The sequence below is a fragment of the Globicephala melas genome, chromosome 4, assembly GCF_963455315.2.
Source record: "Globicephala melas chromosome 4, mGloMel1.2, whole genome shotgun sequence".
Taxonomy (NCBI): Eukaryota; Metazoa; Chordata; class Mammalia; order Artiodactyla; family Delphinidae; genus Globicephala; species Globicephala melas.
The window spans coordinates 47,712,843-47,935,124 of record NC_083317.1 but is presented as its reverse complement, the minus strand read 5'-3'; the positions used below and the strand labels follow the sequence as shown (position 1 = coordinate 47,935,124).

The following is a 222,282-nucleotide window of genomic DNA, read 5'->3' as shown; positions in this document are numbered from 1 at the left end:
TGAGAGGCCCGCGTACTGCAAAAAAAAAAAAAAGTATGATACATACAAGCTACTCCCTTCAGTGTTCACCAAGAGTCATTTTGTTCTGGAGGGTAAATTTTTCTCCTCATGTCCTTTTTAGTAAACAGTAAAAGAATTTTTTAGGTTCTATATTTTTATCAAACTTCGTCACATAGACTTTATGACGTATGGAGCAATGATTATCTTGAAAGCTGAGTGGCATTCTTCACTTCATTGGAGTAAGAATCTATTGAATAACAGAAAAACTACCAAATTCACTATCCCTGATGATAATAAACAACAGGTTTTACCTGATTCTTAACCTTAAGCAAAATATACTGAGAGAGACTTTGAGAAGACTGGGTAATAAAGGAAGGAAATAGAAAAAGTGAAACACATGAGTTGAATAAAAAGAGGACCACAAAAGGTAACAGTTTTCCTGTCTAGATGCTTGGGTTTTCTTGGTCACTTTCAGACGATGCCATTTCCTTGGTAAGTATAGATGGCTCCAGCAGCCAAAAGTGTTCATTTAGGGCTAGTAATGACCTGAGCATGTTATACATCCTTACATACAGCCTCAGTGGGGTCATTGATGGCAGCACTTTCACCCTCCCAGCAGTTAACGACAATGACTTCAACACTTCGGAAGATTTACTCTGGAAGATTTTTGTTCTAACAGTGTGGAGGATAAAAATTTGCAATCCCTGGCAGACGGAATAAAAGTTTAATATTAGATAAGTCTTGAGATACAGAATAAGGGAAGAAATTGTATTTCACCCTGCCACCCACCCTTCTTCATGTACAGGAACCTGAGTTTACCAGTCAGCAGCTGCTGTGTACTTTTTTGTCTAAGAGGGTTAGGGCAATATTCTTCTCATATCTGAAGTGCTATACGTAAGTAGTAGAGTTAAGAGACCTGAATTCAGGTCCCCATTTGCCACATGTTGGCTGGGAGGCCAACTGGGAGGCTTTTTTTCCTCCTGACACCAACCAATTCTGACACCAACTGGGTGTCCTACAATTTAATTCAATTCTGACACTAACTACTCAGAGTTCGTGTCAGACCCTACAGGTGAAGGGCTCAGTCCCACAAGACTGCCCTCACTAATGGTGCCAGTAACAAGTATTAGGAGTATTAGGTCCCCGGGCTATCCACACTTCTGTCCAACGTGCCTATTGCCTCCCCACTTCAGGTTTGATAATTTGCTGAAAAGACTCACAGAACTCACTCAGGAAAGAGTTTTACTTACTATTACTTGTTTATTATAAAGGGTACAACTCAGGAACAGCCAAACAGAAGAGATTACAGTGCAAGAGCATGGAGCTTCCATGCCCTCTCTGAGTGTGTTACCCTCCCAGCACTTTAATCTGTTCACCAACATGCAAGCTCTCCAAACCCCTTCTTTTAGGGGTTTTTATAAAGGTTTCATTACATAGTTGTGATTGATTAAATCATTAGCTGTTGGTAAATGACTCAATATCCAACCCCTCTCCCATTCCTGGAGATTGTGGAGCGGGCTAGAAGTTCCAAGCTTCTAACCAAGCCTTGGTCTTTCTGGTGACCGACCAGCCTCCATACTGAAGCAATCTGGGGGCCTCAGCGACTGGTCATCTTATTAGCATGCAAAAAACACTCATCACTCCGGGGAGTTCAAGGATTAAAGGAACTGTGTGCCAGGAACTGAGGACAAAGACCAAATATTAATTTTTTCGTATACCACAGTAACTTTGCTCTTTTTCTGATGTCTATGATCTTCGATTTCCTAATGGGGCAGATTGACTATGGGTTACCTAATTCTTCTTACAGTTCCAACATTCTATGATTCTACATTTTTGGAGTTTTGGTAAAATAACTAGAAGTTTGGTATATTTAAGGACAAAAAAAATTTTTAAGCACTTCTACTCATTGCTTTTCTGTACGTTACATATGAAGACCAGATGTGCACAAGTAATTAACCCACAAAAGACTGAACACTATTTTCTATACATTTTTTAAATGTATAGAACCACTTATTGTGGTCCTATTAATGCCAGACACTTGCTTTTCCTTCAATATTCATCATTTAATCTTTCTCATTTAGTCCTAACTTCAACCCTATAAAATAAGCTTCATTACCCCATGTTACAGATAAGGAAACTATAGCTCAGACAAATTAAGTAAGTTGCCTAAAATTATCCAACCAGTAATCAGAGTCTGGAATTAAAATGTATGTTTGGCTCCAAAACTCCTCTATCCAATACACTACTCTGTCTCTTGCTTGTAACTGTAATAGAAAGATCATGTAAAGTGTATTACAGCATCTAAAAAACCCTGATAATTCCTCATTAATATCCTTTGTGGAAAAACAGATTAAATAATATCTGCTGTTGAGTTGAGAATATTGTGCCAATCTTCATTTCTTGATTTTGACACTGTTATACAAATCTTATTGGGAAAAGCTGGTCAAAGAGTACATGGGAACTCTGAACTATCTTTGCAACTTCTTGTGTAAGACTATTTCAAAATGAAAAAGTTAGTTAAAAAAAAATCCATGGATGTCTCCCAGATTGGTATCTATTAGGCTCCAAGCTTTAAAAGGATTATTTCTAGAATCATATCCTATGAATACTGTTACAGACTTCTGGTTCTATGGTTCGATAACTCTGCGAGTTTGACTAATAAAATCAATACATATTGGCAAGGGATAGACTAGTTCTTTGGCCAAAAGCAGGAAGATTAAATTGATTGGGGTATCTACTCCCCTGAAGAAGGCCTTGACGACATAAGGAAGTTTTCAATGGGACATGGGTTTCAGGAGGACAAAAGTGGCTACTGGCCATCCTGATTGTTCAAGGGAGAGAAATTTGTTTTGGAGACATGAAAAATCTGGTCCCTAGAGAAGCATTCTCTTTGTGGAGTACACTACTTCACCTGGATTTTCCAAACTTTAAACTCTAAGGTAAAGATAAGACTGGATAGAATTTCTGGTTGTACAATAATTAGGTAAAAACCTAGACCATGGAGGATCCATAAAGCTACCATCCTGAGGGACTCTGTCTGAATGGACTCCCAATATTTCCATGCTCCCTAAAATCCCAAAGATGTTATCTGAAAAGACAAAACCTATGGGTCAAACTAATTCTCACTAGCACAAAGATCAAACTATACCTTTTAAGTAGTATCTGTAGCACTTAGTAAATGTTTATTAGAATTATAGATTATTCTAAATCTCGAAGGAGCCTTCCAGGTGAACTAAGCTAGTTGTTGCTATTCTTCAGTATACATAACAATCACCTGAAGATTCCTAGCTCTTAGCCCACAGGTTCTGACTGAGTTGGTAAGGGGTGAGGCCCAGGAATCAGCATTTTAACACATTATGTAAATTCTGATGTAGGCAATATTCAAGCTCACTTTGTAAAGCACTGTGTTAATGTTAACAGCCCCCCTTCATTTTATATTTTACATGCCTCACTCAGAAAGGATGTGTGACTTTCCTAAAATCATATGAATAATTAATTGTAGAGCTGGAAGACAGCTTAAATCTCCTGCCTTTTAGTCCAGCACTCCTGCCACATGGCCACCTTCAATCTTGCCACAAAGTATTAACATTTTGTAACAAGCCTCTATTTTGTAATATGCCTCTCCTGTGCATGCAGGAGAGAATATCCTTGCCTAGACCTTCTTTTAGATACTTTTCTAAATTACTGGTCATTCTAGGTGCCAAATCCATGACTCAGCTGGCAATCCCAGACTAAGCTTACACTACTTATTGCCCTTCTGGGGAGTTTCCATTGGGTGTTGCAAACAGTAAAGGTCTGCCTTATATCCATTCAAATTTGGTGGCAGGCACACATCTATTGTTTAATGGAGTTATTCTCAAAAAGCACTGGAGAGGGCTGCCTGAGATAGAGGGTGAGATCCTACACACATTAAACCTGTTGGTAGCAATTCAGATAGTCAAGCAGCTCCCCACACTGCACTCTGCAGGCTCTCCATCATTGTGGTCAAGCCAAAATGACTTAATGCCCTCCCCAATGATTTCCGTTTTGTAACAGACTTCCCTCCTCAATGATACTTGACCAGAGCCAGAAACAACCAACACTGAGACAATCATCAAATGCTATAGTTTTTTCACAAAATATTAGAGAAGTATAGCCCACCCCAGTATCAAACTAGATGTTATCTACTGTGAAAGATACACACAAGTATGTTTCTTACACTAGAGAACTGATAATCTAGTTGAGGAGATGAGACTTGCACCCATAAAAAGTTAATTTTTGAGTACAAGGAAAAAAGGGACAAATGAACTTACAAAACTACAATAATGCTATTGTATTTGATAACAAATTTATTTATTTAATTCATAGTTGAATTAATAAATCTAGAATTAAAATCCATCATTTTAGGGACTTCCCTGGCAGTCCAGTGGTTAAGACTGTGGTTCCAGTGCAGGGGGTGAGGGTTCGATCCCTGGTCTGGGAACAAGATCTCACATTCCACATATTAAGCCCAATAAGTAAATAAATAAATACCTCATTTTAAGGGATTAAAGCCTATAAGTGAATAATCTATGTGGATTGTACCAATGTCACTTTCCTGGGTTTTATTTATTTATTTTTGTAGGAAAATGTCTTTCTTTTATTTTTATTTATTTACTTTTTTTTGCTGTTATAATTTTTTAATAGATCTATTATAGTTATATAAGGTGTTATCACTGGAAGAGCTGGGTGAAGTCTACATAGGAACTCTCTGTACTTTTTTTTTTTCTTTTTTGCGGTACGCGGGCACTCTCACTGTTGTGGCCTCTCCCGTTGCGGAGCAACAGGCTCCGGACGCGCAGGCTCAGCGGCCATGGCTCACGGGCCCAGCCGCTCCGCGGCATGTGGGATCTTCCCGGACCGGGGCACGAACCCGTGTCCCCTGCATCGGCAGGCGGACTCTCAACCAGTGCGCCACCAGGGAAGCCCTCTGTACTATTTTTATAACTTCTTATGAGTTCAAAATTATTTCAAAAAATATTCTTATGGGTGATATAAGAGTGGGAAGAACCAAAAAAAAAAAATTCTGACCTTTCTCAGCCTTTTATCCACAACATAAAATCTCATTAAGTTTATAGAATTTCAATGAAAAAAAGATTATTGCCAAGAATTAAATGCCAAGCTAATCTGAGGTTCATGTGCCATGTTACCTAAAGAAAAATTATCAGCTAGGAAAGTCCTCATTAATATTTACTATCTTTTAAACAATTACTCCAAAATATGCTATTATTAATGAGAAATTCATTAAAATGAAGAAGTCAAAATAACATAACAATCTAATAAAGAAGACTGGCAAAAGGCATTGAAACTATTTAAGTATAAGAAAATGCAGTTAGTACAATTATCAAACAAAATCCAACTATTATAAATATTTCTTGAAAGAAAATGTAGACAGTATAATTTAACAACAATAATTGTATGATAAATTTTACCAATAAAACCAGGAGACAAGAAGCAGCTAAACTGTGTTCATTTTACTATCTCTAAAAGGGAGGAATCCTATATATAAAATAGATAACTAATAAGGACCTACTGTATAGCACAGGGAACTCTACTCAATATTCTGTAATAACCTATATGTAAAGAATCTAAAAAAGAATGAATATATGTATATGTATAACTGATTCACTTTGCTGTACACCTGAAACGAACACAATGTTGTAAATCAACTATACTCCAATTTTAAAAAAAAGGGGAGGAATCAATACATATTGTTTTACTTTGGAAGTTGAAAATTGTATCTTATAAATTATATTAATGTTTAATAAACAAAAATAATAATGGGATGAAAATGTTCTAATTGGAGAAGGTTAAATAAAAGAAAATATAATTTATATGGCATAACATATAAAAAAAAGGAAGAAATGGATACATGTAAAAAAAGAAAATAAGATAACAGAATAAGATCAAACATACCAGTTTTGATAACCAATATTTAGCTATATAGATAAAAGTTTAACTTTTTAAATAAAATAGAAAAACAATGAGAAAATGATTTTAAAAACGCAATCTGGGGACTCCCCTGGTTGCTAAGTGGTTAAGAATCCACCTGCCAATGCAGGGGACACAGGTTTGAGCCCTGGTCCAGGAAGATCCCATGTGCCATGAAGCAACTAAACCCATGCACCACAACTACTGAGCCGGAGCTCTAGAGCCCAGGAGCCACAACTACTGAGCCCATGTGCCACAGCTACTGAAGCTTGTGCACCTAGAGCCCGTGCTCTGCAACAAGAGAAGCCACCACAATGAGAAGCCCACACACCACATGAAGAGTAGCCCCAACTCACCACAACTAGAGGAAGCCCGTGCACAGCAACAAAGGCCCAATGCAGAGATAAATAAATAAATAAATTCTATTAAAAAAAATATAATGTAAATATATGGGATCTAAAAAATGGTAAGTCAAAAACAAAGTGACATAGAAAGGTTAATGACAAAAGAACTAACATAGATTAGATAACATCGCATAAAAACAAATTAGAAGTTGCTACATTAATATATGGAAAATTAGATTTCAAGATAAAATAGGACTGAGAGTGACCTGTTATATTGATGAAAGTTATCAAGCACCAGAAATATACAACATCCATGAATTTTTAGAAACATGATAATACAGCATTAATTTGTATAAAGACAAACAGTTAAACAGAAGAAAAACTGGTAGAAAAGTGTAAAAGGGAATTTTACATGCCTTTCTCTGGCTTTGATAAACAAGTTAAAGGTAAATAAGATTTTACAAAAGATAACTTGAAAACTATATCCCCTTGAAAAAGTACATATGTGACATATAAAAATATTGTCAGAAGATAATCTCAGTAAATATTAAATTGGAAATTTTTTTATACTAATAACAATCTATGTAGGATTTTAGGAATTATCCCTTTGCTTTCAGGGTTAGAGGTCTGGAGCTTAAGAAGCAAGCTCTCACTAAGGAGTGTCTTTTCTTGCCTCATGTAGGTGGTCCAGTGATCACATTTGTTCACACAAATGATCCTGGTGCAGGGTGCGTAGTTTAGAAGAAGGGTACTTTCCACTGTCGTTAGGAATGTAAATTGGTGCAGACACTGCGGAACACGGTATGGAGCTTCCTCAAAAAAATTAAATATACAACTACCATATGATCTAGCAATTCCACTTGTGGGCACACAACCAAAGAAAAGAAAAACATTAATTCAAAAAGATACGTGCACCCCAATGTTCATAACAATATTATTTACAATAGCCAAGATATGGAAGCAACCTAAGTGTCCATCAACAGATGAATGGATTAAAAATCAAAGTATATCTCCCATAACTTTAAAAGAAAAAAATGAAGATGTGGTATGTATGTACAATGGAATACTACTCAGCCATGAGAAGAATGAAATTTTGCCATTTTCAACAACATGGATAGACTTGGAGGGTATTATGCTTAGTGAAATAAGTCAGACTGAGAAAGACAAACACTGTATGATATCACTTATGTGTGGAATCTAAAAAATAAAACAAACTAGTGAATGTAACAGAAAAGAAACAGACTCACAGATACAGAGAACAAACTAGTGGTTACCAGTGAGGAGAGGGAAGAAGTGAGGGGCAAAATAAAGGTAGGGGATTAAGAGGTACAAGCTACTATGTATAAAATAAATAAGCTACAAGAATATATTTTACAACACAGGGAATATTTTATAAGAACTATAATCTTTAAAAATTGTGAATCACTATATCATATACCTGAAACTTACACAATACCGTAAATCAACTATACCTGAATTTAAAAAAAAATAAATTAAAAAAGAAGGGTACTTTCATTATATTGAAGTATAATTCACTCTGCCAACTCAGAAAAAATGGAACTCTATATACAGAGGGAAAAGTCCTTGCAATATTTTTCATCAGAGTAAAAGGCAATGTTCACTATGGGAAGAGGGATAGAATAAGAAGCACAGAGAGAAATTCCTGATTTCAAGGTTAAGTCTTTCAATAATGCCTCCTTGTTTTATCTTAAAATTTTGACATCCCCCATGTATAATACACAAATACAAAATAATAAAAAAAAATCTTGTGAGGTCAAACAGAATTTTTATTTTCATCTACCATTTTGGTTCATCTATATGATTATTTTTGCCATGATGAAAATCAGAAGGTGACCATAATCCTTAGCCTAAATATTGAGCTTCTCTCACAGTAGATACTCCCAAGATGTTAACAGAATGGTTTCCAAAGAAAAAAAAGAATATAAATCTTCAATTCAGATTTTTTTAAACAAAGTATTAATGGAATTTTTTAAAAGATTTATTATTAAATATATTCTTGAGATAAGTCTCAAGGAATAAAAGTATCTTCAGTCCTATGTATGACTTATGTCACAAAAACAACTTTATATGGTTCTGCTCCTATCAAATCAACCCTCTTGCATATTAAAACTATAAACTCTGGACAAAATATTTTTTAAAACCTATATGAAGACATTGGAGGGCAAGCAAAAGCAGTCAGAAACTGGAAGAGGAATCTACACTTAGGAAAAAGGGAGTTCCACTGGGTAGGTTTCCATATTTTGTTTTGTGCTTAATATCTTTTAGCCTGAAGTCACACCATAATCAGCCCATGCAGGATGAGTAAACCTGGAGTTGAAACAGGCAGTTTTATTAGGTTGAAAAAACAGAAGACAGGGTTTAGGGCAACCACAGCAGATGGAAAGTAAGTAACAGTATGGATATGAATATCCAGGAGAAGACAGAGAGGAGGAGCTCCAGAGTCTGTTTATAAACTCTGCCCAAATGGCTGAGTAACCTCTGAATTACAAATGGTTGGGATGGACTCCGAGAAGCACAGGTAAGGCTAAAAACACTAAACAGAGATTTCAGCTGCCCACCCTAGGGAGAGATAGTTTTCAATTTTAGTCCAGCTAAGTTAATCGTATGGTAACTCCACTCTTGGTAGGAATATAGCAGAATGCAGAGTTGCGACGGTGTAGGATCTATAATGCTCTGGAAATAATTGAAATTACCAAACATATGAAAAAACAGAAAAACATGGCCCATACTATAGAAAAAAAGCAATGAATGGGGAATGTCCAAAATGACCCAGATGTTAAATTTAGCAAACAAGAAATTTAAAGTACTATTACAACATGCTTACAGATGTATTCATAGAGTACAAAAGAAAATGTACTCATAATGAGCCAAAAATAAGGAAATGTAAGCAAAATGTACTACAATAAAATATAACAAAACAAAAATTTGTAAACTATAAAGGTACAATATCTGAAATAAAAATCACTGGATAGGCTCAATAGCAAACTGAAGATGCCTAAAGAAAAAAATCAGTGTCCTTGGAGACAGATCACCAGGATGATCCAGTCTGATGAATAGCAAGGAGAAAGAATGAGAAAGAATGAACAGAGCTCAGGAACCTGAAGAACAATATTAAATTAACTAACATGTACTTACAGTCCCAGAAAGAGAGAAGAGAGAGAATGGGACACAAAAACTATTTGAAAAATAATGGCTGCAAATTTCTCAAATTTGATGAAAGACATAAATTAATAGATTCAAGAAACTCAGCAATCCCAAGCAGAATAAATACAAAAAATAAAATAAAATAATATCTGGGCACATTATAGTCAAAATGATAAAAGTCAAAAATAAAGGGAAAACCCTGAAAATAACCAGAGGAAAGTAACACATTATATAACAGGAGGAAAAATAATGCAAAACATTGAAGCTGTCTCATTAGAAACTGGAGCCAGTTTGTGAAATTACTTCTTCATAATGCTAAAAGGAAAAAAAAAACTCTGTCAAGTCATAATTCTATATCCAGTGAAAATGTCTCTCAACAATGAAAGCTAAATAAAGACATTTTTAGGTAAAAGAAAACTGAAAGAATTTTTCACCAGAAGATATATACTAAGAAATTCTAAAGGAAAGTTTTCAGCCTGAAGGGAAACAAAATCACATGGAAATTCAGATCTTCAAGAAGGGATTAAGAACAAGCAAAACCAATAACACTCCATTGTGGGGTTTATAATGTATGCACATGTAGTACATCAGACAACTATAACATAAAGGAAGGAAGAATAACACATAAGCTTATACTGTTACAAGAGTCTTAAATTTTAGTGTAAGTGGTAAAATATTAACTCCGTTGAGTATGGAAAGTTAAGGATGTATAATGTATCCCTAAATCAACAAAATATATGCTGGGATATTGCTTAATAACCAACATATAAATGAAAATGGAATCCTAGTACTACTAAATTTACCCAAAAGTAGGCAGGAAAAGAGGAACAAAGGAATAAAAAATAGAGTGGCAACAGAAAGCAAATAGTAAAATGTTAGACATAAATTCATGCACATTAATAATTACATTAGCTCAAACAGTCTAAACACTCAAAAGACAGAGATTGCCAGAATTGATAAAAGACCCATCTACTTGCTGTCTGTAAGATACATACTTTAAATATAAAGGCACAGATAGGTTGAAAGTGAATGGATGAAAAAATATGTATCATGTAATCAATATGCATAAGAAGGCCATATATCAGATAAAGTAGACTTCATGACAAAGAGCATTATCAGAGTTAAGGAGGGACATTTCCAAATGATAAAGGGTCAGTTCATTCAAAGTCATAATAATCATAGGGCTTACCTGGTGGCGCAGTGGTTGAGAATCTGCCTGCTAATGCAGGGGACACGGGTTCGAGCCCTAGTCTGGGAGGATCCCACATGCCGCGGAGCAACTAGGCCCATGAGCCACAACTACTGAGTCTGCACGTCTGGAGCCTGTGCTCCACAAAAAAAGAGGCCACGATAGTGAGAGGCCCGCGCACTGCGATGAAGAGTGGCCCCCACTTGCCACAACTAGAGAAAGCCCTTGCACAGAAACGAAGACCCAACACAGCCAAAAATAAATTAATTAATTAATATAAACTCCTACCCCCAACATCTTAAAAAAAAACATAATAATCATAAATGTCTATGCATCTGATAGCAGAACCTCAACATATCTGATGCAAAAATTGGCAGAATTAAGGAGAGAATAAACAAATTCACAATCACAGTTGGAGATTTTAGCATTCCTTTTTCAGCAGTTGAGAGAACCAAAAATGTTGGTAAGAAAATCTGTACAGTACTAACAATCATCTATTGACATTTTTAGTACACTATACCCGACAACTACAGAATACCATTCTTTTCCAAGTTAAATGTTTTGTTCACCAAGATAGACCAAATGCTTATTAGTCCATAAAATCAGTCTCATTAAATTTAAAAGAATTAAAAGAAAAAAATTCAGACACAACTTACCAAGACTGAATCAAGATGTAATAGAAAATCTAAATGGAGCAATAATGAACAAGGAGATTGAATCAGTAATTTAATCTTTTAAAAGATTAAAAGCCCAGGACATAAAAGCCCAGGACAAGATGGCTTCACAGGTGAGCTATACCAAACATTTAAAGAATGAATACCAAACCTTCTCAAACTTTCCCAAAAAAAGTGAAGATGAAGGAACACTTGCAAACTCTTTACAGGGCCAGCATCACCCTAATACTGAAGCCAGATAAGGACACTACAAGAAAAGAAAATTACAAGCCATATTCCTGATGACCATAGATGCAAAATCCTCAACAAAATATTAGCAAACTGAATTCAAAAATACATTAAAAGGATCATACACCATGATCAAATGGGACTCAACCCTGGAAGCAAGAATGGTTCAACATATGCAAATCAATAAATGTGATATACCACATGAACAGAATGAAGGACAAAAATCGGGATCATTTCAATAGATGCAGAAAAAGTATTTAACAAAATTCAACATGCTTTCATGAGAAAAACTCTCAACAAATAAGGTATGGAAGGATTGTTCATCAACATAATAAAGGCCACATCTGACAAGCCCACAGCTAACATCACACTCAATGGTGAAAATTAAAAGCCTTTCCTCTAAGACAGGAATAAGACAAGGATGCCCACTCTTGCCACATCCATTCAACATACTACTGGAAGTCCTAGTCGGAACAATAGCCAGGAAAAAGAAATAACAGGCATTCAAGTTGGAAAGGAAAAAATAATACTGTCTCTGCTGGCAGACGAAATTATCTTAAATATAGAAAACCCAAAAGACTCCACCAGAAAACCAGAACTAATAAATAAATTTAGTAAAGTTGCAGGATAAAAAAGTAACTTACAGAAATCAGTTGCAGGAGACCTTCAAGATGGCGGAGGAGTAAGACATGGAGATCACCTTCCATCCCACAAATACATCTACACGTGGAACAACTCCTACAGAACACCTACTGAATGCTGGCAGAAGACCTCAGACTTCCCCCAAAAGCAAGAAACTCTCCACATACCTGGGTAGGGCAAAAGAAAAAAGCAAAAAACAAGACAAAAGAATAGGGATGGGACCTGCACCTCTGGGAGAGAGCTGTGAAGGAGGAAAAGTTTCCACACACTAGGAAGCCCCTTCGCGGGCAGAGACAGTGGGTGGGAGTGGGGGAAGCTTCAGAGCCACGGAGGAGAGCACAGCAACAGGGGTGCAGAGGGCAAAGTGGACGGATTCCCGCACAGAAGATTGATGCTGACCAGCACTCACCAGCCTGAGAGGCTTGTCTGATCACACGCTGGGGCAGGTGGGGGCTGGGAGCTGAGGCTCGGGCTTCAGAGGTCAGATCCCAGGGAGAGGACTGGGATTGGCTGCATGAACACAGCCTGAAGGGGGCTAGTGAGCCACAGCTAGCCGGGAGGAAGTCCGGGAAAAAGTCTGAAACTCCCTAAGAGGAGAGAGACCATTGTTTTAGGGGGTGCAAGGACAGGGGATTCAGAGCACCAATTAAATGAGCTCCAGAGACGGGCGCGAGCCCCAGCTAACAGCACGGACCCCAGAGATGGGCATGAAACCCTAAGGCTCCTGCTGCAGCCACCAAGAAGCCTGTGTGTAAGCACAGGTCACTATCCACACCTGCCCTCCCAGGAGCCTGTGCAGCCCACAATTGCCAGGGTCCCGTGATCCAGGGACAACTTCCTGGGGAGAACACATGGTGCGCCTCAGGCTGTTGCAATGTCATGCCGGCCTCTGCCGCCACAAGCTTGCCCCACATTCCACACCCCTCCCTACCCCCAGCCTGAATGAGCCAGAGCCACCTAATCAGCTGCTACTTTAACCCCATCCTGTCTCAGCAAAGAACAGACACCCTCAGGTGAACTACACGCACAGGCAAGGCCAAATACAAAGCTGAACCCCAGGAGCTGTGCGAACAAAGAAGAGAAAGGGAAATCTCTCCATGCAGTCTCGGGAGCTGCGGATTAAATCTCCACAATCAACCTGATGTACCCTGCATCTCTGGAATACCTGAATAGACTTTGAATCACCCCAAAATTGAAGCAGTGGACCTTGCGGGCAACTGTAGACTTGGGATTTGCTGTCTGCATCTAATTTGTTTCTGGTTTTAAGTTTATGTTAGTTAAGTATTTAGAGTTTATTATCATTGGTAGATTTGTTTATTGATTTCGTTGCTCTCTTCCTTTTTTTCCTTTTATATATAGATTTTTTTCCTTTTTCTCTTTTTGTGAATGTGTATGCTTCTTTGTGTGAGTTTGTCTGTATAGTTTTACTTTTACCATTTGTCCTAGCATTCTATCTGTCCAGGTTTTTTGTTTGTTTCTTTGTTTTTAGTATAGTTTTTAGTGCTTGTTATCATTGGTGGATTTGTTTTATGGTTTGGTTGCTCTCTTCTTTCTTTCTTTTTTTATTACTTTTTGATTTATTTTTAATAATTTTTTATTTTAAAAACTTTTATTATATTTATTTTTCATTTCTTTCCTTCTTCTCTCCCTTTTCTTCTGAGCCATGTGACTGGTAGAGTCTGGGTGCTCTAGCCAGGTGTCAGGCCTGTACCTCTGAGGTGGGAAAGCCAACTTCAGAACATTGGTCTATAAGAGACCTCCCGGCTCCAGGTAATATCAAATGGTGAAAGCTCTCCCAGACATCTCCATCTCAACGTTAAGACTCAGCTCCACTCAATGACCAGCAAGATACAGTGCTGGAAACCCTATGACAAACAATTGGCAGGACACAAACACAACCCAACCCCACCCATTAACAGAGAAGCTGCCCATAATCATAATAAGGTCACAGACACCCCAAAACACAACACTGGACATGGTCCTGCCCACCAGAAAGACAAGATCCAGCCTCATACACCAGAACACAGGCACCAGTCCCCTCGACCAGGAAGCCTACACAACCGACTGAACCAAACTTCGCCACTGGGGGCAGACACCAAAAACAACGGGAACTATGAACGTGCAGCCTGCAAAAAGGAGACCCCATAGTAAGTTAAGCAAAATGAGAAGACAGAGAAACACCCAGCAAATAAAGGAGCAAGGTAAAAATCCACCAGACCAAACAAATGAAGAGGAAATAGGCAGTCTACCTGAAAAAGTATCAGAGTAATGACAGTAAAGATGATCCAAAATCTTGGAAATAGAATGGAGAAAAATACAAGAAACGTTTAACAAGGACCTAGAAGAACTAAAGAGCAAACAAACAATGCTGAACAACACAATAAATGAAATTAAAAATTCTCTAGAAGGAATCAATAGCAGAATAACTGAGGCAGAAGAACGGATAAGTGACCTGGAAGATAAAACAGTGGAAATAACTACTGCACAGCAGAATAAAGACAAAAGAATGAAAAGAATAGAGGACAGTCTCAGAGACCTCTGGGACAATATTAAATGCACCAACATTCGAATTACAGGGGTCCTAGAAGAAGAAGAGAAAAACAGAGGGACTGATAAAATATTTGAAGAGATTATAGTTGAAAAATTCCCTAATATGGGAAAGGAAATAGTCAATCAAGTCCAGGAAGCACAGAGGGTCCCATACAGGATAAATCCAAGGAGAAACACGTCAAGACACATATTAATCAAACTATCAAAAATTAAAGACAAAGTAAAATGTTAAAGGCAGCAAGGGGAAAACAACAAATAACATATAAGGGAATCCCCATAAGGTTAACAGCTTATCTTTCAGCAGAAATTCTGCAAGCTAGAAGGGAGTGTCAGGACATATTTAAAGTGATGAAAGGGAAAAACCTACAATCAAGATTACTCTACCCAGCAAGGATCTCATTCAGATAAGATGGAGAAATTAAAACCTTTACAGATGAGCAAAAGCTAAGAGAATTCAGCATCATCAAGCCAGCTTTACAACGAATGCTAAAAGGAACTTCTCTAGGTAGGAAACACAAGAGAAGGAAAAGCCCTACAATAAAAAGCCCAAAACAATTAAGAAAATGGTAAGAGGAACATACATATCGATAACTACCTTAAATGTAAATGGATTAAGTGCTCCAACCAAAGAAAAGGACTGGCTAAATGGAAACAAACAGAAGACCGATATATATGCTGTCTACAAGAGACACACTTCAGACCAAGGGACACATACAAACTGGAAGAAAGTATTCCATGCAAATGGAAATCAAAAGAAAGCTGGAGTAGCAATTCTCATATCAGAAAAAATAGACTTTAAAATAAAGACTATTACAAGAAACAAAGAATGACACTACATAAGGATCAAGGTATGAATCCAAGAAGAAAATATAACACTTGTAAATATTTATGTACCCAACATAGGAGCACCTCAATACATAAGGCAAATGCTAACAGCCATAAAAGGGGAAATCGACAGTAACACAATCATAGTAGGGGAATTTAACATAGTAGGGGACTCTAATCTGTCCACTTTCACCAATGGACAGATCATCCAAAATGAAAATAAATAAGGAAACACAAGCTTTAAATGATACATTAAACAATATAGACTGAATTGATAATTATAGGACATTCCATCCAAAAACAACAGAATACACTTCCTTCTCAAGTGCTCATGGAACATTCTCCAGGAGAAATCACATCTTGGGTCATAAATCAAGCCTAGGTAAATTAAAGAAAACTGAAATTGTATCGTTTCCAACCATAACGCTATGAAACTAGATATCAATTACAGTAAAAAATCTGTAAAAACTACAAACACATGGAGGCTAAACAATACACTACTAAATAACCAAAAGATCACTGAAGAAAACAAAGAGGAAATCAAAAAATACCTAGAAAAAAATGACAACGAAAACACGATGACCCAAAGCCTATGGGATGCAGCAAAAGCAGTTCTCAGAGGCAAGTTTATAGCACTACCATGCTACCTCAAGAGACAAGAAACATCTCAAATAAAAAACCTAACCTTACACCAAAAGCAATTAGAGAAAGAAGAACAAAAAAACCCTTAGTTAGCAGAAGGAAAGAAATCATAAAGATCAGATCAGAAATAAATGAAAAAGAAATGAAGGAAATGATAGCAAAGATCAATAAAACTAAAAGCTGGTTCTTTGAGAAGATAAACAAAATTGATAAACCATTAGCCAGACTCATCAAGAAAAAAAGGGAGAAGACTCAAATCAACAGAATTAGAAATGAAAAAGGAGAAGTACAAACTGACATTGCAGAAATACAAAATATCATGAGAGATTACTACAAGCAACTCTATGCCAATAAAATGGACAACCTGGAAAAAATAGACAAATTCTTAGAAAAGCACAACCTTCTGAGACTGAACCAGGAAGAAATAGAAAATATAAACAGACCAATCACATGCACTAAAATTGAGACAGTGATTAAAAATCTTCCAACAAACAAAAGTCCAGGACCGGATGGCTTCACAGGCGAATTCTATAAACATTTAGAGAAGAGCTAACACCTATACTTCTCAAACTCTTCCAAAATATAGCAGAGAGAGGAACACTCCCAAACTCTTTCCATGAGGCCTCCATCACCCTGATACCAAAACTAGACAGAGATACCACAAAAGTAGAAAACTACCGGCCATTATCACTGATGAACATGGGTGCAAAAATCCACAACAAAATACTAGCAAACAGAATCCAACAGCACACTAAAAGGATCATACACCATGATCAAGTGGGGTTTATCCCAGGAATGCAAGGATTCTTCAATATATGCAAATCAATCAATGTGATACACCATAACAACAAATTGAAGGAGAAAAACCATATGATCATCTCAATACATGCAGAAATATCTTTCAGCAAAATTCAACACCCATTTATGATAAAAACCCTACAGACAGTAGGCGTAGAGGGAACTTACCTCCACATAATAAAGGCCATATATGACAAACCCACAGTCAACACTGTTCTCAATGGTGAAAAACTGAAACCATTTCATCTAAGATCAGGAACAAGACAAGGTTGCCCACTCTCACCACTCTTATTCAACATAGTTTTGGAAGTTTTAGCCACAGCAATCAGAGAAGAAAAGGAAATAAAAGGAATCCAAATTGGAAAAGAAGAAGTAAAGCTGTCGCTGTTTGCAGATGACATGATACTATACATAGAGAATCCTAAGGATGCTACCAGAAAACTACTAGAGCTGATCAATGAATTTGGTAAAGTAGCAGGATACAAAATTAATGCACAGAAATCTCTTGCATCCCTATACACTAATGATGAAAAACCTGAAAGAGAAATTAAGGAACCGCTCTCATTTACCATTGCAAAAAAAGAATAGAATACATAGGAATAAACCTACCTAAAGAGACAAAAGACTCGAATGCAGAAAACTGTAAGACACTGATGAAAGAAATTAAAGATGCTATGAACGGATGGAGAGATATACCAGATCCTTGCATTGGAAGAATCAACACTGTGAAAATGACTATACTACTCAAAGCAATCTACAGATTCAATGCAATCCCTATCAAATGACCAATGGCATTTTTCACAGAATTAGAACAAAAAATTTCACAATTTGTATGGAAACAAAAGAGACCCCGAATAGCCAAAGCAATCGTGAGAAAGAAAAATGGAGCTGGAGGAATCCGGCTCCCAGACTTCAGACTAAGCTACAGTAATGAAGACAGTATGGTAGTGGCACAAAAACAGAAATATAGATCAATGGAACAGGATAGAAAGCCCAGAGATAAACCCATGCACATATGGTCACCTTATTTTAGAATAAGGAAGCAAGAATATACAGTGGAGAAAAGACAGACTCTTCAATAAATTGTGCAGGGAAAACTGGACAGCTACATGTAAAAGAATGAAATTAGAACACTCCCTAACACCATACAGAAAAATAAATTCAAAATGGATTAAAGGGACTTCCCTGGTGGCGCAGTGGATAAGACTCTGCACTCCCAATGCAGGGGGCCTGGGTTTAATCCCTGTTCAGGGAACTAGATCCCACATGCTTGCTGCAACTAAGGAGCTGGTGAGCTGCATCTACAGAGCCCGCCTGCTGCAACTAAGACCTGGCACAACCAAATAAATAGTAAAAAAAAAAAAAAAATGGATTAAAGACCCAAATGTAAGGCCAGACACTATCAAACTCTTAGAGGAAAACATAGGCAGAACACTCTATGACATAAATCACAGCAAGATTCTTTTTGACCCACCTCCTAGAGAGTTGGAAATAAAAACAAAAATAAACAAATGGGACCTAATGAAACTTAAAAGCTTCTGCACAGCAAAGGAAACCATAAACAAGACCAAAAGACAACCCTCAGATTTTAAAAAAAAGAAAAAGAAATCATTTGCATTTCTATACACTAACAACAAACTACCTGAAAAAGAAATTAATAAATCAATCCCACTTACAATAGTATAAAAAACAATGTAATACTTAGAAATAAGTTTAACCAAGGAAAAATCTATACACTGTAAGCTATGACACTGATGAAAAAGCCTGAAGAAGACATAAATCAATGGAAAGGTATCTGTGTTCTTGGACTGGAAAAATTAATACTGTGAAAATTTCCATACTACCCAAAGTAATCTGAAGAGTCAATGCAATCCTACCAAAATTCCAATGGTATTTTTCACAGAAACATCTATACTAAAATTTGAAAAAACTATCCTAAATATTGAAATCATTATCTTGAAGGGAAAACTGCACACCCATGTTCACTGCAGCATTATTCACAATAGCTAAGATATGGAAATAACCTAAATGTCCTTTGATGAATGAATGTGTAAAGAAAATTCATGGTAGATACATGCAATGGAATATTATTCAGCCATAAAAAAGAAGGAAATCCTGCCATTTGTGACAACATACATGAGCCTGGAGGGCATTACGCTAATTGCTATAAGCCAGACAAGAATGACAGACACATGTGGTATCAGTTACATGTGGAATTTTTTTAAAGCCAATTTCATAGAAACAGAAAATAGAATGGTGGTTGTCAGAGGCTGGGGGGAGAGGTAAATGGGGTAGTATAGGTCAAAGAGTACAAAGTTTTAAACTATAAGAAGAATAAGAACCCAATGTACAACATGGTGACTATAGTTGATAATATGGTATCATGTACTTAAAAGTTGCTGAGTAGTTAAGCATTTTCACCACACACACAGAAAATATTTAACAATGTCTTTAAAAATAATACAAATGAACTTATTTACAACACATAAATAGACCCACAGACATAGAAAACAAACCTATAGTTACCAAAGGGTATAACAGGATGGGGGGAGATAAATTAATTGTTTGGGATTAACATGTACACACTACCATATAAAAAATAGGTAACCAGGGACTTCCCTGGTGGTGCAGTGGTTAAGAATCCTCCTGCCAATGCAGGGGACACGGGTTCAATCCCTGGTCCAGGAAGACCACACATGCCATGAAGCAACTAAGCCCAGGAGCCACAACTACTGAAGCCCGTGTGCCTAGAGCCCATGCTCTGCAACAAGAGAAGCCACCACAATGAGAAGCCCATGTACCGCAACGAAGAATAGCCCCTGCTCTCCACAACTAGAGGAAGCCCACATGCAGCAACAAAGACGCAATGCAGCCAAAAAAAAAAGGTAACCAGCAAGGACCTACTGTATAGCACAGGGAACTATGCTCAATATCTTGTAATAACCTGTAATCGAAAAGCATGTGAAAAAGTATATATATATATATATATATATATATATATATATATATTTATATATATATATGTATACATTTATTTATTTATTTATATAAAAAAAGGAATCACTTTGCTGTATACCAGAAACTAACACAGCATTGTAAATCAACTATACTTCCACTATACTTTAATTAAAAAAAAAGAAAAAAAATTAACTATGTAAAGTGATGGATGTGTTATTTTGATCATTCTATATGTATATGTGTATCAAATCATCAAGTTGTACATTTTAAAATATACAGTAATAGTTGGTAATTATTCCCAATTATTCCTCAATAAAGTTTTTAAAAAAATAAGATAATCATAAAATTTCAAAAAAGAGAGAAAGAAGAAATTAAGCCAATCCCACAGGGTCCAAGCTCCAGGGATCACTGTAACATTGACCATATAACCACGGTGAGGTGCTGTGAACCTGCTGCATGGCAGAAAGGCAAAGGAGGTGCCTCCCAAGCTAGCTGCTCAACAAAATCTCTTCTGCTCAGAGAAGAGGGACTAACATTGGCCAACCCCATTCCAATTATGTTCCATGAACTCCAGTACAGGAAAGGATATAGTAGGTAAGTCATAAAAAAGTTTTTCTTCCCCTTTCCTCAAAGTGTATTAAAAATAGAATCACCCAAAATTAACTAAGCAATGACCTTCAGGGAGTTTTAAGATAAGAAAACTTTGGTCCAGGTGATATCACCTCCGCCACTCCATAGTCTACTACTTTCAGACTAATCCACACCATACCTGAGTAGTGTTGAAAAGGCAGAATAAGTAGCTGAAGGTGACCCTGATGCCATCATCATCCATTAGCATTAAGTATGCCAGAATCCAGGTAACTCCAAAAACGACTGCAACACATAACATGCTAAGAAACTTCTTTAGGATTGAAAACTTCTTTGTGCTAAGTAAGAGAAAACAAGAAAGGAAATATGGTTCATTCAGGTTTTTACTTATTAATATCATTGTTACCCTCCTATTGAAAATATGTATTCAGCTCCACATATACACTGTTCATTAAACAATATTATGCCACAGGTGGAAAAACCTATGTCACTCTGAATAAAAGAGAGAAAGAGAGGAAGAGAGGAAGGAAGGAAGGGAGGAAGACAGTGATATCTGCTTGAAAGCTCAGGCATAAACAGTTCCTGAAATACTACTGCAGGCAAATTTCACATAGAATTAACTTTTTCTTTGGAACTGAATTTGATGTTAGCGATTATAACTACTGGATCAGTAATTCCTTTTTTGGGCATCTGGGACCGTGCCATGTCATAAGTTGATATCAGAATGAAAATTTATTAAAGCACAAAGTGACCTTCTTCCCTGTCATGCTAAGTCTATATCCCTGGAACCTGAGCTTGGCCATATGACTCACTTTGACCAGAGGGACATTAGCATTTGTTCCACAAACAAAGGCTTGAAAGCATTCCACTCATCAGGGCGTGTTTTTTCTTACTGCTCTTTGGAACCCTGAGAGTACTATGTTAAGAGAGAGACCACATGCAGCAGAGGGGAGCTTTCCCAAATGAGCAGTTCCCACTCAATACCAACCAACCAACAACCATCAGACATGAAAGTGATTCATCCTAAGTTATCTACCAACATTCAAGCCAGCCAAAACCAAAACAACTACATGATCAACACTCAAACTTATGACAAGTAATAAATATTTATCATTCTAAGCCATTGAATTTGGGGGTAATTTGTTATACAGCAAAAGCTAACTGACACATAGAAGATAATTTGTTAAACAATTAAATTGTAACCTGCTCTTCACTGTAACTAAGCTAATTTAAGAACCATGAGTTGCCAGTCAAAATTTTGAAACATTACAAATTTGTTTGATGTCTGTGGCCAAAATGATATTGCTTTGTATAAAAGAAATATAACTTAACTTACAATTAGGTTAACAAGACTTCACCAAGGTTTTTCTGCATTGTTAAGAAAACATAGGTTTGAATGATTATCAGTGATAGTCTTTTCTCCACATTTCCCCTCAATATGGGTTATCATCCATATAGGAAAGATGATACTCTTGAATGGTAAAGTACATGTTTAAGATTACATTCCCACTAATGATGGCTGTTTTCACCCATCTGTTCATTCAAAATGGATCTATATGGTGACCAACAAAGTTCACAGATGTACTTATAGTAAGTCTACTTGGGTTAAGAAGAGTCTTGTAGAATTAAGCCTGAATTCACAGCCTCATTAGCACTGTGTTCTAACCAATTCATGCTGTGGGATGTGGAGGTGAGGGGAGTGTATGTGTTTAATAGCTTCTGTTATTTGTCTCTCCAACTGAAAGCTCTTTCTGTATATTAACGATGACAATGAAAATGCTTATTGGGGTCAGAAAAGTTACAGAGAGGAAAGAAGCAGTCCACATGGGAACTGATAGACCAGAGAGCACATGCCCCATCTGCAGGGAATGTGGGCCCAATGTTGCACAATGTTCCAATTTTTATATGTTTGCAACAAATTTTTAAAAATTTAAAGCTGTTATGTGATTCAGGCAACACATGTAAAATATAACCTACAGTTACTGGTTTCTAAAATGAAAATACAGTGACCAGCATCTCCTCACAACCCTCTCATATTTTTAATTATTCAAATCTGATTTCATGAATATTGGGGATTGGGGGATACATTTTTTTCTTGATGTCTTTGGGTTGGGTTTTTAGTTGGGCTCATACAGCGCAAAAGTATCTTAGATAATGCAATAGACTCACATTGTAGTCTTGATGTTGGAAGATGAGAAGATCCACCTTCTGAGACAAATTTTAAGAGAAAATCTGTCCTGCAAACCACATATCCTTGCCATTTCCCCCAAATCTGAAAACTCTTCTAGGAGCTGTGGATGTATTCCTGTGCTATATTAGTACTATATTAGTACTACATGAGCCATGCCTTCCAGCTTCTGATTCATTGGGAATCTTACCTCTTCAGATTCTGATTATTCTTCCACAGCACTTTGACTACAATGACAATAAATATAACAACATTGCTAATGAGGATAATGGTCACAGGTATGATGAATGACCACAACAATGGACTTGTTATCAAACCACTGCTTTCTTGAGTTGCCAGCCAGCAGCTGTGGAGAGAAAAGAAATGATTTCAGCAGACTAAGAAAGCAGAGAAAAGAAATGATTTCAGCAGAAAGAAAGGTATACAAACTCTTCTCTATGCTGTTCACACCATTGACATTCACTCGACTGAAAGACCTGCTAAAAGTCAATATCTCTTTGCCTTCTACATATTAGAGATGATTTTCAAGAATTCAACCAAGTAGAAAAATTAAATGTATTGATTCTGCCAAATTTCTCTGTGAGACAATATGGGCTAGTGGAAAGAAAGTGGGCTTTTGAGTTAGGCAGTCCTGAATATAAATGTCACTGTCTGTCACTTACTAGGTTTCTGACTTTAGTTAAGTTACTGTTTAATTTTCTTTTTGACTATGTAGCACACTCAGATGGCTCAAAATTTTAAAGGTACAAATCATCATAGAGAGACAAGACCCCTCCTACAACTATCCCTAGTCACCAAGCTTTTATCTCCGGCGGTATTCAATGTTTCTTGTGTATACTTCCAGATTTAGACTATGCATACACCAGCAAATGTATATTTTTTCCTGATTTTGAAGCAAAGGATAACATGATACTTCTATATCTTACTTAAAAACACATCTTGGAGATCATTCCATATCAGAATATAAAGATTATCCTCATGATTTTTTATGGCTGCATATTATTCCATTATTTAATTATACCGTAAATTATTTAAACTGTCTTATTAATAAGCATTTTTTAAAGTTTAATGTTTAAAAAATATTTGAATAGTTCTTTAACCTCATTGCATCTGTTTTTGTTTTTGTCTTTTTGTTATTGTTGGTGATAGTTTTGGTGGTATTCTTTTTCTCATCTGTGAAGGGTAGTAATCATCTGGCATTGTTGTAAGAATAAATTCATTCATTTAATAAGTATTTACAGAGTACATGCTATGTGCCAGACATTGTTCTAGATAACAAGATATTAGCAGTGAATGAAAAAACAAACTGCCTTTCTTTAGTGAATTTATTCTAATGCAGAAAATAAATAAAACTAATGAATTAATAAGATATATACTATAACAGAAGTTAGCAAGTGCTGTGAAGAAAAATAAAGTGGGTAATGAGGGTAGGTATTACTATGTATATGTATATGTGTGTCTGTGTGTCTGTGTGTGTGCCTGGCGGACCAGGGGAGGAAATGTTTCATTTTAAATAGAGTGGTCAGGAAAACACTTATGGAAAAAAATATTTGAGTAAAGATCTGAAGTAGGTGAGGGGGAAGGGTGTTCTAGGCAGAGGGAACAGCAAGTGCAAAGGCTCTGAGTTGAGAGCGTAAGCAAAGAGGCCAGTGTGGCTAGAACAGAGTACGAAGTAGATGGGATTAGTAAAAAGATGCAAATTATGTCAGGGCTTTATAGGTGACTGCATGTACTCTTGGCAAGAAGGAGAAACTTGACATGCTTGGTCTTTAGTTTTAAAAGTATTACTTTAGCTAGATGCAGGGATAAAAGAAGAGCACATGCCAAAGGAGAAAAACAGCTAGGAGTCTACTGCAACAATCAGGTGGCTTGGAACCAGGAAGAGGAGATGTTAAGAAATAGTCTGATTCCAGATATGTTTAAAAGTAAAACAAAAGGGGACTTCCCTGGTGGTCCAGTGGTTAAGACTCCATGCTCCCAATGTAGGGGGCCTGGGTTCGATCCCTCATCAGGAAACTAGATCCCACATGCCATGACTAAAAGCCTGCATGTGGCAACCAAAGATTCAACTAAGATCACGCATGCCACAATGAAGATCCTGCGTGCTGCAACTAAGACCCAGCGCAGCCAAATAAATAAATAAATATATATATTTTTAAAAAGTAAAGCAAAAGGATTTATTGATAGGTTAGATGGGAGATATAGGAGAGTTAAGAGTGACTACAAAATCTTTGGCTTGAGTACCTGGAAGGATGGAATTACTGTTACCTGAGTTGGCGAGGATGATGAGAAGAGCAGGTTTGGGAGGGAAGACCAGGAGATGTCTCATCACTTGTCCAGCCAACTGAAGGTGTCAGGTAGGCAGTAGGGTATTAACAAAATAATGTGAGAAGCGCTGGTATTATTTGGCAATCAATTAATGTCTGTTTTCTTTCCCTTGTAGGTAAACACCATTATTATACATGCCAAAGGATTTCTAAGCTGTTTTACATTGGAATGTTGTTACAATTTAAATTATTAGAAATCATATTTCTAATCTGAATGATCTAGAAGGAAATTGGAATGATTACAGATCTCTGTAATGAATTTTAAAAATGAAAAGGAGGAGATTGGTTCAAGATGGTGGAGTAGAAGGAGGTGCAATCACTCCTTCTTGAGAGAGCACCAGAATCACAACTAACTGCTGAACAATCAACTACAGGAAAACACTGGAACTCACCAAAAAAGATACCCCACAACCAAAGACAAAGGAGAAGTCACAATAAGATGATTCGAGGGGCACAAGCACAATAAAATCAAATCCCATAACCATTGCGTGGGTGACTCACAAACTGGAGAACAATTATAACACAGAAGTCCACCCACTGGAGTGAAGGTTCTGAGCCCCACATCAGGCTTCCCAACCTGGGGGTCCAGCAATGGGAGGAGGAATCCCCAGAGAATTGGACTTTGAAGTCAGGCAGGATTTGACTGCAGGACTTCAACAGGACTGGGGGAAACAGAGACTTCACTCTTGGAGGGCACACACAAAACCTTGTACATACCAGGACCCAGAGGGAAGGAGCAGTGACTCCATAGGAGACTGAACCAACCTACTTGCTAGTGTTGGAGGGTCTCCTGCAAAGGCAGGGAGGGGGTGGCTGTGGTTCCCCATGGGGACAAGGACACCGGCAGTAGAAGTTCTGGGAAGTACTCCTTGGTGTGAGTCCTCCCAAAGTCCACCATTAGCCCCACCAAAGAGCCTGTAGGCTCCAGTGCTGGGTTGCCTCATGCCAAATGACCAACAGGGAGAGAACACAGCCCCCCCCCCTTCAGCAGACAAACAGATTAAAGTTTTACTGAGCTCTGCCCACCAGAACAACACCCAGCTCTACCTACCACCAGTCCCTCCCATCACGAAGCTTGCAAAAGCCTCTTAGATAGCCTCATCCACTAGAGGACAGACAGCAGAAGCAAGAAGAACTACAATCCTGCAGCCTGCAAAACAAAAACCACAATCACAGAAAGACAGACAAAATGAAAAGGCAGAGGATTATGTCCTAGATGAAGGAACAAGATAAAACCCCAGAAGAGCAACTAAATGAAGTGGAGATAGGCAACTTTCCAGAAAAAGAATTCAGAATAATGATAGTGAAGATGATCCAGGACCTCGGAAAAAGGATGGAGGAAAGAATCGAGGATCTCCTCAATTAAACATCAAGAAACATCAAGAAATGTTTCTTAAACATTTGTTTTTTAACAAATGTTTTAACAAATGTTTGTTAACTATCAAGAAATGTTTAACAAAGACCTAGAAGAACTGAAGAACAAACAAATAGAGATGAACAATACAATAACTGAATTGAAAAATACACTAGAAGGAATCAATAGCAGAATAGCTGAGACAGAAGAACGGATTAGTGACCTGGAAGACAGAATGGTGGAAATCACTCCCAAAGAACAGAATAAAGAAAAAAGAATGAAAAGAAATGAAGATAGCCTAAGAGACCTCTGGGACAACAAATGCACCAACATTCAAGTTATAGGGGACCCAGATGGAGAAGAGAGAGAGAAAGAACCTGAGAAAATATTTGAAGAGATTACAGTAAAAAATTCCCTAAAATGGGAAAGGAAATAGTCACCCAAGTCCAGGAAGCACAGAGACTCCCAGGCAGGATAAACCCAAGGAGAAACACACCAAGACACATAGTAATCAAACTGACAAAAATTAAAGACAAAGAAAAATTATTAAAAGCAACAAGGAAAAAATGACAAATAACATACAAGGGAACTCCCATAAGGTTAACGGCTGATTTCTTAGCAGAAACTCTGCAGGCCAGAAGGGAGTGGCACAATATATTTAAAGTGATGAAAGGGAAGAAACTACAACCAAGAATACTCGACCCAGCAAGGCTCTCATTCAGATTTGATGGAGAAATCAAAAGCTTTACAGACAAGCAAAAGCTAAGTGATTTCAGCACCACCAGACCAGCTTTGCAACAAATGCTAAAGGAACTCCTCTCGGCGGGAAAGAGACTAGCAACTTAAAACAACCTTGTACATACATAGACTGCTATATCAGAACCTCATGTGAACAGCAAACCCCAAAACTACAATAGATAACCATACAGAAAAGAAAAAGCAACCCAAACACAACACTAAAGATAGTCATCAAACCACAAGAGAACAAAAGAGGAAGGAAAGAAAAAAGACATAAAACAACAAACCCAAAACAATTAAGAAAATGGCAATAGGAGCACACATATCGATAATTACCTTAACTGTAAATGGATTAAATGCACCAACCAAAAGATGTAGACTGACGGGATATGAAAACAAGACCCGTACATATGCTGTCTACAAGAGACCCACCTCAGAGCTAGGGACACATACAGACTGAAAGTCAGGGGATGGAAGAAGGTATTCCATGCAAATGGAAATCAAAATAAAGCTGGAGTAGCAATACTCATATCAGACAAAATAGACTTAAAAATAAAGACTGTTATAAGAGACAAAGAAGGACACTATGTAATGATCAAGGGATCAATCCAAGAAGAAGATATAACAATTATAAATATATATGCACCCAACATAAGAGCACCTCAATACATAAGGCAAATGTTAACAGCCATAAAGGAAGAAATCGACAGTAACACAATAATAGTGGGGGACTTTTAACACTCCACTTTTGTCAATGGACAGATCATCCAGACAGAAAATCAACAAGGAAACAAAGGCCTTAAATGACACATTAGATCAGATGGACTTAATTGATATTTATAGAGCACTCCATCCAAAAGCAGAAGAATACACATTTTTCTCAAGTGCACACGGAACATGCTCCAGGATTGACCACATACTGGGCCACAAGGGAGCCTCGGTAAATTTAAGAAAATTGAAATCATATCAAGTATCTTCTACGACCACACTATGAAATTAGAAACAAACTACAAGAAAAAAACTATAAAAACCACAAACGCTTGCAGGCTAAGCAATATGTTACTCAACAACAAATGGATCACTGAAGAAAGCAAAGAGGAAATCAAAAAATACCTAGAGACAAATGAAAATGAAAGCACAATGATCCAAAACCTATGTGATACAGCAAAAGCAGTTCTAAGAGAAAAGTTTATAGCAATACAATATTACCTCAGGAAACAAGAAAAATCTCAAATAAACAACCTAACCATATACCTAAAGCAACTAGACGAAGAAAAAAACCAAAAGTTAGTAGAAGGAAAGAAATCATAAAGATCAGAGCAGAAATAAATGAAATAGAAACGAAAAAAACAATAGCAAAGATCAATGAAACTAAAAGCTGGTTCCTTGAAAAGATAAACAAAATTGATAAACCTTTAGCCAGACTCATCAAGGAAAATAGGGAGAGGACTCAAATCAATAAAATTAGAAATGAAAAAGGAGAAGTTACAACTGACACCAGAGAAATACAAAGGATCATAAGAGACTACTATATGCAACAGTATGCCAATGAAATGGACAAACTGGAAGAAATGGACAAATTCTTAGAAAGGTACAATCTCCCAAGACTGAATCAGGAAGAATTACAAAATATGAGCAGACCAATCGCAAGCACTGAAATTGAAACTGTAATTTAAAAACTCCCAACAAACAAAAGTCCAGGACCTGATGGCTTCACAGGAGAATTCTATCAAACATTTAGAGAAGAGCTAACACCTATCTTTCTGAAACTGTTCCAAAGAACTGCAGAGGAAGGAGACTTCCCAAACTCATTCTATGTGGCTACCATTACCCTGATAACAAAACCAGACAAAGATACCACTCAAAAAGAAAATTACAGGCCAATATCACTGATGAACATAGACACAAAAATCCTCAGTTGCTAGTATTTTACTAGAAATTCGAATCCAATAATACATTAAAAGAATCATACACCATGATCAAGTGGGATTTATCCCAGGGATGCAAGGATTTTTCAATATCCACAAATCAATCAGTGTGATACACCACATCAACAAATTGAAGAATAAAAACCAAATGATGAGCTCAATAGATGCACAAAAATCTTTTGACAAAATTCAACACCCATTTATGATAAAAACTCTCCAGAAAGTGGGCATACAGGGAACCTACTTCAACATAATAAAGGCCATATACGACAAACCTACAGCTATCATCATATCAATGGTGAAAAGCTGAAAGCATTTCCTCTAAGATCAGGAACAGGACAAGGATGCCCACTCTCACCACTTTTATTCAGCATAGTTTTGCAAGTCCTAGCTATGGCAACCAGGAAAGAAATAGAAATAAAAGAATCCAAATTGGAAAAGAAGAAGTTAAAATGTCACTGTTTATAGATGACATGATACTATACATAGAAAATCCTAAAGATACTATCAGGAAACTGCTAGAGCTCATCAGTGAATCTGGTAAAGTTGCAGGCTACAAAATTAATACACAGAAATCTGTTGCATTTATATACACTAACAATGAAAGATCAGAAAGAGAAATTCAAGAAACAACCCCATTTACCATTGCATCAAAAAGAATAAAATATCTGGGAATAAACATACCTAAGGAGACAAAAGACCTGTACTCTAAAAATTATAAGACACTGATGAAAGAAATTGAAGACACAAACAGATGGAAAGATAAACCATGTTCTTGGATTGGAAGAATAAATATTGTCAAAATCACTATACTACCCAATGCAAACTACAGATTCAATGCAATCCTATCAAATTACTAATGGCATTTATCACAGAAATAGAACAAAAAATCTTAAAATTTTTATGGAGACACAAAAGACCCTGAATAGCCAAAGCAATCATGAGAATGAAAAATGGAGCTGGAGGAATCAGGCTCCCTGACTTCAGACTATACTACAAAGCTATAGTCATCAAAACAGTATGATACTGGCACAAAAATAGAACTATAGCTCAATGGAACAGGATAGAAAGCCCAGAAATAAACCCATGCACCTATGGTCAATTAATATACGACAAAGGAGGCAAGACTTTACAATGGTGGAAAGACAGTCTCTTCAACAAATGGTGCTGGGAAAACTGGACAGCTACATGTAAAAAAATGAAATTAGATCATTCTTTAACACCATACACAAAAATAAGCTCAAAATGGATTAACGACCTAAATGTGAGACCAGACACTATTAAACTCCTAAAGGAAAACGTAGGCAGAACACTCCCTAACATAAATTGCAGCAATATTTTTTCTGACCCATCTCCCAGAGTAATGGAAATAAAAACAAAAATAAACAAATGGGACCTAATTAAACTCAAAAGCTTTTGCATAGCAAAGGAAACCATAAACAAAACAAAAAGACAGCCCACAAATTGGGAGAAAATATTTGTAAATCATGTGACTGACAAGGGATTAGTCTCCAAAATTTACAAAAAGCTCATGTGGCTTAATATCATGAAAACAAACAACCCAATCAAAAAATGGGCAGAAGACCTAAATAGACATTTTTCCAAGGAAGACATATGGATGGCCAAGAGGCGCATGAAAAGATGTTCAACATTGCTAATGATTAGAGAAATGCAAGTAAAAACTACAATGAGATATCACCTCACACCAGTCAAAATGGCTATCATTTAAAAATTCACAAACAGTAAATCCTGGAGAGGGTGTGGAGAGAAAGGAACCCTCCTAACTGTTAGTGGGATCATAAATTGGTATGGCCACTATGGAGAGCAGTATGCAGGGGCCTTAAAAAACTAAAAATAGAGTTATCATATGACCCTGCTATCCTACTCCTGGGCATATATCCAGAGAAAAACATGGTCTGAAAGGATACATGCACCCCAATGTTCATTGTAGCACTGTTTATAATAGCCAAGACAGAGAAGCAACCTAAGTGTCCATGGACAGAGGAATGGATAAAGAAGATTTGGTACATATATACAATGGAATATTACTCAGCCGTAAAAAAGAATGAAATAATGCCATTTGCAGCAACATGGATGGACCTAGAGATTGTCATACTGACTGAAGTAAGTCAGACAGAGAAAGAGAAATATCGTATGATATCGCTTACATGCAGAATCTAAAAAAGAAATAATACAAATGAATGTATTTACAAAACAGAAATGGACTCACAGACTTAGAGAAGGAACTTATGGTTACCAGGGCGGGAAGAGTGGAGGGAAGGGTAGTAGGGAGTTTGGGATTGACATGTACAGACTACTATATTTAAAAAGGATAAACAACAAGGACCTACTGTATAGCGCAGGGAACTCTGCTCAATGTTATGTGGCAGCCTGGATGGGAGGGGAGTCTGGGCGAGAATGGATACATGTATATGTATGGCTGAGTTGCTTTGTTGTGCACCTGAAACTATCACAACATTGTTAATCGGCTATATTCCAATATAAAATAAAATGTTAAAAAAAATGAAAAGGAGTGCTTCCAATCCATTAATTATAGATTAGGTCCAGCCTTAAGTAAAATGGTGAGAAAGAATAAAATTTATCTTCAGGATTTTGGGCCTCCATGTCCTTTCATCTGTAACCAAAGGACAACCTTCCTGCCATCTTCAATCTCACAACTCCCGACACAGAAGAAATAGGAGGGCACTTGGCTAAGAATTTAATAAAATCCTGCTGAGAAGTACTTTCACATCTCTAGACACTTCTTTGGTGACTAAGCAAGTGGCCATCAAAGTTTTAAATTAAAAAGATGGACATATTTCTGACCCAGGCAGCCTAGAGAAACACAGTTTAAAAGGGGAGGACAGGATAGAGAAAGAAAATGAATATCCAACTCTATCGGATAAAGACAGACTTGCAAATTATGAAACAATTTAGACAAATATTTATCTTTATCTGTATGAGTCATGAGTTATTTAAACTTTAGACAACACAATTTCTAAGTATTACTATTTGTACTGTAGATCTGTGTGTGTGTGCATACAAATGTCTGTAAGTTTCCTCAGTTACCTCACACAGATGGGGAGACCTGGATGGGAAACAGGCTTGGATGCCTGTGGCCATGAGGAGGTGTGCACTAGGAAGGGACACCTCCTCACCTCCTCCATCCTTTGTACTACTTGGAGAGACAGTCAGACTGGATTTGTTCTCATGAGCCTCTCCCTTAGCTATTCTGAATCTAATCACCCAGATTTTGAAAAGCAGACTGCTGAGGAGACAGATGGATCCTCCAGGCAGAGTAACCCTTGTAGGAGTGGGATTTCTAGAATTGAGATTGGAGAGTCACAAGGTCAAGGTTGCATCTGACAAACATCTATGAACCTGAGGTCTGGAGAGCATCATAGGTGAACCTCAGATGAAGCGTTTAACTCCTTGGTGATTTTGTCATGAAACATGGGAAAAGACAGCTGTAGAAGATATAGCATATGCTTCCAGAAAATTCTTCCTCATGCATTATAATTTCCCAAGGGTTACCTCAACCCTTCAGGGAAGTCTGAAACAGCCTATATGGTGGGACAGAGATTTGAGGAATAGAGCATTAAATAGGAATGTGGCCTGCCCTGCAGTCGCCCCTTAATTGGGTCCTGGCAGAGATAGCAGTACATCAAGGGAACTGGGTTAGGGGTTTCGGGTATGACTGGCAGAACTGGGAGCCATGGTGGGGGGACAGGGAGTATGATATATTGAGGAGCAACTTCTGGGAAGATAACTCAAGAAAACCCAAAAAAGTCCCTCCTCTTTCTAAATATATCCTGAAGAAATGGGAGCCTTGATGTGTGTATAGGGTGGAAAGTGGGAGATAAGGGTCCAAGATGAAGCTGATATTCATGTTACACATCCTTTCCCCTCTTCCCAACTCTTATTATCAGTTGCCTAGTGTCTTCCCTAACATCTAATACTGTACTCAGGAAAGAATCTGCTCTCAATTATTTACATCTTGGTGTGAATAAATTTAAGACAGCAGGCTTCTTTCTACTGAAGACTTCTGTAGGAGTAGGTCTAGCCTTGTGGCTGGGTTAGGATAGGAAATTAATAATAATGCAATTTGAGGTGAATTACCTCTCCCATGAGATATTTGCATTTTACTCCTGATATCTAATTGTGGAATTAAAATTTTAAAACTCATTAAAAGATATTTAATCCCAATTAAACAGAGAAAATAGTGCCTAGAGTGTATGGCTCCTAAAATCAAGCCAGGCAGTTAGCTCCCTATTCTACACTTGGTCATGGTCAGCCCTGGAAATAGGTAAGCACTCTGACACCACAGCCTTCCCTTGGGTATACTTGCACATTTCCAAGAGTTTTGTTTTGATTAGAGTTGGTTTGGGACTTAAGGCAGAATCCAGGGATCCGAATGGTTGAATTTATAAAATAAGAAGGGAAGATAAATTAAAGAGCAGTTGCCATTTGGTAGCAGAAATACACATAGAGTTCAGCCCCACTTTCTTACTCTCCCCACATGGAAGGCAAATACCATGCATTCAGGTACTTCCATTATTGACAGTTAAATATTCATGCTGGAGTCACAGGGAGAATTTATGTGTGATAAATCATCATGAAATACTCATTATAATCATATCAACATAGAATTGGTTCATAAGCATGGATATTTCATGGATACTGCTCTTCAAACATTTTCAAGTGTGAAAATGCTTGCTTAACCCTTGCTTAACCCTTCATAGTAACCCCAGAGCAGGTATTACTATTATTGTTATTCCCATTTTCTAGATGAGAAAACTAAGATAAGGGGTCACTAATGATCACACTTCTTGTGTCCTGTGATTTTCAAACTTAATCAAAGAAGACAAATTTAATATTAAAAAGTTCACATTTATAAATTTAGAAGACAATTACTTGCTTTATGAAAGGATTTATCATAGGAAATTTTCATGCCACCATATTTAAAATATAATGTATTCTTTGAGAATTTGAAATACACAGTTATGACAATTATAAAGTGATATGCATATTACAGTGACACTTGGACTCAATGTCATTGAATAGTTACACTCATATCAAAGAAATGGACATTTGAAAAAATATAAACTTACATTTCCTCTCGCCGGTAGTCTAACTCCCACTGTGAATTATTCCCATTCTGAGAATAAATAATTCCCACTGTCACAGCTACCACTATAGCTGAGACTCCTATGTGATAAAGAGTCATAGAATTAATAATTTACCCAAGACTGGGATTAATTATAAAAGAACATGAATGAATTATACACCTGACCTTTTTCAGGATGTATTGTTCTTTCCACTATAGACAGTGTACTAAATGATCCTACAGATGTAGGTCAACAGTAGACATAGTTTTTCTGTGTTTTCCTTTCCCTATCAGTGTTGGCTATACATATCAATCCTATACTATTTCTGATTTCTTTGTAACTCTTACCACAATTTCCACTCTTAAATGGTCTAATTCCTCTTTCACTTGAATAAATTTAAATTTAGATAACACGAAAACAACTCTCCTTTGCTGGAACTCATTAAATTTGTCAAATTATTTTCCTTAAAAGAGTCACTCTGATTGCCTTGAAACATTTCTTTTAAAGTAGCTAGGAAAAGTAGGGTCAGGGTGGTGGTGGGATGAATTGGGAAATTGGGATTGACCTATATACACTAATATGTATAAAATAGATAACTAATAAGAAGCTGCTGTATTTTAAAAAATAAAATAAAATTCAAAAAAAAGAAATAAAGTTAATTTACAAAAAAAATAAAGTAGCTAGGAAGTTTATATGTGGTCTAAATCTCAAGTCAAATAAATAGAGATGTTAAAGGAAATGAACATCTTGAAGTTAGCTCATGATGTATCTAGTATAGCTGCCTTGATCACATCTGCCTTCTTCACAGGAGAAGACACTCCTTCACTAGACAGAAGGCACTCTTAGTGATTGCTGGATTTTCCATCTCCCCTACCACAGGGCCTTGTACTATTAGGTCTTCAATAGGTGTTTGTTTAAATTAAGTGATTTCAACAAAATTAAATTCCTGAGTAAGTGAAGAAGCAAACACTTACCTCATCCAATTAAAGAGATGAAAAGAATGAAATGCTGAGGAAAAGGCTTCATGGTCCTAATAAGAAGGAAATAGAGCTGGGCAGCACTGAGTCCCATCCAGGTAAATGTCACTAACACAAAATAGTGCAGCAAGATAGCAATCGCAGTGCATGTGGGATTTGAGATGACAACGGTGTCTTGTCTGGACATTTCATTATTGCTCAAGTCAGTATTATCAGTGTCACTATAGTGTCTTTAAGTTCTTATTGGAGTTTTTGATTCCAAACACAAACAGGAGGTTGAAAATCAACATGGATGTGCACAGATTGACCAATACCCAGGTTACTGAGGTTTTTCTGACTTTCCTGAAAATAAATAAATAAATAAAATTAATAAACAAAACAACTACAAAAAATACTCCAGTGAAATCATGAGGCAACAAAAGAATATTATTACCCACTGTAAATCTAGCTCATAGCTCAGTGGGCCAGCTGGTAAACGGACCTTCCCAACTACACCAGAGAAACATTCTCTTCTTATCTGATTCTCACAAAGTGAGTTTGAGAAAACAGGTTGATTCCTCCTTTCTTGAACCTGTCTTTTAATCCAAGGTGATAGCTGTTTTTCAGAGATGCCCTCCTGTGAACTCTACTTCCTGGAGTTTATGCCCAGTGTAGCCCCCTCCCAGGGCTGTCCAGTGACTTGATATAACTAACAGAATGCAGCAGAAGGCCTGGCAGCCAGGGCCAACTTATCCATCAGACAGTGGTGCTTAGCGTCCACAATATGTTTATACTTCTGTGGTCCACAACAAGGTCTTCTAATGTAAAACATGCCCAAGGACTGTTCCTTCATCTGAAGATATAATTTGTGGGTGTAGAACCAAGTTCTCTTTGAAACTCATGACATATCACAGGTCTCTCCGGTATTAAAGAAAGTTATAAAATTTCATTCACTACCATCTAGATCCTTATGAATTTTTCAGATTATAAGCCCTCTTGAAATAAATATTTCACTATTAATGTGCTTAAAGTTCTAACACCTTCAAGAACTTCTCTATTTCTAAGGTCTCAGAATTTGATGAACAAATCTGTTTGCTAATTATATATCCTTTACGGTCCTACCACAACATTCCACCATGGTCCTACTTAGTCTTTGGATTCCCACACTGAATAAAAAGCTTGTATTAAAACAGAACTCTGTCCATCCTCATGATATTTTAGTTGAGATTTTCTGGATAATTCAAAATTTTATTAAGCCTTCTGAAAATTTTAATGGGCAGAAATGCAAAAAGCTTTCAGAAGAATCCATTTATATAAAAGTAAAGTTAGTTTTTAATTTTTCTCCAATTTCAAACATAAATTATCTACAGCGAGAACAGGCTATTTTCAAACGGGTCTTCTGTATATTATTATATTCTGTGCATTTTTATTATATGTACAGAAATATATAATATATATACTATCTATGACAGCAAAACTGCTAAAAACAAGTTGATAGAGGACACACACACACACACACACACAAATATGATGACAATTGGAGAGTGAGATTTTAGGCAAAGAAACTATCTGGTTGGTCAAAAAGTTCATTCTGGTTTTTCCATGCCATCTTACAGAAAAACCCAGATGAACTTTTTGGCCAAACCAATAGTTATGCAGCTACCACAACTTACTCACATGGAACCAAATAACTGTCTGTTCAAGTGTCTTTACAAATGAAAAGACAGATACAAGAGCCATTTTACTTTACATGACAGACATAATTATATGGCATGTAATTTTCCTTCAAGGCACTTACCACAATTTTTAATTATATATTTATTTCTGTATATACTTGTACAATGTCTGTCTTCCCCCCGAGAATGTAAATTCCAAGGGAGAGGGGAGTTTATATGTCTTGTTCATAGTTTTGTATTTACCTCCTCACATGTTGCTTGGCACATAGTAAGCACTCAATGTAAAAATCTTAAACGAAGGGCAAGAGACTCATTAAGTGTGAAAGGTAAAGAAAAGAATCAAAAATAATTCTGGGTCTCTGGACAAACAGCTGATTCTAGGTATGGGGGAGAAAAAGTGAAAGATGTACCTGGTCCATCTTGCTGTGCCTTAAATAAGGAAACGCTTATAGACTGATAGGGACATGAAAAAACAACATGAAAGGACTCCCTCCAGCTACACTGGAGAGTACACTTCTTTCCAAAGTAATATAGTGACTAAATATAGAAAGAATGATAGATTAGAGATCATCATTCACCCACCAATGTAATCATATATACCAGTTAGGATCATCAGTGAATACCAAAACCACTGAGTAAAAGTTGGGGAACAGAATATTCACACAGTCCCAAAGTTTCACTGCATGGATTGCCTATTATTTACAAAGGGAAAAATTGAGACTTTACAGTATAGAAATCTACAAGACACTACTTAAACAAGGAAGCAAATGACACAGCAATAACGGGACAAACTGACATCATGCACTTCTTGCTGTGCCACAATGAAAAAGACTTAATGATTAGAATTCTCATCAAAAATATGTAACCTGTACCTAATCATTGGAAAATTTCCGAGAAATTTTATATTGTAGAATATTCTACCTTCTATAAAATAACTAACCTGAACACTTCAAATATTTTATTTTAATGTCATGAAAGACCAAAACAAACAAATTTAAAAAGCAGAGGAATTATTCTAGGCTAAAGACAACTAAAGAGACACAACTACTAAATAAATTGGGGAGGGAACAGCTAAAATGGACATTATTGGAACAGCTGGAGAAATTTGAATATGGACATTAACATGATAACATTATATTAATGTTAAATTCTTGAGTAAAATATTCTGAGTGAGGATAATAATATTATACTATCTAGGAGTGCCCTTGTTTTTGGGAGATGCATACATGCTTGAAGAATTTAGAGATGACAGTCATGATGTTTACAACTTACTTTCAAAATTTCAGGAAAAAAAAGAAAAAGAAAGAAGGCAAAATATTAACAACTGGTGAATCAAGGTGAAGGGTATTTGGGTGTTCACTTAGTCTCTTTCAACACTTCTACAGACTTTTAATTTTTTTAAATAAACTTCAGGAAAAAATGTTTAAATGGCAATATCTTTAGAACAAAAAATTCCAGAATCTACACATCTGAGAAAACAGTTGTGAAGGAATTTATTAGAGAGAAATAATTCTGAAGGAAAGAAGCATTGTGATACATCTTGAGTTTGGGAGGAAAAACCAGATGAGAAAACATTTTCTTTTAGATTCCATATACATGTGTTAGCATACGATATTTGTTTTTCTCTTTCTGACTTACTTCACTCTGTATGACAGACCCTAGGTCCATCCACCTCACCATAAATAAATCAATTTCATTTCTTTTTATGGCTGAGTAGTAGTCCATTGTATATATGTGCCACATCTTCTTTATCCATTCATTTGTCAATGGACACTTAGGTTGCTTCCATGTCCTGGCTATTGTAAATAGAGCTGCAATGAACATTGTGGTACATGACCTTTTTATTTATTTATTTTTTTTTTGCGGTACGCGGGCCTTTCACTGTTGTGGCCTCTCCCGTTGTGGAGCACAGGCTCCGGACACACAGGCTCAGAGGCCATGGCTCACGGGCCTAGCTGCTCCGCGGCATGTGGGATCTTCCCAGACCGGGGCACGAACCCGTGTCCCCTGCATCGGCAGGCGGATTCTCAACAACTGCACCACCAGGGAAGCCCCATGACTCTTTTGGAAGTATGGTTTTCTCAGGGTATATGCCCAGTAGTGGGATTGCTGGGTCATATGGTAGTTCAATTTTTAGTTTTTTTTTTTTTTTTTTTTTGCGGTACGCGGGCCTCTCACTGCTGTGGCCTCTCCCGTTGCGGAGCACAGGCTCCAGACGCGCAGGCTCAGCGGCCATGGCTCACGGGCCCAGCCGCTCCGCGGCATGTGGGATCCTCCCAGACCGGGGCACGAACCCGCGTCCCCTGCATCGGCAGGCGGACTCTCAACCACTGCGCCACCAGGGAAGCCCCAATTTTTAGTTTTTTAAGGAACCTCCATACGGTTCTCCATAGTGGCTATATCAATTTACATTCCCACCAACAGTGTGAGAGGGTTATCTTATCTCCACATCCTCTCCAGCATTAATTGTTTGTAGATTTTCTGATGATGCCCATTCTAACCGGTGTGAGGTGATACCTCATTGTAGTGTTGATTTGCATTTCTCTAATGATTAGTGTGTTCAGCATCCTTTCATGTGTTTATTGGCAAACTATATATCTTCTTTGGAGAAATGTCTATTTAGGTCTTCTGCCCATTTCTGGATTGGGTTGTTTGTCTTTTTGATATTGAGCTGCTTGTATAATTTGGAGATTAATCCTTTGTCAGTTGTTTCATTTGCAAATATTTTCTCCCATTCTGAGGGTTGTCTTTTGGTCTTGTTTATGGTTTACTTTGCTGTGCAAAAGCTTTGAAGTTTCACTAGGTCCCATTTGTTTATTTTTGTTTCTATTTCCATTTCTCTAAGAGGTGGGTCAAAAAGGATCTTGCTGTGATTTATGTCATAGAATGTTCTGCCTAAGTTTTCATCTAAGAGTTTCATAGTGTCTGGCCTTACATCTAGGTCTTTAATCCACTTTGAGTTTATTTTTGTGTGTGGTGTTAGGGAGTGATCTAATCTCATACTTTTACATGTAGCTGTCCAGTTTTCCCAGCACCACTTATTGAAGAGGCTGTCCTTTCTCCATTGTATATTCTTGCCTCCTTTTTCAAAAATAAGGTGACCATATGTGCGTTCGTTTATCTCTGGGCTTTCTACCCTGTTCCATTGATCTATATTTCTGTTTTTCTGCCAGTACCATACTGTCTTGACTACTGTAGCTTTGTAGTATAGTCTGAAGTCTGTGAGACTGATTCCTCCAGCTCCGCTTTTCTTTCTCACGATTGCTTTGGCTATTTGGCATCTTTTGTGTTTCCATACAAATTGTGAATTTTTTTGCTCTAATTCTGTGAAAAATGCCATTGGTAGTTTGATAGGGATTGCGTTGAATCTGTAGATTGCTTTGGGTAGTATAGTCATTTTCACAGTGTTGATTCTTCCAATCCAAGAACATGGTATATCTCTCCATCTGTTTGTATCATCTTTAATTTCTTTCATCAGTGTCTTAAGTTTCCTGCATACAGGTCTTTTCTCTCCTTAGGTAGGTTTATTCCTATGTATTTTACTCTTTTTGTTGCAATGGTAAATGGGAGTGTCTCCTTAATTTCTCTTTCATATTTTTCATCATTAGTGTATGGGAATGCAAGAAATTTCTGTGCATTAATTTTGTATCCTGCTACTTTACCAAATTCATTGATTAGCTTTAGTAGTTTTCTGGTAGCATCTTTAGGATTCTCTATGTTTAGTATCATGTCATCTGCAAACAGTGACAGTTTTACTTCTTTTCCAATTTGTATTCCTTTTCTTTTTCTTCTCTGATTGCTGTGGCTAAAACTTCCAAAACGATGTTGAATAATAATGGTGAGTGGGCAATTTTGTCTTGTTCCTCATCTTAGAGGAAATAGTTTCAGTTTTTCACCATTGAGAACGATGTTGGCTGTGGGTTTGTCATATATGGCCTTTATTATGTTGAGGTAAGTTCCCTCTCTGTCTACTACCTGGAGGGTTTTTATCATAAATGGGTGTTGAATTTTGTTGAAAGCTTTTTCTGCATGTATTGAGACGATCAATTGGTTTTTCTCCTTCAATTTGTTGATATGGTGTATCACATTGATTGATTTGTGTATATTAAAGAATCCTTGCATTCCTGGGATAAACCCCACTAGATCATGGTGTATAATCTTTTTAATGTGCTGCTGGATTCTGTTTGCTAGTATTTTGTTGAGGATTTTTGCACCTATGTTCATCAGTGATATTGGCCAGTAGTTTTCTTCTTTTGTGACATCTTATGTCTGGTTTTGGTATCAGGGTGATGGTGGCCTCGTAGAATGAGTTTGGGAGTGTTCCTCTCTGCTATATTCTGGAAGAGTTTGAGAAGCATAGGTGTTAGCTCTTCTCTAAATGTTTGATAGAATTCACCTGTGAAGCCATCTGATCCTGGGCTTTTGTTTGTTGGAACATGTTTAATCACAGTTTCAATTTCAGGGCTTGTGATTGGTCTGTTTATATTTTCTGTTTCTTCCTGGTTCAGTCTCAGAAGGTTGTGCTTTTCTAAGAATTTGTCCATTTCTTCCAGGTTGTCCATTTTATTGGCATAGAGTTGCTTGTAGTAGTTTCTTAGGATGCTTTGTATTTCTGCAGTGTCTGTTGTAACTTCTCCTTTTTCATTTCTAATTTTATTGATTTGAGTGCTCTCCCTCTTTTTCTTGATGAGCCTGGCTAATGGTTTATCAATTTTGTTTATCTTCTCAAAGAACCAGCTTTTAGTTTTATTGATCTTTGCTATCATTTCCTTCATTTCTTTTTCATTTATTTCTGATCTGATCTTTATGATTTCTTTCCTTCTGCTAACTTTGGGGTTTTTTTGTTTTTATTTCTCTATTTGCTTTAGATGTAAGGTTAGATGTTTTTTGAGATGTTTCTTGTTTCTTTTTTTTTTGGCTATGTTGGGTCTTCATTGCTGCACACGGGCTATCTCTAGTTGCGGCAAGCAGGGGCTATTCTTTGTTGCGGTGCACAGGCTTCTCATTGCGGTGGATTCTCTTGTTGCAGAGAATCAGCTCTAGGCATTCAGGCTTTGGCACCTGTGGCACTCGGGCTCAGTAGTTGTGGCTCGTGGGCTCTAGAGCGCAGGCTCAGTAGTTGTGGCACACAGGCTTAGCTGCCCCCATGGTATGTGGGATCCTCCCAGACCAGGGCTCTAACCCACGGCCCCTGCACCAGCAGGCAGATTCTTAACCACTGCGCCAGTAGGGAAGTCCAAGATGTTTCTTGAGGTAGGATTGTATTGCTATAAACTTCCCTCTTAGAACTGCTTTTGCTGCATCCCATAGGTTTTTGGGAGTGGTGTTTCATTGTCATTTGTGTCTAGGTATTTTTTGATTTCCTCTTTGATTTCTTCAGTGATCTCTTGGTTATTTAGTAGTGTATTGTTTAGCTTCCACGTGTTTGTATTTTTTACAGATATTTTCCTGTAATTGATATCTAGTCTCATAGCATTGTGGTCAGAAAACATACTTCATACGATTTCAATTTTCTTAAATTTACCAAGGCTTGATTTGTGACCCAAGATATGATCTATCCTGGAGAATGTTCCATGAGCACTTGAGAAAAATGTGTATTCTGTTGTTTTTGGATAGAATGTCCTATAAATGTCAATTAAGTCCATCTTGTTTAATGTATTATTTAAAGCTTGTGTTTCCTTATATATTTTCATTTTGGATGATCTGTCCATTGGTGAAAGTGGGGTGTTAAAATCCCTGAATATAACTGTGTTATTTTCAATTTCCCCTTTTATGGCTGTTAGCATTTGCCTTATGTATTGAGGTGCTCCTAGGTTGGGTGCATATATACTTACAATTGTTACATCTTTTTCTTGGATTGATCCCTTGATCATTTTGTGGTGTCCTTCTTTCTCTCTTGTAATAGTCTTTACTTTAAAGTCTATTTTGCCTGATATGAGAACTGCTACTCCATCTTTCTTCTGATTTCCATTTGCATGAAATTTCTTTTTCCATCCCCTCACTTTCAGTGTGTATGTGTCCCTAGGTCTGAAGTGGGTCTCTTGTAGACAGCATATATACAGGTCTTGTTCTTGTATCCATTCAGCCAGTCTATGTCTTTTGGTGGGAGTATTTAATCCATTTACATTTAAGGTAATTATCGATATGTATTTTCCTATTCCCATTTTCTTGATTGTTTTAGGTTTGTTATTGTAGGTCTTTTCCTTCTCTTGTGTTTCCTGCTTAGAGAAGTTCCTTTAGCATTTGTTGTAAAGCTGGTTTTGTGGTGCTGAATTCTCTTAACTTTTGCTTGTCTCTGAAGGTTTTAATTTCTCCTTTGAATCTGAATGAGATCTTTGCTGGGTAGAGGAATCTTGGTTGTAGGTTTTTCCGTTTCATCACTTTAAATATGTCCTGCCACTCCCTTCTGGCTTGCAGAGTTTCTGCTGAGAAATCAGCTATTAACCTTATGGGGATTCCCTTGTATGTTATTTGGTGCTTTTCCCTTGCTGCTTTTAATATTTTTTCTTTGTATTTAATTTTTGATAGTTTGATTAATGTGTGTCTTGGCGTGTTTCTCATTGGATTTATACTGTATGGGACTCTCTGTGCTTCCTGGACTTGACTATTTCCTTTCCCATATTAGGGAAGTTTTCAACTATAATCTCTTCAAATGTTTTCTCAGTTCCTTTCTTTTTCTCTTCTTCTGGGACCCCTATAATTCAAATGATGGGACATTTAATGTTGTCCCAGAGGTCTCTGAGACTGTCCTCAAGTCTTTTCATTCTTTTTTCTTTATTCTGCTCTGCAGTAGTAATTTCCACTATTTTATCTTCCACGCCACTTATCCGTTCTTCTGTCCCAGTCATTCTGCTATTGATTCCTTCTAGAGAATTTTTAGTTTCATTTATTGTGCTGTTCATCATTGTTTGTTTGCTCCTTAGGTCTTCTAGGTCCTTGTTAAATGTTTCTTGTATTTCCTCCATTCTATTTCCAAGATTTTGGATCATCCTTACTATCATTACTCTGACTTCTTTTTCAGGTAGACTGCCTATTTCCTCTTCATTTGTTAGGGGTGATGGGTTTTTACCTTGCTCCTTCATCTGCTGTGTATTTCTCTGCCTTCTCATTTTGCTTAACTTACTGCATTTGGCGTCTCCTTTTCGCAGGCTGCATGTTCATAGTTCCCACTTTTTCCCCCGCAGTGGGTGAGGTTGGTTCAGTGGGTTTTGTAGGCTTCCTGGTGGAGGGGACCACTGCCTGTGTTCTGGTGGATGAGGCTAGATGTTGCCTTTCTGCTGGGCAGGACCACGTCCAGTGGTGCTGTGTGGGGTGTCTGTGACCTTATTATGATTTTAGGCAGCCTCTTTGCTGATGGATGGGGTTGTGTTCCTGTCTTTCTGTTTGGTATGGGGTGTCAAGAACTGTAGCTTGCTGGTCATTGAGTGCAGCTGGGTCTTAGCACTGAGATGGAGATCTCTGGAAGAGCTTTCGCCATTTGATATTAGGAGCAGCCTGGAGGTCTCTGGTGGTCCAATGTCCTGAACTCAGCTCTCCCACCTCAGATGCTCAGGCCTGACACCTGGCTGGAGCACCAAGACCCTGTCAGCCACACGGCTTAGAAGAAAAGGGAGAAATAAGGGGCTTCCCTGGTGGTGCACTGGTTAAGATCCACCTGCCAATGCAGGGGACACAGCTTCGAGTACTGGCCCTGGAAGATCCCACATGCCGCAGAGCAACTAAGCCCATGTGCCACAACTACTGAGCCTGTGCTCTAGAGCCCGCAAGCCACAACTACTGAGCCCATGAGCTACAACTACTGAGCTCATGAGCCACAACTACTGAGTCCATGAGCCACAACTACTGAGCCCGCGTGCCACAGCTACTGAGCCCATGTGCCTAGAGCCCGCGCTCCTCAACAATAGAAGCCACTGCAATGAGAAGCCCGCGCACCACACTGAAGAGTAGCCAAAGAAGTGCACAGCAATGAAGAACCAAAGCAGCCAAAAATAAATAAATAAAATAAATTTCTAAAAAAATAAATAAATAAAATGGTTAATTTTATATCCTAAATTTAAAAAAAAAAGAAAAGGGAGAAATAAACAGAAAAAATATAAATAAATAAAATAAAGTTATAAAATAAAAAATTTAAAAAAGAAAGAGAGGGCAATGAAACCAATAAACAAATCCACCAATAATAACAAGTGCTAAAAAGTATAATAATAATTTTTTAAAATGAAGGACAGAACCCTAGGACAAATGATAAAAGCAAAGCTATACAGACAAAATCACACAAAAAAGCATACACATACACACACACAAAAAGAGAAAAAGGAAAAAAAATATATATATATATATAAAGGAAGAGAGCAACCAAATCAATAAACAAATCTACCAAGATAATAAGCTCTAAATACTAAACTAAGATAAACATAAAACCAGAAACAAATTAGATGCAGAAAGCAAACCCCAAGTCTACAGCTACTTCCAAAGTCCACCGCCTCAATTTTGGGATGATTCGTTGTCTATTCATGTATTCCACAGATGCAGGGTACATCAAGTTGATTGTGGAGGTTTAATCCACTGTTCCTGAGGCTGCTGGGAGAGACTTCCCTTTCTCTTCTTTGTTTGCACAGCTCTTGGGGTTCAGCTTTGGATTTGGCCCTGCCTGTGCATGTAGGTCACCTGAGGGTGTCTGTTCTTTGCTGAGACAGGACCGAGTTAAAGTAGCAGCTGATTAGGGGGCTGTGGCTCACTTAGACCAGCAGGAGGGAGGGGTACAGAATGTGGGGCAAGCCTGCAGCGACAGAGGGCAGCATGATGTTGCAACAGCCTGAGGCACACTGTGTATTCTCCCGGGGAAGTTGTCCCTGGATCACGGGACCCTGGCAGTGGCGGGCTGCACAGGCTCCCGGGAGGGGAGGTGTGAATAGTGATCTGTGTTTGCACACAGGCTTCTTGGTGGCTGCAGCAGCAGCCTTGGTGCTTCATGCCCGTCGCTGGTGCCCGCGCTGATAGCTATGGCACACGCCTGTCTCTGGAGCTCATTTAGGTGGTGCTCTGAATCCCCTCTCCTCGTGCACCCGGAAACAATGGTCTCTTGCCTCTTAAGCAGTTCCAGACTTTTTCCTGGACTCCCTCCCGGCTAGCTGTGGAGCACTAGCCCCCTTCAGGCTGTGCACCAGCCAACCCCAGTCCTCTCCCTGGGATCTGACTTCCGAAGCTGGAGCCTCAGCTCTCAGCCCCCATCTTCCCCAGACAAGCCTCTCAGGCTGGTGAGTGCTGGTCGGCACCGATCCTCTGTGCGGGAATCTCTCTGCTTTGCCCTCTGCATCCCCGTTGCTGCGCTCTCCCCTGTGGCTCCAAAGCTTCCTCCCTACCCACCCCCTGTCTCTGCCAGTCAAGGGGCTTCCTAGTGTGTGGAAACCTTTCCTCCTTCACAGTTCCCTCCCAGAGGTGCAGGTCCCATCTCTATTCTTTTGTCTCTGTTTTTTCTTTTTTCCTTTGCCCTACCCAGATACATGGGGGAGTTTCTTGCCTTTGGGAAGTCTGAGGTCTTCTGCCAGCATTCAGTAGGTGTTCTGTAGGAGTTGTTCCACATGGAGATGTATTTTTGACGTATTTGGGGGGAGGAAGGTGATCTCCACCTCTTACTCCTCCACCATCTTGAAGGTCCTCTCTCAAAATTTTTTTTAAAAGTTTTACCATTTGAAACCTTAATACAGTTTAAAATTTACTTTTATCCTCAAAAACTTGCTGATTAGCAACATTTCTCTTTGCCAATGCAGATTGGCAGTTATGCTTCTATTCAACACTAAGGAACTGTGTGGCATTGATGAACTATGGGACCACATTAATTTTATGTGACAAACTTGTAATTACATGGTATGTAATTTTCCTTCAAGGCACTTACCACAGTTTGTAAGTATACATTTATTTGTGTGTATGTCTTAGTCTCTCCAGGACTGAGTATCTTGTAAAATGTGTATGTTGAACTAAATCTGATTTTCTTTCCAGTTCCAAGAGACTGTATTCTAATGGGAATATGCTGAAAGGAAATGATATCAGGATAGCAATTTCTCTCATGAGAAGAGCCTGCTTCCCTTCAGGTTACCTGGTGCTGACCAGTAATATAATTGTGAGAGCCAGAGCAGCAATGGACAGTGCACATCCAAATGTGGAAAATACATCTAGTGATTCAGGATATTTATATTCTTTTTTGAAACTCTGGAAAGTAAGTTGACTCATTATTTTTAAATAACCATTCTGAACTATCTATGAAAGTCAACATCATAAAGAGGTACACTGATTAAAGCAATCAGATATATTGATCAAAATAGCCAGATATGTCTTTTTTTATATAAAGCTGTGATTTTTTTTTTTTTTTTTTTTTTTTTGCTGTACGCGGGCCTCTCACTGTTGGGGCCTCTCCCGTTGCAGCGGAGTACAGGCTCCGGATGTGCAGGCTTAGCAGCCATGGCTCACGGGCCCAGCCGCTCCGCGGCATGTGGGATCTTCCCGGACCGGGGCACGAACCCATGTCCCCTGCATCGGCAGGCGGACTCTCAACCACTGCGCCACCAGGGAAGCCCCAAGCTGTGATATTTTTAAAGGAAATAAATCAACTCCTTATCTCTAAGCAGTTTACATGAAATAGAGGCTTAAGAACAGTTACCTAACTAATTCAGTTAGGGAAGACATATATACTATTCCTCAATGTCTAAAATCAAAGTTGTTTGTGTTAGATCTAAATTGGCTAGAGTTGCTTTATTTACCCATTAAATTATTTTTATGTGTAACTATAATCCAAGGGAAAATCTGCATATCTAAGCTAATGTACTAAAAATAAAGTTGCAGAAATATTTTTATGGACATGGAAAGATATTCAAACGATCCTGTTCATTTTTCTTTGGAAAATGGGGTATAATTTTTATGTAGTATATCTATATCTACCCCAGCTTTTTAGTATGTAGTCATAGAAAAATATATTCCACATAAGTACGTACTCTTAGAAATCTGGAGAGGTAATAATGGCGGTCACTGGGTGGATAGGATATATATACATAATTATTTTTGCTTGTCTGTACTTTCTAATTTTTCAAATTGTTAAAATTAGAAAAGCTGAAAATGCTTATTTATAAAACATGAAAATAGTATAGAAACATAATTTTAAAAAGCACACGTTCCTCTTTACTGCCTCTACCCCACATCATACTCTACCTCTTGAAATCCTATTCTTCTCCAGAGGTGACCTTTTTATAGGTGCTTACAAATATTATCTATGTCTCTTTGCACAAATAAACAGGGGTTTGTTAACATAATCAAATTATTTTCAAACTATTTTAAGATATCATACACATTTTTCCATGTCAGTATATTTCTGTTGAGTAAGCAGACTCACTCTGTATGCAATGAGTATGTATTGCTTTAGTAGGGAAAAAATAAAAATAAAATAAACTTTGTTTTAAAAAATAATAAAACAGGGCTTCCCTGGTGGCACAGTGGTTGAGAGTCCACCTGCCGATGCAGGGGACACAGGTTCGTGCCCCGGTCCGGGAAGATCCCACATGCCGCGGAGCAGCTGGGCCCGTAAGTCATGGCCGCTGAGCCTGCACGTCCAGAGCCTGTGCTCCACAATGGGAGAGGCCACAAGAGTGAGAGGCCCGCGTACCGCCAAAAAAAAATAATAATAACAAAACAAAAATTTCACATTACTTCCTATCTGCAGTATACTAAGTAGATGACAAAGAATCATAGAATACATATATCTTCAGATCTTAGAAATCATCTATACACTCAGAGCCTATCTGCTCTTAAACTTTACATACAATTCTAATCAGCTTTTTTTTTTAAATTTTGCAACCAAAACTAATTATAAACATGAGTAGGTGGGCATTGAGGCAGACTCAGATATTAGTAAGAATAGCTGAAAAGTCTGACTTCAAAAAAGGAGAAAAATAACTATGACAGTATAGTCTGTATCATTTAATATACAAAGCAATCTGAGCTTTACACAGCTATTCAATAATACTAATGATCTTAAGATATCAAAAAAGGTAAAATTTTATCTTTACATTTCTGATTGAGAAATCAGATCTCTCTGTACTGCAAGTTATAAAATAAATAGTCAAAATCAATTTTTAAATATTTGGTAATTAAAATAAGAAAATGATAGTTATCTCAAAAATATTTTAAAAGCAAGGCTCTATAATTTGATATTCTATGTTGTACCAGTATGTTCTGGATCTCCATTGGCTTCTCAAATACGGGTACTTCTTAGCTACTAGAAAATTAAAACATCTGCTTCTCTTTGGAAGAGTCATAGTGTTACTAGGCCCTTAGTAAGGGTAAGACACTCTACATCCCTCCCCATTCCACTGCATATAAAAACATTCCATCCAGTATATAAATAAACATTTTTGTTTTCACCAGAATAATAGGTTTCTGGAAATGAAACAAACAGAAGCCCGTCTTCCTAAAAAGGTCAGCCCAAGAAATCTCAGAGGTGTATAAACAGCTGCACACCAGAGCTGTTGCCAGTTACTTGTACGGGGTAGCACTGGAATGAAACAGCACACACGGAGGTATTATGGGACAAGTTGAATTAAAGAGCTTTTCCTCTTATATCTTCTGGCATAAACTTAGTAACTTAGATGATTACAATGGAAAAAGCTGTGGGTAACTGATGCAGACTGCCCACCCACAGCTATGTATGTACTGAACCTGTCTTCAGCACACAGCTATACAGCCTTATCTCTGGCTGTAGCAACTTCATGCTTCTGATATGTGAGTTAGTTGAGTGCAGTCCGTCAGCTCCTCTTTTGCACGTGGGCTCCCTTCTCATTATTAAATACACAGTACTGAACTCATCTATCCGGAGACTATATTGCAAAAAACTCTATTCTACTTGCCTTTACCAGCACTTCCCTTCTTAGTCCTCTAACTCCATTCCCTGTTTTTCTGTTTAATCTGAGTTGAGTGTCTATGTAAACTAACCCCCCAAATTATCTCCAGTTAGTACATACCAAAATCATATATAAGGAAATTCTTGTCAGGAAGGAGATTACCGTGCACACCCTTACCATCAATACCGCGAAGTTAGTAGTATGGTTGCAGCGGCAGCGCAAGAATCCATCAATGACTCCTTCTTTGTGACAGCCATGTGTGTCCCAATCCTTCAGGGAAAAATTCCAATAGTCACAGGCATAGGAATGAAGCTGGAATTCTTTTTCATTGTACTGTGAATTGATAAGACAATGGCAACTGATTTTTCAAAATGCTTAATTGGGTAGAAAAAAATCAAATAGGCCAAGATAAGCATATGAGAAACCAATTAGATATGTACAAAGCATAGCATCTTCATTACAGATTGAGGAGAGGAAAAGGGATACAAAATTCAAAGTAGTTAATTTTGGGTTTAGCTAGTCTACAAAAATATGGATGGGGGAAGTTGAAGTGAACACTGTCAAAGAATCTTTCAAAGAGTTGTTCTGTGAATTTCTTTTGCCCAAACCGTCCCTGGTTTTGCAATCAAGAGTGGGCTGAATTATTTCTGTTAATAGGAAAACTCACCCTTGGACTAAAAAACATTTCAACAGAAGTGCTCTGATCTTCCACATTTTCATCAGTTTTGCTTGAGATAATTTTTTGACTAAAATGTGATTTAGCTATAAAAGTTTTTGATTGGAAAAGCTTGCTGTTTTGATACACTACAAAGCCACATGCCTTGGCATTAGCTGTGAGGGGGAAAAAAGGACACTAAAATTAATAAATGAACCTTAGGGTAAGCAAGAAACAAAGTCCCATGCCATCACTGAACTGCATGACTGCTTAATACTTGGGTAAAGTACAGAAAACGTGGTTTGCTGGCTGCCTTTATTTAATTGCGGTATGTAATTAACATATGATCTGTGGTTGGCTATTCCACCCTCATTAAGTTTTTTTCCTGAGATAAGATTCCTTATGTTCTAAATGGAAACCATAATTCCTGTCTAATCCGCCTGGAAAAAAAATTGGAAGTATATCATGTATAAAGTAAACATTCTTACTTTCTATGCAGTGAGACGGAGTGAACACGATGTGAAGGTAGCTCAAGACCACGTTGCTTCCCCCACTGACAAGACATCAAACAAGAAACAGCAGAGGGTGAACATCAGGACAGCTGTACCTAGAGGATTGCTCTGTGAGGTCTGTCTCCCATTCAGAGGGACTGAGCAGGGACCACTGTATTAACAGACTGGAGCTCAAGTTGTGCATATCAGGGAAACAGCAGAGGGTGAACTCTGCTGTATTTCACAAGTGAAAAACGTGTGTGTGTATTTGCATGTGTGTGTATATATATACGTGTGTGTGTATATATATATATATACACACACACACACATATATGTATATTATATATACAAGGAAAACTAAAGCGGTGGTGGTGAGACCAGCCTAATCAGTCTTGTGCTTTGAGAGATAGGCAGGCAAGGACCTGACAGCCCCCCAGATGTCCTCCACAGCCAGCCACTTTGTTCTGTCCTCATCTGGGAAATAAAGACATTGGCTTCTGAGGTGTTTTCATGGCACATTAAGCCCACCAAATTGTTCCTCCTGGATACTAGGTGACAAAGTTAACCCTAAAAATGTAGTATGCCTTCTTTTTAATCTTATTTTTATAAAAGAGTGACATGCTTGATGTAAAATCCAAATCCATCCAAGTATATAGATGTAAAACATGAAATTCCCTACTCACCCATCTCCTCATTTCTACAGTATTCTGGTTATTTATTAGAAAATCATCTTTTCATCTAGATAATTAGATTCACTAGAATAAATTATATTTACCATTATCTTATAATTTTAAAAGAATCTCCATATCTCTAGACATAATCCTCCTTGATGTTTATTTATATTCTCTCTTTTCTTGATCAAACTTGTCAGAAGCTTGCATATTTTTCATTAGTCTTTCATGGAATCAAATTTTTATTTTGTTGATCAACTCTAGCATTTGTTAATTTCTATTTTTATTAATTTCTTCCTTCTAGATTTCTTTACATTTATTTTAATTTTTATGCCTCTTTAGCTGAATGATTATTTTTTAACAATTTCTTTTATTATCTAATGAATTTATTAAAGGATATACGTTTTCCTTTAAATACATAAATTCAAGGTGTACTGAATACCTAAATACAAACACAAACACTAAAAATATTCAGGAGAAAATATAGGAGACTAGCATGACTTTAGTAGAGCAATGAATTTTTTTTAAGTACCAATTACAGAAAAAAGATTGGTACATTGGACTGCATTATAAATTAAAATTTGAGTATGACAAAAGACATGAAAAACCAAGTAAAAGATAGCTATAGACTGGAGAGAAGATATTTGCAACTTCTACAACCAATAAAGAATTAGCCAATTAGAATTATATAACCAGTGAGAATTATGAACTTAGTCTTTCTAAAATATGTACTTTCTGGCACTGGATTTTTTTATTTGGGGAGAGAATAAAAGTAAATGTGTGTGTTTGGTTTGCTTATTGTAGTTGAATTAACCAATTTTTTTTTAGACTCTGAAAAGTACAATGTATGGATACCAAGGGGGAAAGAGTGGGGGTGGGAGGAATTGGGAGATTGGGATTGACACATATACGCTAGTGGTATTATGTATAAAATAGACAACTAATGAGAATGTACTGTATAGCACAGGGAACTCTACTTAATGCACTGTGGTGACCTAAATGGGAAAGAAATCTAAAAAAGAGGGCATATATGTATATGTATAGCTGATTCATTTTGCTGTACAGCAGAAACTAATGCAACATTGTAAAGCAACTATACTCCAACAAAAATTAATTAAGAAAAAAAAGAAAAGTACAAACATTTCAAGATAGACATAAGAATTTCTAAAGGGCCACATGCAAGATGATAAGGAGCTCATGGTGGGCACCATACTAGTAGAGATAACTGAAAATTGGTACTGCTAGATGATAACTGCATCAATTACATAAAATATCCCAAGGTCAGGTCTATAGGATGAATTTAAGCCTGTGAGTGTCATTCCACTAGTAAACACAGGCAAAGCTTACGACTGAGTATTTTTTAAATGTATTTTTAAATGTAAAACTGAACCACTTTAGCTAGATTTTTGTTGGAAAACAGATTTGCATCCATGGCCAGAGCATTTCAATTCTGCTACCCTCCAAAGGGTTTTTGCAAAGAAAGAGAGGAAAAAATAAAAAAAGAAATTATCTCTATGGCCTAGAATAGTAGACTTGACATTAACATAATTTGTCAGAACTCAAACATACTCAAACACAAATTATTCAGTGTGAAACAGTAAACATTATTTCTCGTTCAATGGATGTAAGTTATTAATTCCATGAATTGGAGTGCATTTTTTCATGTAACATAATTTAAGACCTGCTTTTCGTGGTGTTGAGCAAGATCTGAAGTTCAGCCTGTTCATTCAGATTCAGTTTGTCCACACTTGCATTTACAACTGTGGAACCAGAAACCAGAGAATCCCTAGTTCCTATGAGAAGGAAAAAAAGCAGAATTTCATAAAAGCCTACACTTTCACGAATAGAGCATTATCGGTAGCAGAATGCTCTCTGCTATTACAAGAACCTGAAACAAACAGCTCACCTTTCAGCACAGTGAAGAGAACACCTGTAGATCCCACAGTGGCCTTCTGAAGAGAAATTAACAGACTGTATTGCTATACTAGGTTCTACCACTGACGTGTTGGCCAAAGACAAGGAATAAGTTTCAATTTGCTCAATAAGCCTGCATAGAATAAAATGTAACAACATAATATTGTGGAGATTTGTCATAAAATCAGTTGTGTGTGTCCCACATTCCAGTAGAAAGGAATGAGCACAGAATTCATGTGATCACAATATTGGCACAATTCCCTAAAAATATCTGACTTTCTTTACGAGAGTCTTACTTTGTTACATATACCTTTTTTTAAAGTTCTGGTGGACTCCTCCCACTGACACGTACCTTGGACACAGATGCCAGAAAGCTGGAATTCAAGAATGACAGATTTCCCAGTAGAAACAGTCTTTGTTATTCTGCTCTTCTCATAAAAGGATGGCGCTACCACCCTACAATGACCAGGCATTTGATTTTTGTTTCTCCAGTGCTGAGACTCAATTTCCTCTTATTCAACTCTCTCCTCTCACACAAACCCCTCGGGTTCCAAAGCATCTCTTATAAGTGTCGACTCCTGAGGTGACAGTTCATATGGAATTATGGAAGAGCAGATCTCTGAGCTCATTGCCTCGGCTATTAACTAAACTTTGCAGGTTTTCACAATGTTCTTTTCTACTTTGGATAAGTTAAAAGATAGATTAGATGGAAGGTGGGAGGGAGTGGGGGGAATCTATTAATTTGGTGCTCTCCAAAGGTAAGTCATAAGACTGTTTCTTTTCCTGTTTCCTATAAAAAATATTTCCACTCTTTCTGTACTTGATAAAACAAAATGTCTCTATTTAAGATAACTGGTTCAATCTAGTTTTCCCAGAAATGAAAGAATTTCATTAATATGTAATTGTTCTTTATTCTAAATCTTTATTCCTGACACTAATACATCTTTTCTCTTCCTCAAGTGAGATTTTAAAAAGAAATAAATTTTTAAATAATTTAAAAAACTTCATAAAAAGAATGTGATAGTCATTCATATGGAAACATTCAAGTCAACTTCTCTATTTCAAAAGTTTTCCTTTCATAACACCATTTTCTGTAATTTTCAGCAATTCACACTATGCATTTCCCACTTGATGAATAGCAATCATACTCCAGAGCTGCTTTCGACAGGAGGAGTACCTAACAAAACTGCAATCTGCTAAGAACATAGTTCATACATTCATTCAACCAACAGTGTCTGTTGAGCACCCACTAAAAGGTCAGTACCTGTGAAACACTGGCGATACTAAGGGGAGCTCCTTCAGGCATTTGAAGGCTAAAGGGAAAAATGGGCCAGGTACATGGGGGTGTTTGCTGCTTTTAAAGGGCTGCTCTAGCCACAGCCACTTGTAAGGCCTTTATTCCTTCCATATTATTCTTTCCTCCTCTTGTCGTAACTGATTGGATGATAGGTGGGTGCATGTCTCAGAGATCCCAATCAGGAGGCTGGCCATCAACCTAGTACAAATGACTAGAAGCAATCTGATTCTTTTCCCTAGGAATCTTCCATTTAGTGCAGCAGTTATATCAGAAAAGCCTGGCTTTCAAGGGGACCAGAGAGGTCATTAGAGTCAGCCCTCCGTATCCACGGGTTTCGTTTCCGTGGTTGGTTGAATTTGCTAATGTGGAACCCCACGCAGATACGGATAGCCAACTACACCATTTTATATAAGGGACTTGAGCATCCGGGCATTTTGGTTTCCGTGGGGAGCCGGGGAGGTAAGAGAGGGGATGGTCCTGGAACCAATCCCCCACGGATACTAAGGGAGAATTGCATATCATTGTAAGGACAAATACAAATTAAAAATGAGAGGTTTAATTCTTCCTGTGGAAAATAAGGGAAGAAATTTCCCTCCCCTCCTTTTTCTTTGAGCATTTACTTTAGAAAACTTGCAGGCACTTTCTCTTCTCTTTGAAATGTAAATAAATCCTTTTGAAAACTAGATTGGCATTTTGTCAAAGACCTAGGAATGTCTTTCTCAGGGACCTGGGAACCATCTCTTTGAAATGGAAACATCGAGGGAGCTAGCTAGTGCCCCTATCTCCCAGTTTCTGTGGGAGAGTAGTAGCCTAACTTCGGTGGGTGGGCACCTTGCTCCAAGTTGCAAAACTACCTCCTTTCATAAAGATATGAAAGGTTTGTTCTTCCTCTGGATAAAGTCAATTAGCTAACACAAAAGGTCACCTCAATTACCCAGTTAACTTAGGATAAACTGTGTGTGGCAAATAGTGCTGTGGAGTTCTCTTAACTGAGGACTAGTTATTATTTATCTGAAAACATGTATGTAACAGGTTGTATCTGCTTGCCTACCTAAAGAGGTCAGATTCCCTTCTTCTTCCCAGTCTATTAAGGGTTTGTCTGTGATGTTCGTCACATTCTGGTTTAATGCCTGTGCAATAATTAAAGTGTTTTCTTTCTCTACTACCTTTGTGGAGAGGATTTCTGCGTTGGGAGAAGATTTTGTTTTTAATTTTACTTCCCCAACATCATGAAAGGGTTAAATTATGAGAGAGCAGAAACTATAAATAAAGATGAGACATACATGTTTACTGAGTCATGTTAATGATAAACACAGCTGCTAACCTATTTTTCCAAGATTTAATATGGATAAGTCCAGTATTATGCTAGCGATTTACATACATTATCTCATTTGAGCCTTACAAGAATCCTGCTGAAGCGAGTCCCAAAATCACTCCCATATTACACTGAAGAATCTGAGGCTCTTTGGAGAGATATGGAGTAATTTGGACTAAATCATGTAGCTACCAAAAAGCAATGCGAAGATTTGAATCCAGAACCGTCTGATTTCAACAGCCACTGCCGTTACATTCTCCCACAGGGAAGACCCAAAACTGCTCTACTAAGAGCTTCAAAGCTGCCTTGGAAGCCCTGCCATCCCCCTGGTCCAGCATCCACAGGGCCCAGCTGTATTATGATCCTGTTCCTAGGTTCCCAGGAGATTCCATATGCCTCTTTACAGTAGCTCTCTTTTGGTTAAGATAACTTGATCAGCTGTCTTGTAAGCAAAGAAAGCTGGCTAGAACAGAAATGCAAACAGAAATGTGCAATGGAAATGTACAAGGTAGTCAGTATTAGCAGTTTTATGTTCCCAAAGTTAGGTAAACAAGGACAACTAGGAGCTTGAACGTAACAGCAAAGTTTCAAGGTTATGGATCAGTCTTTACAGCAAGTGTTCAAAATGGAGAAATAAGGTCTTAGATTCACTGATTGAGTCAGATGCCTTTACCAGCAGAGACTCTGCCCTGGCTGGGCCCACTTCAACACCCTGCCTCCTCCCAGTTTAGAACAAGAGAATGCGTGAAAGGATGCTGGAGAACTCTGCCGTGACAACGTGCGATGAATGAAGCTGGAGTGAGTTCTTTCCTCCCTGTCACTCTCCTCTGTTTCACTCTCACCCTGTCCACTTCTCCCCATATGTGTAGAAGGGGAGTTCGGTAGCTTAGAGACACAGAAAGGAAACTGTAGATGAAAGAAGGGGAAAGTCAGAGTGAGATTTACCATTTAGGCTGGTGCCTATCAGGAGACCTCCACATTGGTCTCAGTTCAGCGGATGGAGTTTGGAAAGGAAGAGTTGCCCCAAGTAACAATTAATTTCCTTCCAGGGGAGAGAGGAGAGAGAGAGAGAGATTACCTCTGTTGGCAGCTCACCAAGAGTGTTCTCCTGAGGAGAGCTAAGAGCTTGCTGACACGATCTTAGGGCTCGAGATTGAGGCAAAAGCCTTATTTACATGAATAAAGACCTGAGTCCACAAGGGTTTACACAAAAGATCACCTGGGAGAGGGTAAACTGATAGCCCATCATTAGAAAAATAAGTAGACTAGAAATTCAGAGTGGGAGGAAGGAAGGATTGAGTGTGGTTATACCATTTCATATTTCAACGCATCCTATATTGAAATTTTTTATTTATCCTCTAAACACCTTCTTCTATGCCATTTGGACTTTACACATAAATCACACATAATTGTTTTCTTTTTTCTCCATGCCTTAAGCCAGTAAAATTCATAACTGTTTATTAATGGGACAGTGTTTTCATCTATCTCATGATCTGTGACTTTCTCAGCCAAATCCCACAATGGTTCTTTCCTCAGCCTTCTCACCAAAAACATCCACTCCTCTCCTTTGCCTCCAGCAAGACTGCAAACACAGAACCTCCAGCTCTGAAGGGAGTTCACTGAACATAGACTCTGGACCAACTTCAAGAAAAATGGGAGTGTTCACACTCCCAGTGAGAAGGACCCAGACTCCTAGAGAAATCTGAAGTCATAAAATACACCAGTTCAATTGTTTATAACACCTCTACCATCATCTCTCAGAATTATAATCTTGTCAATGTTCTGTTTCAGGCATTTGCACTTTTTCTACTTTGAGGACTCAACACTAACTAGGTACTGGTTATAATATTAGTGAACTGAGAACTACTAGGAATTTCTCCTAAGGAAATAATAGGTCATGCAAACAAAGATTATGTACAAGAATGAAATACCAAAAGACTTGAAGCTATCTAAATGTCCAGCAGCAGAGAACCGCTTAAATAATAGCTGACTCATATCATGCAGTTATCTAAAATTTATGATGTAGATGTATAAGTATTTATATTAAAAAGATGTTTACAAAGTATTAAAGTGACAAAAACAAGTTATAAATTAAAAGAGTATGTAGGGCTTCCCTGGTGGCACAGTGGTTGAAAGTCCGCCTGCCGATGCAGGGGACACGGGTTCGTGCCCCGGTCCGGGAAGATCTCACATGCCGCGGAGCGGCTAGGCCCGTGAGCCATGGCCGCTGAGCCTGCGCGTCCGGAGCCTGTGCTCCGCAGCGGGAGAGGCCACAGCAGTGAGAGGCCCGCGTACCGCAAAAAAAAAAAAAAAAACACAAACAAAAATAAACCCACAAAAAACCATAATAGTTACTCAGAAAAGAAAAATACATAACCAAATGAAAGATGGTGATTCTCTTGTCCCAAAAAAAGTAATATCTTTCAAGCAAGTGTGATGTCCCTTGATGGCTATATTACTGACATTTTTACGCTTCCTGATTCAACAGCACAGTTATTTTTTGTAGCCGTATCTGTTTTGTAAATTATAAAGAAATATTTAAGACACAAAAAATATATAAAAATTATGACGGTAGGACTCCCCTGGTGGTGCAGTGGTTAAGAATCCGCCTGGGCTTCCCTGGTGGCGTAGTGGTTGAGAATCTGCCTGCTAATGCAGGGGACACAGGTTCGAGCCCTGGTCTGGGAGGATCCCACATGCTGCGGAGCAACAAGGCCTGTGAGCCACAACTACTGAGCCTGCGCGTCTGGAGCCTGTGCTCCGCAACAAAAGAGGCCACGATAGTGAGAGGCCCGCGCACCATGATGAAGAGTGGCCCCCGCTTGCCACAACTAGAGAAAACCCTTGCACAGAAACGAAGACCCAACACAGCAAAAATAAATAAATTAATTAATAAATTCCTACCCCCAATATCTTCTTTAAAAAAAAAAAAAAGAATCCGCCTGCCAATGCAGGGGACACAGGTTCGAGCCCTGGTCCAGGAAGATCCCACGTGCCTCGGAGCAACTAAGTCCATGCGCCACAACTACTGAGCCTGCGCTCTAGAGCCTGCGAGCCACAACTACTGAGCCCGTGTGCCACAACTACTGAAGCCCATGCACCTAGAGCCTGTGCTCTGCAACAAGAGAAGCCACCGCAATGAGAAGCACGCGCAGTGCAACAAAGAGTAGCCCCCACTCACCGCAACTAAAGAAAGCCTGCACACAGCAAGGAAGACCCAAGGCAGCCAAAAATAAATAAATAAATAAATTTTAAAAAACAAATACTATAAAAAATAAATTATGATGGTAAGTATCTATGGACATACCACAGGAAGTAAGTACCAATACAGTTGAAGCTCTTCTTTTACCTCTGAGCTTTTAATCAAGAAGCTGGAAAGAACTATGTAAAGAGTAGAATCATGAATACTTGAGTAAGTATGATATATGTGGGCAGAGGCAATTTAGATTCGGCAAATGGAACGCTGGTCTAAATAATTTCTTAGAATAAATAAGGCAAAGAAGGACATAGGAAGGAGCAGTGCATACAATTTATTTAGTGTTTCAAAGAGCCCTTGACACACATAGAAATAAATATCTAAATAAAATGTGAAAAATTTTCCCAGGTTCATTATTCACTATCAAACACTTGCATAAACATCTAGAATTAGTTACTGAGATATCCGGTTCTGCAGGAAGTGGATGATAACCTGCAGAAAGGTGTGAGAGGCAGGAGGATTGGTCAGATGAAAATCAATGCAAACCAAGGACTGTTAAAACGTTTAGGGAAAATCATATGGGATAATGGGCTCTAAGCTGTCAGGAAAGGGGTCTATGAATTTAAAGGGCTACTCTTAGAAGATATTACCCAATCTGGCATTAAAATCGTGTATGTCATCAAAATCCTAGATAGCATCAGGGGGCATATTAGAAATAGAAAATATCATTTGCTCCTTTATTCTTGGAAAGCCTCTGTGCAAGCAAGGTTGTCACGCTTCAGGAAAGGTGTGATGAAGCTAGAAAATGTTCCAAGATGGAAAACTAAAATGATCAAAGAGGTGAAGGACTCCTAACTGTGAAGAGACTTAACTGCAATTCTACCTAGAAATATGAAGTCTCAAAATAGATACGGTGTAAACCTACAGTCTACCCAGTCTTTAAAATTGAGATAAATTATGTAACAGCAGATCTTAACCTGATCAAACTCCAGGAGATGGAGGAGGCTGCAAGAATAAATATATTGAAGAATTAAAAGGAATTTACTACCGATCTATATTTCAGTTTTTAGGAGAACTGGAATTATGTGATGTAACACCCAAAACTTTGAACATTGGCATCACGAAATGGAGCCAAACCCTTCCACAAAATCTTCCTTGATGCCTCTTCTAGGGACCTAACACTAGTTGGAGAGATGATAGGTATGACCCAGCATAGCAATTCATATGCCTAAACAGAGGAGATGCTTGGAAAAGCACAAACCATTCAGAGTGTTCTTGTCACATGTTTGCAAGGAAGAGCCATATCTTCCCACTGGAATTCTGTGAAAAGTAAAATTCTCATAGGTACTGTTTTCACAGAAATTAACTATAAGGGAAAGAAAAAATATTCATCATAAATTCATCATTAATCAAAAAAATTTCATTATAAATTTTCACTTTTCTTTCTCAAATTTCAAACCAGATAAAAGTCAAAGTTCAAAACCTCTCTGGTGTAATTCGAAGGGTAATAGAAGGCTTATAGGACTCATTGACCAGCCAGGAACTACACACTTTCTTATCTAGTTAAGTTACTACCATTACAATAACTAGTATGTTCGATTACAGGTTCCTTACTGATCGTACATCTCCGTCCTTTCCACTCTTCTGGACAAATGCATCTGCCATTTTCCCAGGTTCCACCATTCTTGCAGAACTCTATAGGGGTGCTAGATGTGGGGTAAATGTTCCTAAAGAAACAATAAATAACAGAATAGTATATGAACTGGCTGAGTAGTTTCTCTTTTGGGGTCTGTGGCCTTTAATTTCTATATGTAAAACCATTATTTTGAATATCACTGCTGAAAAATATTCTTTGTAAGATCATCAAAAAATATATACACTGAGAATCTACACAGGGTATACAATGCTTACTAGATGTTATGGATATGAAAAAACCATATTTGAAAGATACGACACCTTGACCAAGGAGATTAGAATCTACTGAAGGAAACAGATTATATAGATGATGTATATAGACTAGATAGATAGATATAGATGAACCATGTCAATATGCAGATCTATAAGTGCTATAAGAATATAGAAGAGAGATGTTGAGGACAGAGGTAACCCATCCAGAGAAGACTTTTCAGAAGAGGTGGTGTTAGCATCAGATTTTAAGACTAAATCTAAAGAAGTCAGATAATGAGGATGATTATAATTTTTGTGACTTTCTGTTTGAATAAAAAAAAAATCCCACAAGGACTCAGAGGCAAAAAATATACAAATCAATTTTCACTGCAAAGTAAAGAAGCTGTTACAGTGGAGGATTACTGGACTGAATGTCAATATTATGACACAGTATGAGTGTGTTTCATGTTTGGTAATTGCAATCATTGTTGCTTTTGTTGTGGTCATACATTTACAATGCTTGGTGTCAGTTTATTTATCTCTTGTAAAAATAAAATACTGTGTGTGTGTGAAAAAAATAAATAAAAATAAAATTAAAAAAAATAAAGAAGTCAGATAAAATGTAGGCAGGATACAAACAGCAAAAATTCAAAAACATGGAAAGTTCTGATGTGTCCAAGAACAGAGAAAAGCTTAACATATCAGGAGCGTTGGTTCTACGTGGATCAACAGCAGGACATAAGCTGCATTGTGAGCAGCTTTATAGAACAAGCTGAAAAGATTTAACCCTGCAGCAGCCTAGAGGGGTCTTAAAACAAGGAAGTAACATAGTAAGGAATATTTTTTAGGAAGATATCTCAAGCAATACGGGAAGTGACTGAGGCTGGGAGGCAAAGAAGACCTGCTAGCTAAATGAGAACCTGATCTAAAACAGTGGCTCTAAGGAAGTCAGGTGTCAATCAACACAGGAGCATACCTGAGACTCGATTGTTTGGATCTAGTGACTGGTTATTTTGAGTTGGGGACACTGGGGACACTGGGGACTCTAAATTGAAAGACAGGGTGGATGGTGAACAAATTAACTAACCTTATGAATACAGGAAGCAGAGTTCCAGTTCCAATAATGATGGAGTAGATTGTACCATATTAACCCTCCCCCAGATGACAATTTTAAACACTGGACAAAAATTTAAAACTAACTACTTGAGGACATTGGACAGCAATAAAAAGCAGAGAGAAACTGAAGGCTATTCCAAGTTTATACAGTCTCTCCACTAAGAGCACTACCCAGTCTGTATAGCAGGAGTGGCTGAAACACCAGCCTAAAGCCACAGTCTTAATGGGTCGAGGTATGAAAGGAGACAGTCTGGGGCTACCACACAACTGGAAATTGAAGGGAGATATCCCGGAAAGGAGGGAGCCATATAGAAGGGAGACTCAAAGTCTGGGTGTAAATTCCCCTAAAATCTGAAGGAAAAAGAAGACTTAAAAAAATAAACAGAGGTTCTGGGACATGTGGGACAATATCAAAGAGTCTAACCTATAAGCAAATGGAGTCCCAGAAAGGGAGAAGAGAAGGAATAGGGCAGATAAAATATCTGAAGGAATAATGGTCAAAAAATTCTCAAACTTGGTACAAGAAGCGCAGTAAAGCTCAAGCAAAATAAATGCAGGGAAAACCACACTTAGACACATCATGGTTGAACTGCTAAAACTCAAAAATAAGGAGAAAATACTGAAAGCAACAAACTACCAGCACAGACAGTTTTACTGATGAATTAGGGAATAAATAATACCAATCTTGTATAAACTCTTTTAGAAAATAGAGAAAGGGAGAAACTTCCCAAATGATTTTATAATGCCAGGATAGCCCTCATACCAAAATCTGACAAAAACATTATAAGAAAAGAAAATTACAGACCAATAAACCTCATTTACACAGATGCAAAAATCTTTTTGAAATAGTAGCAAATCAAATCCAGCAATATATAAAACTGACAATCCATCATGACAAAGTGAGATTTATACCAGGAGTGCAAAGTTGGTTTAACAATAGAAAATTAAGTATTTAATTCACCATATGCCAAATTAAAGGGGGAAGACCATATGATCATTTCAATAATCATAAATTCAAAAATCATTTCAATAAAGGGGAAAAAGCATCCAACATATTTTTTAAACTCTCAGCAAATAAGGAATAAAAGGGAACTTCTTCAAACTGATAAAAATCATCTATGAAGACCCTACCACTAACATCATACTTAATAGTGTAATATTGAATGCTTTCCCCCCTAAGATTGACAGAAAAGAGTTTAACATAACTGCTGTAACCCCTTTTACTCAAGACTGTGCTGAAAATGCTGACCAGTGCTATAGGTAAGAAAAAGAAACAAAAAGCATAAAGAAAGGGAGAAATAAAACTATCTTCTGTTGCAGATGACATCATCAAATACATAGAAAATCCTAAGGTGTCTCAAAAAAAGCTGCTAGAAGTAATAGTAAATTTAGCAAGGTTTCATGATACAAAATAAACAAAATTATATTTATTTCCATATGCTAGCATCAAATAATTGGGAAATAAAATTATTAAATAATTTCCATTTAAATTAGCTTAAAAATTATAAAATTTTGGGAAATAAATTTAACAAAATGTGTGTAAGATCTCATTAGTGAAAGAAATTTTAAAAGATCTAAACAAGTGGAAATATATACCATGTATGTATGAAAGACTCAAAGTTGTTAAGGTGTATATTTTCCCCAAATTGATAAGGCCAAAATCCAAAAACAAAAGAACTTTTTTGTAGAAATTGACAAACTGATCTTAAAGTGTTATTGAAATGTAAGAGACCTGGAAAAGCCAAAATAAACAGGGAACTCTACTCAATACTCTGTAATGGCCTATATGGGAAAAGAATCTTAAAAAGGAGTGGATATATGTATATGTATAACTGATTCACTTTGCTGTACACCTGAAACTAATACAACATTGTAAATCAACTATACTTCAATAAAAATTTTTTTAAAAGTAAAAGAAAAAGAGAGTTGGGTGACTGACATTACTAATTTTATGACTTACTATACAGCCATAGCAATCAAAACATTATGAGATCATCATAAAGACAGCCAGATATACCAATGAAATAAAGAGCTTAGAAATAGATAAAACATATATGTCAGTTGATTCTTTAAAAAGATTACAAGGCAATTCAGTTGGAAAAGGAAAAATGTTTCAACAAATGGACTCAAAACTCAATTTGAGATGGACCAGAGACCCAAAAGCAATAGTTAAAACTACAAAGCTTCTCTGAGAAAACAGGAGAATATCTTTGCAACTTTGGGAAAGACAAAATTTTCTTTAAAGAGGACACAAAAAGCACGAAACATAAAAGAAAAAAATTGATAAATTGTACTTAAAACTAAAAACTGCTCAGCAAAAGACACCGTTAAGAAAATAAAAATGGAAGCCACAGACCGGGAGAAAATATTTGCAGTACTTTTCTGACAAAGGAAGTGTTTCTATAACTTTAAATTAGGATTGTAATTTGTAAATTGTAAAGAGTGCACATTACTAATAAGATACAAACAACCCACTTTTTAAAACGGACAAAAGATGTGAATACACAGTCCATAAAAAAAGATATATGGAAGGGCACTAAGCACACGAAAATGATCAGCATATTAGTCATCAGAGAAACGCAAGTTAAAACCACAATGAAATATCATTTCACACCCAACTAGAACAGCTAAAATTAAAAAACAGACGATGCCAATTGTTGTTAAGGATGTGAAACAACTGGAACTCTAGCAAATTGCTGCTGAGAATTTCAAATGGTACAACCATTTTGGAAAGATGTTTGGTAGTATCATAAGGCTAAAGATACACCTACCTATGACAGAAATTCCACATCTAGAGAGATATGCAAAATAAGTGGAAATATATGTCCACAAAGATACTTGAATGTTTCTATTACCTGCAGTGGATGTTATCGTATGCCACCTGGATCCTCCTCTTTAGGACTGAAGCACTCATTCCTCCAGCCTTGGGGGATGTTGGCAACTGAGAAAACAGCTGAATCCTTTTCTAGAAATTGCCCTCAACTGAAGAGAGTCAGCTTACCCAAGAGCCTCATGACACACACTATGACTAGTCAATACCAGGGAATAAAGGCTCAACCCACAGCCTCAATACCTCAAAGAATATATTTTCCAAAGATAGCTGTACTATGTATTCCATCTCACTCACTCTTCCTATAATGATGATACTTCTCCACTGAGAGGTAGGTTTATGTTCTTTCCGTGAATCATGTGGATTTTTGTATCTATCTTGACTAATAGTGTGAAAGAAATGTGTTGTGTGACTTCCAGGCTGGATCATAAAAGGTGATTTGGCTTCCACCTAGCTCTCTCTCACTCAGGACAGATGCTTTAGAAGACTTGAGCCTACAGGAGACATTTAAGAAACCTGGCTACTCTGAAGCCTCCATGCTGGAGATACCAAGGGGAGAAACTACACAGAGATAGAGAAGGCTGAGGAGCTTCAGCTGTTTCAGCTTTTTGAGTCTTCCCAGCCCAGGCACCACATATGGGTGAAGAAGCATTTAAGATGACCCCAGCTCCAGCCACCATCTGCGGGCAACTTTATGAGAGATCCTAATCCAGAACTACCCAGGCATGCTGCTTCCAAATTCTGAACTCAGAAAGATAATAAATGATCATGGTTGTTTTAAGCCATTAAATTTTGGGGTGATTTCTTCTGCAGCAATAGATAACTAATACAGAGGGCAACTCTTGAGGGGCATCCCAGCTTCAGCTGTGTTGCAGTTCAATTTCTCCTTCCACCCAATCCTGCCTCTGTTACTCCCCTAGGAGAGCTGATCCCAAGAACACCTGTTGAAACTTTTATGCAGAAAAATCTTCAATTCAGAATCTGTTTTCCAGGGAACGCAATCTCGGAAGTTTTATTCATGGTAGCCAAAAGAAAAAAAAGAAAAAGAAGAAGAAACCACCCAAATAGTCAATCGACAAGAGACTGAATAAACAAATTATGTTATATTCATACAATAGAATATTGATCGTTTAGTAATAAAAAGCAATACGTACAACATAGATGAATCTCAAAAACATTATGTTAACAAAAGTATTCAGACATAAAAGAGTAAATCCTATATGGTTCTTTTCATGAAGTTCAAGGATAGCAAAACTAACCTATGATGATAAAATCAGAACAGTGTTTGCCCAAAGGGTGGGGAGTAGAGGTGGGGAGATTGACTGGCAAGGAACAGCTACAGCTACCATAAAAAATGAACATGGCCTAACTCCTAGCCAGACACAAATAAAACCTCACACTAAAGGCCTGCACCTCAATTCCTTTTTTTTTCTTTTTTTAAAATTTCTTTAATTTTATTTTCTTTTTTATACAGCAGGTTCTTATTAGTCATCAATTTTATACACATCAGTGTATACATGTCAATCCCAATCACCCAATGCATCCCACCCCCACCCCCACCACCCTGCTGCTTTCCCCGCTTGCTGTCCATACGTTTGTTCTCTACATCAGTGTCTCAATTTCTGATCTGCAAACCGGTTCATCTGTACCATTTTTCTAGGTTCCACATATATTTGTTAATATATGATATTTGTTTTTCTCTTTCTGACTTACTTCACTCTGTATGACAGTCTCTAGATCCATCCACGTCTCTACAAATGTCCCAATTTCATTCCTTTTTATGGCTGAGTAATGTTCCATTGTATATATGTACTACATCTTCTTTATCCATTCGTCTGTTGATGGGCATTTAGGGTGTTTCCATGACCTGGCTATTGTAAATAGGGCTGCAATGAACATTGGGGTACATGTGTCTTTTCGAATTACGGTTTTCTCTGAGTATATGCCCAGTAGTGGGATTGCTGGATCATATGGTAATTGTATTTTTCGTCGTTTAAGGAACCTCCATACTGTTCTCCATAGTGGCTGTATCAATTTACATTCCCACCAATGCAAGTGCAAGAGGGTACGCTTTTCTCCACACCCTCTCCAGCATTTGTTGTTTGTAGATTTTCTGATGATGCCCATTCTAACTGTTGTGAGTTGATACCTCATTGTAGTTTTGATTTGCATTTCTCTAATAATTAGTGATATGGAGCAGCTTTTCATGTGCTTCTTGGCCATCTGTATGTCTTCTTTGGAGAAACCTTTCTAAGAATTTGTCCATTTCTTCCAGGTTGTCCATTTTATTGGCGTAGAGTTGCTTGTAGTAGTCTCTTAGGATGCTTCGTATTTCTGTGGTGCCTGTTGTAATTTGTACTTTTTCATTTCTAATTTTATTGATTTGAGTCCTCTCCCTCTTTTTCTTGATGAGTCTGGCTAATGGTTTATCAGTTTTGTTTATCTTCTCCAAGAACCAGCTTTTAGGGTCATTGATCTTTGCTATTGTTTTCTTTGTTTCTATTTCATTTATTTCTGCTCTGATCTTTATGATTTCTTTCCTTCTGCTAACTTTGGGTTTTGTTTGTTCTTTCTCTAGTTCCTTCAGGTGTAAGCTTTGATTGTTTATTTGAGATTGTTCTTGTTTCTTGAGGTAGGCTTGTATAGCTATAAACTTCCCTCTTAGAACTGCTTTTGCTGCATACCATAGGTTTTGGATCGTCGTGTTTTCATTGTTATTTGTCTCTAGGTATTTTTGATTTCCTCTTTGATTTCTTCAGTGATCTCTTGATTATTTAGTAACGTATTCTTTAGCCTCCATGAGTTTGTGTTTTTTCCCTGTAATTGATTTCTAATCTCATAGCATTATCAGAAAAGGAGCTTGATATAACTTCAATTTTCGTAAATTTACTGAGGCTTGATTGGAGACCCTAGATGTGATCTATCCTGGAGAATGCTCTGTGCACACTTGAGAAGAAAGTGTAATCTGCTGTGTTTGGATGGAATGTTCTATAAATATCAATTAAATCTATCTGGTCGATTGTGTCATTTAAAGCTTCTGTTTCCTTATTTATACTCATTTTGGATGATCTGTCCATTGGTGTAAGTGAGGTGTTAAAGTCCCCCACGATTATTTTTTCTAACATCTTTATTGGGGTATAATTGCTTTACAATGGTGTGTTAGTTTCTGCTTTACAACAAAGTGAATCAGTTATACATATACATATATTCCCGTATGTCTTCCCTCTTCTGTCTCCCTCCCTCCCACCCTCCCTATCCCACCCCTCCAGGCTGTCACAAAGCACCGAGCCAATATCCCTGTGCCATGAGGCTGCTTCCACTAGCTATCTACCTTACGTTTGGTAGTGTGTATACGTCCATGACTCTCTCTCGCCCTGTCACAACTCACCCTTCCCCCTCCCCATATCCTCAAGTCCGTTCTCCAGTAGGTCTGCGTCTTTATTCCTATCTTACCCCTAGGTTCTTCATAACATTTTTTTTCTTAAATTCCATATATATGTGTTAGCATAGCATACGGCATTTGTCTTTTTCTTTCTGACTTACTTCACTCTGTATGACAGACTCTAGGTCTATCCACCTCATTACAAATAGCTCAATTTCGTTACTTTTTATGGCTGAGTAATATTCCATTGTATACACGTGCCACATCTTCTTTATCCATTCATCCGATGATGGGCACTTAGGTTGTTTCCATCTCCGTTCTATTGTAAATAGAGCTGCAATGAACATTTTGGTACATGACTCTTTTTGAATTTCGGTTTTCTCAGGGTATATGCCCAGTAGTGGGATTGCTGGGTCATATGGTAGTTCTATTTGTAGTTTTTTAGGGAACCTCCATACTGTTCTCCATAGTGGCTGAACCAATTCACATTGCCACCAGCAGTGCAAGAGTGTTCCCTTTTCTCCACACCCTCTCCAACATTTATTTTTTCTAGATTTTTTGATGATGGCCATTCTGACTGGTGTGAGATGATATCTCATTGTAGTTTTGATTTGCATTTCTCTAATGATTAATGCTGTTGAGCATTCTTTCATGTGTTTGTTGGCAGTCTGTATATCTTCTTTGGAGAAATGTCTATTTAGGTCTTCTGCCCATTTTTGGATTGGGTTGTTTGTTTTCTTGTTATTGAGCTGCATGAGCTGCTTGTAAATTTTGGAGATTAATCCTTTGTCAGTTGCTTCATTTGCAAATATTTTCTCCCATTCTGAGGGTTATCTTTTGGTCTTGTTTATGGTTTCCTTTGCTGTGCAAAAGCTTTGAAGTTTCATTAGGTCCCATTTGTTTATTTTTGTTTTTATTTCCATTACTCTAGGAGGTGGGTCAGAAAGGATCTTGCTGTGATTTATGTCATAGAGTGTTCTGCCTATGTTTTCCGCTAAGTGTTTGATAGTTTCTGGCCTTACGTTTAGGTATTTAATCCATTTTGAGCTAATTTTTGTGTATGGTGTTAGGGAGTGATCTAATCTCATACTTTTACATGTACCTGTCCAGTTTTCCCAGCACCACTTATTGAAGAGGCTGTCCTTTCTCCACTGTACATTCCTGCCATCTTTAACAAAGATAAGGTGTCCATATGTGCGTGGGTTTATCTCTGGGCTTTCTATCCTGTTCCATTGATCTATCTTTCTGTTTTTGTGCCAGTACCATACTGTCTTGATTACTGTAGCTTTGTAGTATAGTCTGAAGTCAGGGAGCCTGATTCCTCCAGCTCCTTTTTTCGTTCTCAAGATTGCTTTGGCTATTCGGGGTCTTTTGTGTTTCCATACAAATTGTGGATTTTTGCATCTATGTTCATCAGTGATATTGGCCTGTAGTTTTCTTTCCTTGTGACATCCTTGTCGGGTTTTGGTATCAAGGTGATGGTGGCCTCGTAGAAGGAATTTGGGAGTGTTCCTCCCTCTGCTATATTTTGGAAGAGTTTGAGAAGGATAGGTGTTAGCTCTTCTCTAAATGTTCGATAGAATTTGCCTGTGAAGCCATCTGGTCCTGGGCTTTTGTTTGTTGGAAGATTTTTAATCACAGTTTCAATTTCAGTGCTTGTGATTGGTCTGTTCATATTTTCTATTTCTTCCTGATTCAGTCTTGGCAGGTGGTGCATTTCTAAGAATGTGTCCATTTCTTCCAGATTGTCCATTTTATTGGCATAGAGTTGCTTGTAGTAGTCTCTCATGATCTTTTGTATTTCTGCAGTGTCAGTTGTTACTTCTCCTTTTTCATTTCTTATTCTATCGATTTGAGTCTTCTCCCTTTTTTTCTTGATGAGTCTGGCTAGTGGTTTATCTATTTTGTTTATCTTCTCAAAGAACCAGCTTTTAGTTTTATTGATCTTTGCTATTGTTTCCTTCATTTCTTTTTCATTTATTTCTGAACTGATTTTTATGATTTCTTTCCTTCTGCTAGCTTTGGGTTTTTTTGTTCTTCTTTCTCTAATTGCTTGAGGTGCAAGGTTAGGTTGTTTATTCGAGATGTTTCCTGCTTCTTAAGGTGGGCTTGTATTGCTATAAACTTCCCCCTTAAAACTGCTTTTGCTGCATCCCATAGGTTTTGGGTCGTTGTGTCTCCATTGTCATTTGTTTCTAGGTATTTTTTTATTTCCTCTTTGATTTCTTCAGTGATCACTTCATTATTAAGTAGTGTATTGTTTAGCCTCCATGTGTTTGTATTTTTTACAGATCTTTTCCTGTAATTGATATCTAGTCTCATGGCATTGTGGTCGGAAAGATACTTGATACAATTTCAATTTTCTTAAATTTACCAAGGCTTGATTTGTGACCCAAGATATGATTTATCCTGGAGAATGTTCCATGAGCACTTGAGAAAAATGTGTATTCTGTTGTTTTTTGATGGAGTGTCCTATAAATATCAATTAAGTCCATCTTGTGTAATGTATCATTTAAAGCTTGTGTTTCCTTATTTATTTTCATTTTGGATGATCTGTCCATGGGTGAAAGTGGGGTGTTAAAGTCCCCTACTATGAATGTGTTACTGTCGATTTCCCCTTTTATGGCTGTTAGTATTTGCCTAATGTATTGAGGTGCTCCTATGTTGGGTGCATAAATATTTACAATTGTTATATCTTCTTCTTGGATCGATCCCTTGATCATTATGTAGTGTCCTTCTTTGTCTCTTTTAATAGTCCTTATTTTAAAGTCTATTTTTTCTGATATGAGAATTGTTACTCCAGCTTTCTTTTGGTTTCCATTTGCATGGAATATCTTTTTCCATCCCCTTACTTTCAGTCTGTATGTGTCTCTAGGTCTGAAGTGGGTCTCTTGTAGATAGCATATATAAGGGTCTTGTTCTTGTATCCATTCAGCCAATCTGTGTCTTTTGGAGGGAGCATTTAGTCCATTTTCATTTAAGGTAATTATCGATATGTATGTTCCTATTCCCATTTTCTAAATTGTTTTGGGTTCGTTATTATAGGTCTTTTCCTTCTCTTGTGTTTCTTGTCTAGAGAAGTTCCTTTAGCATTTGTCATAAAGCTGGTTTGGTGGTGCTGAACTCTCTCAGCTTTTGCTTGTCTGTAAAGGTTTTAATTTCTCCATCAAATCTGAATGAGATCCTTGCTGGGTAGAGTAGTCTTGGCTGCAGGTTTTTCTCCTTCATCACTTTCAGTATGTCCTGCCACTCCCTTCTGGCTTGTAGGGTTTCTGCTGAGAGATCAGCTGTTAAACTTATGGGGATTCCCTTGTGTGTTATTTGTTGTTTTTCCCTTGCTGCTTTTAATATGCTTTCTTTGTATTTAATTTTTGACAGTTTGATTTATATGTGTCTTGGCGTATTTCTCCTTGGATTTATCCTGTATGGGACTCTCTGTGCTTCCTGGACTTCATTAACTATTTTTTTTCCCATATTAGGGAAGTTTTCAACTATAATCTCTTCAAATATTTTCTCAGTCCCTTTCTTTTTCTCTTCTTCTTCTGGAACCCCTATAATTCGAATGTTGGTGTGTTTAATGTTCTCTCAGAGGTCTCTGAGACTGTCCTCAGTTCTTTTCATTCTTTTTTCTTTATTCTGCTCTGCAGTAGTTATTTCCACTATTTTATCTTCCACGTCACTTATCCGTTCTTCTGCCTCAGTTATTCTGCTATTGATCCCATCTAGAGTACTTTTAATTTCATTTATTGTGTTGTTCATCGTTGCTTGTTTCATCTTTAGTTCTTCTAGGTCCTTGTTAACTGTTTCTTGCATTTTGTCCATTCTATTTCCAAGATTTCGGATCATCCTTACTATCATTATTCTGAATTCTTTTTCAGGTAGACTGCCTATTTCGTCTTCATTTGTTAGGTCTGGTGCATTTTTATTTTGCTCCTTTATCTGCTGTGTGTTTTTCTGTCTTCTCATTTTGCTTATCTTACTGTGTTTGGGGTCTCCTTTTTGCAGGCTGCAGTTCGTAGTTCCCGCTGTTTTTGATGTCTGTCTCCAGTGGCTAAGGTTGGTTCAGTGGGTTGTGTAGGCCTCCTGGTGGAGGGGACTAGTGCCTGTGTTGTGGTGGATAAGGCTGGATCTTGTCTCTCTAGTGGGCAGGTTCACGTCTGGTGGTGTGTTTTGGGGTGTCTGCGGCCTTATTATGATTTTAGGCAGCCTCTCTGCTAATAGGTGTGGTTGTGTTCCTGTTTTGCTAGTTGTTTGGCATATGTTGTCCAGCACTGTAGCTTGCTGGTTGTTGAGTGAAGCTGGGTGCTGGTGTTAAGATGGAGGTCTCTGGGAGATTTTCGCCATTTGATATTATGTGGAGCTGGGAGGTCTCTTGTTGACCAGTGTTCTGAAGTTGGCTCTCCTACCTCAGAGGCAGAGCCCTGACTCCTGGCTGGAGCACCAAGAGGGTTTCATCCACACGGCTCAGAATAAAAGGGAGAAAAAGTAGAGAGAATTAGTAGAAGTATGAGGAAAGAAAGAAGGAAAGGAGGGAAGGAAGGAAGGAAGGAAGGAAGAAAAAAGAAAGAAAGAAAGAAGCAAAGAAGGAAAGAAGGCGAGAAGGAACGAAAGGAGGGAGGGAGGGAGGAAGGAAGGAAGGAGGGAAAGAAGGAAAGAAGACAGAAAGAAAGAAGATACAGTAAAAATAAAATAAAGTATAATAAAGTTATTGAATTAAAAAATACTTATTTAGAAAAAAAAAGGGACGGATAGAACCTTAGGACAAATGTTGGAAGCAAAGCTATACAGACAAAAGCTTACACAGAAGCATACACATACACCCTCACAAAAAGAGGTAAAGGGGGAAAAATCATAAATCTTGCTCTCAGAGACCACCTCCTCAATTTGGGATGATTCGTTGTCTAAAGGAGGGATGGAAGGAAAGAAAGAAAGAAAGAAAGAAAGAAAGAAAGAAAGAAAGAAAGAAAGAAAGAAAGAAAGAAAGAAAGAAAGAAGGTAAAGTATAATAAAGTTATTAAAATTAATTATTAAGAAAAAAAAATTTTTTTAAAACCATGGACGGATAGAACCCTAGGACAAATGGTGGAAGCAAGACTATACAGACAAGATCTCACACAGAAGCATACACATACACAAAAAGAGGAAAAGGGAAAAATATCATAGATCTTGCTCCTAAAGTCCAGCTCCTCAATTTGGGATCATTCCTTGTCTATTCAGGTATTCCACAGATGCAGGGTACATCAAGTTGATTGTGGAGCTTTAATCCGCTGCTTCTGAGGCTGCTGGGAGAGATTTCCCTTTCTCTTCTTTGTTCTCACAGCTCACAGGGGCTCAGCTTTGGATTTGTCCCTGCCTCTGCGTGTAGGTCGCTGGAGGGCGTCTGTTTTTTGCTCAGACAGGGCGGGGTTAAAAGAGCCGCTGATTCGGGAGCTCTGGCGCACTCAGGCCGGGGCGGGGTGAGGGAGGGGCACTGCGTGCGGGGCGGGCCTGCGGCGGCAGAGGCCGGCGTGACGTTGCACCAGCCTGAGGCCCGCCGTGCGTTCTCCCGGGGAAGTTGTCCCTGGATCCCGAGAACCTGGCAGTGGCGAGCTGCACCAGCTCCGCGGAAGAAGGGTGTGGAGAGTGACCTGTGCTCGCACACAGGCCCCTTGGTGGCGGCAGCAGCAGCCTTAGCGTCTCCCGCCCGTCTCTGGGGTCCGCGCTTTTAGCCGCGTCTCGTGCCCGTCTCTGAGGTTCGCGCTTTTAGCCGCGGCTCACGCCCGTCTCTGGAGTTCCTTTAAGCAGCACTCTTAAACCCCTGTCCTCGCGCACCAGGAAACAAAGAGGGAAGAAAAAGTCTCTTGCCTCTTCGGCAGGTGCAGACTTTTCCCCGGACTCCCTCCCGGCTAGCCGTGGTGCACTAACCCCTTCAGGCTATGTTCAAGCCGCCAAGCCCAGTCCTCTCCCTGCGCTCCGTCCGAAACCGAAACCCGAGCCTCAGAGCCTCAGCTCGCAGCCCCGCCCGCCCCGGCGGGTGAGCAGACAAGCCTCTCGGGCTGGTGAGTGCCGGTCGGCACCGATCCTCTGTGCGGGAATCTCCCCGCTTTGCCCTCCGCACCCGTTGCTGTGCGCTCCTCCGCGGTGCCAGAGCTCCCCCCTCCGCCTCCCGCAGTCTCCGCCCGCGAAGGGGCTTCCTAGTGTGTGGAAACTTTTCCTCCTTCACAGCTCCCTCCCACTGGTGCAGTTGCCGTCCCTATTCTTTTGTCTGTTTTTTCTTTTTTTTCTTTTGCCCTACCCAGGTACGTGGGGAGTTTCTTGCCTTTTGGGAGGTCTGAGGTCTTCTGCCAGCCTTCAGTAGGTGTGCTGTAGGAGTTGTTCCACGTGTAGATGTATTTCTGGTGTATCTGTGGGGAGGAAGGTGATCTCCGCGTCTTACTCTTCCGCCATCTTCAAGGTCCCCCCCCCACTATTATTTTGTTACTGTCAATTTCCTCTTTTATAGCTGTTAGCAGTTGCCTTATGTATTGAGGTGCTCCTATGTTGGGTGCATATATATTTATAATTGTTATATCTTCTTCTTGGATTGATCCCCTGATCATTATGTAGTGTCCTTCCTTGTCTCTTGTAACATTCTTTATTTTAAAGTCTATTTTATCTGATATGAGTATTGCTACTCCAGCTTTCTTTTGATTTCCATTTGCATGAAATATATTTTTCCATCCCCTCACTTTCAGTCTGAATGTGTCCCTAGGTCTGAAGTGGGTCTTTTGTACACAGCATATATATGGGTCTTGTTTTTGTATCCATTCAGCAAGGCTGTGTCTTTTGGTTGGAGTAGTTAATCCATACATGCTTAAGGTAATTGTCAATATGTATGTTCCTATTGCCATTTTCTTAATTGTTGTGGGTTTGTTTTTGTAGGTCTTTTCTTCTCTTGTATTTCCCACTTAGAGAAGTTCCTTTAGCGTTTGTTGTAGAGCTGGTTTGGTGGTGCTGTATTCTCTTAGCTTTTGCTTGTCTGTAAAGCTTATGATTTCTCCGTCAAATCTGAATGAGATCCTTGTTGGGTAGAGTAATCTTGGTTGTAGGTTCTTCCCTTTCATCACTTTAAGTATATCATGCCACTCCCTTCTGGCTTGTAGAGTTTCTGCTGAGAAATCAGCTGTTAACCTTATGGGAGTTCCCTTGTATGTTATTTGTCATTTTTCCCTTGCTGCTTTCAATAATTTTTCTTTGTCTTTAATTTTTGCCAATTTGATTACTATGTGTCTCGGCGTGTTTCTCCTTGGGTTTATCCTGTATGGGACTCTCTGCACTTCCTGGACTTGGGTGGCTATTTCCTTTCCCACGTTAGGGAAGTTTTTGACTGTAATCTCTTCAAATATTTTCTCTGGTCCTTTCTCTCTCTCTTCTCCTTCTGGGACCCCTATAATGTGAATGTTGTTGTGTTTAATGTTGTCCCAGAGGTCTCTTGGGCTGTATTCATTTCTTTTCATTCTTTTTTCTTTATTCTGTCCTGCAGCAGTGAATTCCAGCATTCTGTCTTCCAGGTCACTTATCCGTTCTTCTGCCTCAGTTATTCTGCTATTGTTTCCTTCTAGTGTAGTTTTCCTTTCAGTTATTGTATTGTTCATCTGTTTGTTTGTTCTTTAATTCTTCTAGGTCTTTGTTAAACATTTCTTGCATCTTCTCAATCTTTGCCTCCATTCTTTTTCCGAGGTCCTGGATCATCTTCGCTATCATTATTCTGAATTCTTTTTCTGGAAGGTTGCCTATCTCCACTTCATTTAGTTGTTTTTCTGGGGTTTTATCTTGTTCCTTCATCTGGTACATAGCCCTCTGCCTTTTCATCTTGTCTATCTTTCTGTGAATGTGGTTTTTGTTCCACAGGCTGCAGGATTGTAGTTCTCCTCCTTCTTATTATTATTGGTAATCAGAGATGGTGCTACTTCCTGTAGCAGTGGATCATGCCTGACAGTTCTGGAGGCTGGGAAGTCCAAGATGAAGGCTCCAGCGGATTTGGTGTTGTGTGAGGGTCTGCTTCCTGCATCATAGACCACTGTCATCTCCTCAATTCCTTTTACCTAATACATCATATCTGATTTTCAATTAAAAATTACAGGGTATGCTGAAAGGCAAAAAACAGCCTGAAGAGATAAGCCAACCATCAGAACCAGATTTATAGATGGCAGAGATTTTAGAATTATCAGACCAGGAATTTAAGATAATTATGATTAATATGCTAAGAGCTTTAAAAAAGTAGACAGCCTTTAAGTACAAGGGGGTAATACAAGCAGAGAGATGGAAACTCTAAGCAAGAATCAAAAGAAATGCTAGATAGTGGGAAGCAGCCACATAGCACAGGGAGATCAGCTCCGTGCTTTGTGACCACCTAGAGGGGTGGGATAGGGAGGGTGGGAGGGAGATGCAAGAGGGAGGAGATATGGGGATATATGTATACGTATAGCTGATTCACTTTGTTATAAAGCAGAAACTAATACACCATTGTAAAGCAATTATACTCCAATAAAGATGTTTTAAAAAATGCTAGAATCTAAAAGCACTGTAACAGAAATGAAGAATGTCTTTGATGGGTCCATCAGTAGACTGGACAGGGCCAAGAAAAGAATCAGTGAACTTGAAGAAATGTCAGTAGAAACTTCCCAAACTAAAAAGTAAAGAGGAAAAAATAAAAATGTAACTGAATATGCAAGAACTGTGGGAACAAAAGGTATAACATATACTTTATGGCAGCAGTTCCCCCGACCTTTTTGGCACCAGGAACCAGTTTCGTGGAAGACAATTTTTCCATGAACAGGGGGTGGGGGGTGACGGTTCAGGCGGTAATGCGAGCGATGCAGAGCATGGGGGGACAGCAGATGAAGCTTCGCTCGCTCGCCCGCCACTCACCTCCTGCTGTGTGGCCCGGTTCCTAACAGACCACAAACTGGTACCGGTCTTTGGCCTGGGGGTTGGGGACCCCTGCATTATGAGAATACCGGAAGGAGAGGAAAAGGGAAAAGGAACAGAAAAAAACATTTGAAGTTTTCGTACCTGAGAATATTCCAGAATAAATGACAGACACCAAATCACAGATTCAGGAATCTCAGAGTCAGAGAACACTAACCAGGATAAATATTTAAAAACAAACAACAACAAAAAACCCTACACTTAGGCATATTCTATTCAAACTGCAGAAAATCAAAGACAAAAAGATCATTTCAAAAGAAGCCAAAAGGGGGAAAAAATACCTATGGAGAAACAAGTATAAGAATTATACTGGAATTCTCAGAAATCATGCAAGAAAAAGAGAATAGAGTGAAATATTTAGTGTTGAATGAAAAACAACAAAGAATTCTGTATCCAAGGAATTATCCTTTAAAAGTAAAGGAGAAATAAAGACATTCTCAGACAAAGAAAAATTGAGGGAGTTTGTCAGCAGTAGTTTGTCACCATTTCTGTCTTGCACGAAATGTTAAAGGAAGTTAATCAGAAAGAAGGGAATGATATAGGTCAGAAACTTAGATCTACATGAGAAGAGCATTAGAGAAGGAATAAATGAAGGTAAATTACAATCTTTTAGTTTTTATTCTTAATTGACCTAACAGATAAGTTTGTTCAAAGTAATAATAATAATGATATATGAGGTGATTATAGCTTATGGATAAATGAAATGAATGACCAAAAAAATGTTATAAGGAAAGAGAAGGAGGAATTGGGAATACTCTGCTATAAAGTACTGGCATCACACATGAGGCCATATATTGTTAATAGAAAGTAATCGTAAATGTATATTGCAAACTCTAGGATGCTCCTAGGCATTCACCCAAATAAGTAAAACCTTGTGCCCACACTAAAAGCTGCACCTGTACGTTTACAGCAGCTGCATATATAATCACCAAAAACTGGAAGCAAGATGACCTTTAATAGGTGAATGGATTAAAAAAAAACCCTGTATATTCAATATATCTATACAAGGGGATATTATTCATCCATAAAAAGAAATGAGCTATGAAGCCCCCAAAAGATATAGAGGAATCTTAAATATATTTAGCTAAGTGAAAGGAGCCAGTCTGAAAAGGCTACATACTGTATGATTCCAATATGTCAGTCTGGAAAAGCAAAACTATAGAGAGAGTAAAAAGATCAGGGGTTGGGGAAGGGAGGGATGAACAGGTGAAGTGTGGTGGATTTTTAGGGCAATTAACTATTCTGTATGGTCCTGTAACAGTGAATATACATCATTATGTATTTGTCAAAATCCATAGAACTGTACAACACAGTGAACCATAATATAAACTGTATTTTAATTAATAATAATGTATCAATATTGGCTTGTCCATTGTAACAAAAGCAACATACAAGTATAATATATTGATGACAAGGGAAACCATACAGGGGGAGGAGTGATGAGAGAGAGAGTAAATGGGAACTCTCCGTACTTTCTGCTTAATTTTTCTGTAAACCTAAAACTGGTCTAAAAATAATTAGTTTAAAAAAAAATAAGATATGGATCCTGATCTCAAAGTGCTTACATTCTAGCAAGAGAGATTTAATTGTAACTGTTGTGTGACAAACTTCTCTATGTGACCAATGAAATATGCAAATCTTCTTAAATTATAAAATACTTCAAATACACAAGGTATGGAAAATAATATAACATCCCCAACTACCCACACCAGTTTTAATAGATAGCAACTTTCTCTCAGATTTGCTTCAGATTTTTTTTCTTAATGAGCAATGAAACTAGAAAGAGCTGAAATCCTTTGAATTCCTTTCTATTAATATTCCTTTACCCGCCTACCTAGAAGTAACACTATTTTGAAATTATCTTTCCCATCACATTTTATACTACTGTATGTCTAATATAATCAGTATGTAGCATTTTTTAAAAAATACTGATGACTATTTTAATGGTTACTGTTCTATCTAGGTATTTTCCCCTCCTTTTGGAGTAAATTTTGGTCATTTACATTTTTTTAAGAAAATTGTCACTTGACCAAAGTTTTATACTAGCTAGGATAAGGTTTTCCATGGTATTTGCTTATGTTTTTCCTCATTAGTTACTGTTTTTTGAAATCACTGTCTTATTTTTTTAATATATTTTAATAGGTAATATATTCAAAGTTGAAAATAACATTTGTTCCCATCCCCAAATATACACAAATAATTTCTATTCATTTTTTCCAATCTTTCTTTTCACAAGAATAAGCAAATATGAATCTATAGTCTTATTTTCTCCCTCTCTTTTCTGTAGCTTGCTCTCGCACTTAATGGATGTCAAAAAATCTTTTCACAGCAGTTCACAAGAGAACTTCCACATCTTCTTTTACAGCTGCATTATATTCCATTGTGTGATTGTGCCCTAATTTAACTAACCACTTATTGATGACACTTGTATTGTTTTCAATTGTTGCTTCAAAATTGCATTCTACACATTTCATTTTGCCATTGTACAAATGCATCTGTAGAATTTATTTCCAGAAATGGAATTTCTGAGCCAAAGAATACATTCGTCTTCTTGACAGTTATTACCATCTTGCCCCACAGGGGTTGTACTAATTTGTATCGATATTTTCACCAGCAACGTAACCATATGCAGGGTCTGGGACAACGTGCAATGAAGACCAATCTACCATTTACGTAAAAGTAAACGCAAAACTCTAATGCTATGATAAACATACCTTCATAAGGACCTGAAAATCCAAGTCTTAATTTAGAAATCGTGGGTTCCTCGAAGCCCTATGTCAGAAGGTGAGAGGCCCGCAGCTGCCCCTTCTCTCTCCATCTCCGTCTTGTCCCACACGCAAGGGGCCCTGCGCTCACACACGCAGACACTCCAGCCCATACCTCAAGCTCTTTTCACAACACAATGTGAACAGCCACCCCTCGTGGTCAGGGAAGCACAGGCAGCGTGGCTGACCCTCCAGACGATGAGTGGGAAAGGCAGGCACAGTCCCGGGAGGCGGAGCAGGGCTTCTGAGGACCCATGCGTAGGAGGAGATGCTGGCTCTGGGTGGGCGTGTCCCCTTGGCCTCACAGAGAAGTAGTATTTTGCTTAAAGGGTCGCGACCCTTTTATTTTCGTATATGTTGCTTAATTATGCCTTTTTTGGTTTGTTTTAATGAATCTCGCTGGAAATGTATCTATTTAAATTCATCTTTTCAAAAAACTAGCTTTTGGTTTTGCTGATCTCCGCTCTTTTTTCTTTGATTTCCATTCCATTAATTTGTCCTTATTTTTATGACTGCCAGACATACTTCCTTAGAATTTAGTCTTTTTTTTTTAACTTCTAAAGTTAGAATCCTTAAATCACTAATTTTCACTCTGTCTGGTTTTTTAATATGTACATAAAGCTATAAATGTCATTTTAACTATATTTTTAGCTGTGCCACAAGTTGTGATATAGAGTTTTTCCCCTGAATTTTTAAATATTTTGTAATTTTCATTTGATGTCTTCTTTGAATTATTTAAAACAATTTTTTATACATTTATTAGAATTTTCTTGGTTATTTTATGCACTGCCTTCTAATTGTATTGCATTGTATTCACAGAACATAATCTATAGGATTCATTCTTTGGTACTCACTAAGACTTTCTTCTGAAAATAATATATACTCTCTATTTTCTGTGGCAATTTGAATTTATAAATCCACTAAGTCCAGTTTGTTAGTTATGTTTTTCAAATTTCTGAATCCTTACTGATTTTCGCTGCTTGACCTATCAGTTTCTTACAGGAAAGCATTAGACTCAACCACCCCGATTGTAAAGTTGTGTACTTATCTGTATAATTCTGCCCTATTTTGCTTTATATATTCTGAGTCTGTGTTATTTGATGCATACAGGCACAGGATTATTGATTCTTCCTTGTTGAATTACTTCTATCTTTGAGTAATAAAACTCTCATTCTCATAGTATTTTTTGCCTAAGTTCTGGTTTTCTGATACTAATGTTGCTAACTCAGATTTCTTTTGCTTTGGATAGCATTTGCCTGGAATTGGTTTTATCATCATTTGCTTTTCACCTTTTTTGTGTCATTCAATGTTCTGTGTTTCTTATAAACAGCAGGGGTTACATTTTGTTTTGTTTCAATGATATCCAATATGACAATACCTTTCCTTAAACAGATGAGTTTAAAGTACTTAAACTTGTTGTGTTTATTATTTCTACTATCTTATTTCATGTTTTACCCTCTACTTTGATGCCTTCAATGGTATTATTTTCTTTCTTTCTTTCATTGTTTTCTAGTACAGTTGCCCCTCAGCATCTGCAGGGAATTGGTTCCAGGACCTCCACAGACACCAAAATCCACGGACACTCAAAGTTCCTTTTATAAAATGATATAGTACATTCAGCCAGCCCTTCATATCTGCAGATGTGAACCCATGGATATAGAGGGCCAACTGTATTTTAGTGCCACCTTGTTTTTAAATCTCCTGTAACGTTAGCCTTTTAAGATGTAGAAAGCAATCTATAACTATTTAAATCTATCAAAAAGTTTGTCAGTTTGTTTGCCCTGATAGATTATATTTGTTCCTTCTAGGTTCAATTTATTGATTTCTGAAGTATATGATTTAATCTTTCTTTCAGTTAGGGTCTATGAGTGACAGATTCTCCAAGGTTGACCTGAAAAGGCTTTTATTTTGCCCTTGCCCTTGTCAGTTTGATAAGGTATGCAATTCTGGGTTGACAGCACTTTGAGGATATTACCCCACTGTTTTCTAGAATTTGTTGCTGTTAATGAGAAGTTTTTCTTGATCTGTTATTCCTTTTTAAGTTTTCTTTATCTGATGTTCTGCAATTTTACCATGATGTGGATTTATTTTTGTTTTCCCTGCTTGAGACTCAGTCATACTTCAATACAAGTAAATTCTTAGTCTTTATTTTTTCCAATGTTGCCTCTCCCGTATTCTCTCTATTCTTTTCTTCTGGAATTTCTGGTAGACCCTGTTGAAATTTAGCCTTATATATTTCAAGTTTCCTAATCATATTTCAAAGTTAACATCTCTTTATATTGTTACATTATATTATAGGTAATTTCTTCAAGTCTTCCATTTCCGTACTTCTCTAATGATTTCTAATCTCCTTTTAAGTGTACTCATTCATTTTTTTTAATTATTACTATATTTTTCATTCAAGAAATACTATTTGGTTCTTTTTCAAATTCTTTTATCCTTTTAAAAAAGTACAAACTTTTTCTTTTATTGTGATTTTTCCTCCTGTATTTCTAACTTTTAAATCATTTTTTAAATACTTTATATTCTCTTTCAGGTTGTTCTGTTAAATCCAGTTCAGGAAAAGTTAATCCTATTGGCTGCATTTAATGTCTCTCCAACATCGTGGTTCATTTGTAATTTTGGTCTGTAAACTCACCTTTATCTTACTTACTGCTCTTCCATGAGACTTTTATGGATCCTATTTGTGAAAATATTTCTACAGGGAAATTTTGCAGCACTTCTGTTATTATCTTGGGATACCATCAGTAGTAGTCTTAAACTAGTTTCGGGATAATGTCTCACTGGGGGTTTCGGCACTGAAGGTAGGACAAATTCAGATTCTGTAGCCTGGGGTTTCAATTACTTGTGGTGACTTTTCTTTTCCTACTCATGTCCCTGAACAGATGATAGAGTTATTTAATACTTCTCTGGGTTAGCGAGCAGAACTTTTCTAACCTTTTCATGGTTGAGGCAACTTTTAGAGGCTTTAGGGGTTATCCCCGTGGCTCAGGTCCAGCTTTCCCACTTCACACAGGAATGGAAGTTATGCTTCCTGTGTCCATGTGTGCATTGAAGCCACAACCCCCAGCCTCTATGGCTTATGCCACTGCCTCACCATTATGTTATTGACTTTTCTCTTTGCTTCTGCCACCTGGAATTTCCCTTCAAGAAAGAAAGCCTGCTATACATTTGAATTATTTTTATATTTTATTCATAATTTCTATGTGTTTGTAAGTAGGAAGGGCACCTATCCATGTCTATTCAGCCTGCCTTTTTGCCACTAGTCAAGAGTCATTCCTTATACTTAATGAGTATTTTGACTCCCTTTAGATAAGGGCTATGGTTTGTATCTCCAGGTCCTAGCACAATGCCAGATACATAGAAGGTACCCCCCAAATTTTGCTCATTGGCTTCTTTTCCATTTACGTTTTGGTTGAGCTCTCCACTCTTGAATCATAATCACATTTTCATACCTTGTGCTCTCCAGTTCAAGACGCTATCATCTGAAATAACTAAATTACCCACAAAATATAGCAAAAGTAGTATTAGTATTTTTAAGCCTCTCTGTTTTAGGTAAAGAAAGTCAGATCCAGAAAGATTATGTGCCTTGTTTATATCCTATAACTAGGTTTTTAGAGTTATGGTCTCATAAAAGTGACAGTAGCTCTTCATTAGCCCAACTTCCTCATTCTATGCAAAGAGTACATTCTCCATTAATAGTAACTCTTTCCAGAGCAATAGCTGGTTGGTAGCTGAGTGGGGACTAGAATTCTGATCTCTCGGTTAGTAATCAACTGCTCCTGGTCCCTCCTCACAGTGCCTGCCTTTACCACAGGGATAACAGGAAGAGTGAGCATCAGCTTCATTATATTTGAGAGTCCATACACTGGAACATACTTAATAGTAGTATTTTTCTTTTATAACACCAGTGTGATAATAATAATAATAATTCCTTATATTCTTTTAAATTGTAATAAATAATACTTCGAGGAATACCAGCTCTTTTTTAACACCTTTACTACACATCATGGAAAATTAAGTGCAGAACATATGTGACACTCACATTTCATGCTGCTTGAAAAAGTAGCAGAAAATATTTGAAATTCCAAATAGAAAACATGAATTAAATTTCTTCTCCTAAACTAGATAAAATTAGAATCTGTTTTGAAAAGTCTAGTTTAAGTGGGGGAATAAAAAATATCTTTCCTTAGTCAAAGAAATTCCATCAGGAAACTCTAGTGTCTAGCTCGGAGTCCTTAGGGGTTTACAAATCCAGGGATCTGTCATTTTTCCCAGACCAGGAATTTGAAATATCTGGGTGAGGATAAAGTTTATTCTTAAATGAGAGGACAATGTTTATGAAAGTTTATTCCATGATGGGAAAAAAACTTAAAAACTTAAATAAAATACATAAAGTATAGACTTTACTTAAGGTAAAGGTTGTTCAATGTTAACAACCTGGTTACATATTCCAATAAACTGCTTAAATGTTTTAATAAAAATTTCCCCAATTGTCTATTAATTATAAATATTGAAAAACAAATGCAGGGCGATATGGCAGTTCTTAGAACTGTTCCTGTTTCTCTTTTGAGCTAATCAGTTGAAATTTATGATTAAACCTACTGTAGACTTTCAGTTTGATAGGCTGAGTTTCAATCCAAAGGTCCAAACTAGATCAACGGCATCTTTTCAAGGTATATTTCAGGGAGTGGAGAAAACTATGCACTAAATTATCAAAAAATACATAAATGAAAAATAGTAGCTAACATTTATTGAGTGCTTACAGTGTACTAGGTATCATCTTAAACCTGTAAACATATTAACTAATTCTCACAACAGCCCTATAAGATAGGATTTATTATTAATAATAGGAAAACCACAATACAGAAATGTTGAGTAACTTGCTCCAGTTTACACAGTAAGAACCAGGCAATCTGGCTGCACGGCTTTTTTTCCCCTACTCATGTATTTTTCCCCAACTCTCATGTACACACTCTACACCAGATGTTCTTCAGTAACATGTGTTATCAAAACCCTGTGGGTGGGCTTCCCTGGTGGCGCAGTGGTTGAAAGTCCGCCTGCTGATGCAGGGGACACAGGTTCGTGCCCCGGTCCAGGAGGATCCCACATGCCACGGAGCGGCTGGGCCTGTGAGCCATGGCCACTGAACCTGCGCGTCCGGAGCCTGTGCTCCGCAACGGGAGAGGCCACAACAGTGAGAGACCCGCGTACTGAAAAAATAAAAATAAAAAATAAACCTGTGGGTGGGGTTGAATTCAGAATGTCAAGTAAAAATATCTAGTACCTGAAAATCAAGGAAAAATTCACTAAACCAAGGTCCTAGTCTCTTAATTTAAGAAAGTGACTTGTAGGACTTCCCTGGTGGCGCAGTGGTTAAGAATCCGCCTGCCAACGCAGACGCCACGGGTTCGATCCCTGGTCCGGGAAGATCCCACATGCCGCGGAGCAACTAAGCCCGTGCACCACAGCTACTGAAGCCCACACGCCTAGAGCCTGTGCCTCGCAACAAGAGAAGCCACCACAATGAGAAGCCCACGCACCACCACAACAAAAACAACAACAAAAATTCGTCATGAAGGACCTAGGGGCAAGATGGGAGTAAAGACACAGACCTACTAGAGAATGGACTTGAGGACACGGGGAGGGGGAAGGGTAAGCTGTGACAAAGTGAGAGAGTGGTAGGGACATATATATATACTACCAAACGTAAAATAGATAACTAGTGGGAAGCAGCCGCATAGCACAGGGAGATCAGCTCAGTGCTTTGTGACCACCTAGTGGGGTGGGATAGGGAGGGTGGGGGGGTGGTATAGGGAGAGTGGGAGGGAGGGAGACACAAGAGGAAAGAGATATGGGGATATACGTATACGTATAACTGATTCACTTTGTTATAAAGCAGAAACTAACACACCATTGTAAAGCAATTATACTCCAATAAAGATGTTAAAAAAAATCCAGGAAAAAAAAAAGCAGCTATTTTCCTGATTCATAAAACAATTGAAATACCAAAAAAAAAAAAAAAAAGAGTAGCCCCAGCTCGCCACAACTAGAGAAAGCCCGCACAGCAATGAAGACACAACGCAACCAAAAATTGATGAATTTTAAAAAAGAGAGAATCTTTTAAGAAAGTGACTTGTAAAACGGGATCATCAACTTAAACATCACTGATTCTGATGTTAAAATAATGCATGCCCCTCAGCCAATTACAAAACAAAATTTCTTCCTCCAAAAAATCCCCTCCCTTTCATAGGAATTATTTTCTTGATTTAAAGAGTGATTATATGAGGAAGCAAGAAGGGAGATGGGTAAAGCTACAGAACAGAGATTTACAACAACAGGATTAAAATTGAATAAAAGTACAGCTGCCTAAAACCCAGCTTCCTCCATCTTGGAAAGACTTCTCTGGACTTTTCTTAAACCCCAAAATGCAACCTGCCCTCCAGGAACAGTCACATGAGTTTGATTTATTATCAAGTTTGCCTCTTGGGGGAGTATGTAATTGAATAAAATGAAAGCCAAGCAACTGTAACATGGGAATAGTAATAACTGCCTCAGAGACAGTTGTCAGGATTAAATGAGGGAAGGTATGTGAAGTTTTTTAGCACAGTACCTAGAATACAGTAAAAAAAAATTAACAGTACGTTTTATAAAAATGAAACATATAAATAGTATACATATAGCCACATTGATGTTCACTCTATAGCCAAACAACAGCGACTTCTAATTGAAATTTACTTACTGCAGAATTTAAATTTTTTTGTACTTTTTCTACACAGAGGCCATTACTTTTTCATAGAAAATAAAAGCGAGAGAGATATAACTTGTTTATATAAATATGTTAAACCTAAACCATAGATATATATATATTCTGTTTATATTGAAAATAAATTTTGAAGGCAGTAAAATTAATTTACCCCAAATTTTATGTGTATGTGTTTATGTATATTTTTCCTGAGTAAGACATTCATAGTTTTCATCGGTTTCTCAGAGATATCCATGACCCTCCCCTTAAAAAATAAGTTTAAAAACAATTCATCTCTATGCCCAGGTAAAGGGACTAAAGTGAGAGCATTCAATACTTCCATGACATGGGACGAGACGGGATGGGAAGGGGCGGAGGAGAATGACTGGAGAGGTAGGGAGTGAAGTGGAGAAGCCAGAATTTACCAACTAAGACAAAGTCTGAATACAGTGAACAAAGCAAAACAGTAACAGCAAACAATACCGGTCCTTCAATCTTTCTCTTTAGGTGGTACTGAAAACCTCCTCCTTTTCCACTGGGTTTACCCAAAAACTGAGGGATGTCCCTCAGAGCCACTTCAAAAAAGAATCAGCCAGAGCAAGGAAACGTTCATCTTTTCTGAGGAGCTGGTATGCTTTTATTGTTAAACATGGGTTCTTTATTATTTATTATCGTACGTTTGGGGCCTTAGCCCTCAGGAAACCCAGGGATATGTTTTGTATTTATTTTTAGCAACTCCTTCTAGCCTTTGATTTTCATTTACTTTCTATCCCCAAACGTGTCCTCTTCCTTACAGTGTTTTTGTACTTTGGTCCTTGTTTTAATGGTTCTATCGTACCTGTGTTCTTTATAACTCACCATAAATTTCCCTTTAAAAGTAGATGTCTTGTAAAGGAAGAAAAGGAGGGAAGAAGGGAGGAAGGAAGGAGGGAGGGAGGGAGGAAAGGAAGGAAGGAAGGAAGGAAGGAAGGAAGGAAGGAAGGAAGGAAGGAAGGAAGGTTCTTAAAAGTATACCCTTTAAATAAGGTCTTGTAAATTTAGCAGCCTTAATAGGGTGAAACCTATAGTTCATAATTTTTTTAAACCTCAAATTATTCTACAAACCTTAAATAAACAAAACCACATTTTCTCCAAGTTTAAATTGTACTGCTTTTATTCTGATAAATTTTTTCTTGCTTGTTCTCTAAATCCTATTAATATAATATTCTCTAAATATGTTCTTTGGGGAAAAACCAGATCTATTCTCAGCTACCACTCCATCTGCAGCCAACATATTTGACTCCTTTTGTCCTTGACAGTGGATCTTTGCAGGCATGGTTTGTGCTCCCCCAACCTTCTGTCCTCTGCAGTTACCTTCTCTGGGGGCAGACCATCTCTCCTGCCCTTTCCTGACTGGCATTATTTACCCTTACTTACTCAGTTTCATTAGAAACTGTCTCTCTGTCTCTTTTTTTTTTTTTTTACAAAAGGGAATGCTCAGCACATCCAGTTTCGGATCCCTTTATGGAAAACCCCATGGCACAAAGGAACCAGCATTAGTATTATGGAAAATCTCTGTTTTGAGTTTCTGGGGCTTTCCTTTAACATCATTGTTTACACACCATTGCCCGCCTTCACCTCCCCTTCTCAGGCTCAGCTCTGCCACATAGCAGGTAACTAACAAATAGTTGACTAACCAGGAAAATTGTTTTCTAAATGATCTTAATTTTTAACTAGTTTTCTACACCTGAAAAGTGGGAACTTTGTGTGCAAAACATAAGATCATTTTTTTTACAGTCCTAATGAAAACATGCCTAAACTTTCTTCTTGAAATGAAATTTCATTCTGCATGTTTAATAATGTGTGTGTGTGAGTGTGTGTGTGTGTGTGTGTGTATGTGTGTGTGTCCATAACTATTTTCCTTCCTTGGATTTAGCTAAACAAGCCCAAACATGTGCTATGAATGATTTAAATTATTACTCGGCTATTCATTCAGTCAGGTGTTAAAAGAACATGAACAGGCCAATTCAACTGTTGTTCGTCACCCTGCACACTTAACACACACACACACGCATGTTACACGCATGTATTCATGTATATACGACCGTATGCTAGCCATCAATTGACCCTTGTCTTTTATAGTTCATAAACGGTGGGCAGTCTCAGCCTAGACATGGCACTTTCCGGTACTGGTATATCAGGTGGCAGGGACCAAGGCTCAATACCTTCTCTTGCTCTGAATTAAACACAGCAGGATGACATTACCTCTCTGGATCCTGATTACACTCTTCCAGGTGCCCAATCCCCAAATGATGGCGGTCAGCAGCCCACACACAGTGGCCACCAGCACCTTGAGGTTACACGCATGGCAGGAAGCCATGGGGAATCCAAACCACAGATCCACTGTGCTGCTTTTCTTCTTGAGCCAAGAACTTTAATCAAAAACTCTTCTAAAAAAAAATAATTCCTTCTCTCAGGGTTCTAGCAGTCAGATGTCCCATTTTTTAGGATTTTTGAGGTTACTCAGGCAGGAAGCAGTTCAAATCACCTAATAAAAGGTACACAGTCTGCTTGCAATTTCCTCATCCTTCACTGAATGAGAACATGAAAAAAGTGATTGGGGTTATGCGGAAGGAAGATAACTCAGGGCGATAAAGGAGAAAGGGAGGGAATAGCTAACTGGGTCAAAGTGTAAATGTCCTGAGGAGCAAGGAAGTGGGGAAGGGAACAAAAAAGAAAAAAAAAAAAAAAGAGAAGTCAGGAAGGCAGTGGACCTGGGGATCACCTATGGTTCAGCTTCCTGTGTTTTGTTAGGAGGCTCTAGCAGAGGTAGACCAGCAGGCACTCCAGACTGTCCACTGAGGTCGAACAGTGATGTCCACTCATGATTCCAGTACTTGCACGTCTTTAAGAAGCCCATACTTTGACAGCTATAGTTGGTGAGTGGGCATTACTGGCACATGAATCTTGAAAAGCACTGAAGACAGCATTACGGCCCATCTGTTATGGGCTGAACTGTGCTCCCCTAAAAATTCATATGGTGAAGTAGTACCTAGAATATGACCTTATTTGGAGATAGGGTCATTACAGGAGGTAATCAAGTCAAAGTGAGGTCATTAGAGCTGTCCCTAACCCAATATGACCGATGTCCTTATACAAAGAGGAAATCTGGACACAGATATGCATAGAGAGAAGAGGATGTGAAGAGACATGGGGAGAAGACAGCCGTCTACAAGCCAAAGAAAGAGGATGCGAACAGATCCTTCCCTCTCAGGCCTCAGAAGGAACCAACGCTGCCAAATGCCTTGATTTGGGCCTTCTAATCTCCAGAACTGCTTAACAAGAAATTTCTGTTGTTTAAGCCACTCAGCTGTAGTACTTTGTTACAGCAGCTGTAGCAAACCAAGCCACCATCTGAGTCACTGTCAGCTGGTGTCTCTGCAGCTGCAGCTCTGACCCTCTCCTGCCCAGAGGCCCATGTTCTTCTTCCCTACCCCTTCTCCACTCTCAACTGCAAGAATGAATGAATGCATGCAGTTAGAGTTCTGTTCCTGGTAGATTCAGATAGGTTTTACAAAAGAGGACACATTTAAGCTGAATTTTTTCAACCCCCAAACAACTATGTATTTTTCCCTGTTCTCTACAACGCTCACTTCATCAAAACAAAGCTTGCAGGGGACACACACATAGGCTCTAAACTTTACCTCACCCAGGGGTTTCAGAAAAACATACCAGTGTATCCCAAAATGGAAGAACTTAGAGGCAATGTTGCCAAAACACAAAATAGATGAAGGTGAATCCATTATCTCATTTACTGTGAATAGATTAAAAAATATCTGTTTCTGATATGTCTACATGTACATGCACAGAAAATGTCTGGAAGTGTACATAAAAAAATTCCTCTTGGGAATCTGAGGGATCTGATGAGAAATGTATTTTTCATTTTACACCCCTTTTATGATTTGAAGTTTTCACCTTATGCCTTTATTATTTTTTCAATTATTACAATAATAAATATATCTATTATTTCTTCAATAATAAAGGGAATAATTTTCAATAAATAGAAAATGTAAGAAAAAGAATACCAAGCACTATGCTATGCACTTTACATAACTGTATCTCATTTATAAATATGTACAATAACCCCATGGAACAGATACTGTTACCCACTGCACGAATGAAGAAATGAGACTTGGGTGGTATTGCTCTCAACAGGAGCTCTGTGGTTAAGGAAATCTGGGTGACACTAGGTGACATAAAGGTAACAGCTTTCTTCAATTCTAGGATTTCTCAGAGCCTTTCAATGTTCAAACACCTTGTGAATTATCAAGTTGCCAGCATTATCTGACCACAGAACCCTCTTCTCGAGAAGAATCTCTCAGAAATAGCATTCTTAGGAATATGCTTTGGAAACACTGTCTTGCATGAATATCTGCAGAATGGTCGTAATTGAACTGTATGACTATAGGCACTGATCATGGGCTCATGTTTGCCATGTGGTAATGGTATTCATCTCGTGTAGGGTTCCAGATTTTTTTTTTTTTTTGCGGTACGCGGGCCTCTCCCGTTGTGGAGCACAGGCTCCGGACGCACAGGCTCAGCGGCCATGGCTCACGGGCCCAGCTGCTCCGCGGCATGTGGGATCTTCCCGGACTGGGGCACGAACCTGTGTCCCCTGCGTCGGCAGGTGGACTCTCAACCACTGCGCCACCAGGGAAGCCCCAAGATATTTTGAAGGGGTTGTACACTGGTGACTGAAAACTGACTTTGGTGGTGCTCAGACATTTTTTCTTCCACACCTGACAGAAGTGCTGGAATTCTGGGATGTTACAGTGGCCATAGCTTTTTAGTGCTTTCATATCTTTATCTATAGGCCAACTATCCAGCTAGGAACTCTAGAAATTCATAAAACAGAAGAAATCCCTAGGCACAGAAATTTAGATGTTGACATTTATATAACAGCATGAATTTCAATTGGTTATAGACAAATATATAAAGTCATCAATTTATATCCACACACATATTAAGATGACAAAGAAGGAAAGGAAAAGAACTAAACAGGGAATAATTCATTTATTCATTCATTCTACTCATGCAGACGTCACGCTACATGCTGGGGATAAAATAGTGAACAAGAGAGGCAAGGTCCCTGCTCTCACATAGCTTACACTCAGGGAGGCCTGGATTTGTACTGACTTTGTCTCATTTGCTCTGTGACCCAGGACAAGCTACATAAGCTTTTGAATCTCTGTTTCTTCATATTTTAAACAACCTATCTGAGGCCTTTTGTTCCTGAAAATTTCAGTCCTAAAGTCATAGTTGAGGAAGCCCAGCGCAGATTTAGAATCCAGCGGGGTAAGGAGGGGATCCACAATGGGGGAGGGCAAAAGGCGGGCGAGAGCCTGGCATGAGATGTCAGACCCCAAGCAGGGTGAATAAGGCATCCATGTGATGGGGAGAGGCAGCCTGGCATGAGGCTTCAGAAGCAAGGGGTGAGGAACGTGTCCAGGTGAGAGATAGCCCCATGTGGGAAATCAAAGCTACAGCAGAGAGAGGAGGGCAGTCCTTCAGAGACCGAGAGGGGTCAGGAAGACATCTTCATGGGTGGACTGGTTGGTGTGGGAAGTCAGAGCCATAGTTAGTGAGAAGGGTACCCACATGGGGTAGCAGCCTGGAATAGGGAGTCATACCCCAGGCAGGAAGAGAAGGGTGTCCACACGTGGGTGGAGGTGGGGGTGAAGATCAAAGATTGGTTACATACTGCATGATCAAACAGCTAAACATTTAAAAATAATCAGAGCCAAGTTCCTTACTCTAAAAGGGAGTTACAACTGTGGAAAGGGAGAAACTTGACTTCCATAAGAATTTCAAAACAAGTAATCAGAAATGTGGAGAAAGAAACAAAGTTACATGCAATCAATTCTGAAAGAAGCAATATCCTGCAGGGAAAGTGGCTGTCAGAAAAATGCGTAAATGCAGTCCTGAGCTTCTTATCCAAAAGAGGAAAACTTTTGACTACAACAAAGACAAGTGTTTCAAAGAAGGTGTATGATATTACTTTTTTTTTTTGCGCTACGCGGGCCTCTCACTGCTGTGGCCTCTCCCACTACGGAGCACAGGCTCCGGACGCGCAGGCTCAGCGGCCATGGCCCACGGGCCCAGCTCCTCCGCAGCATGTGGGATCCTCCCGGACCGGGACACAAACCCACGTCCCCTGCATCAGCAGGCAGACCCCCAACCACTGCGCCACCAGGGAAGCCCGATATTACTTTTTATTTCTAATACTTGACCTAAATAATTTCCATTGTGTCTTAAAAAAAACTATAGCATTGAATTGGAATTGGATGTATATATCAATACAAACTCATGGATTTTAAATATATTTTTAATAATATATATTTCAATATATATTCAATAAATATATTTTATATATAAATAGTATAGAAGTAAACATAGGTGCAAGGTATGTTAATACACAAAAATGTATATGTTGCATATTTATGAAATAAATAACACATTTACATACATATATTGTCTAGCTCTAGCCACTCATAGGGCCTGGAAGTATTTATACCCCATTAGCGATAAGCACCCCTAAAGCTCAGATTCTGATCTAAAAACAATTTTCCACTAAAAGGAATATGGCTTCTTGGGAAAATGGCTAATTCCAAGACTGGGGCAGGGAAACTCCAAGATGAGCCTAGAGTATCTTATATCAGAAAGCAAAAAAGCGTTCAAGGAATGACGGGTACATATTAAATGGACACAGACTCCAGCATGAAGTGACCCCCCCACTACCAAATGGGGGACAATTTGAGCATCAAAATAAATGATGCTTATAAAATACTATAATCCATTAAATAAAACAGGAAACCTACTGAATCTGAAACTCTGTGGGTGGGGCCCCACAATCTGTGTTTTAATTAGTCCCCCAACATGATGCCCACAGACATTTGGTGAGAATTACCCTTTAGGGTAATTCTCCCAAAGGGAGTGAATGCTTTGCAGTAAATTAGCAAATGGCAAGAGATTAAATGGCTTTTTCATGTAATAGGACATTCCTTTGTTAATGCTTATGGGAAATCTCATGGCTTTAAAGATTGCCAGATATTCAAATAAGTATGCTAAAATTCATAAGGAGCCTGTATTTTTGTCACATATGAAACTACCATTCTGTTTTATCTTATTCATTTATTTAAACAGATTTTTTTTTTTTTTTTTTTTTGGCGGTACGCGGCCTCTCACTGTTGTGGCCTCTCCCGTTGCGGAGCACAGGCTCCGGGTGGGCAGGCTCAGTGGCCATGGCTCACGGGCCCAGCTGCTCTGCAGCATGTGGGATCTTCCCGGACCGGGGCACGAACCCGTGTCCCCTGCATCAGCAGGCGGACTCTCAACCACTGCGCCACCAGGGAAGCCCCAATTTAAACAGATTTTAATGAGTTTATACCCAGAAGTGTCAAGAAGTTCTGAAATTCTTTTTATTTCCCTACCATCTGGACTGTGACTCCCATCAGAGAGTTAAGTACACAGAAACCTGCTTACCTTACTTCCCATGGCATTGATGACCAAGTCCAGCCTCAACTTCCCCACCTGTTATACCTTAGAGATGAGCCTCTGAGTTTCTCCATTGGAAAGCCTCCCAGTGGCATTAGCTACCCCTTAATTAGTGAAGAGTCTGAGCCCCTGCTAACAGAGAAACCCTAGAACTCACCTGTTTGTATATATACACAACCCTACCATCCTCTGTTTCTACCTGGCGGTCAATGGAGGACAGGAAGAAAGGTATCCAAAAAAGTTTTTCTGGGCCAAGAGGAAGTTACCAAGTCACTCACCTTTCTTCCTTGTGCCTTCTGGTTTTCCTCTGCTCTGTACGCCATTGTTCTTCAGGTGCCTCCTACACTGCCCAGAGCAAGATGTTCCAGATGGGATCTCAAGGGCTGATGGATACATAGAAGGAAGTAACTGCTTAACACTAGTAGAAGTTTGTTGCCTACGAAATTCAGGTACGTGTGCAAGATGCTGGACTCTGTTTAATGTAACCCTGAGCTCATCTCTCCATGCCCCAGAAGATGAAAGAAAAGGAACCCTCAAATTCTTTCTTAGTTTTAAATTTACTTTTGCATCTTGCTCCAGAGAACCTCGATTTCTCTCTTCATCTATTCTGACTTGTTCCTTTTATATTTCTTTTCCTGTTTTCTCCTCTTTTTCACCCCCCATATCTGAGCTAATGGGCACAGGTACGTGGTCAGGATTGAAAGAAGACAGAAATGGTCCATTGTGGGTTAGGTTAAGAAACATAGTGTGGGAAATAGTTTGATTTTATTCTTTTCCTTCTAGAAACCCTGATCCAGGTGAAAGGCAAATCCAGAATTTATAGCAACTAGACAAGAGCTTTAGCCAAGAAATACTAGTCCCATGTAACACTAGTCCTTCTGAAAATAGTAATATGAAATCTTAAGCTTAGCTGAGGCAAGATGAGTTGATATTTTCAATGTCCTTCATCAAAAAGCACTATGATTTATACCTTAACAAGAAAATATTCTAGATCCTAAATCTCTCCATTTAGTATAATTATTTTACAGAAATCATTGGCACAGACATCAGTTATCTATTTTTGTATAATAGGCCACTCTAAAGCTTCGTGATTGAAAACACAACCACCATTTATTTGCTCATAACCAGGTAATTTGGGCAGGACTCAGCAGCGACGGCTTTTCTCCACATGATCATTTAGCCAAGTCATCTGGAAGTTTGACAGGAGCTTCACGGATCCAAGATGGCCTTTCTCACATGTCTGGGATCTCAGCTGAGGTGACCAGAAAGGCCAAGTTGACTGGACCTCTCTCTACCTCATGGTCTGTGCTTCTCAATGACCTCCTCCTCCTTGAAGATTTCCCAACAGAATAGCCTTGCCTCCTTCACATTCAGGCTGGGTTCTAAGATGGCAACGGTGTAAGCTGAAAGGCCTCTTAAAGTCTAAGACCATAATTTGCTACATTATGCCCTTAGCACATTCCACTGGTCAAAGAAAATCATAAGGCCTGTCCAGATTCAATGTTGGAGGGAGCTACAAAAAGGCACAAATTCAAGGAGGCAGAATTCACTGGGGGCTATGAAGTTTAATGTTATGTGTCAACTAAGCTAGACCCTGGCACCCTGTTATTGGTCAAACATTATTCTAGATGTTTCTGTGAAGGTATCTTTGAGATGAGATTAATGTTTTCATCTGTAGACTTTGAGTAAAGTGGATTACCCTCATCCAACCAGTTGAAAGCCTTAATATAAAAACACTGACTCCACTGAAGAGGGAATTCTGCCAGCAGACTGCCTTTGAACTCAAACTGCAGCATCAACTCTTTCCAGCCCGCCTTCCCAGCCAGCCTTCTCAAAAGCTTTGGAGCACACCCTGCAGATTTTGGGCTTGACAACCTCCACAATGAGTCAGTTCTTTAAAATGTATAAGTTACATATATATATATGGGATAAATTAGGAGTTTGGGATTAAAATATATGCATTACTACATATAAAATAGATAACCAACAAGGACCTACTGTATAGCACAGGGAACTGTACTCAATATCTTGTAATAACCTATAGTAGAAGAGAATGTAAAGAAATAATATATGTATGTATAACTGAATCACCTTGCTGTATACCTGAAACTAACACAACATTATAAATCAACTCTCTCTATCTATCTATCTATCTACCTATCTACCTATCTATCTATCTATCTATATATATATATATCTTATTGGTTTTGTTTCTGGAGAACGTTGGCTAATACAGGGGGCATCTTGTAATAAACACCATGCATTTTCCAGATAAGGACCGTAATCCCCAGAAAGCTTAACAATATTATATGATACTCAAGGAGTTTGTTACCTAGCTAGAGAGCAAGCATATAAAAAGTTAGAGCGGGCTTCCCTGGTGGCGCAGTGGTTGAGAGTCCACCTGCCGATGCAGGGGACACGGGTTCGTGACCCGGTCTGGGAAGATCCCACATGCCGCGGAGTGGCTGGGCCCGTGAGCCATGGCCTCTGAGCCTGCGCGTCCGGAGCCTGAGCTCCGCAACGGGAGAGGCCACAACAGTGAGAGGCCCGCGTAACGCAAAAAAAAAAAAAAAAAAAAGAGCACACCAAAAGTAACAATGCAGAAGTTACTAGTTCATAAATGATTTACTCTATAAGTGTAAACTCTACCTTCCTGAGGAATGTTGGACAAAAAAAGTTAAGGAAACTTGCCAACCTGAGCGGGCCATAAAGCCTCTGAAGTGGAAAGAGCATAAATGTGTAACCAAACCAGGTTGTCAGCAGCTTCTCAATAAAGACAACACGTTTTATGGTTGCTAATAAAACTTAGAGATAATATCTTCATCACTGGCATTTCCATATAACCTTCAGCATGCCATTTTACAGTTCAAATACATGCCTTATTTTGAAGTCTAAAACATTAAACTTAAAGTTATTGTTAGAGTAATGAATGTATTAGTTTTCTATGGCTGCTGTAACAAAGTACCAATAAACTGAGTGGCTTAACTGAGAAATGTATTGTCTCACAGTTCTGGAAGCTTTGAAGTCCAAGATCAAGTTATTGGTGGGGTCATGCTCCCTCCCTCTGAAGGTGCTGGAGAAGAATCTGTTCTAACCCTCTCTCCTAGCTTCCGGTGGTTTGCTGGCATCTTTGGCATTTCTTGACTTGTAGACATATCACCCTGGTCTGTGCCTTCCTATTCACATGGCATTCTCCCTATGTGTGTATCTTTGTCAAAATTTCCTCTTTTTATTAAGAACGCAAGCCGTACTGGATTGGGGCCCACCCTACTCCAGTATGACCTCATCTTAATTAATTATGTCTACAACAGCCCTATTTCCACATAAGGTCACATTCTGAGGTATTGGAGGTTAGGACTTCAACATACGAACTTGGGGAGACACAATTCAACCCATCATAATGGGTTAGAGTACTAATAAATTAAAATCTAAGATATTTTTAAATAACCCAAATGCTTCCTCTAACAATGCTTGTGGTCTGATTTTGGGTTAAGGAAGCTTCTTTTGAGATGTGAACCTGGTACTTTGGCTTATGCATTGTGTTTCCATGCTTTGCCACTAGAGGGTAGCATCATTACTATTGTTTTTTTCTGCTGTTAAGCCTATTACACAGTAACTTCAGTACTCTGCCATTCACCCATAATGTGGGCATATCAGATATGAAATAAATGTAGACACATTTCTCAGGGGGGTGGGGAGTGGCAAAGGTATCAGCTGGGAAGAATAGAGTGTCCTGGTCATCCCTGTCCTGGCGATTCCTCTCCTGGATTTTTGCTATGGGCCAAATGTTTGTGTACCTCCAAAATTCATGTGTTGAAACTCTAATCTCCAGCGTGATGGTATATTTGGAGGTGAGGTCTTTGGGAGGCAATTAGGTCATCAGGGTGGAGCCTTCATGATGGGCTTAATGCCTTTATAAAACAGAGACTGGAGAGAGATAATCTATTTCTCCCACCAGGACGTGGGCCTTTATCAGACACCAGATCTTCCAGACTCCAGAATTGTGAGAAATAAACATTTGTCGTTTAAGCTACCCAGCTTACGGTGTTCTATTATGGCATCCCAAACTGACTAAGACAATTTCTGACCAGAATCAAATCACCAGAGATATTCAAACAGAAGCCAAAGTCTTTTCCTCTGAATGGAACATTTGTGTGGAAAGCAGGGCTGGGGGACAGAGGGTCTTAAGAATAAGGCAGGTCCCTTTAAGAAAGAACTGAGCCATTCACCGTGCAGTCATGTAGCCTCTGAAGTGGAAAGAGCCATCTCTCTCCCTCACCCACCCCCAGCCCCAGGGTCAGGAGATTTATTGATCTATCCCATCACGGGCTTGGCCACTAATTGACAGCATGATCTTAGACAAGTCACAAACTCTGGTCTGAGTCTTCACCCATAGACAACCTCTGAGGACCTATTTTCTCTAAATGATATCTTCCTTTGAATTTTCTCTCTCCTTTCCACTCTAGCTCACCTTTCAATGCTACAGGTTGAGAAGGATTTCTTAGGCGCTACAATAGAGACGAAAAAAGTGTGGTTGCCTTTAGGAGATTATAATATAGTAAGAAGGAAGCATGTATGTGCAGAGATAATTAGAGGACTGAATAGCATATGATCCGCTCTCTGGGCTCCTGTTTAGGAATTTCTAAACAGGAAGGTGTGGTATGAAGCAGCAGAAAAGAAAAGCTTTGAACTGGGCCTTAAAGAATCTCCAGAACTTAGGCTGCAAAGAGGAGGAGGGAAGAGAGTGTGGTTAATACAACTTAGACATGGAAATTAAAATAAACAACTTTTAGGGAACAGGGAACAGTCAGCATGATTGGTACAGGGGTTATGTTAGACAATATGAGAGTATAACTCTATATTGAAATACACTCAAAGTGATTTTCTTTTATTCAGGTGCAGTTGCTAGTCAATTTAGAATTGATCTGAGAGGCCAAGGGAACCTGAGTCAGTTTCTGAGCAGATGAGAGAGTTGTTCCAACCTCAATTGCTAAGCCCCTTGATTACGTGGCTGGGCTTCTTTCTGCATTTTAGAGCCTGTATGTATTTTGGCTTCAGACACCAGTTATCAAGTGGGGGATTATATTGGGCTCCATCCCCAGCTTCTTAGTAAAGATCTTTAACCCTCCCTTTAGGACACTTGAAAACAGGCAGAACAGCTCAAGATCATGAGAGGAAGCAGGTAAGAGGCACTTTCTTGCCTCCATTCTAACCTTTTGCATTAATCATATCAATTCCTCCCAAAACTCACACCAGCACTGAACACAGCTGTGTTGTCCCTGCTTTAAAGAGTTAAAGGCTCAGAAATACTGACAGCCCAGCTCAGAGCTGTTGAATTATCTTTAAAAGAGAGTGACCTAGAATTCATTAGGCTATCGTCTTAACATCTGTAAAAAGGAAGCAGTCTCATCAGATAGGAAATATATGGGAAAAATGGGCAATACTACCTCAAGTTCAGAAAGTTTTACTCTTAGAAGGAAATATAGTTAATATCTTGAGAGCTAAAGAATAATGAAATCCCATCAAATGACATGACAGCCTGGGTGGGGATTGCAGGTTTTCATGAGTAGGCAGAAAAGACAGGCAATTTTAAGTATGACTCCAGCTGGGGAAGGCACCTTCCCTGTGCTGTGCAAGACTGGGAGACAGCCTGTGTGGAGGGTTTGACGTAGTGACTATAAGTAACTGCATTCAGCACATGCCATTAGGGTCACTGCCAAGAATCCTGTCCCATTCAACATCTGGGTCCAATATCTCAACAAGCAGACTAGGTGTTCCCTGACATTGTCTGTCATAAACAAATCATTTCCTTAACAGTAAGCCTATTTTAACATGGAAAGACTCGAGCTAAGTACAGAAATGTTTAAGAGCATCAAAATCATAATGTTGATATTTGTGCCTTAAGGAATAATGCATGTGTAGCATTTTAGGTATTTATAATTTTACAAATATTATAATTTCATCTATGCAGATTAGTCTTGTAAGTTCAATTTATAAGTGTGCAATTGACTAACAAATTTACACTTGCGAGTTTCAGTTGAAATCTCACTAAGTTTATACAGTATTGGAATATTTAAGAAAACTTAAGTTTCACCACATTTATAAGTTTAAGAAATTAGATTTGTAATAATAACAACTTGAGAAGATTTGTTGGTTAATTGAAGTACTTAAGAATACAAAAAATATTTAATTCATAAATATAGTGAAGAAGTTTAAAGGGAAATCTAATTATCTAAGTTTAAAGCTGTGCCCCAAACATTAAAGTCTCCTTAAAACTGAGTGTTAAAATTTGCTAGACTTAAAAATAGAATAATAATATTCATCACATGAACGTAAAGGTATAAGAATGGCTTATATTTTTTCATTTTTACCAGTTTGGTCCAGAAACCCAATCACTCTATTCACTGCACATCTCTTGAAGCACCTCTCTAAGCTTAAAGCAAAAATCTCCCTTCACTGCTATTTATTTAGGGGAAATTCTTTTCTATTATTTCACGCATGTCCTCTATTCTCTCAATCTTCCCATCTGGAATTCACATTAGAAAGAATATAGAATTTCTGGATCTATTCTCCATGTATACAGACTTTTCTTTCATGCTTTTTAATTTATTGACTCCATGTACTGGGAAGAACTTGTCACTTCTCAGCTTTTATTTTCACTGTTCCTGTAGCCCCGGTGACTCCTAAACCACATTATTAATCCACATCCAACATACAATCAATACAACCTTGATTAATGAGCCCTAAAGTGACAAGATGATGAGGAGGACACCAAGACGGTCATAACCTGATCTCCCACTTCAACAATGAGCTGGTAGTGCCATCAGAGGCTGCAGTTTCCCAAGCAAAGGCAGTTAGAGATCACAGAAATCACTGAAGAGGTATTATCACATTAACAGCCATGGTTATATTGCGTTGAGTCTTTTTAAAGAGTCTCTTTGGGCTTCCCTGGTGGCGCAGTGGTTGAGAGTCCACCTGCCGATGCAGGGGACGCGGGTTCGTGCCCCGGTCCAGGAAGATCCCACATGCCGCGGAGCGGCTGGGCCCGTGAGCCATGGCCGCTGAGCCTGCGCGTCCGGAGCCTATGCTCCGCAGCGGGAGAGGCCACAGCAGTGAGACGCCCGCGTACCGCAAAAAAAAAAAAAAAAAAGAGTCTCTTTACCTTGGTTATGGCAAATCAAGCATGGGATACCCATGAAGGGGTTTGGCAAAAACTCAGGAATTGAGACCCCAGGTTTTTGGAAGATTTGAGATAAAATACAAGCAAAAGTAAGGGAGGGCACCCTTCCTCCATCCCTTCCTTGGTGAAGGCTTCCATAAAATTATAATAATCGTGCTCAATTTATTGCTCATTTCAGGGACTAGAAGATAGCCCCAAACTATGGACTTGGACCTGAACCAGAAGTTCCTCCTCTGAGAACTCACTGGGTTGCATCTCACTTGTGTTCTCTGTGTGCAGAGACTGCAGGAATGGACATTTCTGCTCTCTCATAAAGACTGCTAGTATATTTACACTTACAGTTTTCAAAATTCCAATCTTAATCTGGTTCATGCTAATTATTCCTAGAGTTCCTGCTCAGGCCTAGATACCAGCAATGCCGTTTTCACGTAACCTGCAGTTGACAGCTCACTCTTCTGAAATACAAACTTGTCAAAATCATAGAAACTTGCTGGGCTAAGGAAAAGAACCCTAAAATACAGGACACACATGGCGCAGAATGCCATGATCACCTGGGGACCACGGCATGTGGGCATTTCATATGCCAGAAATGTATTAAGGTCTATTGATTGCATTGTTCAAGATAAACATGTAGGCACCCACATCTGCTCTTTTCAACCCTTACATTAAAAAAAAGAAATGTATCCAATTCATTGGCCTAAAGAATCCACTCACCTCCCTCTTCAGTGTCATGTGATAAGACCAGACTGGGGCAGCTTCCTGGATTTGTCAGTGCTTCTGGAAAGCCAGGGAGCTTCAGGTTTTAATTGCCCATGTGACACCTCCAGCTACCCGCTACACTGCCTCTTTTCCTTCATATTCAAGTCAATCATCACAGACTCCTGCAGTACTCCTTTTCTTTCCTGTCACAGCAGAGACTGGCCTTTCTGACTAATATGGTACTAAATTAACTTTGATTTTGTCTCAGAGACCCTAGATTCATAAAATGTGACAGCTGGAAATTGATTCATCCAATTCAATTCCCTAACATCAGAGAGAAGGACATGGTAAATGTTAAAACCCTAGAGGCTGGTGAATAGTAAAGCCAGAATGAGAAAAGATTTCCTGACTCTCCATTGGAGGTTACTTAGTCCACCAATGAGAGAAGGGCTCTGACTTTTTACCTAGGTATTCCATTAAAGGATTTTCCTTGTTTTAACCCTTCAATTATTTTCGCAGAGCAGAGGGCATGGTGGCCATACTATGCTGTGATGATTTTTTTACTCTTTGGATAACATCACGACTCTCCTTTCCCAAATTTTCATGGCTTTACCAACCATGTGCCCTTCTGTAACCGTGGATCAGCCCTTTTATCTTCTCTGAGAGAGTACATCATAGGATGACTTCCGGCTTGCTTTTCCCAGGGGAGAACGCAGGTGCTACAGAAAGAGATTTCTCACAAAAAGGAATTTCAGTGTCACACAGCGTCTTCTTCATGACATAAAGGTGGGGTGCAGTTGAATAACAAAAACAAAGATCTGAGGTGTTTGAACGAAGGTCCATGCATTCATTTATTTCTCATTGCAGCAACAAGATAAACAAGTGAAATTCCATCTATAATGAGTTACAAATGGTAGTAAGCCCAGGAACCCTGAGCATATATATCTATAAGGCAAATAAAACAATATTTTTCAGTGTAGGCATCACATTTTAGATGACCTGGGGAGAGCCATTCCAAGCCCCAAATACCATGACACCAAGAATCATTCTCAACCAGTTGTTCTCCAAACAAAAGGTGAAAAGGCAAAACTGTGATTAAAAATAATAAAATTTAAAAAAAGAGAAATTTCAACTAGAAAGACTGGATGCCCAAAGTCACATCTCTTCTTCTGATTCTTGTTCTCGTTCAGCATTTTTCAGGAGTCCAACTTCTGAGGGGCAGAACCTCTTAAATCGAGATTTAACCAACCTGAGGAGAATGAAAGTCATCTCGTATTATGCTGTTTAAAATTAAAACCCAAAACTATATGTATCTATAATACAGCAAACTCCACATTATCTGTGCAGATGGAAGAGGCACCCCTAGAAAGAAAATCACTTTTATTTGGCTTTGGAGCCACCTGCAAATATTGTGTAGATTAAAGCAGCATATAAGCAAACAGATACCATAAAGCTCTTAAATGTGTAATATGATTGTCTGCATCATATTCAAAATTTATAACTTTAATCATTTCTAAAACAAGCAAGAGAATCTCTGGGCTGTAGTAATCCCAGATGAAACCAAGCTCAGCTGTGTGGTCCAAAAAGGAGCCCTCTCCTAGGAAGGAAGTGCATGAAGGCATCTCCTGCCCCATGTTGAGCCCCACGTCAAGTCTGGTCTGTACTGCAGCCTCTATTCATGTCTTCAGAGGAGTGCTTTTGTGCTGGCCACAGGGTGCTCAACCGCATGTGATGCTCCATGATGAATTAAGAAGTTGAAAGAAGTGACCTCCATTCTTGTAACTGTTTTCATAGATTAAGAGAATCTGTAGGTCAGAAGGAATTACAATTTTTGACATTGGAAGATGTGAAGCTTCTTAGTGGCAGGAACTCAGCAGGCTCTCCACTTTCTCTGATGTAATAAGAACTAGGCAAAGCTTTTCCTGTGCATGATATTTGTGAAGACATTGTGCCGCGACCATGTCAATAAAACACAGTTAACTTCCAGAAATACACAGGGATATGCAAACAAACTGATAAACCAAATCATCAAAATCATTCCCGTTTTATGAAAAACGTCACCAGCCTATCTGTAGCTTTACACTTGTTTTCTGCCTTTCTTCTTCCAATGAAGGTCTGGCCCAGTGCTTTTACTTATACAGTGCTTATACAGTGCTTTTACTTGTGCTCTGGATCCCACTAGAGTATGAACTTCCTAGGAGCAGAGACTTCATCTTATTTACTGCCCTAACTCTGTCAGAGTCTAGAACAATGTCTGGTACACAATAGTGGCTCATGACATATTTGATGATTCAGTGGGCTGTGGAGCAATCTGCCAGGAGTTCATATCACTCACCTCCTCAGAGGTAATTCTTCAGTCACTTCCAACTCAGCATTAATTCCTCCAACATACAACAACTGAGCAGTATCAGTAACAACTATTGACTTGGCAAGAGTCAAGAAAAAGTATTCAAAATCATTTGCCTCGATAATTAGTTGACCATTGACATCGTTCCCAATGTCCTCAACTCTTCAAGGCACTGTTCTCACGAAAGGCTAATAGTGTTAAGTAAGTTGATGACTGGGACAGTGTGTCATTTTTTTAAAATATTTATTTAGTTATTTGGCTGCGCTGGGTCTTAGTTGCGGCACGTGGGGTCTTCATTGCAGCATGCGGGATCTTTAGTTGCAGCATGTGGGATCTTTAGTTGCAGCATGCAGGATCTAGTTCCCTGACCTGAGATCCAGCCTGGGCCCCCTGAATTGGAAGCATGGAGTCTTAGCCACTGGACCACCAGGGAAGTCCCAATGTGTCATTTTTTAAAGCCACACAGTTATCTCCACATTGCACAACCTGAATATGTGCTAACTGAAAGGGATTAATTAGTTAATTCATTCATTTCGTTCATTCCTGATGACTCTTGTGGAAAATAAAGCAAAGAACTGGCTACTGATTACAAATTAACTGTTAACACAGACCCTAGTGACTCCTGCACTTCCCCACTCCTCCTCTCTGGGTTTCATCTGCTGTTGTTACAAACCACCTAGCTAAGGCAAATTCAGGCTCTATCTGCACCCTGAAGCCCTTGGTATTGGCACATGCAGAAATGGCTACTGGGGACAGATTGAGGGATGGAGTAATAAAGAGGAAGTGCAAATAACTGCTAGTTCCTGGAATGATGCAAGTCCAGAGAACTAAAGTCAGGGTGTGTCTGGGCTTTTGCTCCCATATGTTCTCTTCAGTTAATACAAGAGCAGAGCTGAGACTTTGGGTATACTTCCAGAGTCAATCTGGAAATCAAACATCCAGAAAGCAAACTACCATATGCCTGGAATTTGGTCATTTCTATTTTGTTCTTCAAAATGGCTCACAAGAATCATTTGCTTGGAAAACCAACCTGAAAATGGGTAATATTTCTCTGTCCATTCAGAGGGGCTTTTGAAATAGTTCTGTACCACAGTGGTGTTTAAATATGAAATACAGTAAAACACATAATAAGATTTCCCAACAGATAGGTCTCTCCTATGAGCTGTCATGATGAGAACTGCAGGCATGGGACCAGATGAAGCAATCTTTAAACCGTGATTCTGGAGAGCTGGGAAGTACAGCTTCATTTTTCAGAGATTTCGGGGGCAGTAGTTCCATAACCCAGTTTTGGTTCCTTGGTGATCTTTGTGCTTTGTCAAATAAATGCGGATAGAATGTCCTCAAAACCCATCACCTGTGACTGAATTACAATCCACTACAATCCAGCTGAATTATCCTGCATATGACCTCACTGAAAGTCAGTATTCAATCTTCGTGATATTCTTTAAGCTACTGCTTAAGTTTATATCAAAATATATCAGAACACAAGTTCTTGTTTTTATATTTCAAAAGCAGTATGAGAGCAAAACTTAAAAGCATATAAAACATGATTTCCAAACAATCATGTTTGGAAATCATGTTGAACCCTATTTCCGAGTATTTCTGAAACAGATCTGTTAAAACAGCAAATAAGTGTCTTGAGTACCTACTATATGTTTGACAGTATGCCAAGAGCTGTGAGAAATATGAAAAAGGTCTTTTCTTCCAGGTGACACAATCAAGTTAGCAGGTAAGACTAACATGAGCTAATAGTAAATATCACAAGATAGATCACAATTGTTAAGATGTGTGGTAGAGACTAAAGTACTGTAAACACTCATGAAGGGAGATAAGCAAAGGCTAGAACAATCACAGAAGTTTTCAGAGAAGAGATGAGCATTTAATTTGGATATGCCAGGTAGAGGCAACTACATGGTCAAAAAGTGAAAGGTGCTGGGGAAGGAGAGGCAGTTGAAAAAGTAAACATGGAGTTTCTGGTTTCTAGAAAACTATAGGTGGATAAGAGATTCATTAGGGGTCTGAAGGTTTTTGAAACAGGAAGAGACAATAGCCTTCTTTTGGCTCTGGAAGGGAACTGACATGGGGTAGAGGGTCTCCTTGAATGCCGGCATTATTCTTGGAAGCTGCCCAGCCCCTAAGGAGATGAGGCCCAGAAGTCAGCCTAAAACAGCGGAGGAAGAAGCCAAGTTTCACTCAATGGCTGAGCGAGCCTAAACTACCAGCCCATGAACGTGCTTTGAGGGAAATGAATAGGACTAATAGAAATCAGTCAATGAGAAAGTAGAATTTCCCAGCACCCATAGCACTTAGACCCCTAGAAGGAGTAACTACAGATCAAAGTGGGCTGACCCAAAGCCTACCAGAGACATTTTGGAGCTAGACAAGGAAATAGTTTCCTTATGCAGAGACACAGCGCCAAAGCTCCTATAGCAGTGAAGCTCAAAGAAGCACAGAGCAGGAGAGGTAACCTGGGCAAATGTCTACAGAGAGGACTAGAAAGCTAGCTGGGGCAGAAGCTGAGACCCCACTGGGCCTAGAACCAGCTACTGTAATTTAGGGATCTAGAGCACCTGCTAGATGTGTACAATCCAATATGGTAGTCACTATGCATATATGGATATTTAAATTAATTAAACTTAGTGTGGCACTAGGCCCATGTCAAGTGCTCAATAACCACACATAGCTCATGGCTGTATAACGAAGGCTGCAGATATACAACATTTCAATCAGTGCTAAAGTCTGAAGGATTGGAGTCTGCATGATTAGTAGTTGGGATCAGCCAGGCCAACTCTGGTTTGGCATTAGCTATCATGCTAATGGAAATAATAAGGAACCATGTTCACTCCTTTCTACTCCTACTCATCCTTCAAGCTGCAGCTTAATTCTCAATTGTGAGGAGGCCTCCTCTGGGCTCCAATAGTGCTTTGTTCTTACACTGTTTCCATTTATTGTACTGTATTTAAATTCTCTCTCTCTCCCCATAGGGTCTACACATTATACATTTTTTGATACAGAAGAAGGAGGAGAACAAGAACGAGAAGAATAATAAAAAGAACAAGGGTGGGTGGGGGAGGTGGTTCAAGAGAGCAGCCAAGAAGGTCCTGAATTCACCTCCTCCCATGGACACAGCAAATCTACAGCTATTTAAGGAACAATTCCCTATAAAAAAAAAAAAATACCTGAAAACTAGCCAAACAGCTCCTCCACAGCAAAGGACAAGAGGTCCACACTGAGATGGGTAAAAGAGGCAGAGACACAGTCTCACCGAAAACCCCACCCCTGGTGTGGAGACCCACAATCGGAAGGGATCTCAAAGATACAGAGCTTTTCCCTGAGGAGCAAGAATTTGTGCCCTACATCAGTCATCCCAACACTTGGGACTTGCACTGGTGAGATGAGCCCCCAAAACATCTGGCTTTGAAAACCAACAGGGCTGACGTCCAGAAAAACCAAAGGGCTGTAAGGAATGGAGATTCCACTCTTAAAGGTCCTGCATGCAGACTCACCCACCTGGCAATCCAGCACAAAAGCCACAGTTTGAAAAGCGCCTAGACCATATGTGAATGTGATACATTTGTTAATTTTAAAGCATCTGCCAGCAAGGGAGAAATCTGTTAGGACTCTCTCCAGGAATGGAAGCACTGGCAGGTACCATTTTTGCTTTCTGCCCCATCTATTTTGTTAGCACCAGCACTAGCAGTCACCATTTTTGCAGTCGCTTTCTAACCTGCTAGCACCAGTGTTAGAAATTAAAGGAGAAATTTAAAAATACCTGGAGAGGGCTTCCCTGGTGGCGCAGTGGTTGGGAGTCCGCCTGCCGATGCAGGGGACATGGGTTCAAGCCCTGGTCCAGAAGGGTCTCACATGCCGCGGAGCGGCTGGGCCCGTGAGCCATGGCCGCTGAGCCTGCACGTCCGGAGCCTGTGCTCCGCAACGGGAGAGGCTGCAACAGTGAGAGGCCCGCGTAACGCAAAAATAAATAAATAAAAAATAAATAAATAAAAATACCTGGAGACAAGTGAAAATGGAAATACAACATACCAAAATCTATGCAATGCAACAAAAGCAGTTCTAAGATGGAAGTTTATAGCAATACAGGCCTACCTCAAGAAATAAGAAAAATCTCAAATAAACAACCTAAATTTTACACCTAAGGGAACTAAAGAAAGAAGAGTAAACAAAGCCCAAAGTTACTAAAAGGAAGGAAATAATAAAGAACAGAGCAGAAATAAATGAAATAGAGACTAAAAGACAAACAGAAAAGATTGATGAAACAAGGAGATGGTTCTTTGAAAAGATAAACAAAATAGACAAAACTTTAGCTAGACTCACTAAGAGAAACAGAGAGAAGGCTCAAATAAATAAAATCAGAAATAAAAGAGGAGAAATTACAATTATACCAAAAGAGACTACTATGAACTATTATACACCAACAAATTGAATAACCTGGAAGTAATGGATAAATTCCTAGAAACATACAATCTTCTAAGACTGAATCATCAAGAAATAGAAAATCTGAATAGACTAATTACTAGTGAGGAGATTAAAACAGTAATCAAAAAACTCCCAACAAAGAAAAGTCCAGGACCAGATGGCTTCACTGGTAAAGTGTACCAAATATTCAAAAAAGATTTAATACCTATCCTTCTCAAACTCTTCCAAAAAACTGAAGAGGAGGGAATGCTCCCAAACTCACTTCACAAGGCCAACATTACCCTGATACCAAAATCACACAAAGACATCACACATAAAAAAGAAAATTACAGACCAATATCACTGATGAACATAGGTACAAAAATCTTCAACAAAATATTAGCAAACTGAACTCAAGAATACGTTAAAAGGATCATACACCCTGATCAAGTGGAATTTATTCCAGGGATGCAAGGATGGTTCAACAACCACAAATCAATCACTGTGATATGTCACATTAACAAAAAGAAGGATTAAAATCATATGATTATCTCAATAGATGCATAAAAAGCATCTGACAAAATTCAACATCATTTGTGATAAAAACTCTCAACAAGTGGATATAAAAAGAATGTACCTTAATATAATAAAGGCCATATATTACATGCTTACAGGTAACATCATACTCAGTGATGAAATCATGAAAGTTTTTTCCTTAAAATCAGGACCAAAACAATGATGTTCACTCTCACCACTTTTAGTCAAAATAATATTATAAGTCCTAGACAGAGCATTTAGGCAAGAAAAAAAAAAGAGGCATCCAAATTGAAAAGGAAGAAGTAAAACTGTCACTATTTGCAGATGACATGACACTATGTATAGAAAACCCTAAAGACACCAACAAAAAACTGTTAGAACTAATAAATAAATTTAGTAAAGTTGCAGGGTACAAAATCAATATGCAAACATGTTGCACTTTTATACACTAACAATGAACTATCAGAAAGAGAAAGAAAAAAAATCCCATTAACAATTGCATCAAAAAGAATAAAATATCTATGAACAAATTTAACCAAGGAGATGAAAGACCTATACACTGAAAACTGTAAGACACTGATGAAAGTAACTGAAGAAGACAAAAATAAATGGAAAGATATTCCATGCTTATGAATTGGAAGAATTAATACTGTTAAAATGTCCATATTACCCAAAACAATCTGCAGATTCAATGCAATCCCTACCAAATTCCAAAGGCATTTCTCACAGAAATAGAACAAACAATCCTAAAATTTGTATGGAATCACAAAAGATCCTGAATAGCCAAAGCACTCTTGAAAAAGAAGAACAAAGCTGAAAGCATCATACACTCTGATTTCAGACTATACTACAGAGCTGTAAAATCAAAACAGTATGATATTGGCATAAAAACAGACCCATAGATCAATAGCACAGAGTAAAGAGCCTAAAAATAACACACATATATGGTCCATTAATTTGTGATAAAGGAAGCAAGAACACAAAATGGGGAAAGGCTAGTCTCTTCAAAAATGGTGCTGGGAAAACTGGACATCCACACACAAAAGAATGAAACTGGACCACTATCTTACACCATACACAAAAATTAACTCAAAATGGATTAAAGTCTTGACTGTAAGATTAAAAATAAAATAAAATAGGAATAAAAATAAAAATCTGAGAAGAAAACATGGGTGGTAAGCTCCTTGACATCACTCTTGGTGAAATTTTGGGGATCTGACTCCAAAGGCAGTAGAAGCAAACCTAAACAAATAGGATTACACCAACTAGAAAGCTTCTGCACAGTGAAGGAAAACATCAACAAAATAAAAAGGAAACTTTCTGACGGGAGAAGATATTCCTAAATCATACCTGATAAAAGGTTAATATCCAAAATATATAAAGAACTCAGACAACCCAATAACCACCACAACAAAAAAAATCCAATTTAAAAATAGGCAAATAGCATCTTTGGGATCCTCTATGTATAGTATCATGTCAACTGAAAACAATGACAGCTTTACTTCTTCTTTTCCGATTTGCATTTCTTTTATTTCCTTTTCTTCTCTGATTGCTGTGGCTAAAACTTCCAAAACTATGTTGCATAAGAGTGGTGAGAGTGGGCAACCTTGTCTTGTTCCTGACCTTAGTGGAAATGCTTTCAGCTTTTCACCATTGAGGACAATGTTGGCTGTGGGTTTGTCATATATGGACTTTATTATGTTGAGGAAAGTTCCCTCTATGCCTACTTTCCACAGGGCTTTCCCAAAGATGCTACCAGAAAACTACTAGAGCTAATCAATGAATTTGGTAAAGTAGCAGGATACAAAATTAATGCACAGAAATCTCCGGCATTCCTATACACTGATGATGAAAAATCTGAAAGTGAAATCAAGAAAACACTCCCATTTACCATTGCAACGAAAAGAATAAAATATCTAGGAATAAACCTACCTAAGGAGACAAAAGACCTGTATGCAGAAAATTATAAGACACTGATGAAAGACATTAAAGATGATACAAATAGATGGAGAGATATACCATGTTCTTGGATTGAAAGAATCAACATTGTGAAATGACTCTACTACCCAAAGCAATCTACAGATTCAATGCAATCCTTATCAAACTACCACTGGCATTTTTCACAGAACCAGAACAAAAAAAATCACAATTTGTATGGAAACACAAAAGACCCCAAATAGCCAAAGCAATCTTGAGAACGACAAACGGAGCTGGAGGAATCAGGCTCCCTGACTTCAGACTATACTACAAAGCTACAGTAATCAAGACAGTATGGGACTGGCACAAAAACAGAAAGATAGATCAATGGAACAGGATAGAAAGCCCAGAGATAAACCCACGCACATATGGTCACCTTATCTTTGATAAAGGAGGCAAGAATATACGGTGGAGAAAAGACAGCTTCTTCAATAAGTGATCCTGGGAAAAATGGACAGGTACATGTAGAAGTATGAGAGTAGAACACTCCCTAACACCATACACAAAAATAAGCTCAAAATGGATTAAAGATCTAAATGTAAGGTCAGAAACTATCAAACTCTTAGAGGAAAACATAGGCAGGACACTCTATGACATAAACCACAGCAAGATCCTTTTTGACCCACCTCCTAGAGAAATGGAAATAAAAACAAAAATAAACAAATGGGACCTAATGAAACTTCAAAGCTTTTGCACAGCAAAGGAAACCATGAACAAGACGAAAAGACAACCTCAGAATGGGAGAAAATATTTGCAAATGAAGCAACTGACAAAGGATTAATCTCCAAAATGTACAAGCAGCTCATGCAGCTCAATAACAAAAAAACAAACAACCCAATCCAAAAATGGGCAGAAGACCTAAATAGACATTTCTCCAAAGAAGATATACAGATTGCCAACAAACACGTGAAAGAATGCTCAACATCATTAATCATTAGAGAAATGCAAATCAAAACTACAATGAGATAGCATGTCACACCAGTCAGAATGGCCATCATCAAAAAATCTAGAAACAATAAATGCTGGAGAGGGTGTGGAGAAAAGGGAACACTCTTGAACTGTTGGGGGAATGTAAATTGATACAGCCACTATGGAGAACAGTATGAAGGTTCCTTAAAAAACTACAAATAGAACTACCATATGACCCAGCAATCCCACTACTGGGCATATACCCTGAGAAAACCATAATTCAAAAACAGTCATGTACCAAAATGTTCATTGCAGCTCTATTTACAATAGCCAGGACATGGAAGCAACCTAAATGTCCATCATCAGATGAATGGATAAAGAAGATGTGGCACATATATACAATGGAATATTACTCAGCCATAAAAAGAAATGAAATTGAGTTATTTGTAGTGAGGTGGATGGACCTAGAGGCTGTCATACAGAATGAAGTAAGTCAGAAAGAGAAAAACAAATACCGTATGCTAACACATATATATGGAATCTAAGGGAAAAAAAAAAGGGTCATGAAGAACCTAGGGGTAAGATGGGAATAAAGACACAGACCTACTAGAGAATGGACTTGAGGATATGGGGAGGGGGAAGGGTAAGCTGTGACAAAGTGAGAGAGTGGCATGGACATATATACACTACCAAACGTAAAATAGATAGCTAGTGGGAAGCAGCTGCATGGCACAGGGAGATCAGCTCAGTGCTTTGTGACCACCTAGAGGGGTGGGATAGGGAGGGTGGGGGAGGGAGGGAGACGCAAGAGGGAAGAGATATAGGAACATATGTATATATATATAACTGATTCACTTTGTTATAAAGCAGACACTAACACACCACTGTAAAGTAATTATACTCCAATAAAGATGTTAAAAATAAATAAAACAAAATAAAAATAGGCAGAGAATTTGAATAGACATTTTTCCAAAGAAGACGTACAGATAACTAAAAGGCACATGAAACAATGTTCAATATCACTAATCATTAGGGAAGTTCAAACCAAAACACAAGTGAGATATCACCTCATACCTGCAGAATGGCTATTATCAAAAGGATAAGAAATAGCAAGTGTTGGCCAGGATATGAAGAAAAGAGAACCCTCATGCACTGTTGGTGGAAATGTAAATTGGTACAGCCACTGTGGAAAACAGCATGGAGCTTCCTCAAAAAATTAAAAATAGGGCATCCCTGGTGGCACAGTGGTTGAGAGTCTGCCTGCCAATGCAGGGGACATGGGTTTGTGCCCCAGTCCAGGAAGATCCCACATGCCGCGGAGCGGCTAGGCCCATGAGCCATGGCCACTGAGCCTGCGCGTCCAGAGCCTGTGCTCTGCAACGGGAGAGGCCACAACAGTGAGAGGCCCACATACCGCAAAAAAAAAAAAAAAAGAAAAAATTAAAAATAGAACTACCATATAAGCCAGCAATTCCACTTCTGGGTATTTATCTGAAGAAAATGAAAACACTAATTCAAAAAGATAAAGGCACCCCTAGGTTCACTGCAGCATATTTATAATAACCAGCATATGGAAACAATTTAAGGGTCTATCAATGGTTGAATGGATAAAGGAAATGTTTTTATATATATGTTTATATATATATATATAAAATATAAATATTTTATATTTATATGTACATAATGGAATACTACTCAGCCATAAAAAAGAATGAAATGGACATTGAGGGTATTACATTAAGTGAAATAAGGCAGATAGAGAAAGACAAATACCATATGATTTCACTTACCTGTGAGATCTAACAAACAAATGAACAAACAAAACAAAACACATAGATACAGGGAACAGTTTGATGGTTGCCAGAATAGGGGGAGGTGGGCAAAAATGGGTGAAGGGGATCAAGAGGTACAAACCTCCAGTTATAAAATAAATAAGTCTTATAGTTTTCAGAGCACAGGTCTTTTGTCTCCTTAGGTGTGGTTATTCCTAGGTATTTTATTCTTTTTGATGTGATGGTAAATGGGGTTGTTTCTTGAATTTCTCTTTCTGATGTTTTGTTGTTAGTGTATAGAAATACAACAGATTTCTGTGTATTAATTTTGTAACCTGCAACTTTACCAAATTCGTTGATGAGCTCTAGTAGTTTTCTGGTAGCATCTTTAGGATTTTCTATGTATAGTAACATGTCATCTGCAAACAGTGACAGTTTAACTTCTTTTCCCATTTGGATTCCTTTTATTTCTTTTTATTCTCTGATTGCTATAGCTAGGACTTCCAAAACTATGTTGAATAAAAGTGACAAGAGTGAACATCCTTGTCTTGTTCCTGATCTTAGAGGAAATGTTTTTAGCTTTTCACCATTGAGTATGATGTTAGCTGTAGGTTTGTCATATATGGCCTTTATTATGTTGAGGTATGTTCCCTCTATGCCCACTTTCTGGACAGTTTTTATCATAAATGGGTGTTGAATTTTGTCAAAAGCTTTTTCTGCAAATATTGAGATGATCATATTACCTCACACCAGTCAGAATGGCTATCATCAAAAAATCCACAAACAGTACATGCTGGAGAGTGTGTGGAGAGAAGGGAACCGTCCTATACTGTTGGTGGGAATGTAAACTGGTGCAGCCACTATGGAGAACAGTATAGAGGTTCCTTAAAAAACTAAAAATAGAGCTACCATATGATTCTGCAATCCCACTCCTGGGCATACACCCAGAGAAAAACATGGTTTGAAAGAATACATGCACCCCAATGTTCATTGCAGCACTGTTTACAATAGCCAAGACATGGAAGCAACCTAAATGTCCATCGACAAAAGAATGGATAAAGAAGATGTGGACATATATACAATGGAATATTACTCAGCCATTAAAAAGAATGAAATAATGCCATTTGCAGTAACATGGGTGGACTTATAGATTGTCATACTGAGTGAAGTAAGTCAGATAGAGAAAGAGAAATATCATATGACTGCTTCTCTGCAAAATCTAAAAAATGATACAAATGAACTTATATACAAATCAGAAGCAGACTCACAGACTTAGAGAATGAACTTATGGTTACCAGAGGGGAAGGGTAGGAGGGAGAGATATTTAGGGAGCTTGGGATTGACATGTACACACCACTATATTTAAAATGGATAACCAACAAGGACCTACTGTATAGCAGAGGGAACTCTGCTCAATATCCTGTAACAAACTAAATGCAAAAAGAATTTGAAAAAGAATAGACACATGTATATGTATAACTGAATCACTTTGTTGTACACCTGAAACTAATACAACATTGTTAATCAACTGTACTCCAATATAAAATTAAAAGTTTCTTTAAAAAATGAGAAAAATAAATAAAATTAAAAAGTCATGGGGATATTATATACAGCATGGTGACTATAATCAGTAATATTGTATTGCAAATTTGAAAGTTGCTAATAAAGTAAATCTTGAAAGTTCTCATCACAGAAAAAAATTTTTGTAACTTTGTATGGTAACAGATGGTATAACTAGACTTATTGTGGCGGTCATTTTGCAATGTATACAAAAGTTGAATCATTATGTTGTACACCTAAAACTAGTATAATGTTGTATGTCAATTGCACTTCAATTTAAAAAGAAATCTATCACAGGAAACTGAAAAAAAAAAAAACAACAAACAAACACAAGAAGAATCTTCCTTGAGCTCCTATTATGTTGTAGGCAGTTTAAATACATGATCTCATTTAGGTACTATTATTATCTCCATTTTGTAAATGACAAAACTGATATTTAATGTGGTTAAATAGTTTACCCAAAGTCATACAGCTGACAAGCAGCAGAGCTAGGAACATGGATTCTTAGCAATCTGTTTTATCGCTCCTCACCCATCCTGAAACATTGTATCAAAGTCCTTGTAAAAACATGTACAGTTCAACTGAATCTTACTGTTAGAAATGTCAAAGTAACCAGATACTCAAATTTAATGGGAGACATACATGTTGGTCAAAAATGACACCAAGCTTGGGAAGTGCTATAACTGATGTAAACATGGGCAAATGGAGGGCTCACTGCAGGTGTGGGGAGGACCATTTGGATAAGAAAACAGCATATGCAAAGACATGGAGGCACAGAAGAGTGTGCTGAAGGGTAATGCATAGGTTAGGAGCACAGCAGAGACACTTTTTAGCTATTCCAACTTTAAACCAGCATTTCTTCTTTTTTTTTTTTTTTTAGTTTTCTCATTTGTTCTATTTTTTATTTTCTTTTTTTTAACATCTTTATTCGAGTATAATTGCTTTACAATGTTGTATTAGTTTCTGCTGTATAACAAAGTGAATCAGCTATACATATACAGATATCCCCATATCCCCTCCCTCTTGCATCTTCCTCCCACACTCCCTACCCCACCCCTCTAGATGGTCACAAAGCACTGAGCTGATCTCCCTGTGCTATGCAGCTGCTTCGCTCTAGCTATCTGCTTTACATTTGGTAGTGTGTATATGTCATTGTTACTCCCTCACTTTGCCCCAGCTTACCCTTCCCCCTCCCCATGTCCTCAAGTCCATTCTCTATGTCTGCGTCTTTATTCCTGTCCTGCCCCTAAAACCAGCATTTATTCTTTTTATTGGAAATGTTTGTGTTTGCAGATAATTTTCTGCTATATTACCCTGTTTTGTGGAATGCTAAGGAATGAAATACCTCTTTGAACTTAAAGTTTGGTAATATCAAGCCTTGATGATCATATACCAAAAAATAGAACTTCCATGAACAAGAATCACTAACTTACCAGGTGACAAAGGCGTAAATTGCTCCAATGATGATAATGGCTATTGCATAATGCCAACAAAAGCATATGGTGAGAAACATAACGTTGTCATGATCCACTGAATCCCATGCAGGACCTCCACTGGGGGGATAAAGGACAAACCCAATCTGTAATTTAAAACAAAGAACACACATTAAAAAATACCAGCCATATTCCCAAAGATGGTACATTTCAAAATGTTTCATTTCAAGATTAATGGTAACAGATAACTCCCATTACCTGAGATGCTACAGATAAGATATCTGCTGCCTGTTTTAGTAATATAGACAGTATCTACTCGATCATATTTTTGGAAAAAATGTTAAGGATATTTACAGATCAATTTTCAAAATATGAATAGGAATCATCTCTGGGGATTGGTGGACTTCCAGATGATGTGTTAGGTTTCTAAGCTGTGCAGTTTAACTCCGTTATTTCAAAATCAGAGTTTAAAAAAAAGGTTTTAAAATAAAGCCCATGGGTAACATTATGTTCAATGATAAAGACTGAAAGCTTGTCTCCTAAGATCAGGAACAAGACAAGGGTGTCTTATTTTACAAATTCCATTCAACGTTGTACTAGAAATTCTAGCCAGAGCAATTAGCTAAGAAAAACAGACAAAGAGCATCCAGATTGCAAAGGAAGAAGTAAAACTATATTCACAAATGACATGATCTTATATATACAGAAAATTCTGAAGAATCTACAAAAAAACTATTAGAGCTAATAAATTAATTTAGCATACTTGCAGGATACAAAATCAACACATAAAACATGCAATGAACAATCAAAAAAATTAAGGTAGGAAAACAATTCCACTTACAATAGCATTGAAAAGAATGAAATACTTAGGAATAAATTTAATCAAGGAGGTTCAAGACTTGTACCTTGCAAACTACAAAACATTGTTGAAAGTGATCAAAGAAGATCTAAATAACTGGAAGTATATCTCATGTTCATGAACTGGAGCAGTTAATATTGTTAAGATGGCAATAAAAAAACAGAACATGAATCTGATCAAACCTCTAGATCTAACAAGATCGGGCATGTTGAAAAGTGTTAAATGTGATGGTTAATTTCACATGTCAACTTGACTGTGTCATATGACGTACAGATACTTGGTTAAACATGATTTTGGGCTGTGTTTGTGAGGGTATTTCCAGATGAGATTAGCACTTGAATCTGTAAAAATCTAAGTAAAGCAGATCCTCCTCCACAGTGCGTGTGGGCATCATACAATCCATTGAGGGCTGAAGAGAGCAAAAAGCAGAGGGAGGGAGAATTGGCTCTGCCTCACCACTGAGCTGGAACTTTGGTCTTCTCCTGCCTCAAACTAGAACTTGCACCCTCAGCTCTCCGCTTTCAAGACTGGACCTACAGCACCAGCTTTCCTGGGTCTGTAGAATGCAGGTGGCAGATCATGGGACTTCTCAGCCTCCACAATTATGGGAACCAATTCCTCAAAAAAAGCTCTCTCTCTCTCTCCTCTCTCTATAGATATAGATATATTACAGATATAGATACAATTATATATTATATATAAAATATATATAGTATATATTTGGTTCTGTTTCTCTGGAGAACCCTGACCAATACACTGGATGATAAATTGATAAATATCACTACTTTTGTATATATTTAAGATTTACCATAATAAAAGTTTTTAAAAATTCCTTTTTCATAGGCACATTAAAAAAAAAGAGAGAGAGAGAGATAGCAATAACACCCAAAGCAATCTACAGATTCAGTATGATCCCTATCAAAATCCCAGTAGTCTTTTTTGCAGAAATAGAAAGCTGATACTAAAATTTATATGGAATTACAAGGGACCCAGAATAGTCCAAACAACCTTGAAAAAGAAAAGCAAAGTTGTAAGACTTACACTTACTGATTTCAAAACTTACTACAAAAACTACAGCAATCAAAACATTGTGGTACTAACATAATGGTAGACATACAGATCAATTAAATAGAATTGAGAGTCCAGAAATAAGCCCATACACCTGTAGTAAATTGGTTTTTGAAAAGAGTGCCAAGGCCATTCAATGGGGAAACAAAAGTCTCTTCAACAAATGGTACTGGGGAAACTGGATATACACATGCAAAAAAAAAAAAAAAAAAAGAATTTGGACTCCTACATTACACCACATTCAAAAATTAATGCAAAATGGATCAAAAACCTAAACATGAGAACTAAAATCCTAACTCTTAGAAGAAAACTAAGGAAAAACCTTCATGACCTGGGATTTAGTGCTGATTTTGTATACATGTCACCAAAAACACATCAAAATTAAAAGCTTTGGTGGGGCTTCCCTGGTGGCACAGTGGTTAAGAATCCGCCTGCCAATGCAGGGGACACGGGTTCGAGCCCTGGTCCAGTAAGATCGCACATGCCACGAAGGAACTAAGCCCGTGTGCCATAACTACTGAGCCTGCGCTGTAGAGCCTGCATGCGACAACTACTGAGCCCGTATGGCATAACTACTGAAGCCCCTGTGCCTAGAGCCCGTGCTCCACAACAAGAGAAGCCACCGCAATGAGAAGTCCACACACCACAACGAAGAGTAGCCCCTGCTCACCGCAACTACAGAAAGCCCGTGCGCAGCAACGAAGACCTGACACAGCCAAAAATAAAGAAAGAAAGAAAAACAAAGCTCAGAGGTTTCCGGGAAGATGGCGGAAGAGTAAGGCGTGGAGATCACCTTTCTCCCCACAGATACTCCAGAAATACATCTACACGTGGAACAACTCCTACAGAACACCCACTGAACGCTGGCAGAAGACCTCAGACCTCCCAAAAGACAAGAAATCCCCCACGTACCTGGGTAGGGCAAAAGAAAAAAGAAGAAACAGAGACATAAGAATAGGGACGGGACCTGCACCAGAGGGAGGGAGCTGTGAAGGAGTAACGGTTTCCACACACTAGGAAGCCCCTTCGCGGGCGGAGACAGCGGGTGGCGGAGGGGGAAAGCTTCAGAGCCGCGGAGGAGAGCACAGCAACAGGGGTGCGGGGGGCAAAGCGGGGAGATTCCCGCACAGAGGATCAGGGCCGAACGGCACTCACCAGCCCGAGAGGCTTGTCTGCTCACCCGCCAGGGCGGGCGGGGCTGGGAGCTGAGGCCTGGGCTTCGGTTGGAGCGCTGGGAAAGGACTGAGGTTGGCAGTGGGAACACAGACTGAAGGGGGTTAGTGCGCCACGGCTGGTCGGGAGGGAGTCTGGGGAAAAGTCTGGACCTGCCGAAGAGGCAAGAGACTTTTTCTTCCCTCTTTGTTTCCTGGTGCGCAAGGAGAGGGGATTAAGAACCCTGCTTAACGGAGCTCCAGAGACGGGCGCAAGCCGCGGCTAAAAGCACGGACCCCAGAGAAGCTAAGGCTGCTGCTGCTGCCGCCACCAAGAAGCCTGTGTGCGAGCACAGGTCACTATCCACACCCCCCCTTCCGGGGAGCCTGTGCAGCCCACCACTGCCAGGGCCCCAGGATCCAGGGACAACTTCCCCAGGATAACCCACGGCGTGACTCAGGCTGGTGCAACGTCATGCTGGCCTCTACCGCCGCAGGCTTGCCCCACATTCCGTGCCCCTCGATCCCCCCCCCCCACCCCGGCCTGAGTGAGCCACAGTCCCGGAAGCAGCGGCTCGTTTAACCCCGTCCTGTCTGAGCAAAAAACAGACGCCATCCAGCTACGTACACACAGAGGCGAGGCCAAATCCAAAGCTGAGGGCCTGGGAGCAGTGAGAACACAGAAGAGAAAGGGAAATCTCTCCCAGCGGCCTCAGAAACAGCGGATTAAATCTCCACAATCAACTTGATATACCCTGCATCTGTGGAATACCTGAATAGACAACGAATCATCCCAAATTGAGGAGGGGACTTTGAGAGCAAGATCTATTATTTTTTCCCCTTTTCCTCTTTTTGTGAGTGTGTATGTGTATGCTTCTGTGTGAGATTTTGTCTGTATAGCTTTGCTTCCACCATTTGTCCTAGGGTTCTATCAGTCCGTTTTTGTTTTTTAATCTTTTTTTCTTAATAATTATCTTTTTATTTTAATAACGTTATTATATTTTAACATACTATATTTTATTTTACTTTACCTTCTTTCTTTCTTTTTTTCCTTCCTTCCCTTCCTCCCTCCCTCCCTCCCTCATTTTTCTTTCTTTCTTTCTACTTCTACTAATTCTTTCTTTCTAATTTTTCTCCATTTTATTCTGAGCTGTGTGGATGAAAGGCTCTTGGTGCTACAGCCAGGACTCAGTGCTGTGCCTCTGAGGTGGGAGAGCCAACTTCAAGACACTGGTCCACAGGAGACCTCCCAGCTGCACATAATATCAAACGGTGAAAATCTCCCAGAGATCTGCATCTCAACACCAGCACCCAGCTTCACTCAACTACCAGCAAGCTACAATGCTGAACACCCTATGCCAAACAACTAGCAAGACAGGAAAACAACCCCACCCATTAGCAGAGAGGCTGCCTAAAATCATAATAAGTCCACAGACACCCCAAAACACACCACCAGGCGTGAACCTGCCCATCAGAAAGACAAGATCCAGCCTCACCCACCAGAACACAGGCACTAGTCCCCTCCACCAGGAAGCCTACACAACCAACTGAACCACCTTAGCCACTGGGGACAGACAGCAAAAACAATGGGAACTATGAAACTGCAGCCTACAAAATGGAGATCCCAGACACAGTAAGTTAAGCAAGAGAGAAGACAGAAAAACACGCAGCAGATTAAGGAGCAAGATAAAAACCCACCAGACCTAACAAATGAAGAGGAAATAGGCAGTCTACCTGAAAAAGAATTAAGAATAATGATAGTAAAGATGATCCAAAATCTTGGAAATAGAATAGACAAAATGCAAGAAACATTTAACAAGGACCTAGAAGAACTAAAGATGAAACAAACAATGATGAACAACACAATAAATGAAATTAAAAATACTCTAGATGGGATCAATAGCAGAATAACTGAGACAGAAGAACGGATAAGTGACGTGGAAGATAATATAGTGGAAATAACTACTGCAGAGCAGAATAAAGAAAAAAGAATGAAAAGAACTGAGGACAGTCTCAGAGACCTCTGGGACAACAATAAACACACCAACATTCGAATTATAGGGGTTTCAGAAGAAGAAGAGAAAAAGAAAGGGACTGAGAAAATATTTGAAGGATTATAGTTGAAAACTTCCCTAATATGAGAAAGGAAATACTTAATCAAGTCCAGGAAGCACAGAGAGTCCCATACAGGATAAATCCAAGGAGAAATACCCCAAGACACATATTAATCAAACTTTCAAAAATTAAATACAAAGAAAACATATTAAAAGCAGCAAGGGAAAAACAACAAATAACACATAAGGGAATCCCCATAAGGTTAACAGCTGATCTTTCAGCAGAAACTCTGCAAGCCAGAAGGGACTGGCAGGACATACTGAAAGTGATGAAGGAGAAAAACCTGCAGCCAAGACTACTCTACCCAGCAAGGATCTCATTCAGATTTGATGGAGAAATTAAAACCTTTACAGACAAGCAAAAGCTGAGAGAGTTCAGCACTACCAAAACAGCTTTACAACAACTGCTAAAGGAACTTCTCTAGGCAAGCAACACAAGAGAAGGAAAAGACCTACAATAACGAACCCAAAACAATTAAGAAAATGGGAATAGGAACATACATATCGATAATTACCTTAAATGTAAATGCACTAAATGCTCCCACCAAAAGGCACAGATTGGCTGAATGGATACAAAAACAAGACCCATATATATGCTGCCTACAAGAGACCCACTTCAGACCTAGAGACAAATACAGATTGAAAGTAAGGGGATGGAAAAAGATATTTCATGCAAATGTAAACCAAAAGAAAGCTGGAGTAACAATTCTCATATCAGACAAAATAGACTTTAAAATAAAGACTACTAGAAGAGACAAAGAAGGACACTACATAAAGATCAAGAGATCAATCCAAGAAGAAGATATAAAAATTGTAAATATTTATGCATCACATAGGAAAACCTCAGTGCATAAGGCAAATACTAACAGCCATAAAAGGGGAAATCGACAGTAACACATTCATAGTAGGGGATGCTAACACCCCACTTTCACCAATGGACAGATCATCCAAAATGAAAATAAATAAGGAAACACAAGCTTTAAATGATGCATTACACAAGATGGACTTAATTGATATTATAGGACATTCCATCCAAATACAACAGAATACACATTTTCTCAAGTGCTCATGGAACATTCTCCAGGATAGATCATATCTTGGGTCACAAATCAAGCCTTGGTAAATTTAAGAAAATTGAAATTGTATAAAGTATCTTTTCTGACCAAAACGCTATGAGACTAGATATCAATTACAGTAAAATATCTGTAAAAAAATACAAACACATGGAGGCTAAACAATACACTACTTAATAATGAAGTGATCACTGAAGAAATCTAAAAGGAAATTTAAAAATACCTAGAAACAAATGACAATGGAGACACAACAACCCAAAATATATGGGATGCAGCAGAGCAGTTCTAAGAGGGAAGTTTATAGCAATACAATCCTACCTTAAGAAATAGGAAACACCTCGAATAAACAACCTAACCTTGCACCTAAAGCAATTAGAGAAAGAAGAACAAAAAAACCCCAAAGTTAGCAGAGGAAAGAAATCATAAAAAATCAGATCAGAAATAAATGAAAAAGAAATGAAGGAAACGATAGCAAAGATCAATAAAACTAAAAGCTGGTTCTTTGAGAAGATAAGCAAAATAGATAAACCACTAGCCAGACTCATCAGGAAAAAAAGGGAGAAGACTCAAATCAATAGAATTAGAAATGAAAAAGGAGAAGTAACAACTGACACTGCAGAAATAAAAAAGATCATGAGCAATTACTACAAGCAACTCTATGCCAATAAAATGGACAACCTGGAAGAAATGGACACATTCTTAGAAATGCACCACCTGCCAAGACTGAATCAGGAAGAAATAGAAAATTTGAACAGACCAATCACAAGCACCGAAATTGAAACTGTGATTAAAAATCTTTCAACAAACAAAAGCCCAGGACCAGATGGCTTCACAGGCAAATTCTATCAAACATTTAGAGAAGAGCTAACACCTATCCTTCTCAAACTCTTCCAAAATATAGCAGAGGGGGGAACAGTCCCAAACTCATTCTACGAGGCCACCATCACCCTGATACCAAAACCAGACAAGGATGTCACAAAGAAAGAAAACTACAGGCCAATATCACTGATGAACATAGATGCAAAAATCCTCAACAAAGTACTAGCAAACAGAATCCAACAGCACATTAAAAGGATCATACACCATGATCAAGTGGGGTTTATTCCAGGAATGCAAGGATTCTTCGATATATGCAAACCAAAAATGTGATACATCATATTAAAACACTGAAGGAGAAAAACCATATGATCATCTCAATAGATGCAGAGAAAGCTTTTGACAAAACTCAACACCCATTTATGATAAAAAACCCTGCAGAAAGTAGGCACAGAGGGAACTTTCCTCAACATAATGAAGGCCATATATGACAAACCCACAGCCAACATCGTCCTCAATGGTGAAAAACTGAAAGCATTTCCACTAAGATCAGGAACAAGACAAGGCTGCCCATTCTCACCACTCTTATTCAACATAGTTTTGGAAGTTTTAGCCACAGCAATCAGAGAAGAAAAGGAAATAAAAGGAATCCAAATCGGAAAAGAAGAAGTAAAGCTGTCACTGTTTGCAGATGATGTGATACTATACATAGAGAATCCTAAAGATGCTACCAGAAAACTACTAGAGCTAATCAATGAATTTGGTAAAGTAGCAGTATATAAAATTAATGCACAGAAATATCTGGCATTCCTATACACCAATGATGAAAAATCTGAAAATGAAATCAAGAAAACACTCCCATTTACCATTGCAACAAAAAGAATAAAATATCTAGGAATAAACCTACCTAAGGAGACAAAAGACCTGTATGCAGAAAATTATAAGACACTGATGAAAGAAATTAAAGATGATACAAATAGATGGAGAGATATACCATGTTCTTGGATTGGAAGAATCAACATTGTGAAATGACTCTACTACCCAAAGCAATCTACAGATTCAATGCAATCCTTATCAAACTACCACCGGTATTTTGTATAGAACTAGAACAAAAACTTTCACAATTTGTATGGAAACACAAAAGACCCCAAATAGCCAAAGCAATCTTGAGAACAAAAAAAGGAGCTGGAGGAATCAGGCTCCCTGACTTCATACTATACTACAAAGCTACAGTATTCAAGACAGTATGGTACTGGCACAAAAACAGAAAGATAGATCAATGGAACAGGATAGAAAGCCCAGAGATAAACCCACACACATATAGTCACCTTATTTTTGATAAAGGAGGCAGGAATGTACAGTGGAGAAAGGACAGCCTCTTCAATAAGTGGTGCTGGGAAAACTGGACAGGTATATGTGAAAGCATGAGATTAGATCACTCCCTAACACCACACACAAAAATAAGCTCAAAATGGATTAAAGACCTAAATGTAAGGCCAGAAACTATCAAACTCTTAGAGGAAAACATAGGCAGAACACTCTATGACATAAATCACAGCAAGATCCTTTTTGACCCACCTCCTAGAGAAATGGAAATAAAAACAAAAATTTAAAAATAGGACCTAATGAAACTTCAAAGCTTTTGCACAGCAAAAGAAACCATAAAAAAGACCAAAAGACAACCCTCAGAATGGGGGAAAATATTTGCAAATGAAGCAACTGACAAAGGATTAATCTCCAAAATTTACAAGCAGCTCATGCAGCTCAATAACAAAAAAACATACAACCCAATCCAAAAATGGGCAGAAGACCTAAATGGACATTTCTCCAAAGATATACAGACTGCCAACAAATACATGAAGGAATGCTCAACATCATTAATCATTAGAGAAATGCAAATAAAAACTACAATGAGATATCATCTCACACCAGTCAGAATGGCCATCATCAAAAAATCTAGAAACAATAAATGCTGGAGAGGATGTGGAGAAAAGGGAACACTCTTGAACTGTTGCGGGGAATGTAAATTGATACAGCCACTGTGGAGAACAGTATGGAGGTTCCTTAAAAAACTACAAATAGAACTACCATATGACCCAGTAATCCCACTACTGGGCATATACCCTGAGAAAAGCATAATTCAAAAAGAGTCATGCACCAAAATATTCATTGCAGCTCTATTTACAATAGCCCGGAGATGGAAACAACCTAAGTGTCCATCATCGGATGTATGGATAAAGAAGATGTGGCACATATATACAATGGAATATTACTCAGCCATAAAAAGAAACAAAATTGAGCTATTTGTAATGATGTGGATAGACCTAGAGTCTGTCATACAGAGTGAAGTAAGTCAGAAAGAGAAAGACAAATACCGTATGCTAACACATATATATGGAATTTAAGAAAAAAATGTCATGAACAACCTAGGGGTAAGACAGGAATAAAGACACAGACCTACTAGAGAATGGACTTGAGGATATGGGGAGGGGGAAGGGTAAGCTGTGACAAAGCGATAGAGAGGCATGGACATATATACACTACCAAACGTAAGGTAGATAGCTAGTGGGAAGCAGCCGCATAGCATAGGGAGATCAGCTCGGTGCTTTGTGACCACCTGGAGGGGTGGGATAAGGAGGGTGGGAGGGAGGGGGATGCAAGAGGAAAGAGATATGGGAACATATGTATATGTATAACTGATTCACTTTGTTATAAAGCAGAAACTAAGACACCATTGTAAAGCAATTATACTCCAATAAAGATGTAAAAAAATAATAAGAATAAGAAAAAAAAAGCTCAGCTATTAAAAAAAAAGCTTTTGTGCATCAAAGGACATGATGAGGAAAATGAAAAGACAATCACAGCATAGGAGAAAATCCTTGCAAATCATATATCTGGTAAGGAACTAATATCAAGAATATATAAAGAACTAAATCTCAACAAAAAGCTAAAAAAATTTTAATGGGCAAAGGAATAGAAGACTCATTTTCCAAAAGAAAGTGTACAAATGGTCGATAAGCTCAAGAAAAAATTATGAACATCATTAGTTATTAGAGAAATGCAAATCAAAACCACTATGAGATACCACTTCACACCTCCTAGGATGGTAATAATAATAATAAGTAACAACTGTTGGTAAGGATATGGTGAAATTGGAATCGTAATACATTGCTGGTGAGAATGTAAAATGGTACAGCTATGTGGAAAACAATTTGACAGTGTCTCAAAAAGTTAAATACAGAATTATCACATGACTTGGCAATTTCATTCTAGGTACTATACATACCCAAAATAATTGAAAGCAAACAAAAACTTCTACACAAATGTTCATAGCAGCATTATTCACAAGAGCCAAAAGTTAAAAACAATCCAAATGTCCATCAGCTGATGATGAATTAGCACCATGTGGTATTATGGCAGTATATTATTCAGCCATAAAAAGTGACATATTAATATATAATACAACATGGATGAACCTTGAAAACATGTCAGAGAAAGAAACTAGACACAAAAGGTAACATATTGCATGATTCTGTTTACATGAAATAGCCAGAATAGGTAAATCCATAGCAACAGAAAGCAGAGTGGTAACCAGGGACTGGGAGGAGAGGAAAAGGAAATGACTGGTTAATGGATCCGTGGTTTCCTTTTGGGGTGATGAAAATGTTTTAGAACTAAATAGAGGTGATAGTTGCACAACACTGTGAATGTACTAAATGCTGCTGAATTATACACTTTAAAATGCATAAAATGGTGCCAGAGAGGAGAGAGGTGGGGGGGATGAGAGAAATCAGTGAGGGAGATTAAGAGGTACAAGCTTCCAGTCACAAAATAAAAGAGTCACAGGTATGAAATGTACAGTGTTGGGAATAGTCAATAATTATGTAATAGCTTCGTATGGTGACAGATGGCAACTACAGTATTGTGGTGATCATTTTGAAATGTATAGAAATATCAAATCACTATGTTGTGCATGAGGGACTAACAAATAAAATTTTTATTTTTCAATTATACTTCAAAAACAAACAAACAAATTCTTAGAAAAAGAGATCAGATTTGTGGTTACCAGAAGTGGAAGGTGGGAGGAAGAGATATTGGATAAAGGCACTCAAAAGGTACAAACTTCCAGTTATACAATAAATAAGTAATATAATGTACAATATGATCAATAGAATTATCACTGCTGTAAGTTATATATGAAAGTTAGAGTAAATTCTAAGATTTCTTATCACAGGAAAAAGAATTTTTTTTCTTTGTCTTTAATTTTGTTTCCACATGAGATGATGGATGTTCACTAAACTTATTTAGATAATCATTTCATTAGGTAAGTGAAATCATTATGCTGTACACTGTAAATTTATACTGGGCTGTACATCAATTATTCCTTAATAAAACTGGAAAAGGAAGGGAGGGAGGGAGGTAGGAGGGAAGGAAGGAAGGAAGGAAGGTTAATTCTATGTTATATGAATTTTACTCCAATAAAAATTTAAGATACATAGATGATAGGTAGGTAGATAGAGGAACAGATGTCAGGTTTCAAGATCCAAACGAAATAGAAAACCAAGATAATTTCTTGGATAATTGTACAAATGTCTATCATATTAGCTAACTATGTGTCAGTTACAGTGCTTAGGAGGTTTCCTTACTATGGCCCTTCAATAATGTGGTCTTTTTTTTTTTTTTTTTTTTAAGGCTGCGTTGGGTCTTCATTGCTGCGTGCAGGTTTTCTCTAGTTGCAGTAAATGGGGGCTACTCTTCATTGAGGTGTGCCGGCTTCTCACTGCGGTGCCTTCTATCGTTGTGGAGCACGGGCTCTAGGCGCACAGGTTTCAGTAGTTGTGGCTCGTGGGCTCTAGCGCGCAGGCTCAGTAGTTGTGGCACAGGGGCTTAGTTGCTCCGTGGCATGTAGGATCATCCCGGACCAGGGCTCCAACCCGTGTCTCCTGCATTGGCAGGTGGATTCTTAACCACTGTGCCACCAGGGAAGTCCCCAATAATGTGCTATTATCCCAAGTTAATGTATTGTTATCCTCTTTAACCAGATGAGAAAATTAGGTGGTTTAGTGATTTGCTCCTGATCATACATCTAATAAATGAAATCTTACAGGGGAAAAAAAAAGGATTTAGTTTATAATATTGAGTGAAACCATTTCTGTTTGAAATTTCAAGTAATGTGAATAAATCGGGGAAAGCTAAGATTTGTGCCTTAATCACGTGTTCCTGTTTCCCATTTTAAAGGATTCCCTTTAGTTGGAAGGAGAACTGCCATTTGTACCACTTGGTAGATGTACTGCCATGTGTCAGGCACTTTAACCACACTCATACACATAAACTTCACAGTAATTCTCATTCTCACAACAACCCCAGGAAGAAGGTATCATTATCCCCATATTACAGAGGGTAAAACTGGAACTCAGAGACTTCAGTAACTTCCCCAACATTTCAAAATGGCCAAATGACTAAGACAGGGTTCCAAACCATGACCGTCTGGCTGCAAAACTCTGTGTGTTCTTTCTTCTACCCCACACTCTCTTTCATCATTTAGCCTTTCGTGGAGCAGTATGAAGGACAGTGGCCTGGACAACAGGGTCCATGTGAGTCACCTCAGCAGTTCTGATACGGTTTGAACAATCAGTACTGAGATGGTAGTTGGTCCCATGAAGACATGGTACTGTCTTACCCTTAAAACACAGATTAGAGACTGGCAGACCCTGGTCCACATCTGCATCACAGACATTCTTTGCCTGGCCTGCACACTTTTTAAAATAATTTGAATTAGTTTTCAACATTTAAAAAATTAGGGAACTTCACACAAAAGTCTGCAGTCTCAGCTTATTTCTAAAAATAGAAATATTTCTATTTTTTTTCCCAAAGCATGAGCCACAACATGTGCTCTCCATCGATTTATCATTCAGGTTGGTAGTTGCCTGACCAAGAGGAGCAATCCAGAGGTCTTTATTTTTACTCTGGTGCTATGCATTTTATTTATTAACCAATGTCACATTCATAAAGTTTTCCAAAATATCATGAGTTGAAATTAGCAAGGTACTGTGTAATAACTCCTTCCTGCCCTCCTCTACATCCCAGGAGACAGAATCCCTTTGTTGTCTCTATTTTAGAGATAAGAAAACTAAGTAACGCACGAGCCTGCCCTTCCATCTCCAAACAGTTACAAAAGTATTTGCGTCATTGCTGCTGTGTCTCACCCGCCAAGGGCTGGGGATTCTGCATTAGGACATGGTAACGTTCTAAAGGAATGAGGAGTTAACACCACTGGCAAAAGATAGATCAGTCATCAGATTAGAGATCTGAACCTACAGCATCCAGAAACTCCAGGAGAAAAATGCCACCCAGCTAGTTTGCCTGCTGTTTGGACATATCCGTGTTTTGCAATACCCCTTTATATACTGTTACGAAAGCTCACTGTGGAGACCACAGTGACCAGAGCCCAGGTCTCTGAAGGCCCTGTAAGAAAGCGAGACTTGCTGGCTCCTCTGTGCTCACTGTTTGGAAATGACAAGAAGGAAACTGACAAGTTTCCTACAAGAAGTCATGTAGTCAATTCTCAGTTCAGGGGGCCCAGCCATTTTAGCTAGGGTGCCAGGACCATGAGAATCTGCCTCTCATGTCCTCCTCTCTCATCAATTCAGGGAGGATGACAGAGAAATTCTGGGTCAAGAAAGGGCCTTTTAGGAAGGTTGAGTTTAATGCACAATGGACTAGCTCTCCAGTTCCCACCTATCAGTGTCACCTATCTTCCTTCAATGCCGTCCACACCACCCATCTACCCGATTGGGGAGTGATTTGCTCCAGCTCCCAGAGGGAAGACTTAGCAGTTGTGGGCTAAATGGTGCCCTCTAAAAGGGCATGTTGAAACCCTAACCCCAGATACCTGTGAATGTGACCTCATTTGGAAATAAGTTATTTGTAGATGTCATCCAGATGAGATGAGGTCATATTGGATCAGAACTGGCCCTGCATCTAATGATGGGTGTCCTTACAAGAAGTCCATATGAAGACACAGGCACACAGAGACACACAGGTGTGACTATGGAGGCAGAGATTGGAGTCATGCTGCCAAGTCAAGGATTGCTGGCAACTGACTAGGAGGGTAGCATGGGACAAATTCTCCCTTTGGGCCCCCATGACAGAATCAACCTGCTGCCACCTTGATTCTTAGTTCCATCTCCCAGAACAGTGAAGCATAAATTTCCATTGTTTTAAGTCTTCCTGCTTGTGGGAATTTGTGACTGCCGCCCTAGGACACTAATACAGGAAGGAGCTAAGCCTGAAATAAGCAGAAGAGTATCAACTGTCCTAAAGCTCAAGCCTGGACACACTGGTGACTCTCAACCATCTTTCAAACCCCAACTCAAGTTTACCTTCTTCTGGAAGCTTTCTCAACACTCTTCCTATGGAATTAACAATATCTCCTCAAGGCATGAGGTATTTTCAGGTTGGAATATTTCATTCAAGCAACAGTCTCATGAGACATCATTTCTATTTTTTATTTGAGGAAACTTAAGCTCACAGAATAGCTAGTCTATGGTCATGTGATTAATATGGTAGATCCAGAATTCAGACGCAGGTCTGCTTGACCTGGAAGCTCACAGACTTCTCCCTCCATGCCATAGTCACAACCCTTTTTTGGAGCTTCCAAAATGAAATCTCTCAGTCATCATCAATTTTACCAAAGCATTTACTGTTTTACACCAGGAAAAGAGAAACTTTGAGCACGCCTCTACTGCTAATCTCACTGGGATCCTCATAGCCTAATATACTGAACGCTAAATATTTGACTGAAGGCCACTGTGAAACCTGTGAACAGAGTTAACAGATGTGACTATACTGAAAGCCATAGAAACGTTTGGAAAGTCACTTCAGGCTAAACCCAAGTAAATTAGGAAAGTTGAAAATTAAGGCCAGATAATGCCACAACCCATTAAATCTTCCTTTAAATGTAAAAGTTAGTCACTATTCTTTCATCTGCTGTCTTAATTTCCTTCCTAATATAAAATTCCAAGAAAAAAAAGGTCTGAAAAAGAATTTTTTTCTTGCTGTATCTTGTATGTCACTCCTGAACATCTGTTTTAGACTAGTTTAAGCTTCATTAGTATCACATTTAAAATGTAAATAATTATCTTCTCTAATAGGCATCCAGCCAGGGCCCATTACCTATATGTTAGTTCAACTTTCCTAGTGTTTTCTTTCTTATTTTCCAGTCACTTATTTCAACACTATAAGCCTAAGCAAGTGTTTGATCTACCATATCAGACCTCAGACCACTGCTGCTTAGTTGGGTCTTTTTGTCATTTTCAAATGAACTTTTATCATTCTTAAAGATAAGACAAGGCTGGGTTTTAGTTTGGGCTTAGAGATCTGGGGATCATGGGAGTTGCTGGTGCAATTAGTGGAGCTGGGAGGCACAGCTGAAGCAATTGTCCAACATCTTGAGAAGCAAAGGCAGCAGGTGTGTCTTCCTCATTTCCTGATTCTCTCTGAGCCATGGCTCTGACCACGAAGGGTGGGAATTTGAGAATGACAAAGCGAGCTTTCTAAAGTGAGCTTTAGAAATATTGTCCCACACACAGACTCAGAAAACACGATTCATGGAATAAATGGACCCAAGGGATTTTTTTTTCTTTTTTAAATTGCATCATGGTTAGGTTTTTGAGAAAATATATTTGGCTGTAATGTGGTTTAGGAAAGAGACCATTTTTAATAGGTTGGGAGGAGAATCCCCTCCAGGTTTGTCTACTACCTAATTATTTATAGATGAGTTATTTTAAAAATGGCCACTGTGAGCATTTGCCTCATTCAGTTCACCATACTTATGGTTCCAAGAATCTAGGTGTACCTTTTCTCTAATCTGTCTATATATTGTTTAAGCGCTAGTATTGTGCTTAATATTAACCATGTATGGAGAAGTAGTGAGAGAAAAAAATATGGTGAAAAGGAAATCACAATGTAATAGTATTAGCTTGAGATAGAGTTTGGGGCATAAACATTCATAGCAACAAAACATGGAAGCATAATAAATTCACCTAAGTCCCTGAAACATTTTTGTTTCAGAGGAATCTAACAGGGAGGGGGCGGGGAAGGAGATGTACTATGGCTAAAGCTTCATTTCCTGCCAGTGTGTGTGTTTGCATTGGTATGAAATGTTCATTTTCCTTTAAGTCCCAAACGTTACTTAGTCTGGCTGCCAGGTAAAGAAAGATACTAGTCTAGACATAATGATGGCTGGAAAATTTTTTAAATAATCTCAGATTTATGCCCCAAGACTTTAACCTCATATCTCTTCCTTAGAAAAGCTCCTGGGGAAATGTGAAAAGATTATTTATCTGCCAAAAGGGACAAAATTAAGCCAACTAGTTCTCAGTTGTGACACCCCACAGCTTCCTCCCTCAGATATTTAATTAATCATTAATTATTAATGGAACTCAAATTAGTTTCATTAATTCTGCTCTTACCTTTATTATTCCTTTCTTCAACTCTCTTTGGGTTTCCCCTTTTTACTTTTTTTTTTACATAAGTTTATTTTTTAGTTATTCTTGGCTGCGTTGGGTCTTTGTTGCTGCGCGAGGCTTTTTCTAGTTGCGGCACGCGGGCTTCTCATTGCAGTGGCTTCTCTTATTGCAGAGCTCGGGCTCTAGGTGCGTGGGCTTCAGTAGTTGTGGCTCATGGGCTCTAGAGCGCAGGCTCAGTACTTGTGGCGCACGGGCTTAGTTGCTCCGCGGCATGTGGGATCTTCCCGGATCAGGGTTCAAATCCGTGTCCCCTATATTGGCAGGCAGTTTCTTAACCACTGCACCACCGGGGAAGCCCTCCCCTTTTTTCTTACTTTCTAACTTCTTTATTTGAATATTTAGCTCTTTAAGAAACTTGATTTAGTAAATATATGTAGAATCTTCAACACAGCAAAGACAGAATATACTTTCTTTTCAGATACATGGAACATTTACTACCACTGACATTGGGCTATGTCCCAAAGGAAGTCCCAACACATTTCAAAGAGAACACATACAAAGCAATTGAATTGAAAATAAATAATAAAAAGAAAAAATATTTTTGGAAACTGAAAAGTGCACTCCTAAATAACTCATAAATTAAAAAGGAAAGCACATAGAAAATGCAACATTCAAAATTGCCCAAGAGAATAAAGACACAGACCTACTAGAGAATGGACTTGAGGATATTGGGAGGGGGAAGGGTAAGCTGTGACAAATGAGAGAGTGGCATGAACACATATACACTACCAAACGTAAAATAGATAGCTAGTGGGAAGCAGCTGCATAGCACAGGGAGATCAGCTCTGTGGTTTGTGACCACCTAGAAGGGTGGGATAGGGAGGGTGGGAGGGAGGGAGACGCAATAGGGAAGAGATATGGGAACATATGTATATGTATAACTGATTCACTTTGTTATAAAGCAGAAACTAACACACCATTGTAAAGCAATTATACTCCAATAAAGATGTTAAAAAAAAAACAAGTTGCCCAAGAGTGAAAGCTACCACACACCAAATCTCACAGGAGGTAGCTACAGTAGTGTATAGAAGAAATTCTATAGCCTTAGGTGTATTTATTTAAAAACAAGAAAAACTGAAAATAAGTGAACATTCAACTCAAAAAACTAGAAGGGCAGAAGCAGAATACATGACATTAAAGAAAAAATTGAAAATAAGGAGAAATTAACAAATCCATAACTATAAGATAAAATTTTAACAGACCTCTATCAGAAAGTGAAAGATCAAATGGATGAAAAGCAATTAGGAGTAGAGAATATGTAAACATATAACTAAAAAGAGTTCGAAGAACCTGGTTTTATCCCCACATCAAGAGGAACCCTTCAATTTCCTTTTAGCTCCCCTGGAGCCAAAGAACCAACTGCCATGTCTACCCTAGACCTGGAGCCCTCAGGCCTGCAGCCCAGCTCTACTCTGGCTCTGCATTTCTATTCTGTGTCTGGACCACAGGTGGCTTGCCCTATTTTTGTTTGTGTTGTTTAATTGCAACTACGTATTCTTTAGTCTCTTACTTTCATTTACTTTTCTCTTCTTTTGATTTCTTTTTTATTTTATAGGTATTTTTGATAGTTTATGTGTCACTGTTACATGTTTGAAGCAGAGGAGATACACTGAAGCATAAACTCACTGTGTCATCTTGACCGGAAGTTATCACTTTTAAATTTTTTTAAATTTATTTTTAGTTTTGAATTGGCAATACACGTACATAGCAAAACATTCCAATCAAGAGATATAGAATACATAATCATGTTTTACATGCCATTCTATTTCGCTTCCCAGCAGATGATAAATAATCTCACAGAACAACTTCTGTATACCAACTGGTTAAATTCACCGATTATCAATTTTATCACATGATAAGGTATTTGTTATTTTTCTATACCATTTTTTCCTTCAAAATAAGCCCTGGGCTTCCCTGGTGGCGCAGTGGTTGAGAATCTGCCTGCCAATACAGGGGACACGGGTTCGAGCCCTAGTCTGGGAAGATCCCACATGCTGCAGAGCAATTAGGCCCGTGAGCCACAACTACTGAGCCTGCACGTCTGGAGCCTGTGCTCCGAAACAAGAGAGGCCGTGACAGTAAGAGGCCCGCGCACTGCGATGAAGAGTGGCCCCCGCTAGCCACAACTAGAAAAAGCCCTCGCACAGAAACGAAGACCCAACACAGCCAAAAATAAATAAATAAATTAAATTAAATAAAAATAAGCCCTGAATCTAGTCCTCTCTTTACTAGCCTCTGTTCCAACAGCCTTTCTAGTCCCCCATAAGCTTAAATTTCACATCTTTCCTAGCCATGATGCTTTGACCATGATGTTTCTCTTCCTCTTGCCTACCAGTGCTTTCTTACCACTCCTCGCTGAAATGCAAATCCTTGGAATAACCTCCTCATCCCAAATCGCTGCACTTTAGTGACTAAAAATCTCTAAGAAATCTTCCCTGATTAAACCACATTCACCTTTCATCCCAGACTTTCTTTACATCTATATATGTATGTTGGATTATGATTTATCAGTCTCTATAAAGTATATGTTCACTGATTGGAATACATGTTTTCAACACTCCAACGTCAGGGAGTCAACAGTAAAATGGAAAGTGCCTGGGATTTGGAGTCAGACAGACCCACATTTAGGTGCTAGCTCCATTACTGTGTGATCCTGGGAAAGTAACTTGGTCTCTCTGAGTCTTCTTTGTCAGTAAATTGGGGATGATAAGGATGATAATACCTAACGTCCAAGTCATCATGAGGACAAAATGAAACAATGTGCGTGTAAAAGTCCCATACAGTGGCCGGCACATAATTTTTTCTCAGTACATAATAATTTCCTCCCTTTCCTGCCTTCCATATGTTTCTAGAGCTTATTACCCATTAGGCTTTAAGCTGCTTTAGCATCAGAAATTGCTTCCAGCTAAAATCACTGGCTCAGAGTTCCTACAAAATGGATACTCAGGTGTGTGATGAAAATGTACACACCCAACCTCCTTCCCTGCTGCTCTATCACTGCTCCCACCAGGGCCACCAGGCCACTCAAAGAAACATCACCTCTCAAAGGTCCACATTCTCACTACCAGCAGCACATCAGAAGGAAGTCTCTGGGTTCTAGAGCAAAACACCCACCAATCAAAGACAGAAGGTTATCAGTGGAGATACCAGGTACATTAATTGGAGGCCCAACTCACCTGCCAGAACCAGCTTCCCTGAAGTAGGAAAAAGCTTATCCGCAGAAGTTCCACAGTTATATTGGTCAGTATGAACAGCTCCAAGAAGGCAATCAGGCCTGTCAAAAAGATGACCAAGACCAGAAGCTTGTGCACAAACATGTCCAGCATCTCCCGACCATGAGTGTGATTGTAGAAGACAAAACCTGATACAGGGAGAAAAAATAGTTTGTCTTTTTCAATGAAATTACCTACTGTTTCTCCCTCTCTCTCTCTCTCTCTCTCTCTCTCTCTCTCTCTCTCTCTCTCGACACAAAACTTTACAAACACACACATTTCTCTGTCCAAAATATCAGGTGCCCACTGCTTCCCACAATAATGGAAACCTCTACCATTTTTGGAGTCACCGCTACCTCTTTAGGATGGAATCTTTGAAATCTCCTTTTCCCTTCCCCAACCTTTATTCTCTCCTCCAATATGTTATGACATTTTCAACCAACTATATTTCAAAGCACCTCTTATGCAAAAGGATGAATAATAAGCATGATGAGGGTAGGGCAGCAGGAGTTAGGGTGAATAGGCAGAGGAATGAGACAAAGCCTCGCCTTAAGGAATTCAGTCCACTGGAGGCAGCAGATATACACACAAATCATAAAAGTGCACTTTGATGGGTACGACAAGATTCTCTGGAAGCTTCCAAGAAGTAGTAGCTAGCTACATTTTTTAATCCCATGGACAGATTCCAGCTTCAGCTTCATTCTTTTCATTTGGATGAGGAGGAAAGGATGTTCATTCAAAATATGGTAACATCCTGAGATAATGAGAATCATGCTTAGTTGTTGGTGCCCAACTTTTATCTAGCTCTTGTTTTCAAAGAGCGTTTGGCAAAAGCTCTTACCTTTAGACGTGGGAGGCAAGGTGGACGTTAGGAAATGACTGCCTCCTGATAACTGGGGGCTTTTTCAGTTCTATGATCAATCTATCCTTTACATATGAAATAAATGAAAACAAATCATTAAATACTTGTTTTCAGTGTTTCCTTATACAGTAACAGGGAGGCCAACTGAACAAAAAAATGTTAGGACCTCATTTTTCTGTGACTGAATTTTTTGGACCCTGCTTATCATGTAATGGTGGAGTTTTACTATATCAATATTAAAAAGGCTAGTTTGTAGGTATGGAAGCTACTCTGCTGTGAGTGGTCTCTTCGTTTGAGGATATATATGCTTCACTACTCTGAGCTCAGTTTCACATGTTAAAGATGGAAATAATGATAATCTCCAGGATAAACCAGAGATAAATAACCATGGTAGGTGGTTCTTTAAGACAGATGTGAAATATGAATAAAACACATTGAATGATTGCGCTTGTCCAGCTATACTAAATGAGTCAGTAGGGAAGGAAAAACTTGGGCATACTGTCTAGGACATCTCAATAGCTCACCATGGCCCAAACAGATGGCCCTGTGGGTCAAGGCTGCACCAGGACACTAAAGGAGTATTATTGTAAAGGGCTAGACAAATGTCCAATAATAGTGAAAGGTATATGAAAATACTCATACTTACCCTCCACAAATAAGGCATTTGCTAACATTAACTTGGTAAAGGAGGCAGGAAGTGACCTGATGGTGGAACATAAGATGTTTGTCACACCCAGCAGCCCAAAGAAGAAGTACATGGTAAAATGATGCCAGCCCAGGAGTTGGACCCACTGGCCCTCTTTGTAGTCATATAAGGTCAGGTGTGGTCCTCCAGGAATAAACTGTTCTCCAAGCATGCCTACGGAGGGACATAGCACACTTTAAGCAATCTTTCCATAACTTTATTGAGAAAGCAGGAAGATGCAGAAGGATCAGCCTACTGCTTAGTCCAATATAGTGTCCTTTTATGACATTGATTCATCTTTCGGGGCTGTTCCCTAACAGCTGAGCACTGGTTCTTTAGGCTGGTTTTAGAGCTTCAAATACTGGTTTGGATAATCACTTTTAGTCAAAGATGGCCAATTTAGTCAAACAGCTATTTCAGATCTTCAAAGCTAATGATCTTAGTTCCACTGAGTTCCCCGATCAGTTCCACTGACGGTCTTAGTTCCTATTTTAATTTAATGACTAGATAAATCCTGAGTAATTTTGGATTTAGATTTGTGAGATTAGTTCTATGGCATCTGATTATTTCCTTCTTATACACTATGTCTTTGGGTAGGGAGTTGTGCTTGGTTCAGGATTAAAATGCTAAGAGTTCAGCTTCTCCCCAATTAAGGATAACCGAGAAAGCACAGACAGATACAGCATAGAGTCTAGTCAGTTACACATTTAAGCTTTCTTGAAGATGCTGCTTTATTTATTAATCTATAGAATTTGGCAACGAAATCCCTCTCTTTAAAACTTTAAAAACACAGAACATTTTTACAGAATCATGGAGCCAATGGAAAGGCCTTACAATCATCTGGCCCAACCTCCCTCTCTAATTTAGTAATCACACAAAGAGGATGAGCGCAGGAGATAAGTTTTCTTCAGCCTGACCGTCTGGACAGCCTATCGGCAATGATTTATTATTGAAGTCTTCCCATAATCATTTGATTATTTTGGTGTCATTTTGAAAAATGGTTTCTGATAGAGTTTACTCTTTCAGGCATCAGAATAATTGATACAAAATTATTTTAAAGGCTCCAACTAATTCTATAAAGGAAATTCACCTTGAATGGGCAGGCAAGTTAACAGCTATGACTAACTCATTAAGGAATAGCCCTTTGTATAAACATGAAGTATCACCTTCTAGTAAATTATATCAGATAGAAATTACAATTAGAATATGTATTTCAGTATTTTTGAATAAAAATTTTATTTTAGCAATTTCTTGTTTTGATATTGAATCTTCTCTTTGCATGTGAAAATACCCCAAAAAGCAGACAGAACACAGAAAAGGGTCACTCACCAGTTAAAGCCATTCCAGCTATTATGATTCCCTCCAAAATTTCTACTCGATGGAATAATACTTTGGAATCAAGGTAGGAAGTCCGCTTGTGCTTTTTGAAGGCATATTTCAGAATGCACTTTGTTGTCCACCAAATCCCCAAGATAAAGAAGAAGGTTCCAGGGAGAGCATGGCCTTTGAAATCCCCCATGACTATCAAAATAAGAACATATAGAAGATGAAGACATTTCATTTCCAGAATTTGGCCAAAACATCGCTTATTCCTGTAAAGTACGCTATCTTCTGATGATGATGGATACACCTCTGAGTCAGAGGATCCAGTATTACTGTCAACAGTGGTAGATCCATTAAATATCAACAATACCAAAAAGAGGAAAAATCCACATTTGTTGAACACTTACCTTGTTCTAGGCACTGTGTCAAGTGTTCTACATGTGATCTCTAATCTAATTTTCACAACATACCCATGAATGAGGGGCTAAGTCACATTTTCAATTGGGATTCAGGTTTAGAGAAGTGAAATGACTTACCTAAATCTCACAACTATTTTTGAAAAGTTTCATTGTTTTTAACAGGGAGCTCAAAAGATCTATTAAAAATGATAGTGTGTACTCAACCAACACTTACACTTTAAGCATATTTGAAAGAAAGTAACAGGAAAGTTTTACCTTTATGCTTAAAACTTGAAATGATATGAAATTGCCTACAAAAAATTTTAAGCAGGTAATTTCAAAGTATCAAGCATCAAGTGTGTGGAAGAGACCATTAGGGCTCATCAAGTATCTGTGTACTCTTCCACGCACTTTTCCCAGCCCCTTCTCCATTTGAGTCAGAACCACGTTTCTAGTTCTGGCCAATGGACTGTGGCATTTGTCACTTCCAGGCTGAGTCAGTTAAGAGACTGTATGGCTCCTTTAACTCTCTTTTCCCATGCTTTGGCAACCCTGGCATGGCATATCGGCAACATAGGAGACAGTCAACCAGCCTGCATCAGATTTTTGCAAGAAGCAACCCTTTATTGTGTTAAGTCATTAAAATGTTGAGGTTTAACAGCTTAACCCAGCCTATCCAGAGGGATACCAAGCCAAATCAATTTGTAAATTCTGTTTACACTATTGCTACATGATCGAGCAATAAAAAACAGAAATATCCTCCTTCTTTTTTGGTCAGTGCTATAGAAAACCAGTTTTGAATTATATGAGTTTTGAATTATGTGAGCAGCCCTTTCTTCAAACATATTGTACCATCTACAGAATAACGAAAAGAGAGTTCAGAATCATTCCTGTGGATCAGAGTAGGCCAGCTGCAGGAGAACTCATGAAAGGGGATTTCAGGGTTCCCCCGGCCCAGAAGAGTTCTTTATCTCCTTGGGTGGGTACTGGACCTCTCAGTTCGGGGCAGATCCCTCTGAGTTACTTCCACATCCCTCTGACACAACTGTGAAGTTTCAAGGGGGAACTATGAAGCTGACTCCAACACTAAGTCTGTTAAATCTCCAATTGAGACCCCAGATGGACATTTCAGCACACCCCTGAATCATGCCTACCATCAAGAGACTCTGATTCAATGTGTCACACAGTGCTAAGAGCAGCTTCTTATCCTAACTCTGACTCTGTTAGACGTATGGTTTGGACTATGTCCCTTAAGCTCTCTGAGCCTTGGCTCTTAATTAATAAAGAAAGAGGTGGCCTAGATGACACCTGGAGTTCCTTCCTGCTCTAACAGATTCTGTGATTCATTATCCTAACCACCATCTTTATCACAGTGTTACTGAGTCCTCTTATTTGTCTTGGCTTAGACAACCACGTGAAATTGAAAAATGCTTCTACATGGGATTGAAGAGTACATCTCGACTGTAAATTTTTTGAACTTTTCTGGAAAAGAATTTGATATGTTCTAAGGAACCTTAAAAATTTTGCATTCCTTGGTACAGGAAATCCACTTCCAGGACTTTATCCTAAAGGTCTAACCAGAAATACAGGCACCAAATTAGAAACAATATATATGTCTAAAATTAGGAGATAGGGGATATATTTAGTAAAAATCAAAAATAAAAAGAATAGGATTGTTTAAAAACTGAGGAGAGGGGACTTCGGATTCAAGTTGACTAGATCTGAATCCCAACTTTACCATTTACCAGCTACATGACTTTGGGAAAGTTATTTAACCTCTCATGCCTTAGTTTCCTCTTCTGTAAAATGAGACAAATTTAAAATTAAAATGAGTTATTCCAAAGCAAATAACCCACAGTATTATTAAACAAGCTCATGCTATCCTCAACCCATCTCAAACTATGAAAGTAAAACAAGAGTAAAACCAGATGAGCAATTCTACTTGGATACCAATTGCAGAAAAGAAAGAAGCACCTATACAATTCACTTAGCAATCATTTGTGTACTGCCTATAACATTTCTCCTGCTGTTGTCTTAGAGTGTTACTAGAATCTTCAGGGGTTATTTAACTCCTTGACTGCAATTAAAGAATAAGCTCCTTGGGCTTCCCTGATGGTGCAGTGGTTGAGACTCCGCCTGCCAATGCAGGGGACATGGGTTCATGCCCCGGTCCAGGAGGATCCCACATGCCGCGGAGTGGCTGGGCCCGTGAGCCATGGCCTCTGAGCCCTGCACGTCCGGAGCCTGTGCTCCGCAATGGGAGAGGCCACAACAGTGAGAGCCCGCGTACCGCAAAAAAAAAAAAAAGAATAAGCTCCTTGAAAGCAGGAACCATAAATCTATTCTTCTATTTCCCCACTGGACCTACATAGTGTCTTATACACTGTGAAGTTCTAACTTAACAAAAGTAACTAAGCCCTTCTTATAATACAAGATCACATATTTATACAACACCTCCATTGAACTAATCATCTACCCATCCATTACCAGAAAATAATTTTTCCTCCAGTTACCACCATTCACCCACTTGCCCAAACCCAAAATGTGAGAGTCATCCTAAAGTCCACCTATGTCCCTGAAAACTAATTGGTTATTGATACTTACTGCCTCTGCTTCCTTAGGTCAACCCTCTCCTGCCCCAAACTTGGCTGACTTCCCCTAGCTTCTTCAGTTTTATCTGCTTGGGGAAATCCTCCCTGATGGCCCAGATAGGAGAGGACCGCTCTTATACCTTCTCAAAGCACCCAGTTCTTACTTCAATGAATTCTTTGTGTGATTAGTTACTGAAAGTCTGCCTTCTCCATTAGCCTGTGAAATTTCACTATATTGTGAAAGCCTGTGAAGCAGGTACTTGAGGTTTCTCAGAGGTTAGGAGCCTGGTCCTGTTTTTGTTTGTTTGTTTGTTTGTTTTTTAAGGCTTCTGGTATAGGAAAAAAAGGAAGAAAATTCCAAAACAGAGTTACCAAAACTGTGGTTGCTTTTAAATGTTTACTTTTACCTAATAAGTACTTTGAACACACACGTGAAACATACTACCTATCTTGGAGATAACATGAAAATTTCTGAATTGTGCAGCTCTAGGCCAAATCCACCTCTATGACCAGTTAACAGGTTCCTGCTGCCCCAAAGGCTGAATGGACCAATATATCTCAGCACAGCCCATTGGGATGTGATACGGAGGCAATGGGGAATAGTTGAAAGATTTTGAGATGAGCAGAGTGAGATAAGAAATGACTCCTCGGGCTTCCCTGGTGGCGCGGTGGTTAAGAATCTGCCTGCCAGTGCAGGGGACACGGGTTTGAGCCCTGGTCTGGGAGGATGCCACATGCCACGGAGCAGCTAAGCCCATGCACCACAACTGCTGAGCCTGCGCTCTAGAGCCCGTGCTCTGCAACAAGAGAAGCCACTGCAATGAGAGGCCCATGCACTGCAACAAATAAAAGTAAATAAATTTTAAAAAAAAAGAAATGATTCCTTGTTCTTACATCAGTTATAGAATTTCTGTATCTTTAGCCTTTTAATCTGAAACACTCTGATGCTTCCAATCTTTCTCTGTTTAAAAGACCCAAACAAAATGAAGTCAAAGCAGCTTGTTGTATTTGCCTGGCTAAAGGATTAAGCAGACCCAGTTGCTCCTGGCAACAAAATGGCATTCATTTGATTTCACTTCCACTGTGGAGAGGAAAAAATCACTCAAATCCTCAAACAACACTTCACTCAACTTCTAGAAAACCACTCTCTGTATATCTGTCTTTTGTTACCTGTTTTTCTATTGCCTACAGGTACAACTCACTGCTTATGAAAACATAGTAGTCCAGAGTTTAATTAGATCTCAATCAAAAAAGCAGACACATTGCCCTTGGAAGGAGAACACAGGGCTTTCCTCTTCCACAAAGCAGAACATACCTGCCAGAAAGCTAGCAGAAACCCCAGGGAAAATCACCAGGATAGCAAACCAAAAGGTCCTTCCTCAACATCCTCCCTGCTTAATCGCACCATTTGTAATCTCGTGGGGAAAGAGGTTCAGGCAGGCCTAAAATGGTGGGCTTCAAGATTCAATCACTGGCTTCCAGCTGCCATTCATCCTAAAAATGTTTATTCCTCCCCATCTGAAAAAAACCCTCTGCTCCTAATGACACCAACCATCACCCTCTGGGCTAAGACAAGAAGCAACTCCTAAAACCCTCATTGGCTCCTTTTTTCTGACCACTGCCATACACACACACTCACTCACCACCCGAAAATATTTTTAAACTCTAGCACTTGGGGATAATATTGGGCAAATCTCAAGATCTAAATCAGGCGTTAGGTGTTAATTCCCATTAACCAAAGTCACTTAAACCAAAAACCAGACCTGTGTACAGAAAGAGGAGAGAACTCAAAATAGCCCAGAGAAAGAAATCCTACAATTTACTTGTTGGAATCTCAACAAAATATCTAACTTCAATATAAAATGAATACCATGGAGAAAAACTTAAACTAAAAATTCATCTTGAGCCAGCACCAAAATAAAGTATCCCTAAATCTTAATTAGTGACTCATATTTCAAGACATTTATATATTCCAATACACTAAACCAATTAGAGCCATTTCTTGAGCTCACTTTACCGTTTGCCTTAATTCTAAAAGCAAAGTGTATACAAGCATATATAGCTTTAAATTTTTTTGATTCTCCATCATTCCATACCAGTTCTTTCTCTCCAAAATTTCAACTGTTTTGAAAGACTATTCTTAGTTAAATTATCCTTACCGTCACACTTTCCTCAGTGTCAAGTCAAATGCAATTCTCTTCTCCCAGAAGAGAATTTACAATCGTTCCAGTCTCAAGAAGGAAAAGTAGATACCGACTGGTCTAAATCTAAAACTGCCCACTCTTCCTCCTTGGAGACTTAACCTATGTGCTCATATCTTTCCAGCTTGAACTTGAGCAAATAAGTCTTCAGAATGTCACAATGCCTGCATAAATGTGAATCTAAGGACCACCCCCTTTTGAACATCCTAACTTCCAGTCCAAACGTTGTGCCGTAGAGTACTTCCCGACTCACCTTGACATCTCACCCACATGACCACAGTCATGTCCCACCTGCTGTGAAAACCAAAGCCAATGGAGCATGTCTGATCTTTGCTACCTCTCTTCCAGGCCATCAAGATGGATAGACGACAAAGGGAATGGTTACGGCAGCAGTAACATAATAAAACATCATTGATAAGATAAACCATTTTGTAACATACAGTGCCTCAAGCAAGGTGATAAGGTTGGAGTCATTGCTAAGGTACTAAGGTTGAAGTCATTGCCAAAATCAAAGTTATAGGAGTAGGTAAAGATGATTGAAAAAAATGCTTTAGGTCAACAGTGAAGCTCACTTGCCCTCAAGGAATACACAATCTGATAGAGAGAAAAGTGAATAAATAAGTTAGAAAAAATTATTCTAAACCAATGTGAGGCTTGCACAAAGTGAAATGTGAGCAAGAAAGAAAGAACAGTCTAACTCTAACCTGGAGAGCAAGCAGCTGTTACCCTATCTGCATTCAAGTCTTATTTCTCCCCTCAATGTAAACTCTTGGTGAACAAGGGCCATATCCCCTATATTTCACACCTAGTAAGCACTCAATAAATAGCTAATGAATGATGAGCTCCTGCCTGGGACCCCACCTCCCTGAAACCCTGGCCTCGGTGGCAACCAGGATCAGAAATAGCTGGAGAGGGCTTCCCTGGTTGCGCAGTCGTTGAGAATCTGCCTGCCAATGCAGGCAACACGGGTTCGAGTCCTGGTCTGGGAAGATCCCACATGCCGCAGAGCAACTAGGCCCATGAGCCACAACTACTGAGCCTGCGCGTCTGGAGCTTGCGCTCCACAACAAGAGAGGCTGCGACAGTGAGAGGCCCGCGCACTGCGATGAAGAGTGGTCCCCGCTCGCCACAACTAGAGAAAGCCCTCACACAGAAACGAAGACCCAACACAGCCAAAAATAAATAAAGAAAGAAGCTTTCATTTAAAAAAAAAAAAGAAAGAAAAGAAATAGCTGGAGAGGCTAATTAAATGCAGATTCCTGGGCTCATTCATATCTACTAAATCAATCGGCAGGGGGAGCCCCAGTATTTATTTTTATTATTTACTATTTTATTTTTGGCTGTGTTGGGTCTTTGTTGCTGCGTGCAGGCTTTCTCTAGTTTCGGCAAGCAGGGGCTACTCTTCGCTAAGGTGCGCGGGCTTCTCATTGCGGTGGCTTCTCTTGTTGTGGAGCACGGGCTCCAGGCGCACGGGTTTCAGTAGTGGTGGCACACGGGCTCTAGAGCACAGGCTCAGTAGTTGTGGCGCACGGGCTTAGTTGCTCCGCGGCATGGGGATCTTCCCGGACCAGGGCTCGAACCCGTGTCCCCTCCATTGGCAGGCAGATTCATAATCACTGCGCCACCAGGGAAGCCCCAGAAGTCTGCATTTTTAACAAGCACTCACAAGTTATTTTTTATGTATTCTTGAGTTTTGAGAACCAAAGGCTTAGAGTATGTGGAGACAAGCAAAGGGGCACTAAAACGCTCAGGTTTAAATGTGGCCTCCTCATAGATAAGGGCAGAGACTAGAAAAGGTTTCTGAATAGTTCCATCAAATAGTCTTCATCAAGTACATTTGAGGAGGTTAAACACTACAGGGAAAGGGCTCCTCCTTCTGTGACTGTCTATCATTGAGTTATTAGCACATGTAAAGGAGGTGAAACTTTGCCCGTAGCAAGACTATTTATTTACTACTACTGTAGTCAAAGTCAGAATGCACAGGGCTGACAATAAAGAAGAAAGCTGGCCTGAGTAGCCTGCAATGACTTCATCTGACAAAGGTCTAGTCATCTGTCAAAAATTAAAACTTTTATATGCAACTGGCAAAGAAGCACAGGAAAAGATGTTCAATATCATTATTCATTTGGGAAATGCTAATTAAAATAACAAATACCAATACATATTCACTAGAACAGCCAAAGTTTAAAAGACAATATCACAGGTTGGCAAGAATGTGGACAACTGGACCTCATACACTGCAGGTGGGAACACAAAATGGTACAGCCCCATTGGAAAGCAGTTTGTAACTTTTTTTTTACATCTTTATTGGAATATAATTGCTTTATAATGGTGTGTTAGTTTCTGCTTCTAACAAAGTGAATGAGTTATACATATACATATGTTCCCATATCTCTTCCCTCTTGCGTCTCCCTCCCTCACACACTCCCTAACCCACCCTTCCAGGCGGTCACAAAGCACCGAGCTGATCTCCCTGTGCTATGCAGCTGCTTCCCACTAGCTATCTACCTTATGTTTGGTAGTGTATATATGTCCATGTCTCTCTCTCGCTTTGTCACAGCTTACCCTTCACCCTCCCCATATCCTCAAGTCCATTCTCTAGTAGATCTGTGTCTTTATTCCCGTCTTACCACTAGGTTCTTCATGACATTTTTTTTTCTTACATTCCATATATATGTGTTAGCATACGGTATTTGTCTTTCTCTTTCTGACTTACTTCACTCTGTAGGACAGACTCTAGGTCTATCCACCTCATTACAAATAGCTCAATTTCGTTTCTTTTTATGGCTGAGTAATATTCTATTGTATATATGTGCCACATCTTCTTTATCCATTCATCCAATGATGACACTTAGGTTGTTTCCATCTCTGGGCTATTGTAAACAGAGCTGCAATGGATATTTTGGTACATGACTCTTTTTGAATTATGGTTTTCTCAGGGTATATGCCCAGTAGTGGGATTGCTGGGTCATATGGTAGTTCTATTTGTAGTTTTTTAAGGAACCTCCATACTGTTCTCCATAGTGGCTGTGCCAATTCACATTCCCACCAGCAGTGCAAGAGTATACCCTTATCTCCACACCCTCTCCAGCATTTACTGTTTCTAGAGTTTTTGATGATGGCCATTCTGACTGGTGTGAGATGATATCTCATTGTAGTTTTGATTTGCATTTCTCTAATGATTAATGATGTTGAGCATTCTTTCATGTGTTTGTTGGCAATCTGTATACCTTCTTTGGAGAAATGTCTATTTAGGAATTCTGCCCATTTTTGGATTGGGTTGTTTGTTTTATTGTTATTGAGCTGCATGAGCTGCTTATAAATTTTGGAGATTAATCCTTTTTTAGTTACTTCATTTGCAAATATTTTCCCCCATTCTGAGGGCTGTCTTTTGGTCTTGTTTATGGTTTCCTTTGCTGTGCAAAAGCTTTGAAGTTTCATTAGGTCCCATTTGTTTATTTTTGTTTTTATTTCCATTTCTCTAGGAGGTGGGTCAAAAAGGATCTTGCTGTGATTTATGTCATAGAGTGTTCTGCCTATGTTTTCCTCTAAGAGTTTGATAGTTTCTGGTCTTACATTTAGGTCTTTAATCCATTTTGAGCTTATTTTTGTGTATGGTGTTAGGGAGTGTTCTACTCTCATACTTTTACATGTACCTGTCCAGTTTTCCCAGCACCACTTATTGAAGAGGCTGTCCTTTATCCACTGTACATTCCTGTCTCCTTTATCAAAGATAAGGTGACCATATGTGTGTGGGTTTATCTCTGGGCTTTCTATCCTGTTCCATTGACCTATCTTTTTGTTTTTGTGCCACTACCATACTGTCTTGATTACTGTAGCTTTGTAGTATAGTATGAAGTCAGGGAGCCTGATTCCTCAAGCTCCATTTTTCGTTCTCAAGATTGCTTTGGCTATTCGGGGTCTTTTGTGTTTCCATACAAATTGTGAAATTTTTTGTTCTAGTTCTGTGAAAAATGCCAGTGGTAGTTTGATAGGGATTGCATTGAATCTATAGATTGCTTTGCGTAGTAGAGTCATTTTCACAATGTTGATTCTTCCAATCCAAGAACATGGTATATCTCTCCATCTGTTTCTATCATCTTTAATTTCTTTCATCAGTGTCTTATAATTTTCTGCATACAGGTCTTTTGTCTCCTTAGGTACGTTTATTGCTAGATATTTTATTCGTTTTGTTGCAATGGTAAATGGGAGTGTTTTCTTGATTTCACTTTCAGATTTTTCATCATTAGTGTATAGGAATGCCAGAGATTTCTGTGTATTAATTTTGTATCCTGCTACTTTACCAAATTCATTGATTAGCTCTAGTAGTTTTCTGGTAGCATCTTTAGGATTCTCTATGTATAGTATCATGTCATCTGCAAACAGTGACAGTTTTACTTCTTCTTTTCCGATTTGGATTCATTTCTTTTTCTTCCCTGACTGCTGTGGCTAAAACTTCCAAAACTATGTTGAATAAGAGTGGTGAGAGTGGGCAACCTTGTCTTATTCCTGATCTTAGTGGAAATGCTTTCAGTTTTTCACCATTGAGGACGATGTTGGCTGTGGGTTTGCCATATATGGCCTTTATTATGTTGAGGAAAGTTCCCTCTATGCCTACTTTCTGCAGAGTTTTTATCATAAATGGGTGTTGAATTTTGTCAAAAGCTTTCTCTGCATCTATTGAGATGATCATATGGTTTTTATCCTTCAATTTGTTAATATGATTTATCACATTGATTGATTTGAATATACTGAGGAATCCTTGCATTCCTGGAATAAACCCCACTTGATCATGGTGTATGATCCTTTTAATGTGCTGTTGGATTCTGTTTGCTAGTATTTTGTTGAGGAATTTTGCATCTATGTTCATCAGTGATATTGGCCTGTAGTTTTCTTTCCTTGTGACATCCTTGTCTGTTTTTGGTATCAGGGTGATGGTGGCCTCGTAGAATGAGTTTGGGAGTGTTCCCCCCTCTGCTATATTTTGGAAGAGTTTGAGAAGGATAGGTGTTAGCTCTTCTCTAAATGTTTGATAGAATTCGCCTGTGAAGCCATCTGGTCCTGGGCTTTTGTTTGTTGGAAGATTTTTAATCACAGTTTCAATTTCAGTGCATGTGATTGGTCCGTTCATATTTTCTATTTCTTCCTGATTCAGTCTTGGCAGGTGGTGCATTTCTAAGAATGTGTCCATTTCTTCCAGGTTGTCCATTTTATTGGCATAGAGTTGCTTGTAGTAATCTCTCATGATCTTTTGTATTTCTGCAGTGTCAGTTGTTACTTCTCCTTTTTCATTTCTTATTCTATTGATTTGAGTCTTCTCCCTTTTTTTCTTGATGAGTCTGGCTAATGGTTTATCAATTTTGTTTATCTTCTCAAAGAACCAGCTTCTAGTTTTATTGATCTTTGCTATCATTTCCTTCATTTCTTTTTCATTTATTTCTGATCTGATCTTTATGATTTCTTTTCTTCTGCTAACTTTTGGGATTTTTTGATCTTCTTTCTCTAATTGCTTTAGGTGCAAGGTTAGGTTGTTTATTCGAGGTGTTTCCTGTTTCTTAAGGTAGGATTGTATTGCTATAAACTTCCCTCTTAGAACTGCTTTTGCTGCATCCCATAGGTTTTGGGTCGTTGTGTCTCCATTGTCACTTGTTTCTAGGTATTTTCTATTTCCTCTTTGATATATTCAGTGATCACTTCGCTATTAAGTAGTGTATTGTTTAGCCTCCATGTGTTTGCATTTTTTACAGATCTTTTCCTGTAATTTATATCTAGTCTCATAGCGTTGTGGTCGGAAAAGATACTTGATACAATTTCAATTTTCTTAAATTTACCAAGGCTTGATTTGTGACCCAAGATATGATCTATCCTGGAGAATGTTCCATGAGCACTAGAGAAAAATGTGTACTCTATTGTTTTTGGATGGAATATCCTATAAATATCAATTAAGTCCATCTTGTGTAATGCATCATTTAAAGCTTGTGTTTCCTTATTTATTTTCATTTTGGATGATCTGTCCATTGGTGAAAGTGGGGTGTTAGCGTCCCCTACTATGAATGTGTTACTGTCGATTTCCCCTTTTATGGCTGTTAGTATTTGCCTTATGTATTGAGGTGCTCCTATGTTGGGTGCATAAATATTTACAATTGTTATATCTTCTTCTTGATTCGATCCCTTGATCATTATGTAGTGTCCTTCTTTGTCTCTTCTAATAGTCTTTATTTTAAAGTCTGTTTTGTCTGATATGAGAAATGCTACTCCAGCTTTCTTCTGGTTTCCATTTGCATGGAATATCTTTTTCCATCCCCTTACTTTCAGTCTGTATGTGTCTCTAGGTCTGAAGTGGGTCTCTTGTAGACAGCATGGGTCTTGTTTTTGTATCCATCCAGCAAATCTCTGTCTTTTGGTGGGAGCATTTAGTCCATTTACATTTAAGGTAATTATCGATATGTATGTTCCTATTCCCATTTTCTTAATTGTTTTGGCTTCATTATTGTAGGTCTTTTCCTTCTCTTGTGTTGCTTGCCTAGAGAAGTTCCTTTAGCAGTTGTTGTAAAGCTGGTTTGGTGGTGCTGAACTCTCTCAGCTTTTGCTTGTCTGTAAAGGTTTTAATTTCTCCATCAAATCTGAATGTGATCCTTGCTGGGTAGAGTAATGTTGGTTGCAGGTTTTTCTCCTTCATCATTTTAAATATGTCCTGCCAGTCCTTTCTGGTTGGCAGAGTTTCCTCTGAAAGATCAGCCATTAACCTTATGGGGATTCCCTTGTGTGTTATTTGTTGTTTTTCCCTTGCTGCTTTTAATATGTTTTCTTTGTATTTAATTTTTGAGAGTTTGATTAATATGTGCCTTGGCATAACTTGATTAACTATTTACTTTCCCATATTAGGGAAGTTTTCAACTATAATGTCTTCAAATATTTTCTCAGTCCCTTTCTTTTTCTCTTCTTCTTCTGGAACCCCTATAATTCAAATGTTAGTGTGTTTAATGTTGTCCCAGAGGTCTCTGAGACTGTCCTCAATTCTTTTCATTCTTTTTTCTTTATTCTGCTCTGCAGTAGTTATTTCCATTATTTTATCTTTCAGGTCACTTATCCATCCTTCTGCCTCAGTTATTCTGCTATTGATCCCATCTAGAGTATTTTTAATTTCATTTATTGTGTTGTTCATCATTGCTTGTTTCATCTTTAGGTCTTCTAGGTCCTTGTTAAATGTTTCTTGCATTTTGTCTATTCTATTTCCAAGATTTTGGATCATCTTTACTATCATTATTCTGAATTTTCAGGTAGACTGCCTATTTCCTCTTCATTTGTTAGGTCTGGTGGGTTTTTATCTTGCTCCTTCATCTGCTGTTTTTCTGTCTTCTCATTTTGCTTATCTTACTGTGTTTGGGGTCTCCTTTTTGCAGGCTGCAGTTTTGTAGTTCCCGTTGTTTTTGGTGTCTGTCCCCAGTGGCTAAAGCTTTTTCAGTGGGTTGTGTAGGCTTCCTGGTGGAGCGTACTAGTGCCTGTGTTCTGGTGGATGAGGCTGGATCTTGTTTTTCTGGTGGGCAGTTCCACATCTGGTGGTGTGTTTTGGGGTGTCTGTGGACTTATTATGATTTTAGGCAGCCTCTCTGCTAATGGGTGGGGTTGTGTTCCTGTCTTGCTAGTTGTTTGGCATAGGGTGTCCAGTACTGTAGCTTGCTGGTCGTTGAGTGAAGCTGGGTGCTGGTTGAAATGGAGATCTCTGGGAGATTTTCGCCATTTGATATTATGTGGAGCTGGGAGGTCTCTTGTGGACCAGTGTCCTGAAGTTGGCTCTCCCACCTCAGAGGCACAGCACTGAGTCCTGGCTGTAGCACCAAGAGCCTTTCATCCACACAGGTCAGAATAAAAGGGAGAAAAAGTAGAAAGAAAGAGAAAGAAAGGAGGGAGGGAGGCAGGAACAAAGGAAAGAAAGAAAGAGAGAAAGAAGATAAAATAAAGATAAAATAAAATAAAGTTATTAAAATAAAAAGTATTAAGAAAAAAATTTTTTTCAAAGAAAGAAAAATAAACGGACGGATAGAACCCTAGGACAAATGGTGGAAGCAAAGCTATAGAGACAAAATCTCACACAGAAACATACAAACTCACAAAGAGGAAAATGGGAAAAATTAATAAATCTTGCTCTCAAAGTCCACCTCCTCAATTTGGGATGATTCGTTGTCTATTCATGTAATTCCACAGATGCAGGGTACATCAAGTTGATTGTGGAGATTTAATCCGCTGCTTCTGAGGCTGCCGGGAGAGATTTCCCTTTCTCTTCTTTGTTCTCACAGCTCCCAGGCGCTCAGCTTTGGATGTGGCCCCGCCTCTGCGTGTAGGTCGCCGGAGGGCGTCTGTTCTTCGCTCAGACACGACGGGGTTAAAGAAACCGCTGATTCGGGGGCTCTGGCTCACTCAGGCTGGGGGGAGGGAGAGGTGCGGATGTGGGGCGAGCCTGCGGCGGCAGAGGCCGGTGTGACGTTGCACCAGCCTGAGGCGCGCCGTCCGTTCTACCGGGGAAGTTGTCCCTGGATCCCGGGACCCTGGCAGTGGCGGGCTGCACAGGCTTCCCCGAAGGGGTGTGTGGATGGTGACCTGTGCTCACACACAGGCTTTTTGGTGGCGGCAGCAGCAGCCTTAGCATCTCCTGCCCGTCTCTGGGGTCCGCACTTTTAGCTGCGGCTCGCGCCCGTCTCTGGAGCTCCTTTAAGCAGCGCTCTTAATCCCCTCTCCTCACGCACCAGGAAACAAAGAAGGAAGAAAAAGTCTCTTGCCTCTTCGGCAGGTCCAGACTTTTCCCCGGACTCCCTCCCGACCAGCCGTGGCGCACTAACCCCCTTCAGGCTGTGTTCACGCCGCCAACCCCCGTCCTCTCCTGGGGCTCCGACTGAAGCCTGAGCCTCAGCTCCCAGCCCCGCCCGCCCTGGCGAGTGAGCAGACAAGCCTCTCGGGCTGGTGAGTACTGGTTAGCACTGATCCTCTGTGCGGGAATCTCCCCACTTTGCCCTCCGCACCCCTGTTACTGTGCTCTCCTCTGCAGCTCCAAAGCTCCCCCCACTCCGCCATCCGCAGTCTCTGCCTGCGAAGGGGCTTCCTAGTGTGTGGTAACCTTTCCTCCTTCACGGCTCCCTCCCACTGGTGCAAGTTCCGTCCCTATCCTTTTGTCTCTGTTTATTCTTTTTTCTTTTGCCCTACCCAGGTCCGTGGGGACTTTCTTGCCTTTTGGGAGGTCTGAGGTCTTCGGCCAGCGTTCAGTAGGTGTTCTGTAGGAGTTGTTCCACGTGTATCTGTGGGGAGGAAGGTGATCTCCGCATCTTACTCTTCTGCCATCTTCCCCTCGTCTCTATCCTGAAGACATAAGAACTGAAAACTTCCATAACCCGGCCCGCCGTCCGCACGACTGTTGCGGCTTCACCACCGGGGCCCCTCCAGAGCCGGCAGCCTCCGTGAGGCTCCCCTCCCCTCGGGCTCCGGGGCAGTTCCGTGACAGCGGAGGGAACAGACCCCTAGCCGGGACTTTCAGCTCTGTGGAAACGCGGGCTCCGTCCTGAACATATTTTCTTAAACTTGTATTTCTTTTTTCTTTGGTACTAAGGTAAAAAGTGTTATGCTTTTAATTTCAAACTCCAGGTGTTTATTGCTGGCATATAGGAGAACAGTTGACTTCTATATATTAACCTTATATCTTGCAACTATAATCACTTACTAGTTCCAGGAGTTTGTTGTTGTTGATTCTTTGGGATTTTCTACGTAGACAATCATATCATCTGCTAACACAGACAGTTTTTTTTTTCCTTCCCAAACTGTATACTTTGTATTTCTTTTTCTTATATTATTGCATTAGTTAGAACTTCCAGTATAATGTTGAATACTAGTGGTGAAAGGGGACAACCTTGCCTTGTTCCCAGTCTTAATGAGATCGCATCCAGTCTTTCACCATTAAGTATGATGTTAACTGTAGGTTTTGTGTAGATATTCTGAATCAAATTGAGGAAGTTCCCCCTCTATTCCTAGGTTGTTACTTTTGAGTTTTTTTTTTAACTTTTCTTAAAACTACACAAAACAGGGCTTCCCTGGTGGCGCAGTGGTTGAGAGTCTGCCTGCCAATGCAGGGGACACGGGTTCGTGTCCCAGTCCGGGAAGATCCCACATGCCGCGGAGCAGCTGGGCCCGTGAGCTATGGCCGCTGAGCCTGCGCGTCCGGAGCCTGTGCTCTGCAACGGGAGAGGCCACAACAGTGAGAGTCCCGCATACCGCAAAAAAAAAAAAAAAAACTACACAAAACAAAAAAAAAAACTAAGAGGGTCTTTAAAGCCAGATAATAGAGAACCTTAAATGCCAGGTTAATACATTTAAACTTTATTCCATGGACAATAAGAAGCAACTGAATGGTTTGAGAAAAAAAAAAGAAAGGATATAACAGAGATATGCATCAGACCCCTTAAACCCTTCCACAATATAAGAATCTAATTTCTATTTAAAGATGTCCAGCAAAGGGGACTCCTCCAGCTCCTTCAATACCTCATTCTGGTGACATTCAAATCTCACTCTCCGTTAACCTTGCCTCATAGCCAACTTGAATCTCTTGGATGTCCCAGGGAAGATCCAGAACATTCATCAGTCTTGACAAACTGCTTCCACAAAAATGTGACTTCCAAACTCGGTATTCTACTACCCACTCCCTGCCCAGAAGAGAAAGCTATGTCACTCTGCTTCAGGGCAGAGGTGCAGGCACCCCACGGCCTAGATTCACTTACTAAGCAATGTACAGCCAAAATGCAGTGACCACACCTGAATCAATAGTGTTGACATGTTCATTTGCATCACACCTTCTAAAGAAGGAGTTGCTGTTATCAAGAGCTCTATCCATAATGATATCTGGATGCCTATCTACAGAGAACACCTGTAGCCCAGTTCTGTCCTTTGGGGACATGAGGTCAAATCAGAATCATTTTAGCCAGATCCCCATGTGATTCATATGCACATTAAAAACTAGAAACACTAGTCTAGGGCAAAATTTCTCTACAGCGGCACTATTAACATTTCATGCCCATATTCTTTGTTGTGTGAGGCTGGACTGTGCTCTCCAAAATGTTTAGCAACATCCTTGGCCTCTACATACTAGATTCTGGCAGCACTCTTCCACCCGTTGTGACAGTCAAAGATATCTACATATATTGATAAATATCCCCTGAGGGGCTAAATCAGAGCCCCTTCCCAAATAAGAAGTACTGGTTTACAAGACTCTTAGTCAAAACCCCTTAACGTAAAAAGATTTTTTTTTCTTTTCTCTTGGGAAAAAGAGAAATGTAACAAGTTTAGCTGTTAACAACCGTACCAAAACAAGTCCAAACAGATTATGTGCACCTATTCAAAATGGATTAAAGACCTAAATGCAAGGCCAGACACTATAAACTCTTAGAGGAAAACAGAGGCAGAACACTCTATGACATAAATCACAGCAATATCCTTTCTGACCCACCTCCTAGAGAAATGGAAATAAAAACAAAAATAAACAAATGGGACCTAATGAAACTTAAAAGCTTTTGCAGCAAAGGAAACCATAAACAAGACAAAAAGATAACCCTCAGAATGGGAGAAAATATTTGCAAACAAAGCAACTGACAAAGGATTAATCTCCAAAATGTACAAGCAGCTCATGCAGCTCAATAGCAAGAAAACAAACAACCCAATCCAGAAATGGGCAGAAGATCTAAATAGACACTTCTCCAAAGAAGATATACAGATTGCCAACAAACACATGAAAGGATGCTCAACATCACTAATGATGAGAGAAATGCAAATCAAAACTACAATGAGGTATCACCTCACACAGGTCAGAATGGCCATCATCAAAAAATCTACAAACAATAAATGCTGGAGAGGGTGTGGAGAAAAGGGAACCCTCTTGCACTGTTGGTGGGAATGTAAGTTGATACAGCCACTACAGAGAACAGTATGGAGGTTCCTTAAAAAACTAAAAGTAGAACTACCATATGACCCAGCAACCCCACTACTGGGCATATACCCTGAGAAAACCATAATTCAAAAAAAGTCATGTACCACAATGTTCATTGCAGCTCTATTTACAATAGCCAGGACATGGAAGCAATCTAAGTGTCCATCGACAGATGAATGGATAAAGAAGATGTGGCACATATATACAATGGAATATTAGTCAGCCATAAAAAGAAACAAAATTGAGATATTTGTAGTGAGGTGGATGGACCTAGAGTCTGTCATACAGAGTGAAGTAAGTCAGAAAGAGAAAAATAAATACCATATGCTAACACATATATATATGGAATCTAAAAAAAAAAAAAAAAAGGTTCTGAAGAACCTAAGGGCAAGACAGGAAGAAAGACGCAGACATAGAGAATGGACTTGAGGACACAGGGAGGGAGCAGGGTAAGCTGGGACGAAGTTAGAGAATGGCGTGGACATATATATACAGTACCAAATGTAAAATAGATAGCGAGTGGGAAGCAGCTGCATAGCACAGGGAGATCAGCTCAGTGCTTTGTGATCACCTAGAGGGGTGGGATAGGGAGGGTGGGAGTGAGGCAGATGCAAGAGGGAAGAGATATGGGGACATATGTATATGTATAGCTGGTTCACTTTGTTATAAAGCAGAAACTAACACACCATTGTAAAGCAATTATACTCCAATAAAGATGTTAAAAAATATATATTTTCTGTGCTTCATGTTGTCTTTATCAGATGTTCGATTACTGAAGAAAAACTGAGTCAATATTAAGAGAGCTAAGGTTTTTTTATAACATGTAACTTTGTGTATTTGCCTTTGAAATCTTTTTATTGTCACTGTGGTTAAATGGGTAACTATTATTTCACAGTGACCTCCGATCCTATTAAATCAAGTGTTCTAAACATCTTGACATTTTTTACAAACTTTTCAAAACCAAACTCTAAATGAAGTCTTTTTGATTTGGACCTAACTTTGGGATTTTCCAGAGGCCCCCTGTAAAATCTGGAAGGATTTTTTCTCTCAAAAGAGAAGTGTTAAACTAATTAGGCTTATTTGATACGTTAAATTACATGGAAATAAGAAGTGATACGAAACCTTCTTTAGATTATATTGTATAATATATTATACAATATATACCTATAATATATTATATGGGTGTATGTTACTATTATAAGTAGTCCAGAAATCATATAAAATCTGACATTCCTAGTATGTTATCAGTCGTAATTCCAGCTATCACCTTAAAATGTTGTCTGTCTCACAAATAACCGAATTTCCTTGTCAATTAAATTATAATGAATTCTCATCAGAACTTTAACCGTGGCCATGTTTAAGTCTTCTGGCATGCACAGAAAATTACTGTATTATTCTGATGCTTTCCTGAAAGCTTTAACACGCAGCTATGATCCAAAATTGCTGTGTCTTTAAAGAGATTTATGGAAAAGACCTTGACAAGTACTCTAGAATACAGGTTTCTGATAACTCTAAGATCATACCATTGAACTACGTAAGAATTTCCAGAATTGTTATGGAGAAACTGATTGATTCATAAAACTGCTAACCCAAGGTCAAGCAGAACAATTACATAGAACTGAATGAACTGATGAGAATTATAATTTTCTGACTTTTTTCTTTGAAACATTGCCAGTTCATTAATGTTTTGTTTTTCCAGATTTAAGAAAAACTTTTTCTCTTTTCTATCAAACTATTTATAACTTAACAGCAACTTGGTAAATTATATCTATGTAAACAGAATTTTCTCCCTACCTGATCCCTCAAGAATTCAGAAGTTCTTATTGAGTATTCTTATTTTCATGGCAATATACTTATTTGCATAGACTCAGTGAGAATCTGTTTTCCTTAGAACAGAACACAGTGGGAAATATTGGTTATATTACCAAGACTTTGACTGGAATGTTACATTTGAGAATGATATTCATAGACTCGGACATAACCAGATGGTTTTAAGAAACTAAGGTTGACTTTATGGAGCCAATAAAGCCTCCCTTCAGAAAACTACCCGGTAAATCTTGTTTATAGGGTTCCCAGCCTAACCAATGACTATGGAAAGTCATTTCCTAGCAGATCCAGAACCTCATGACATCTTAGACCTCAGGAAGAGAGGAATTTACCTAAATCTATAGGCATTGCAAGTGAGTCCTTGGCTTGGCTTCCAGAATAATCTCATATTCTTTATCAAAAATTCTAGCAAAACAGACTGAAAAAAGCTTACATGATCAATCTCTATTCTTGCTGCATTTATGTAAATAATCAGACCAAGTTTAATGATATTAGACTTATTTGGCAAACCAATTAGTCTTATTATGACTATCTTTGGTAAAAATGGGGGTGATGATTGTAGAGAGAAAAACGGTGTTTCATCCTTTTCTGCTTGTTCCTATCTATGTTTTTCTCCCCCTTTGCTGATCTCTTATCTCACAACTTCTAACCAAACTCAGCTTCTAATATGTGACACTTTCTAAAAATAAAATTTCAAATTGGGAACTAAAGGAAACCAGAATACGTCACCCCAAAATATGCCTCTTTGACACAAAAATAATTTTGAGCTGAAGGCAATTAAGAAGCAGCAAATAAGGAAAAGCTCTCTGCCCTCCTCATTACTTCCTAGAGGCAGGATATACATTCTTCTTTCACTGGAGACATATTCTTATCAGCCCAGAGGTGGCAAGAGGAAGCTGTCAAACAAATCTTTGTCATTAGTTCCCAGATGTTTATCTTCCCACAGTTTGCCGCCCTTGGAAACCTAAACTGCTTTCCTTTGTCCTATCATTTCTCTACAAATTTATTGTTCTTTATTGGCGATGCTCTATAAGCCAGAATTCTAAGCTGCTGCTTTGAGTTATTTTTCATTGAGGTTTGTCCCATATGATGGGTGTTGCATGTGCTTAAAAAAAAAAAGACTGTTAGTTTTTCCTCCTGTTAATCTGTCTTTTTGTTTAAAAATCCCAGCTGAAAACCTAAAATGTGTAGAAGTCTAGTTCTGCCTTCCCTACACATGTAGGGCAACACATTCTCAGTTTCCGGAGATTAGAACCTGGACATCTTTGGGGGTGGGGCGTTATTCAGCCTGCCATACCCCCTTAGGAATGCCAGTCGGAAGGAGGGCCTCTAACAGTCATAAAAATAAAAACTTTAAAAATAACCAACAGGGGCTTCCCGGGTGGCGCAGTGGTTGGGAGCCCGCCTGCCGATGCAGGGGACACGGGTTCGTGCCCCGGTCCGGGAAGATCCCACATGCCGCGGAGCGGCTGGGCCCGTGAGCCATGGCTGCTGAGCCTGCGCGTCCGGAGCCTGTGCTCCGCAGCCGGAGAGGCCACAACGGTGAGAGGCCCGCGTACCGCAAAAAAAAAAAAAAAAAAAATCACGAACAGACGGTGGGGGGAGAAGGGAACAGGAGCAGAAGAAGCCTCTTTAGACTCTCAGGTCCCGTCACTGAGGGAGACTCAAGGGCTTAGTGTCGTCTACTTCTCACTCCTGGCTGCACCAGAGAACCCCTGAAGAGCTCATAAAAGAGCTCACTCATTAACAAGACAAATTACACTAAAGGTGGGATTAGCTAATAGCCCTAGGAAAGCCAGAATGGGATAAAGCACTTTCTCAAACTGTCTGTAAGGTACAGACATTTTAAAAGGAAAATAATTCTTTTAGAGCCAGTATGTTGACAAATTGCTTTTATTATGAACTTTCTTAAATAGTAAAAATATGTACTTGGACAACTACAAAAATAAAACCAATTTACAAATTAAATAGAAACAAAACCAACACAAATCAAATAAATTAATGCAAATCAAATAGACAATTATTTCTTTTAAAATAAGTGGCCTTTCACACGTAACTCTGAAACTGACAGCTACAGCACATATACTTTTTGGTCCAGAAGATGTATACTACTGTGTCCCCCCCACAAACTGACTCAGCTCTCTATTCAAACTAAAATCCACCAGAACGTTGTCTAACATATTAAGCCCGTCTTCTTTATTCATCAACCCTTGATAATTAAATCAGTACTACATGCCCCATCATGATCTTAAGTATTGTACAAAAATGTAAGCTTCAGCACTGAGATGTTTGGCTGAATTCTGATGCAAGATGCTCACCCAGGTGATGTAGAATAGGCTTATAATATTTCTCAGTAATTGCTGGATGAAAATGCAGTTAGATGATTATAATAGAAAGCTTGCAGACCTCCTTCCCCACCCCTCAAGAACATGTCAGCAGACTCCTAGAAGTATATTAACTCCACCTGGGGAAACACTGGGAAAAAGAATTAGGAAGAACTGTACCCAAATAGTTCATGAGGGGAAATTCCTCTTTATATAAATATTTTAGCTAATAAATACAGAAGAAATGATAGAGTTTAGAATTTTACAAGCCCTGATGAACTAATAAATGCAGGCAATGATGAACAAAGACGACTGATAACAAAGAAAGACGATGCGACAAGATGCACCTGAAGTATTCTTGCAAAAACAAGTGAACCTAGGTGTGATCCAACCTCTCTATGTAATTCTTAATTTACAGCAAACGTAGGGGTAGAGGAGCATGTTAAATGACATCATAGGGATGCAACCAGTGAAACCAAATGATGCAAAATTCTACAGGACAAACTGGCTTCTCAACAAATAAACTGTAAGAAAAACAAATAGAGAATTTGTGTATTAACAAAGACTCCTGAATCCTATTTATAATTGCAATGCATGAGCTTTATTTAGATCCTAATTCACACAAAAATAGTTCAAGACTTTTAATTTTATAGGGGTGAAAATCATATTGTATTTAAGGCTTTTTTCTTAATCTATATTTTTTAAAGATATATACTAAAATATTATGGACCAAATAATATGATGACTTGGATTAGTTTCCAAATTGTGATGGTCAGTTTTGTGTGTCAAATTGGCTAAGCTCATGCTACTCAGTTTTTGGTCAAACACCAGTCTAGATGTTGCTGTGAAGGTATTTTTTAGATGTGATCAACATTTAAATTAGTTGACATGGAGAAAAGCAGATTACCCTCCACAGGCCAGTGGGAGTGGGGGCAGTGGGGGGAGCATGGGGCAGGGAGGTGGTGTGCTCAGTCAGTTGAGGGCCTCAAGAGGAAAGACTGAGTTTCTCCAAGGAAGAAGTAATTCTGCTTCCAGATTTTCTTCCCAATAGAAACTGCAGCACCATCTCTTCCCTCAGTCTTTAGCCTGCTGGCCTGCCCTACAGATTTCAGACTTGCCAGCCCCCATAATCTCAGGAATCAACTCCTTAAACTAAATCAGTCTCTCTCTCTTTTTCCATATATTCATACACACACGCACATCCTTTTGGTTCTTTTTCTCTGGAGAATTCTAATACCAAAATTATCTGGGAGAGAGGAGAAATGAGTAAGGAAACAGATAAAACAAAATTGGCCATGAGTTAGTAACTGTTGAAACTGGCTAATGGGTATATGATACTATTTTGTGTCTTGACATTTTCTACTTAAAAGTTGGGAAAGATAAAGAGAAATGAAAGAGCCAAGCCAAAAGAAATGAAAGAGACCTGTTTTTGGTTTTGTTTTGTTTGTCACAGGTCTTGATGACAGCACAGCATATGGAAAATCCAGGCTATCCTGAGAAATCTGAGGCTGTGACCCATAAGAGAGAAGTTAAAGCTCGAAGGAGCTGGCCTTGGAGGTGACTCTTCCCTTGACCTTGAACTTCCAGTCTGATTTAGACTGCACACTTTCTGGTCCCACTGCACCTGCACATCCCTTTACCACAGCACTTTTCTTATACTTTTACTCTCAATCTCTTCTCAGTAGCCAGGAGCTCCGTACTCATCCAAGCACCAAGCTTGCACTCAGAAATGTTTGATGCATGAATTAAGCAATGCCTAACTTGTTTTTTGTTTTTGTTTTTTGTTTTTCTTTGCGGTATGCGGGCCTCTCACTGTTGTGGCCTCTCCCGCTGCGGAGCACAGGCTCTGGATCCGCAGGACCAGCGGCCATGGCCCACGGGCCCAGCCGCTCCACGGCATGTGGGATCCTCCCGGACCGGGGCACGAACCCGTGTCCCCTGCAAAGGCAGGTGGACCCTTAACCACTGCGCCACCAGGGAAGCCCAATGCCCAACTTTTAAGCCAACTCATGTGCTACTGTCTTCTAGTCCTTGGTTTCTTCTGTCAACTGTTAGAGCCTACCACTAACTTCTCTGTTTTTTTTTATTTCTTCATACCCTCTGATTCCAAATATTTACCTCCTACCAACCAAACATTTGAGGTCTCACTTTATGGGTAGGGCAGACACTGGCATTCACCATCATAGAACTTTGTAAAATTAACCTTCAAAAGCCCATTTCTGGGCAGAAAACAAAATCTCATCCAACAAGTAGCCTGATTTGCAGAGCTTTCTTTCCAACCTCCTAGAAAAGAAAACCTCTCTGACCCTTAGGGTCTGTTGTGAAAGTCATTCTTTTCACAGGTCTGCCCTTAGGTGACAGGATTTCAATGTGAATAACCATCAAATGAACTGTTTCTTTGGCTTTATCATAGTATTCTGCATGTTTTTGGAATAAATTCACTGATTTTACAATTGGAGTGAAGAAAAACCGTAGGATATCCCATTTTATAAATTAAATTAATGAAAAGAAAAATGGTCCAATGCCAGTTTTTCTTTTGCATCTACATTATAGAGGGAAAGAAAAATGGTGTGAGGGAAAAATGAGACAGAAATAGGCATCTAAACTCCAGCCTCCTGTAAATTCAAGTTCAGACAAGAAAAAGCAGAGTTTTGTAGCTCGCTATGCTCCATGGGAAATGCTGTGACTCTTGTACAGGAAAATGGGGGGGTCTGAGTGGCTGAAGTCGCCTACCCTCCTGCCTCCTCCCCTGTCCCCTGATCTTACACTTAAAGCCATTATTTCAGGAAAAAAAAATCTCCATCTTTGCTTCTGCCCCCACCTCCCAAAAGGTCAGATATGCAAGTTCATGTCAAAATCTCAAGGTAAACGAGAATGAACAAAGGGAATAAAGAGGAATGAGCAGCTGCTGCCTGGGCTGCCAGTGTCTTGAGTTGGTTGCGTGTCTGTGTAGTACAGTAAGCCTCCCTGAGAAAACCATACACGAGCCTTCTTTTGACAGAAATCTGAAAGGTCCCCAGAAAACATGTCAGTAACCAGTGTTGACAGCTTTGCAAGACTGTCACCCAGGTTTTCAGTTCCTGCCCTTCAGCACTTAGGTAGGTAGGTCTACTTGCCACAGTTATCAACAACAATAAAGTATAGGATACCAGTGAAATTTGAATTCCAGATGAACAATTTTTTTAGCCTAAGTATGTTCCATCTATTGCATCCTTATTTGGAATTCAAATTTCAGTGGGTATCCTGTGTTTTATCTGGCAACACATAAAGGTATTTCCATGGAGTCAAGAATATTGCAACAGCTCAGTGTGGAGATTTCTCAAGGAATGCCCATGAAGCTAATGAAGAACTGGTGAAGCACCACATGAAAATAAGAGGAAAAAACCCAAGAATGAAATTTCTGGGTTTTTGTCTCCCCAAGAATGAAATCCATTAGCATGTTTCTCTAAGTAAGAGATCCCAAGTTGATTCGGTTGTGACTTCTGAATATTTCCAGATCTCTTTTTAAACATCCTATGCTTTTCCGAATTACACCTTTTCTATTTCTTAATCAAAAATGCCCTATGCCTCATTTATACAATGAGAAATTTGGTCTAAAATGTTGGTGGTCCCATCAAGTAAGCTGAGGATCCCTGGGCCAAGGTTCCATTATAAGAGGCCACCTGAATTGGTATGGCTATCTTTTTTTCTCAATCAATAGATTGTAAAAGTATAGCCACAATCGAATTGTGGGATGCAGTTGGGAGGAATGCTAGAAATCCATGATGTTAAAAATGGGTCAGTCTCATATGATAAGTTTGGAACCATTGGTCGAGGAGGATTTCCAGTGCTTCATCCAACCACTTCATGATTCCCAGCATTCTGACATCAGAGCCACTGAATCACTGTTTCTTCTGCAAATTGGTTCTGAGCAAGTAGAATAAGAGAGGAAAGTCTTGGAACCCAAAGTAAAAACTGTCATAAAAGTGGTCATATGTAATGGGCACTATATTATTCTTGTTGTTCCTTTCAACAGATTTAGCAAATATAGATTAAGGTCCTAATATACAAGATATTTTCTGAATTTCTGTTGGTGTTTTGTTTCTTTTCCTGTAGTCAAATACTACAGTAATTTCGATGGGGTAATTTATAGACATTTTGATCTCCATAAAGGCGTTGTTGAAACCTTACTTCTTTATTAGCTTTCATGTATTCTCACTTTACAAATATTTATGGTGCACTAATTCTGGAATAGATATTATATTCCTTTCTTGTTGACAACCTGCTACCCGCTACATACTACGTCTTCCAAAGAGATAAATGAAAAGGAAGGTGAAGTCTCTGTTCAGTGATTCCTTGTGTGGATAATACCCCCAAAAGCATATATATATATATATATATATATATATATATATATATATGCTTTTTGACTAACTCCTCTGGACCTACTTGGACACACTGGGGCACCTCAGAGGTCCCACACTGGATGGTCTCTTGAGGTCCATCCATCTTCTTGACATCACTATTCACTGTCTCCATCCAGTGTTTCCAGCCCACATCACAGCTGCACAGAAGTCGGACCACAGTCCATTACCAGGTGAAAAGAGGCTGCTAACTGGCGCTAGGGATACAGGATGAAAGAAGACATCACTGTTAATCAGCACATCCATGGCTTCAAATGGGGTACAAATTACTATTAGGCTCCTGGTATTAATAGGAGGAAAGTAAGGCTTAGAAAAGATTAATAACTTATTGAAAGGGTTCTCACAGCAAGTTAAATGGCAGAGCTGGGATTTGAACCTGGTCTGGCTGACTCTGGAACCCATGCTCTTACTAATATGCTCCTGCCCTTATGGAAGTATGGAAGATGGCCAGAGGTGAGGCTTCAAAATTTACTCAAGACCATCTGAAGAGGCTGCTCTTCCTGCTGTGGGCCCTGCTTCTCTGGGAACTGTCATTACCCGGGGAAGGAAAGATAAAGGGTGAAAAGTGAGAGAGAGGTGCCGCAGCTCTGGTCATGCTGCTCCTCTGCCAGTATCAGGAAGCTAGTAAAAGCTTTGAAGCAAGGAAGTTGCATAGTAAATAGTATTTCAGGAAGATTAATTTGGCACCAATGCACAGAAGATATTAAAGATATTAAATCAAGAGGCTGGGGGCTTCCCTGGTGGTGCAGTGGTTGAGAATCTGCCTGCTAATGCAGGGGACACGGGTTCAAGCCCTGGTCTGGGAGGATCCCACATGCCGCGGAGCAACTAGGCCCGTGAGCCACAACTACTGAGCCTGTGCATCTGGAGCCTGTGCTCTGCAACAGGAGAGGCCGCAATAGTGAGAGGCCTGCGCACCGCAATGAAGAGTGGCCCCTGCTTGCCACAACTAGAGAAAGCCCTCGCACAGAAACAAAGACCCAACCCAGCAAAAATAAATAAATAAATAAACTCCTACCCCCAACATCTTCTTTAAAAAAAAAAAAAAGAGTCTGGAGGCAAGGAAACTGGTTAAGAAGTTATTGCAGACATCATTTCTGAGATGAGTCTGAGTCAGGACAGGGCAGTGGGAACAGGGAAAAAGAGCCGAATGTGAGTGTTCCCCACCAAGAAGGAAGAACTGACCGGCCCTACGGACCTGCATAGCCAAGACTGTGGTCCACAATGATCTGAGGCTGGGAGAGAGAGGAGGAAAGACACTACCAGAGCTGGTAGTTGTCCCAGCCCTGTACACTGAGGTACCTGCCTCTTCTGTCTCCTTTCCAGACCACAAGCTCAAAGGAGTCACGGGGTCACCCTGTGTCTGGCAGCCCCGCAGTTTTTCCCCATTGCCGACCACATGCTGGGGGGTTTGTAGACTCGGTAAATACTGACTGGCAGTCTGTTTCCTCTGGCTGGAATGCCGTGTTCCCACCTTTGCCTGGAAATGCCATGTAGGAAGGCCTCCCTGGAGGCCCAGCACAAACATCTCTCCCTCAGAGAGGCCTCCGTGACCAGTCAATCTAAATTTGGTCCTTCAGTGTTCCTTGCATAGAAACTTTTCTTCACCGTATTTATTACAATGTGAAATTTTTTATTTGTTGTTTTTCTATTTAGTTTTTATTTCCTTTTACTGTTTTTGTTGTCGGTGGTGGTTTTCTACTTTCCCCCGCTAGACTATAAGTACTGCAAAGTCAGTTTTTCTTTTCACCATTAAGTCCCCAAAAGCCCACACACTGCTGTCCCATAGAAATAAAATGTAAGCCACATATGTAATTTTAAGTTTTCTGTAGCCCCATTTTTCAAAGTAAGAAGAAACTGGTGAAATTGATTTTTCATTACATTTTTATGTAACCACATATATCCAAAATGCTATCATTTAAACATATGATCTATAGAAAAAATTATTAATGAGATAGCTTACATTCCCTTTTTTGTACTAAGTCCTCAACTTCTGTATTTCACACTCACAGCACACCTCAGTTGGGACCAGCCACATGCCAAGTGTTCTGTAACCACGTGTGACTAGTGGCTGCTGTAGTGGACAATATAGATCCTTGCAGGATGCTTGACATGTACTCCTTACTTAATAAAAAGTCAATTCATGAAAAAGGGAGTGTGGGAAGGGCAGAAAGATGGAGAAAAAGGAGAGAGGAAAAGAAAGGGAAGAGAAACGAACCTTTTCGGGTATTTACTACGTTAAGTTCTTTCATGTATCAATACATTACATAATTTAATTCTCATATCAACCCTGGTGAGGTAGGTATTATGAGAACAGTCTTTATAAATGAGGACATTGGTTTGGAGATGTCATAACTGTCCCAACATCATCTTCTTTTGAGTGAAAGAAGCAAGATTCAGAACCAATCTCCCTTAACCAACTGTGCTGCCTCATTCACAGAAGCCATACCTAACAAGTCTAGTCATGTCACACTGTTGTCTAACCTCTCTCTCCTCCAGGTGAAACATCCCAGGGTTCCTATGAGATATTATTTTGAATCTCATAGACACTCTCATTTCTCAAGTATAGTCTGACCATTGCAGGCTAACATGGGAGTGTCCACTTCCTCCTCCAGATGTATTTTAGCGGGATTCTTATCCCATTGTTGCCTTCCATTAAACTCTATGACCAAGCAAAATGGTGGCATTTAAAGTTCCCCAGATATGTCAAGCTCTCTAACATGCCTCCTTAGCTCTGTACAGTTTTTCTGCTGCCTGGAACCCTTTTTTCCTTCAACCAATAACACACATCCTGCATGACTCAATTCAAGAAAAGAGGAGAAAGAAAGAGATAGAAAAAAACCAACTCAGCCGTCATCTCACCTTGGCCAAGGAAACTCCCTGACCCACTTTCCAAGCGTGAGGGTCCCCTTTTCTGTGTGCCCAAGGCACTGTCACGGAGTTTTTCGTGTATACCATCATTACACATCTAGGGTCTCCCTCACTGGACTGTGAGCTTCTGGAAAGCAAGAACTATGTCTCTTATCTTTACATCCTCATTGCCCAGCATTTGCTGAATGGCTTGTTAAGTAAGTAAATAAATGAATGGATGGATCGATGCGCATGCTTATAGCCCTCTCTGAGTGTAAGAAGAAACACCTGGTACCACATAGTCCAAAGAACTAAAAGAGAACTAGTGTGCTCTTGCAATATCCACATCCCATCAGACCAGCTGTCAGGATATGGGCCACAGTGACAGGAGCAGACAGCATCAGCAGAGCACCCTGGGATGCCTTCAACCATTTCATAAGAAACAATGTTCTAAGCTGTGCAGAAGATGTAGCAAGCCTGGGACTAGCCTCCATGTTAGCTCCCAGGGGGCAGGAATACGTGGAAATTGTAAAATACTTAAGAACGTAGTGTAGGAAGAAGCATGCTAAGCCTCAGAATGTGGCCACAGAGCCAAGGAGCCCAGGCTCGCTGACCTGGAAGGGACAGGGGACAGGCAGTATTGGCATCCATCTACCTCCCGGAAGGGCAGATGGTGGCAAACTGCACTGAGCAAAGGGCAGGACCACAGGAACTTAGTTCTCCCTAACTCACAATACCCTGGGCAAGAATGTTCACCCTCTGAGGACACCTTGAAAGATGCTTATAGATGTTGACTGCACTGAGACTGTGGTCTATACTAGGTCTTGGGCCAGAGCCTCTAACCTTTGAGGCAGCATGCTGGTGTGCCCCTGGTGGGAACAGTTGTGCCAGAGGAAAATATAAATGTACTCAGGCCCAGGAGCAGCCAGGTGAGTGTAAGAGGGACCAAAGCCTATGGAAGCCAGACCTCCTCCGGCCTGTTGCCTAGGAATGAGCACTTTCACCTACATGGTGTCATGTTCTAGGTGTTCTGTGCCATGATAAATGTTGAGAAGCGTTGAGTTAGACTATGTGAGATGAATGAGTAACACTGGAGACTTAAGATGTTTAAAAACTATTTCACTTTGACAGGGCCAAGTGGGTAGAGGGTTGAAGACACGACAGTAGCTAGGACAAGAATTTCAAGCTCTCAAACGTACAGACCAAGATCATCCTATTTGTGTGAGTGTTTCTGTGAGTTCAGATGGAAGACGGAACACTAGGGTGTTGTACCATTAAAAATAACTAAATAACAATAACCCGTAAGAGTAAGGCCCAGGTTCTCAGCAAAGGCACACTCCTGAAAAACAAACAAATCAAGGCAAGTGACACTTTATCCCCCAAATAGCCCATATTTCCTAATCCTGAGAGGCAGGTCAGGGGCCAGAGTCAGCCCTACAACCACTGCCTGGCACCCACCCACTCCCCTCTTAGCACGGTATGGCCCAGGGAGAAATTAGTTCTTAGGAATCAAAAATCTCATGGAATTTCTCATGCATACCATTATTATAGCCTCATGGACAAGCTGGAAAGTGAGGGGGAAGAGGGAATGATTGTCAGGGAGCTGGGCGCAATATCTCCATGCCCAACGTGTACTCACCTGCCACTGTTTGCCTTTTTTTTTTTTTTTGGCTGCACCGCACAGCCTGCAGGATCTCAGTTCCCCCACCAGGGGTTGAACCCGGGCCACAGCAGTGAAAGCCCGGAATCCTAACCACTAGGCCACCAGGGAACTCCCTGCCTTTGTCTTTTCAAGGGTAGATCTGAACACAAGGTTGAACATTGCTGGGCAGGTATATAACCAGAGAACCACAATGCTACCTGAGAGAGGACTAGAGGTGTTAGGAAAGCATGGCTTCTATTGAACTCCTACTCAACCAGAAACAATAAACAATCAACAACAAACACCTCTCCCCACATTACTAAGCTGGTCAGAAATACTCTTCATAGTCATGGTAAATGGGCTTAGGGGTATCCTGGAGCCAGGGTACAGGGGCAAGGCAGGCGCTAAATGTGGCAAGGAGGTTCTGGTCACTCCGAACAGGTGCCACACGAGTCCCGCCTGAGTGGCTCTGGCTGGCAGCACCTTGCTGTGGCCTGAGTGGGCAGGAGAAGGCCAGACCCAGCTGGCAAAAAGTGATATGGAGTCAATAGCCCCAAGGGTCTGTGTGTACGTGCTGAAGTGAGTGTGGTATTCTAACAGCTCTAGCCAAGAGGCAGCTAACGCCGAAAAAAAAATAAATAAATAAATAAAATAGCCATTGAGAAGAAGAAGAAGCAGTTAACATCTGAGATCCAAATAAATCATGCCAGGGTGGGGCTGATACCAAAAAGAGGAAACTAAAGCTAATCGCTCCCACACCCAACCTCAGCCAGAGATGCAGATGTCACCCGTACTCCATCTGCATAATATTGCCAGTAGAGAACTAAGCACATGCCAGAGAAATTTAAGCTCTTCTAAATCCCAAGTTAAAACACATCCAAGCCCTTCACAGAGCTCCACTCTCTAAACTTTGCCCCCAGCTTCTAAAGGTATTCTTCAACATTTGGAAATGACTGGAAAATAAATATCTTCCATCCTGAAAGCTAATAAAATGTTCACCCACTCATCATCCACCATGGGCCAAAGAAGAATCAGGAAATCTCCTTGATGTGAATCCCACCCTGATACTGCAAAAGTTGCTTCACGTCCCAGCCTGGCAGTGCCACCATGAAGACCTTAATTTTTTTACTTCCACTTATCCCTCCACCTCTTAGAACAAGACAGGAAAAGTGAGTGATTTTTCTTAGTGATGATATACTCTGCTCTCACTCTCTTAGAGACAGGGAATGATGAAGACAGAAGCTGCAGTTATCCAAAAGGATGAAGCCGGGTTGGCAGCCTGTGTCTGCCTGCTTCTCCAATGGATGCAGGGAAAAAACTAAAACCAGAGGCTCCGCAACAGCTCACATCAAGCTGCACAGAGTTGGAGGTTCCTTTGGAGTGTGTGTGCCACGGGGGCGAAGTGGGGGGAGGAATACAGGTGGTTATGTAAAAAGGCATTACAGGTAAAACCACAAAAGGAAGAGAAAGAGAGAAAGACAAAAATAGGAACAGAGAACAAGGGCAATGAATGGAAAACAGTAACAAATACGGTGGATATTAATCTGACTATATCAATAATCACTTTAAATGTCAATGATCAAAATGCATCAATTAAAAGATAAAATTGTCAGAGTAGATCAGAAATTTTAAAAAGATGCAACTATATGTTGTCTACAAGAAACTCACTTTAAATATAAAGGTACATACAGAGTAAAAGTAAAAGGATGGAGAAAGTCATATTATGTTAACACTAATCAAAAGAGACCAGGAGAGTTTGATCCTTGGTCAGGGAGCTACCATCCCCCAAGCCACGTGGTGTGGCCAAAAAGAGAGAGAGAGAGAAGGAGTACTTATATTAATTTCAGACATAGCAGACTTCAGAGCAAGGAAAATTATCAGGAATAAGGAGGGGCATTGCATAATGATAAAGGGGTCAATTCTCCAAGAAGACATAAAAATGTTTAATGAGGGCTTCCCTGGTGGGGCAGTGGTTGGGAGTCCGCCTGCCAATGCAGGGGACACGGGTTCGTGCCCCGGTCCGGGAGGATCCCACATGCCGTGGAGCGGCTGGGCCCGTGAGCCATGGCCGCTGGGCCTGCGCGTCCGGCGCCTGTGCTCTGCAATGGGAGAGGCCACAGCAGTGAGAGGCCCGCGTACCGCAAAAAAAAAAAAAAAAAAAAAAAAAAATGTTTAATGAATATGCGCCTAAAAACAGAGCATCAAAATACACGAGCAAAAACTGATAGAACTGCAAAAAGAAACAGATGAATCCATCTGGAGACTTTAACACCCTCTACCAGAAATGGACAGATTCAGCAGGCAAAATATCAGTAAGGACATAGTTGAACTCAACAGCACCATCAACCAACTGAATATAACTGACATCAATAAACTACTTCCTCCAACAGCATTCTTCTCAAACTCAAATGAAACAATAACCAAGATAGATCACATTCTGGGCCATAAAACACACCTTAACAAATTTAAAACAACAGAAATCATGCAATATATCCTCTCAGACTACAATGAAATTTAACTAGAAATCAGTAAGATAAAGGTATCTGGAAAACACCCAAATACATGAAGATTAAACAACATTCTTCTAAATAACACGAGGGAAAAAGAAAAAAACTCATAAGAATTTTTTAATATTAAATTAAAATGAAATGAAAGTGAAAATACAACTTATGAAAATTTGTAGGATGCAGCAAAAGTAGTGCTTAGTGGGAAATTTAAAACATTAAATGCTTATATTTAAAAAGAAGAAAGATCTAAAATGAATAACCCAAGCTTCCACCTTAGGAAACTAGAAAAAAAAAAGAGCAAATTAAATCCGAAGTAAGCAGAAAAAAGAATAAGAATTAGGACAGAAATTAATAAAGTTGAAAACAAAACCAATACAGAAAATCAACAAAACCAAAAACCTGTTCTTTGAAAAGATCAATAAAATCGATAAGCCTCTAGCCAGGCTAACTAAGGAGAAAAGAGAGAAGACACAAATTACTAATATCAGGTATGAAAGAGGGGACATCATTACAGATCCCATGAACATTAAAAGGATAATAAAGGAACACTATGAACAACTCTATACCCACAAATTCTAGGATAACCTAGATGAAATGGACCAATTCCTTGAAAGACACAATCTACCAAACTCACATAAGAAGATATAGACAATCTGAATAGCCCAAAATCTATTAAAGAAATTGAATAGAAAATTAGTCATCTTTCAAAACAGAAAGCACCAGGCCCACATGGGTCACTGATGAATTCTATGAAATATATAAGGAAGAAATCATACCAATTCTCTATAATCTCTGCCAGGAGAGAGAAGCAAACAGAGTACCCCTAACTTATTTTATGAGGCCAGCAGTATCCTAACATCAAAATGTGACAAAGACATGGCAGGAAAACAAAAATTACAGACCAATATATCTTATAAACATAGATGCAAAACTCCTCAGCAAAAATATTAGCAAATCAAATCCAACAATGTATAAAAAATAATTATACATCACAAGCAAGTGGGATTTATCCCAGGTGTGAAAAGCTGTTTCAATATTTGAAAATCAATTAATGTGATCCATCACAACAATAGGCTACAGAAGAAAATTCACATGATCATATCAATGGATACAGAAATAGCATTTGACAAAATCCAACACCAATTCATGTTAAAAAACAAAAAAAATCTCTCAGCAAACTAGGAATAGAGGTGACTTCCTCAACTAGACAAAGACTATTTACCAAAATCCATAGCTAACATCATACTTGATGATGAGAAATGAGAAGCTCTCTTGCAAAGATCAGGAAAAGGCAAAGGTACTCCCTCTACTTTTCAACACTGTACTGGAAATCTTAACTAACACAGTAAGATAAGAAAGGGAAATAAAAGAATATACATTGCAAAGGAAGAAACAAAACTGTCTTTGTTCACAGGTGATATGATCATCTATGTAGAAAATCCAAAAAGAATCAACAAAAACTGGAAGTAATAAGCATTTATAGCAAGATTTTAAGATACAAAGTTAATATGCAAAAGTAACTGGAACTATATTAAACTAAAAAACTTCTGTACAGCAAATGAAAACATTAACAGAATAAAAAGGCAACCTATGGAATGGGAGAAAATATATGCATATCATATATCTGAAAAGGAGTTAACATCAAAAATATATAAAGAACTTATACAATTCAATAACAAAAAAATAGCAATCCAACTTAAAAATGGGCAGAGGAACTGAAATAGGCATTTCTCCAAAGAAAACACACAAATGGCCAACAGTTATATGAAAAGGTACTCAACATCATTAGTCACTGGAAAATGCAAATCAAAACTGTAATGAGATAACACCTTACACCTGTTAGAATGGCTATTATCAAAAAGGCAAGAAATAAGAAGCGTTAGCAAGGATGTGAAGTACAGGAATTCTTGTGCACTGTTCTTGGGAATATAAACTGGTACAGCTACTATGGAAAACAGTATGGAGGTTCCTCAAAAATTTAGTAATAAAATTACCATATGATACAGCAATTCCACTTCTGGGCATTTATCCAAAGGAAACAAGATCACTATCTCAAAATAATATATACACATTCACTGCAGTATTATTTACTGTAGCCAAGATGTGGAAACATCCTAAGTGACAACTGACAGACAAATGGGTAAAGAAAATGTGATACACACACACACACACACACACACACACACACACACACACATACACACACAATGGAATATTATTCAACCATAAAAAAGAAGGAAATCCTGCCATTTGCGACAATATGGATGGACCTTGAGGGCATTATACTAAGTGACATAAGTCAGAGAGAGAAAGACAAATATGATTTCAATTACACGTGCAATCTAAAAAACCCCACATTCATAGATACAGAGAACAGATTGGTGGTTGCCACAGGCTGGTGGGAGAGGAGGGATAAAACAAGTAAAGGTGGTCAAAAGGTACAAATTTCCAGTTATAAGATAAATAAGACCTGGAGATGTAATATTCTGCATGGTGACTATAGTTAATAATACTATAGCATGTATTAGAAAGTTGCTAAGAGAGTGGATCTTAAAAGTTCTCATTACACACACACACAAAAATTGTAACAGAGTGTGATGATTCATGTTAACGAAACTTATTGTGGTAATCATTTCTCAATATATACATATATCGATATATATACATAATCATTATCTTGTACAACTTAAACGAATACAATGTTATATGTCAATTTTATCTCAATAAAAAAGAAAGGAAAACAAAACAAACACCAAATTTAAACGTGGGTGGGCGGAAGACCTGAACAGACACCTCATCAAAGAAGATATACAGATGGCAAATAAGCATATGAAAAGAAGCTCAATATCATGTCGTTAGCGAATTGTAAATTAAAACAACAGTGAGGTACCACTACACACCTATTAGAATGGTTAATCTCTGGAACACTGACAATAGCAAATGCTGGTGACAATGTGGAGCAACAGGAACTCCTGTTCATTGCTGATGGGAAAGCACTATGGTACAGATACTTTGGAAGACCATCTGGCAGCTTCTTTAAAAATGAATCATACTCTTGGGACTTCCCTGGTTGTCCAGTGGTTAAGACTCCGTGCTCCCAATGCAGGGGACACGGGTTTGATCCCTAGTGAGGGAACTAAGATCCCGCATGCCACACAACATGGCCAAAAAAGAAAAAAAACCCACAAAAATTAATTATACTCTCACCATATGATCCAGCAATCATGCTCCTTGGTATTTACCCAAAGGAGCTGAAAACATGTTCACACAAAAACCTGCACATGAATGTTTAGAATAGCTTTACTCATAATTGTCAAAACTTGGAAACAACCAAGATGTCCTTCAGTAGATGAATGAATAATTAAGTGTAACACATCCATATAATGGAATATTATTCAGTGATAAAAAGAAATGAGCTATCAGGCCACAAAAAGACATGGAACAAACTTAAATCCATATTACTAAGTGAAAGAAGCCAATCTGAAGAGGATACTTACTATATGGTTCCAATTATGTGATATTCTAGAAAAGACAAAACCATGGAGACAGTAACAGGATCAGTGGTTGCCGGGGATTAAAAAGGTGGACAGGTTGAACAGGCAGAGCACCAAGGATTTTTAGGGCAGTGAAACTATTACATATGATACTATAATGGTAGATACATGTCATTATACATTTGCCAAAACCCATAGAATGTACACCACCAAGAGTGAACTGCAACATAAACTAGGAACTCTGAGCAATAATAATGTGTCAATGTAGGTGTGTCAAACTGCACCTCTCTGCAGCAGGAAAGCTGTGCATGTATGGAGGGTGGGGGTGTATGGGAACTCACTGGACTTTCTGCTCAATTTTGCTATGAACCTAAAATTCCTCTACAAAAATAAATCTATCTTTAAAAAAGGCACTGCCAGTAGATGCCCAATGTATAAGGTCACATAAACAGCAGAGCAGACAGTATCACTTTCCAGAACCCAGCAGGGGCAGCAAAGAGGGGGCCCCACCAATTTGTCCCGTGTCTGGCATCTACTAGCATCCTAACACAGTCCTAAAGGAAAACCCCAAAATCATATTCTGTGCTCCCAAAGCATTCTTGTTTTCATAAGCCAAAAATGGTGAAGCCTCAGCAAATCAACAGGGGGGAAGTGGTGGAGTCAGCAGACACTCCTGTTTACTGGGAATTGTGTCCAGTACCCTGCAGGAGAGCTCTCGTGGTACCTCAACAAAAGCCAACTATGTCCAAGCCAGCTGAGTCATCCTCTGGCCCTGGCCCGGAAAAGGAGCCTCCCTGAAACACCTGCCAAACTCCACAGTCACTTCTGAAATGTAGGCCTACAGGAATCTTCACAGCCCTAAAGGGCGACAGCCACAGCTGAGAAACTTTCTCATGTATACCGATTTTCTTTCCTCCTTTCACCATCACGTTGCTCACTCTGTTGCTCTCCTCTGAAATCCCTCTAGTTTATCCCAAATTCAAGAGTTCTATTTGCCTTTCTCTGAGCCTGTAACAAGACAGGTGCAAAAACACAGTTACTCCTGGGGCCTCACCAACAGGCAATGAGAGCAAGCTCCAACGTACCCCCCACGATCATGCCCCGGTTACATCCTCCTAGAAGGGCCTGTGTAAGGCAGTGTGCACAGCTGTGCCTGGGGGCACCCCCTCTCTCAGGACCAGGCAGGTGGCCACACTTCTACCATCAGACGTGAAGGGAAGTAATAACAAGCCCTTACCCCAACAGAGGCGGGAGACAAACCTATTTGGGGGGAGCACGCCATCTTGCTTACTTTCCAGCTCATTCCAAAAGAATTTAAGGTCGCTTACGAAGGTGACAAAAAAAATAAAGATGAATGAGAAAAATGGGAAGTTGAGGGGTTTGGTCCTTCTGGATTGGGAGTGAGGAAGATTGGCAGCAATTTTATAGTCTCTAACTTCACCTTTCCCCACTTCAATTTGTCCCTTCTTTACTGGTCCTACCTGATTCTAGCTCTTTTGTCAAGGTCACAAAAGACCCCCAATAGCTTATTCTGTCCTCAACTTACTTGAGCCACTAGCAGAAATTCACAGAGCTATCAGTGCCTCCCTGCTGGAAAATATTCTTCCCTTGTTTTTCCTCTTCACTGGTCCCTCCGTCTTTTCTGCTTTCTCCTAATCTCACAGCTCCATAAAATTAGAATGTCCTAGGGCTCAGTTTTTAGAACTCTTGTTTTTTCTATATACCCTCAGTACTGGGGGCTAACATTCTGCTTCATGGTGTTAAATATTATGTCACGTGTCCACCACTCCAAGATTTTTATCTTTAGCCCAGCCTTCCCACCTTCACTCTAGACTCCTATATGCAGCTTCCCACTCAGCATCTTCACTCAGATGTCTAATATACACCTCAAATCCAAAACCTTCCAAAACAGATCTCTTAACATCCCTGAACAGATCTGCTCTAGTTTTCCTCACTCAGTGACCACTTCATCTTTCTGGTTACTCACCCTCCAAAATGTAGAGTCATCCTTGATTCCACTCTTTCTCTCACTTCTCACAACTAAACCATTTGAAAATCCTGTTGGCTCTACCTCCAAAATATGCCCAGGACCTGTCCACTCCTCACCCCCTCCCCTGTGACCACTCTGGTACAGGTCTGGATTATTACAGTGGTCTAACTGGACTCTGCTTCCACCTTGGCCCTTTCAGATGGTTCTCAACATAGGAGCCAGTGTTATTCTATTGAAATGTAGGTTGGGCCCAAGTCTTCACAAGAGCCTTCGTAGCCCTACGTGATTTAACCCCTGTCATTCCTCCAGCCTCCTCTCCTCATCCTCTCCTCATCCTCTCCTCCACCAGCCACACTGGCCTCCCTGCTTCTCCTTGCACACCAGACTTACCTCCACCTTCCAGCCTTTGCAATTGCTGCTTCTCCTGTTTGAAATGCTCTTCCCCCTTATCTCCTCTAAGCCTTTGCTCAAAAACTTTCTCAATGAGGCCTTCCCTGATCACCCTATTGAAAACCCCAAAGTGCCTCAACACCCCATCCTCTTTTCTTGCTTTACTTTCCCCATAATAATTCCCCATCTAAAATACTACAGACTTTACTGACTTATTCTGTTGATTGCATCACCCCTCACTAGAATAAAAGCTCCATGAATGCAGGATTTTTTTGTTTTTCTTTACCGTTTAATCTCTGGCTCTTAGAACTGTGCTTGGCATATAGTGGTTTGGTACCTAAGTGTTGGATAGATAAATGAATGAACGGATGGATGGATGGATGGCTAGATGGATGGATAGATAGATGGATGGATGGATGGATGGATGGATGGATGGATGGATGGATGGAAAGAGTGGATACCAGGACGTATGCTTTAGCTGCCAGATTCCTATAGATCCCAAAAGGGGAAAATGTCACAAATCAAGTGAAGTAGAATTCAGCATTTAAGACACATTCCTTCACACTTCTACTCTGCCTATCTAACTACAATGCTAGATCCTAACATAAAATGAAATGAAATGTCCATAGAATCATTAGAAGTACACGGTCTTAGCTTTGTCTCAATCAGCCACAACCTACAATAAGCAGGCTGTGGAAACACTATGACTATGGGAGTTGAGAACGGCAGGCCATGACTCCAATGCTAGGGAAGGAGGGTTAGAGGAAAAGTTGATAAACTAAAGGTAACTAACTATTATTGAGTTTCTACCGGGAGACAGATACTGCACTAGGCTCTTTGCTAACATTATTTCATTAAATCCTTACCACTCTAGGAAGCTGGTATTATTAACCCCATTTTACAAACAAGGAAACCAAAGTTCAGAAAGATTAAGTTATTTGCACAATATCACACATACACAGTAGAGTCAAACTAGGTCAACATGAATGAAAAGTTCTTGCTCTTTCACACTAAAAGTTACTCTAGAAATGGTGAACTAACCTTTGACTGTTTCAAACCAATTCTCTATTCCTAGTCACTCATCATCTTTGATCTGAGTAGATCGAGCACCTTAGATTTGAGGCAGAAGGGTTAAGAAATAAGAAGCTAAAACAAAGCCTTCATGTCTTAGTTAATGCTGAAAATTTGCTAACAGAATAAAAAAAATCAATAGGCTGTAATCTGACACCTTTCAGTCAGTTTTACACACATACACACATCCATGTGCACACCAAAAGCAACTAGTAGGAAAACACAATATTAAAATTTACCACACTTTTACCTTTACCAGCATTCCCCACGGCTCATGAGTATCAGAGACGTGCTGCTCAGTAGCGGACAATACTGGCAGATGCTGCTTTAATGCTCAAGAAAAATAAGCATCTTTCACCAGCATCAGCCTTGCAACAGCCCCAGAGAAGTTACTTTTCTTCCTCCCACTCACATGTTTCTCCCTGGGCATTGTGTACATTGCCAGTGGCCTCCACCTCCACCCAACTTACAGAAACCTGGCCCATAATACCCTGTAATTAATGTCATCAGACATGTAAGGCTGTCAGCCCACTAAGCATGCTCTCTGCTCAGCAGAAGACACTCTTTTGCAATCATGGAGGCACTCCCCAGGCACTGTCTGCAGGTGTTTCTCCAGTACCTGAGAGGAATCACATCCTTTTATTCCCATTCTCACCAAGTCTTCCTCCTGACTAATCATTTCTATGAAACTGTTCAACCATCTAGCTTAGGTGGCCAGGGTGGAAGCACAGTAAAAGTCGAAGGCTTCCTTGGGGATTAGGTCCACCCATGACGCTGCTTCTCTCTCCTGGGTCAACCTACCAAGCCAACCCACTCACACTCATTCCCACCCAAGGGGAGTAGATAAATGCTGCAGTGTGTGTGTACCCCTTACCTGTGCTTAGCTGCACCTATGAAGATTAAGAAAACTTAGGAATGAATATTTACAACCATTGCTGCTGGGTTCAGTATTTGGGCCCACCAGCCAATAAGAATGTTTCTTAGTTCTTACCTAAAAAAATAAGACATACTGGACTGTATGTAAAAAGCACACATGAAATTGAGGTTGTGCTATTTAAGTACCATAAAACAAAGTAAACCAAGGAGATGTAGAAAATGCTTCTTTTCAAAGGACAAGAGTACCACATGTTGCAAAGACCTGAATCATTCTTTTAACTAGAGGTTCTAAATCAGTATGGAAATGGTTCTAGAAGGGGAAAAGAGACCTCTGACAACTCCTCTTAAAGGAGGTTAAATATGCAATCAATTAAGATCAAAGAATGGGCAGCAGTTTCATTAGGTGCTCGTCTGGATACATAAGCTTGGAGAAAGGTGGTGAAACGGGTCCTTGATTTTATTTTCTCACTTGTGTTACACTTGAGTGACCCTGGAGCATACAGGCAGAACCAGCTACACGATTTGTACGGCCAAGAGCAAAATGAAAATGTGGGGTCCCTTGTTTACAAATTTCTGGGACTTCCACAACAGTGACAGTAGAGCATTAAACCAAGAATGAGGCCCTCCCATCTAAACTGGGCCCTGGAGATTGGTTCAAGATGGCGGAGTAGAAGGACGTGTGCTCACTCCCTCTTGTGAGGGCACCGGAATCACAACTAACTGCTGCACAATCGTCGATAGGAAGACACTGGAACTCACCAAAACAGATACCCCACATCCAAAGACAAAGGAGAAGCCACAATGAGACGGCAGGAGGGGCGCAATCACAATAAAATCAAATCCCATAACTGCTGGGTGGGTGACTCACAAACTGGAGAACACTTATAACACAGAACCCACTGGAGTGAAGGTTCTGAGCCCCACATCAGGCCTCCCAACCTGGGGTCCGGCAGTGGGAGGAGGAATTCCTAGAGAATCAGACTTTGAAGTCTAGTGGTATTTGACTGCAGGACTTCGACAGGACTGGGGGAAACAGAGATTCCGCTCTTGGAGGGCACACACAAACTACTGTGCACAGGACCCAGGGGGAGGAGCACTGACCCCATAGGAGGCTGAACCAGACCTACCTGCTAGTGTTGGAGGGTCTCCTACAGAGGTGGGGGGTGGCTGTGGCTCACTGTGGGGACAAGGACACTGGCAGCAGAAGTTCTGGGAAGTACTCCTTGGTGTGGGCTCTCCCAGAGTCCACCATTAGCTCCACCAAAGAGCCAGCTAGGATCCAGTGTTGGGTCGCCTCAGCCCAAACAAACAACAGGGAGGGAACCCAGCCCCACCTATAAGCAGACAAGCGGATTAACGTTTTACTGAGCTCTGCTCTCATAGCAACATCCAGCTCTACCCACCACCAGTCCCTCCCATCAGGAAACGTGCACAAACCTGTTAGATAGCATCATCCACCACAGGGCAGACAGCAGAAGCAAGAAGAACTACAATCCTGCAGCCTGTGGAACAAAAGCCACATTCACAGAAAGATAGACAAGATGAAAAGGCAGAGGCCTACGTACCAGATGAAGGAACAAAATAAAACCCCCAAAAGACAACTAAATGAAGTAGTGATAGGCAACCTTCCAGAAAAAGAATTCAGAATAATGATAGTGAAGATGATCCAGGACCTTCGAAAAAGAATGGAGGCAAAGATCGAAAAGATACAAGAAATGTTTAACAAAGACCTATAAGAATTAAAGAACAAACACCTAGAAGAATTAAAGAACAAACAAACAGAAATGAACAATACAATAGCTGAAATGAAAAATACACTACAAGAAATCAGTAGCAGAATAACTGAGGCAGAAGAACAGATAGATAAGTGACCTGGAAGACAGAAAGGTGGAATTCACTGCTGTGGAACAGAATAAAGAAAAAAGAATGAAAAGAAATGAAGACAGCCTAAGAGACCTCTGGGGCAACATTAAACACAACAACATTTGCATTATAAGGGGCCCAGAGGAGAAGAGAGAGAGAGAAAGGACCTGAGGAAATATTTGAAGAGATTATAGTCGAAAACTTCCCTAACATGGGAAAGGAAATAGCCACCCAAGTCCAGGAAGCACAGAGTCCCAGGCAGGATAAACCCAAGGAGAAACAGGCCGAGACACATAGTAATAAAATTGGCAAAAATTAAAGACAAAGAAAAATTATTGAAAGCAACAAGGGAAAAATGACAAATAACATACAAGGGAACTCCTATAAGGTTAACAGCTGATTTCTCAGCAGAAAGTCTACAAGACAAAAGGGAGTGGCATGATATGTATAAAGTGATGAAAGGGAAGAACCGACAACCAAGATTACTCTACCTGGCAAGGATATCATTCAGATTCAATGGAGAAATCAAAAGCTTTATAGACCAGCAGAAGCTAAGAGAATACAGCACCACCAAACCAGCTCTACAACAAATGCTAAAGGAACTTCTCTAAGTGGGAAACACAAGAGAAGAAAAGGACCTACAAAAACAAAACCAAAACAACTAAGAAAATGGTAATAGGAACATACATATCAATAATTACCTTAAACATGAATGGATTAAATTCTCCAACCAAAAGACACAGGTCCAATGAATGGATAAAAAAACAGGACCCATATATACGCTGTCTACAAGAGACCCACTTCCTACCAAGGGACACTACAGACTGAGAGTGAGGGGATGGAAAAAGATATTCCATGCAAATGGAAATCAAAAGAAGGCTGGAGTAGCAATACTCACATCAGATAAAATAGACTTTAAAATAAAGAATGTTACAAGAGACAAGGAAGGACACTACATAATGATCAAGGGATCAATCCAAGAAGAAGATATAAGAATTATAAATATATGTGCACCCAACATAGGAGCACTTCAATACATAAGGCAACTGCTAACAGCTATAAAAGAAGAAATCAACAGTAACACAAAAAAAGTGGGGGACTTTAACACCGCACTTACACCAATGGACAGATCGTCCAAACAGAAAATTAATAAGGAAACACAAACTTTAAATAACACAATAGACCAGATAGATTTAATTGATATTTATAGGACATTCCATCCAAAAACAGCACATTACTGTTTTCTTCTCAAGTGTACATGGAATATTCTTCTCAAGTGTACACGGAACATTCTCCAGGATACATCACATCTTGGGTCACAAATCAAGCCTCAGTAAATTTAAGATAATTGAAATCATATCAAGCATCTTTTCTGACCACAACGCTATAAGATTAGAAATCAATTACAGGGGAGAAAACGTAAAATACACAAACACATGGAGGCTAAATAATACTTTACTAAATAACCAAGAGATCACTGCAGAAATCAAAGAAGAAACCAAAAAATACCTAGAGACAAATTACAATGAAAACACAATGATCCAAAACCTATGGGATGCAGCAAAAGCAGTTCTAAGAGGGAAGTTTATAGCAATACAAGCCTACCTCAAGAAACAAGAAAAATCTCTATTAAACAATCTAACCTTACACCTAAAGCAACTAGAGAAAGAAGAACAAACAAAACCCAAAGTTAGTAGAAGGAAAGAAATCATAAAGATCAGAGCAGAAATAAATGAAATAGAAACAAAGAAAACAATAGCAAAGATCAATGAAACTAAAAGCTGGTTCTTTGAGAAGATAACCAAAATTGATAAACCATTAGCCACACTCATCAAGAAAAAGAGGGAGAGGGCTCAAATCAATAAGATTAGAAATGAAAAGAGAAGTTACAACAGACACCGCTGAAATACAAAGCATCCTAAGAGGTTACTACAAGCAACTCTATGCCAATAAAATGGACAACGTGGAAGAAATGGACAAATTCTTAGAAAAGTATAACCTTCCAAGAATGACCAGAAAGAAATAGAAAATATGAACAGACCAATCACAAGTAATGAAACTGAAACTGTGATTAAAAATTTTCCAACAAACAGAAGTCTAGGACCAGATGGCTTCACGGGTGAATTCTATCAAACATTTAGAGAAGAGCTAACACCTATCCTTCTCAAACTCTTCCAAAAAATTGCAGAGGAAGCAACACTCCCAAACTCATTCTATGAGGTCACCATCACCCTGATACCAAAATCAGACAAAGATACTACACAAAAAGAAAATGACAGACCAATATCCCTGATGAATATAGATGCAAAAATCCTCAACAAGATACTAGCAAACAATCTAACAACACATTAAAAGAATCATACATCATGATCAATTGGGGTTATCCCAGGGAGGCAAGGATTCTTCAGTATATACAAATCAATCAATGTGATACACCATATTAACAAACTGAACAATAAAATCCATATGATCATCTCAATAGATGCAGAAAAAGCTTTTGACAAAATTCCACACCATTTATGACAAAAACCCTCCAGGAAGTGAGAATAGAGGGAACCTATCTCAACATAATAAAGGCCATATATGACAAACCCACAGCAAACATCATTCTCAATGGTGAGAAACTGAAGCCATTTCCTCTAAGATCATGAAAAAGAAAAGGATGTCAACTCTCGCCACTATTATTCAACATAGTTTTGTAAGTCCTAGCCACGGCAATCAGGGAAGAAAAAGAAATAAAAGGAATTCAAATTGGAAAAGAAGAAGTAAAACTGTCACTGTTTGCAGATGACGTGATACTATACTTAGAGAATCCTAAAGATGCCACCAGAAAACTACAAGAGCTAATCAATGAATTTGGTAAAGTAGCAGGATACAAAATTAATGCACAGAACTCTCTTGCATTACTATACACTAATGATGAAAAATCTGAAAGAAATTAAGGAAACACTCCCATTTACCACTGCAACAAAAAGAATCAAATACTAGGGAGACAAAAGACATGTATGCAGAAAACTATAAGATACTGATGAAATAAATTAAAGATGATACAAATAGATGGAGAGATATACCACGTTCTTGGATTGGAAGAATCAATATTGTGAAAATGACTATACTACCCAAAGAAATCTACAGATTCAATGCAATCCCTATCAAATTACCAATGGCATTTTTTACAGAACTAGAACAAAAACTCTTAAAATTTGTATGGAGACACAAAAGACCTTGAATAGCCAAAGCAGTCTTGAGGGAAAGAAACGGAGCTGGGGGAATCAGACTCCCTGACTTCAGACTGTACTACAAAGCTACAGTAATCAAGACAATATGGTACTGGCACAAAAACAGAAATATAGATCAATGGAACAGGATAGAAAGCCTAGAGATAAACCCACACACCTATGGTCAACTAATCTATGACAAAGAAGGCAAAGATATACAATGGAGAAAAGACAGTCTCTTCAATAAGTTGTGCTGGGAAAACAGGACAGCTACATGTAGAAGAATGAAAGTAGAACACTTCCTAACACCATACACAAAAATAAACTCAAAATGGATTAGAGACCTAAATGTTAAGACTGGACACTATAAAACTCTTAGAGGAAAACATAGGAAGAACACTCTTTGACATAAATCACAGCAAGATCTTTTTTGATCCACCTCCTAGAGTAACGGAAATAAAAACAAAAAAAAACAAATGGGATCTAATGTAACTTAAAAGGTTTTGCACAGCAAAGGAAAATACAAACAAGACGAAAAGACAACTTTCAGAAGGGGGCCGGGGGAGAAAATATTTGCAAATGAATCAACGAACAAAGGATTAATTTCCAAAATATATAAACAGCTCATGCAGCTCAATATGAAAAAACAAACAACCCAATCAAAAACTGGGTAGAAGACCTAAATAGACATTTCTCCAAAGAAGACATACAGATGGCCAAGAAGCACATGAAAAGCTGCTCAACATCACTAATTATTAGAGAAATACAAATCAAAACTACAATAAGGTATCACCTCATACGAGTCAGAATGGGCATCATCAGAAAATCTACAAACAATAAATGCTGGAGAGGGTGTGGAGAAAAGGGAACCCTCTTGCACTGTTGGTGGGAATGTAAATTGATACAGCCACTATGGAGAACAGTATGGAGGTTCCTTAAAAACTAAAAATAGAATTACCATATGCCCCAGCAATTCCACTACTGGGCATATACTCAGAGAAAACCATAATTCAAAAAGACGCATGCACCCCAATGTTCATTTCAGCCGGGTCATGGAAGCAACCTAAATGCTCATCGACAGACAAATGGATAAAGAAGACGTGGTACATATATACGATGGAATATTACTCAGCCGTAAAGAGGAACGAAATTGGGTCATTTGTAGAGACGTGGATGGATCTAGAGACTGTCATACAGAGTGAAGTAAGTCGGAAAGAGAAATACAAATATCGAATATTAACGCATATGTGTGGAACCTAGAAAAATGGTACAGATGAACCGGTTTGCAGGGCAGAAATAGAGACACAGATGTAGAGAACAAACGTATGGACACTAAGGGGGGAAAGTGGCAGGGGGAGGGGTGGTGGTGGGATGAATTGGGAGATTGGGATTGACATATATACACTAATATGTATAAAATGGATAACTAATAAGAACCTGCTGTATAAAAAAATAAATTAAATAAAATTCAAAAAAATAAAACTGGGCCCTGTGCTATTATACAAGGCACAACCATGAAGCTGACCCTGAGATAAAGAATTTGTCTTCTGGTTGTTGAGAGACCTGTAGGGAAGCTATAGTGGAATTAGACGCTCTTGGGCATCATTCATCCTGGGCAGAATGCCCTGGAAAGCTCTATGACTCTACGAAGGGTCACTTTATTCTAGTATCACTTGGAGAGAAGAGTAATTCCTGCCATCTGATAAAGTCCTGAACTGGACTTCCACAAACGTGTCTGTTCCCCTGGGAGATTAAAAAGCTTTCTGCCCCTGAGACTAAATAGACATTTCTCCAAAGAAGATATTCAGATGGCCAATAGGCACACGAAAAGATGCTCAACATCACTAATTATTAGAGAAATGCAAATCAAAACTACAATGAAGTACCACCTCATACTGGTCAGAATGGCCATCATTAAAAAGTCTACAAATAACTAATGCTGGAGAGGATATGAAGAAAAGGGAACCCTCCTACATTGTTGATGGGAATGTAAATTGGTGCAGCTACTATGGAGAATGGTATGAAGCTTCCGTAAAAAACTAAAAACAGAGTTACCACGTGATCCTGCAATCCCATCCTGAGCATATATCTGGAAAAACCTATAGTTCAACAGGATACATGTACTCCAATGTTCATAGCAGCACTTTTTACAATAGCTAAGTCACAGAAGCAGCCTAAATGTCCATCAACAGACGAATGGATAAAGAAGATGTGGTATATACACACAATGGAATACTACTCAGCCATAAAAAAGAATGAAATAATGCCATTTGCCGCAACATGGGTGGACCTAGAAATTATCATACTAAAAGAAATGTCAGAAAAAGAAAGATAAGTACCATATGATATTACTTATATGTGGAATCTAAAATATGACACAAACAAACTTATTTACAAAACAGAAACAGACTCACAGACATAGAAAACAAACTTATGGTTACCAAAGGGGAAAGGGAGAGGAGGGATAAATTAGGAATTGGTGATTAGCAGATACCAACTACAAACTACTATATATAAAATAGATAAACAGCAAGGTCCTACTGTATAGGTATACAGAGATAGAGATATACCTGTATAGGTGTGTGTGTGTGTGTATATATATATATATATGGAATATATATATATTTTTATATATATATATGGAATATATATATATATATATTTATATATATATATAAAAATAACTGAATCACTTTGCTGTACACCGGAAACTAACACAACATTGTAAATCAACTTTACTTCAATTTAAAAAAAAAGAAAGCTTTCTGCCCCTATAATTGGTATTTACTTATTTAAGATTGACTGGGCCCCAGTTAACCTAACCAACTGGATTGATCTGGAAAAATTGATCTTGCAGGGGTGGACCCAGTAAGAAATCTGAGTGCTTGGTGGCAAAAGATTTTCAGTAATTTTGGTTAAAGAAGAGATCTCTCTACCCTAACAAGTTGGAAGAGAATTCTTTGGTCATCAGCTTGGAAATGGTTGGATTTTATAAGAACTAGTTACAAAAAATATGACTCAACCATATGACTAAGGGCAGTAGTCTTCAAGCAGATTTCCAACAAAGGTTTTTAGAAGATTGGCTCAGTTGCTTCTTTTTTCTCTTTCTGCTTAACTGGCCTTCCCTCTTCATGTTGTTCAGGCCCTCAGTGGAATAATCATCAGGTCCTCCCCTTTCCATCTACCACCACCACAACACCCAATCAAAATCCACTCATCCTGTGAACCAAATGGCCCCTCTAATAAATTAATTTTAGAAATGTGGTTAATGATGAGATGGACTAGAGGTGGAAGTGAGCCCAAAGGAAGGCCAGTGGAGAAGCTCATTTAAACCAGAGTCTTTCTGCCAAGGATGCCACTGCTTTCTCCAATCACTAGTCTAATGGTCCTTTCTATAAGAGTAAGATGCTCAGTGATGTAAGCTAACTTGCTTATCATTTCTCCAATGACTTAGAACACCAGGAAAAAATAATCATTCACCTTTATTCTTGCTTTTTTATTCAACATAGACTCAGAATTGTCCCTGATGGATTGCTTCTCAAATCATACCCACAGGAACAAGACAAAAAGATGGACTTTGGTTTGGAGATGGTGAAGGAGAAGATACTTCTCAATATCATTTGTTAACTAAAACATGGAAAAATAAAGTGATGATATGCCAAACAATGAAGGAGAGATGATACTCCTGCAGCTTTTCATGAAATTTTACTTTCTCAGGCCTAAGTTCCCTCATTAACAATACTCCATCCCCAAGTCTGGCCATGTGCTTCATGATTCAGCACCATCAGTGACTGATGCTGCACCAAAAGGAAAATCCAGAGGCTTCACTGTGCTCAGTGTAAGAGTCAACACTGTTTTCCATAAAACGTAGGACCACTGTACTGTCTGAGTATAGGAGCGGGTGTGTTTTCATGACAGCCCAAACCTTTCGTTTTCACAAGAACTGGTTTCATGTCAGTGTCAGGATACTTCAAAATCCAAACATCCCCTCAGTTGACCTTTCTCCATTTCTAAGTTTTTAAAAGCTCCTTTCAAGACAGGAAAAAAAAATGGGTTGTCTTCATTTCAAAAAATAATCTTGAAGAAGGACCTCTACAGTGGCATGTAAATTAGATTTCCAATCCAAAAAATAAGATCCACAGAAAAGAGGAGGGGAAATATCCCACCATAGCCTCTTCTGAATCCTGTGCAATTTCTGGGAAAATGAGGTTCAGGAGAAAGTTGCCGACAGAAGGGCCATCGTGGGTTTGGGGGGAAGAGGAATGAGAGGAGAGGGCAGAGACAAAAGTGGGGAGATGGAAGCAGGACTGAGACTGAAGCAAAGTCAGAGGCTCCTGCCCCCTTCAAGGGTTTCCCATTGTCAAGCTGATTCTCTTCTCATGGAAAAATAAATTTCCATCTGCGAACCAATCAGAATGTAACTGCTTTTCAGGGCTCAGTTGTTTCATCCACTCATTCCACCCTCTCTTACTCATTAGCACACAAGCAGAAATAATTAAAAATAATGCCAAAACAAAACCAGCGCCGCCTACCACAATTAACAATTGTTAAATTGTATCTAGCTTTTCTGTGCATTTCTCTCCAGAAATCATAACCTTTGTCCTTGATTGCATCGTCCTGGTGGGCTGAAAGTCCCAGATACATGCAGGAATACAGAATGTGGTCCTAAGCTCATCAGGTAAAGGCAGAAAGCCTCAACCATACTCTCTTTTTTTTTTAAGATTTATTTACTTTATTTTTTTTTTTTGGCTGCATCAGGTCTTAGTTGAGGCATGTGGGATCTTCATTGAGGTATGCAGGATCTTTCGCTGTGGCGTGCGGGCTTCTCTCTAGTTGTGGTAGTGGGTTTTGTCTTCTCTAGCTGTGGTGCACAAGCTCCAGGGCTGATGGGCTCTGTAGCTGTGGCACTCGGGTTCCAGACTCATGGGCTCTGTAGTCTGCAGTACGCAGGCTCAGCAGATGTGGGGCGCAGGCTTAGCTGCCCCGCGGCATGTGGGATCTTAGTTCCCTGACCAGAGATCGAACCCGCATCCCCTGCATTGTAAGGCGGATTCTTTACCACTGGACCACCAGGGAAGTCCCATCACCCATGCTCTCTTAATCTCTTTCATACCTATCTCTCTCACTGGAAAACACCAGAGAGGAACAGAACCTCCTCCAATCAATACTGATTTGAAGGAAATGAAAGTGATAAACTTATTCCATCTACCATCTAGCACTACTGCTGTTGTTATTATTATCATTATTGAATACTGCAAGTGAATCGTTTCTGCCCCAAGAACTATCATAGTGACCATGAGAATACTGACCAGTATGCACCCCTGCACCCCAGCTGCAGTAACCCAATCCATAGTACAGTCGACATTAGGAATAAAAGTAAAGTTTTTGAAGACCTCTGATCAAAAGCCTCTTTTCTAGGTGAAAACATGACTTTTAAGACCTCTGCTTTAAAAGACAAACTGGGGGGCTTCCCTGGTGATGCAGTGGTTGAGAATCTGCTTGCCAATGCGGGGGACACGGGTTCGAGCCCTGGTCTGGGAGGATCCCACATGCCGCGGAGCGGCTGGACCCGTGAGCCACAACTGCTGAGCCTGCGCATCTGGAGCCTGTGCTCCACAACGGGAGAGGCCGTGACAGTGAGAGGCCCGCGTAAAAAATATATAAATAAATAAAAATTTTAAAAGACAAACTGACTTGGGACTTCCCTGGCGGTCCAGTGGTTGGGACTTCACCTTCCAATGCAGGGGGTGTGGGTTCAATCCTTGGTCGGGGAGCTAAGGTCCCACATGCCTTGCGGCCAAAAAACCCCAACAGAAAACAGAAGCAGTACGGTAACAAATTCAATAAAGACTTTAAAAATGGTCCACGTCAAAAAAAATCTAAAAAAGACAAACTGACTTCCAATTTTTTCAAAGACTGACCATTTAGTCCCAATCCTTCAAAGAAAGTAACATTTCCATCAAATGAGAGTAATGGTATCTTGTTGTCATCTTCAAGTAGGAGCTTTCCTACAAATTGATCTGAGATACAACATTTTAAGAAACATATACTTTTCCAGCATCCAAGAGATTTATAAGTTGTATGAAGAAAAGCCATATATCAGCACCGGCAGAATGGGAGAGGATTGCAAGGTGCTTAGCACCAGCCAAACTGAAGAAAACTTGTTTTTTCAAGCAGCAAAGCATCTAAGAAGAGATATCCAGAAGATATGGTGCCAGGCTGAACTTCAGGGCAGTGATGAATCAGAGAAACACACCTGGTGACCAAATTTAAAACTATCTAATTCTCAGAGGAGAATAGACAGCCCAGGTTCAAAGCTTAGAGCTCATTTATGGACCCCCAGAGCATTAAGCTCATGCATGACCCCAGAGTAACCTCTCTGATCCAACCTCAAACTGCTGGTGGTGAAGTAGAGGTCTGAATCTTCAGCCTTGCTCACAGTCCTAACAAGACATTGGTGACTTCAATCCCTGTACACTCCTGTTGAATTTCAAAGGCTTCTGGTTCTAGACCCTGGCTTAACCCACCCCTTAGACCTGTCAGCAGATCTTGGCCTCCCTGGTTTGGCCCTTACTGCTCTCTAAGGCATTTGATTCCGAGTCATCCATTGGCCTCAGAGAATTAGCCCCACCTCGCCCTCCATTCATTGTCCCCTACTCCCAGCTCCAACCCTTGGGACGGATACATGATGCGCTTGGCTGTTTACCTTACCATAATCCAATGGGGAAGCTGGAGTTATCAAACACAGGAAAAGTATTTCAAAAAAACAATAATAGACATCAAAGAGGAACTGCTATCTCAGAAGCCAAGGTAAATATCAACACAGACCATGGTGTGGCAGACTCCAGCTTGTTATGTACAAAATGTTACTCTGAAGGCCTCGACTATTTGACTTTTTAATGGTACAAAAATGTGTATGGAAATACACCTCTAGGACAGTCAAGGACAGTGTATTTACATTTTAAACACAACTGCTTTACTTTCTTTTTTTTTTTTTTTTTGCGGTACGCGGGCCTCTCACTGTTGTGGCCTCTCCCGTTGCAGAGCACAGATTCCGGACGCGCAGGCTCAGCGGCCATGGCTCACGGTCCCAGCCGTTCCGCGGCATGTGGGACCTTCCCGGACCGGGGCACGAACCCGTGTCCCTTGCATCGGCAGGCAGACTCTCAACCACTGCGCCACCAGGGAAGCCCGGATATTGCTTTTTTATGATTTGTTAGGCACGTCTGGAGCAGTGCTCAGTGTAGGGTTAATTATTCCCCATTACTGAGGCCAGACCTTCCTGAATGTTCTGCCCAATACTTCGTGAACTATGAGTTTTCCAGTGTGGTTGGAGGGAATAAGCAATATTCCCGGACTTCTGTGAGTGCAGGGCACTGCTCTCCACCCCCTCCCTGTCCCCTCCCCCATCTTTGCACCCCTTCCCCCTTCCCCCTTCCCCCTTCCCTCCAGCCTCCTGCAGTTGCCTCATTTGCTCTGATGAATCCTTGAGGAGCCTTTCTGCAGATCTCCAGTGCCCTCTCTCTGTGCAGCTCTCTTGGTTCTAGAGCTCTGTCCTGAGAACTCCAGCCACCTTGGTTTCCCTGGGCTCTTAGCATCACCTCCTCAACTCAGGGAGTACGAGTTCCACCTGCGGCTCAGCCTGGAACCTCTTACCTGGCAGCCAGCTGGAGCAGTCCAAGCACTCACCTCTTTTTTTTTTTTTAACATCTTTATTGGAGTATAATTGCTTTACAATGGTGTGTTAGTTTCTGCTGTATAACAAAGTGCATCAGCTATACATATACATATGTCCCCATATCTCTTCCCTCTTGTGTCTCCCTCCCTCCCACATCCCACCCCTCTAGGTGGTCACAAAGCACCGAGCTGATCTCCCTGTGCTATGCTGCTGCTTCCCACTAGCTATCAGTTCATTCTCAAGCCCTCACCTCTTTTGTTTGTGATTTCTTGGGGATCGTTGCCTTCCCACTGCCTGATGGCCAGCGTTTCAAAAACCGTATATTGTTTCATATATTTTATCTGATATTATTTCAGGTTATTTCAGGCAAAAGAATAAATCTGGCCCTGTTACTCTATCTTGGGCAAAAACAGAACTTCTTTAAAATTCAGTCAACTTAGCACTAAATACCAGTATTACACAGAAAAGATACTATCAATACTTTAACCCGTGTTTTTCAAAATAAGGTCCTTGAGCCGCCTGCCTGAGAATCTCCTGGGATGCTTGATAAAATGAACATTCCTACTTCACATCCCCAGATCTACTGAATATAAATTTCTTGCCGCTAAAGTTTGACAGTTGTTTTCATTACCAGGACAATTCATTAACAAAAGACAATAAAATTCCTCTTCTGAAAGTTGGGAAATCATTAGAATTGGCAATGGGTTAAAAAGGCATTGAAATGATAAAGCCTGAAACGATGTTCACACCAGCTTTTATAGCTTTCAGCTACAAAAGCATGCTCTGTATAAACCATGACTCTCCATGGCTACATGAGCAATTCTGGAGCTGCTTCCTACTCATTCATTGCAACAGTAGTGCTCCATTTGGAGACTAGAAAGCAATGGTGAGATGGGGAGAGAATCTTGACTGCCTCCACACAGAGGGCCTCTGGATGGCAAGTGTTCAGGGCCAAAGTCAAACCAACCAAGAAACTGTTTTGCCAGGATGTGTGCTTCCCCTCAGCTCACTGAATAAAGTCATGCTCCCCACCAATGAATTTTCATCAACAGTAACAACAATCACACTATCAATCTTTTATTCTCCAATCTCAAGAGCAATTGGAATGACCCCTGTACCATCCTGACCCATATCAGTCCCATTTTCTGAGGAAAGAAACAAACAGCCTAACACGCTTGTATAAGGTGTGAACAGAATATGGATATCATGAGGCTGAGTCTATCAGAGGAGCAGTAGGTTACATTACTCGAGCAGAGTTCCTCACAAATCTTCTCTGGGACTTGGTATTGGCCATCTCACTCATTTTGAAGCTAGTGGCAAAGTTCTCGCTCCTGGAGGAAGTGAGGGAAGCACCAGTGCAAGCTTGAGCTTGTAGACGAAAGAACAAAACAAAGCGTATCTCACATCTCAAATCATTATGTGTTCTCTACCTGAACCTACTTTTTTATCCAAAGTCTGACTACATTTCATTAGCATTGGGGGAAGAGTGGGCAAGGTGGAGATGGAGATGGGAGAATGTAGGCAGAGCCAGGTTACCTTTCAGCCCATGGTAAATATCTGGACTTTATGTTAAATGCAGTGGGAAGCCATTGCAGGGTTTAAGCAGGGGAATGATGGGGCCTTATGTGTATTTTTAAAGAATCATCCTGGTTGCTTTGTGGCACATCCTGGTTGTTTTACAGGGGGCAAGGGTGAAAGCAAGGAGAACCCTAGGACAATGCTAGTGAAGCCATAGTCTGTGGACCAACGCTAGTAAGCAAACTGTTCACCATCTGCAACAAGATAATCACGGAAACTGACAGTAAACGTTTAGAAACTTTAAAACATTTTAGAGTAATACGACATTGCTGCAACATCCAAATAGGAGTTTTTATATTTTTACAAAAATGTCAAGCTTCACTGGACCGAGGGAAAAAAAATAAAACCAAAACCAAACTGATCGTTTACCACAGACAGTTTAATACACTGTGGCAGTAATTCAGGCCAGGGGTGATGGATGCCGGAACTAGGGTGTATCAGGCACAGAGGATACAAAGTGTTCACCCTCCCAGGATTACAAAGGATGGTAAGAGGAATCTGGCAGATCAGGACAAGGAATCTGGTGCATACAGAAAGACTTCTACCTCTGCTAACCAGCACTAGACTCGACTACTCACCAACCCTCTGAGAAGTTGCCATCAACAGCAGTTGCTTCACTCCTGAGTGTATTACACATGGCATAAATGTTAAGCGTTCAGACACTGAAATGAGGTTATCCTATGTTTAAGTCCTGATTTCATCACTGTGTGATCTTGGAAGAGTTACTTAACCTCTCTGGGCCTCAGTTACCTCATCTATAAAATGGGAATAATAAGAGCCTCTATCCCATAAGGTGTCCATGAAGATAAAATGAGAAGAACCCTGAGAAGAGGCTGACACCTCATAAATGGTCACTCAGCCATTAGTTGTTTGTGTATTTTTCTGGGAAGAAAGAGCTTTAAAGCATGATGACAGTTACATAATCTCTATCCTCCGTGGAGCACAATAAAGTTCACAAAACCCTATCACATACAGTACTTCATGACTCCTCTCTTAGAAGTAGGGAGAGACAGGCCTGATTTTCTGATGAGGAAAATGAGGCTTAGTGTCCATACAGAGGTTCCCAAATTGCCCCAGGAGGATGAGGTATTGATTCATCCCTCTTCTCCCCACAGTGGAAACAACCTGTCCGAAAAGTCACACAAGCAGCAAGAAAAAAACCAAGATCACCGTGCTCTTCCACAGTCTGTCTTCATGCCCTTAGTGCATACAAACCGAAGGCAGAGCAGGAGGAGGAAAAGCAACACCAGAGATGGAGAAGCTGGGGTTCAGTTCTCCTTCCTGCCAGCTTAAAGGTAAGGAGCATCTAGGTCTCTGACCCCAGTTCCCCCATTCTTCCTCAACACAACTTTCTCTCTCCCCCTTATTACTCTCTCTTCCTCGGACCTTTATCCCCAAGGTTCAGCTGTGACATGACTTTTGTGTGAGTATTTTTCATGATTTTTTTCTTCTTCACTAACATTTTTAATGTTATTGAATTTTCATTATTTATTAAACATACAGTGTCCCTAAAACTGTCCTAAATGTGCTCCTTACTACCATACCTCTCTCTATTTTGGCTTTTCCTCTCTTCCTTTAAGAGTTTTTGACAATCATTTGTCTGAATTATTCCTGGCTTACAGAGAGAGGAAGCAAGAATCAAATAATTGGAGAAAAACTCTCTGAGCTAAAGAAAGACTTGGGCCTTCAAATGGAAAGGACACATCAAGAGAAAACAGGATGTTAAAAAAATTTTTTTTAAGATCCATACCTAGACATATCAAAGTGAAATTCAGAACTTTATACTTTTTTAATTTAAAGTGTAAGGAAGTAATTTAATATAGGGCTACTTGGATATGAAGGATGCCATTTGAGTTTTATGAGAGTAGTTATTAATCCCAATATTTTGATATTTTAATCTATTGTTTTGTCTGTAGGAGAATATTTTAGGAACTAATATATCTTTTTCTGAAGAAATAGTTACCCAAATTTCAAAAATCTCTTATATTTCACTTTGGTTTCTTTTTCTTCTATTAAATTTATGACAAATGAAATATAATACTTTTTACTGAAAATGTATTTGGTGGTAGACTCTGGGCCAGGGATAAACACAGTGTCTCTACACAAGAAACTGGGTCTATTTGGCCACCTAGTTGTTGACTCAAGTCAGAAAACAGAGTAAGTAGGATTTCAGGTCATTAGGAGGGAATTCAAATGCCTCCTAAACACCTAAGTTCCTACCAGGAAATGACACAGCCACAGGGGAATTCTGGCTCTGAAAAAAGTGAAGTTAATGGGAGCTCTACATAATTTGGTGAGAAAGAGTTCACCTTTCAGCTTAAAGAAGTTAGTTTTCATGGGAATGAGGCCACAAGGAACAGTGCAAGCAGTCTGATTTGAGAAGCTTAGCCCAATGCCACTCTTACTTTAAGTGGCTTGGTCTTCTATAGAAAAAGAACATTCTTTCATTTGAGCTTCACCTACTGTTCTCCATGACAAGATATGCCACAAAAATCTATACATCTCAGGTGACAGGTTGAGATTTGTATATTATACATGTATATGCTTATGTATGTGTGGAGCTAAAAAAAAAACAAAAAACAAAGGCAGAACAATGAATACAATATGGTCTCATTTATATTTTAAAATTATATTTACGTTTAGATCTATACCTGTGAGTGGATTCTTGGAGAAGGTCTAGAAGGATACAGGCCAAACTACTAACAAAGGTACCTTGGGGACAGTAGTGGGATGGGAAGAAAGCAGGTAAGAAAAGGGGAAAACATTACTTTTGACTCTATACACTGTTTCAATTTTTTCAGCTCATATAGATTACTTTTTTAATTCTAAAGCCAAAAGAAATTAGAAGGGTTAGGAAAAAAGAAAGAAACAAAAAAAGAAAGAAGGAAAGAAAGAAAGAAAAAGAAAGAAAGAAAGGAAGGAAGGAAGAGAGAGAGAGAGGGAGGGAGGAAGGAAGGAAGGGAGGAAGGTGGAAAGAGAGGAAGGAAAGCTATCAGCAATCAATGCCCTTTAACCATAGGAAAAATCTTTCTTTCTTGTAGAGAGTAAAAGTTATCAGAAGTAGAAATTTTGAGTAATTCTATGAGGAAAAAATTAGCACTTTAGACATAGTTTTAAAAATAAGTCAAGAATGAATCAATATTTTAATACTATGTCTATATGTATTCTAATGGTGTTTATATAGAGAAGAGCATTATAATGATTAATAAGTGAATTGCTTAGATATCCACATACAAAACAATAAAGTCGGACCCTTACCTCCATCATATACAAAAATTAATTCAAAATGTATCAAAGACCCAAACATCAGAACTAAAACTATAAATCTCTTAGAAGAAAACACAGAAGAAAATCTTCATGACACTTGATTTGGCAATGATTCTTGGATATGACACCAAAAGCACAGGCAACAAAAGAAAAAATATATTAATCGGACTACATCAAACGACGATACCAACAGAGTGAAAAGGCATCCCAGGGAATGGGAGAAAATATCTGCAAATCATATACCCAATAAATAGATAACATCAAGAATATATAAAGAACACCTACAACTCAATAAGAAAACAAAACCTGACTTAAAAATGAGCAAAGAACTTAAATAGACCTTTCTCCAAAGAAGATATACAAATGGTCAATAAGCACAGGAAAGGGTGCTCAACATCACTAATCAGAAACACAAATCAAAGACACAATAAGATATCACTTCATATCCATGAGGATGGCTGTTATTAAAAATAAAAACAAACAAACAAAAAAACCCAGAACAACAAGTGTTAGCAAGGATGTAGAGAAATCAGAATCCTTATGCATTGTTGATAAGAATATAAAATGGTGCAGGGCTTCCCTGGTGGCGCAGTGGTTAAGAATCCGCCTGCCAATGCAGGGGACACGGATTCGAGCCCTGGTCCAGGAAGATCCCACATGCCGCGGAGCAACTAAGCGGTGCGCCACAACTACTGAGCCTGCGCTATAGAGCCTATGAGCCACAACTACTGAAGCCCGCGTACCTAGAGCCCGTGCTCCGCAACAAGAGAAGCCACGACAATGAGAAGCCCACACATCGCAACGAAGAGTAGCTCCCACTAGCCGCAACTAGAGAAAGCCCACGCACAGCAACAAAGACCCAACGCAGCCAAAAATAAATAAAATTTATTTTAAAAAATAAATAAAATTTATTTTAAAAAAATAAAATGGTGCAGCTACTGTGGAAAACAGTATGGCAGGTCCTCAAAAAATAAAAAATTGAATTACTTTATGATCCAGAAGTAATTCCACTTCTGGGTTTATACCCAAAATAATTGAAAGCAGGAACCCCAATAGATATTTCTACACCAATGTTCATAGCAGCATTATTCACAACAGGCAAAAGATGTAGTATTAGTCAGGGTTCTCCAGAGAAATATAACCAATAGGATATAGATATATAGGTAAATATATATGAAGAAAGAGAGAGAGAGATTTATCTCAGAAATTGGCTCACATGACTGTGGAGGCTGGTAAATCCAAAAGCTTCAGGATAAGCTAACAAACTGGAAACCCAGGGAAGAGTTGCTGCTGCAGTTCAAGTCTTAAGGCAGTCTACTGGCAGAATTCCCTCTTCAAGGGAGACCAGTCTTGTTCTGTGAAGGCCTTCAAATGACTGGATGAGACCCACCTACATTATGGAAGCTAATCTGCTTTACTCAAAGTCTACTAATCTAAATGTTAATTTCATCTAAAAATACCTTTACAAAAATATCTAGAATAATGTTTGACCAAATATCTGGATACTGTGGCCTAGACAAATTGACACAAAACGTTAACTTCACAGACAGAAATAACCCAAATGCCCATCAACGTTTTGTTTGGGATAAACAAAATGTGGTATATACATACAATGGAAAATTATTCAGCCTTAAAAAGCAATGAAATTATGACACTTACTACAATATGGATGAACCTTGAAGACATTATGCTAAGTGAAACAAGCCAGTCATAAAAGGACAAATACTGTATAATTCTACTTATAAGAGGTAACTAGAGTAGTCAAATTCATAAACACAGAATACAGAATGGTTGTTCCCAGAGGGTGGGGGGAGGGGAGGGGAAGGTAACAGAGAGTTATTGTTTAATGAATACAGAGTTTCAGTTTGATGAAAAAGTTCTGGAGGGACTTCCCTGGTGGCACAGTGGTTAAGAATCCGCCTGCCAATGCAGGGGACATGGGTTTGAGCCCTGGTGCGGGAAGACCCCACATGCTGCGGAGCAACTAAGCCCGTACACCACAGCTACTGAGCCTGCGCTCTACAGCCCGCATGCCACAACTACTGAAGCCCACGTGTCTAGAGCCCGTGCTCCGCAACAAGAAAAGCCACCACAATGAGAAGCCCGCACACCGCAACGAAGAGTAGCCCCTGCTCGCCGTAACTAGGGAAAGCCCCCGCACAGCAACGAAGACCCAAGGCAGCCAAACTAATTAATTAATTTATTTATTTATTAAAAGTTCTGGTTGCACCATAATGTAAATGTACTTGATGTCACTGAACTATACACTTAGAAATGGTTATAATGCCAAATTTTATGTTATGTTTATTTTACCACAGTAAAAAAAAATGAATTGCTTACATGTATAGGCTTTACTATGACGCAGACACCATGCTAAATGCCTTATATTGATTTTCTCATTTAATGCCTTTGATATTCCCATTTTATAAATAATAAAGCCTAGAGAAAGTGACTTGCTCAAGGCACACTAGTAAGAAGCAGATCTAGGGTTGAAACCCTTCATCTGACTCAAAAATCCATGTGCTCAGTCAGTGTGCTATACTGAAAAGAGTGACTACATTAAGGTAATGAGACAGAAAGCAAATTAAACTGTTTTTCAAGTAATATTTTAAAGTTGATTAAACATATTAAAAATTTTAAGAATGAATTCCCCCAAAAATATCGAATCCAGACTGGGTATGACTAATAATAAGACACCTAAAATAGTCCTACGTTAACCTTCACCATGAGACATTCCTATCCCCAAACCACAGCATCTCCAGAAATAAGACAAGAAACCAGGCTGCCCAAGAAATAGGAATAGAAAGTGTACCTGGCATCTGCCCCATTCTTCCACAAGCCTTGGAACATTTCATAGTTTCTCTATTATTTTTAAATAAAAGTACTGTAGTTCCATTTATATTTTTAAATTATATTTACGTTTAGATCTACACCTGTGAGTAGATTTTGGAGAAGGGCTGGAAGGATACAGACCAAACTATTAGCAAAGATTACCTCTGGAGAAAGGAGTAAAATGGAAAGAAGGCAGGTAAATAAAGGGGAAACCATTACTTTTGACACATACACTCTGTTCCAGTTTCTCAAAGGATACAGTCATTCAACTGACATTACTGAATGTCTACCATAAGTCCAGGGTCTATGGTGGTTCTGTTCAATCAAGATGAAAAGACAGAATGATTATCTGTAATGAGCTCCATCTAATAAACAAGTAACACATCTCCTGTCTGCATGTGCAACGCATCCCATAGACAAGATTCATGTTGGTATTATAGTCCCTGCAGGGAATTTTTACCAACCCCACTCCTCCAAATGGTCCCTCCCCCTCCAGTGATTCTCCCTCCATGGACTTCTTGACTACCACCGCCACAAACAAGAAGAGCAGCCCTGCTGTATTACACCCAAGGCAGCATAGACTAGTGGTGAAGGCTTGGGCTCTGGAGTTACACCGTCTGGGTCTGCGTCTGTCATTTGTACAGTGTGACCTTGGGCAAGTTTCTTAATCCGCCCGTGCCTCTGTCACCTCAGCTAATAGGTACCAACCCTCACAGGATTACTGAGAGGCTATATGAGTTAAGGCAGGTAAAGCACTCAGAACAATGTCTGTCATATATTAAGTGTTCAGAAAATCCATTACTCATAGATGGATCAAATAGCCTTCTAGAAGCAACAGACTGTCCCAGGGAAAAGAAATAAAAGATCATCCAATGGAAGAGGGATCTTAGAGATCATTTTACAGATGATGGCACAGAGAGGGCCATAATGGCTCAATGTCTTGCCCAAGGACATGCAGGTGGTCCACGGCAGCATCAGGACCAGACTCAGGTTCTCTCTGACACAGCACAGTGCTCACGAGGAAGAGAAAGCAGAGCTCTCCAAACTGACTTGTCACTTAGGTGCATACTACAGGTCTCATCTACTTTAATACTTGTGCATCCTAAAGTTATAAGTATTAGCATGTGAATGCTCGATTCTCTGAGCAGCATGAAAAAGGGCTTTTTGGCACACACACTGTGTGTGTAGGGGTTGGGGAGGGGTACAGGTGCAACAATCACATCCATGTCAAAGACTTTAGGGCATGACCTGTTTCTGAAATGTAGCCTCGGTAATAGTCCAGGATGCCAGACCACTTCAGCAGAGCTCCAAGACAGCCACCACAGAGTGAGTCCAAAAAGTGGAGCTGAGACTCACTGGTCAGTCCTGCAAGGCCCTGAGATGGGGGTCACTGAAGCAGTGGAGCAGATCAGGAAGGGTATGCTGGGCAAGGGGGAGAAACTGAGAGATGGATCATTCCAGAAACACCTCCAACTATGTAACTGCTGCAAGTTCAGCTTGTGACCCCCTACCAATCTTACTTCCCAAGCCTCTCCTTCCCCACAGAGAGGGTCTCCATGCCGCCCTCTCCTACCCCTCCCACTTTTCCAACCTTTCCACCTACTAAGCTCTCACAGATTATCCCACATCACAACCCAACATCCCCCCAGGAGAAATTCACACTTTTCAGCCTCAGTGCATTTTTGCCCATGCTTTCCCTTCCTCCTGGAGTGCCTGCCACCTTCTGTTCTATGATCCCTTTCCCCTCAACCAAAGTCATTTGGCAAAATCCTTTTCCAGAAATGCCAACCCTTTCTTGAAACCATCCTCTTTCCCAGAGGGAAAGATCCTCTTTCCCAGAGCCCTCTAGGTCTTTCTAAGGCACTTGATAAATTCTACCTCACTCCCCTCTCCAAACTCTCTCTCCTTTACAGCCATATACAATGCCCAATTAACAAGGGGTCTGCACTCAGTAAACACTAGTTGCTAGTGTAGAAGTCAAAATGCTGGCTGGGAAAACAAGTGCAGCACGGGAAGCCGAAAAGGACGGCAATGAAGAGTGTGCACAACAGCAAAGACTAACTCTGTGCCAGAACCAAGGGTTTAACACGTGTTAACTCACCTAGTTTTCAAGACAATCCCATGAGATAGGTGCTATTATCGCCACACCACGTACAAAGGAGGGAACTGAGGTATGATGGACTGAGTAACCTACCCAAGGTCAAACAGCAGGGTTTTAAATTGAACCAGGCCAGCTGGCTCTTGATACTGATTCTCTGCAACATTGTTCCTTCTAACCCTACATCCCTGAAAACCACTTCACCTCTTCCACTCACAGTGTGCAGTGCCTTTCTGAATCAAAAACACACTTTGCAACTTGCAATTATGGCACCTACTGCTTTCTAAGTCAAAAATTAAAGATCAATTCTGGCCACAGCTGCCACAAGAGTAAATAACATGTGATAAAGTCTCAAATCTAAAACATTGCTTAAACAGAGACAATTAGAGATGTTTGGGATGGAATGGGCCTCTGGCCATTCACCTAGCTCAGTATTTGCCATCATTTCCATTTTAAAGTCCTGAAATATATACCAGAATTATGTGCAAGCACAAACATCTAACAGCACTCTGAATATTACTCTGATAGAATTATGGGGGTAATAATATAATTATAAGCTTACTGATGCACACAGTGGTCTATCACGTTTAGTATGGTTTTTTAACAATCATCAAGGAATTTGGGCCTACCACTAAGGACAGGAGAATATAGAAAAGACATTGAGCTACATTCACATGTAAGTGAAACAGTAATTACCTATATAATTCAGGATTTAAATAATTTAATATTAAATATTCCATTAAAGAAAGCAAAAGTTTTGTTAATTCTGAAAGCCAGATAACTTTTCAATCTTTTGACGAAACAGGGGGGGACTTCCGTGGTAGTGCAGTGGTTAAGACCCCATGCTCCCAATGCAGGGGGCCTGGGTTCGATGCCTGCTCAGGGAACTAGATCCCACATGCATGCCATAACTAAGAGTTCGCATGCTGCAACTAAGGAGCCAGTCTCCCGAAACGAAGACCCAGCGCAACCAAATAAATAAATAAATACTTTAAAAAAACAGGGAGGGGGGATGGATAAAAATTCCGGCTTTACAAATGTATACCTGTTCTCACAGAAAGAAAATAGAAAAATAAATGTATCAATAGATTCAACTTTGAAGTTAGGAGAGGCTTTTTACAGGATAACAGTTAAATTTCTCTTCCCAGAAAATTTTTAAATAGCATACAGATAACCCCAAAATTAAATTTAATTATATTACATTAAAATGTTAGCAAAGCAGAAGAAAAGAAAACGAGGTTCTGTGCAGTTTGTGGCAGCAAGCGATATTTTTCTCTCCCTGATGAGAAGGCTTAGTGAGAACAGCAAAAAGACGCAGGGTAGAGATCACAGAGGGAGAAATAAGATATCCAGCACGTACCCAAAACTTACCCAACTCAGTCTTACTCAACGCTATTTTTCCCACTTTGCCAGTTTTAAATCAGACAGCGGCTGGGCTTTTGCTGTTGCTGTTTCTGTCCTTTTGATCCCAGAGCCCCATGAAAGTTAAACTGTGTGTTGGATGGGATCTGGCCCCGTCTCGCATTAGGGCGAAAAAAGTTTTAAACTTGGATTCCTGGTTGCTTCTTTGGAAAAGTGAATAAGTAAGTGGCTCAAAGGAGAGGACGTGGGGGACGTGCTCAGCTGACGTCGGGCCCGCGAAGGGGCCGCACAGTTCCTCAGCGCAGCTGTCCAGATGTGCCTCATCTGGTTCCCCGGCGGGGCACGAGCCTCGGCGGCCACGGCTAGCAGAAGCTCCAGCTCATTGGTCTCCGGGGCTCCTCGCTTGCCGCCTATTGGCCGGCCGGCCCGCCACTCCCTCGGTCCTTGGGCCCGCCCCCCGCCCGCCGGGCCAGCTCGCTCCATCCTCAAGAGGAACCTGGAAGTGCAGCCCGGGCGCTGATGTGGCACTCGGCGGCCGCTGCGGGCGTGGGAGGGGCCCGGCCGGAGAGAGGTCCTCTTCACCCAGGGCTTGTCCCTGTCCTGGCCCCTGTTATACCGATCCTTTCCGGCAGTTAGGCTGGTTTGTTTAAACAGGATAATTTCAATCTGTTCATGGGCTGAAATTAATGCGCGCCCCGCGCTGGCTTAAATCCCCAGCATTTCCGAGTTAAAGGGACTGGGGCTCAGGGATGCCCACGCCCCCAAAGGGCCTTCAGGCCATGTCTCAGAACTTCAGTCTCCCCTCTTTATCCAGAGAGCGAATAATGAAATTCAAGAGCCTGTTTCATGGGGACAGTATTCTTTTGTTGGAAGAAAAAACTTAATGAACCCTTCACCGAAGTCCTCATTAACTAGAAAAGTCGTTCTTTCTGCAGAGAAGCCCAGGGCTGATTAGAGGAGTGACTTGGAAGACTTGGTTTGTTTGGAATTTTTGTTGGGTGGTGGCTGTAGGAAAACAAGAAATGTTGCTTTGTTCTGGGAGAATGTAGACCAAACGATGCTTTGATCCTGGGGAAACCTTTGAAAGATTGATTAGTTGGGAGAGTGTCTGCAAACCAATCACCATTATAATTTGAGGGTGTTGACAGAAATGTGAGCTCATTGAAACATTAAGACTGCAAGAGCTACCTTCATTGAGTCACACACCATGAACTAGGCCAGCCCCTATACTTACAACCACCTTATGAAGTACATATTAAAATTATCTCCACTTTCAGATGAGGCTACCAAGACACAGAGCTGCCTCTCCCAGCATGCCACTGAGGTTTCCAATATTTGTTCGCAACATGGGTACATAAACGTACCTGCCCTTTGCCAGGAATAGGTGAGTCAGAATTTATTGTGAGTGCCTCTACCTGCTGATGTCCAAAGCTTTCACTTCATAGATAATGTCCTCTTGGTCGGTCTATTTGTTATCTATTGCTATGTAACAGATTACCACAAATGTAGTAGCTTGAAACACCACACATTTACTATTGCAGTTTCTAAGGGTCGGAAGTCCAGGCATGGCTTAACTGGATCCTCTGCTCAGGGTCTCACAAGGCTGCACTCACAGTGTCTGTCAGGATGCATCCTCATCTGGAGGCTGGAAGGGGGAAGAATCTACTTCCAAGCTCCCTCAGGTTGTTGGCAGGATTCATTTCTTTGCAGCTGTAGGTCTGTGTCCCTAGTTTCTTTCTAGATGTCAGCTAGCAGCTGCCCTTGCCTCCTAGATTCTAGTCTCATTCTCCTGCAGTTTCTGAAAACCAGGAGGTGGAGGTCATGGGGGTCCGCCTTAGAGTCTGTCTGCCACAATGGGCTCGTCAGACACCTCAGTCTCTATAGCCCTGAATGCCATGTCATCTCACCTCCACAATCCCTCCAAAAATTCAGAGCCCCACTCACCAAGTAAAAAAATAGGTAAATGGATTCACAACACTCAATCCCTCCGGCAGTCAAGGAAACCCACAAAGGAAGTTTGGCCCTTGAAATTAATCATGAGTTTGGCTTTCTGGGACATCCGTAATCTGATAATGGTACACTTTTAACCCAAGAGTTACTCAACAATGGGCTGATAGTCAAGGTACATGATCAAGCTTCTACATTCATTACCACTGACAAGTATCTGATATTGTTGACCATTGGAACTGCTTCCTCAAAAATCTACTAAAAAAAGATTTCTGGAGAATTCTGCTTTCAAGAATATGGAGTAGATATAATTTTCCCTGTTTCTCCTGCTAGTATAATACCACCAAAAATCCTGACTTTACATATAAACAAACATAAGAAGACTCTGAAAGGTTGAATGAGGAGGCAGATGGGCTAGGAATCTAGGGACCCAAGGAATGCCATGATGGTGAGTTCCCTGGATTTTCTCTTTGTCTCATTGATCCAGACTTGGAGCCCAGCAAAAGCCTGTTGTCTTTTGTTGTTAGCCAAAAAACCAGGAAGCAGGAGCCCAGAAGGACAAAATAAGTTTAGACAGTAATGGCTATGCTCCAGCCAAACACCCCAGAAGAAACTGTGGCTTCCCCCACATCCACATCAGCAAAGGCCAAATGGGGTCCTAGACTTCCACCCTTGCTATAATAAGGTGAAAATAAAGGGCTAGTTCTTTGAAAAGATCAATATAATAGACAAACTGCTAGCATGACTGACAAAGAAAGTAAAGAGAGAAGACACCAATTACCAGTGTCAGGTACAAAAAACAAGGGATCTCGTTATAGACCTTGCAGGCATCAAAGAGAAAGTAAGGGAATACTCCAAACAACTCTACACACATCAATTTGCCTTAAATGAAAGGGACAAGTTCCTTGAAAAACACAAATTACCACAACTCACCTAATAGGAAATAAATCATTTGAATAGCCCTGTAACTATTAAGGAAATTTAATTCAAATTCAAATACTCCCAAAAAAGAAATCTCCAGGCCCAGATGGTTTCACTGGAGAGCTCTACCAAACGTTTAAGGAAGAATTAACACCAATTCTACATAATCTCTTCCAGAAAACAGGAGAGAACACTTTCCAATTGACTTTGTGAAGACAGTATTGCTCTGATGCAAAACCAGAGAAACACAGAATAAAAAAGAAAACTACAAACCAATATCCCTTATGAATATAGGTGCAAAACTATCAGCAAATAGAATTCAGCAATATATAAAAATCGTTATACACCATGAGCAAATGGGTTTTTTTCCCCAGGGATGCAGTCCTTGTTTAATATTCAAAAATCAATCAATATAAACCATGACATTAACAAACTAAAGAAAAACCACAAACATATAAATCAACATAGAATAAGCACATTCAACAAAATTCAGCATCGTAAAAATGCTCGGAAAAATAGAAAAAGAGAAGAGAACTTCCACAAGAGCAGGTACAAAAAACCCACAGCTAGCATTATACTTAATGTGAAAAACTAGATGCCTTTCGTACATACTTTGTGATTCTATTTATATAACATCCTTGAAATGACAAAATTATGGAAATGGAAAACAGATTAATGATTGCCAGGGGTTAAGGAGATGGTGGGGTGGAAGGGAAATGAGTGTGACTATAAAAGGGCAAAATAGAGGATCCTTGTGGTGTTGGAAGAGTTCTGTAGTTTGACTGTATCCATGGGATAAAGTTGGGATATTGTACTATAATCTATTTGCAAATAGTAATACAAAATGTTACCATTGGGGGAAACTAGTTAAAGAGTCCAGGTCTCTCTGTATTATTTCTTACAGCTGTATATGAATCTATAACTATCTCAAAATAAAAATTTTAATTAAAAATGCAGACTCCCCTGAGCAGTCCCAACAGCTGTCAACAACCCTGGTCTTTCCAAGGACACTATGTGCATCCCCAAGACTGTACTTCTTGAACAGGAAGCCAGGCATTAACTTGCCTCTGTCTCCAAAACACAGTTACTTGCATCTTAAGAATGCTCATAAGGGACATACAAGTGTTTAACCAAACACCACCAAGCCGATAGTGTTACTTGTAGACCATGTACATCTCTCAAAAACAAGACTACCTATCCTACTTCGAGAAGCTTCCCCTAGGTATAAATGACTCATTACTAACATTTTTCCCTAAAATAGGAGTTATCCAATTAGAAAAGATGGTGCAAATTTTACCCCTTACTTTAGAAAAAGTGATCAGTGACTCCACTTTGATCCTCAAAGGCATTCAAGTCAGCTTTAAATCAGTGGTCAGGAATAAAGATGGCCAATAGGCACAGGAAAAGATGCTCATCATCGCTAATTATTAGAGAAATGCAAATCAAAACCACAATGAGGTACCACCTCACACCAGTAAGAATGGCCATCACTAAAAAGTATACAAATAATAAATGCTGGAGAGGGTGTGGAAAAAGGGAGCTCTCTCACACTGTTGGTGGGAATGTAAATTGGTGCATGCAGCCACTATGGAAAACAGGGAAATTCCCTGGTAGTTCAGTGGTTAGGACTCGGCACTTTCGCTGCCAGGGTCTGGGTTCAATCCCTGGTCAGGGAACCAGGATCCCACAAGCTGCACAGCATGGCCAAAAAAATTTTTTTAATTAAAAAACCAAAAACAAACAAACAAAAAAGAAACCTGTATGGAGATTCCTCAAAAAACTAAAAATAGAGTTGCCATATGATCCAGCAGCCCCACTCCTGGTTATAATTATAATTAAATTAAATATAGTTATATTTGTAATTATAATTATATAATATAATAATTAAATTATTATATTATATAAGTATATATATTATATAAGCATATATAATATAATTATATACTTACATAATATGATAATTATATAATATAATTATAATTAAACTATAATCTGAAAAGATATATGCACTCCTATGTTCAGAGCAGCATTATTTACAATACCCAAGACATGGAAACAACCTAAATGTCCACTGACAGATGAATGGATAAAGAAGATGTGGTACATATATACAGTGGAATATTACTCAGCCATTAAAAAGAATGAAATAATGCCATTTGAAGCTACATGAATGGACCAAGAGATTACATTACTAATAGTTTCATTGTTCTTGTGACACAAATGATTTCAAGAAAAATCGAACAAGTTTTTACTTTTAATATGGTATCTCACCCTCCCCAAGCTCTGAGAATTAATTTTTTTAAACATTTGCAAGTCTGAGTTTTAAATGGCCTCTTATTTTCACTTACATTTTTATTACTATGGATACCATAATTTAAACAGAAAATTTACAACCTAGAGAGGTTCAAGTGAAGGCATTTAGGGTGATGCGGCTGTGGAACTCAGGTTCTGTGAGGAATAATGGATGACACAGAAAGTTCACCTGAGGAACCCCACGGGATGGACCATGGGGCAGAGAAAGTCATGAGCATTCTCCTCTAGGAACTGTAGTGACACCCTTCAGGAGAGGGACTAGACCTATGCTGCAGGGGACTAGAGCGAAAGAAAAAGACCAAGTTCCATGTGGAAGATTGCAGCTTCCAAAAGGAAGATTGCAGCTCAGTATGAGAAAGGACCTTTTTTGCAGGGGAGGGGTGGCAGGCTAACAATATCAGTCATGAGAGTTTTAACACAATGAAATCGGCTGCCTTCCCAGCCCTGGCAGTCATCTGGAAAAGACTGGCTTAAGAAGACGTGGTATGTACATATACAATGGAATATTAGCCATAAAAAATGAAATATTGTCATTTGCAGCAATGTGGATGGACCTAGAGAATATTATGCTTAGTGAAATGTCAGACAGAGAAAGATAAACACTATATGATATCACTTATATGTGGAATCAAAAAATAATACAAATGGAGGGCTTCCGGGAAGATGGCGGAAGAGTAAGATGCGGAGATCACCTTCCTCCCCACAGATACACCAGAAATACAAGTGGAACAACTCCTACAGAACACCTACTGAACGCTGGCAGAAGACCTCAGACCTCCCAAAAGGCAAGAAACCCCCCACGTACCTGGGTAGGGCAAAAGAAAAAAGAATAAACAGAGACAAAAGGATAGGCACGTACCTGCACCAGTGGGAAGGAGCTGTGAAGAAGTAATGGTTTCCACACACTAGGAAGCCCCTTCGTGGGCGGAGACTGCGGGTGGCGGAGGGGGGAGCTTCGGAGCCGCGGAGGAAAGCGCAGCAACAGGGGTGCTGGGGCAAAGCGGAGAAATTCCCGCACAGAGGATCAGGGCCGACCGTCACTCACCAGCCAAGAGGCTTGTCTGCTCACCCGCCAGGGCTGGCGGGGCTGCGAGCTGAGGCTCGGGCTTCGGTCAGAGCGCAGGGAGAGGACTGGGGTTGGCGGCGTGAACACAGCCTGCAGGGGGTTAGTGCGCCACGGCTGGCGGGGAGGGAGTCCAGGGAAAAGTCTGGACCTGCCGAAGAGGCAAGAGACTTATTCTTCCCTGTTTGTTTCCTGGTGCGTGAGGAGAGGGGATTAAGAGCGCTGCTTAAAGGAGCTCCAGAGATGGGCGGGAGCTGAGGCTAAAAGCGCGGACCCCAGAGACGGGCATGAGACGCTAAGGCTGCTGCTGCCGCCACCAAGAAGCCTGTGTGCGAGCACAGGTCACTATCCACACCCCGCTTCCAGAGAGCCTGTGCAGCCCGTCTCGGCCAGGGTCCCCGGATCCAGGGACAACTCCCCTGGGAAAATGAACGGCGCGCCTCAGTCAGGTGCAACGTCACGCCGGCCTCTTCCGCCGCAGGCTCGCCCCGCACTCCGTGCCCCTCCCTCCCCGCCAGCCTGAGTGAGCCAGAGCCCCCGAATCAGCTGCTCCTTTAACCCCATCCTGTCTGAGCGAAGAACAGACGCCCTCCGGTGACCTACACGCAGAGGCGGGGACAAATCCAAAGCTGAGTCCCTTGGAGCTGTGAGAACAAGGAAGAGAAAGGGAAATCTCTCCCAGCGGCCTCAGAAACAGCGGATTAAAGCTCCACAATCAATTTGATGTACCCTGCATCTGTGGAATACATGAATAGACAAGGAATCATCCCAAATTAAGGAGGTGGACTTTGAGAGCAAGATTTATGATTTTTCCCCTTTTCCTTTTTTTGTGAGTGTATATGTGTATGCTTCTGTGTGAGATTGTGTCTGTATAGCTTTGCTTCCACCATTTGTCCAAGGGTTCTCTCTGAACGTTTTTTGGTTTTATTTTTTTTCCTTAATAATTACTTTTTATTTTAATTACTTTATTTTACTTTATCTTCATTCTTTCCTTCCTTCCTTCCCTCCTTTAGACAACGAATCATCACAAATTGAGGAGGTGGACTTTGAGAGCAAGATTTATGATGTTTTCCACGTTTCCTCTTTTTCTGAGTGTGTATGTGTATGCTTCTATGTGAGATTTTGTCTGTATAACTTTGCTTCCACCATTTGTCCTAGGGCTCTATCCGTCGGTTTTTTTTTTTCTCTCTTAATTATTTTTTTATTTTAATGACTTTATTATATATTATCTTACTTTATTTTATTTTACTTTATCTTCTTTCTTTTTTTCCTTCCTTCCTTCCTCCCTCCCTCCCTTCTTTCTTTCTTTCTTTATACTTCTATTAATTCTTTCTTTCTAATTTTTCTCCCTTTTATTCTGAGCCGTGTGGATGAAAGGCTCTTGGTGCTACAGCCAGGACTCAGTGCTGTGCCTCTGAGGTGGGAGAGCCAACTTCAGGACATTGGTCCACAAGAGACCTCCCAGCTCCACATAATATCAAACGGTGAAAATCTCCCAGAGATCTCCATCTCAACACCAGCACCCAGCTTCACTCAACGACCAGCAAGCTACAGTGCTGGACACCCTATGCCAAACAACTAGCAAGACAGGAAAACAACCCCATCCATTAGCAGAGAGGCTGCCTAAAATCATAATAAGTCCACAGACACCCCAAAACACACCACCAGGCGTGGACCTGCCCACCAGAAAGACAAGATCCAGCCTCATCCACCAGAACACAGGCACTAATCCTCTCCACCAGGAAGCCTACACAACCCATTGAACCACCTTAGCCACTGGGGACAGACACCAAAAACAATGGGAACTACGAAACTGCAGCCTGCAAAAAGGAGACCCCAAACACGGTAAGATAAGCAAAATGAGAAGACACAAAAACACACAGAAGATGAAGGAGCAAGATAAAAACCCACCAGACCTAACAATGAAGAGGAAATAGGCAGTCTACCTGTAAAATAATTCAGAATAACGATAGTAAAGATGATCCAAAATCTTGGAAATAGAATAAACAAAATGCAAGAAACATTTAACAAGGACCTAGAAGAACTAAAGATGAAACAAACAACGATGAACAATACAATAAATGACATTAAAAATACTCTAGATGGGATCAATAGCAGAATAACTGAGGCAGAAGAACGGATAAGTGACCTGGAAGATAAAATAGTGGAAATAACTACTGCAGAGCAGAATAAAGAAAAAAGAATGAAAAGGACTGAGGACAGTCTCAAAGACCTCTGGGACAACATTAAACGCATCAACATTCGAATTATAGGGGTTCCAGAAGAAGAAGAGAAAAAGAAAGGGACTTAGAAAATATTTGAAGAGATTATAGTTGACAACTTCCCCAATATGGAAAAGGAAATAGTTAATGAAGTCCAGGAAGCACAGAGAGTCCCATACAGGATAAATCCAAGGAGAAATACGCCAAGACACATATTAATCAAACTGTCAAAAATTAAATACAAAGAAAACATATTAAAAGCAGCAAGGGAAAAACAACAAATAACACACAAGGGAATCCCCATAACGTTAACAGCTGATCTTTCAGCAGAAACTCTGCAAGCCAGAAGGGACTGGCAGGACATATTTAAAGTGATGAAGGAGAAAAACCTGTAACCAAGATTACTCTACCCAGCAAGGATCTCATTCAGATTTGTTGGAGAAATTAAAACCTTTACAGACAAGCAAAAGCTGAGAGAGTTCAGCACCACCAAACCAGCTCTATAACAACTGCTAAAGGAACTTCTCTAGGCAAGCAACACAAGAGAAGGAAAAGACCTACAATAACGAACCCAAAACAATTAAGAAAATGGGAATAGGAACATACATATCGATAATTACCTTAAATGTAAATGGACTAAATGCTCCCACCAAAAGACAGAGATTTGCTGGATGGATACAAAACAAGACCCATGCTCTCTACAAGAGACCCACTTCAGACCTAGAGACACATACAGACTGAAAGTAAGGGGATGGAAAAAGATATTTCATGCAAATGGAAACCAAAAGAAAGCTGGAGTAGCAATTCTCATATCAGACAAAATAGACTTAAAATAAAGACTATTAGAAGAGACAAAGAAGGACACTACATAATGATCAAGGGATCGAATCAAGAAGAAGATATAACAATTGTAAATATTTATGCACCCAACATAGGAGCACCTCAATACATAAGGCAAATACTAACAGCCATAAAAGGGGAAATCGACAGTAACACATTCATAGTAGGGGACGCTAACACCCCACTTTCACCAATGGACAGATCATCAAAAATGAAAATAAATAAGGAAACACAAGCTTTAAATGACACATTAAACAAGATGGACTTAATTGATATTTATAGGACATTCCATCCAAAAACAACAGAATACACATTTTTCTCTAGTGCTCATGGAACATTCTCCAGGACAGATCATATCTTGGGTCACAAATCAAGCCTTGGTAAATTTAAGAAAATTGAAATTGTATCAAGTATCTTTTCCGACCACAATGCTATGAGACTAGATATCAATTACGGGAAAAGATCTGTAAAAAATACAAACACATGGAGGCTAAACAATACACTACTTAATAACGAAGTAATCACTGAAGAAATCAAACAGGAAATTAAAAAATACCTAGAAACAAATGACAATGGAGACACGATGACCCAAAATCTATGGGATGCCATAAAAGCAGCTCTAAGAGGGAAGTTTATAGCAATACAATCCTACCTTAAGAAACAGGAAACATCTCGAATAAACAACCTAACCTTGCACCTAAAGCAATTAGAGAAAGAAGAACAAAAAAACCCCAAAGTTAGCAGAAGGAAAGAAATCATAAAAATCAGATCAGAAATACATGAAAAAGAAATGAAGCAAAGGATAGCAAAGATCAATAAAACTAAAAGCTGGTTCTTTGAGAAGATAAACAAAATTGATAAGCCATTAGCCAGACTCACCAAGAAAAATAGGGAGAAGACTCAAATCAATAGAATAAGAAATGAAAAAGGAGAAATAACAACTGACACTGCAGAAATACAAAAGATCATGAGAGACTACTACAAGCAACTCTATGCCAATAAAATGGACAACCTGGAAGAAATGGACACATTCTTAGAAATGCACCACCTGCCAAGACTGAATCAGGAAGAAATAGAAAATATGAACGGACCAATCACAAGCACTGAAATTGAATCTGTGATTTAAAATCTTCCAACAAACAGAAGCCCAGGACCAGATGGCTTCACAGGAGAATTCTATCAAACATTTAGAGAATAGCTAACACCTATCCTTCTCAAACTCTTCCAAAATATAGCAGAGGGAGGAACAGTCCCAAACTCATTCTACGAGGCCACCATCACCCTGATACCAAAACCAGACAAGGATGTCACAAGAAAAGAAAACTACAGGCCAATATCACTGATGAACATAGATGCAAAATTCCTCAACAAAATACTAGCAAACAGAATCCAACAGCACATTAAAAGGATCATACACCATGATCAAGTGGGGTTTATTCCAGGAATGCAAGGATTCCTCAGTATATTCAAATCAATCAATGTGATAAATCATATTAACAAATTGAAGGATAAAAACCATATGATCATCTCAATAGATGCAGAGAAAGCTTTTGACAAAATTCAACACCCATTTATGATAAAAACCCTGCAGAAAGTAGGCATAGAGGGAACTTTCCTCAACATAATAAAGGCCATATATGAAAAACCCACAGCCAACATCGTCCTCAATGGTGAAAAACTGAAAGCATTTCCACTAAGATCAGGAACAAGACAAGGTTGCCCACTCTCACCACTCTTATTCAACATAGTTTTGGAAGTTTTAGCCACAGCAATCAGAGAAGAAAAGGAAATAAAAGGAATCCAAATCAGGAAAGAAGAAGTAAAGCTGTCACTGTTTGCAGATGACATGATCCTATACATAGAGAATCCTAAAGATGCTACCAGAAAACTGCTAGAGCTAATCAATGAATTTGGTAAAGTAGCAGGATATAAAATTAATGCACAGAAATCTCTGGCATTCCTATACACTAATGATGAAAAATTTGAAAGTGAAATCAAGAAAACACTCCCATTTACCACTGCAACAAAAAGAATAAAATATCTAGGAATAAACCTACCTAAGAAGACAAAAGACCTTTATGCAGAAAATTATAAGACACTGATGAAAGAAATTAAAGATGATACGAATAGATGGAGAGATATACCATGTTCTTAGATTGCAAGAATCAACATTGTGAAAATGACTCTACTACCCAAAGCAATCTACAGATTCAATGCAATCCCTATCAAACTACCACGGGCATTTTTCACAGGACTAGAACAAAAAATTTCACAATTTGTATGGAAACACAAAAGACCCTGAATAGCAAAAGCAATCTTGAGAACGAAAAACGGAGCTGAAGGAATCAGGCCCCCTGACTTCAGACTATACTACAAAGCTAGCTACAGTAATCAAGACAGTATGGTACTGGCACAAAAACAGAAAGATAAATCAATGGAACAGGATAGAAAGCCCAGAGATAAACCCACGCACATATGGTCACCTTATCTTTGATAAAGCAGGCACGAATGTACAGTGGAGAAAGGACAGCCTCTTCAATAAGTGGTGCTAGGAAAACTGGACAGGTACATGTAAAAGTATTAAATTAGATCACTCCCTAACACCATACACAAAAATAAGCTCAAAATGGATTAAAGACCTAAATGTAAGGCCAGAAACTATGAAACTGTTAGAGGAAAACATAGGCAGAACACTCTATGACATAAATCACAGCAAGATTCTTTTTGACCCACCTCCTAGAGAAATGGAAATGAAAACAAAAATAAACGAATGGGACCTAATGAAACTTCAAAGCTTTTGCACAGCAAAGGAAACCATAGACAAGATGAAAATACAACCCTCAGAATGGGAGAAAATATTTGCAAATGAAGCAACTGAAAAAGGATTAATCTCCAAAATTTATAAGCAGCTCATGGAGCTTAATAACAAAAAAACAAACAACCCAATCCAAAAATGGGCAGAAGACCTGAATAGACATTTCTCCAAAGAAGATATACAGACTGCCAACAAACACATGAAAGAATGCTCAACATCAAAAATCATTAGAGAAATGCAAATCAAAACTACAATGAGATATCATCTCACACCAGTCAGAATGGCCTTCATCAAAACATCTAGAAACAATAAATGCTGGAGGGGATGTGGAGAAAAGGGAACACTCTTGCACTGTTGGTGGGAATGTAAATTGATACAGCCACTATGGAAAACAGTATGGAGGTTCCTTAAAAAACTACAAATAGAACTACCATATGACCCAGCAATCCCACTACTGGGCATATACCCTGAGAAAACCAAAATTCAAAAAGAATCATGTACCAAAATGTTCATTGCAGCTTTATTTACAATAGCCCGGAGATGGAAACAACCTAAGTGTCCATCATCAGATGAATGGATAAAGAAGATGTGGCACATATATACAATGGAATATTACTCAGCCATAAAAAGAAACAAAATTGAGCTATTTGTAATGAGGTGGATAGACCTAGAGTCTGTCATACAGAGTGAAGTAGGTCAGAAAGAGAAAGACAAATACAGTATGCTAACACATATATATGGAATTTAAGATTTAAAAAATGTCATGAAGAACCTAGGGGTAAGACAGGAATAAAGACACAGACCTACTAGAGAATGGACTTGAGGATATGGGGAGGAGGAAGGGTAAGCTGTGACAAGGTGAGAGAGAGGCATGGACATATATACACTACCAAACGTAAGGTAGATAGCTAGTGGGAAGCAGCAGCATAGCACAAGGAGATCAGCTCGGTGCTTTGTGATCGCCTGGAGGGGTGGGATAGGGAGGTGGGAGGGAGGGAGACGCAAGAGGGAAGAGATATGGGAACGTATGTATATATATAACTGATTCATTTTGTTGTAAAGCAGAAACTAACACACCATTGTAAAACAATTATACTCCAATAAAGATGTTAAAAAAAAGAAAGAAAATGAAAAACAAGCCATTAAAGAGATATTCTTCCGAGAGAATTAAAACATATTATATACCTCTGACTTGGCACTCCTTCCATTCTGGAGATCTTTTTCGATAACTGCTTTCATCACAGAATGATCTAGAGTAAAATAAACTGAAATTAGAGTAATTATTTCCCAATGAGTGGCTATTTCCATTTAAAACCAAAAGCCAAGTAATTATTGCTTTTCCCATAAAATTAAATATGAAATCTACATTATGTAATTATACACTTATTTCCCCCTTTGTGTATTCTGATTGCTTCCTCAAAAACCTAAGATGCCATCTTGCAGTCTGCCTCCAGTGGCTACTATTTTGGCAGCAGCAAAGGTCAACTTTAAACATTTTCCATCTAAAGCAGCTTTGGACACCTTTAGATAGAAAGTACAGTCTTAGCACCGTCCAGACACTTAGATACCTAAAGGGCATCCAAGATAACTAACCGAAGTCCTGATATTCCCTCAAAAGCTGCTCCTCCCATCAGCCCCCTTCTTCTAAGTGATACCACCCAGTTGCACACATAATCATCAACGACTTGTCTCCTTGTTACTATTTCCTTCATACCCCACATCTAATCCATCGGCAAGCCTTGTTAGCTACACCTTCAAAACACAATCTTCATTAAACTGCTTTTCACTTGGTCCAAACTTCCAACCTAAGCTTGGCCATAAACATCTCCTTATTTGGACCACCATGATAGTCACCTAACTAGTCTCCCTGTTTCTCTTCTTTATCCCCCCAAGTCTGTTCTCTATACCAGGTCATCTTATTCAGATACTATTTGGATCATACCTTGTCCCACTTCAAAACCCTCTACTCGTTTAGAAGAATCCACAAAAGAAAATAATAATAATAATAATAATACAAATGAAAATATATACAAAACAGAAACAGACTCACAGACACAGAAAGCAAACTTATGGTTACCAAGGGAGGGGGTGTGGAGAGACAATTAGGGGTATGGGATTAACAGATATAAACTACTATACATCAAATAGATAAGCAACAAGGATTTACTGTATAGCACAAGGACCTGTATTCAATATCTTGTAATAACATGTAATGGAAAAGAATCTGAAAAAAATTCTGAACACTATGCTGTGTAACTGAAACGAACACAATATTATATATCAATTATAAATGAAAGAAAGAAGGAAGGAAGGAAAGAAGGAAGGGAGGAAGAGAGGGAGGCAGGAAGGGAGGAGGGAAGGAAGAAAAAGGAAAGGAAGGAGGGGGAAGAAGGAGGGAAGGGAGGGGCAGGAGGAGGGAGGGAAGGAAGCCTGGAAGGCACCTGGCAGACCCACTGCAGAGGGAGTTCTTACATCAATTAGGAATTTGGATGAGACAGTCTTAAATCAGATGACCTTTCCTCGCCCCCAGTTTTATTGAGATATAAATGATATACATCATTGTTTGAGTTTCAGGTATACAGCATAAAGTTTGACTTACGTATATTGTGAAATGATTACCACAATAAGTTTCATTAACATCCATCATCTCATATAGATACAATAAAAAGAAACGGGAAAAAAAAACAGGAATAAAAAGTTCTCCCTGTAATGAGAGCTCTTAGGATTTACTCTCTTAAAAGCTATCATGTATAGCATACCTCAGTCGTTCCTATAATCATCATGTTGTTCATTGCATCCCTAGAACTTATTTATCAGACGATCTTTAAAAGTCCTCATATCTTATTTTTCTCATTCCCCCTTCTTAACATTTTTTTTCTCTTGTTCCTACACTTCCTTGGAAATGGTGACATCATTATCATACTATGTTTGCAAATTCAGGGATGAGGAAAAAAGGCCACTTGTTTATAAGAACATAAAGAACAACCTTTAAACACTCATTAGCTACTCACAGGTAATAGATGTATTTCAGAGATAAGAAAAGAGAGTCCTAGGAAAGTACTTGGTTGGCTCCTTGCTCAGGTTAAAATGGCTCCTGGCCAGTACATTATTATTACCCCTTAATGAACAGCTAACCAGTGCCCATCCCAAATGGAAAATCTAAACAAAGAGACACAATAGTCACTATGAAGATTTCATTTGTTTGCATTTATCCCTCCACCAAAACACTTGAAGGCGATTTACACAATAGCAATGAAAACATCTGCTGTGAAGAAAGATGTATAGGACACAGAATACTGAGGAGGGAGGAGAAGAGAGGGAAGGAGGTAAGAAGAGTTTGAAATAATACCTTTGTCATTAAAGTGTGAAAACCAGCTACATGGGGTGTTTGATGCCATGCTGAAAGGTTTTGATTTAATTCTATAAATAATGAGGAGCTTGCCAAGGTCTTCAAGCTAGAGAGGCACACAATATTTTTTTTAATTAGTTATCTCTGAGGAAGTGATGAGTAGATTTTTGTTTACTATTTATCTTTCTCACTGGAATGTGAGCTCCTGGAAAACAGGTTTTTATCTCTTTTGCTCACTTTTGTATCCCTAGCACAGGACAGGAAGTCAAAAAATCTTTGTTGAATGAACAAGCAGATCCTGGCAATTAGTGAAAAAGGTAGAGACTCAGAGATCATGAGCCAAGGCAAGGGGGGCTATGCTCTGGGGTATAAGTCACTCAAGAGTTGCTAGGCACACATGCATGCACAAGTTGGGGAAAAGAAGCCGGCTTAAATCGAGGAGTTTCACAGTTCATTATTGTTTTTTGTTTCCTTGCTTTTTTTTTTTTAATGGAGCTATAATTGACCTGTAACATTATATACATTTCAGGGGACTTCCCTGGTGGCCCAGTGGATAAAACTCCATACTCCCAATGCAGGGAGCCAGGGTTCCAGCCCTGGTCAGGGAAGTAGATCCCACATGCATGCTGCAACTAAGAGTTCGCATGCCACAACTAAGGATCCCACCTGCCACAACGAAGACGCAGCACAACCAAATAAATAATTTTTAAAAACACATTATATTCTTTTCAGGTGTACAATATAATGATTCCATATTTGTATATATTGCGAAATGATGACTACAGTGTCTACAATATCCACTACCACACATAGTTCCAAAATTCTTTTCTTGTGATGAGAACTTTTAAGATCTACTCTCTGTTCCTTTGTTTTTTGTTTTCTCTCTCTTTTTTTGAAGTATAATTGACATATAACATTATATTAGTTTTAGGTGTACAACATAATGATCTGATATTTGTATTTATTGTGAAATGATCACCACAACAAGTCTAGTTAACATCCGTCACCACACATGGTTACAAAATTTGTTTTTCTTGTGATGAGAACTTTTAAGATCTACTCTCTTAGCAACTTTCAAACATGCAGTACAGTAGTGTTAACTATAGTCACCATACTGTACATTACATCCCCATGACTTACATTTTTTTATAGCTGGGAGTTTGTACCTTTCGACTATCTTCACCCATTTCTCACCCCCCATCCTCGCCATCCCTCCACCCCCCACCTCTGCCAATCACCAGTTTGTTCTCTGTTATCAATGAGTCTGTTTCTTTTTTTTTTTAAGATTCCACATATAAGTGACATCATACAGTGTTTGTCTTTCTTTGTTTGACTTATTTCACTTAGCATAATGCCCTCCAGGTCCATCCAAGTTGTCGTGAATGGCAAGATTTCATTCTTTTTATGGCTGAATAATATTCCATTTGTATATATATATTATACATACACATACATACATATATATGTACCACATCTTCTTTATCCATTCACTCATCAATGGAGACTTAGATTGTTTCCACATCTTAGCTGTTGTAAATAATGCTGCAGTGAACATGGGAGTGCAGATATGTTTTTGAGCTACTGTTTTGTTTCCTTCACATCAATACTCAGAAGTGAAATTGCTGGATTATATGGTAGTTCTATTTTTAATTTTTTGAGGAACCTCCATACCCTTGTCCATAGTGGCTGCACCAATTTACGTTCCCATCAACAGTACACTAGGGTTCCCATTCACCGTTGTTTTTTTCCTCACATCTCCATACAAGCAGATGGGGCAGAACTGTTCTCAGTCAACTACTATGATAACTGGCTCCAAAGTTGTGGCAGGAATTCAGCCAAAACAGAATTAGATAATCCAAGGTTACAGTAGGATGTTAAAAACTCCAAAGACAGAGATCATTAGAATTTATAATCCCTCCCTTTGCCAGTTTAAAATTTCCCATTGTGCAAATGTAAATCATCTGCACAAGTATTTTATGCCTCTTTCTTTTTTCATGCCCCATGGAGATAACCAGTTTGTCATCCTCCCTCATGTGTACCTTTAAATACATTAATAAGTCATAAAAATTACTCAACATTTAATTAGTTTAAACCCACCTCCAAGAATTTTGATAGGAAATGCTGCAGTTCTCTTTTCTGTCTGAAAGTAATGTTAGTGATTTTGTCATTGGCCCAACAGGGAGACTTCTCTGTGTCCAGCATTATCATCCAAAGGTCGGCTCAAGTCTGCCCCCTAGAGTAATCAGTGTGCCTTGACAGTAGTGCTCAACTGTATTAATTTCATATTTCTGACACTGGTCTTTTCCAAAGGACAGTCACTTTCTATTTTACATGCGTCTGTATTATTTGAAAGTATGTCAGATACTTTTTTTTTTTGTTTTTTGGGGGTTTTTTTAAACGTAGATTTTATT

General features: G+C 39.3%; 2 protein-coding genes across 2 annotated transcripts; both read right to left on the bottom strand.

The window, feature by feature from the left end:
* Positions 1–443: 443 nt before the first annotated feature.
* ADGRG7 (adhesion G protein-coupled receptor G7) lies at positions 444–89,285 on the bottom strand. Its single transcript, XM_060297501.1, is given in 16 exon segments — positions 444–704; positions 20,734–20,890; positions 22,931–23,086; positions 34,199–34,295; positions 35,170–35,399; positions 35,401–35,514; positions 46,921–47,033; positions 49,889–50,044; positions 50,379–50,542; positions 53,216–53,323; positions 53,437–53,473; positions 53,475–53,577; positions 54,709–54,757; positions 60,514–60,618; positions 60,867–60,979; positions 89,155–89,285. Coding segments are annotated over 16 exon segments (2,094 nt in total).
* A 13,921-nt stretch (positions 89,286–103,206) lies between these two features.
* TMEM45A (transmembrane protein 45A) lies at positions 103,207–204,672 on the bottom strand. The gene is made up of 6 exons (XM_030861031.2): positions 204,411–204,672; positions 139,986–140,177; positions 138,618–138,830; positions 137,074–137,258; positions 117,287–117,432; positions 103,207–103,587 (listed from the first exon to the last, which is right to left on the bottom strand). The coding sequence occupies exons 2-6, from the start codon at positions 140,173–140,175 to the stop codon at positions 103,494–103,496; spliced, it is 828 nt and encodes a 275-aa protein (XP_030716891.1). The 5' UTR covers positions 140,176–140,177; positions 204,411–204,672; the 3' UTR covers positions 103,207–103,493.
* Between the last annotated feature and the right edge of the window lie 17,610 nt (positions 204,673–222,282).

Coding starts and splice junctions, on each gene's coding strand:
- TMEM45A (XM_030861031.2), bottom strand. CDS start 140,175: ATGGGGGATTTCAAAGGCCATGCTCTCCCTGGAACCTTCTTCTTTATC. Junction 137,259..138,617: donor AAATGCCTTATTTGTGGAGG/GTAAGTATGAGT, acceptor TCCCTGTATCAG/GTTTTGTCTTCTACAATCAC. Junction 103,588..117,286: donor ATTTACGCCTTTGTCACCTG/GTAAGTTAGTGA, acceptor CATTCTCCTCAG/GTTGGTTAAATCTCGATTTA.